Source organism: Meriones unguiculatus, chromosome 3, assembly GCF_030254825.1.
Source record: "Meriones unguiculatus strain TT.TT164.6M chromosome 3, Bangor_MerUng_6.1, whole genome shotgun sequence".
In the NCBI taxonomy this organism is placed as follows: domain Eukaryota; kingdom Metazoa; phylum Chordata; class Mammalia; order Rodentia; family Muridae; genus Meriones; species Meriones unguiculatus.
Genome location: NC_083351.1, coordinates 77,698,532 through 77,971,513, shown reverse-complemented (window position 1 = coordinate 77,971,513; position 272,982 = coordinate 77,698,532). Strand labels below are relative to the sequence as shown.

The 272,982-nt window shown below is 40.5% G+C and overlaps 4 protein-coding genes, 2 long non-coding RNA genes and 2 pseudogenes across 35 annotated transcripts; 4 read left to right on the top strand and 4 right to left on the bottom strand.

The window, feature by feature from the left end:
• Positions 1-7,338: 7,338 nt before the first annotated feature.
• Abracl (ABRA C-terminal like) lies at positions 7,339-22,679 on the bottom strand. Its single transcript, XM_021644517.2, has 3 exons — positions 22,475-22,679; positions 15,476-15,542; positions 7,339-7,893 (listed from the first exon to the last, which is right to left on the bottom strand). Exons 2-3 carry the CDS (start codon positions 15,534-15,536, stop codon positions 7,709-7,711), a joined length of 246 nt encoding a protein of 81 aa, XP_021500192.1. The 5' UTR covers positions 15,537-15,542; positions 22,475-22,679; the 3' UTR covers positions 7,339-7,708.
• Positions 10,810-10,934, top strand: LOC132653379 (small nucleolar RNA SNORA17; annotated as a pseudogene).
• A 12,206-nt stretch (positions 22,680-34,885) lies between the features above and the next one.
• On the bottom strand, positions 34,886-51,857 carry LOC132653099 (uncharacterized). Of its 2 annotated transcripts, XR_009590790.1 has the most exons (5): positions 50,715-51,857; positions 46,776-46,900; positions 46,041-46,082; positions 44,888-44,989; positions 34,886-37,177 (listed from the first exon to the last, which is right to left on the bottom strand). It is a non-coding gene; the product is annotated as an uncharacterized LOC132653099 (long non-coding RNA). The 2 variants fall into 2 exon arrangements; XR_009590791.1 differs by lacking the exon at positions 46,776-46,900.
• A 52-nt stretch (positions 51,858-51,909) lies between these two features.
• Positions 51,910-130,182, top strand: Reps1 (RALBP1 associated Eps domain containing 1). Of its 6 annotated transcripts, none has more exons than XM_021644512.2 (20): positions 51,910-52,465; positions 95,400-95,523; positions 97,930-98,126; positions 98,239-98,392; positions 98,865-98,989; positions 99,503-99,665; positions 99,916-99,979; positions 101,034-101,188; positions 109,996-110,117; positions 113,473-113,553; positions 119,750-119,837; positions 120,717-120,818; positions 122,429-122,498; positions 123,685-123,803; positions 125,031-125,095; positions 125,758-125,943; positions 126,933-127,028; positions 127,376-127,524; positions 128,181-128,286; positions 129,909-130,182. In XM_021644512.2, exons 1-20 carry the CDS (start codon positions 52,313-52,315, stop codon positions 129,975-129,977), a joined length of 2,388 nt encoding a protein of 795 aa, XP_021500187.1. In that variant the 5' UTR covers positions 51,910-52,312; the 3' UTR covers positions 129,978-130,182. The 6 variants fall into 6 exon arrangements, with proteins under 6 accessions (XP_021500187.1, XP_021500191.1, XP_021500189.1 ...); XM_021644514.2 differs by having other exon boundaries at positions 51,959-52,465; positions 98,865-98,926; positions 122,426-122,498; XM_021644513.2 differs by having other exon boundaries at positions 51,959-52,465; positions 113,476-113,553; positions 122,426-122,498.
• Positions 130,183-133,518: 3,336 nt separating this feature from the next.
• Ect2l (epithelial cell transforming 2 like) lies at positions 133,519-207,980 on the bottom strand. The gene is made up of 20 exons (XM_060380225.1): positions 207,854-207,980; positions 206,611-206,723; positions 180,537-180,699; positions 174,074-174,326; positions 171,506-171,674; positions 169,758-169,893; positions 168,661-168,829; positions 166,362-166,490; positions 164,694-164,786; positions 162,746-162,928; positions 161,209-161,312; positions 160,289-160,414; positions 148,134-148,348; positions 147,029-147,176; positions 145,734-145,807; positions 145,484-145,640; positions 144,619-144,684; positions 142,776-142,864; positions 135,645-135,817; positions 133,519-133,960 (listed from the first exon to the last, which is right to left on the bottom strand). Exons 1-20 carry the CDS (start codon positions 207,953-207,955, stop codon positions 133,836-133,838), a joined length of 2,787 nt encoding a protein of 928 aa, XP_060236208.1. The 5' UTR covers positions 207,956-207,980; the 3' UTR covers positions 133,519-133,835.
• Positions 174,790-175,002, top strand: LOC110552903 (NADH dehydrogenase [ubiquinone] 1 alpha subcomplex subunit 1-like; annotated as a pseudogene).
• A 15,987-nt stretch (positions 207,981-223,967) lies between the features above and the next one.
• On the bottom strand, positions 223,968-241,537 carry Ccdc28a (coiled-coil domain containing 28A). Of its 5 annotated transcripts, none has more exons than XR_009590768.1 (7): positions 241,381-241,536; positions 239,428-239,627; positions 235,652-235,815; positions 231,563-231,717; positions 230,475-230,612; positions 228,302-228,324; positions 224,406-224,520 (listed from the first exon to the last, which is right to left on the bottom strand). XR_009590768.1 is itself a non-coding variant. In XM_021644520.2 (6 exons), exons 2-6 carry the CDS (start codon positions 239,583-239,585, stop codon positions 224,360-224,362), a joined length of 666 nt encoding a protein of 221 aa, XP_021500195.1. In that variant the 5' UTR covers positions 239,586-239,627; positions 241,381-241,537; the 3' UTR covers positions 223,968-224,359. The 5 variants fall into 5 exon arrangements, 3 of the variants coding, with proteins under 3 accessions (XP_021500195.1, XP_021500197.1, XP_021500196.1); XR_009590769.1 differs by having other exon boundaries at positions 224,420-224,525; XM_021644520.2 differs by lacking the exon at positions 230,475-230,612 and having other exon boundaries at positions 223,968-224,525; positions 241,381-241,537.
• A 216-nt stretch (positions 241,538-241,753) lies between these two features.
• LOC132653098 (uncharacterized) lies at positions 241,754-265,569 on the top strand. 20 transcript variants are annotated; one of them, XR_009590786.1, is made up of 5 exons: positions 241,754-249,784; positions 250,933-252,785; positions 253,085-253,163; positions 260,487-260,527; positions 261,727-265,569. It is a non-coding gene; the product is annotated as an uncharacterized LOC132653098 (long non-coding RNA). The 20 variants fall into 20 exon arrangements; XR_009590772.1 differs by having other exon boundaries at positions 241,754-242,096; positions 244,272-249,784; positions 253,085-265,569; XR_009590774.1 differs by having other exon boundaries at positions 241,754-242,096; positions 244,180-249,784; positions 253,085-265,569.
• The last annotated feature ends 7,413 nt before the right edge of the window (positions 265,570-272,982 follow it).

Genomic DNA, 272,982 nt, shown 5'->3' with positions numbered 1-272,982 from the left:
TTGTTTTGGTCTCTAAACTATTTGTTGTTTCATAAAATACAGGAATTTTATGTTGCCTCTCAATAAGTAATCATCTGTCATCTAAACACTGTATAATAAAAACTAGCAAAATATTGATTTTTTTAATCCCATAACTCATTCCGAAATCAAATAAATGCAATTACTAAACCGTATACTCTCTTACTCTAAGTTGTAAGTAATAAAGACACATGTAATTTTAGGGTTAATGGGAGCAACAAAGATGTATTAAATTCATCACCTACCCACCCATCTACTCCATCCACTTACCCATGCATCCACCCTTCTTTCCATCTACCTATCCATCAACCCATTCATCTAATCCATCCTCCATGCAACAGTTAGTTATTAAGCACCTATTAATGAGTTGGTGCTATTGCAGGACTGTGGATTTGTGCTTGAGCCCAGATCCAAAGTTCCTTACTTTTATCATGGGTGCCTTATGAATGAGCTTTTCTCATCTGGTAGCCAGCTATTAGAAAGCTTCTTTCCTCTGACTAGAACACCAACAGACAAATATTGAATACATGTACAGACTGTTTACTATTCTAATCAAATCATGCATTTCACAAAGTTAATTTGATACCTGCTTAAGATGGCACATAATTGTCACAAAATTGCCTAGCAATTAGATAAAGTTGAACCAATAAATCTGTAATCAGTCCCCACATTGTTTTCTGTGTTGTGTTATTTTTATTTTTGCAGTATCTACCATTCCCCGCTGATATGCTGCTCTTTCTGCTTTGCTTCTTACACTTCAGTTTCTTCAGAATCCAGGTGAAGTAAATTATGAGCCTAGATTGGTTTTCCCATGGGCCTGAGTCCCATATTCCTCAGGGCCCAGATCTTTCAAGGCTTTTCCTGGTGTATCACCTTGTCTTCCTGGATCCTCATCTCTGCCCGGAGGCTGGTGAGAGACAACACAAGTCAAGTGAGCCTGGCTTTGAGGAGACCACAGATTTATCATGTGCTGGGGACTCAGTCTATCATTACCTCCACCCCAGGTGATGACACAGCAGAGCTGAAAGTGAGCTCTGGACTTCCTGCCTTTGCAATTTGAGAGTCTTAGAGAAAAAGCAAACACAGCAAAAATTATCATATATATACATGGTAGATAAAAATACCATGTATATATATATATATATATATATATATATATATATATATATGATAAAAACAGAGGGAGATTTCCCAGTCAAATATGATGAAACCGTCAACTTTTAAAATATTCCTATTCCTGAATTCGGTTCTCAACTGCAGTAAATAAAATCACAAATTCACAAGGACAAAGAGTATGAGAGGAGACAGCAGCAGAGAAGCAATATGAATCACCTTGTAGAGATTGGCCAGCATACAGCAGAAAAGTGACAGCTGAGAAAGCTTGCCCTACATACCTATACATAAGAACATCAGCAGGATTTTATCAACCTCTGATTATAGGGCCTGAGAGAGGCTCATCTTGATACGGCCATCTCTTTAAGAGAGCAATAGAGTATGTGAAGAAAATAAGAGAGTAGGTTAGTCACCTGTCTGCTGAGCTGATGGCGAATCTACACAAGGCCTCCTTCTCCTCTGCATTATACACAGACAAGCAAGGTCTCTGAAAACTTGAAAAGGAAGTAGTTCATTACCAGAGAACCCCGAGCAAGTGTGATGAGCAGAGCTGAATACTTCTGTAATTGATTCCAGAATCTTAGCACCCATGAGACAGTATCAATAATGATTGAATCCTTCTCAGGAGAAACTGAATGGCTTCAGAGAAGCATTGGGAGGGACAGAACTACAATTTTGATATTTGGGGTTTTCACAATGAAAACCTACCTGCTATCTGATTACCCTGTGTTAAAACTCAAGGGACTGGAGAGGTGGCTGAGTTGTTAGTGCTTGAGGAAACACAAACATGAGGAACTGGGTTCAAATTCCCAGCACATGTCTGCAATCCCAAAACTAAGGAGACAAGACAGCCCTAGAGCTTGCTGGCCAGCCAGGCTCCAGGTTCAACAAGAGACCCTATCTCAAAAACTAAGGTAGAGAACAAATGAGGACGATGCCTGATTTTGACTTCTGGCCTCCATACTTACTCATACTCATGCGTATCCAGATACACATGTGTACACATGGACACACATCTCTTCCTCTCTCTCCCTCTTCTTTTACCTCTCCTCCATTTTTATGCAAGGAATCATGTTACCCTAAGTGGTGTTGGCAGCTATTTTTGACCAGGAAGAAAACCAGACTCAGAAATAAATGAAACTGGCATTGCAGAAGATGAAATGAAGAAAGTGAAATTGAGTGTGGTGGAACATGCCTGTAATCCCAGCTCTTAGGAGGATACAACGGGAGGATCACTGCAAGTGTGATGCCAGACTTGCATATAGAGTGAAGCCCTGTCTAAAACAAAAAAGCAAACAAGGAACAAAAGAAAGAGGAGGAAGGGAGAAAGCCAGTTCAATGACATGATCTCTTTACCAAACCATCCTCAAAACCCTCCCTCTCCACATTCCATTCCATGTGCCTCATAGCAATTCCATAGTCATTTCTAAATTAGCCTCAGAAATCATTAGACAGTCTAGCTCTTTCTTTTGAAGTAGTTTAATCCTGCTGTCTTGTTCGAGGTTTCTACTGCTTCAGTGAAACACCATGATGGAAAAGCAAATAGAGAAGGAAAGGGCTTATTTGGCTTATTCTTCTATATCACTGTTCATCATCAAAGAAAGTAAGGACAGGAACTCACAAAGGGCAGGAACCTGGAGGCAGAAGCTGATGCAGAAGACATGGAAGGATGTTGCTTACTTTCTTGCTCCTCATGGTTTGTTCAACCTGTTTGCTTATAGAACCCAGGACAATCAGACCAGGGATGGCACTCACAGTGGGCTGGGCCTCCCACCATCAATCACTGCCAAGCCTTACAGCTGGATCTTATAGAGGCATTTTCTCAATTGAAGCTGCCTCCTTTCAGATAATTCTAGCTCATGTCAGTTTGACATAAAACTAGCCAGTACATCTGTGCAGATTAAAAAAGAAGATGTGTTAGAACAGCTCAAAAAAGTAAAGCTACTGAACAAACTCTCAGTCCCAAGTTTGGGCCTTCCCAATCCCAATCCAGAAATGTGCTTTTACACCACAAAACTGTTCCTAGCCTGTAAGCTGAGCACCCATGAGAAGCCACAGTACAGTGAAGGAACACTTGCAGGAATCCACGAAACTGTGTGGATCCAGCATTTTTATGTATTCCAAAGAAACACATCCCTTTTCTACATAACACACTTTCATCTTTAAAATGGAAGTTCTGTCTTTGTGACTTAAGATGTAAACTCACTTAAAATCTCTGCTGAAGCTAGGTGTTGAATTTTTATATTCTATCTATAGTATAGTTTCTTAGTCATAGGTACACAAAATATACCAGCCCCTTGGCAGCAATATTATTTTGCTTAACGTAAGTGCCCATGTCCTTTACATTGAAGTTACTGTCATAAATCACAAAGACTCTCTAAGGAAAGGCCTGTTGGAATGCAGTTGCTCTGCCTGCCAATTCTACAAGCCTTTAAATATCTCAGCACTGAGACCCTGTATAACAACTCAAGACCTCTAGTAACTCTAGCCACACTCTGAATCATCTGCCTAAGCTCACCACTCTGCACTATATGCCTAGCCTCACCACATCGAAGCCAGAACTAATTAGAACAGGGGTAGCCAGCTGGCCCAATCAGTCTTTGGCTGGCCCTGACCCACAAGTCAGGCTTGCCACAAAAAGTTGTCAGTGATGGACAAACCAAGGCTCTTGGACTTCTATTGAGTATCTGTTTTGGTTTGACTTTAATTAACAGATGAAAATAGTGCACACTTATAGGGTATGCTGTGATATTTTAATACATGTATTGTGCAATTATTAAATCAAGATGATTAGTACTTCAACCACTTCTCATTTCTTTGAGTTAAAAACATTTTTAAAAATCTCTTCTCATTATCTTCAAGTATTTAATATGATACAGTTAATTATAGTCACACACTGTACAGCAGAAACAATAGAAATTACCTTTACCATCTAATGGCAACACTGTACCTGTTGATCAATACTTTTCTTAGACATTTGAACTCAGACATAGAGACATACATTATGGGTAACAGCTGCCACCCAGGACTAAAACACCAGGAAATCAAGATAAAGTAGAAGCTGAGTTAAGAGGAAAGGTGGGAGAAGGGAGGCTAAGCAAAAAGAGCTTGAATCTATGAAAATGGCAAGGTGGCATCGACGTGGCAGCCAGAGTGCAGTGAAGAGATACTTACACACTAATGGAAGTGCTTAGGCTACAACTGGACCTACGGAAACAAATATCCAGGGTACTTAGGTGTTGAAACTATAAAATGGTAGGAGGATGGGGGAAAAAAGAAGAAAAGCTGCAAAAGCCGTTCAGAAAGCTTCTGGTAGGGAGTCCTCATCTCCATGGCTGCCTTATGAATTTGATGAGGTCTGCTGTTTTCTTAAATGCCCGTGTCCACCCTAAAAGTTAGCCCTTTTACATAAGTGGATTTCCATTCCATCTAAATAAAGGTGTCTAAATAAACAATAACCCAAAGGGCACATGTAAACAAAATATTTTTTTAGCAGAAATTTTGTTGAGACTGCCAGAGATAAAGACTGCATGGGTCTTTTTCACACTGAGTCATCTTCCAGAAAAGCAGGTTGGTTTTTTATTTCTCACCAGCAAAGCCTCCTGAGGAGCTGATTTTCTTTGAAGAGTTATTTATAACTTTTTTCTTTCTTTCTTTTTTTTTTTTTTTTTTTTTTTTAGGAAAAGGAAACCCCAAGATTGTCTGCCTATACGTAAATTAAAGATGGTACATTTCTCTTGGCTTTCTCTAAACACAGAGGACAATGACGAACCCAATCCAGGCCATACAAGGAAGCCAACTTGTTCCTGTTCTATCATATCTTTTATAATTTGTCAGCTCAAGGGCTTCTCCCACAGTAGTTTCTGGAGCAGTGGGCATATTCCAGACACCACACCAGGAAAACCTGGATGTTAGTGGTTCAAATAAGTCCCTCAAATCAACTTTTTTAGTTTATTTTTTAATTAAGTATCCAGGACACCAAGGCATGGTTGGATTTTCTATGATGGGAACAAAAGGAAATTTGCATATGTGAAAATCATATGTATCCATCTTTAGTCAATATTCAATTAACAGCCGTTAGTCATATTGACAACAAACTACAATTAGATTGCCATATACTTTCAATACATAAGATGCTGTTGTAGAACTTGAAAAGGGTACTGCATAATTACTAATGCCTATCAGCTTGTTTCTAGCAGTTCTTTATGACCCACTGTTAAGACAAAATTTAGAATTGTTATATCTTAGATATTCAGCACCAGGTGTGGTGGTACACACCTTTAATCACAGCACTTGGAAGGCAGAGGCAGGCAGATCTCTGTGAGTTTGAGACCAGCCTGGTCTACAGAGTGAGTTCCTGGACATCCAGGACTGTTAACCTAGAGCAACCCTTTCTCAAAAACAAACAAATTTAGATAATAATGTTCCAGACTTCTTTTGCAGTGCACATCTAGAGACTGACTTTTTTCCTCAAGGTACTGGATTTCTATGCCTTCCTATGAAGTGACAACTCTACGATAAGAATTCTTCTGTGCTGGCTAGTTTTGCCAACTTAACACAAACTCATCACCTAGGAAGAGGGATGAGAAATTACAACCATCAGGTTGGCCAACTGACACGTAGGCTTTTCTATGGGGCACATTCTTGATTAGTGACTGAGGTAGGAAGGCCTAGCACACTGTGGATGGTGCTACGCTGGCCAGGTGGTCCTGGGTTGTATGGGAAAGCAAGGCGAATGTTTTACTAAGGTGACTAACTGGAATTCAGTTTGTGGCCAAGAAAGACAAACTTCACTGTCAATTTGACTTAAGTAAATGAAAGTTAAAGGTTTGAATGATCCAACTAAGATCCATATATAAAGTGGTTACAAAAGAAATGATCAGTCAGGTGGTGGTGGCGGATCACACCTTTAATCCCAGCATTAGGGGGCCAGAATCCTGGAAGTCTATTCCAGGCCAGCCAGTCTAAAACAAACAAACAAACAAAACAAAAACAGGAAGGGAAGAATCACATGGTAAGTAGCCATAACAAATTTGAGTTTGAGCAGAAAACTGCTTTAGAGTTTAGTTAGTTGGTTAGTTTGTTTGTTTTTAAGATTTATTTATTTATTATGTATACACTGTCCTACCTGCATGTGTGCCTGCTGGCCAGAAGAGGGCACCAGGTCTCATTATAGATGGTTATGAGCCATCTGTGGTTGCTGGAAATTGAACTCAGAACCTTTGGAAGAACAGTCAGTGCTCTTAACCTCTGAGCCATCTCTCCAGAGTTTAGTTTTTCTTAAAAAATAGGCTTAAAAGACATTTCTTCTTTGCCTCTGCTAATCATTCCTTCTATATAACTCTTCTTTGCTGGTCCAATTCTTTTACCTACCATGAGATTAACCACCTGTGCCATGGCACCTGCTCTGACCATCATGTCACAAAAATACCACATTCATCATGAGAAGCCCATGTTCCAACCTTTGTTGGTTTGTTTTTTTTTTTTTTTTTTTTTTGGGATAGGACTTCCTTATGTACCCCAGGCTGGCCTCAAATTCCTGATCCTCCTATCTCAACCCCAGTTGTTGAGTTTTGCATGTATGTGCTGCTATGCCTGGTTTCTGACTCCAATTTTGGTTGATTCCTGTCTTTCTGGTTTCTGAGTTTCCAACAAGTTTATCAGTTCTCAACCCTCTCTCCCTAACTGTCCTTCCTAAGCAGCCTCATGGCTTACTTTTCACAAGATCATGCCTTGCTAATACACGCCCTTGCCTTTGCTACAGTCATCAACCTTACTTGTCTCGCCTTCTTCTCTCTAAATAATCAGTCCTATCACTTCTCCTGCACATTCTGCTTCCTCTATGAGGAGCACTCTGCATACTGTGCCTTCACTGATTTTTACCTGCTTGTTATCCTCCACCATCTTCAATTCTGTACTGTGACTGCAATATACAATACAGATGGTCCTGTATTGTTCTAACTGGAAGACAAAAAAGGGTTTGTTTTGTTTTTTTCTTTTGGTGGAGAGGGTCTCCTTATCCCCTAACTCAGGGCTAAGTTTGCATCCACATCAAATAATATTAGTCATTCCTATTTGTTTAATTTTGTGGCTTTAACTTTTTTCTAAAATTAAGGTCCTTTTTATTACAATAACCTAATTTTGAAACAAGAACTCAATTGTAAGAGGCACATTCATACTTAAATGACAAAACACAGAATCAGTAAGTTTATAGGCAATTACATGTTTTTATTACATAAACGTAACATTCCTCATGGCAGCTGGTCTTCGGTTTGCTTCCTGCTTTGACAAAATGTCAAGTGCCTGTAGAAACTGTCTAAGAATGATTTAAGAAGACAAAAACCCTTTCACACCTCCAAAAATGTTTTATTTCCTACATTTCCCAATTACCTTAAGAAAAATAATAGGTTTTGCTTATTTTACAGTGTAATGTTTTTTTTTCCATGGTATAAAAACAGGACTTCTCAATGAGTCCCCTTTGTTTACAAAGTTCTATAAAAACATATAATGAAGCTTATGCTTGTCTTTTGACTTAATTATTCCAGTTTACCAAACATACCACAATATGCAAACCACATCAGTCTTGCAGCAATACAATGTCAACGTCATCGTGAACCCCTTGCAAAAGTAGTTCTCCCGTGTATGTAACAATCTTTCTTCGTTTTGCAGCTTTCAGAGTTCCAACTAGTGCTTCAAAGAGATTGGCACATCTGTCATCTTGGAATAGTACCCCAAACTTCACGCTTAACTTTCCATCAGCATCTAATTGGAGAAACACAAGGTTAGTAAATGCTTGCTTCTACAGATAGCAAACCTGGAATATCTTCAGGAAACATCAAACAATATTAAAATTTAACACTAACCCTCTTCCTACATTGAAGTAGCAGAATAAACACAATGTGCTTTCTAAACAAAGACTGAAAGGACAGAAAAAAGCACTTATACAAGGTGAATGAGGCACCACATTCACCTTGTTTCAAGCTATCCAGGATATTAGTCATATAATATAGAATAAACATACTAAAATCTTTAGTCCTAAAGAAGCTAAAGAACAAGGAAGACCTTAGGGAGGAGGCTGAAACCTTATTCAGAAGGGCAAACAGGATAGACATCAGAAGTGGGAGAAGAGAGGGAACAGGACAGGAATCTACCACAGAGGGCCTCTGAAAGACTCTACCCAGCAGGGTATCAAAGCAGATGCTGAGACTCATAGCCAAATTGTGAAAGAACGGGGAGATAGAAAGGCCTGGAAGGGACAAGGGCTCCATAAGGAGACCAACAGAGCCAAAAAAATCTGGACCCAGCGGAGCCTGGGGAGACTGATGAATGGACCAAGGACCATGCATGGAGAGGACCTAGACCCCCTGCTCAGATGTAGCCCATGAGCAGCTCAGTCTCCATGGAGGTTCCCTAGTAAGGGGAGCAGGAGCATGAACTCGGTTGCCTGCTCTTTGATTACCCCTGCCCCTGGAGAGATAGCCTTACTAGGCCACAGAGAAAGAGTATCCAGACAGTCATGATGAGACCTCATAGTCCCTATCAGTGGACTAGAGGAGGGGCATATGGGGAGAAGAGAAAGGGAGGGTGGGACCAGGAGGAGATGAGGGAGGGGGCTACAGCCATGATACAAAGTGAATAAATTGTAAATAATAATAATACTAATAATTGCAAATCAACCTATCCAGGGCTACACTGTGAGAACTTTTCTCAAATTAAAAAAGTAAATAAATAATAAAAGCAAATATGCTATGGTACTAAGGTTGTAGATACATTTCTTTCAATTTTGATTTTCAAAATTTTTATCTGGGACTACAGAGATAGCTCATCAGTAAAGAACACTGGTCAAATCCTAGAACCCACTAGGAACTCATACCTATTTGTAACTCCAGTTCTAGGGGATCTGATGTCCTCTCCTGACCTTCATGGGCACAAGGTATGCATGAGGTGCACAGACCACGCTGGCAAAACATCTAGATACATTTTATTTAAAAATAAAAAAATTTAAAACAAATATTTCTGAAAAATAAATAAAAGCAAAATTCTGTCAGTTGTCAGATTTAAAAAGACAACAAATAGAAGGGAAAGAGCATGTTGTGAGCACACTCAGTGTGAGGGTTGCAGGGAATGGCTTATAACAAGCCACACTCTTCTACCTATTATGGCCACTGAATCTCAGTTCCCAGTGGAGAGACCCAGAAATTATTTTTACAGGATTATCTCATTTGGATGTCAGTTCATAAGATATTTATTTAAAATAAAATAAGGTAGATGAAAAGTAGATCTGCCGTTTAAGCAGCTGTTGATGGTTGGATATAAATAAAGGTGCTAGGTAGCCTTGGACAGCCTTTAAGCAATGGCCTTCTGTTACTACATCCAAAAAATGAAGGTAAAAATGTGCTTGACAAGACTGTTACCAGGATTAATAGACATCAGTAAAGTTAAAAGTTCTCAAAATAATAAATCCCAATTTACAATAATAAATCCCAATTTTCCCCCTTTGGAAGCACCAAAAGCAGAGTTCTCCTTTTCCCTTATCCTTCAGTCTGATGAGTGTCCAGGTAACTACGCTTTCATAGTGTCATTGTAATTCCATCCACTCATCTTCAATGACCATGTATTGCTGAGTTGTTTCTCTAATTGTCTGTCATCGAGGCAACTAAGCTGTAACTGGCTACTCCTTACTGTCTTCCTTTTCCTATTTTTGTCCCCAATATACCACTGGTGGTAAATAAAACACACTGAATGATAAATACTATCCTGTGTTACTCTTATAGCGGTCCTCAGGCACCTTCAAAGTAAAGTGAAGAACATGGCCTCTCTTGGCCCCTCTGGGCTGAGCAGCCAGTGCTTGCTTGGTCTTCTGTGACTTCACCCCATGTTTGGAATTAGTCATAATAAACTGTCTGTTCTTGCCCAAGGTGCCATAGAGATCTGGCTTCTGTAACTGTACCCACGTTCCAGGATCACAGACACAGTTCCCTACCGAGATCCGTTACTCTTGAGCAGAGTCAACTGTACCTTCCTGAGACATCCTCCACAATTCTCTCCATCTCTAGTTATGTCTTCTTACTAAATTGAAGGTGTGTCTATCAAAGCACGCATCATAAACTTCAGTGACAACATTTATTGAGTACTTGCTATGTTCCCAGAACTGTTAAGTGAACTTTATAGGCATTAAAACATATTCAATCCTCATTTCAGGTAAAAAAAAACAAAAAACAAAAAACACTGGTTTCGAGAAGTACCATTACTTTATATCCAAATAAACTGCCAAGTTAAAGCAAAGCAACGGTAAGATACATTCTGTTTTAGAGACTTTAAAATGCAAAAACTGTCTGAATTACTGAAACATTACTATTACATAAATAAGGATAACCAAGACGGAGAACCATGACAAAAGGCACATATCACCCAGAAAGTATAAGACGAACAAGTGTCATTCCCAGAGAATCTGACAGGAGTCCATGTTTCTGTTTTACCTTCTTTTGAAAATGCTTTTACCTAGCAGCATGTGGTGGCACATGCCTGTAATTCCAGCACTCAGGGAGGCAGAGGCAGAGGCAGGTGGATCTCTGAGAGTTCAAGGCCAGCCTGGACAGGTCCATAAAGTGAGTGCAATACAGCCAACGCTACACAGAGAAACCCTTGTTTCGGGAAAAAGAAAATAAAAAGTTTGTACCTGCCCCTAGAGGCGTTGTAGGTGTGGCTTCTGTGTCACATGCCAACGGATGGCAAAGAGGAGAGAGTCCATGTCTACCCTCAGTTTTCTGACCTATGAGACAGAATTTCTATTTTCTTCTGTTATCTCTACATTTGTGCCAAATAGGTATTCAAGAAAATGAAAGACTTTAGATCTCCAAGCAATCATATTCTCTAGTTCTTCTTTTCTAATTGGATAAAAAATGAGACTTTAAAGATTTGGACTTTAAAAAAGAAACATATATCATTTCCTTCATCAATTTCCAGCTAGAGCTCATACATCATATGTAGATTAGTCAAAATAACTCCAGGCTCAACTTTAATAATTAACTATAACATGTCAAAAGATGACATAGTTCCATATATGCTTTCCAACTCAATAAGTCATCCTTTGCCAACAAAAAGGTCAAGGTGTCCTTGTGAATCTGTAAATTTTTAAGTATCTTCATACACATGGATATTATGATAATTATCTTGTCTTCTAATGATAAAGTTGCTCATTTTGAAGTGGAACTTCAGAGTGTCAAAGTAAAACAAAGACACTCTTTTAGGTGTGCAAAGGTTAGAATTTTAAAGCCAGCTCACCCGACCAAGTCCAGCGAACAGCAGGTTGACATGAATAGGAATGGCCTACAAAGTTTTGCAACTATGCTCTAAACAAGCCAAACAACATACTAATTCTAAGTAATGTGATCCTATTGGAGCTAGAGAGACCCTGAGATTGTAGGAGAGGAAAACAAGTAGGAGTGCAACTATGAAAAATGAGACTCCCCAGATTTGTATCCAGTGGGTGTACTGAAGGGTAAGAGAAAAGTGGAGTTAGTTTATTTGACTAGGGATCTAAAATACTAATAAAAATTACACTCTCTGATGTCTTCTCAGTGTTCTACACAAACATCAATTCATTCCCATTCCAAGTTCACCCTTATGTGTCCCTTCCTTAACTAACCTGCCTGCACTTCATTTCCAAGTCCCACTTGATTCAAGGCTTAACCAAGTAAATGTCCCCAGCTTTACAGTTATCAATAATCTATGGCACCGGAACTATATTGAACTGAATGCCAGGACTTCACAGTCTACTAAGCCTTTTTTTCTTCCTGACAACTGCCTCATCAATTGTTATCTATTTCATCAATTAAGATACTAATGAAAAAAGAACATGCCTATGTCACTTATACTTTGGCAAGGCTTGTCACATATGGAAGAGCAGCATCAGTCAGTGACAAGATAATTAAACTCATGTTGCTGTGACCTCCACAACACCTCCATATGTCTCTAGGGTAACATTTCAGTTATTATGTCAAAATAAAATGATCAGAAAAGAGGAAGAGGAGGAGGAGGTTGGGACTGGCTCTGTGGTAGAGCACCTGCCTAGCATGTCTGAGAGCATGAATTCTACCCCAGGACTACCAAAGGGGGCAGGGGGAATAATGCCACCCAAAGACACTCATGTTCTAATCTTTAGAACTTGTGAATTTTTCAAATGTGATTAAATAAGGGCTCTAAAAAAATAAATAAATAAGGGCTCAAAAACAGAGCATTGTTCTGGATTATCTGGGTCCAGTTAATAGAATCAGAAGAGTTCTTGAGATGGCAGAGTACGGCAGTGTAAAGGCACCTGACTTCTCACCTGCTGCTGGTTTGAAGACAGAGAGAGAGAGAGAGAGCCTTGAGGCAAGGAATGCAGTCAGCTCCAGAACATAAAGTGAACTAAAAGGTGGTATGGACCTGCAGTCTCAAATCCCTCCAGAAAAGACTGAAGCCAGCCAGCACCTAGATCTGAGCCTGGAAAGACCCTCATCAGGTGTCTAAACTATAAAACATAGGATGTGTGTCCTGGTATTAAACATCTTGCTTTCCCATGGCTAAATCTGTGGTAACTACAAGCTGGGTGGTGATGTTGTACGCCTTTAATCCCAGCCCTTGGGAATCAGAGGCAGGCGGAACTCTGTGAGTTCAAGGCCAGCCTGGACAGCGAGGGCTACACAGAGAAACCCTGTCTCTGGAAAACAAAAAAACAAACACAAATGCTGAGGATTCAGCTGAATGGATAAAGTACGTGCCAGGCCAGCATAGGAACTTGAATTCAACTACCAGAACCCACATTAGAAGAAGTGATGATGGAAGACCCTGGGGCTCACCAGCCAGTGAGCTTAGTCTATTTAGTGAACCCATGCCGCAATGAGAGACCTTGTCTCAAAAACAACTCAAAGCTGAGCCAAGGAGTGACACCTGAGATTAACCTTTGGCTTTTACATCATGTACACAGCCAAGCACATACACACAGAAAAGAAAGAAAACTAATACAAAAGACACAAAGAATAAACAGCTCATTAGGATTTTTAGAGTGCATCTATCCTTAAAGACTTTGTAATTCATAAGCAAGCAGTTCTAAAAAGAATTAAGCTATAATGACATAACTTTTTTCTCTCTCACTGTACAGACCAGGCTGACCTTCAACTTGTGATCCTCCTGCCTCTGCCTCCCCAGTGCTGAGATTACGAGGGTGCTGTGTTTGCTTATGAGATACTCTGAAACACTAGTTTTCATTTATGTGATAATTTATAACATTGAATTCTATTATTCTAGTTGCTGCTGAATATGTCCATTGTTCTTATATTCAATATGCTCTCAAATCGTTGTACATCTCAAATGTAGCAACACCTCATGCTCTACGTACAACCGTCTCAGCACAACCTAAGAGAAAGGCATCAATACACCAGTTTCACACATTGTTGTCATCAGAGTAGCTGCTTGGCCACTGAAGACAAAGACACCGAAAAGAAAGAAAATTTAAAAGTTGGTTTATTTTACTTTTATGTTGAGAATTGTACAACCCCAAAAACTTGGAGAAATTAAAGACAACTGTAATGGCTGTTGTCAACTTGACTACATCTAGAATTAACTAAAATAAAATTTAACAGCTTGGCACATGTGCGAGAAAATTTTTTTTTCTTAATTAAATCATTTAAAGTGGGAAGACCCTAAGCCAGGCATGGTGGTGCATACATTTAATCTCAGCACTCAGGAGGCAGAGCAGGCAGATGGCTGAGTTGGAGGCCAGCCTGGTCTATAAAGTGAGTCCAAGATAGCCAAGGCTACACAGAGAAGCCCTGCCTTGAAAAACCATTTAAAAAAAAGTAGGAAGACCCAGTTTTTATCTGTATCTTTTAAGATGGGAAGATCCACCACTGATATGGGTCACACCTTTTGCTGGCAGTCAGTATAAAGAACATGGAAGAAGGAAGCTTGCTCTTTGCTTGCTTGCTCTTGCTAGTAAGTCCATTCCTTCACTGGCATAAGGGCCTACTTCTTTGGGATTCTGCTGTATACTGAAGACCAGCCTTGCAGAGTGAACAACTACTAGATTCTTGGAGTTTCCATTGGTAGGCAGCCATTGTTAGAATAGTTTGACCATAGCCCTTAAGCATTCTAATAAAACCCCTTTTCTATAAATATGTAGAATCATTCTGCAAGTGTTTCTCTAAAAGGCCTAACACAACAATTTACTATAATTTCAATCTAAGTCTCTAGTCCGTTATAAATTTATAAAATGGTAGCAAAATAGAGCAGAAAACAAGGACATTAATAACAAAAACATTTCAACATAATGCAAATGCCAGATTATAATGCAAACAAACAAACAAAAAAAGCTCAGTGATTTTTCAATTAAAAAATAATAAAACTATCCTGAGTTTTTTGTTTTTCCATATGAAATTGAGTATTGTTCTTTCAAGATCTGTAAAGAATTGTATTGAAATTTTGATGGGAATTGCCCTGGAATCTATAGCTTGCTTTTTGGTAGCATTGTCATTTTTACTATGCTAATCTTGGCTAATGAAACTGATGCAGAGACCCACAGCCAAACATTAGGCAGAGCTTGGGGAACTCCTTCAATCCTTCTTTGCCCTGTGGAAGAGGCAAAGAAGGATTGAAGGAGCCAGAGAGGTCAAGGACACAACAAGAAAACCTACAAAATCAAATAACCTCTGCCCATAAGGGCTCACAGACAATGAACTGCCAAGCAGAGAGCATGACGGGACGGGTCTAGGACCCCTACATATATCTAACAGTCGTGCAGTTGGGTCTTCATGTGAGACCCTAAAGTGGGAGAGGGAGTGTTTCTGACTAACTTTGCTTGTTTTCACATCCCTTGCCCTTAACTGGGCTGCCTTATCTAGCTTCAATAGAAGAAGATAACCCTAATCTTCCTGCAACTTGATATGCCAAGACTGGCTGATATCTTCGGGAGGAAAAGAAGGAATGGATTAGGGGTGAGGAGAGGTAAGAAATAGGGACTGGAAGGAGAGAGGAAACTGCGATTGGGATGTAAAGTAAATAAATAAATAAATTTTTAAAATTATTTCATTGATTTTCATGTAAAATGGAATTATTACTAGTAAATGGATTTAACTGAAGTGAACATACTTTATTACCTTGAAAAATTAATAAAACATCACAACCATTCTCTGCCTCAGAAACCCAACACCCCAACATCCCTGTGTCAAACATCCCCTGATGGGGGTTACCACCTTAGGCTGTGGGCAAAGTGTGTCACTGTGTTCTCAGTCCTGAACTGCATTTCGAGAATGCCAGTCTTGGGGTACACTGAGAAGAAACATTCACTCTGCATTAGAATACTTACTTTTGGAACCCAGGCGATGGATTTCCTCCACTAGGAGGTTAACCTCATGATCCACATTCATTGCTGACTGAAAGAGAAAAGAAGTCTATGTTACAGGCACTTTTATACTCCATGAGGTACACAGCAATCCAAAAGGCCTTTCTCTTTTTCAGGCAGGATTTGTCACTATTATTGACCATGCCCATTTTCTACATGTATGAAGTTTAGTGCACAAATATATCTCAGTATACTTCTACTCACAGAACTTCCTTCTCGGTTGTCCCTGTCTTGTGACAAAAACTGGCCACTAGAGAGAAGATGGCCTTTGTCCTGACAACAGTATTACTCCATACAAGTCTTGTCACCCATCCCTGCTAAGCACCATAACTGTAAATGGGAACAGGATACATTCTCAAGGCAGAGAAAGGCCTCCAGTGAGCAGCAAGGTGGCAAGCACTCTCCGATGGTGGGTCTAAGGCCCTACATTAGAGATCACAGGGAAGGTGGCTCAAGCAGACAAATGGTAAAGGGCACTCTATACAAAGGTAAGAGGAACCGGATATTGTGGAAACAAAGGAGAAAGCACAAGGCACAGCTGAAGCAGGTCCTGAACTAGGAAATGGAGATTTCAGGATAAACTATACTTATACGCTCCCTGCTCTTCAGGAGCCTGAAGTCTAGAGCTAATTCTATCAGGCTCACTCAGGCCAAAGCCACCTGAATCCCTTCAGGTCAGTGCAGTAATGCCGTCCAGTTCACACACTGGCACATTACCCTACTCCGGACTCTGCCGATGAAAACTGACTGCATTGCCTTGCTTGTAGGGAGGTTCATTCATGTTCCCATCAAGAAGAGTCCAGAAAAATAAGAGCTGAGCCTGCAAAGTCTTGCTAAGTCCTCCTGTGGCTTGCTAAGTGTTCACAAGCTGGATCCTGACCTCTGTTCCAGGCTCCTCCATTGTGCACTTGAGTGTTAAACTGCAGCTATATGAGTCTTTCTAGTCCTCAAATATCCCTGGCAACACTGCCAGCCTTCTCTGCATTCTTTCTTCTGCTCAAGCTATTGCCATTCCTTTTCTAAGTCTTATAAATAAGACTTACATCCCAGCTTGGATGTAACATCCTCCAAAAAGCATTCCCTAACCTGAGGAGAGCTCCCCTGCTGGGTGTTCCCATAGCACTGTAGGCCTCCTTTATTTCAGTCAGGTGGAATTACTGATTTCTGGGCTTGCTTCACTAGAAGGCAAATTTCTCTCCACAGGGATCTGACTTAAATACTTCTTGTTATCAAGCCTGGCACCAAGAAGAGAGGTTAAACAAATGCTGACATGAACTAATGAGAACAGGCAAAGGGATGAGGGGATGGAACACCACCAGCAGAGACGAGCAAGTATGAGCAGCTGAGCAGGAAAGGCATCTATTCAGTCTGCTTTCAAAAGAGAAATTATGCAGAGTGAATAGCAAGCCGGAGTTCTGCTACTGTTTTCTTTAAGGTGATGACTTGGAAGAAGCAACTTCATCCATATGGATTATTACTAAGTCCTGGTAGCTTTTTTTTTTTTTTTTTTTTCAATGCAGTTTATTCAGGAACCTTGAACAATCTTCTGACCCTGGGGAAAGCCAGTCCACAGCTTAAATAGCTTCTGGGTAGCCAACCCCAGTGTGCCACGTGGGCAATGCAGATAGGTCCACATACACGGAAGCAAGCCAGATCCTCAGCCTTAGCCAAATGTGGAGTTGTTTGTGACAGAGAGCACTCACCATCGGGAAGGTGAAAGGCGGAAACCAGTTCCATCTTTAAGGCGCGGCATTACGCAGCTCTCTACAGTTCCCCCTTTTTGTTTTAGACGCATCAGGCAAGAATAGAGGTCTGATCTCTGATATTAGAAATAAATTGGGACTTTGTACCGATGTTCATTTAGGTGTCATCCACTCAAAGAGCATCAGACCCGTCCGATAGCTTTTTCTCAGAGGCGGGACCTGGGGCATCAACCCACATGCAATCAGACTTGCTCTTCTCTGGGTCGAAAGCGGCTGACCCTGAGTGCAGTTCTTAGCCTCGCATCCTGAGCATAACATTTTAGCTCCCATGCTTGGGGAGACTGTCCTGCTTCAATGGGTGTTGGTCATGGCTGCATTATGCTGTTGTAAGACTCTAATCTTGCATATATACCACAGGCAAACCAAGGAGACCAACCCTGGTAGCTTTTAAAGTAAGAGTGACATCTACAAGCATATACCACCTGCTTAAATGACACTGATTGGGACACCACATTTTCTATCAGCTAATAATCAAAAGTGCCACTACCATCTGCTGTTATTTGCATGAGCATTTTGTAACTGAAGGGGCTGACATTGCAGTAAAATGCAAAATCTTCAATTAAATGCAATCCTCTAGAACTTATCAAAAAATTATACTGTCCACCTATATTAGGTATACTCGTGTTGGTGAAGGCATGATTATGTAATTCAAGGCACAATTCTAAAGTGACACTAAAAAGCTAAAATATTCCCCAAGGATAATGGAGGAAGTAAGCATGTCTCCGTCAGTGGTGACCGGCTGCTGTTCTGAGGGGCCAGTACTGTTTTCCCACGCTGGCACATGCTGTCTAAGCTTAGTTTGGAGCAGCACTTCCCCCTTTACTCTAAGTCCATGTATGTGAACAGAGTATTACTCTCTGCTCCAGAAGCGACCGAGTCAGCAGCACTGGTTAGACGCATCAGGTTCCTAATCAATTCATATAATTTTCTTCCTTTTATGTTTTTTTAAACATTGATTTATTGCAGGCATACGTGTGGAGGTTTGAGGACAAGTGCTCTCAAAATAATCAAGTTCAGCCTGAAGATTTTGCTGGACTATTGGTAAATAACACCCTCTCCACTGGTTCTAAGACATGCATTTACAACCCTGGTGTAAATGGTCACCCTGTGGAAAGGCCCAGCTAGGAATCCAGCAGAAAGTTTAGGCATAAAAATGACTCAGCCTGTGCCCGATCCTGAATCTTCTCGTTATACGAACCAAAGGTATTTTTCCTATTTGTAATGTGTAGTGATTTATATGATTTTCTATTACTTGCATGCTAAAAAAAAAAAAAAAAAAAAAAAAAAAATTGATCCAAAAAGTTAGCTTAACCTGATATTTAAAAACAAACAAATATAACTAACATCCTTGTAATGTACTTATATACATAGCCTTGTCTGGTATTGTTCTATTGGTTTGGATGAACAGGTACAACAGAAGAGCAGATTGGGAGGCTGGCAGGATGGCTCGGTTGGTAAAATACTTACTTTGCAAGCATGAGGTTACTGAGTTGGAGCCCCAGAACCTTCATAAAACTGTTGGGTACAGTAGCACCTATGACTGCAATCCCAGAGCTGGGGAGACAGCTCCCTGGCATAAGGAATGGGTTCCTATAATGCCAAAAGACATACCAGAAAGTTGGCCCCCGCCACACTCACTACTGTTAGGCCCCAAGTGACTCTCCAGTTGGGCTCCACCAAAGTAGACAGAAATCCAAAAACACAAGAGACAGATCCTCTTTGGTCTATGAAGCTTAGTACATACCAAGTAATTAATGACTCCAGATCAGACCTTACAAAGTCCTGCTGGTTATGCTATAATTTAAATCTCCCTGTTATGAGGGCATTGCTCTCAACAACACTATCAACTTCTCTGCCAACCCCAATGTGTGCAAATGGCAGCAAAGGGAGGGTGAAAGACTCACCCTTCAGTCAGCAGCAGGACAGGGTTTATGTGGGGAGTTTGTGCCATCCTCCCATCAGCACCTCTGTAACTACACACTGCAATTGTCCTCTGACCAGACAAACAAGTACCTGGTGCCTCCGACACTGGCACGGTGGGCATGTTCCATGGGGTTGGCCAAATGTGTCCATGGAATAGCACTTAACCATACTCAAGATTTGTGTATGCTAGTCCAACTAGTCCCACAAATTGCCTACTACCCCGAAGAAGAGGTGGTCCAGGCCCTCTTCAGGAACCAGTTACACTGGCTAGATATAAGAGAAAACCTCTATCCTTGACATTAGCTATTATTCTGGGGACTGGCTTAGCTGGAGCAGGAACCGGTATTGCAGCACTGGCTGTACAAAGCCAGAATTATAGCAACTTAAAGGCAGATACTGATGAAGATATTCAATGCCTTGAGAACCCAATCACTGATTTAGAAAAGAAAAAAAAAAAAAGTTGATTCCCTGACAGAAGAGGTGTAGCAAAACAGAAGGGGCTTGAATCTGTTGTTTTTTACAGCAGGGCGGGCTGTGTGCAGCCCCTAGATAGGAATGTTGTTTTTATGTAAACTACTCAGAAGTGATTAGGGAATCCTAAAAGAGTAAGAAAAAGTCTCCAGAAAGAGAGGATTCCAGAGGATGCTTTGAATCCTAGTATAATAGTTCCCCTTGGCTTACCACCCTTATATCTACCCTGCTGGGACCCCTACTCATTTTGATTTTGATTTTTACCTTTGGGCCTTACATTTTAAATCACTTGGTAGCTTTCATGAAGGGATGCTTTGGAGTGATATAGAAAATGATACTCAGATCCCGTTATGGAAGGGTAAATCTGGAAGACCCATGATTGGGTCTTCACATGACCATGAAGGGGGGGGTCAATGTGAGGCCTGTGTAACCCCATTTCTGAAAAAGAAACTCCATCTTAAGGGTAACTCTGTCTTAGGCATAAACTTGTTTCAAAAAGGAGAAAAACCCAGAAAAACGTGCTTTGACCACTCACCTCTGGTAATATTTAACCATCACCCCCAGCAACATCTAATCAGTCAATACCTAAAGTTTACCCAAGTGTTCTTTACAATAGGATGAGTAAAACAATTACAGTTTGGGCCTCCGGACACATGATATATGCTGAATGTCAATCAATCATAGAACTGCCAAGCTGGAATTCCCCAAACCTTGCTGTAACCCTAAATAAAAACCTCTCTCTCCCTGAGCTCGGGGCGGTGTCAGTGACGTGTAGGTCTAAGCTCGAACTTGTAATAAAGACCTTATTGCATTTGCATCAGAATCAGCTCCTTGGTGGTCTTTGGCGTCCACGAGACTTGGGCATAACACCCACACATTATGAGAAGACTCGATCAGATTTTCAAGCCATATAAAAATTCTCTATAAAACTGCCTCATTTCAGGAAGTAAGGATCTGTGGGACCAGGGAAAACAATGAATGCCTCACCAAGGTTAGAGACTTCTCTGAGTCTCCTGCCTGGATATTTGTCTCTTCAACATAATTCTCTCCCACTCTCTACTTCTAAATGACACCAGGAAGATACTTTAGATTTATACAATAAGAAACAAAGAGGAAGGCCCTCTGCATAACTGCTTACATTAAAATGGGCACTAATCCAGTTTTAAGAAGGGAAAGCAAAGGGTGTTTCTTTATAATTAATTACACAACAGGTTCCTTATCTGAGTTAATTCATAATTCTTTTTAAAAATCTTTTTTACATTTATTTATTTTGAGAAGGTGTGAATGTAAAGGTCAGACACAACTTGTGGGTTTTCCATGTGGGTCACAGGGATCAAAATCTGGTCATCAGGCTTGGCAGCAAGTGCCTGCTGAACCATTCACTTACCCTAATTCATGAAATTCTAAGAACTTAGTACCCACTTTATTGAGAATGAAACAGGCTCACAATGATTAAGGCCACACAAATGCTGTTCCTCACATATCATTTTGCCACTTCTTCCCCTTCTTTTGCTATTATGCAAATGAACTAATGTAACAGTGTATTCTTATGTAATATCATATACTGAGTACTTACTAAGGCAGAGCATTTACAAAGCAAGAAAAGGCTCCCTGTCTGTACCCCTGTGAATAGAATAATAGGTTTACTACTGCATACACAACTTGTCATTTAGTCATTTATTTTGAGAGGGAACAGAGAAGAAAATCTTCACATTATACAATCTTTGGAAGACCCATGGCAGTCTAAAAGCAGGAGAGGAACCTTCGGCTGGAGTGAGAGAGATCAAGAACAATGAGAGGTCATGAGCAGAGCAACCCTAAGAAAAAAGAGCCTGTTTGCTGGACCAGAAGATTGGCAGTGGCAGATGTTAGCCGGGGCCGTCTAACTGTCTGTCACAGACTCTAATTAAGCTGTCTTGGTGGGACTCACAAAGAGAAGGGCTGTGGCAGAAGCTACAAAGGCTCCATCAATACACGTTTGGAAAGATATGTCAGGAGCTTTTCTCTAGTTATGTTTTAAAACTCTAGAGACAATAGGCCAAGGAAATAAAGCCTACTGGAGTTGCCTCCCCTGGGAACCGGCAGCCAACTTTACAGGCCAGCTGGGCGGTCTCACTTCTATCACTAACAGCTGGCGTGGGTCAAAGGCTGACTGGGTGGGTACCTTTCTCCGTATTTGCTCGCTCGAGCGTACTCCATATTTGGTCATGCTCCTACAAGTTTGGGGTCTTGCCAAATACAGGTCCCCAAATCCTGTGCACCATTCACTCAGCCCTGAACAGTGGCACAGGACTGCAGAGCCCAGGATCACAAGGGCTCCATCAGGAAGGCCTTTGTCTTCGCAACTCATCCTCCCTCGGTCCCCCACGGCCAGCCTACTCGAGGGCACTGCCCCGGACCCCAGGAGTCCGGCGTTCCCTCACTCACTCGCCCTCCGCACTGCAGAAGGAACTGTCCTAGCGCCACTTCATTCCTCCGGGATTCCCTCCAGCCCCCCAACCCCCGGCTCTGCAGAACCGCGCCCCACTTCCCTAACCCCCGCAAGCCTTCGCCAAGTGCAAAACCCACACATTGCATTGCTGCAAACAGCGGTTAGGGCTGCTCCTTTCCCGGTCCGCCCCGGCCGGCAAAACGTCACGTGAGCCCAGTGCGGAAGTGTGCCGGCCGAATGGGGCGCAGGGGGCGTCTGCCCACGGCCCATGCAGCTGCACCTCGGCACCCCGGGTCCGGCACTCCACCTGGGGCTCGGCCTCCCGAGCGTCGGGTCCAGCCTTTCCCCAGGGCCACCTTCTTCTCGGACTCTCACCTCTCTGGTTGCTTCTTTCTTCACTGAAGAGCTGATGCCTGCCGCGTGGGTCTGAACCGAGTTCTCAGCTTCCGCGCCCTGAGGAGGAGCAGGCTGAAGAAGGAAGTGGCCCTGGCGAAGAGAACGGCTGCGCTGGAGGAGGGAGGGGGATAGGAGAGGCGTGGGGGGCAAGTAAGACAAAGTGCTCTCCGGAAAGGGGCGGCCGTTCCCCCAGGACACGCCTAAGAGGAGGAAACCAGAGCAGACGCCAGAGCTGGAGGCAGGGTTCTAGGAATGCGGACACAAAGTGCCAGCACCTCTCTCCGTCCTACTTAGGCAGGACACGCCGCTCAGTGCATTGATTTCCTACCAGAATATCTTACCCGACAGGGGAGAAGGCCCCTGAGGACACTGAGGTCTCCTAGGAAAACCGTGCCTCACATGGGTTCTGTGTGCTAAGAGTGTGAGGCTCAAGGAAAGACATGAATGAATGAATGAATGAATGAATGAATGAATGAATGAATGAAAGAGAGACTCAGTGTTCTATTTGCAAACACCTGCACCTTCAAGGCCAGTTCGATCATTGATCTTGGGTCAGAAAAGATTTGTTTCTTTAGGTTGTTTTCTACATTTCTTTCACAATTCAAATTAGTCAAATTCTCTTTATTTCTCTCACGTCTACTTGCCTTACCCAGAGTTTTCAAATAAGAAAGTCAACTCAAATTATTTGTATAGTAGTTGCAAATGTAGCCGTAAGGGAAATTTCTCACCCCACCCCCAATTAATTAAGACTACACAAGACTCTGGCCTGGTGACCAACACCGTGCAGGCAGGCAGATCTCTGTGAGTTTAGGCCAGCGTGGTCAACGTAGTGAGTTCCAGGACTGCCAGGAAAGTCTGACTCAAAAAAAAAAAAAAAAAAAAGTGACCTAGTCTTTGCCACCCCTCATGAAACAGGATGATTAGCAGTTATCCCGCAACTGGTGAAACTCTGATCATTTGGGCCAATCAAGCCTCCTTTGGAAAGTCAAGGTGGTGAATGTGGAGAATGAGACATCTTCATTAAGGCTGAAAAGGGCAGGTCCAGACAGAGGCCCAAAGTGGATTTCCATTAAGCAATAAAGTTGATCCTGCATAAACCAGCAGAGAGAGAAACAAGAGAGAGATTGGAAGGTGGGTGAAGACGGTGGAGGAGTTGGGGAGATTGAAGGACAATCTGTGAGAAGCTGAGGCTGTGATAGGAAGGTCACAAAAACCTGCTTTCGGAGGATTTGAGAGTAGGCAGGTCCCCTAAACTGTGCTGAGTACATGTGCTCCCTGTTAGAATATATTTTAAAATTCCACACACTAAAAAGATCTGGATATGAAGAGATTTATCTGGGGGAGGGAAAGGAGAGAAGTAAGAGGAGAGGAAAAGGGGAGCATGGTGTGTGTGTCCCGTGTTCCCCCACCCCTGTCCCAAGAGAAAAGTCAGAGAGGAGGGAAGAGAAAGAGAAAGAAACCGCAGCAGAGAGTGCAAGAGAAGAGAGAGAAGCAAAAGGGCCCTTTTATCTGGGCCCCTGGCTGCATGACATCACAGGAGTGGTCTAGTGTCCACTTGTGAACTAACACTCCCCAAGCTGTGGCCTAGTTGCCCGACAAGGTCATGGCCTGTCACATGAATGTGAACCTGAATGAGTCTCTGTTCTGTTAAGTCTGGCAAACCTGCAAGTTCTTAGAATGGGTCTCTATTCTATAAAGCCTAGCAAATCTACAAGTTCTTATGTTTCTTGTGTGAGATGAAGATTAAGATGACTGTAAGATCCTTCAAGGCCTGTTTTTGTCCTCTTAGATAGAAACTAAAAAACTATAATTACGTCTTTCAAAGTATATATAATGCAAAAACTTGTTAAAGAAAAAATTCCGTATTTATCAATTTCCCAAGCAAAGCCATACTGCAAGGCTACCTACACTGTAAAATCACTTGTTAAGAGGCAATTTCCCAATACTCTGTGAGCAAGGAAAAAAATAGATTATTTTAACTAAGTAAGTAAAAACTGTTATTTTGAAACATGATTTACTCTTACCCTGCATAGCGTACACACATGTAAGCCCAGACCAGGCAGGTAGAAGCCATAGGATCTGGAGAACAGGCCAATCTCAAGGACAAGGCAAGGGGAAGCCAGTCTGGGCTACACAATACATCATCTTAAAATATATATAAATAAGCCTGATGTGGTGTAATCACACCTGTAATCCCAGCACTCAAAAGGCAGAGACAGGCAGGTCTCTGTGAGTTCAAGGCCAGCCTGGTCTACAAAGTAAGTCCAGGACAGCCATGGCTGTACAGAGAAATCATGTCTCAAAAAACAAATATATACATATACACACACACACACACATACATATGTATATATGTGTATGTATATGCTATTTGTACACACCCTATCGTGAGTCTACAGAAGAAATAATAAACTTCATATTAATCTACTGAATAAGTAATTGCAATTCAAAAAAGTATTTTGCGGTTTTTGTTTTGTTTTAGATGCCATCTCAGAAAACATCTTGGGGTAATCCAACTGAGTCTTGTGGCTTTCCCTAACTTCTTGTTGCTGCTTGGTGTTGGCTTTTAGAATGGACTGCTGGTAACTTGATGACTGAGTTTGGTAATCCCCTAAAGACCCACCAACCCTAATCATCAGGAAATAGATAAAAGAGTCTATAGCCTTTTCCCCTATTAATCTCCTCCTACCTATGGTCTGGGGGGTTTGAAGGGAGGTAAAGGTGTTTAAGAACTCTGAATGAGGTAGGTTTGGTGAAAAATCTAAGCCTACAACATACCATATTGTTTTTTTTGTCCTAGAGTTTGCATATGTGAAAAAAATGTGACAATTTTTTTCCGAGCCTGTCTTATTTTGTTGAACGAGATGATCTCCACTTCCAGCTATGTCTCTGTAGTGATTGCATTCTTCATTGCAGTCCCGTGAAACTCCATTGTGTCTGCTCCATATTTCCGTTATCTGTTGAGGGGCACCTAAACAGATTCTAAAGATGGCTCTGGCCAACAGGTACAGTAAATGTGAATAGACAAGTATCTCTGCGGAATGATGACTTCGTCCCTTCAGGTAGGTGCTCCTGACTGGCTGGTTTGGACTACAGTTCTATTTTTAGCTGTTTGTGTAGCCCCCACACTATGCTCACACAACAGCTGTACTAGTTTACATTCCCACCATGGTGTCTGATCCTTGTGCCTTCCCTGAGACCTCACCAGCCTTTACAGTCAGTTGTTTCCTTCCAGAGAGCCACTTGAACTAAGAAAAAAAGGGCAATGCAGTTTTGGTTTGCATTTCCCTGTAGCTAAGGACTTTGACTATTTTTCATATGTACTTGTTTTAATTTCTTCTGAGAGCTTTTTGCTCAATTCATTTGCCATTTACAATGGGATGTTTGGGAGTTGGGCTGTTTATATTTTGGGACTTCTTTATGTTTTTAGGTACTAATGCCCTGCCAGATACCTAGCTGGCAAAGATTTTTCTCCTGTTCTTGGACTGGCACTTGTCTCTGGTCTTTCCTTAGCTGACAGAAGCTTTTTACTTCATGTAACCCCATTTGTCAATTCTTCCTGCTATTTCCTGAGCTCTCAAAGTCCTTCTCAGAACACCCTTGCCTATGCTCATACCTGAGAGGTCTCTGCCCTTGTCCTCTAGCAGTTTACAGTTTGGATCTTGCATTAAGATCTTTGATCCATTCTGAGTTAATTTTTATGGGGGATAAGGAGCATAGATCCAAATTTACTCTTCTGCATGTGGAAATATCATTATTCCAGCACCATTTGTTAAAGAGGCTGTCTTCTCCAGCATGTGTTTTTAATATTTTTTACTGTGCAGGTTTATTTATGGGTCTTTTTTCCTACTCCAATGGTCTATATGTCTTATTGTGGTAGTGTCATGCTAGGCTCTTTGATTATCTTTTGTTTCACTGGATTCTTTAGTATAATTTGAAATCATTTATCAAGAGCATTGCTCTTTTTTGCTTAGGATTTGTGCTTCCTTATAAATTTTAGGACTTTTTTTTCCCTAAGTATGAGATGAATATCATTTTGATAGAGATTTCATTGAATCTTCATATTGCTTTTGGTAGCATAGTCATCAGGCTGTCTTTTTTTTTTTTTTTTTTTTTTTGTCAACTTGGCACAATTTAGAGTTGCTTGGGGAAAGGGACTCTCTCCAGGTGTGATGGTGCAAGCTGTAATCCTAGCTCTTAGGAAGTGAAGTCAGAAGGACCAGATGTTTCAGGATCATCCTCAGTCATATAGTGATTTGGAAGTCAGCCCAAGCCACGAGACTCTCTAAAATACACATACACACACACACACATACACACACATGCATGCGCGTGCACACACACACACACACACACACAAACACTGAAGAAGTCCAGGAGTGTAGCTCAGTGGCATACACAAAGCAATGGATTCAAAGGGCACCACCAGAACCAAAACCAAACTATTGTAAGATAGCTCTTCATATCAGGAAGTAGGATTACTTTAATGACAAATGTTTAAATAACAAGTGTTTGTGGTTTGAAGGGAAGTTGAACCCTTATACATTGCTTGTAAGAATGTAGAAAGGTACAGCTTTTGTAAGAAATAAGCAGTTTAATAAACATAACATATATTTGTATATGTTTTATATATAACATAAACATATATTCCTATATATCAAAGGGTATTAAAAGCATGACAGGAGCTCCACAAGAAGACAGCAGAGCTAACAAATCTGGGACCAAGGGGGCCTGCAGAGACTGATGGACCAAGAAGAGGACCCAGGCCCCCTGCTCAGATGTAGCTGATAGGCAGGTCAGTCTACATGTGGGTTACCTAGTAAGGAGAACAGGCACAGTTCTGACATGAACCCTATTGAATGCTCCTCCATCACTTCTCCTCTGGTGGGGCGGCCTTGCCAGGCCACAGAGGAAGAAAATGCAGCCAGTCCTGATGAGACTTGATAGGCTGGAGTCAGTTGGTAGAGGAGGAGGGCTCCTCTTTTCTGAGGACTAGAGGAGGGATATAGGGCGGGAAGAGGGAAGGAGGGTAGTAGCTGAGAGGAGGGAGGAGGCTGTGATCAGGATGTAAAGTGAATAATTTTTTAAAAATAAAATTTAAAAAATACCTTGCCTTCACTGATCCTTTCCTGCCCTAAACAAAGGAAACTCACAGATGCAGATATCAGACCCCTGAGCCTCCCCAGCTTGATGCATGTGTGCTGGTTATTTGTTGTTGTTTTTCAGCTTGGCACCTACTAGACTCATCTGGGAAGAGGGAACCTCTACTGAGAAAATGTCTCTGTGAGAGTCCCCTTTGGCCATGTCTGTGAGGCCATTTTCTTGATAAGCGATTGATGAGGGAGAGCCCAGCCCACTATGGTCTGTAAGAAAGCAGGCTGGTGGTGCACATTTTCAATCCAGCACTCAGGAAGCAGAGGCAGGTGGATTTCTGAGTTCAAGGCCAGCCTCATCTACAGAGCAAGCACCAGGACAGCCAGGGCTACACCTGGCTTGAAAACCCAAAAACAAACAAAAACAACAACAAAATCCAAATGGCAACAACAGGCTGAACAAGCCATGGGGAGTAAGCCAGTTACCAATATTCTCCAATGGCCTCTGCCTCAGTTCATGCCTCCAGGTTCCTTGCTACAGCTCTGGTCCTGACATTCCATCATAACAGAAGTGTAAAGTGAAGTAAACCGTCTCCTCCCCAAGTTCCTTTCAGTCATAGTGTTCATTACAGCAACAGAAAGCAAAATCTTTAAGGGAGAGATTGTGTCAGGAATATAAAGTCCTCTTTTGTCCCATTTCTTTTTTTATTTTTATTAATTACAGTTTATTTACTTTGTATCCCCCCCCCCATACCTCCCTCCTTCCTCCCCTCCCAATCCTCTTTGCTCTGAGCTTGAGACTCAATGGCTTTCTGGTAGAATGCAGTTTTTATCATGTGAACCCCCCTTCAAAGTCTTTTGCCCCTCTATTAAAGAATGTGCAAAGTTTCCACTGTGACTTTTAAACCTTCCACAGCTTGGCCCAGACTCTTGTCCAGATTCTTCACCCTCTAGTTCCATCTGAGCCCCAGATCTGTCCTGCTGAATAGCACATTCTGTCCTTGACTGTGCCTAGACTCTAGTGGCAGGATGGGGGTGGAGGGCAGTTTTGTTCTGTAAATGTTTACTTAAAGTTTTCTTGCCTTTGCTCAGACTGTCCCCCTGCCTCCCACCAGGCTTCGCCTACTGAAATCCAAAGCTAACTTTGTGCCAGCTCTGGCATAACACTGCGTGTGTATCCACGGAGCAGAAGTGACCCAGACACTCATGCTGCCTCCAGGCTTGATAAGACATGTTCTTGGAAAAGTTACCGGGACTGAGAGAAAATCTAAATAAACCCCAGCTTTGCTTACTTTTGTTGACTTTTAAAACCACTGATTTTGGCAGTCATGTAGCTGAGTGGTACAGTATTAGTCTCCCACAAGCTTTCTTAGAGATAGCACTTCTCACATGTGAGTGGCAATAACGTTTGTCTGGATTGGGTTTTTTTAAGACTTGAAGGTCATTCTTGTCAAAGCCATTGATGCTTCACTCTGGGTCATCAAAGTGTCTGGCAGGTACTCTACGACAGGAGGGGAAACACCCTCCCCCCAGCCTAATCAAGTTCATGAGCTCTGAGCCGGTAAGAACCATGTCTCCACAAGGGTGGAGAGTATCTAAGGAGTGATGCAGAGGTTGTCTTTGGTTTCCACATGGGCTCCCACACATACAAACATACATACAATATGAGCAGGTGCACACACACACACAAAGACAATGGCAATTTAGGTTAGAGCAAAATAAACAGTTTATAGAGAAATAAGAAACGCCCTGGTGGTGGTGTACACCCCTGATCCCAGCACTTGGAAGCAGAGGCAGTTGGATCTCTAAAATGTAAGCCAGCCTGGGCTACAGAGTGAGTTCCAGACAGCAAGGGCTACACAGAAAAACCCTGTCCGGGGAAAAGTTAGGGGGGACTGCGTGAACTGTAAACAGTTTCCTTTTCTTCTTTTTTATTTGTGTCTTTCCACCACTGATACCATCAGTCAAGTGGGCTTTATGGCAGCTTGCTTTTTCCAGTGATATGAGCCACAATGGTACTCTTGAGGACAGAAGTCCATATAATCTGGTTTGTGGTTTTGTGCTTCGAGACACAGTCTCCCCCGTAGCCTAGGCAACCATGAACTCCAGACCCTCTGCCTCTGGTGACTGAGTGATTGACTTATAGCATCTGCCACCATGCCTGACACACTTGTTATTTTCTTCCTGTTTTTTTTTTGGGGGGGGGGAGGATGAGACAGGGTTTCTCTGTGTAGACTTGGCTGTCCTGGATTCACTTTGTAGACCAGGCTAGCCTTGAACTCACAGCGATCTGCCTGCCTCTATCTCCCTGAGTGCTGGGATTAAAGGCGTGTACCATCCTTTTCAGTGGGGCATTCGTTGTTTTAAAGAACACATTAACTAACTTTGAATTAGAAATTGTGTCATAGCAATATTCCCTTAGTGGACTATAAAGCTTTTCAGGATAAAAAGTATCAAATATTCTTTGCAAAGTTTGGCACCAAGGCTGGCAGAGAATGAGTGCACTCCTTTAATCCATTATTATTGAGATGATTATTATCCATAATTGCTTAGTTGAACAGATTAAAGATTGGCTATATAACCTTTTAAACTACCTCCTCTAGGCTATTTCTTTTTTTTTTTTTTTCAATGCAGTTTATTCAGGAACCTTGAACAATCTTCTGACCCTGGGGAAAGCCAGCCCACAGCTTAAATAGCGTCTGGGTAGCCAACCCAGGCGTGCCACGGGGGCAATGCAGATAGGTCCACATACATGGAAGCAAGCCAGATCCTCAGCCTTAGCCAAATGTGGAATTGTTTGTGACAGAGAGCACTCACCATCGGGAAGGTGGAAGGCAGAAACCAGCTCCATCTTTAAGGCATAGCATTCCGCAGCTCTCTACAGTTCCCCCTTTTTGTTTTAGACGCATCAGGCAAGAGTAGAGGTCTGATCTCTGATATTAGAAATAAATTGGGACTTTGTACCGATGTTCATTTAGGTGTCATCCACCCAAAGAGCATCAGACCTGTCCGATACCTTTTTCTCAGAGGCGGGACCTGGGGCATCAACCCGCATGCAATCAGACATGCTCTTCTCTGGGTCCAAAGCGGCTGACCCTGAGTGCAGTGCTTAGCCTCGCATCCTGAGCGTATCATTTTAGCTTTTTATGGTATCCAACCATGCTTGGGGAGAATGTCCTGCTTCAATGGCTGTAAAGGCCTGAATGATCATGGCTGCATCACACTGTTGTGAGACTCTAATCTTGCATATATACCACAGGCAAACCAAGGAGACCAACACCAGAAGGCCTGCTAATGCTCCCATGCCCGCCCATTCCTTCAGATGATTCATGGCTGCAGCGATCCATGTTGATAATCCTGTGGCTAGTCCTGCGTCCACTCTGGTAGAATTTACTGTGACAATGGCCACTCTCAGCTGCTCCATCGTAGTATTGAATTCTCCAGTCCAATTACCTAAAATATAGCTCGACAATTGTTTAGACAGATTTGCAGCACAGGAAAAATTCTCATGTTGTATGCTAGTGACACAAAGTCCAGCATACTTTCATTGACAGCCAGGTTGAGCGATTTGTCCTCTAGGCTATTTCAAGTGAAAGATTAGACAAAACATATTTTGTCGGGAGCCGCATTCGCCATTACAAGATGGCACTGGCTTCCTGTTTCCTGGTTCTTCTTGTCAGTGCTGTATCTTGCAGCAGCGCATGCGCCACAGGATGCTAATATGGATTTGAGTGCTCTCCCTATCAGAGAACACATGCTAATTGGGTATTGTGCGGAGCACCAATTACAGACGAGCACGTAGCCCTGCGGGCTATTTAAGCAGAGCACTCACAAGGCTTGAGGTCCTTCTCCATCTACTTTCAAGAGCTTCATAATAAAGATTCTGCTGGACAAATCTTCGGTTGCCGCGTCATCCTTATCGGCGAAGGCTGCGCGCGACAATATTTGTCATTTTACACAGAATTACTTTTTAAATCTTTAGACCAGTTTCTTTTTAAAAACTATTTTAAATGACTTTTGTTTGTTTGTGTGTTGTATACACATCTCTGAGCCCATGCCATAGTCCACATGTGGAGGACAGTTTGCAGAAATTGGTCCTTTCCTTTCATCAAGTGGGTCACCAAGGATTGGCAGAAAATGTTTTAAAGTGCTGACTCATCTTGTTATTAGTAAAATTTCAACAGGCTTCTAAGGAAGAGACAATATTAAAAATCTTTGGTACATAAGGGACATATTGGCAAGGAGGCTAAAGCAGGTTAATCTCTGTGAGTTAAAAGGCTAGCCTGTTGTAGGTGGCGATTAATATTTACTATTGATATATCTTCTGGTAAAGCTGCTGTTAGTCCTAAACAGCTGTATAACCAAATTACCACACAGAGCCTGGGTTTATTTACTTAACCTAGAACACAATGCTAGGTAATAATTACTCCCTCTTAAACCTCCAAGCCCTCATAGTTTCCTAACATTTAGATTTTACCCATTATACTTGCTTTTTGTGAAATCTTAGGTCTGGTTCATCTCCACGTCGTTCCAAGATCTGTTCTCCAGCCCTGCTCTCCTAGCTCTGTCTGCCCTTTCTGTCCTCTGGCTCCTCCCTTTCTTCCTGCTTTCTTTCCCTTGCTCAACATTATGGCTAGTTGCTTTATTTTGGCATATTTACACAGAGTTGAGACAGGTGATGCTTAGAATAAATATCACAATGCAATGTCTGGATTGAAACCAGAGAGTGGAGAAGCGAAATCAGCATTTGAATGAACAAGGGTTAAGTGTATATACTTCAAAAGAACATTATACCAACACTAGCCTAGTGAATTCTAGGACAGCAAGAGCTACATAAAGAGATCTTGTCTCAAAAAAATAAATAAATAAAAATTAAAAGGTACACATGATTCTTGGTTGTCAACTTGACTATATCTGAAATGAACTAAAACCCAAGAAGTTTTTTGTTGTTGTTGTTGTTTCTCAATTAAATCATTTGAAGTGTGAAGACTCACTTTTAACTCTGACCTTTTGAGGTGGGAAGATCCACCTTATTGGCCACACCTTCTGGTGGCAGCCATTATAAAAGACATGGAAGAAAGAAACTTTCACTCTGCCTGCTTGCTCTTGCTGGCAGGTCAATTCCCTCATGGCAATTAAAGCCTCTTTCTTTGGGTTTCTGGCATGTACTGAAGACTCATGAAGACAACCAGCCTTATGGACTGAACTACTGGATTCTTGGACCTTTCCTTGGTAGATGGCCATTGTTGGACTAGCTGAAAAACAGCCTGAAAGCTAATCTAATAAATCTATACACACATAATTATTTATGTATTCTATAAGTTCTGTTCCTCTAGAGCAGTGGTTCTCAAGCTCTAGAACTGCAGCCTAGTGCTTCGGCCCTTTAATACAGTTCCTCATGTTGTGGTGACCCCCATCCATGAAATTATTTTAGTTGCTGCTTCATAGCCGTAATTTTGCTGCTGTCATGAATTGTAAAATAAAAATCTGATATACAGGATATCTGATATTTTACTCCCATAAAAGGTTGTTCGACTCTGAAGGGGTTGCGACCCACAAATTGAGAACCACTACTCTAGACATGCATCCCAATAAAATATGCACTGAGCATTTATAATTCTTTATAACACTGAACATTGTATTCAGCTTCCACTGTCTCTCATTGTAAGAGTAACATTTCATATCATTGCCCTTGATGCCTCTAGAATATATTTAATTGAAATAATCTACTTAAATATGTAAAAATTAATTGAATATATTTAAGGGGCTAAAGTGGCAAGTACTTACAGCAATGAAAATTTCATTGCTGTAATAATTTACAATGTGACATGAATTTTAAGTATTAATTGTATGTGAAGAGAGACTTGTCATTGAACCCTCAGTTTTTAATAAGTATTAATAATATACACATATTAATGCTTTCTGAAGGAACTTCCTCACACCGCCTGTGAGAATCTTTAGAGAAAAAAAAAAAAACAGCAAAAATACAGCTTGATATTTTCTTAATGTAGATTTTTAAGGATCTAGCCATTGCTATGGGTTCGGGAACAGCTGCACACTGACCACTTGAACACCAGATTCAGAGTGATGGAAGTCTGAATAAAACCTGACTGGTCAGGGTCATAATCTGGGCTTCGGAGCCAGACTATAACACCAGTCTATATATTTATTTTTTCATTTAATTTTAATTTGTTTTCAAAATTTATTCATTATATATCCCGATTGAAGCTCTCCCTCAACTGCTCCCAGTCTTCCTCCCTCTTCCCCCATATACCCTTACCCTAGTCCACTGAAAGGGAGAGTTCTCCTCCTTTGCAATCTGCCCATAGCTTGTCAAGTCTCATCAGGACTGCCTGGATCCTCTTCCTCTGTGGCCAGGTATGGCCCCATCACCAGGGGCAAGTGATCAAAGAGCAGGCAAGAGTTCATGACAGACTCAGCCATTGTTCCCCTTACCTGGGAATCTACATGGAGACTGAACTGCCAATCGGCTACATCTGAGCAGGGAATCTAGGTCCTCTCCATGCACAGTCCTTGGTTGGTGCATCAGTCTCTGAAGGACCCCCTGGACTCAGATTTTTTAGCTTTGTTGGTCTCCTTGTGGAGGTTCCTGTCTTGTCCATGTTCCTCTATCCCTACCCACCTTTCATAAGACTCCCTGCACTCTGCCCAAATTTTGGCTGTGAGTCTCAGCATCTGCTTCAATCCTCTGTTGGGTGGAACCTTTCAGAGGACATATAGTAGGCTCGCATCCTATTTCCTCTTTCCACTGCTTCCAGTGTTTGCCATTCTGAATGAGATTTAAGCATCACTAGGGTCCTCCTTAGTGTTTAGCTTCTTTAGGTCAGTAAATTTTAGTATGTGTATCCTATATTATATGGCTAATATCCACTTATAAGTAAGTATATACCATGTTTGTCTTTCTGTTTCTAGGTTACCTCACTCAGGATGATCTTTTTTTAGTTCCTACTATTTGACTGCAAATTTCATGATTTCCTTGTTTTTAATAGCTGAGTAGTATTACACTGTGTAAATGTACCACAATTTCTGTACCCATTCCCCTGCTGAGGGACATTTAGGTTGTTTCCAGATTCTGGCTATTATGAATAAAGCTACTACAAACATAGTTGAACAAATGTCCTTGTTGAATGGTGGGGCATCTTTTGGGTGTATGCCCAGAGTGGTATAGCTGGATCTTGAGGTAGTGCTATCCCGGAGACTGTCTGCAGAATCGAACAGTATCTGAGTGGGGAGTGAGGACTGAAATAAATAAAGCAAGTCACACGTGATCAGCTTGAGAGGACTGTCAGTAAGAACTGCAGCCTCGAGTTTATTCCACAATTCCTTGTTATAAGCAAAGTAAGAACAATTCACTTCAATACAAGAAAGAAGTTCATGGAATTACCAAACTTGTTTCTTAAACCACTTCCCTATAGCACATATGGTCCAAGGTCACACAAACAAGTTTAAAGAATTTGGTGAAATATCCTGCTTATCTCTGTCTCGGGGTGAAGGCCAGGGTGAAAACATTTTTTGCTGAATACTCAATAACAAAGCAGCTTGACAAACAAGCAGCTCTCCTCAGTGCTATTTGCAATTTTTTGAGAAAGCACCAGATTGATTTCCATAGTGGTTGTACAAGTTTGCACTCCCACCAGCAATGGAGGAGGGTTCCCCTTTCTTCTTGTGCTTTCCAGCATGTGTTGTCACTTGAGTTTTGTTTTTTGTTTTTTTGTTTTTTTTTAATCTTAGCCGTTCTGACTGGTGTCAGATGTACTCTTAAGAGTTGTTTTGATTTTCATTTCCCTGATAACTAAGGATTTTGAACTTTTCTTTAAGTGTTTCTCTGCCATTCGATATTCCTCTGTTGAGAATTCTGTGCTTAGCTCGTACCCCATTTTTAAATTTTAATATTTGGTTTGTTGGTGTCTAATTTCTTAAGTTCTTTATATATTCTGGATATTTAGCCCTCTATCTGATGTAGGGTTGGTAAAGATCTTTTCCCAGTCTGAGGCTGCCATTTTATTCTGTTGACAGTGTCCTTTGCTTTACAGAAGTTTTTCAGTTTCAGGAGGTCCCATTTATTAGTTGTAGGTCTTTTAAGGCAGGCCTTTTATACAAAAAAACTGTAACAACAAGTGTAGGAAGCAAGGAGGGGCAAGCAGCATTTTATACCATTTTGACTAGCTAAACATAATTGATTTTGTTCCAAATGTATTGTATTGTGTTAGGTAGCTTGATAAAGCATTTTAAACTGGTTGACTGAGATTCAGGGTAGAGGAGCTCTTGGGGGATTTCCAGCTTTCTGGGAGTAAGGAACATAGCTGGATGTTTCAATCTTGCTCTAACGGAATATACATTTAATTCAAGCAGGACATGCATTTATAATCTATTGTTTTATTCTAAGCAGCAAATTTTGAACTATTGAATTGTAGGGTATGAGATTTTGAACTTAATTTCACCTTATAATCAAAATGGAGACTTGGAGGCAAATGGCTTCTGATATGCAAGATAGGAAAGAGCAGGTGATAACATAGGAGCCACAGTTACACTAAGAACTAAAGTAGGTCTCTTCTGAGGGGCTATGGAGCTTAAGTACATTAAGCAGGTTACAACACTGTGACAGTAAATATAGTCTTTTTAAACTGTCCCCATGATTAAAGAATGAAAACAAACAAACAAAAAAAAATATGAGGAAGTCCAAAGCCAAGATGGGCTACACAGGCTCAGCTAAACATCCTGAACATGGGGTTCTCTCTGGGCCTTAGCAGTGCAGTTAGAGCCGTGCAAGTCATAAAGATTTCCATACTTTCATTCTAATTGCAGTCTCTTCCCTGCTTTTAGTGTTTATTTGTTTGCTTTTTATTTTTTAAGGAAGGCCTCACTCAGCTCTCTGTCATAGTAGTTTCAGTTGTCACTTTGGCACACTGGAAGAAAAAATTTCAAATGTGCCCTAGAGCAGAATTTAATTCATTATATGCTTCTGGGAGAAGCTATATTCCAATGGGATACTATACTATTGAACTAATGTTTACTATTTTAAGTATAATAACTCACAGTGCTAATTTGTGATTAGTATTGTTTTAAGATATATAAATTATGTATGTCTATACCTGTTACAAAGTAAATTAAATCTTGCAAGTTTGAAGGTTAGTGTAGGGAATTTTGTTGTTGTTTGTTGTTTTTTTGTTTTGTTTTGTTTTATTCTTTCCAAAATTTTGTTAACAAGTAGTTCTTTTTCCCTGGCAAGTGAGCGCAGAGAAGCGGCTGCCTCCATTAAACGCCATTACTCAGCCCCCCAAAGCGGTGGGTAAAGCCCCAGCTTTACCACTTAGTGCGTACCTTAGGCTTACTTCTCCAAGATCTGGACGCTTAATCCTAAAGTAAAAATACCAACACCTCTGTACAGAGCAGTTGTAAAGCTTAAATATACCTTCAAAGCAGTAAATCTCCATTGGACAGAAGCCATTTCTTCTGCACTCTGTGGCTAAACCAAGGAGCTGTGTGTCCAGGCCTTGGGAGTCATTTCACCTAGTGTAAAGCCAAGCCAGCACTTCTGGAATTGAAGACAGGATGAATGTGTTGCAACCTATGGTCAAGATAAGAAAGCAGATTCTGTGTTCCTTGTGATAACTTTCATGTTGTAGGACTAAGGAGGACATGCTGTTCCAAGAACCTCGGATTTGGCTCTATCACAATTTATCTGTATATTAATCTTGTATGGCATGTATAGTAACTTTCTATGGGTTTTTTTTCTGTAGTTGAGGTGACATCCCAGGACCTACAAAAGGGACTCTTCTAACCATATTAGGTGCTTAAGACAACAGATAAGGAAGGGCGTGTCTTACACCCACACTTGTGAGTTCTTCCTGTTCCCTGCCACAGTGGCTACGCTGAGACTGTTTACTGCCTTCACAGGAGCTCACATTAAGTTACTTATTGTTTGAAATTTCCAGAAAACTAGTTTGGTTCAGTAGACTAATTTGCATAGTAACTTAAATGGGTGTGACAGGTAGACCCCATGACAGACTTAACTGGTTAGCAGGCAGTAAAAATGATGACATAGAATTTGTCTTGAAGCTCAGGGACAAAGTCCAACTCTCTCTCTTCCCTTTGGAGAGGGAATGGAGAAGGCAACTTAATCAGGGTGCTACCCATAGGGCAGGAGTGAGGCTGGAGCTTTAGACAGGGCAGGAAATCTTAAGGCTATAGGAGGAGGAAAAGCAAAAGTCAGGCAGGGTGGCCAATGCTCAAAAGACAGAAAGTGTAGAACATTAAGTTTGGGGGTCTAGCACTAAGATAAAATTTTAAAAAAAGGAAAAAAAAAAAGCAGAGTACACGCAGAATTAAACCCAGTAGAGGAGTGGCAAATAGAAGAGAGCAACAGCATTTCTGAAGTTTTCCAGAATACCATGTAATGTCTTGCTGTGGGAACAGCAAGAGGTGTTGGGGGCTTCAGGTTTGTGGGTAAGCACAGATGAAGGGAGTTGGGGAAAGGCGGCTAACAGGGAGGTCAGCTATTATCTGAACCCAGGCAGATTTGAAACTAAGTTGGTTAGTCTGGTTCAGCTCCTCACTGCAAATGGAAACTGCATTCTCTGTCCTCCCCAAAGGAGAGGCATGCCTTTTTCTCTTGGATTTTTGGACAGTCTAGATCACTGAAGTTTATGGAAGGGATGTACCTTGGTAACCAGATAGGGAGTCAGGTATAGTATAAATGACATAGGAAGACAAATTATCTTACTAGAAACGGTGGCCCCTCTCATTAAGAGTGATACCTCATTTTCCTCTAAGTAAATCTGGGCTGGTCTTCATGATTCACCTAATTGATAGAATGTGACAAGATGATGTTATAGTCTACCTAGATCTTTTAGAAACTTGTCCTTCAGAAAACTTCCTCTTAAAACCCTACCAACCGTGCTATAAGAATCCCAAGACAGGTATGAGGCGCTCCAGATGAGCTCCTGGATCACAGCCAATATTAGCCACTGACACTCACATGAGCAAGCCATCCTGAGTGCTCACCCATAGGAGCCTGGGGATGACTGTACAAATGAAACATAGCAAAAGATAACTGCTAAGACAAGCTCTTCTGAAACCTCTGGCCCAAAGAATCATGATTTATCATCTGGAGTTGGGAGGTAATTTGTTATACAGTAATAGCTAACCAGAATCCCTGCTTACATGACATTCCTAACTACAAGAAATCACCTTCCTAAATTCCTACACTAGCCAATAGAAGTAACAGTGGACAGTAACAATGGTGGATCAAAAAGGCTTCCAAGTAGAGACTTCATTTGAAGGTCAGCCTGCTAGTCCTTTAGTAATATTAGCAAGATGTTCCCAAAAGCCAGATTGGACCAGCCAACTCTGGGCCACTTCAACATAAGCTTGGGAATCAGGTTACACCAGCTACTATGCCCTGGAGCCAGAGGCAGCGCAAGGACGCTTGCCTGTAGGTTTCAGGTCCCTCTCTTTCACAACTTGGAAATCATGTAAACTGATCTCTGCCTTGCTATTTCCACCCATTCCCAAGAAGAGCATGAAAGAGGAATAAGTATGAAAGGCTGAGAATATAGTGCAAAAACTCAATTACTTTAATAATTATACTTTAACAGAAAGCTCCTAAGATATGGCTAACAAAAAGGTCAGTTACTATGCTGTAACTGAGAAAATAATATCCATCAGAGAAAAAAACCTTAAAGATAGTTGTGGTATTAAAATATTTGATTCTGGGCTGGCAAGATGGCTCAGTGGGTGAAAGTTCTTGCATCCAAGCCTGAAGACTTGAGTTCAATCACCTGAGCCCAATAGTAGAAGGAGAGAACCAACTTCAGTCCCACACACGTGCTGTCACTGCAACTACCTATGCACCTCTCTCTGCTCCCTCCAACACACAGTATGAGAAAGACCCTTTAAAACATAGATGACATAAAGAAAACACTTGATTCCCCTATATTATGCAAAATAACCAAACAACAACAGCAATAATAATATTTAAATAATGGATGATTTTAGTCACTAAATGCTTCCTGGCTAGAATGACAGTTGATAGTTCTCAATTGATAGTTTACTAGAGATGGTCCAGTTTTATTTACCCAGTGCGTTTAGAGAATAGCCACAACTTAGTGACATGGAAGAAACAGATATTATAGGTGATAATGACATAAACATTTATGTTTTAATAATAGATCTCCTCCCTCATTGATTGATTTGAACAAAAACATATATAAAGAATTCTGATCACAACTTACTATGTTTGTCTTTGATAGAGCTGCCAGTAGTTAAACACTATTTATATATAACCTGTGACATATATCAGCTCTTTTTTTCCTTTTTAAAGATTTATTTATTTTATTATATATACAATGTTCTGCCCGCATGTACATCTGAATGCCAGAAGAGGGCACCAGATCTCATTATAGCGGTTGTGAGCCACCATGTGGTTGGCAGGAATTGAACTCAGGACCTCTGGAAGAGCAAGCAGCGCTCTTAAACTCTAAGCTATCTCTCCAGCCCCATATATCAGCTCTTATCCTTAAACTAAATGTGGCATCCCATTTTATGATTGGAGCTAGTGAGGCTGAGAGAGGTAAAGATTTGACTAGACTACTTGGTAAATAACTTCCAAAATTGAGCTTCAAATCCAGATGCTATGACTTCACAGTAGGAATGCTGTGTTTTCATTTCAACTCATTGCCTTCTTATTGTTGTAGCCACCACAATGTATATTCATTTTTATTTCATATATTTAGTCTTTAAACTTGCACAGAAACAAAATCTAAGCACCCAGAGAAGTGGCAATACTGACAGGCATAAAGCCTGCCATAGGGCTGAATGGAAAACAAGCTTCATGCAACAGTCCTTAGGTACTGTACAAAGCACAAAGTACAAAGGTACTTTCTTCCTACAAATTACCTTTTCTCCATGTCAGAAATTCCAACTCCCCCAAAAGCACATGACACTGAGAGTATTTACAAAAGAAACTGAGAGAAAAACCACCTTGCATGGAAAAGGTAAGCAATAGATGTGTGTCAGTTTGAGTTTGATTTGAAGAATTCAAAACTTTTTTTTTGCTTAATTTCTTATAAGAATTTTTTATCTGCAGATTTGATTCATTTTGTTGTGCTAATAACTGTGTGAAGGTTTCTGTGCCTTTGTTTCTGATAAACCCAATATGAGATTCTAAATTTACCTGATAGTTTCAACCTCATTGTGGATGCAAAGATTTACAGCTGCAATATCCAAAACATAATAATTTCATGATTATTTCTTAGTTAAGTAATAAAAATAAATTCTATGGCAGTATAAGGCTGCCTCATATCTTCTGGTGTACACAGGTTTTTATTGTTATTCTAATTAAATAATTTATGTAGATAGCTTCAAAATAGAAGGAAATGTAATTCACATTAAGTTTAGAAACAGACTTTACACTTGATCAAATAAGACACACTACAAGATATTAGAAAGAAATAAGCATATATCAAATAAATGGGTGCATTATATATTACATTCTGTTTCCTGTTACTATATCTAGTAATATTTAATGCATTCCTTTAGTTGATCTGATTATATAACATATACTGATATGTACATGTTGTGTTGGTTTTTCCTACTTGGCCCCAAGCTCCTGGAATAATGACTCAGACTCAAAATATATTTACAAATACCTAGCCATACAGCTAAGCTCAAACCCTGATTGGCTCGTAACTTGATAACTTATTATTCTAATCAAAGTTCTGCCATGTGGCTGATTACTTCTGCTCAGGTCTTCTTTCATGTCTTTCCAGGGAAGTTTCCTGTGTCTGGCTCTATTCCAGAATAGTTTCTGCTTGCCACATGTCCTACCTTCTACTCAACCCTTTCCTATAGGCTATAGATTTTTTTTTATCAACAAGTGTTGCATCCGTTCAATACACAAGATATTCTCTCTACATGTGCATATATACGCCACATAGATATAATGGATTTACTATTTGATATTATATATGTAACATATTTTGTGTACATCAAGCAAATTCTGCCAAGAATAGTCATTGCAATGTGAATAAAAGTGTCTATAGATTTCAGGATTCCAGCTAACTTGATTTCTTTTTCTTTATCCGTGTTTTAATTATCCTGAGTTTTCATAAGTGTGTATATTTTTAAATATATTTTTTAAAATTGAAAACCATGCGTTAATATAGTAATCTGCCAACTATAGTCTATTTCAAAAGCTATGCATTGAATGTGCTCAGTGTACAAACAGGTACCATGTTGTTTTTCCAAACTCCTAGTTTCACTTCATAACTCCCACGACTACATTGACTTCAACTTGTTGAGATCAGGCTCTGCCCTGCCCTAAGTTGCTCCATGTTATATGAAACAGTAATTTTCCGACTGTGTCTTGCCTTGAAAGACTGTTTTACAGGCAGCTTGTGACTCTACTTTGAGTGTGAAGGATGACACTGTACCTGGGTAGACATGTGATCACACCATCTGTCTGGCACCATTCCTGGAGCACAGCTTGATAAATGAGTATTCCCTATAAATTTATCTGGGCAAATTGGGACTGTAGCAGCATATAAGCTTGTGTCAGGAAAAAACAGGCCTAAGAACTTATCAGATACAGTAGTTAGAGGAAAGGGTATGACTCCCTCACCTGAACCCTCTATAAAGGTTGGCACTGAATGTAATAGTTCTGGTTTGTGACTGCAACATCATGTCTTATGGGCCTGAGGACTCCAGAGATAGAGTGCTCATCTAGGTTCCTTCCAAGCAGCAAAGACTGTATACTTTTAAATAATAACAGACCAGGAGTTAACAAGATGGCAAATAAAAGTGCTTGCCACCAAGCCTGATAACCTGAAACCCACATGGTAGAAAGAGAGAAGTGATTTTACACATTTCAATTTGACCTGCACATGCATGATCTAAGCCTTCCATCTTGGAAGGAAGCTCATTAGCCACAGGATGGGGGGGGCTATAAAACAGGATATTTTAAGACAGAATTTTAAAGGGATATTCTAAGGGGGAGCTCATTAACCCAAAGAATGTTTACAGGGGAATCTAATAAGCTCGTGGAGTAAAATCAATGGTTTTAGGAAGTTCCTGAAACTGATCAAATTCTGGAGGTCAGTGATTGTCAACCTTCCTAATGCTATGACCCTTTAATACAGTTCCTCATGTTGTGGTAATCCCCTCAATCATAAAATTATTTCAGTTGCTACTTCATAACTGTAATTTTGCTCCTGTTATGAATCATAGCATAAATGTTAGTATTTTCTGATGGTCTTAAATGATCCCTTCACTGCTCCAGGCCCTTCTCTCCCCAAGCATATATAAGCAGTACAGACTGCTGAATGATACTCTCAGATAAGCTGAGCTGTCTAGAAGAAGTGGAAACTAACAAAGGTGTCTAAAAAACAGGCTCAGACCAATAGAGCTCTCCAACCAACAGGATACTCTCCAACCTATTGAGCTGTTCACAAGCAGTGTGGTATGTTCCAGATTTCCATCACTGAGTCATTGCTGTTCCTGGAAGGAACCCCAGTAAGACTCATTGGTTCACCTAGTTGGATTTGGGTAGTGTTGTTACTTTGTTCCATCATTACTTCCCTACCTGGGGTGAGTAGATGTTTTTTCATGTCTTCCCAGGAATAGTGTCATACAACATGCACTGTGATATGACTCCCCCCAAATAAATATAATTTTAAAAATAATAAAACAAATGGCTACAGTACAACGAGAACAATAGTGTGAAAAGGGTAACTTCTTTCCTCCTGGTTCTCAAGATGACTGCTTTCTTCCCAGTGCATGATTCTCTCATAGAATCATGCAATTATCTAAAGGTCATCAAGCAGAAGACCTTTGATCTGTGGAGCATCAACTGACATCATGAATGTTGTCCAGACAGCTATTGGTCTTGCTGGGGCCTATCCCTAACTGCACCCCAGCACTGTGAATCTCCTCTCTCACCATCACAGTGATGGCTCTGCCCACCGGTGGTCTGAACCATGTGGTGTGGTTTACGTGTCAAAGGACCAGGAAACTGACTGCCCTAGGGACTTGGCTCAGTGTCTGCTGTTAACACTGCCTACTTACTCACTACCTGCCTGTCTTGTTTGCCCTTCTGGACATTCCATCCATTCATCCACTCCCTGTCCTCACATATTTTGCCCTTTCACCTGAGCAGCTGGACTCGGCTCTGCTGTTTTGCTCTCAAAGCTGTGATCCAGCGTCAGTCTGACTCAGCACCAGCAGTTTCTCCAACAGAGCTAGAGTAATTAATTTGTTTACATAATATTCAGCCCTGCAATGCTGTAACAATGATTAAAGTAATAAGCTGAAGGGGGTGGTAGCAGGAACCACCAGTAAAAGCAGAAATGTGTCAGTAACTCAGGTCACCTTCTCAGGAAAAAAAAAAAAAAAATCCAGAGACAGTAATCTTGGAAATGGCAGCTTCCCTGATTATCAGGAACAACAGCAAGGAAGCCAAGAAAGCACAGAACTGGACAGAGGAAAAGCTGTGACATAGAAGCTGCAGATGTCTCTATTGATCCTGAGATCTCCAGAGCTCAGATGGGACTTCAAAATTCCTAAACAAGATGGTCCTGGTGGCACACACCTTGAATCCCAGCACCTGGGAGGCAGAGCCAGGCAGAATTTTCTGAGTTTAAAGTTAGCTTGATCTACCCAGCAATTTCTAGTTCAACCAGGGCTACATAGAGATACCCTGTATCAATCAATCAATCAATCTGTCAGTCAGTCAATCAATTAATCCCAATGTCCCAAAACTATTCAAGGAATATTAGGTTCCTAAACCCTCCGAGTAGTTATTGAAAGTCAGCTGTCCTTGGGTTTGTAACTTGAGTGAGGCAACTCCCTTCTCCCAGGACAATTTCTGGAGAATTCCTGAACAATTCAACCCTGAACCTTGTCCTCCCAGAAGCTAAAGGCAAGGGTGTCTGCTGCCGAATCACTGCCAGGAGAGTGATAGGAGTAACATGTCTCAGGAGTCACAAAAGGGGATGCTTATGTTAATGAGATCCCCTTGTTTCATTCATGTATTTATTTTATATGGGGACAACTCCTCAGGATCCATTAATCTTCCTTTTTTTTTCCGAGCTTGCTTTCAGTTCATCCCCATCTTCTTCATTCTCCTCCTTATGCCCTTCTTCTTTTTATCATAATGTCTCCCTAAACAATCCTAGGTTGCTCTTAAATAAGCCAATCCTTTTAGCTCACTTCCCAAATGCTAGAATTAATGTCATGTGCCACAAGCCTGGCTAACAATGTCCATTCCAATCTCATCTCTTACCTCCATCTAGTGCTGCAGATGAAACCTGGAGCTTCATGGATTCCAGGCCCGTGCTCTACCACTGAGCTACACACAGTCTTCCATGATTCATTTCCTGGAAAACTTGACAAAAGGAAAAACAGTGGAATGAAATTTATCTGTCAATATCACAGCTTACCTCAAGGCCATTTCTGTTACTCACTGTCTCCTATCAGGTGCCTTGCATCTCATTTTTGATTGTTCATGTCGTCAACCCACATTTGTTGCTCCAGGTTGCTATGTCTTAGGGAAGCCCAGAATCTTATCTACAAGTGATCTGGGTCCATTGTCACCCTGTCCTTTCAGATCATAGTAGTTACATTTGCTCATTTATTATTACACTTGGAACATGGACATGAACATGGATTGAGCTTGGTGGCTCACAACTCTAATTCTCATGCTAGGAAGAGGTAGGTAGGATGAGCATGGACTACATACCAGCAGGAATCTCTCAACAAGCAGACAAAGTAACTGAACAGGGGCACTGAAGGAAAGACTGCCCACTGTCTGAGGGTTTCTATTGCTTCAGTGAAACACCATGACCAAAAAGTTGTGAAGGAAGGGGTTTATTTGGCTTACACTTCTATATTGCTGTTCATCATAGAAGGAAGTAAGGACAGGAAGTCAAACAGGGAAGGAACTTGGAGGTAGGAGCTGATGCAGGGGCCATGGAGGGGTGCTGCTTACTGGCTCACTTCCCCTGTCTTGCTCAGCCTGCTTTCCTATAGAACTCAGTAACTCCAGCCCAGGGATGGCACCACCTACTATGGGCTGGGCCCTTCCCCATTAGTCACTAACTGAGGAAATGCCTTACAGCTGGATGTCATGGAGGCATTTTCTCAATTGAGGTTCTTCCTTTCTGATTACTCTAGTTTGTGTCAAGTTCACATAAAGCCAGCCAATTCATCCACTGATACATGTTGAAGGGTAGTGAGGCAGACTTTATTCAGAACCATCATGATGGCCACAGGAGAACTATGCAAAGGGATTTTACAATGGAGAAGAGAGATTGCATCCAAATCACAGCTATCTCATATGCAAGTAAGAACTGATAGGAGGGGTAGGCTTAGAAAATGGAAGAATTACTAAGAAGAAACATTAGGCTTAGTGGGGATCTTATGGCGAAACCACCTACCTGGATTCGTGCTGAAAACAGCTGGTAGAGATTAGACATCACCTGAACAACAGCAGAGGAAAACGAACACATCAGGGATGCAAGGTTCACAGGTGTTGTAGGAAAGGGGGTTCTTACCAAATTGACTTAGCAGAGCTCTTGTGAAGACTGGATTTTATATGGGAATGCACAGATGGGACTAGGAGACATTTTTAGAAGATGGATTAAGTGTGGCTAGGCAAAAAGTCATTTATCAGGGGTCATTCACAAACACCCAAGTGGATCATTTGAGTCTGAAACCCATTGCTTCCTGCTCATCTGTGAAAAGTAAGTGCTATTTCCTCCTGATGAGTAAGTTCAATTCCTTTCCAGGATGTTGTTTCTTTTGTTCTCTACTAATCTGTCAGCACAAAAAACCCTAAGTGACTGCACAGCATTTATAGCTGGAAATTCAACGGGGCTAATTATACACACCCCTCTCAAACCACAACCTCTCATTGCTGTAACTGGGGACAAGAAGTGGGATGCTGAGGCTAAAGTGAGGACCAATCTTCCATTCCTAGCTTCTTCTCATAGAGTAGATTTTACAGCAGTGTGGCGTGTGTGTGTGTGTGTGTGTGTGTGTGTGTGTGTGTGAATGAGGTCATGATAGCATATCTGATCATTAGAGTATATCCTGAATACTGCAGTATGGAAACCACTCTGTGCAAAATATCATGTGTAAGTCCATACATGTCTGTCTCTTCGAAGGCCCACCTGGTTACTCTCTCAAGTCAACAGCTTCCAGAGGTGTGGCTGTGAGGGGTCCAGCAGACAAGTCTCTGGTTCTGAAGTGAGGTTATTCCAGGTACTAGCCCTCAGATATTGACACTGCTAGGGCTCTATGGGCAAGAAGGCAAATGTCCACATTTAACAGGTTTGATTTTAGTAAAATAAATCCCTTTCTTCACCCCAGTGTCTGATCGAAGCTCTATCAGCAGGAACTCACCCCAAGACTCTGCGGATGTCAGGTTAGGGATCTGGCCTTGTTAAACAGAAATACCCGGTGTAGGGTTTATTACAGCCACATGGTCATGTGGTTTCTTTAGACAATGTGCCATACCCTGGTTGCTTCTTAAAAAGCTGTCTCGAATCAACTGACCAGATCACTTTGTCTAGTTAGTTATGTTGTGACTAATTCACAGTGGGTATTTTTCTGGTAAATATTCACACATAACAATCCTTCCCATGAGCTTCATCATGTGCTTTTCACAGCATTCTTCTTGCCCAATATTTTAAATTGTCTCCTTCCAAGTTCCCAGCCTTCCCACCAAAGAGCTGTCATTGTTCATGGTTTTAGTATTTATTATCACCTTGAACCCACTTCTCTCACACAAAGCAAAAGACCAGGTACATGTACCAAAACTTTCACCAGTAGACTTCCAGTCATCAAATGTCCTTATGGCTGCCCTTAATTTGGGCTTAGTTAAAAATTTATTCTTGTTTCAATTAGAATGTAATATGTTTCCCTCAGAGAGGATTGTCTGGGGAAGAAGTAACTCACTGAGAGGCAGGCCTTGAGGGTGATAGCTAGCCTCACTTACAGCTAGAATTATCTCTTCAAGGTCAGCTGCTGAGATATAAGTAAGATACATTGTAAGCTTCCCACTGCCATCGGTGGAGTGGCCTCCACGCACATTCCTTCCCTACCAGGACGGACTACATTGCCTGAATGAATAACTCATTCTTCCTTAAGATGTTTCTGTCAAGGTTTTCATCTCAGGACTTCGAAAGTAATTAATACAACTCTCTCTGCAAAGGACATTCCTAAACGAGTAAAAAGACAAGCCACGAGATGTCAGGCCTGGCATCCCGCAACTGGAATCCTAGCACTTGGAGGCAGAGGCAGGAAGGTCATCTTTAACTACAGGAGACCCTGTTTCAACATATACACCACACACTCGGGGGTTGGAGAAACAGTTCATGGACTGTAACTTGTGAATTACACGCTTGACAATGAACTTAAACCAAGAATGAAGAATTCTCAAAAACCAACAGTAAGAAAATAGTTCAAGGGGCTGGAGAAATGGCTCAGCAGATTAGAGTGTGTTACTACTCTTGCCAGGCCTTTAATACACTCGGGAGGCAGAGACTGACAGATCTTTGAGTTCAAGGTCAGACTGGTCTACAGAGTGAGTTCCAGGACAGCCAGGCCTACACAGAGAGACCCTGTTTCAAAATCCCAAAATAAACAACAACAAAAGAGTCTATACTACTTTTGCAGAGGACGAGAGTTCAGTTGCCAACACCCATATCTTGCAGCTTGTAACTGCCTGTAACTACAGTTCAGGAGATCTGATTCCCTCGTCTGGCCTCCAAAGAGGCAACTGCACTCAGGTACACACATGTATACACACACACACACAAACACACACATGCATGCATGCACACACATAAACAAACAAAACAGTTCCACATAAAAAATGGAAACTTTTTTTTTTAAACACTGGCTTTTACCAAAGCCAAAACAGATACTGCATGGGCAAGTAAACACATGGAAATTTGCCTGGCATCATTAGGAACATGCTGGTTTGAGTCACAGTGAGACACCACTACTCACCTATTAGATTGGCTTTAGAATTATTCATGAAGATCTAAGAAAAATACTGTAATTTCATACACATTTATAGTGAGAATGCAAAATAATATCGGTATATCCGAAAACTGTTGGACATTTCTTTGTAAACCTATACAACCCACTCAGACGTTTCATTGAAAAGGAATACCAGAAGAAAACAGAGATTTCCAGTTAAAAGAGTCTAAACATTTTCTAGCAGTAACCAGCTGTTTGATCTCAATCCAAAACCAGCATTTTAAAATCTGTTTTGACATAATATAGACCATCTGTTTAAAATAACTTTCTGATGATGTCACTTAATGTTGATATGCCTAAAAATGCACAGGAAAGAAATTAGACTGGACTTCAAAGGGCTCACGTGGTAAATTGTATATGTTGTATTTTGTATTTATTTCCCTTCATACCTTGAAATATCCATTAAGTGAAGGATACAGAGAAAAGTCTCAATTGTGAAACTGTTAAGCCTTCCATCACTCAGCCCACTAGGAATTCATGGCATGTATGTGTATGTATGTATGGTGGTGGGGGGAAGCATGTATGTGTATGAATGTGTGGTGGGGGAAGCATGCATGTGTATGTGTAGTGGTGGGGAAGCATGTATGTGCATGTATATGTGGTGGTTGTGGTGTGGGGCAGCATGTATGTGTATGTATGTATGGTGGTGGTATGGGGGAGCATGCATGTATATGTGTGGTGGTGGTGGGGGAAGCATGTATGTGTATGTATGTGTGGTAGTGGTATGGAAGCATGTATATGGGGGGGGAAGCATCAGGCTCTCCATGTTGATTTCCTCATCCTTCTCTCTTTGTCAAAGTGTGCCTCACAGATCATCGTTGTCCAGGATACCTGCATCCTAGAAATGAGTCCATGGGTCAAAGGCAATGGTTGCTGACAACTGAGGTTATTCAGATGCTTCTTAATAAACAGAGGGAGTGAGCCTTCTTGCTTGCCTTTGAAATTTGTGGTACTACTGTTTTTATTTTTAGACTTATTTTTAAATTATATACATATGTGCCTATGTCTGTGTGGATGTATGCACGTGAGTGTGAGTGTGTGGAGGCTAGAGGTATTTCCTTTGGAACTGGAGTTACAGGTGGTTGGGAACTACCCAGCAAGAGTGCTGGGACTCAAATGCAGAGTAGTGTGGAACAGCCTCCCCACTGCTGGGACTGTGTGCATCCACCACCAAGCTTGGCCTGGTTCAGTGATCCTTTGCCCTCATCTGGGCCTAAGTTGTCAATGAGATGGCTCTTATTTCAGGGCCTGTTACATTAGGAAAGCTTCGCAGAGCAATAGAGCAACAGAAAAAGAACTTCACACCTTATAAAGCTCATGCTGTGGCTAATTTAGTATTAGCAAAGATAACAGGAAGGACAGTGCAAGAAGGAAACAGTGGGAGTAGGTAGGCAAGGTCTGACCACAAGGCACCTAGAAGCAATTACTCCGAATTCTAACAGTGGCACAGAGCCGGAGGTTAAGGATGTAAAACTAGGGGATCAGAGCACAAGCTGCTCAACACACAGATGCTGAACTTCATTTGGTCATTCGTGATTGAGGTATAGCTGTGTATGTACAGGTCTTGGAAGTGTGGTCATGGAGAAACACTTTCTACTGAATAGAGTTAGCAGCTTACGGAACTTAAGGGTACTGATTTTAGAGTTGAGTAGGTTTAGAATCCTAGATCAGATATTTAGTATCAATGCAACTTACAAATTACTAAAACCATTTTTTGTCTCAATTTCCCAATTTTTAAAAAAAGAAAAAAAAAACTGGTAAAGCTTATTTCATAGAGTTTTTGTCATCAATGTAATTAGTATAAATTTTTAGAAAACTGCTTGGGCCACAATAATACTCAGTAATTATTAGCTATGAATATAAACAGCGACTCATGCTTGAATCTCTGTTAGGTAGAAAATGCAATAAAGGAAAAGAATTCTGACTAAGAGGATCAAGCACAACAACTGAAGGTGCAGTGTTAGGGGAACTGTTCTCCAAGAGGGTGACCTTGGAACATGAGAATAAACTGTGGACAAGGTGGCAGGGAAAGAGGCCAGGGACAACAAGGAACCAATACTTACCTCATTGAACCTATCTTTTAAAAATACACACACGTCTGTAATCGTGAATGTTGCGGCCTTATATGAAGTCTCAGAGTAATATGAAAAGATGGACGGACATGAAGTGACATCTATGTAGACTATAAACAGCTTCACGGGAGTTCACTTAGACTTTGCCTTCACTGAGGCACAGCAGGTTTTGGTGCCAGAGCTCTCCCTCTGATTTCGGGGCTGTTTGAGCCGTGGTCTCACACGTTCTAGGCTGGTCTTCAGTTCTCCATGCCGCTGAAGATGACCTTGGACTTGTGATCCTCCTGTCTTTACCTCCCAAATGCTGTGATTATAGGTGCAGTGCTGGGAATAAAATCCAGGTTTTCGTGCTAGCAAGCGCTCTAACAAACGAGCTACACCCCCAGCCCTCTATGTCTTTTGACTCTTATAGTTATGTCCTCTTGATGGACCAGAGATGGAAAGTCTTCTGTGTAAATCTTCCTTTGCCCCTGTTTCTGAAATACTTCGTATTTAAACCTGACAAGATAGATGGCTGGCTGGTGGTAGACTCCCATCACCAGCAAAGGCAGGGGGATTATGAGTTCAAGTCCAGCCTGACTTCATAGAGTTTCAGAAGGAAAATAGTTTTAAAAGATTAAAGACTCGGAAAGGGTTTATGAGCTCCTGAGACAGGTGCAGATTAAGGCAGAGCAACTCTATTTTCACAAAGGAAGGAATCAGCGACCGGAGGTCCTGGGGTTGCCTGGAGGCCTACAACACAGGTTTGCAGAGTCGATGGCCTAAGTCGACGGTATTCGGTTCCTGGTGACCAAAACTTTGACCGTTTTTCTTTCTATTTTGCCAACTTGGTTTTACACAAGACGGGGCTTGAGGCTAGAGTTCAGCCTCAGTTTAAGCGTCCACGTCTGAGCAGGGTTCCCAGAGCCGGCGGACAGCTCTTAGAGCGACGCCTTCTTCGCGGCAGGTACCAACGGGGAGCAGCACAGCGGAGCCGCAGCCAGATCCGCATCCTCCGCGGCGCAGCGAGCGCGTCCGGTCCCCGGGGGCCTCTCGGCTGGGGGCCTCGCGGAGGACGCTCGCGGCCGCTGGTCGCGCCGCGGGGCTCCGGCCAGCAGGGGGCGCTGCGGCCCGCTCTCCCGGGAGCGGCCGAGCCAGCGCGGTGGGTGTTTCTCTCTTTCCCTCTCGCGCTCTCTCCGCCCGGCCTCACATCCGGGTCTGGAGCGCGGCCGCCGCTGTCAGTGCCGGGCCGGGGCGCAGTCAATGGCGGCGGCGGGAGGCGGAGCGGCGGCCACGCGCAGCCCCGAGCCCCCGAAACTTTAGACTTCCGAAGCCCCGCAACTTCGCCGGGGGCGTGGGCGGAAGGGGAAGCCGAGGCGGGACGCCCGGGGGACGCGGCCGAGCGAGCCCCGCGGCCGCCGCCTCCTTCCCCACGCCGAGCCCGCGGCCGCGCACGGCCGAGCGCCGCCGGCCGCCCCGGGCCACGCGAGCTCGCGGCCCCGCGGGGAGGCCGTGCGGCGCGCAGCCCCCGCCGGCCGCCCCGGGTCGCGCGCGGGGCCGGCGCCCGGGTGGTGCATGCGGGGCGGGGCGGCCGCCGGGCCGAGGCGAAGATGGAAGGCTTGACGCTGAGCGACGCCGAGCAGAAATACTACTCGGATCTCTTCTCCTACTGCGACATCGAGAGCACCAAGAAGGTGGTGGTCAACGGGCGGGTCCTCGAGCTGTTCCGGGCCGCGCAGCTGCCTAACGACGTGGTCCTCCAGGTAGCGCCGCGTCCCCGGCCGCGCGGGCCCCGGGCGGCGGGAGTGGGCGCCGTCCCCGGGAGGGCAGGCTCCCCGGGCTCCCCGGGCTCCCCGGGCTCCCCCGCCGCGGGCGGAGGCCGCAGGTGCGGGTGCGCGGGGGCTCCGGGGGGAGGGTCGCCCTGCCGGGTGGGGGCGGGGGTCTGCCGAGCCGGAGCCCGCTGCGCTGGCTCAGCCTGCGCGCTGGCCGAGCAGCTACCCCGGAGGCTCTCGGCCCGAACGAGTGTGAGGATCCTAGCTCCTGGTGTGTATTCCTGCATGCACGTAGCTTTTCGGACCCTGCACAATAGTAAAGTTATGAGTGTAGGCAGGCAAAATGCCGTTTGAATTTTTGAGGTGGCAGAATAGACTCGATAAAAAGTGAGTTTTGTTAGACTTGGATATCCAAGAAGGGGATTTTCTTTTTTTAATTTATTTAAGGAGTGTTCTTAAGGAGTCGAAGAAAATTGAACTCTGCCTACTTTGCGTGTAGATGTGAAAAGAACTTGTTTGTAGGACGGGTGGCTGATGTACCGTGGGTGCTATCTTTTAGTGGGTATTCGGTAATAGTTGGTGGGTCTTGTGGATTTGGTATGGGATATATCGAACAGCTGGAATCAGAATGTGTATATTCCCCTCAGTCTGTAGCTCTGCCCTGTAGCAGCAAGCACAATTATTTTAAACCTTCTTTGTCGTCTGTTTTTACGAGACTTCGCAGAAGTTCTATCTAATGTTTGTGATGAGCACTAACGCTGCTGCTTAATGATTCATAGCTGCTAGTAAGAGCCTGTTTAAACTGCTTGTCAGAAACCGTTTTACGTTTTCGTCTAATATTGATCCAAGCCAGTTACCCAAATCTCCAAACACATGGAGACGGAAGTGGATAAAATGTGATGGAAGCAGAATATTGGGCCAGAGGTTTTATTTTACTTTAATGTTTTGAGACAGCTTCTTGCTTATGTAGCCCAGACTTGCCTTGAACTCAGGATTCTGCTGCTCCCTCAACTGCTCAAGTTCTGGGACTTTAGTGGGTCAGGAGTCTCCAGGCTTTTACTGTAGTCTCCTGTTAAATTGAAGTCGTATGACTGGGCCGGCACTTTGCCTCTTCAGCCTTCAATTCTCGTAGGCCCACCTTAGAGTGAAAGCCAGTTTTCTTCTAACAAAATCCTGATATAAAAACTTCTACACACACTTCTGATGTAGAAGCTAACCTGTGTGCTAACCGTGGTGTAGGAGATGCAGTCTCTCTCTCTTTGCTTTTGTTTAATGTTGTCTTTTTAAACCTGGGGGTGTGGTGGAGAAAGGTGAGTGAAAGAGGTACCAGTAAAGGACAATTAAGTCTCAGATCCATGCTGCTGAAAGGGGCCACATCGTTACAAAATAGTGTAATAGGCTTTAGCAGCTACATAGATTCTGTTGTGTATTCATTGTTTTTGTTTTTATGGCCCTTTCACAATGTGGAAAGCAGTTTTAGCTCCGATTGACACTAGCACAGCTTGTAGTTTGCCGATGGATTGGATGGTGGTAGTGTGGGGCTAGGGTTTGTGGATTTGGTACAGAACTTACAAGATCTGATCAAAACATGCTCATTTATTGTGGAAATAAAACATACTTTCAGGGACTTAAATCAAGGAGAAGCCTCCCATATTCTATTTTGGTTTATGTCTTTGGGGTACAGAGTTGACAGAAACTGCCTTTAGCATTTTAATGGTACACAAGACTTCAGGATGTTTAAATGTTTAAATGGGCATACAAGGTAGCATTCATTAAACTAGAGCTGAGATATGTTCAATTAAATCCAACTTATTTTTGTGTTTTACTCAATTGTATTAGTATTTGAAAATAAATTTCTGTTGTCTTTGTGCATAGAAAGCTTAAATAGCTTAAATATTTGGGATTCAGTTACAAGTTGGAAATTGTAGGAATTCCCTGAAGCAAGACTTCCACAGTAATATGTTCGGTGGAGTATCCTCGATCAGGACATCTGTAAAACTCCTAAATTCAAAACTGTGAGGGCCAAATTAACAAAAATGGAAAATTCCATACCATGAAACTTCAGTGTCTAGAATTATCATTTTTAAAATTTACTGTCAAGCGGTATGACTGTGGTGTATATGAGACGTAAATGAACTCTCTTTAAACTTGGATCCCACCCCTAAGATATCTCTTTGTGTACACAAGCATTCCAAAATCTGGGTGGAAAAATGAAACTCAAAACACTTTAGTGTCAAGCATTGCTGATAAGGGATACCCAACCTGTAATGAATAGCAATCTGGAATCTTGAAGGTAGTGTACTTAAAATTTGGCCTAAGACATAGAAATGTGAGACAGAAGGGGGCTGTGGGATTAGGTTCTCTGAAGGGAATCTGAGATTTTTTTTTTTTTTCTGAAAACAGCCCTTCATTGTTTTCTAGTGAGACACTCAAAATATAATGACAACTCAAATATGATGACAGGGTTTTGTACCCTTTGTGGAGCTAGGCATTACAGGGAATCAGAAGAAGCACAAGGGACTCCGGAGGGCTTTGGAAATTACAGGACCATTCATGTGTGAAGAAGAGTCTACCTGGGAGAGCTGCATTGTGCTCAAATATAAACAGGGCACAGCTCAGATGGACTTTAGGCCAAGATGGGGAGGAAAAAGTGGGCTTCCAGGCAGGGGGAAAATATGGCCAAAGGTGGACCATGGCCAAACCTTTTCAACGACTACTAGATAGTAAGATTTTTGCCTAAGCTAAAGTATGTTTGGAGATAATGAATCAGAGCTACAAAGAGGTTGTATTGCTAAAAGCCGAAGTCAGGGGATTTCATACATATTTCAGTAGGCAGTGGAGAGGCATTGGAAATTTTTAGCTTTGACTGGGGTGGGGGGAGGAAGTTTTCACCGAAGTGTCCGGCATGGGTGCTAGGCAATAGAACCGAAGTAGAGTGAAAACAGTAGAATGGAGAAATGAGGGTGAAGTGTATTTCTGAAGGGCAGCTGGGTACCCTTACTACTTTACTGTGTGAAGTGCTTTGTGGGATAATACTTAATTGAGTCCAGATGATCAAGACTGGATGAGAAGCTTTGAACTAACTGTGAAGGGTATTTGAAAGAAATGATTCATAAAAGCAGTACTCTAGGAGGCATTTGTCAGTAATACAGCAGAGGAAAGCGGCTGAAGTCTGGTTATCTTGGGGGCTGATTTTGTATCAAAGATAGGAAATGGTGAGGAACTGGGCCAGTAACACTCAAAGCATGGGGTCATGTGGCTGGTGACATGGTTCCATGGTTAATGACATTTGCTGCCAAGCCTCATGACCTGAGTTTGATCCCCAGGACCCATATGGTTGAAGGGAAAAATGATGCCCGTGATTTGTCCTCTGATTTCCCAAGACCAGTTATGGCATATGCCTCACAACTCACCTTAAAATATTTTTAAAGTAATAAAATACTTAAAAACAGCATAAAAACATGGAGTGAGAGAAGACAGTATATGAGGGAGTGGTTTTATACCTTAGGCCATTTGTCAATGTCTACAGATATTCTGAGTGGTTATAAAATGAGGGAGGGTTGTTTTCCTGGCATGGAGTGGGCAGAGGCCAGGCATACTGTTTTAACAGCACAGAACACATGGGACAGAGTGTGTAACAAGAACTAGCTGGCTCAAAATGTCAGTATTGCTGAGATTTGAGACCTCACTTGGACTCATGCATGGGACAGGAAATGAGGCTAGAGTTATAGGAGTTATTCTGAAGGCAAACTTAATGGAGGGCCTGGTGTTGTAAAAGAGGAATGGTAAGTGTGAGTGCAGGCATTTTGGGATGGTGCTAACTCAACCAATAGATGCAGGTATTTTATTTATGATGAGTGTTGGTTATATTCGCATGTTGGGGATCTCTTCCTCACCTGTATTGAGGGAAAGAAGCAGGTAGTGTTTTACATACGCACCAAGGCCTTGATTGAGCCAGTATTCCAACATTTGTTAATAAAAGTCATGAGAGCGCTGAGTCATCTAGAGAAATGAGGGTAAGGAACAAAGAACAGAGGGCCTAGAGATGAAAGAGGAAGGAGCTAGCATTTATTGAGTACCCAATGGGCTCCTTTTCCCAGGCAATCATTTTCATGCAGGAACTCATTTGATTCCTGCATAGCCCTGTGAAGTGGGTATCTTTTTTATTAACTAGGAACTTAATAGGTAAAGAGGTTAAATGACTTGTTTATGGATAGTGAATGCCCTTCCCATTATTCTTTGCCACCTCAAAGTTGGCTCTTCTCTGTTGGTATGATTTTGGGACTAGGTGAAGAATGCAGTTAGATCAGTCAGGCTTTGTTTTGTGTGTACTTCTTAAAGCAGAGTAAGGATTTCAGATTGCTTTTGAGTTATGTGTAGACTTTTTCTTTTGCATAGTGAAGAGTTTTATAATGTCTTGAAACAGTCATCTCAGAGAGAGGTGGATTCTTGTAGTTGCTTTCCTGGGTTCAGACAAACACAGTTTTGTATTATTATACTGCCAGACATCTTTTTTCTTAATAATTAATTTATTCACTTTAAATCCCTAGTGGAGCTTCCCCTCCCTCCTCTCCTCCCAGTCCCTTCCTATTACCTCCCCTCCCCCTCTGTCTCCTTCCTTTCTCCTCAGAGAAGGGGAGACCTCCCATGGATGGCAACCCGCCTTGGCATATCAAGTTGTAGTAGGACTGGGCTCATCTTCTTTTGTTGAGGCTAGACAAGGCTGTCCTGTTAGGGGAAAGGGATCCAAAGGCAGGTGACAGCTCCTGCTCCTGTGTTAGAGGTCCCACAGGAGGACCATGCTGTACATATGCTACATATGTGCATTCATGCTCTCTGCTTGGAGGTTCAGTCTCTGTGGGCCCCCGTGACCGAGTAGTTGATTCTGCAGGTTTGCTTATGGTGTCCTTGACCTCTTGGACTCCTTTAACCCTTCCTTCCCCTCTCCCACAAGATTCCCCAAATTCCTCTTAAAGTTTGGCTGTGCAACTTTGCATCTGTTCCTATCAGCTGCTGGGGGAAGCCACTCAGATGACTTTCAGGCATCTTAAGATATATCATTACACTTAGCATTTGTTACTTAAAAAAATTATTTCACGTATACAAGTGTTTTGTCACCTTGTGTGTCTGTGCACCGTGTTCATGCCTAGTGCCCACAAAGGTTAGAAGAGCGTGTCAGATTGCCTAGAAATGGAGTTAGAGATTAATGTGAGCCACCGTGCAGGTGCTGAGAATTGATCCCAGGTCCTCTTGGAAAACAACCAGGGCTCTTAACCACTGAGCCATCTCTCCAGTACCCAAGTGTTTGTTTCTTGAGACAGGGTCTGGCCTGGAACAGCAGAGTAAAACCTCTTCAGGCGCAAAGAGCTTGTTGTTAAAGACAGTGTCAGCAGAGCAGGTGGAAGAGCTAAGTGGCTCGTGACACTTTGTCACAAGAATGGAGGATCCATCCTACAGGATTTAATTATCAATTTTGCCATCTGCTGAGGATTTTCAGTGTTATAGCTTTAAAATTAACATTTCCAGAAACAATTATTTTTTTTAAAGAATAGAAAAAGTATATTATTTACCACATTAATCAGTATGTCTTCTTAGCTTTCAGGGGAAAAAAAAAAGCCTCCTTTTTCTGTGAAATGCCAACACTTTCACAGACTTTGATTGTGTGATTGCATGATAAAAGCTTTGAGTACTAACTGTCCTTTTATTGAAGTTTGCCAGCAGTGTGTTCTTTTAATGAAGCTGGAAAGCTTTAGATCAGATGTGTTGAACAATAAGTGGTAGAATATTTGGATAAGATACACACATTTAATGGGAGAAAACCAACAATAATGAAATGTAAACCATTTTTTTTCTCATGAAACTTGCTTAAGTTACTTACAGCATCTGTTCACTAGTGAAGTGTCTGAAGTAGAGCCTTACTTATACATTGGCTGTTAAACACTTAAACTACAACTTATTTATGTGTTGGATAGTAGAACTATAACCTTACTTATACATCATATATTAGAAACTTAATAAAGTGTCAGTTTGTTATTCTCAAGTCAGTTGTGATTTCTAAATCAGTAAGCCATCTGTAAAGAATAAAAATGCACACTTGAGTTAATTAGACATTTTCCTTTTTTTGTGCTTGTGTATGTGTGTTTGTGTTTTGGGAACTTTCTGCAAGCATTGTGACAGGGTAGGAAAGAACATAAGGAGCACTAAACAGAGCCCAGCTTCAGCCAGTTTTGTGACGTTGACAATCACTGCATCTGGATCACCGCACATGAAGTGGCTGGATGGGTTTTCTGGATTTCTGATTCAAATAATTTTCTTTTTGCTTGGTGGCTACTCTCTCCAGCCACACCTTTAGAAAAGTAGTATGTGTTCTAGCTGCTCCACTGTTGTAACCCTTCATTTGGTTTCTTTATGTATTCTATGAGTGATTTTAACAAGGAAAACCTAAGCCTGGAGTGCTGTGTTGACTAACTGAAGGAAGCTAAGGTGAAGATTGTATTAGTTCTGGGTTTTTGACTAGTGAGTATTTAAAATGAGACAGGAAGTCTGGCTTCTAGTTTTTATCCTTATGTTTCATTTTCTGCAGCCTTTCCTCTGTGTGGTGGCTTGAATGAGGATGACCTACTTGGGCTCATGTGTCTGAATATCTGGTTCCCAATTGGTATAACTCTTTGGGAGAAGGATTAGGAGATTTGGCCTTTTTGAAGATCTGTCACTGGAATGAGTTTTTGAGGTCTCAAAAGACTCACCCTTTTCCCAGGGTATCTCTCTCTGCCTCTTTCTGTGGTTAGAGATGTGCACTCTCAGTTGCTCCTTTTGCCATGCCTTTGTTCTACTGTCTTGGACACTAACCCTCTGAAACAGCCCCGTTAAAAGCTTTCTTTTGTTAGTGGCCTTGGTCATGACGTTTTATCAAAGCAGTGGAATAGTAACCAGGACACTGTCTTCATTCAGGTCATCCCTGTTTACCTCTATAGAAGAAGTTTGTCTGACGGAAGCTAATTACCTACCATATTTCTTTAAGATTAGTAAATTACAAGACTTGGGCTTTTAAAGAAAATTGTATGTCTCTTTTCTGTTTTGTTTCAATAATTAGTTATTTAATCTGAAGTCTGTTTTGTTAAAAGACAAAGTTAGATTTTGTTAGTGTGTGTATTTTTTGAGTTGTTGAGTCTGTTGGGATTTTGGTAGGCACACTGGACATCTGCTTGGAAATTTTGTGTTTAATTTGATGCTGCCAGGCTCTTATGGTATAAAATGCTAATGAGACTTCTTTTTCAAATCAACTTTATATAGTTCTTCCTTATATACCACAAAGTACATATCTACCTTCACTGCATATATGTGTGGTGAAAGATCAGTTATTGTCTCTGCCATTGTGAGTTGAATCTGTGGTAATGCTGAAAAGAACTGTGTATAATACTAGAGGACCATTGGAAAGAAGGCAGTGAAAACTAAATGAAAGGGAAGACATCTCAGTGGAGTGGACAAAAAGTGACAGGGATGGGGAACGTGAGACAGCATGTCGGGAGAACTGTGTGAAGGGTGTGAAGCTGTGACAAGATTATGTGTTTAAGATGAGAAGCTAGAGCATTAATGGACAAAAGCAGAGAAAGGAAGGGCCTGCTTACTTTGGGGAGTTGGGATTTTAATGGGAATCTATAAATTTTTATTCAGAAGAGTAACATCTGAATTCTATTTTTAAAGACCACTTATACCTTTTAAGTAAAGAGAATATTGGGGAAGGTGAGCAGATTGGTCAGTGGCTAAAATAGTCCATGTGGGAAACATCAGTGCCTTAAATTAGAGAGAAGCCGTCATGTGTAGAGGGTGTGTAATTGAGATTATTTAGTTAAAAATAGGAAGCAACAGTAATGAATTGGATATGGAATTTGAGAGGAGAAGGAGCTTAAGAATATTGTTGGACTTGCCATTACTATAAGGAATAGGTTCTAGGGGGTACTATTTTGGTAAAAAAATAATGATGAATTTACAAATTCTCCTTTATTCATTTTAAATGTGGAAGGCTGTGTGTCAGTTGTGAACTTACCATAGAGGATCTACAAATCTTGACATGTTTATCTCTGAGAGGAAGAGTTGAAGATTTTATTGTTGGCAAATTGAAAACAATAATGAATAAAAATACTGAAGAAAAAAAAAAGTATAAAGAAGAAAAAATGTTTAGAATTTAGTCTCAAGGAGCATTGAACATTCTTAAGTTGGGAAGGAGAAGGCCTTAGGATGGAGGCTAAGGACAACCAGAATGGTTGAGGAAGGTCGAGAGGAAATTCAAGTGTTTCAAGGAGGCAAAAGCCAACCGCTTGAGTGTGGCTGAGAGGCTGCGAAATGTGAGCAGAAATGAAGCCACTGGGTTGATTTAGAAAGCTATATGTCATTGGTAAGTTTGACAGCTCTCTTTCATGGACTGCTTTCGATAGATGCCATATTTGAATGGCCTGAGGAATGAATAGTAGCCCAGGGACTGGAGTTAGCCTTTTAAAAAGTAGTTTGCCCAAGAGAGTGAATAGACCCAGGGCAGGGCCAGCTGAATTGAAGTGGGAGAGAATGAGATTATAAAGGAAATCTTCACTGAGGCATAATTTCAGCTGTTAGGATTGCTGAGGAAAAGAAGGAAAAAGACATATATATCCTCAAGAAAGCAGGAATGGTCTGGATCCTGACCACACACTCTTCTGGGAGGAAAGGGATCATTTTTTTAATGTTAACACAGGAAGCTATGTAGATTACTGGAGAAATGTTCCAGGCAGAGGCTTCTGCCTTCTCCTTTTATCTGAGGCAAGATTAACAGTGGAGTGACAGGAAATCAGCATACAATAGTAGGAAATATATTTGCAGTAGCATCAAAAGATCTAACATTTTAAGGATGAACTATAAAATATAACACAAAATCTAATGATTTAAATAAACAGAGAATATGTGTCTATGTTAGAAGGCTAAATATTAATACCTATTGTTGTTGTTTTAAATTCCTGTAGTTTGTTCAAACTGTTAAGCCAGTCCCAAAGACTGATAAGAAGATTCAGGAACAAAATTGGAAACATGACCAATCTCATTCTAAAAACTGACTGCACTGCTATACTAACCAGGACAAAGTGATTGACCAAAGGTTGAACACACGTAGATCAATAATCAGAGTTGAGAATTCAGACTAAGCATTTACACTTACGGTTAGTTCATTTTGGAGAATGTGTCAGGATAGTTCATGGGAAAAGAATATTCTCAGCACATGGTTCAAAAACAGTTAGATACCTCTGTACTTACAGTAAAGTGTACTTAAATATTTTGTTTATAAATCACATAAAATACAAAAATTATCTCAAAATAGATTATGTACTTACTAAGTCCATGAAACTTCTGGATGATTCCATAGGATAAATTCTCTGTGATTTTGGATTCATTTGAGTTCTTTGACATAACACCAAGAACTTATGAACCTTGGAAAAAAGAAAAAAACTTCTAAGTTGGATTTTATCCAAAAGTATTCTTAGCATTTGATACTGCAGAAGATACTTAAGAAAATACAAAGGATACTGACTTGGAAAAGATAATGCATATTATAAACATGATAAAGGTCTTTCATCTAAAATATGTCATTAATAATTAGGGAACTGCATATTAAAACATTGACATACCGCCACTAGAAAGACTGTAATCAAAGACTGTTAATACTTGGTATTGTACAGAGAATAGAATACTTTAACATTACTTTGGGAATGTAATTGGTGTGTAGCTGTTGTGAAAAACAATGACCATTTCTTTAAAAGTTAAACAAATTTACCTAGGAATGAGAAGCTCTATTCTTATGCATCTACCCAAAAGAAATGAGAAAATGTTAAAAGAATTCTTTAGTACTCATCAGTTAGTAACTGATAATTAATATATGGTATATCCATAAAGTGAAATAATATTTGCTACCAAAAGAAACAAGTTTCTGATGTTGCAACAGAGATGTTAGAAATATACTAAATGAGAGAAGCCAGACACAAAGGAGTAACTATTGTATTATGTGAAATATTTGAAAAAATATCTATAGAAAAATGTCTGGAAAAGATCCATAAAGACAGGCATCGGTGGTTCCCTAATGCTAGGGCAGAAGGTGCACCCTGAAGGGAATCATCTTTGGGATAAGAAAAGTTCTACACTTGGGTTATGTGATGGTATACAGCACTGTAAATTTTCTTTAAACTCTATAAATTATATTGTGGTTGAATTTTATGGTGTAAAGATTATGCTTCACAACTTTATTTTTAAAATTTTTTTTGCTTTGTTTTTCTTATTTTTTTTTAACATTTATTTATTTTACATATGAGTGCTCTTATCTGCATGTACCTGAATGCCAGAAGGGGGCATTAGATCCCAGTATAGATGATTGTGAGCCACTATGTGGTTGCTGGGAATTGAACTCAGGACCTTTGGAAGAGCAGACAGTGCTCTTAACTACTGAGCCACTTCTCCAGCCCCACAACTTTATTTTTAATTGTGATTTTTTTGTTTTGAAAGTGTCACGTCTGGAGGACTACTGTGTATATAATTTTATTTATCAAAATTTAATATAAACTGGCATTTGGTAAGGAACTAAAGGTTCTGAAGATAGACTTTATATTTAGCTTGTCATATGAAGAGTCATTAGAACTGACTATACTTGTTTGCTAATTTTTGTTCAGGTAGCTTAGACTGGCCTCAGATATACTACATAGCTGAGGATTCCTGATCCTGCTGCCTCTGTCTTCCAAATATTAGGATAACAGGCCTGTGGGCACCATGTCTGATACACATGTATTGAAGTACTTCTGGTATTCATGTTGGTCTGTGTTTCAGGGACTGTTCTGTGTACTGTGTATATATTAATCTCCTCTAGCTCAAGTGATCCTCCTATGTTGGCCTCTAGAGTATCCAGGTTCATGCATGTACCATTCTGTGCTGAGTAAGCCCATCATTTGTTAGACTTAGAAGGGCCTGGAAATTATGATTTAGAATCATAATGTGATAAAACATCATGGCCAAGGTAACTTACAGAAAGTTTATTTGGGGCTTATTGCCCCGGAGGGTGGAACAAAGGTAGCAGAGGCTGGAGCAGCAGCTGAGAGATCATATCTTGAACAGGAAGTAGAGAGGACTAACTCAAAATGGCATGAGTCTTTTGAAACCTCAGAGCCCATCCCCAGTGATATACTTCCTCCAGCAAAGCCATACATATGTCCTACTCATTCCCAAACAGCTACCAACTGGGGCCAAGTATTCAAGTGCCCAGGACTTAGTGGGAACATCTCATTCAAACCAGCACAGATCTTACTACATTTATATATTCTTACTTGGGATATCGTAATTTTGGGGGAACTTACAGAAATACCCTAGAATTCTGAATTTGAAATAGGCACATCTGACAAATTATAGTCTTAATGCAGTAGTAGTCTCTGCTATTTGGGGACTGAAGAATCAGTCTGTCACTGTCATGACTTGTTGAGGTGACTGGCTTCCAGTGTTATTTGGATGTACTGATATGACATCTCCATTTAATTCTCCTTGAGTTTTCATAAGCAGCTAGGTCTTGGGTCCAGGCATCACAATTATTATGCTCCTTTGTTTAAAACTTAGTTGTAAAGAGTGCTGATCTAATAGTGATTGTTATTTCTTTTTACCTATGTGTAAGCAAAAAGTAGATATGAATGTAGAAATATCAGTAGACTTGAAAAGGGAAATTGTTATGATATATGATGATGATATGAAGGGCCACCATGACGGTCCATGTCAAGGTGTCCCCCTGAGAAATTACACCTTGAAACAGATCTGGTATAAGGTTTATTGGGGTAAGGGAGAGGAGGACCAGGAGAAGGGTTAGAAGCAGTGAGCCATGAGGGCAGAGAGAGAGGCCAGGGAGGGAGAGAAGGGGCAACTAGAACAGAGAAGGGCCGGAACTGGAACAGAGAGCTGGGCTGGCTGGCTGTCGCCCTCCTCCCTCTTGCAAACAACTGGTGCCCCTGGCAGTGGCAGGGGCAATTGCTAGGACCCTAAAGGAAGACCAGCTGAATCACCTGAACGCTAACAGAAATTATTGCCTATAAACCGAGAATATTGGTGAGGTTTTTTTTTTTTTTTTTAATCTTGAATTTGTAGGGGCCACTGCCTTGATGGTTTGAGTGCATATTGCTTTGTTACATTATTAACAGTTGATCTAGAGTGTTTCTTCCAGAATACTATGTTATGTCCCAGAGGAAAACATTTAAACACCTTTGTAACTTTCCATGTAAACAAACATTGGGATTAGTCAAAATAGAATAGACTTTGGAATGTGACAGTTTCAGATTTTAATCTCTGCTCGGTGCTTAACTTCTCCCCCTGATCTGATAACTGAACCTGCTGATTGCTGTTAATCCCAGTTCTGAAGGATTGGTCCTGAACGACAGCCGGAAGTGTGTGGTGTATAAGCAGTAGCGTGGGGCCAGGTTCTCAGAATGATCAGATAAGTTTCATTTGCCTAGCGCTGCTCTGCAAGAGAACTTGCAGTTTGCAGTATGATGGCTTTAATAGAAAAAAATCGTTTCTTTTCCCTCAGATTGCCATTACACCTTTTGTTGCGTATGTTTTGCTTACATGTATTGCTGTTTCCAGTCTTGGATCCTGCCAATAATCCTTTTATTTTCCCCCTCTTATTGTGCAATTAAGCTGAAGGCTTGTTTTTCCAAAGTGAAATGTACCCAAATAAACACCAAAGACCCCAATAAAAGATGATTCTGAGGTGGTGAGCTCACAGAACTGGCAGAACAGTGATGCCACTGACAAATTGAAGTGATATGAACAAGCTGTTTGGGTTTTTTGGAGGGTTTGTTTGTTGTTTGTTTTAGAGATATCATGGCGAATTTTAGACACACAGAGTGAGATACCATATTCATGCCATCTAGGCAACAAGGTTAGGTGGACATTTGAAAGGATGGCAGTAGCAGGTGGGTGGCTTAGCAGGTGTGTCAGATAGGTGGTACTTCCCGAAGGGTGCAGGCTTATGTTAGAGATGTCTTTCTGCATTTAACTTCAGTGCAGGTGGAGTGCTAGTGAGCCACTGGGGCATAATAGGTGCTTCATAGTGCTTGTTGAATGAATGAACACAGAGGTTTTTTTTTCTGAAGCTCTTTTTTATACTGACTTTGAATTTGTGGTGATCCTCATAGCTATCTCCCAAGTGCTGGGATTAGGGTGAATATAGGGAGAATAGTAATTCTCTAGAGTCTTTCCAGAAGAGATTGAGCAGAAATGCTCTGAGAATAACTAAACCCCAAGGAATTTGTCCACAGACTTTCAGGATCTACCAGTTCTTGAGGATCATCAAAAGCATACATTTTCTTAGAAACTAATTGAGGCTAGCAGTATCTAGTGACTGACTCTAGGGGCTAAAGGGGGTGTGGTGTCATGAGAAACACAAAGCTACAGGAATGTGTGAATGCTGGGTGGAAGATCACTTTTCAGCTAAATGAAGTTACTGTGTGTTCAGAGTCATTTCAAATAGGTAGATGATTAGTGCTCATTTTCTCAGTTCTGTCATTGCAAACAACTATGTGTTTCAAGTACTCATCTGGATCCCCAAATGTCATCTTAAAAATTATTTAACATTTACAAAGCACATTGGTAGTGTCACTGGTAATTGGTAATACCTTCTCATGCATAGGAGTCCTGTGATAATCCAGAAGTTATAGCGGGCATTGACTTGTCTGGGCATGTCTTGCAAGCACTTGCAGATAAATCTTAAAATAGTTCTTTTTGCTGTGTTTATTTACATCCAACTGATTATTGTCAGTAATTGCCAAATATATTTAGCAAAAGGTATACTGTTTAAAACTGAGAAGAGCATAGTTTTCTCAGCTGAAGCAAAGCTAATCAGTAAGTGTAAGGAATATATATATGTATGTATGTATGTAAAATCTTACTGATTAGTGTGTATGTGAGTGTGGCCATGCACGTGCCACAGGGCATGGCTGGATGTAGAGAGCAGCTGCTGGCAGTGCTTTTTGCCTTCCGCCCTGTTGAGGCAGGATCTCTTACTTCTGTAACTGCTGTGGTACTTCAGATTAGTTGGGTGCTGCTGCCGCCCATCTTGTAGTTGTGTTGGGATTAACCTGCCCACAGAGCCATCTCTCTGTCACGCTCCTGGCCTCTGACCCCCAAATGCTAAGTATTTATTATGCATAGCTCCTAAGTAACTGACCTTTTTTTTTTTTTCAAGACAGGGTTTTTCTGTGAGCCTTGGCTGTCCTAGACTGGCCAGGATTTGAACAGGCAGGCTGGGAACTCAGAGATCCATCTGCTTCCCTGAGTGCTGTGATTATAGGCATGCACCATCTTTCTTTGCACTTATTTGCGCACATGCACAACTGTTTCAGTATGCATATGTGGAGGTCAGAGAAAAACTTGTGGGGGAGTCTGTTTCCTTCCACCTTGTGGGTCCTCAGGATTGATATCAAAATAACAGGGTTGAAGGCAAGTGCCCTTTCCTGCTGTGCCATCTTGCAGGCCTCTTCTTGAATTTTTTTGAGGACCCATTTAGCTTCACAGAAGACTGAAACTTGGCATTGTGTTCCATAACATACTTTCTATATCTTTAATATATAGATGCAAGTTTCTGCCATAAATATGAATAAGGTCATCCAGAATGCATTTGTTTGTGAAACAAAGTAGAGGAAAAGAGGCCTGGGGCAGCTAGCTCACTGCCTGGGACCTCTAAGGGAGAAATTGGGAAAGGTTGTTTGCATATCATGCAACTTGGTTTTGAGTGCCTTAGAGGTAGGAGGGATGAAAGATACTTCTGACTGGTTTGTATGTTGCACTTTAAAAATGTTTTCTGATTCAAATTTGGACCAGTTCTCAATGGCACTTTCTTTTATAGTCTTCGTCTTTTCTTACTTACATTCTTGAGGCCTAAAGCAAATCCTCATGATGAATTCTTTCTTTATTTATTTATTTTTAGATATTATAAACCAAACCACTCTTTCTGTAGTCCTTGGATTTCCTTTGCCCCACAAGTATTTATCTAAACGTTCTGAATCATCAGGTACAAAGTGTACTGTGTTATATGAGGTTAGATATTCAAGATAACAGTTTAATACTTGTATATAAAATGCCATGTTTATATTTGTTTGTTTGCTTATGTATTTGACTTTTACTTCTTGAACTTTTCAGTCATCATCCCAGCCAGAAAGCTCTGCATCTGTACTTTTCTCGCACTGTCTTTCTGTTTGCATTTCTATACTTTTAGTATCATTATTCCATGCCTGGATATTGCTAGGTCCTAGCTAAACTCTTCTGCCACCTTAAAATTCCAAATGGCAGTGAGTGATTGCCTCTTCTCTACTGAGACCAGATTGTGTAGTTCTCTCAGCTAGACCCAGGATACATGGCTGGTGCTATGGAAGCTGTTAAGATGACTTGCCAGGCATTGTGAACATAACTGAATACATATGCATTGCATTAAGGTATTGTGACCTCAAGATTGTCCTTGTGCTTACAGTCCATCTATTTATCTATTTATTTTTTTATTTTGGTATCATGGCTAGGCTAGAGATGTAGGTCAGTGGTAGAGTGATATTCAAAGCCCTGGGTTGATCTCTAGCAGGGGCTAGGGACACGGACGGAGTGGAAGGTGCCAGAGTCCACTTGAGTATTAAGTTTACATGAGTATTTCTGTGTAGATGTGTAATACAAATAAGGAATGAGTTAGTGGTGTTTTCCTTTAATTAGTTTAGAGTGAGATCAGAATTCTCAGAAGATACATGGTAAGAGCAGTCTTTGAGGTACTACTATGGGAGTACACTAGGTGGCTAGTCAGGCCCTGGAGCAAACAGACTCAGGGCTAAAGTTGCTACTGCTACTGCAAAGCTGTTTGCCACGTTTTAAAAAGAAGTGCCTGACAGCTCTCCTTATATGTCCAGCCTGATCCTATTTCTCTCCTAACGTGGATTTTGTGTTTCAACTCAGCAAGTCTGTGATCTGTTTCTTTTTTTAATATAATTTTTTTTTATTAATTACACTTTATTTACTTTGCATCCCCCCTGTAGTTCCCTCTCTCCTCTCTGTGATCTGTTTCTTATATAGCTTGTGTGAGTGTGTGTGTGGTTTTTTATTTTTTTATCAGTTGCTTTTCATCAGGCTACTTTCCTCATTTGTAACACCTCCTTCTACTTCCAGGGTGTTTCTCATCCTTTTTATGAATTGTATTCACTTTGGTAGGCTTTGGAGATTTGAACAACATCATGGCTTTTTTTCCTCTCCTACTCATTGTGTGTGTTTGTGTCTTAATTAAGATTTCTGTTGCTGCAATGAAACACCATGACCAAAGAAAGCAACTTAGGGAGGAAAGGGTTTATTTCACCCACAATTATGTAACAGTTCATCCTCAATAGCAGTGAGGACAAGAGTTCACACAGGTCAGGAACCTGGAGGCAGAGGCCATGGAGGGGTTTTGCTTACTGGCTTGTTCCTCATGGTGTGCTCAGCCTGCTTTCCTATAGAACCCAGGACTACCAGCCCAGGGAAGACACCACCCACAGTGGGCTGGACACTTCCTTATCAATCACTAATTAAGAAAATGCCCTATAGGGTTGCCTAGAAGCCTAATCTTTTTTCAAAAAAATATTTTATTTATTTATTTATTTATTTTGTGTATGAATGCTCTATCTGCATGTACAACTGCATGCCAAAGAGGTCATTAGAGGGTATGGATTGTTGTGAGCCACAATGTGGTTGCTGGGATTGAATTTAGGACCTCTGGAAGAGCAGACAGTGTAACTACTGAGTCTTTCTCCAGCTAGAGCCTGATCTTAATGGAGCCGTCTTTTCAACTGAGGCTCTCCCTTCCCAGAGGATTCTAGTTATGTCAAGCTGACATAAAACTAAACAGTACAGTTTGGTACCACTTGGAGTTTGTCCATTGCTTGATGCATCGCCAATGTATTCAGAGCTAATGATACTGGAAATTTGTCGATAAAATTCAGACTTCTTTCTTATCTTCCTCCCGCCTTCTTTCCTTTCTTCCTTCCTCCATTCTTCCCTTCCTTCCTTTTTTCTCTCCCTCTTTCCTTTTCACTCATCCACCACGCCTTCCTTTTTAACCACCCTTCCTTTCTTATACCTCTTTTCTCTCTTCCTCCCTCCTTTGGTGTTCTAAGTGGCCTCAAAGTCACAGTCCTCCTGATTCAGTCTTTTAAGTGCTAGGATTACAGGCTTGTACACAAATTAAATTCAGATTTTTTTTCTTTGATGATCTGATGGTGCCACATGAGAGTAGTAAAAATGCAGAATGTAGGAATGTGTTTAGGAAACAGACAACTTTTTAGGGCTCGTCAGTGGCTTTGCCCTGCTATCGCAGTCCACTCGCAGCCCTGACTGGGATGAGGGAGTAAGTCAGAAGTGTGGGTGGTGAAGTTGCATTTGGCTGGCCTGCTGCCCAGCGCTGTGGGCGCTTCTTCCCCACACCAATCAACATTCTGGGCATGAGGAGAGGGAGGCTGTGAGAACAGGAACAAGTAGCCCTGAATTCTGAGCTCTGACTTTGCTGATACGTTGCCTGTTTGCCAGTTTCTCCTTCTCCCTTTGAGAACTTTTTTTTTAAGTGTAAGAGCAGACTGAGAAATTTTAAGATAAACAAAACTAGGAATTTATTGACAATTATAAAAATTAGCTGTGGCAGAATCTGGTTATCCCGATGGTGCAGCATGTACTTTTTTTTTTTTTTTATAAAATAATCTGTGAGCTGGGTGTGGTGGCGCATGCCTTTAATCCCAGCACTCAGGGAGGCAGAGGAAGACAGATCCCTGTGAGTTCAAGGCTAAGCTGATCAATAAAGCAAGTCCAGGACAGCCAAGGCAACACAGAGAAACCCTGTCTGGAAAAAGCAAATATCAACAACAAAACCAAACCAAACAAAAAAACATAACTTGTGGAGAGTTTCTGAGTACAAGTGGAGCCACAAATAAATATATGAGTAAGGGTGCCTTTGTACACAATGTCACCTCATGATAGCACAGTTTGTAGTCACTTTGGACCATGTCAAAATTGCTGTACAATGGCATAGAAACAGAATGGTGGATCAATGGAACCGAACAGAAGACCCAGAAATAAACCCACACACTTACGGACACCTGATCTTTGACAAAAGATGCCAAAACCATACAATGGAAAAAAGACAGCATCTTCAACAAATGGTGCTGGTCCAACTGGATGTCTCCATGTAGAAAAATGCAAATAGATCCATACTTATCACCCTGCACAAAACTGAAGTCCAAGTGGATCAAAGACCTCAACATAAAACCAGACACATTAAATCGGCTAGAAAAAAAAGTGGGGAATACCCTAGAACTCATTGGTACAGGAGAAAACTTCCTGAACAGAACAACAGAAGCTCTAAAAGCAACAATCAATAAATGGGACCTCATGAAACTGAAAAGCTTCTGTAAAGCAAAGGACACCATCATCAAAACAAAACGACTGCCTACAGATTGGGAAAGAATCTTCACCAACCCTTTATCTGACAGAAGACTCATATCCAGTATATATAAAGAACTAAAGAAGCTGAAAAGCAGCAAACCAAGTAATCCAATTAAAAAATGGAGAACAGAGCTAAACAGAGAACTCTCTGTAGAGGAATACAGAATGGCAGAGAAACACTTAAAAAAATACTCAACCTCATTAGCCATTAGGGAAATGCAAATCAAAACAACCCTGAGATTTCACCTTACACCCATCAGAATGGCCAAGATCAAAAACTCAAGTGACAACACATGCTGGAGAGGTTATGGAGAAAGGGGAACCCTCCTCCACTGCTGGTGGGAATATAAACTTGTACAACCACTCTGGAAATCAATCTGGCACTTTCTCAGACAACTAGGAATAGCGCTTCCTCAAGATCCAGCCATACCACTCCTAGGCATATATCCAAAAGAGGCTCAAGTACACAATAAGGACATTTGCTCAACCATGTTTGTAGCAGCCTTATTTGTAATAGCCAGAAGCTGGAAACAGCCCAGATGCCCCTCAACTGAAGAATGGATGCAGAAATTGTGGTACATCTACACAATGGAGTATTACTCAGCAATGAAAAAAAAAGGAAATCATGAAATTTGTAGGTAAATGGTGGGACCTGGAAAGGATCATCCTGAGTGAGTTGTCCCAGAAGCAAAAAGACACACACACAGTATATACTCACTCATATAAACATACAACATAGGATAAACCTGCTAAAATCTGTACATCTAAACAAACTAAGCAAAAGAGAGGAGCCTAACTAAAATGCTCAATCCCCATCCTGAAAGGCAAAGAGGATGGATATCAGGAGAAGAAGAAATCAGGAAACAACCTAGGAACCTGCTACAGAGGGCCTCTGAAAGCCAGAAGAAGAAAACAGGAAACAACCTAGAGAGAACAGGAACCTGCCACAGAGAGCCTCTGAAAGCCTCTGCCCTGCAGACTATCAAAGCAGATGCTGAGCCTGATGGCCAACTGTTGGGCAGAGTGAATGGAATTTTATGTAAGAAGTGGGAAATAGCAAGAGGTGGAGAACTCCACAAGGAGAGCAACAGAACAAGAAAATTTGAACACAGGGAACTTCCCAGAGACTCATACTCCAACCAAGGAGTATTCATGGAGATAACCTAGAACCCCTGCACAGATGTAGTCCATGGCAGTTCAGTGTCCAAGTGGGTTCCATAGTAATGGGAAGAGGGACTGCCTCTGACATAATCTGATTGGCCTGCTCTTTGATCACCTCCCCCTGGGGGGGAGCAGCCTTACCAGGCCATAGTAGAGGACAATGCAGCCACTCCTGATGAGAACTGATAGACTAAGATCAGAAGGAAGGAGAGGAGAACCTCCCCTATCAGTGGACCTGGGGAGGGGCATGCATGCAGAAAGGGGAGGGAGGGTGGGGTCGGCAGGGGAGGGGGGGCTTATGGGGGGATACAAAATGAATATAGTGTAATTAATAAAAGTTAAATAAAAAAAATTGCTGTACAAATCTGCAGGATCAGAAGCCAAAGTTGTTTGTAAGCCTTCTGCAGTAGAGGAGCCTGCCTTCAGAAAGGTAGAGTATGGTAGTCTAAGAAGGGAGGCTATGATTAGGTTTTCTATTTACTGCCCACAGTTTTGAACTGCCAGAGACAGAAATCTTTTACTTCCTTGGTCACATTTCCCTGTAAGACTTAATTCTGGAAGGAATCCAACCTAGTTAGTGTTTATTACTTTTGCCTACAAGTGGCAAAGCCAGAATTGTCATAGTTACCAGTGGTGTTGTATGGTGGTTAGTTTCTGCAGTGTTTCTTTTTGCCTCCAATGTATTCTCTTGACTTTGCACATTAATTTGTTCTCCTTCTCTTTTTTACTATCAAGGAACAAATGACTCCTATTCTCCCTGCCTGCGATGTATCCTGTCTATTCTCCCTAAGCACTGTTTGTCTCGCTTTTGCATTCACCTTCTTTTCTTTTAAAGATACTCATTTAAAAGATTTTATTGTCATTTTAATATGTGTAAATGTGTGTGCCTGTGTGGGTACATCTACATCTACATGGGCACAGGTGCCTGAAAAGGCCATTGACTTTGGATTCCTGGGTCTGGAGTTAGAGGAAGTTATGGGGTGGGTATTGGGAACTGATCCCAAGTTCAGGTCCTCTACAAGAGCAGAATAAACTGTTTATCATTGAGCACTGAGCTATCTATCTAGCCCCTTAAAGATACTCTTTTTTTTTTCTTGTTTTTTGTTTGTTTGTTTTGTTATTTATTTATTTCGAGACAGGGCTTCTCTATATAGTCCTGGCTCTCCAGGAACTCTGTATACCAGGCTGGTCTGGATTAGACTCAAAGATACTCCTGCTGTTTCCCAAGTGCTGGTATTAAAGGCATGTGCCACCATCCCAGGCTTTAAGATATTTGTAAAGTTCACTTTTATCCTATCAATCAAATCCAGACCTTTCTGTAGGTCTTTCTCTGTCTTACCACCTCCCTTGCTTTGACACTGAATGATATCTTGGTGGAGATTATGCCTTTCATCCAGGTGCTAAAGGACTCTGTTTAGTGCCCTCATTGTCTCCATGCTCTTTCTCTTTTTCAGAGTTAGCTTTGGTTCCTTTCTATTCTGCCTAGAAGGTCCTCAACAAGTCTTTTGAAAGGTCTCATTGCTTATCATTGCTTTCTTGCCATTGCATTTTCTAGCTCTGACCACCTCATTGTTAGACTGCTGCAGGGGCCTCCTGAATCTCAGTGAACTCTGCTGCAATGCTAAAGAATGAGAGAGTAAGTTAGAATCTTCAGACCTGATCCAGGAAGAGGAGCCTGGCAGTTAGCACTCTTCCTGGTTTGCTCTAGTTTTCTGCCTTGTCTCCACTGCAGTCCTTACCTGGTCTGTTAGCATTCCCCATTTGGATTGCCTTTGGTGTTTTGACATCCAAAAGCCTGCCGATCCAGTTAAGATTGCTTAAAAACAGTGGTTCCCCCACCCCAGCTTAACATTATATAACTGTGTAGTTTTTAAAATAACAGGTACTTACTGTGGGGCAGGTGTTGAGCTTCTTTAACTTTGAATTTAGAGGTAGATACTTTCACTTTTCTACTAAGAAACCTGGAACCCCTCAGAGGCTACATGTTCAATCAACATGAATTGGGATCGAATCCAGCTTTCCCAATGGCAACAGTTACCCTTTGATGAATAAAATTGACAGCCTTATGTTGTGGCATATCTTTGAGATTTGTATGTTGTTTGCATTAGGTAAGATGTTCTTTGACCTTTTGTCTGCCTCCCAGTGCCCAGTATATTTTGAATGTTTATATGAGGAGTGAAGAGAAGATTCTGTTGAGGTGTTCCTGTAATGCTGCTGACTGTAGTAGCTGATTCCTTTCTTTATGACATCTCTGAGATGTCAGGAACACAGTGCTTTAGACTTGGTTGTGTACTAGAGCCAGAAGGAAGGCAGCAGACCCAGCTTATGTTTGGTTTCCCAAGTGTGGGATGTGTGTAACAGATAAGAAAGCACAGTTGAAAAGCTTTCTCTTGTTTCCTACATGTCATTATTAGAGAGGAATAGTCAGCTCGCACCTTTCAGGTGCTGGTTACCTTAATAAAGACCAGGAGAGTGTTGATAAGATTACCAGCACCTTTAGCAGGCAGTGGCATTGACTAAAGTTGACTAACGCTTTGTTTTTTTGAGCCTTGCTTTTCATTTGTATTGTGATACAAAGTTCCTTTCTCAATTTAAAGAGCATAGATATCAAGTGCGTGATAGCACAGGTGGTCAATGGGTGTGGCAGAATTGTGGTAGGAGATATCAGTGGGAAATACTGGCATACATTACAGTTACAAGGCCATACTTTGGAATTATAGGGAGAAGATCACATGCCTTGTGGTCTTCTGTTCACATTTACTCTGGGCTTATTTGGGAGCTTTCTCTGCATTCTTCTGATCTTTAGAATAATTTTAAGAGTTACCTTAATAAGCATTGATATTACACTCCATAACAGATAGGGTTTGTTTTTTCACCATCATGTCATCAATTTTTGTTATTTTTTCTTTTTTTTTTTTTTTCTTTCATTCAGATAAAAGCTTTTGCTAGAACTTTAAAGTTGCAGTTTAATTCTAGGACTCATTAAACAAGTCCTGAAGTGCTCAGGACTTTTCTCTGTGTATCAGTTTCCCATCTGTATGCTGGGAATAATATGCCACCTGCCTCATAGGGTTATTTGAGGTAAGTGAATTTGAAGAGTACCTGGCCTAGTGCCTAGTACTTGGACTAGCACTATATAAGCGTTTGCTATTTTATTATTGTTGTTTAAAATGATGATGATGACGACAACAATGATTTCCCTGGAATGGAGATAGAGTTTTGAGAACTCTTGAGGCTTTGCTTGTTTATTCTTATCAGTGTGAGTTGAAAGTTTGTATACATGCATTTGTCAGATGCTAAGTAACAGTTTAGCATAGTCATACTGTAACTGACACATCACATATACTGTAAGCCAAACAATAAGCAAGAACAGGAAGAGTTCTTTAATAAAACTACGGTGAGCTACTTTAGCCTAAAATTATTGCAGTGCAATTACACAAATGTCAAAGAAGGGCACTAACAAACCCTTATCCATTGAGGGGACTGAGGTTGAATCCACCCTGAAGCTAAGTGTGCTATTGCACTTTTGTGTGTACATACATACACACACACTTTATTAGTACTTCTTTAAGGCTCATGAATTCATTTTAGTTGTATCCTTATACTTCTTACATTTGTTTCCCAGTTTTTAATCTATTTTTAAAGGACAAGTAGTGTATTTTAGTCTGTGATTTAATTATATTTCTAATGGGTAATTTCATAAAACAAGTTATTCTTAGCTGATGACCATCCCCTTTTGGTCATCATCCATACTTTAAATAGCCTATAGCACAGGTTGTTAGTGTGTTATCGTAATGCTGAGTCGGGTAGCTTTCCCTTTATTGCAAGTAAGCACATTTTCCACATCTGTGTTTGCTGCTGGCCACTGGGAAAGAGTATAGACCACGAATATCACTGGGGCTGTTTGACTTGATGTTGCTGTTTTACTGGTAAAGCCATTCTAGCCTTTGTGAAAAAGGGTGGGATCCTGGAATTCTCCCCCTAGAGGATCAATGGTGGCACATACTGTTCTGTGAGCATGCAGCCTTCAGCTTCACCACATATATTGGCTCTTCTACTTAACCTCTCTGTGCTTCTCTTCTCTCTGTGAAATGGTCACAAGACTGTGTCTTGGTGTGATGTTACAAAGATTAAACCAGCTTTAAAGTACTTACAATGATGCCTGACCCAGTTTGAAATGTTTTGCTCACAATTATTAAAGTTTTTATAAGGAAATTTTGTGGTTCTCTTTAGGCCTCCATGTGTGTCAGGCTTGAAAATTAGTAAGTCTTCCTGTAAAATACTGCTCTTTAATTAAGACGTCAGTAGTTCTGACTTTTCATGTTGGAGTATGCACTGTCCATTCAGTGGATCATTTGTCATTGAAAGTTTGGAAAGCAGATGAAGATCTGGTATGTGGTATTTAAGTATCTGGTATCTGGTATTTAAGTCTTGGCTTAAATCTCTGGTCTCCTGGCATAATTGAATTTGGTGCCTCCTTTTCACTCTTATTATGTGTAAGTTTGGATATAAATTATCTGCTCACCCTAAGTAGGTTATTTGATTTTATTATATAGTTCATGAACCTTGGCATTTTCCAAAGGTGAATACTGTTTGAAGCTCAAGTTTTAATGGTTTATAGTATTTTCCTAATTATTTTCATTTTTGTGAATTTTTTTTTCTCCTGTTAGCATGTGTCATTAAGGTTTTGTGGTAGGGACTGGAGTTAAGGGCAGTTTCCCTAATGTAGCTAATACAAAAATATGAGACTTGGATTGAACTGTCAATAAACCTGAAAGGTAATCTTAACTTTTTACATTACAGTCCTTGTGTCTGAGGTTATCACTATTTTATCTGTTTAGATAACTTTGTGAATGTGATATAAATTATAACCACTAAAATATTTACTGGTCTGTATGCACCACTCTTAGCAAGATAGACTGCTCATGAGTTTATTGCTTAAAGCAAATCAAATTTAGAGCCAAAAAAAAAAAAAAGTCAGTTTTTACTAAAGGGAGTTTTTGCTAATTACCTACTTTGTCCACAAACTTTAATGTTTAATAGGTTGCCTTAGTCCAGTCTTTATGGTTCCATTCCTTGACAGTAGAATAAAATCTGCCTTACAAATAGTGAGATCCCATGGCAGTATTGCAATGCTAAGTTCTTTTGGTGAATTCCTATGGTAATACCAATAGGGAATAAAAAATATAATGTATTTGAATACTTAAAAGTTACAGAAGACATTTATGGTTTTTTTTTAAATTATTATTAACCCAAACCAGTTACATCCTTTGTCCTGTCCCTCTTCTGCCAACCCCTCCCAAGCTCCCCACCCAGTTCCCTCTCAAGTGCTTGGCCTTGTTTTCATTAATTAAACATTTGTGGCTTTTGTTGGCATTGAGAGATAAATGCTGTCCCATTTCTACACAGTTGTACTAAGTCAGCATTCACTTGATACATCTGGTGTTGTTGTTTATCTTGTTTATTTTCAAGTTGACAGGTCAACATTTATTGTGTCCATGTTGTTTCATAATGGCTAGATTGATCTAATTAATATATTTACTTACACTTTTTGTTTATGTTTTCTCATTTCTGTACTTTGTCTGATGTATAGCAAGACATGGCTGATGTGTTACCATCAAGCTATAGTAATTTTTCTGACAAATTTTAGACATATTTGGTTTTGAGGTGGCCTATATCAACATCACAACATATAGGTTGTTTATTTTACCTTAGTAGAGACTTTAGAACACTTGGAGAACTTATTTTTAATGGAGAAGGAGTATTGTTGAAAAGTAAAACAAAGTTGTGGAGAAGGGCTTGAGAGAAAGATGGAGAGCATGCACCAGGAAGATGCCGATTTAGGTTTATAAGTATAGAAAGAAACTCAGGGCAGGAGAATGCCCAGAAGCAGTGTAGTCTTGACCTGAGGTTGGGAATCAGAGACCACTTGATTGTTTCAGCAGAGCAATAAGTAATTAAAAGTTTCGAATAAGAGATGTAGTAAAAGTAGATGAGTTATTTATTCTAATGCAACTGGCAAGTATTTCAGAAGGGTTGGCCCAGTTGTATTTCTACTAGACTAGATTTTAAGAGGGATTTGGCAATGTAGTTGGTCACCAGCAGGGAGTAAAAGTCACTTAGGAATGCAAGCATGATCATGATGTTAGTAAATAATGTGGGTTATTTACTTATTTTCTGAACTGTGATAAATTTAAAGACATTTTTATAAAAATATTTGTTTTTAGCTTTAGTTATGTGTTTGTGTATATGTTTATATGAGTGTATGTCTTAATGTGTGTAGGGGGGCATCTGTTCCCATGGAGCTGGAGTTAGAGATGCTTGTGAGCCACCTGATGTGGCTCAGTGCTAGAACTGAACTTAGGTCCTCTTGAAGAGTAGCCAGCATTTTTAACCACTGAGCCATTTCTCCTGGGCTTGTGATAGTCTAAAGTATGTTTGTTTGTTTTTAAATTATGTGTGTCATTTTCCCTTTTAACCTGGCTAGCACCCAGATAATTGAGACTGGACTAATATATTAAACACGCTTTACGGCACAACAACTGAGCTATATTAGCTCTCTAAGCTAGTCTGACTTCCTCCTAGCCAAAATCCCGAAGATATTTGCACTTTTATGGCTTTCTCTTTGCCAGCTGCTCTTCCTCATGTCTCCTGCACCTCTACCCTCTCCTGCTCCTCTGCCCACTTCCCTTTTCTCCTCTCCTGGCTGGCAGAAAGTCCAGCACTATTCTCTCCCATGTTCAGTGATTGGCTGTTAAGCTGCTTTATTAGCATATCAGGGGACAATTGGGGAGCAAAGTTTAGACTACATTGAGACAGGAGATTCTCAGAGCAAGGATTGCAGTCAGTTATAGAGGGTCACAGAAGTCAGCATTTGAATCTTTACACAGTATACAGTAACATGCCTACATCTTCCCCTTTTAGTCCAATAAAAGGTTCTTTCTTTTATATTAATAAATTATATGCAATAATACAATTATAAAAATTATTAGGTAAGATATACAGTTATGTATTTGGCATCCTTGGATAAAGTATTCTACTATCTTTCCTATCTTGGTGACTTTAAAGTTCTGTGTCTAAATTAATTTCTATCATCCTAAACAATTTAATTGTGAGACTTCTAACTATCTAGTCGTCAACCTCATCCGAGACTTCAGAAAAAAATAAATATTATATGAATATATAAGAAGTGCAGGCAAGCAGCTTCCAAAACTAGAAATAGTTGGCTGCCTGTACAGTTCCCCCAGATTTCTCTATAGTGTTGGAGCATCATCTTCAGCCTTCTGACAGACTTTCTGTGAAGCAGGAATTATGAAGGACTTGCCTACCTTGTCTTTGCAAAGCTTGGCAGTTGACTTTCCTGTCTCCATTTTGTCCAGTTTGGTAAGACAGTATTTTGTCTGCAGTTTCAGCTAGGGTATTTTTTTTTTCTCAGTGGCCTGCTTGGGGACATTTCTTGACATTGAGGTCCCTTGTTGATCTACCTTCATTAGTCAGTCCAGTGTCGGCCTTTGCCACACATCCATATTCCAGAAGGCTGGGTCTTTTTTTTTTTTTTTTTTTTTTCCCAATCTCTAGCAAAACCATTGTTTCTAGGAATGACCTTGCTTGCTGCAATTAAAACATCTGGCAGTTTGCTTTTCTTAAAACGTTTAGAGTTTTTTTGTTGTTGTTGTTAAAGTTCTATTATAATTTTTTTTAATCCAGCATTTTTATGGGATGCCATTTAAATTCTTTATAGCTTTGTGTGTGTCTAGCATTTGTTGTTCACTAACATGATAAGCTAAAGTTGGCTTTCTAACAACCTGTGGCTGACTCTCCTAACTCTATCTGAGTTTCTCCCTCATTTTTGGTTACAAATTTTTCTAAATTTTCTTCTGGTGTTTTTCTCCATTTCTCATATTTCTTCTTTTCTTTGTCATTTTTAATTAAAGTTTGTCTAATGTTTCTTCTGTTTGTTTCCATATCTTTCTTATCTTAGTATCTTCCTTATTTCTAATCATGAACCTTCTCTAATTTTTCGTCTAAATCTGTTTTAGTTTGATCTTCCTAAAAAGGATATATAGACCTATACTTATAACTGAACATTATTATTTGTATGTTGACAGTCAAAATTATATGGAGTCAAAATGTCCTCTTTTACAGTGTTTTCCATTTTTTAATATGGAAAATATTTTCTTTTTAAAATCTCTAAGTCTCTATGGAAATGTCATTTTATATTTCTTTTTTTCGCTTCAGAGATATTGCTTATTATGTGCATTTCTTTATTTCTCTTGCCACTTTCTATCTTTTAACCATTTAAAAGAGCATTTTGTTAAGTCCAAGAATTTTGTGTTATTGTGCCTCTCATTGACTTCCAGTCTCTTCTACGTTTTAGCATTAAAACATAATTTCCGCTCTTAACACAGCTAGCACCTAAATAATTGAGACTGCATTAATAATTAAACAAATAAGTGTATTTGTTTAGTAAGCTTTATGGCAAAATATTGAGCTGTTACTACTCCTTTCTTAACCCTTTATTAATCTGACTTCCTCCCAGCCAAAATACCTAAGATATTTGCACTTTATGGTTTTCTCTTTGCCAGCTGCTCTTTCCTCACATCTCCTGCACTGTGGAGGAATCCCTACTGTGGCTGAATCCCTACTTCCTCTCTCTCTTCTCTTTCGGCTGGCCGGAAGTCCAGCCCTAATTTGACCCAAGCTCAGTGACTGGTTGGTAAACTGCTTTATTGGCATGTCAGGGGACAATTGGGAAGCAAAGTTTAGACAACATTGAGACATAGAGTCTCAGAATAATGATTACAATCAGATGTGGGGGACACAGAAATCAGCATTTGAATCTTTATTACGCCTACAAAAGTATTTTTTAATTTAATTTTATTAATTACACTTTATTCACTTTGTACCCCCGATAAGCCCCTCCCTCCTTCCCCTCCCAGTCTCACCCTCCCTCCCCCTTCTTCATGCATGCCCCTCCCCAAGTCCACTGATAAGGGAGGTCCTCCTCTCCTTCCTTCTGATCTTAGTCTATCAGATCACATCAGGAGTGGCTGCATTGTCATCTTCTGTGGCCTGGTAAGGCTGCTCCCCCTGCAGGGGGAGGTGATCAAAGAGCAGGCCAATCAGATTATGTCAGAGGCAGTCCCTCTTCCCATTACTATGGAACTCACTTGGACACTAAACTGCCATGGGCTATATCTGAGCAGAGGTTCTAGGTTATCTCCATGCCTGGTACTTGGTTGGAGTATGAGTCTCTGGGAAGACCCCTGTGATCAAATTTTCTGGTTCTGTTGCTCTCCTTGTGAGGTTCCTGTCCTCTCCATATCTTACTGTTTCCCACTTCTTCCATAAGATTCCATTCACTCTGCCCAACAGTTGGCCATCAGGCTCAGCATCTGCTTTGATAGTCTGCAGGGCAGAGGCTTTCAGGGGCCCTCTGTGGCAAGTTTCTAAGTTGTTTCCTGTTTTCTTCTTCTTCTGATGTCCATCCTCTTCGCCTTTCAGGATGGGAATTGAGCATTTTAGTCAGGGTCCTCTCTCTTGGTTAGTTTCTTTAGATGTACAGATTTTAGTAGGTTTATCTTATGTTATATGTCTATATGAGTGAGTATATACTGTGTGTGTCTTTCTGCTTCTGGGACAGCTCACTCAGGATGATCCTTTCCAGGTCCCACCATTTACCTGCAAATTTCATGATTTCCTTTTTTTTTTTTTCATTGCTGAGTACACATTTCCATTGTGTAGATGTACCACAATTTCTGCATCCATTCTTCAGTTGAGGGGCATCTGGGCTGTTTCCAGCTTCTGGCTATTACAAATAAGGCTGCTACAAACATGGTTGAGCAAATGTCCTTATTGTGTACTTGAGCCTCTTTTGGATATATGCCTAGGAGTGGTATGGCTGGATCTTGAGGAAGCGCTATTCCTAGTTGTCTGAGAAAGTGCCAGATTGATTTCCAGAGTGGTTGTACAAGTTTATATTCCCACCAGCAGTGGAGGAGGGTTCCCCTTTCTCCATAACCTCTCCAGCATGTGTTGTCACTTGAGTTTTTGATCTTGGCCATTCTGATGGGTGTAAGGTGAAATCTCAGGGTCGTTTTGATTTGCATTTCCCTAATGGCTAATGAGGTTGAGTATTTTTTTAAGTGTTTCTCTGCCATTCTGTATTCCTCTACAGAGAGTTCTCTGTTTAGCTCTGTTCTCCATTTTTTAATTGGATTACTTGGTTTGCTGCTTTTCAGCTTCTTTAGTTCTTTATATATACTGGATATGAGTCTTCTGTCAGATAAAGGGTTGGTGAAGATTCTTTCCCAATCTGTAGGCAGTCGTTTTGTTTTGATGATGGTGTCCTTTGCTTTACAGAAGCTTTTCAGTTTCATGAGGTCCCATTTATTGATTGTTGCTCTTAGAGCTTCTGCTGTTCGTGTTCTGTTCAGGAAGTTTTCTCCTGTACCAATGAGTTCTAGGGTTTTCCCCATTTTTTCTTCTAACCCATTCAATGTGTCTGGTTTAGCAACAGTTATAAAAACTGCATGGGACTGGCATAGAAACAGAGTGGTGGATCAAAGGAACTGAACAGAAGACCCAGAAATAAACCCACACACTTATGGACACCTGACTTTTTACAAAGATGCCAAAACCATACAATGGGGAAAAAAAAAAAAAAAAAAAAAAGGACAGCATCTTCAACAAATAGTGCTGGTCTAACTGGATGTCTACATGTAGAGAAATGCAAATAGATCCATATTTATCACCCTGCACAAAACTAAAGTCCAAGTGGATCAAAGACCTCAACATAAAACTAGACAAAAGTATTTTTTAAACAAGAAGATATTAGGGATCAGTGTGTTCTCAAAGCTAAACATACTATTTACAGCAGGAAAAAGGAGGGCACTTCAGAATGAGTGGGTGTTGGTATGTTTTCTGTCTGCTTTGCCCGTCATACATTTTCCCTAGACTTGTTTCCTTCGCAGTAACATACTGCAGTACAGAAGGTCATACAGAGAAGTGGCTAGTGTGATGTACATGTTTAATCCTGATACTTGGGAGGCAGAGGCAGCTGGATCTCTGTGGGTTTGAGGCCAGCCTCTGTGCAACACAAATAAAAAGAAAAAAGTACTCACAAGTAATGTGTAATCCAAACCACTTTGGATAGAGCAAACAATGCTTGTTTACATAAAATGCTTAACTTTTAATGAACTTGCTATATAATGTATGTTATGGGGACCACAGAAAATTGCTCCCCTCAGCACACATAGCAGTGTGCATAGAAAGTGCCAGAGCTTGCTTTGCATTCCAGTGTGAGTAGCATGAGAGAGGCCAGAAGGAAGTAGGTGAAGAGTCATATAATTATATAGCTAACTCAGGTAATTCAAATGGAAGAGGTTAGAGCCCTATCACAAAGAAGAAAAGATTATTTGGTCATAGTGTTAGATGGGCAGGTTGTGTTATAAGATAATGGATAGTATCTTTTGGTCTGTTGGTCTCTTGGGTGTCTTCTTTTGAGAAATACCTGTTAATATCTATTGCCAACTTTTAATTAGATTGATTTTGCCCACTGAGGTTTTAGAGCTCTTCATATATTTTGGATGTTCACAAACATTTTCTCTATTCTGAGAGTTGTCTTTTCACTGTTGATTGTTTCATTTGTGGTGCAGAATCTCCTTAGTTTTAACATGGTCTCATTTGTCTGTTTTTTATTTTATTTTTTTCCCTCTATTGTTGGTGCCCTCTGAAATATTCCAACATCCTGAAGTGTTTTCATGTTTTATCATTTCTGTTCTTTCATTTAAGTCTTTAATTCATTTTGCACATTTTTATTATCTATTATTATTATTGTAAATGAGAATCATAAGGGTCTAGTTTTTCTCCATGTGATGGCATAGGTATAGAGAAAAGGGAGGCTTTCATCCTTATGGTACAAATGTAAGTTAAGTACGTGATGGAGAACAGGACAGCTGGGTGTGATAGTACAAGCCTGTAATCTTAGCAGTCAGGCTGAGGAAAGAGGCTGTAAGTTTGAGACCAGCCTGGTTACATATTGAAATCAAAGTCATTTGGGTTATATAGCAAAACCCTGTGTCAAAAATGAGAGTTGGGGCTGGGGAATAAAGTGTTTCCGTGTAATCATAAGAACCTAGGTTTCATCTTTGGGGGAAAAAAACCTAGATGTGGTGGCAAGCACTTAAAATCCCAGTGCTGGGAACATGGAGACAGATCTCTGGGCTCACTGGTGTCAGTCTAACCTGTTTGGTTAGCTCTAGGCTGGACAGTGAAGAATGACGTCTGAGGTTGATCTTTGACTTTCACCCACACCCATACAAAGATCAGTCTCACACATACACAGCAATCCCACTACTGTATGTATGTGTGTATTTATATGTGTTTATGTGTGTGTGTGTGTGTGTGTGTGTATATATCTCCAGAAAAATTGAAGTATTTCAAAGAGATTCTTATTACAGTACTTTTCACAATAGCTAGGAAATTGAAACAACTGCAGTGTCCATCAACTGGTAAAGAATTTTTAAAGTGGTACATATACGCAGAATACTCTTCAGCCATTTAAAAGAGCAAAGTCCTCTCATTTGTGACAGCATACGTCACCACGCTAGGAAAGATACATACATGGTCCATGACTATATTCACACACCACATCTAACAGTTGATGATATAGAAGTTGAGGGTAGAATACTAGTTACCAGAGATTGGGAGTATATGAAGGTGGGCCAAGGAATGTAGTTAGTTAGAAGTGAGAAGTTCTGGTGTGCCATTACACCATAGAGTAACCACAGTGAACTTTAACACACTACATTTTCCAAAGAGCTAGAAGAAATGAGTTTTGAACATTTTCTCCACTAAGGAATGACAAGCATTTGGGGAGATAGAAATACTTAGCTAGACTTAAATATTGTATAATGCTTATGTTTGTCAAGCACCCTTTTATGCCATTAGTATATACACTTTGTTTGTGTGTATGTGTGTGGGGTGCAGTGGTTTTGTTTTGTATCAGCTACAAATAAATAAGCCAGTGGTTTCCTTACCTATAATCTTACCACTCAGGAAGCTAAGACCACATGATAGTGAGTTTAAGGGCAGCCTGGCTATATAGTGAGATTTTATCTGAGAAGTACATTAAGATAAACGTACTTTTTAAACGGTTACAGGAAGAAGGAGAATGATGGTGGGTAATGATGGAAAGATATAACTTTAATAAGCAAATCTGGGTTAGAATATGATCTTGTGAGAGAGAAAAGTGAAATTACAGAGGTGGGAATGATTGATAGGTAAGAATGGGAAGGGAGATTAGAGCTATAGTATGGGAGCCTTAGAAGTTCGTTCTTTAAGATATAAAATTATTTGGAGCTATATTTCGGGACTGTAATTTGGCAGTCTGTGTAGGAAAGGAGAGAGGCTACCATGGAGCTGATCTCTACTCATCATTCACTCTACTAGCTGACAAATACAGATTGATCTTGTTGGGAATTGTGGGTGCTGGGAATGTAAGTGGCCCTATCCATTCTCAGGAATCTCGTTGTTTGGACAGTAAGTTAACCATAGGGTGGCCCCTGAAGTCATGATGCTGAGCTGAGCATTACATGACAGGTGCAAGCAAGTAAGAAAGGCCTGAGGAGATCATACTGGTTGCAGCAAGCACTGCATCCAGTGCAAGGACAGTCTTGACCTGCTGGAGAAACACTCACACTGGTGCACTAGTAGAAGACAAGGTGATGTGGGCTTCAGAAACTACTGTCCTGATTGCTGGTCGGCCACCCCAGGATCAGTTCATCATACCAGATAAGATTTATTGTAAAACTAATATATGATAATTCGTTGACATCATTAGGTGGCAAGATTTTTTTTTAGATTTTTTAAAATTTATTTATTTTTATTAATTACAGTTTATTCACTTTGTATCCCCCCATAAGGCCTTCCCTCCTCCCCTCCCAGTCGCATCCTCCCTCCCCCTTCTTCATGCATGCCCCTCCCCAAGTCCACTGATAGGGGAGGTCCTCCTCTCCTTCCTTCTGATCTTAGTCTATCAGATCACATCAGGGTGGCTGCATTGTCATCTTCTGTGGCCCGGTAAGGCTGCTCTCCCCTCACGGGGAGGTGATCAAAGAACAGGCCAATCAGATTATAAGGTGACAAGGTCTTATGTAAAGTTTATAAATGGTTATTCATCAATGACCTGATTTTTTTTTTCTGAGAATTTAGATTAGGCCCCTGAAATTCTCTACGACAATTCTGTAAGTTCAATAAGTAGTTAACATGCATGTGTGATTATCTTATTGTAGATACATCTTACACAAAACTTGATTTTACCTTCTTTTTCTACCCTTTCCTTACCTATTTGCTAGGGGCCATGAAATACATTGTTGTATTTTTGTCATTTTTTCCATTTTGCCAAAATGGAAACACAGAATAATCTAAATATACAGTTTTTAAGATTTATTTTTATTATTTTAAATTATGTGTATGCATGTGTGTCTGTGTGTGTGTGGGTGGTATGTGCATGTGTGTGCAGAAATCCACAGAAGCCAGAGGAATTATATCCCTTGAGCTGGAGTTACAGGCATTTGTGAGCTGCTACCCAGCATAGGTGATGAGAATTAAACTTAGGTCCTCAGCTCCTCTGCAAAGGCAATGTATGCTTTTAACGGTTAAGCTATTTGTTTAGCCTAAAACATTTTATTTATCTTTATTTTTATGTTGGTTTGTATGTGTGTGTGTATACCTGTAGAGCCCAGGAATTTTTGTCAGATCCCCTGGAGCTGGAGTTATTGGCAGTACTGCATTACCTGACTTGGGTGCTGAGAAGAGAGCTCAGGTCCTCTGGAAAAGTAGTGTGCACTTTTAACCACTGAGCAATCTCTCCAGTTCCTAGATACACACACACACACACACACACACAAACACAGAGAGAGAGAGAGAGAGAGAGAGAGAGAGAGAGAGAGAGAGAGAGAGAGAAACAAGAGATGGCATTATACAACAAAAATTTTTGAGTAGCAGCTGTTGAATACCTGGATTTAGCAGTTCATTGCTTTCCTCACTTTGCCAGTTTCACTACTGTTACTTTCTTGCACATAGACTTGTGTTCTCAGTGGCTCCTCTAAGAGAGGGAGTCCACCATGCTTCCACTAGACATTGGCTCTGTATTCTAGGTAGGCCTTGAAATCACAAACCTCCCACCTAAACCTCTAGAGTTCTGGGATTACAGAGTTCCGGGAGATTATTATACTACCACCCTAACACACTTCATTTTTAAACCTGATAATGGCTAGAAAGGGAAGATCGGTGTTTTGTTTGAGGCAGGATCTCAAGTTTATGTAACCAAAAATGATCTTGAACTTCTGTTCTTCCTGCCACTGCCTTCCAAGTAATGGGATTACAGACCTGCATAAAACACTGGATTTGTGTAATGATGGAGATTAAATATAACTTCATGAATGCTATGCAAGCATTCTGCCAACTGAGCTATCTATCCACGCCTTTCTTATATTTCATCATGTTAAACTGTTTAATAAAGTTAGAGTTTTAGAGAGAGATTAACAGTTTCCTGAGTGAACTCCTACTGTGGAGCGTTTTCACATATTCTTCATTCTGGTTTTTGAGTTTTGATGCTCAGTGATTTGCCCACAGATAAGCCATACAGGAACTGGGCATCTGTTTTCTCTTGGTCTTTTCTTACATCAAATAGGAAATACTTAGCAGCCAGCATTTCTAGTCTTGTCATTCCCTGTACTCTTCCATTGTGAGGATAGGATAGAGCTTTCCTGTGCATGACTGCTCCCCCATTGTCAGACTTTGCAAGCATGTGAAGGTAGAGAGGTAGAAGAAAGGCATACAGAAGACCCATTGGTTGGGGCCTCTGGCCTTAGGCAAGTTGCTTAGTCTGATGCTTTTTCTTCTCCATAGAGTTATCATATGAGTTCCACTCTGGTGTATTTTAAAATTTGCTTTATGTTCTGAGTGTTTTGCCTGTATGTATATCTGTGTACCATGTGCATGCCTGGTGTGCAATAAGGCTAGAAGAGGGGATCAAATTCTCTGAAACTGGAGTTACAGGGAGTTGTGAGCCACCTTGTGAGTTCTGGGAGTGCTGCGTCAAACCTGGGACCAGTGGAAGAGCAGCCAGTACCCTTCACTGCTCATCCATCTCCCTAGATCCACTACTTTATTGTTTTTAAGGACTGGATAGCAACTCTAGACTGTTCAGCACATTTGTGTGCTCAAGGCATGTTAGTCACTCCCATCCTTGTATTTGTATTCATAGGCATAAGAATGCTGCTTGGATGCTTTGCTTAGGGAATGATTTGGGGAATCATTTTAAAGAACTGTTCTTGTTTTGTGCAGATTTAAGACTAAATCTCATGGCATACAAGGCACAGGATTACAACTAGAGACTGCTGCAAGGGGGGGTGGGGGAAGACTTGGCACCAAGAAAGGTCCAGTCTATACAAAGAACAAAGCAAACAAACTGAATAGTGGTATTCCATTCTGTGAGAGAAAACCATACTGCTTTTTCTTAAAGGCCTGTAATATATGGTTGTTATATCACAATGGACTCAGTTGTGTTGCTTAGGCCACAAGTTCACAATACTTAGGAGATAATGGAAGTATATTTAAAAAAAAGATTCACATCAAAAATTATAGTAAAATCCAGCTGGGGATATAGGGTGGTGATTGTGCTTAGCCTGCACAAAGCCCTGAGTTCAGTCCCTGAATACACATATGCATAATTATAATAAACTACATGTTTGTTAGAGAGTAAACCCCTGAGTTCTTGGGAAAATGTAGTTTCAAGAATGAGTCTCTGAAGTACCAACTCGTTAAAGTCCACTCTGCCAGGCTGTTAAATGAGAAGTGATGATTTTTGTGTGGAGAATACTATTGAGTACAGTCTCATTTATTGTCCTTGGCAACCAAATGAGTTAGTGTGTTGTTTTCCTTAGTTTACATTTGCATATACTGACACACAATCATGTCACATAACTTGGAGTACTGTGTGAGTGAACAAGTACCATTTACCTCCACGCATCTTGCAGATCTTCAAGTGAGCTGCAGTCTACTTTATTTTCCTTTCCTCACTCCCAACACTAGTGACACTCTGAGTAGAGCATTTATAAGAGAAGTCAATACAGACTGTATATTGGGGTGATTCTTTATTTTTTTCACACTTAAATATTTGGTGTGCATTTATGCATACACACAAGCCACAGCATGTAGAGATCAGAGGATAATTTGAGGGAGGCCTTAGCATCAAACACAGATTATCATGTTTAGCAAGACTTGCCTTTACTGGCTATGCTGGCCTGTCTTTACCCTTTTCTGAAGGTAGCATTGACTTGCCCTCCTTCTCTCAGACCATGCAACTGGTATTATGTGCTTCTTAGAAGGACATTATAGTCAACCAAACAATCCAGCACTAATATCCAGCTGTTATGTGTGCATGTATTTAACTTTAAATTACATGTATTTGTGTATGTATAAAATGGGTGCAAATGTGCTACAGCTGTGTGTGAAGCCACACACTGGGGCAGTATGTTTGTAAAACATGACTTTTATGTGCATTTATACACATAGAAAAAATGGAAGACTGTATGACAGGAATGGTTAGTTATGGTGGGGATTGTAGAAACTTTGAATTTCTTAACTTGGATTTATTTTCCTGTTATCATGTGAATTTTACAGTGTTAAAAAAATAAAGCTGAAAGGCTTAGCTATCAGTGGTGTACCAACAACCGGTGCCTGCCCGTGGCTTTCCCAGGGAAGTTTGGTATCTAAGGAGTGGACCTGAGAATATCTATCCTAAGAGGAGTTTCAAGTGTTTCTTGTGGTCAGGTAACCAGACACTGGAGGAAGAGTAAACTGCCCACAAATTTGGATACAGGTAGTCTAGAGAAGAAATTATAAGAATGTGACTACCTTGAATGATGCTGGATTACTAAACAGCAAAAATTGGAAGTCATGAATGATTCTGTAGAAAATCGTCAAGTAGCTTAAAAATAAAAACCCCACTTATTTAAAATAAGCACAGAAGAAGCTGAGGCACATTTGAGTTCAGCGTGCAGTCATGGGTGAACTCTAACTCGTTCTAATCAGAGGGTACTACAGAGGGCAGAGAAAGAGTAACTAAGCCTTGCTATCTCCGTTTGTAAAGGTAGAGCATAACAGTTGAAAAATCAGATACTGCATGGTTTTGAAGTTTACGACTGTCATTACAAGTTTATAAGTATTATTTGAAAAGGTAATATACCACGAGTAAAAGGAGTTCCTTCCAGGAATCAAAGTATAGTTCCACTTTAGAACATTTGATAATTTACAATAGAGAAGAAACACGGTCTTACAGTTCTCTTCTCCAAATACATATGGTAAAATTATTGTTCATAGTTTTAAAAATATGACTCCCCCAAAACAAAAACTCCTAAGAGTGGAACTAGTTCAGTAGCATAAACTGCTGTGGCAGGAGGTTGGCCAGAACCTCCTGAAAGTCAAGCAGCAATAATGGTTGTGTTCATGTTGGAAACAAGTGTATAAGTAAGTTGCCTTCCTGAATAAAGTCTCAAGTGATTCTGAAAATTACTCTAAAGATTGATTATTTAGGAAAGTAAATGACAATAGCCCAGGAGGGGACAAAAAAACAGAGGATTTGCCTAATCCTATTATATATTTAAGTCTTATCAAGCTAAAATAATTAGAATAATATGATGTTAGCCAGACGTATAAGGAGTCTAGAATACATGCAACTTGGCTTTTCAAGTTACTACAGAAAAGAGTTTTCAATAAATGGTGGGTTTTTGTTTTTTTTTTTTTTTTTAGGAGAACTGAGTGACTTGCTTTTTATTTCAAAAACAAATTCTACTTTAGTCAGATCTATATTTTCAGTATGGCATCCCAAAAGCTAGAAAAAAGAAGAAATGATAAATTATAAAAAGAAATGATAACACTCTATGACCAGGAGAAGTTTTCTGGAAAACTAACCGGGAAACTGCACATGTGATATATAGTGACTCCTTCCTCAGTCTTCAGCTTCATCCACTGGTATTCCAACTCTTCTTTCCCTCATCTCCCCTCTTTAATTAGCCTTCCTTTCTGTTCTTGTTGGGATATCAGCAGTTTTAATGAGACATGATTGGTGCTAAGTAAAATATCACTAGAAGGATTAATTCCACAACAGTTTGGAGGTCAATAACTGTAATATAATAACATTTATTGAAATAATAGTGAAGACCATTGGAAATCAGGAAAGGATGTTAGGAAGTAGCTTACAGCTGTAAACTTTGATACATAGAAATTAAGAGAGCACTGTCTGGGCTTTTTAAAAATATTTTTTAATTTTCATTTATTTATTATTTATTAATTATAATGTAGTCACTTTGTATCCTGGCTGTACTCCCCTCTCTCTTTTCCTCCCGGTCCCACTGTCTCTCCCTCTTCTCCCCGTATGCCCCTACACAAGTCCACTGATAGGGGAGGTCCTCCTTCCTTCTATCTGAACCTAGCCTATCGGGTATCATCAGGACTGGCTGCATCTTCTTCATCTGTGCCCTGGCAAAGCTACACCCTTTTGGGGGAGGTGATCAAAGAGCAGGCAACCGAGTTCATGTCAGAGACAGCGCCTTCTCCCCTTACTAGGGAACCTACTTGGAGATTGAGCTGCCTTTTGCTACATCTGAGCAGGGGCTCTAGGGTCTTCTCCATGCATGGTCCTTGCTTGGGGCATCAGTCTCTGTAGCTCCCCCTGGGCCCAGATTTTTTTTTGGCTCTGTTGGTCTCCCTGTGGAGAGAGGAAAAGAGGAAAGACCTGTCCCCTCCAGGTCTTTCTGTCTCCCCCTTCTTCCATAAGATTCCCTGCACTCTGCCCAAAGTTTGGCTTTGAGTCTCAGCATCTGCTTCAATACCCTGCTGGGTAGTCTTTCAGAGGCCCTCTGTGGTAGGGTTTTGTCCTGTTTCCTGTCTTCCCCTAGGCATATATCTGAAAGATGCTCAACCATACAACAAGGACATTTGCTCAACTATGTTCGTAGCAGCCTTAATCATAAGAGCCAGAATCTGGAAACAACCTAAATGTCCCTCAGCCAACTAATGAATACAGAAATCTTGGTACATTTACGCAATGGAATACTACTCAGCTACTAAAAACAAGGAAATTGTGAAATTTACAGGCAAATGGATGAAGCTAGAAAAGATCATCCTGAATGAGGGAACCCAGAAGCAGAAAGACACACATGGCATATACTCACTTATAAGTGGATATTAGCCATATAAAATAGGATAAACATACTAAAATCTATAGTGCTAAAGAAACTAAACCACAAGGTAGACTGTAGGGAAGATGCTTAATTAATCATTATTCAGAAGGGCAAATGCGATAGACATCGGAAGTGGAAGAAGACAAAAATAAATATTATTATTGAGAATGTCATACAGTGTATTTTGATCTTTCACTCCCAGTTTTTCCTTTAACATCTTCCAAATCCAAAATCACCTTCTCTCCCCACAAATTAATAAGCCATCAAATACAGTTTTTGCTTCCATTTGCTTCTGAGTGTGGGGTCCAGTGCTGCATGGTCAACTTAATAAGAACCCTAAAACTGACTCTCCCTCATTCAGACGTAGTTCCTCAGTCAGAGTGAGGCTCATGGAGCCCTTCTTACTCCATGTTATAGGCTGTTGACTGGATTGATGGTGTTCAGTCAGCCACAGCTGCTGTGATTTCATGAGGGAAGTGGTCCTGGCATGTCTAGTAGACTGTTTAGCCCCAATCTTCTCTGACCTCTGGCTCTTTCTGCAGCTCTTCTGTTGTGGTGCCTGAGCCTTGGGGAGGTGCTGTAATAGAAATGTTCTGTTTGTGTCTGAGCACCTCACTGTCTGTGCTTTGACGACTTGTGTCATTGCACAAAGAAACCCTGAGGTCTGAGAGCTGCAGTAATCTACAGGTGAAAAGGTAGTTATTAAGAGAGCATTTTTATCTATAAACATTTAGCAAAGTAATAATTGATTCATCTCTAGGTCCTGTGAGCCTGGGTTCTTGCCCAGATTTACAGTATTCGGTATAGGTTTTCTCTTGTTGAGGGGCCCTTAAATGCAATAAAAAAGCAGTTGGTTACCCTCATAATACATAATGTTCACGATACTGTTGCACCTATGGCCATCTCTTGCCACTCTGGTCATTACTGTAACTCACAGGATTCACACCTGGGTAGGACTGTTGATGATTTAACTGCCCCCAACCCCTGCCATCCTGCACAGTGCTTTCCAGAATCATAAGAGTTAGCCAACAAGAAGGAAGCTTCATAGTAGTACCCGTAATGGCTTAATCTCTGTGTACTGTGACCGGTGTGTGTGTGGAGCCTTCAGCAGTAGGGCTTATCATCAAGTTCTGGGACCACCAGGAGAATAGCCTGTATTGCTGTTTTTGTTTTGTTTTGTTTTAGTGGGGAGGAGTCAAAGGATGGCTTCTGGGACAGCTCTTAGCACCAGCTTCAAGAGAGGGAAACAACACATGGTACTGAGCCTTTTATTTGCCAACCTTTGGCTTCTAGAATGAGTGTAATCCCCTTTGTAGGGTTACTTCAATTAAACTCTTTTATATGGAGAAAAGTGTGTGTGTGTGTGTGTGTGTGTGTGTGTGTGTGTGTGTATGAAGTTGATTAAGTAGTAGGCTTTCATAGCACTTCTTCAGATATTCTTAACATTAGTTATCCTTCCTTCTCTGCCCTTTTCTGCCCTCCTCCTCATCCTTCTCCTTACATAGGCCTTCCTCCCCATTTCTCCTCCTTTCTTGTTCCATTTGTCTATGTTCTGCTATCCCCCTTCCTTAAGATCCTGGCTTTATTGAACTCTATTCTGATTTCTAACAGCCCTTAGCGTCTTCCCCTGAAAGTTAGTAAAAGGCTGATCTTTTTTAGATCTTTCTCTTATCTGACATTAACTAGAGTATTTTAGATGATTTGTTTTATAAATGAAAGTCTCTAAGATTGTAATGATTCCCAAAGAGGCATTAGGTCATAAAGGGGAGGGGAGTTAATTAGTACAGTAATCACACTAAAAATGTGGCTTTCCTTTGTTAATTTTGCATTTTTCCTCATAGTTTTATAGTGGTTTTACCTGCCAGTCTAAATGTCCTTTGCTCATTTACTTTTCCTCAGCAGCACATGCTTCCGGTTTTAATGACTCAACAAACATTAGCTCTTTGTTCCTTTTATCTCATATAAACAGTTACTGCTGTGATACTACATAACCATAAATAGTAGTTCTTCTTCCTCCTCCTCTTCCTCCTCTTCTTGCAGTCCCGTAAATACTTTCTTCAGCCGTAATACCACATCTTAACTATACCTTTTCTTCATTTGAATGTTTCAAGTATAGAAAATGATTTGAACAAATTAAACGTATAGGAATTTGTACTAGTAGTGAAAATGTGAATAGATACATGGTGCTCATTTCAAGATGAGTTCATCTTGTCTGTCGGTCAGACCCTATCTCATCTTCTTGAGATATGATTTTAGCTCAGAATCTGAAATTCTCTTTACCTGTAGTTGCTAGTCTGGAGACAGTAGTTGAATGACTACTGCAATCAATGCGGATTCTTGATCAATTTCCTCTTTTTAAGAAAAAGTAGTATGATCATATTAAATACAACTTAAAATCAGAAGAAGGAAAAATAACTTTTAATCTTAGCTAACAGGCTACTTGTTAGGATTTGGGTAGTTTTCAAATTCATTTCATGTAGTATGACTCCCCTCTACACACTGTACCTTTAGCATTGCCTCTCGTGTTATGTCCTTTATGATTACAACCTTTAGTGGCCACATACCAGTCTATTGTGTATTACTTATGATAAAGGTGTAGATGGCATGCTGTTTCTTTAAACACAACTCTTAAGGATCAACAGTTACTGTTTTCCTTTGATACTTTGAGATTGGAACTCACATAGCCTAAGGTTGACCTGAAACTCTATACAGCAAAGTAGCTCGTTATTCCTCTGCCCCTACTTTCCAGGTGCTGGAAATACAGGCTTGTACCACCTATACCCAGCTTGGGAAAAACAATAATTGTAATAAAATTATGCACAGCTTTTGACCTCATTGTTATAAAATTGGTACCTATCGTTTTTGAATATCATGTGAAACTTGAAGGAATTGGTTGTTACTTGAGATGGTAGAGAAAGATTTCATATTATTAGAAACAAACAGGATAATTACTTACTGTTGAAAAAAATATATATATATATTTTTTTTGCCACAAATCTTAATGTTAAAACTATATTCTCTTGTAGATCATGGAGCTTTGTGGTGCAACAAGGCTTGGTTATTTTGGAAGAAGTCAGTTCTACATTGCTTTGAAGCTTGTAGCTGTTGCCCAGTCTGGTTTCCCATTAAGAGTGGAAAGTATAAACACAGGTAAATATGCAGTACAGGAGTAACCGAATGATAGTATTCTCTTAATTAAAAATGAAGCCAAAGTCAATGTACTTAGGAGTATTTCTGATATTATAACGGCCTTTGTGACTTCAAAGTGTTGTGACTTATTATTAATGTGTGAAAATATTAGAAAAACATTCCAATCTGTTATGCTGAAGAGTATGCTAAACCTGCCAATGTGTGCCATGCTTTTTAAATTTAAATTTTACTTTTATTTGTGTATGAACGTTTGGCCTGCATGTAAGTCCATGCATCATGTGTGTGACTGGCGCCTGTGCAGGTCTGAAATGGTGTTGGGTCCCCTGGAACTGGAGTTGAGAATAGTTGTGAGCCACCGTGTAGGTGCTGGGAATTGAATCACAGTCCTCTGCTAGAGTAGCAAGTGTTCTTAACTGCCAAGCTATCTTCCAGCCTTCTCTGCCTTCCAGCTTCCTCCAAGATACATATTTGATAACAATGTTAAAATGAGTGTCTGTCAGAGTTCACTAAGACTTGGCCTAGAAAAAATTTAGGTAAATACTTTAATAAAGGTAAATGATAAATATTAACCTCCATTATATAGCTTATTTTATTTTTTCTACTTTTGTGTGTGTGTGTGTGTGTGTGTGCGCGCGCACGTATGTGTGTCCATATGTGTATGTGGTTGGTAATAGTAAATCTAAGGTCTTACCTATGCTAGTCAAGTGTTTTCTCTGTGAGCTATGAGCCTAGTTCTCATTTTGTTTTGAGACAATGTCTTACTAAGTTGCCCAGGGTGGCCTCGAACTCATTTTGTAGCTTAGGCTGGCCTTGAGTTTGCTGCTTTCTTGCCTCAACGTCACAAGTAGCTGAAATTATAGGACTAAGCCACCCAGCTTCTCTCTCTCTTTTTTTTTTTTAATTTATATTGCTGTGTTTTGTTTAGAAAATTTCGATTTTAATTTAGAAAGTATTAATAAGACTCTGGTTAGAGAGTTGGCAAGATGACTTATTAGCCACTAAAGGTTTTAAGCCACTGGGACCACATGGTAGAAGGAACGAACAGACTTCCACAAAGTGTCCTTTGACTTTGGTGCTCATGTGAATATAGATACACACACACTTACAGGGAGGGAGGGAAAGAGGGAGGAGAAAGAAAATAAACAAGTAAATGTTAAAAAAGAGCAAAACCAAGCCATTTCTGGTTAATAGAGATAATATTAAAGAGGTATTAGCAGACTCAAACTCTCATTTGCCCACCTTATAATGTTTGTCTCAGATAATTTTTTTTCTGTTATTAGAGGCTTGTTGATGTAAAAGAAAATAAACATTCTATAAAAAGAGATGCCTAAGTATGTTTTATATTTTCCATGGAGAAAGGGGAAAAGAGAAAGTATGAATTTCTGTTCTGTTCAGATACTTTAGTCAGTCTTGATGTGTAGCCTGGGCTGGCCTCAAACTCAGGACCTGGTTCTGTATGCTGAGATTTTAGGTGCTTTACCAAAAGGCCTGATGAAACAGATCTATTAGTAGCTTAGCTTCCTGTCATCTGGGAAGTTTTCACTATGGTCCTCTGGCTTACCACCTGTTACTTTGCTTGTATTGAAAACTTAAATTCTCAGAGAATTCTTTGGATTCTTCACATACACACTAGATATGCTTAGCAGTCTTATTCCTTCAGGTGGAGTTCTATAGAGAAGTAAAGAGCCATGTCAAGCTTGAGGGTCACACATCTTTAATCCTAGCACTTGGGAGGAAGAGGCAGGCAGATTTCTATGAGTTCAAGGCTTGCCTGGTCTACATAGCAAGGTCTCGGCTATCCAGGACTATATAGTGAGACCGTTTCTCAGTAAAAATAAAATAAAATGAAAAATGAGATGAGATGAAGGTAATTATGTTGGCCAAAGTACAATTTATGTTGAAAATGTAGTTGTATTGTTCTAAAGTATGAGTTATGGTGAGCTTTCAGACACACTGTAAGTTTTTATCCTCTATTCAAAATTTATGGAGAATATTGGCAGTAAAAGAGAAATAAGCCAGATTGAAATGGGTAGATAGAGTGCCATGTACTGGGCATGGTGGTGAGCACACAGGGAGTTTTCCTCTCAATTAAGCTGGTCTTACACTTCAATCTAGGCTATAACATCTTCCTTAAAACACCTAGTACAAGTAGAAGAGGCCTCAGTTCAGCAGTCTCAGAACCTCAGGTTGTTTGTAAGTAGGAACTTCGCAGGATTGATGCAATTATTACACATAATGCATGCACACACATACGCACACACAGTATACATTTAAGAGATGCCAGCCTGTAAAATCCATGCAAATATTCCAGATTTTTTTTGTAACTTTCTGAAATTTGAAACACACTTGTTCCCCAATATTTCAGGTAAGAAATACTGAACATGTAATCATTTTTGTGGTTAACAGTAAAGGATCTTCCTCTTCCACGATTTGTCGCGTCAAAGAATGAACAAGAGTCTCGCCATGCAGCCTCGTATTCCTCAGATTCTGAAAACCAGGGCTCTTATTCTGGTGTGATCCCCCCTCCTCCTGGCAGGGGCCAAGTTAAGAAGGGACCTGGAAGCCATGATGCGGTTCAGCCTCGTCCATCTGCAGATCAGCAGGTAGTTATATGCATGAAAATGTCAGCCAATGTCCTGAGAGAAGTTTACTTGCAAATACTTGTTGGTATTTGATAATTAAAATGAAATTCTTTAAAGAGCATTTTCTCCCTAGGACCCTGCATCTCCAGTAGTTTCACCTCAGCAGTCCCCACCAACTTCTCCACACACATGGAGGAAGCACAACCGCCATCCCAGCGGGGGAAACAGTGAGAGACCTCTTGCAGGACCAGGGCCATTCTGGTCTCCTTTTGGTGATGCACAATCAGGTATATAGAGATTCTTTAGAAATACCGTGTTTTTAACTTTGAAAATTAAAGGAAAATCATATTTCCCTAAGAATTATTCCCAAGTCATTGTTTCTTATGAATTAAGTTAAATGGAAACAGATTCAAGTATGAAATTTGTAGGTAGACACATAGCTTTGGATAGTAGCAGTTATATCTGTGATACTTAGGCAAAAACTTTATGGATGCCAGATACTCTGATGGTAAGATGAATAATTATTTCCTACGATACTGTATATGTAGAGCTTCTAGTACTCACAGGAAAGCATAACACAAAAAGCTTGAAATTCAATCTTTTTAATCAAGCAAAAAAGGTCTCCCTTTCTTTAAAATAAGAGATCAAAAGAAAACTATCTCAATGTATACATGATAGTTTATTGAAACCGTAAGTCAAACCTGTTAACTTCTTATCTTTTCAAACATGAGTCAGTGTGGTCATCCATTCTCCTTTTAGGCTCTTCTGCTGGCGATGCTGTGTGGTCTGGCCACTCCCCGCCTCCACCTCAAGAAAACTGGGTCAGTTTTGCAGATACTCCACCAACCAGTACTCTTTTAACCATGCATCCTGCTTCTGTCCAGGTGTGACATTTTATTGGAATTGCATTTTTATTTGCTTCATTCTAAATATCACTGCTATCATTGTTTTTATATTTTGCTGTTTCAGATTTTGCAAATGCCAGTTCACTTTTACTATAAACAAATTGAGAACTCTGCCTTGTGGTGTCTCTTTAAGTCTGTCACCCATGGGACGTCTCACTAAGTCTTAGACGATTTTCTTTCTGTTTCTAATTCCGTAGGAAAGTTTTAAAAGATTTCTACCTCTGGAAATATATTCGCTTGGCTTTCTTAGCACATTTTTTATAACTTTTCTGTTGCTTACATAAATGCTATCATTCTACATGTTGATATACTCACTGTGCAAAAACATATCCAATAACCTGATCATAACAATATGTTGTTTGTTGATAACTTCTTACCTTTTAAATATCCTCAAAAAAAGTAAATTTTCATGGAAAAGTAACCTAGCAATCATAGTCCATATAAGCATATAGATAGAAACTATACTGAGGAAAAAAAAATGTTTCATTGCAGGACCAGACAACAGTACGGACTGTAGCCTCAGCTACAACTGCCAATGAAATTCGTAGGCAATCCAGTAGTTATGATGATCCCTGGAAAATAACAGATGAACAAAGACAGTATTATGTAAATCAGTTTAAAACCATTCAACCTGATCTAAACGGATTTATTCCAGGTGAGTCGTTGAAAACAGAAGTTCTTCTAGATGGGCTCAGACAAGTCTCAATTTCATTATCTCACAGATATGTTTGGTCGATTTTAGATTTTAATTATTGCTCACAGTATGTATCTAACAGGATTTTATAGTCACTGGGAAATAAAACATGACATATTTTACATTATAATGTTACCTTTTCCCAGCCTAAGACTGTTCTTGGATCTATGTGTTCAGAATAACATTAAACAGAACTGTCTTAATATTTCAGGATCTGCAGCTAAAGAGTTTTTTACAAAATCAAAACTTCCTATTCTTGAACTTTCTCATATTTGGTAAGTGTGGTATATCACTAGTTGGTTCATGTGGGTTGTTTCAAAAGAATTTCTAGCACATTTTTAAACTTTCAGAACTTTAAAGCTAGGACTAGACTTGACCTCTTTAAAAGGTGCTGTTAGAGAACCCAGTGTAGCTGAGGACAGTGAGCATCTCTTTCTGGGAATGAAATAAATGGACTAGTTAGAGAAATTCCTGTGAACTAAAACTGAAGGTCTGTTGTCTTTCTTCTGTTGCTAGTGTACTGCATGGGGAAAGCTGCTGCTTTGCCTGTGTCAGTTTCTCCTGGTTTTCATCAAGTTAATGTCTAGGTAAAAGAGTAAGAACAATGCTTAGCTCTCATGGTGAACATAGACTAAGACTCTTGGGATAGCTGCCACATAATGGGAATTAGTCTTTGGAACACAAATTATAACCACAAATAACTTTTAAAAATGGAGTTATCACATAAACATTATTTCTACTTTGTATCATTATTCTTCTTTAAGGCCAGGCTTTGTAATCTCAGCTTTCAGGAGACAGAGATGGGAGTATTGTGAGTTTAATGTCAGCCAGGGCTGGATAGTGAAACTTTGTCTCAAAAAGTAAAACACATATACATGGTTTTGGCCACAGGGCAAAGGCTGTATTCTCCTAAACTTTAGCCAGTCAATTTTCTTAAAGTGTAAAACTTTTGAACTTTGATAATAACATAATTTTAAATAATTTCCATGTTTATTTTACATATGCTATTTGAACTAAACTCTTAATAAAATACATGGGAATTGAAGGTAATATTTTGATGACTTTAACTTTGGAGGATGTTTTTCCTGTCTTACTTTGAGAATGTCAGGCATGTAGGAATGTTGAAAGGATCATACCATAAGCACTCAGATATCTGTCGCGTTGATTCTTTGTTACAATTTTGATATATTTGCTTTGTTAGACCTCTTTGCACATATGGGATTTTAAAAAATTATATTTTAAACTTACTTGTGAGAGAAATATTTTGTCTTCTTTTTTGATACATGAGGGGCTCCAAAGCAATGTGGTGATAATGAGTTTGTCTTCCAGGGAACTCTCAGACTTTGACAAGGATGGCGCATTGACCCTGGATGAGTTTTGTGCTGCTTTTCATCTGGTGGTTGCTAGAAAAAATGGCTATGACTTACCAGAAAAGCTCCCTGAAAGCCTCATGCCCAAGCTGATTGATTTGGAAGATTCAGCAGGTGAGACTGGTAGCCATTGAGAGCTGGTTGTATGCTTTGATGAACATAGTATTTCATTTTGTAAAAGATTCAAGATGAATGATAAAATGAAGTTTAGTAGCTTAAACCTTTTTGTCAAGAGCGCAGATGTGGCCAAGCAAAGTAGTGCATACTTTTAATCCTCCTATCATAGCCTTGGTAGGTAAAGGCAGGCAGATCTCTGAGTTTGAGGCCAAACTGTTCTATGTATGCTTTCCAGACTGGTCAGGGCTTCATAGTGAGCCCCTGTTTCAAATAAATAAATAAATAAGCAAGCAAGCAAGCACAGATTTCCTGTCAGGCTATGATAGATAGACTGAATTTGGATTATTAGATATTCAACTTTAAAAGAGTACAGAGGGCTGGGCATGGTGTGTCCCACTTGGAATCCCAGCTCCTAGGAGGCTGAGAGGAAGATTGCTGCAAGTTCCTAGCCTAGGCTACAGTGTTAGACCCTGTCTCAAGGTAAAAGGAAAAAAGAAAACAGAAGAGCTTCCCTTTTTACCCATGGGGCCTGCAGTCAGGCTTGGAGAGATTTCATTGTTGCTTGTTATTCTACTGCTTCTAACTATATGGTGTACTGTCTAAAGCAGGTAATGATGTCCATTATAAGCATTTTCTATTTAATATTGAATTTTGAATTTGGTCTTAGAGAATACTATTATGTGTAATAATATGATCATATAATGAATAACAGTGTAGATGCCTATTTACTGGTAGCTTTCTTTAAAAAGAGAGACTGTAACTGTTGAACGTGCCTATGTTCTTAATTTTAAAGTGAATAACAGGTAATGGGCTGTTATATTCCCAATGAACCTGATTGTAAAGCTATTCATTCTGTTCAGTGCTCTTGTCCAAGTGTTCTTTCAGGAATGGTAATGAAAGGTCATACTTTAAAGGGGAAAGTGAAGGCTGAATTCAGCTCTTAATTAGCCATTTATCTATAAGATCACATTTGTTAACCTAAGATCATACATGGTCTGCCTTTCTCATCATTACCTAGGGAGTGGGAAGTTACCCAGAAGCAGTCACACACAAAACAGTCACTTTCCTCCAGACAACTGTTTCCTTGGGCAAATTCCAACTCAGTCTTTGCTGATTCCATAGGAATTTTAGAATTTTTTTTTTATGTGAAGAATGCTGTAGCTATTTTTCCTTTTTGTTTGTTTACTTGTTTGTTTTTAATTCAAAGTTTACTTTCCTTTAATTTATGTCTATTGCTTTTAGATCTAATAACAGATAATAATATTTTATCAGTAACAGCAATGATAATGCTAATAAGGCTGTGTGCTATTTACTAAGCACTTAATTCATGGATCAGTCAGGCTTTGTTTTGTGTGTACTTCTTAAAGCAGAGTAAGGATTTCAGATTGCTTTTGAGTTATGTGTAGACTTTTTCTTTTGCATAGTGAAGAGTTTTATAATGTCTTGAAACAGTCATCTCAGAGAGAGGTGGATTCTTGTAGTTGCTTTCCTGGGTTCAGACAAACACAGTTTTGTATTATTATACTGCCAGACATCTTTTTTCTTAATAATTAATTTATTCACTTTAAATCCCTAGTGGAGCTTCCCCTCCCTCCTCTCCTCCCAGTCCCTTCCTATTACCTCCCCTCCCCCTCTGTCTCCTTCCTTTCTCCTCAGAGAAGGGGAGACCTCCCATGGATGGCAACCCGCCTTGGCATATCAAGTTGTAGTAGGACTGGGCTCATCTTCTTTTGTTGAGGCTAGACAAGGCTGTCCTGTTAGGGGAAAGGGACCCAAAGGCAGGTGACAGCTCCTGCTCCTGTGTTAGAGGTCCCACAGGAGGACCATGCTGTACATGTGCTACATATGTGCATTCATGCTCTCTGCTTGGAGGTTCAGTCTCTGTGGGCCCCCGTGACCGAGTAGTTGATTCTGCAGGTTTGCTTATGGTGTCCTTGACCTCTTGGACTCCTTTAACCCTTCCTTCCCCTCTCCCACAAGATTCCCCAAGTTCCTCTTAATGTTTAGCTGTGGGTCTCTGCATCTGTTCCTATCAGCTGCCAGGTAAAGCCACTCAGATGACAGTTATGCTGCTCTCTTGCCTGCAAATATAACTGAATATTATGAATAGTGTCAGAGGTAGGCTCTCGCTCATGACATGGGACTCGAGTTGGGCCATCAGTTGGTTGGCTCCTTCTTTATCTCTGTACCTCTTAAAGGCACGAAAAACTGTGGGTTGAAGGTTTTGTGGCTAGGTTGGTAACCCCATCTTTCCTTTGGAATGTCTTTCCTGGTTATAGGAGGTGACGTTTTCATGTTCCATATCCTCTGTTGCTAAGAGTCTTAGCTAGGGTCACCTGCATCAATTCCTGGGATTTTTCATTGTCCTAGATTTCTAGCTTATCCCAGAGATACCCTCGCACGCACATGCACACACACACACACACACACACACACACACAGATTTCAGTTCTCTTATGCACATGCATACACACACACACACACACACACACACACACAGATTCCAGTTCTCTCAGGCACGAGTACCATCCTCCCTACACCTGATCCTTCCTGTTCCCCTCTCTAGCCCTTCTCTCACCCTGTTCCCTACATCCATCCACTTTTGACGTCTGTTTTATTTCTCCTTCTCAGTGAAATTCAAGCATCCTTCCTTGGGTTCTCTCTGTTCCTTAGCTTCTTTGGGTCTGTGGATTGTAGCATGGTTATCCTGTACTTTATGGCTAATATGCACTTATAAAGGAATACATATCATGTGTGTCTTTTAGAGTCTGGGTTACTTCACTCAGGTTGATCTCTTCTACTTCCATCCATTTGCCAGCATATTTCATGATGTCATTGTATTTAATAGCTGAGTAATAGTCCATTGTGTAAATGTACCATTTTTTTTAAATCTGTTCTTCTAGATGTCACTCTCTAGTTGAGGGACATCTAGGTTGTTTCCAGTTTCTGGCTGTTACAAATAAAGCTGCTATGAACATAGTTAAGCAGATGTCCTTGTGGTAGGGTGCAGCATCTGTTGGGTATACGCCCAGGAGTATATAACTTCTATTGGGGTTACGTGTGGGCTTATTTCTGGGTCTTCGATTTGATACCATGCAGTTGTTATTACTGTTGCTCTGTAGTTTTTATTACTGTTGCTTGAGATCACTGATACCTTGAGAAGTTCTTTTAATATACACACTTGTTTTTAGCCTTCCTTGGTTTTTTTTTTTTTTTTTTTTTTTTTGGTTTTCCATATGAAGTTGAGATTGTTCTTTTAAGGTCTTTAAAAAGAATTGTGTTGGAATTTTGATGGGAATTGCATTGAATTTCTAAATTGCTTTCGGTAAGGATGGCCATTTTTTTCTATGTTAATTATATGGAACCATGAGCATAGACGATCTTTCCATTTTCTGTTATCTTCTATTTCTTTCTTAAAAGACTTTGAGGTTCTTGTCATACAGGTCTTTCACTTGCTTGGTTAGAGTTACACTAAGTTTTTATATATATTTTTTGTGGCTATTATATAGTTGTTTCACTAATTTCTTCTTCAGCCTGTTTATCATTTGTATAAAGGAGGGCTACTTTTTGTTTTTGTTTTTTAGTTAATTTTTTATCCAGCTACTTTGCTGAAGTTGTTTATCAGCTGTAGGAGTTCTCTGGTAGAATTTTGGGGATCACTTGCATATATTTTCATATCATCTCTACATACTGAGAGACCAGTTTATACACAAATCCAGCCATACTATCCATCTCTAGTTTTTTCCTTATAATATTGGATAGATATCTTAGTACTTCATGACATACAGAGATGTGCCTTAACCAGCTCCTTACTGACAAAGTTTTATATTTTCAGTTTGTCTTTAAAACAGCATTGCAGTGACCATGCTTAGACATTTGTCTTTGTTTTGAAAATTCATTATTGAAGTGCCCTCAGCTGTTTTCAGCTACAACTCTGATGCTGTCAGGAGTAAAGTAAGACCTTCAGGAGGGAGGCAGGTTGTCAAGTAAGAGTGAGATTACACCCCTGCCTCTAGAAGTTTAGGGTCTTGAAGCCTGATGTTTGTGGGTGGAAGGATGGTCTGCAGTGATTATTTACAGGGAGTAGAGTTGAAAGAGGTGTGGTTTATTTACAGAATTTCTCAGACACAAGAGTAATTTGCTCTTTTCTTACTGCCATTTGTTCTGTGAATGAAGTGGGAAAAAAACAAAGGGCAATAAATTGGCAATAATTTAATGTTTTCTAGGACACCAACTGTGCAACTTACTAATCATAAAATCTTTATATATTCTCAAAAAGTGTGGACTCCAAGAACCTTTATGTATGTGAACTAAATAATATTTATTTAATAATAATTTATTTTTTGTTCCTTTCCCACTAGCCATGTTTTAAAAATACTTGTGACTACATCTTTACATGTTAGCATAAAATTTTTATGAAAATATTCTCTAAAATATGACATTTATGAGAAAGGTATCATTGTTTTACCTTTTGCAGAGCTCTGTAATAACTGGCAGTAGACATCAGCTAGCTTGTCAGATTGCTTTCTTCATTCAGTTTGTTGGGTTTATTATTTAAGGTAAATTAGGAGTCCAAAAAGCTAAACCCCGCAAACCAAATTCGGTTTGCTGCCTAACTGAATAAATAGTCCACACACCAAGAATGGTGTTGTGTCTGTTTGGCTTTTATTGTTTGTTTGTTTGTTTGTTTGTTTAATAGTGCTGGGAATCAAGCCTGGTGTTTTGCACGTGCTAAGCAAGTATTCTACCTTTGAGTGTATCCATAGCCTAGGGTACTTTTTATTTTTTATTTGGTTTGGTTTAGTTTTTAAAGGCAGGGTCTCATATATTCCAGGCTAGCCTCAAACTCGCTGTGTAGTCAAAGATTAATTTTAAACTTACAACCCTCCTGCCTCCACCTCCTGACTACCGAGATGATAGACATGTACCACCACACCCAGTTGATTCATGCAGTGCTGGAAAATGAGCTTTTAGCAAAGGCTCTGCAGCTCCTAGAGCATTTTTGTCATTAAAAATCAGAAGAAAGGCAATTTTTTTTATTTTTTCTTTATTAATTACACTTTACTCACTTTGTATCCCCTCATCCCGTCCCAATCCCTCCTTCCTCCACCCTCTGCATGCATGCCCCCCCCCAAGTCCACTGATAGGGGAGGTCTTCCTCTCCTTCCTTCTGATACTAGTCTATCAGATCTCATCTGGAGTGGCTGCCTTGTCCTCTTCAGTGGCCTGGTAATGCTGCTTCCCCCTCAGGGGGAGGTAATTAAAGAACAGGCCAGTCAGTTCATGTCAGAGACAGCCCCTGTTCCTATTACAATGGAACCCACTTGGATACTGAACTGCCATGGGCTACATCTGTGCAGGGGTCTTAGGTTATCTCCATGCATAATCCTTGGTTGGAGTATCTGTCTCAGGAAAGACCCCTGTGCTCAGATTTTTTGGTTCTGTTGCTCTCCTCATAGAGTTCCTGTCTTCTCCAGATCTTACTGTTTCCCACTTTCATAAGATTCCCTGCACTCTGCCCAAAGGTTGCCCATAAATCTCAGTATCTACATTGATAGTCTGCAGGGCAGAGCTTTTCAGAGACCCTCTGTGTCAAGCTCCTGACTTGTTCCCTCTTTTCTCCTTCTTCTGATGTCCAGCCTCTTCGCCAGAAAGGCAATATTTTATTACACATGAAAATGCAATGAATTTTCAAATTTTAAATTTAAATTTAAATTTAGTGGTCATCAGTAAACCTGAACTGGGTCAAATAGCCAGCCTCATTTTCTTACAAATTGCCTCTGACAGCCACTGAACTATAGGAGCAGAATTGAATAATTGCAATAAAGGCATACAGAGTTTGAGAAATTTACTATCTGGCATATTAGGACAAATAAGGTTTAACAACTCATGAACAACGCAAAGAAAATCTAGTCTCACATGGTAAATGGAAAAACTACTCTATAGTCATTTTAGGTATTGTGGATATTCTTTGGTAGCACATTAAAACCCAGATGTAGTTCCTAAAAAGTTAGTTGCAATATGGAAGCTGAAATTAACAGGGTTTTTTTTTTTTTTTTTTTTTTTTTTTTTTGTATCATAGCATTATAGACCATTTATTTGTCTTATATTTGACTAAACCTCTTATGTATAGATGAGTTCATATCACACTATAGTGGTTATTTGTAACAGTCCAATTCATTGAGTTAAGCAGATCTTTCTTTTTTAAAATTTATTTTTTATTAATTATAGTTTATTCACTTTGTATCCCAACTGTAGCTCCCTCCCTTGTCCCCTCCCAGTTCCACTCTCCCTTCCTCTTCTCTACCCATGCCCTTCCCCCAGTCCACTAATGGGGGGGTCCTCCTCCCCTTCCATCTGACCTTAGCCTATCAGGTCTCATCAGGACTGGCTGCATTGTCTTCCTCTGTGTTCTGGTAAGGCTGCCACCCCCCTCAGGGGGAGGTGATCAAAGAGCCAGCCACTGAGTTCATGTCAGAGACAGTCCCTCGCTAGGGAACCCACTTGGATACTGAGCTGCTATGGGCTACATCTGAGCAGGGGTTCTAGGTTATATCCATGAATGGTCCTTGGTTGGAGTATCAGTCTCAGAAAAGATCCCTGTGCCCAGATTTTTTTTCTCTCTCTCTCTCTCTCTCTCCTTGTGGAGCTCCTGTTCCCTCCAGGTCTTAACTATCTCTCCCTTCTTTCATAAGATTCCCTGCACTCTGCCCAAAGTTTGGCTATGAGTCTCAGCCTCTGCTTTCATACCCTGCAGGATAGAGTCTTTCAGAGTCCCTCTATGGTAGGCTCCTGCTCGTGCCCTGTTTTCTGCCTCTTCTAATGTTTGTCCCGTTTGCCTTTCTGAATGAGGATTGATCATCTCACCTAGTGTTCAGAAGCAGAAAGACACACATGATATATTCTCACTTATAAGTGGATATTAGACGTATAATGTAGGAAAATCCTACTAAAATCTGTACACCTAAAGAAGGTAAGCAAGAAGGAGGGCCCTGGGCAAATATCGTCTATTCACTGTCAGAAAAGCCCATTTGTTACTATCATAACCTTTTTGTCAGAGAAGTTGGTAAATGCTAAGAAGTCTTTAAGCTTTTGGGCATATATGCATAGTTCTCAGGATTATACTCTTTCCTTGAAAGTTGATATTGAAAAATGTATCTGCCTCATTAAATCTAAAGAGTTATGTTTTATCAGCAGTTCATTCCAAAAAAGAAGGAATGTCAGTGTTCATGGAAAAACTCAGGAGCAGTTTCTTCAGTTTTTCCATGGTCAAATGAACAGTTGGTAAAATCATACTTCATTATGTGTTCCTGTTGATAGGGGTCGTATTCAAAGCTCTGTAAAACTTGGAAAATTGAGGTTTAGTTGTCTATTGATGATTATTAATATTTAATATTGACTTACCTTTTAGTTAAACAGCCATTATTCCTAATCAAGCTGTATACCTAAATCACAAGGCAGAGACTAGGACTTACTTATTCAATTAACCTAGAGCACAATGCTGGGCAATAATTACTCCATCCTAAACCTCCAAGCCTGCATACATTATGCTTGCTTTTTAGTCATATCTTAGGTTCGGTTCATTTCTCCTGATGTTTCCCAGTCCTCTCCTCTTCGATCTCTCCTCCCATTCCTTCTTTTTCCTCCCCTCCAGACCAGGTTGTCCCACCTGTTCTCTCCGTTGCTCAGCATTGCCTGGTGCTTTTTATTGGCAATACAGAGAACAAATGGTAGTGTGTTTACACAGACGTGAGACAGGTGATGTAGAGTAAGTGTCACAATGCAGTGTTCAGATTGAAATGAGATAGTAGGGTAGAGAAATCAGCCTCTGAATGAACAAGGGTAAATTGTATACATTCCACAAGAACATCATACCAACAGTTGTCATTGAAGTTCTTTGTGTTTCAAGTATAATTTTAGAGATACTTTAAGTTAAAGTTGAAGTAAAATTCAGAGTAGAATATGATATCTCAACATGTTTATAGACCATTTTAAAATTATAGCATAGATTTGTAGCTATCTCATTTCAGTCTAAAAACACCAGTGTACGTGTTGTAATGAGAAAGCATAGGTTTCAGGGTCTCAGCTATATAGGTCAGTGATAGGAAGAGCATGTATTTATCATAGACAGGGCTCTGGGTTTGAGCCTCAGGTGGGGCTGGGGGAAAGCCTAAAGCAAATACAAAGACTTATATTTCATCTGGACTTGTTGACTCCACTTTTTGCTCGTAGATAGGTACTCCTTTTGAGGTATAGGTTTATGGATACAGGAAGGTTTTTAGAGAAAATATTAGTGAATTGGCAGTTTTCAAAATAATTCCAAAGGAAACTGAAGAACTGAGTTAAAATATATGTAATGTGAGACATAAGAAACAATTGTAGACACACTGGACAATACCCCATTGGGGATTAGAGCATCCCTAAACTCACTGGAGCAGAAAACAGAAAATGTAATCTTTCAGTCTCCTTGCTGACATGTGCTTTGGGAAGCTGACAGGAATCTGTTCCCCTTATCAGAGAATAAGTCATAGCCCTCTTCCATCATTATCTGCCCAACGTTTTTCCTTCTGTTTAAATCTAACTTGCCTTTTTTTTTTTTTTTTTTTTTCATGAAAAGTTAGGAAGCCATGATATCAGGTAGACTATAAATAATTTAAGTATTATCTGATAAAGCATCTACTTTGGGAAAGGAAATTGATACTATAAATTACCACCTGTGTAAAAATTGTCTATTAGTTACTCATAAATAAATCAACCAAACTAAAATACATTGTTGATGGGAACTCTCTGTGTCTGAATTGCAGATGTGGGGGACCAGCCGGGTGAGGTAGGTTACTCAGGCTCTCCTGCAGAAGCACCTCCGAGCAAATCACCCTCAATGCCGTCACTGAACCAGACCTGGCCGGAGCTGAACCAGAGCAGTGAGGTTAGCAAAGTTGCCCTTTCATTGCTTAACATTAGCTTGTTTATGGGAAGAAGTTTCAAACACAGTCGTTTCAGCATAGGATTCCTGCAGCACACACACAGCATAGGATTCCTGCAGCACACACAGCATAGGACCTCAGAAGGACAGTAACAGAAATAGTATTAATTGTGTGGCTTGTGGGATTTTTGTACTGTGTACACTGTCCTATGATTGCCACCGTGTCTCCCCAATAAAGCCTTGAATGTTGGGTGGGGCAGATGCATCAAAGTGGGAGTGACTTAACTAGATCCCATGTCCAGGCAGGTTAAAGAGCAAAATTTGGACACAGTCTTTCACTGTCTCATCAGCAGCTATGTCCACTGAATCTTCACAATTATATAACTAGGGTGTATATAGGATATATTTGCAATTTTGGCATTGAAGTGATGCAAGAGACAAGTCACTAGTGCAGCTTTCTGCATGAAAAAAATATTTTCTATAATCCAAACTGCTTTTAGTTTTATTGAATACAAAATGTAGGCCAGACATGGTTGTATACAACTTTAATCCTAGCACTTGGGAGGCAGAGGGTCTGTATAAGTTTGAGGCCAGGCTGGTCTACAGAGTGATTTCCAGGATAGCTAGAGCTATGTAGAGCAACCCTGCCTCAAAACACCAAAAGAAAAAATAATAATATAAAATGAAGTAATTTTACCATATTAATCTTGACCAGAGGTAAGCAAAAGAGAATAGGGGCAAACGCAATGCTTCCCAACTTTGTGGACAGCAAGACAGCACTCTTAGAATATAGTGCAAGGGCCTAAATACTCCATTCTGATAGCCCTGAGGTCCTTCTGTAACAGTTCCGTGCTCTAGAGAACTTTGCTATTAGCTTTTTAAAGAAGATTTCTTTGTCAACGAAATTTTGTATCTACAAAAATAAATGTGTTGACTTTGAGGGGAAAGTAAGCTTTTGTGCTTTTCTGTCTTTTAAAGCCAGAAAAGTATTTTGTTAAAGTCATGCTAGTTAATTTGGGGCTCCTGGAAAATAGAGAACTGGCAGTTCTGTATGACTTACTGTTGCCTTCTAAAGACTTAAGTACAGCCAAAGTGGCTCTGCTATTGCACCACTGCCTCCTGTCAGATATAAACCTGTTAGTGTATGTGATTGTGAAGGGGAGGCAGTAAGCTTTGTAAGAATTTGCTGGTAGAGGAGGCTTATGGAGAGTAGGGTAGGCATTTTTAAAGCTGCACTTAGATTGTGGTCGTTTTTTTTTTATATTGTTTAAAAAAAACTTAATATTGTTTAAGTTGACAGAGTGCTGTTAGCCTATTGTTGATGGTTTGTACATAAAAGCAACTCTTCCCAAAGTGTCAGGTTTCCAAGTTGATCTCCATTCTAAAAGAAATTAGGTGTGATTTTGAGAAGATGGGGATAAAAGTACTTTTCGGTTCTGATTCCAAGTGCATGCATTAGCCCTCTCAAAAAGTCCTACCAGGTTTTATTTTATGATGATTTTATAATTTATAAATTAAATCATAAATGACATATTTTTGCTATGCATATTTTGCTATGAAATTTATGCTATGCATAAAAAGCTAGTAAGACAATGATTTTAAGATGTTTTGGTAATAGGTATTTATGTTACTTGAAACATAAATTTAGATTATATTTCCCATAAACTCTTAATATTAGTTCAGTATTTATTCAGCATTGATGCATATAAATGAGGCACTATAAGAGAAAACACTAAAAATCCCTAGCTTTTTAAAGCACTTTTGATGTGCTTGTCTGTTCAAAAAAGGCTCTTCACCTAATTTAATTTCTTAGTCCCCCACAACACTCCTATGAGGTGGGTATTACTAATCTCATGTTGAAGATGGTGAAACTGAAACACAGATTATGTAACTCAGCCAAGTCTATACAGCCCAGCTAGGATGCCAGTAGTCAAGTGCCAAAACTTAGTGTCGTTTAACTACTGTACTTGCCATGAAAATGAGACACACTGCCTCCCAGGGGGGCTTAGTTCTCAGGTGAGCTGTTTTCTGTAAGGCAAATAATTCAGTTCTTTCTAAATCCTTGTAACAGTAATTATTGAAAAAAAAATTAATACTACCAAATTTGTCAAATCAGTTCCTGATGTGAAAGCCCATGATAAAAGTGAACTGTCATGATGAGCTTTAGTCAAAACTGTAAATTAAAGTTTTTCTTTATGTGTTTTAGTTTTCGTATTATAATAAGCTGTAGGAAAAGTTGTTGAATGCTTTTATTAGTCATTTTTGTAGGTAATTTTCACCAATATTCTCATTTGTTACAACTTAATTTCTGCATATCTACTTACTTTATCACTATTTAAGCAGAAACTTGAACTTTGAAGCATAAGAGTATATATAAACTGAATTATAAGAAGGACTGTGGCTAGCGAGGTAGCTGTGTCTGCGTGTAAGCGTTCATGTGCACATATTGTATATGTGTAGATGTTTTTAAGAATCAGGTTTAAATAATAGTTTCAATACAACTTTGATGAAAAAATTCTGTGTTGTTACGAAGATCTCAAATGGAATTTACTATAATTAATGTTGACTTATCATTTCACCTTTTTTAAGAGGTATGATATTTCTTTGTGTACCTCTTTTAGACAAGTAGTTTTTTCTGTGCATCTCCTGTGTATAACACATACTCAGATGCTTGATTTGCTTTCATGCCCGGCCGCATTCTGATTTTCCTAGCATGGGGAGGGTGCCTGATTGGCAATTCTGTCTTGTGATCTGGCATGGCCCTGTTTGTAGTGCTGATTGCAGAGGTTGACTTGCTAAAAATTGACAAATAAGCTCAAAACATTATTAGTTACAGAGTTCCTTGCTTTTTATGTCTTATATTTTATTAAATATCTTTGCATATGTTTAAAATATGTGCACGTACATAATGGAATCATCTTTCAGGGGTCGCACTGTCAAGTCGCACCAGTTGCTTCATTGGCTTCTCTAGATCAGTGTTTTAACCGGAGTTTGACTAGAATTTGAAGTTCAGCATTGTTCCAGTCAAGACAACCCCTGTGCATTTCTACTTGCTATTTCCATAACTTAGGCTCTGTTTCCTTTCTGGTGTTTTGAGTGTCAATTTTATAAAAGTTTTAATCTCATCCAGAGATGGCATTTTTTACTGTATATTTGATTATGAAGGTATTCACCTTATTGAACAGATGGCCCGGCATAGATAAGTAGGAAGTAATTGTGGGAATTAGAAACTACAGAATTTTGTTAGTCCTGCTAAATGCAGCTTGCAGTGCAGCCTCTGAACAACTTTGCTAAGTCCTCTCCAGGGATCTTCTTCTGCATCTCCCCGTGCTGACTTGTCTCTCCTCTGTCTGTTCAGCAGTGGGAGACGTTTAGTGAACGCTCTTCAAGCTCACAAACTCTGACCCAATTTGATTCTAACATTGCACCAGCTGATCCTGTAAGTCAATCACTTAGCTTGCTTGTTTGAAATTAATTTATTAACCCAATTTCCATCATTATGGTTTTTAGCTGATATGCATGATTCAGTGTAGTGCTTAGAGGGAAATTTGACAGGCCTTTTGATTTTTGTGTGCTCAATAGTGAAAGAACATTTTTGTCATTCTTTTTATTTTGTAGTTATTTTGGTGAGAAAAACTTTGTTTAAAACCTGGTACATGTGTCTGTAAGGAGTATTTTGTGACAGTCGATTTGGTCAGCCATGTTACATCTGCTAAGTGTATGTTTTATTAAACACATACTGCTTGTTTCAGTGCAGCAACCTTACATAACATTTTATTTGCATGTTTATACATCATGTAATTTGTACTCTGTAAATATTTATGCAGTGTCATTTTAAAAATAGTCACAATAATGTTCCTCTTGTTTAATTAGTGTGCTGAGTTCAGCACAACAGAAGCAAACTGATAGTTACAGGTTACTCCTGTGCAGTAGAGCCTTTGTCTTGTCTCCCTGTGATTTTTCTGTGTCACTTTTTAAAAAAAAATGCTACAAAGTTCATGTCCTGATTTTTAAAATAAATTCTGTCTCATAGAGTTATACTCCACCTGTTTAATTTTAAGTTTCTTTTAGGGTTCCCCCCACCCCCCAAGACAGGGTTTCTCTGTGTAGCCTTGGCTGTCCTGGACTCACTTTGTAGACCAGGCTGGCCTTGAACTCACAGAGATCTACCTGCATCTGCCTGCCTGAGTGCTGGGATTATAGGCATGTGTGCCTGGTTAGTATCTTTTGGTTTAGTTTTGAGACAGAGTTTCATGCAGCCCAAGCTAATCTTGAACTCTGTTCATGACTGGTAGAAAATATACCAGTATTGTTCTTCTCATATCTTAGAAATAAAGTCCAGGTTAATGAGTGCCAACTCTGGTGTTAAACGCTTTATAGCTCAGCAGGGAATGGAGACACATGGCTGTACTCCTTAGCACTTCAACACTTGTGACCAGTGATTCTAGGTTACATTAAGGGACTGTCTCAGTAAATCAGGAAAAAGCCCCAAACTTTTTATATAACTCAGTACTTTCCATTACTTTCCATTACTCAAAGAGTGGCTTGAGACTTTGAGAAAAGAAGAGATTTTCATTGAGATTTTAAACTTGAATTTATTGATGTCTGAATTTGGTCGAATTAGGTGATACTGTTAAATACTTATCTATCTATAATATTCTTTCTTTTATGATAGTAAACTTAAATCTTTGTTGTCCAACAGATTCCCATTCTCTCTTTAGATTCCCAAGCAGAACGTTCTACTTTCAGTTAATTTGGCCTCTTATATTAGTGTCTTATACTTCATTTAATAACTGAATATTTCCTTTCCATAGACCACAGCCTGTAGCCATAATCTCAAATGACCCTTTACAAGGCTTGTATAAACAAGGATTACAATTAAGTGAATCAGAGCATGTGCAGACAGAATCACCATGGAAGGGTGAAAACAAAAACCAACAGAAACACACTACTGTTCTAATAGAAATTTCACATTTTTATGGTAGAGAATGTTTAATAGAGTGGTTTTAAAAAATAAAACTTTCATAGTTTTTCGCTGAGTAAAGTTCTGTGAAAGCTTCGAACTGCTGTAATGGCACCTGACACCTGTACATGGTGCTACACTTTTTACACAGGCAGCAGCTTCACAGGCACATTGAGATGGCAACAAATTAGCCTGTCAGAGTTTTAGTGAAACTGAAGTTCTGGTAGCTCATTCCCGTGAACCTGTCTTCTTTTCTTGAATGATTTATCAAATTAGTGGTGTCCAGTATAATATGCTTCTCCTAAGATGAATATGATCAACACACCAATGAAATTCTAGCCTGATGTTACTTTGTCCTGATTTATACCTGTTCCTGGATGCTATAGAACTGAGGAGTTCAGCATATAAAAAGAGTTAGCTTGATCAGCTGTTAGGGCCAGCCAACTTATCTGATTAGAAGATGCCAGAAGCAACATTTCAGTCTTAAACCACCATACTGGTTGTGATAATTATCATGGTATATAGCTGGGCAAAACAATAGGCAAAGGAAGGATTTTTGCTAATTCAGTCCATGGGGTTTGGGGAAGTTTTGGACAAAATTTAAATTATTTGTATGATGAATTTTTGTTAAGCTTAAGGACCCTTTTATCATTTAAGAGGAAAACAGCAGAGCAAGAAGCAAGCTGTAACTCAGTGGTTCTCAATCTTCCTAATGCTACAACCTTTTAGTATAGTTCCTCGTGTATGGTGACAACCAGCCATAAAGTTATTTTCATTGCTACTTCATTACTGTAATTTCGCTGTTTTGAATTGTAATGTAAATATCTGTACTTTATGATGGTCTAGGCAACCCCTGTGAAAAGTCGTTCAACCCTCAGGTTGAGATCTGCTCCTATAACTCTTGGTAGCAATTAGGAAGAAGGAGATGGAGAAGAGGAAGAGTAAAGCCATTTCTGTAAGATAGGGTCTAGAAAGCTGGCAGGTTCTGCAGTGGAAGCTGGCAAGCAGCTGTATGGTGGGAGGGGAGGAGACTTCAGAGCAAAGTGAATAGTTTCCACCCGTCTGTATCATGCATGCCCAGACGTTGTCCAGTAACTGAGAGTAAAAGAGAAAGCAGAAAAAGGAAAAGTTAAACTTTTATGAAAAGTGGGCAGGCTGGTGTAGGAGGCTCTGTACATAATGCCCTGTATGTCCTGATTGAAAGTGGGAGTTCACAAAAGTAGACAAAGGCCTTTCTTGCAAGCAGAGGGTATCATGAGCAGGATAAGTTCTGTGCAGTGACGGCATATGGTACTCATATGTGTTGGGGGAGGGTGGGGATTAAGGAATATAGTTGAACCTAAATGGAGATGTTTTCGCAGACTAGACTAAAGAGATCAGCTTCACTTGGTTATCAGCTGGATGCTAGCACTGAGTGCCAGGATAAGATAGGCAAGAAAGGGCAGCTGTGGAAGAGGACTTAGCTAAGACTGTGAAGAAGTGATGGGTCAAAGGGACAGTGAGCTCTTAGCTCTAGAAGGGAAAGCAGGCAGGGGTGGATTAGATTGAAAGGAGAAATGGGATGGAGAGCATGTACAGGATGAAGAGATGAGCATAATTATGACAGTATAAAAGAATTCTGAAATATATTAGTTAGGCACCCAAATACATGGTACAGATGTGCAATTGAAAGTGCCTTTTGAGTAATTTGAATAGATAGAAGAAAGTGAACAGAACCTGCCTGCTACTGGTTTTTGATAGTGGTGTGATGGGTTTTATGTTTTTTGATTTGGGGACAATAGATGAGAACAGAGAGAAAGCATGCCCTTTTATTCAAGGTACTTTTACATATTAAAATGAAAGCTTCCTGTCCAGCTGCACAAGTCACAAACATAGTAATACACTAATTTGAGGGTAGGCCTGGTCATCCATGTCAGGCTTATCAGTGTTTTGTTGTCTTTTGCGGGCAACAGAACTCCTGGATTAAAGCCTTTATAGGCCATCAGTAGCCAGTAGTTATGTGTTCCTGAAAGCTGATTGGCTGGTACAGACTTAGGATGCCTTTTGACAATTAAGGCTTAGATTTTTTTATTACATATTTTGTGTGTAAATAAAAATATGTAATAAAATAATTAAATAAATAAACAATAAGATAAAATAAAAGCCAATACAATTATCTGGGCATGGTGGCTCACACCTTTTGTCCTAGCACTTGGGAGTTTGAGGCCACTCTGGTCTACATAGAAAGTTCCAGGCCTGCCTGTCAGAACTACATGATGAGACTGTGGTGTATGTTTTATTTTTGTATTGTTTTAAAGGTAATGAAAGATTTATCGTTTGAAAAATATAATAAATTTGATGTTTTAGCTAATAACAAGAGCATATAAAGGGGGCTAGAGATAAGGCTCAGTATTTAAGAGCTCATTCTGCTCTTGCAGAAGACAAAAATTTGGTTCCTATCATCTAAGTTAGGCAACTTTAGGGGATCTGATCCCTCTGGCCTCATGCACATACCCACACAAGATATAAGTCTTGCTTACTTTTCTGTTGCTGTGACAAAGCACCAAAAGCAAGACAATTGATAAAAGAACATTTTATTGAGCTTACAGTTTTAGGGTTTACAGTCCACAATGGTGGAGCAAAGACATAGCAGTAAGTATTCAAACATATGAGCCTATGGGGACATTCTCACTCAAAATCACCACAATACACAATTAAGAATAAAAACAAATTCTTAAAACATGAAGCGAAAATTACAGAAATAAAGTTAAAAGTGGAAAATCACTTTAGAGAGGAATAAATAACCCTTGTTAGCAATTAATATATTAATAATTAGAATTATACAATTAAAAATCTCATGCAGTGAATGTACTGAAAATTCTGTATCCAAGAGAGCAGTCTGTGCAGAATGGATGAGAGAATACCACATATAAATGTCTAAATTTGGAACAGGGAAGTATATAGTTTGTAAAAGCACAACAAGCACAAACTATTTTAATGGTTATGTAGACTAAATTAGATTTAATTAGTTACCAAAGCTAAGTATATTAATCACATGCTGGAAAATGATATAAAATGTATGTTTAAAAGCTGTAGCATTTAGAAACAAACAAACATAAAAGATATGTGCACAAGAAACAAGGAAGAAGTACAGACTTGCTCAAATCATCAGAAAATGCAACTAACTATAGTGAGAAGCCACCAATACTGACCAGGTTAGCGAAAATGAAACGATGACAATGCAAAAATAATTTTTTTAACTAAGATAACATTACTAATAAAGCCATATTTTATAATTGTAAGTATGACCATGTCTTAAATGTATAATTTTAAATAATCTTTGAAAATACAAGAAAAATAAAAACTTTCATCTATGTATAACACTGATGTTTTAACTATAATTTTAGAGGGACAGGGAAATGGTGGTTCAAGTTTATTGGTTATATACATGGATTCTGGTTAAATTCTCTATGAATAGTGTGTTTTGAGGCACGTGTGCACATATGTGGAGATCAGAGAATAATATTAGTGAGCCCATTCTCTTCTCCCCCTATGTGGGTGGCAGGGATGTAACTTATATCATAAGGTTAGGCAGAAAGTTGCTTTACTGGCTGAGCCATCGCACAGGCTCCAGTTAAATTCTCACTGGAATAGGAACAGGAAATTGCTCTAAATTATTTTGTCCATGTAATAGCTATAACAAATTTGTTGTGAACTGTTTAAGTTTTGAGATGTTTAGAGTAAGCCAATGAAGCCTGTCAAATAAATTTATTGTTCACTCGGTTTTATCACCAGAGCAGTGTTGATTGTAAGCTGAAGGTCAGTGACCTGCACTACACTTCATTGCATTACTAGCTATCACCTGGAAGGAGCTTAGGTTCCCATGAGCTGATTCCTTCCTCATAGGAGGAGCCACGTCCTCCTAGCGTGGCTTTCAGCTCCTCTGAAGCCAGGATTTTGATCTGGTTCTGGCTGCTCCCCAGAGGGTCTCAGCCACAGAGCTAGGTTCCTTCCTATGGACTTCTTTTTGCCTTTCTTCTGGTTCTAGGAAACTTATCTTAGCCTTTACTCCTTCCTTCATTTCTCCTAGAAGCCACTACCATCAGCTGTTTTACTGCTCAAAAATTGCCTCTCAGGAACCGTAGACAGATTTGATGTGTTACAGCCATAAAATATTGCCATATTAGTGTGGGGGTCTTTCTTGATCCTTTAAAGTCCTGTATTCTTGTGAGGATAGGAAGCATTTGTCATATCTACAATTGCAGTAGCCCAGACTTCTAGTTATTTTGTTTTATAGGTTAAAGAAAACAAAATTTTCTTGAGCAGTTTAGTAAAAACAATTTTCAGTCTGCCACTTAGCTTTTGAGTTCTCATGAAATATTTTAATTTACCTCAAAGGTTAACATTTATATAATCTCATTAGATTATTGCAGTTTGTTTTCAAATATTGTTTTGAACTATGTTTTTAATAAGTGGATTTCATAAAATTCTTTAATCATTCATTTTAAATTATGAAATCAAATTATTCATGTAAACTTGATTTTTTTTTTAAATTGAGCTTTTAATTTTTAAAGACGACACATTTGCATTACTGTGAATGAGAAAAATGTATGCAGGAGTTTTTCATGTTGTTAGTCTTCAGGATCCCATGATTCCTAATGCGAAAATCTGTATTTACTTCATTTGTCTCTAGGACACTGCTATTGTCCATCCAGTTCCCATCCGTATGACTCCGAGCAAAATCCATATGCAGGAAATGGAACTGAAAAGAACGAGCAGTGGTAAGGAAGTTGCCATCAGGCTGTTTTAGCTTGAGCTTGCTGCTAGCATTTGAAGGTTTTAGTTTCTTTCATAAATGATGATTTTTTTTTTTTTTTTTTAATGAGGCAGAGTCCCACATTATAGCCCTGGCTGACCTGAAACTCACTTTGTAGACTAGGGCCATACCTGAGTCCACAGAGATCTGCCTGCCTCTGCCTCCAGAGTCCTGGGAGCGAAGGCCTGCACCCACTTCTGACTAGCAGTTGCTTATTTTCCTTTTCGCCTAGTAATTCTCTACAATTGTTTGTACCCTCAAGGCACAGTTTTAGAAAGGAAACATCACAGTTTTAAAAAGGAAATTGTTCTAAGTTATAAAGCTTTAAAATGGGGATGTTTAGGGGAAAGATTTTACAAAATAAGGTCATTTGAAAATGAGATACTTCTGGTAATCTGGAGTCAGGTCAGAAGAGGCCATTGGACGCCATGTAACTTAAGTTATAGGTGGTTGTAGCAGCCATGTGGGCTCTTGCTGTGTGACCCAGGCTGGCCTCAAACCTTGATCTTCCTGCCTGAGCCTCTCAACTGCTGCAGTCAGGTGTGCGGCACCATTTCCAGCGTAGTTACAGTTTCTCAGAGGCAAATATATTGTCTAAGTCAGCGTTGACATCGTCTATAGCCCAGATTTTGGGTGGTTTGTTACCAAATAAATTATCTCCTATTGTGGAAGATAACAAAAATTTCTTTAAACAACTTTATATTCAGTTTTATTAAAAATATTGTGTTGTCTTATGATACTTTCATAATTTCTAAACAAAGTCTCATATTGTAATTCAATCTTTTATGTATTTTATCAATGAAATGTCTGTCTCTTGTATTGTTACCTCCCAATTCTCTATTAGATCATACTAATCCCACCAGCCCATTACTTGTGAAACCATCTGACCTTTCAGAAGAAAATAAAATCAATTCATCAGTAAAATTTCCTTCTGGAAATACAGTAGGTAAGTGAAAAATATATCACTCATTTGATTTTGTTAAATAAATTTAAAGTCTGAGGAAGTGAAATGCGTATCTGTGCTCACTGCATTAAATAGGGGACTGTAACTCTTCAGAACCTGTTGCCCTGTGTGTGGTGAGTATGTGAACCTTGTCATTGTCGCCTTCTTCAAGGCAGGGCACCTGTTGGTCATCACTCTTGTTTTTACGTGGGCTCTTCCCCTGATGTTTCTTTCTCTGTTTCTCGCAAAACTTTGGGGATGTATTCATTGATTCAGCATGCTAATTGGATACTGTGTGCCAGGTTCCAATGTAGGGAGTGGGATTTAGCAGTAACAAGTCTTCGTGTGTATTGGGTTTTATAAGGGTGATTTTGGTTGGATGGGTTAACTCTTATGTGAAAAGAAAGCTAATTTCGTCTAAGTTAATTTCATGGCTAGAACTTAAAAGCTGGAAAGAGGAATAAGTGTCATTTTAAATGAGAACAAAGAAGGCTTTATTAAAAGCTAACGTTTGTATTAAAATTTGGAGATGAGTGACAGCTCTGTGACTTTTTGGAAAGAGACTACTAAAACACAGGCAGTAGCAAGTGTGCAGCCCTTAGGTAGGAAGCTTGGGTCTACAGGCATTAGAATTGAGTCAGGTGGTGAGCAGAGGTGACAGTAGAGGGAATAGGGAACATTTTTCACTCTTAGTGAGTGGTGTGAAAAGTCACTAGAGAGTTTTTCATGGAGGAGTGACAGGGGACCCGCCCTTCCTTTTTAAAATATCATTCTGTCAGTTCAAAAGCAGGCAAGCACTGAAATAGGAGATAGTTGTGATAATCCAGTTACAAGAAGATGGTGGGTTGGGCTAGAGTGAGAGTGGTACAGGTGGTTAGTGGCCAGATTTGGGACTATACTTTGTAACCTCTGTAGGAAAAGACTAGTCAGTAGAGGGCTTGCTTACCTCTATGGCACAGCATTGGAGAACAGAATCAAGGGTTGCCTATGTAGCTAAGGGAGAACAGAAGAGCTACAGTAGCAAAGAAAGCTCCTTTTATCCAGACATAGTGCCACCATTTCAAGAAACAAGCTTCCTGTTCTTAATCTCGTATGTGAAAGTAGCTGTTTTCCACTACATAACAACTTATACCTACTATACAAATAAGAAAATGATTATTCACATTCTCAATGTCTACAGTTAACCATTTTATTGTCTACTTTAAATCATATTTTGTAAACAGAGTGAACAACAGTAATCTCAAAATCCAAAATAGGAAATACTTCAGAATCCCAAACTTTTTGGGTATCGAAATGATATCACACCTGAGCGCTTGACAGATTGCAGTAAAAACAAAGTCACACTGCAAAAATGGCTGTGTACATGATGGTAGATATGGAATGGGTATATATTTAGACTTGGCTCTGCTTTCTGGGTAACTCATGTCTATGCAAATACTTTAAGTCTGAGGAGGGGAGTAGAAACCAGAAGCATTTTGGTCCCAAACCTTTTCATATAAGAGATATTCAGCCTATAGTTACATTTGTGTTTGAGAAGGAATTGTGATATAGATATAGATATAGATGATTTTTGTGATTGTTTCATTAGATTATAACTTACTGTTTATCAGCAGATGGGTACAGTAGTTCAGACTCTTTCCCTTCTGACCCGGAGCAGATTGGGAGCAATGTAACTCGTCAAAGGTCAGTATTTATATCAAGAAAACTGTTAAACTCGCTTTATTCACTTTAATAGTTAAAGTTACTTAGGGCCAAGCACAAATTATTTGCTCTCTGAAAGCTGTTAAATATATATTAGGTTATGTAATAGACAAATATTTTGGTTCTGCTTGTTAAAAAATAAAAAGGAACCGTATTGTTAGTGTTGTTTCATTTTATTTGTTTTATGAAGTGTCTAAAAAGAGCTAATAACTTCTTGGAAGTAGATACTAACATAGTCCTTTGGTGTCAGTAGAAGAGTGAAAGTCTGCATGATGATAGCATGCAAGTCTGTGGCAAGTACGAACAAAACTTTGTTTTAAACACTCAAAAGCACAGCCCAACAGGAGCTACCTGCTCACCCTGTAGCTTTATAGGCACAAACAATTCATGGCATAAGCAAAGGATAGATGGAGGAGGTTTGTCTGCATGAACCTTACCATCTGCTCAAACATAAAATAGAAGCATTTTTTTATTTCTCACATTTTACATATAGTGAAAATTCTTTTGTTATATGCCTCTTAGAGAGAGTTGAACACCCCTTCTCCCAGATTTCCAAGGAACTTAGAAAGTCAGAAGACCAGGTTTCCTTTCTTTGATGTGTGGAGTTCTTCTGTATTTCTTAGATTTCCAGTTATTTTGGAGTTCATATGTGAAGATCTGTTTTCCAGAATTGTGGAGTGCCTTTTCAGAATAAAAGTCTCCCTGGAGCTAGCGTAGTAACCTCCAAGTGGGTAGTTCTAGTTACATCACATAACTATCTCATAGTATAGCCAGATTCTGTCCCAGCTTACTACATTCGAGCTCGAGCTGTTGAAAAATAACCATGTAGAGATTCTCTTCTGAAAATAGCTCTTCAGGCTAGTGTTGCCTTCAGTTGAATGAGAAGCATCACTGATCTGTCGTCTTGATGAGGTCGTGTAGACAGTAACTTCAGATGTTTTACAAGTTTGTTAATGACTTTATAAAGCGTTATTTGGCACATCAAGTAACTGTTTGTTTCAGACACAGCATAGATAGTGCTGCTTTTATTATTTGTAATACCTTCATACATACTGCCTAAAAAAGTGTCATCCTAATAAGTTGCTTGGCTGTTCAGCCAAGTATGAATGCTTAAAAAGGGTCAAGCTCCAGTGTTAACATAACCAGTTGTGACTGGTGAATTTTGCAGGTCTCATTCAGGAACGTCACCTGATAACACTGCGCCACCACCTCCCCCTCCAAGGCCACAGCCCTCTCATTCTAGATCATCATCCTTAGATATGAATCGGACCTTTGCAGTTACCACAGGTAGGGAGGGTTAGGGAATCATAATATTCATTAATTATATTAATATACATTGTTTTAAAGTTAATCCAAGGTTCAACTTTTTTTTTTTTTTGGTTTCTCATAATATGTCTTTTAGTTTTTTTACATTTAAGAAAAATGTAAATGTGGATTAAAGACATCAAATGATTCCAATGTTCAGGAGGTAGAGGCAGTCGGATCTCTGAATTCAAGGACAGCCAGGACAGTTCAAGGTCAACTACAGACCTAGTTCCAGGCTAGCCAAAGCTATGCAGAGAATCCATATCTTGGGGAAAATAAAATATAAAATAAAATAGGAAGGAAAATGTCAAATAAAAAAGTTTTTTAAAGTGGGGAGAATGCTGTTTTCCTAAGGACTAAGGTGTGCTTGTTAAATAAATAAATGAGCGAAGTTGAGATGCCACATAAAAACTTACTGATGTGGTTACATCAGTGTTGTGGGGCACTGATAAGTCTTAATTTACTAATAGAAAAGCCATGGCTCCAAGCTTTTCATGTTTATACAACTATAGTGATTGAAATCAAAATGCTAGAGCAGAGATGGTGTTTTATTCAGTATGATTAAAAGTTGTAATAGTGAGGGAAATGTAAGTTTATTGGAACTTTGAGCCAATATGGAAGTATTAAAATTGTTTACATGAAGATGATAAGTTCAGGTTAACAGAAAATTTTAAAGACTTTCGTCTGGTACCTAAAGAATAATGAGAAATATGGAAGAGAAAAGCAAGAACAGGCTACTGTTAGGGAAATAGGCAGGTGTTTGTTGTCAGCAGTCCCTCATGGAGCGGAGGTGAGTAGAGGAATGAGGTCTGAAGAGAGGCCATGAAATTGGACCAGTAGGCCTTATGTAGAGCTTTTGGTTTGCGTTTTGTTTTAACACCATCTTATGTGGCCCCAGCTATCCTCAAACTCACCATTGTTGCCAAAGTTTCTTTTGAACTAACTTCTCATCCTCTTGACTCTACCACCCAAGTTCTAGAATTATAGGTGTGAGACACCGTCTCTCCTAGGTCAAACCCAGAGTTTGAGTCATGATAGTCTACCAGTGAGCTACAGCTTCAGCCCCATTTAGAGCATTTTACAAGATAATAATTGCCCTTGAAACATTCCCAAGTGCTCTTCGAAGTGTTTTGTCATGCGGTCATTTACCTGTCTCTTCTCCAGCAAAGTAATTATGTAATCACTAAAGTGGCTCATGTGCTCTCGCAGGACAGCAACAAGCTGGGGTTGTTGCCCACCCTCCGGCAGTGCCTCCCAGACCTCAGCCCTCACAGGTAATTCCCAGTGCTCTAAAATGGCAGCTCCTGGAGGCCTTGGGGTGAGTCTGTGCCTTAGACCCTTTGTTCTATTTATAAGTGTCTCTGAGGCGGACACTTAAGTCAGTATAGTTTAGAAGGTAAGGGTTTCAATAATTTGGATTACTAAGAAACAAATAATGCTGTCCTAAAGGGTTCAGCAGAAGAGCAGTAAGCTAGAAGATGGAGCTGTCTAATAATGTCCTGGGTCCAGCACTGACTCATAGACAGAATCCACTGTAGCTCCCTGGACATTTGCATCCTTTCTGAGACAGAACTGAAGTGCTGCAGTAGACATATTTATAGAATACTTGGGGACAGCCTTGGTGGTTGGTAAAGTTAAAGAGCATATTGAGAAGATACAAGTGAAATGAAAGAATTAAGAACCAGAAGACAAAAAGTTACTTGCTGCAGAAAGGGCATTCCAAAGAAAAAGAATGGCATCCACAGAGGCATAAAGTAGCTTGGCATCTTAGGCTTACAGAAAGCCAAGTTCAATGCAGATTGATGATTGTGTGCAAACATCTGTGTGCAAAAATCTGAGATATTTGCTATCATGTCCTACTATATGAAGAAGGCCACACCGTGACGCTGGTGATGCTAATAAAGTGCTTGTTCCTTCGTTCTAACCCATTGTACAGGCACCCGGTCCCTCTGTGCATCGCCCAGTGGATGCTGATGGTCTAATAAGTCACACTAGTACCTCACCTCAGCAGATACCAGAACAACCAAATTTTGCAGATTTCAGCCAGTTTGAAGTATTTGCTGCATCAAATGTCTCTGAAGAGCAAGACAATGAAGCCGAGAAACATCCTGAGGTCTTGCCAGTGAGTGTTGTAGAGTTCACCTAATTTGTGACAGTCTCCTCCCATATATTATAAAGAGGACTCTTGAAAAAGCAGATTAAATTAGCAGAGGCAGCAGTGAGTAAAACACCTGCTGCTGCCTCTTTTGGGGGATATGTATTCCCTTGATCTATACTGCTCAGCTACTTTATTGGCCTCTAACATCTGATAGTTGCAGTACAATATGTAGCAAGATTCAGATGTTAGGCCCAGGGGTAGGTGTGACAACACACATGTCCTTCATGCTACTCTGGGAAGTTAGTGTGAATTGATGAAGATGTCCATAGAATAAGAAAGAGACCATGGTTACAAAATCCGCACACTTCAGCAGCATACACACACACACACACACACACTGTCAAAAACAATACCATGCTAAAACTTAGTCTTCATAGACTCTTTCAGGAAAGCTTAGTTTTTGTGGTAAGAAATCTAATGGCATTGGCTGTACAAATCTCTGATTTAAATTTTTGAAAATATGTATGTGGAGTTGGAAGGAGAAAAGTAATATTGACATCCCCATCCTCATTGCTTCAGCTGTTGCAACATGTTAATCTGACTGGCATCACCTAAAGGTTTCATGGGTCTGACCCACAGGGAAGCTCTTATTGGCAAACGCTAAGCTCCCCTGGCCTACTAGGGGAGTTGACTATATCTAGAAAGGCTGTCATGGCCTTGGGGCAGAAGTGAATGTGCCAGGGGACTATCATTTCTTTCCTCTGTGACTTCCCAGTCACCGAGCCTCTCAGCAGCCAGCTGGAGGTTCCGTGCCACAGCTGCATCTCTTCTCTTTCCTGCTCTCAGATATTGTTCTCCAACTTCAGTGCTAGAGAAATTCATCTGGCAGGGTGTCTCAGACTCACCTCAGATTTCCTATTAGAATGGACAGCTCCTAACATCTTACTCTGTTACATGGTCTGTGCATAACTACATATAATTATATAGTAATGAGATACTACATTCATCCCTAGGCTGAAAAAGCTTCTGACCCCGCAAGCTCTCTTCGGGTCGTCCAAACAGACAGTAAAATTGAAGAAAAGACAGCTGCTAATGTTCCTGCCAATGTGGTATGAAAAGTCTTTTTATAATGTGGACAGTTTTGTGTGTGTAAGGCTCTGCCAAGATGCTTGTTAGAAATGATAATAGCTAAGCCAGGTGTGGTTGACATGCACATCTTCAGTCCAGCCCCAAGGAGGCTGAAGCAAGAGGGTCACGAGCCCTGCCTGGGCTATGTGGTGATAAGCATTCACTCCTGTTTTTCCTTAACTGTTGCCACAGATACATAAATTGTTTTAAAATAAGATGAGTAACCTCCTTTTTTAAGAGCAAGTGGCTTTAAAAAGGCAGTTGGTGTTAGCAAAATGCTAATTAGGCATAACTATCACTCAGAATGCTCATTTCTCTTATCTTTTAGAGCAAAGGCACAGCACCTCTGGCTCCACCACCAAAGCCTGTTCGAAGAAGGTTAAAGTCAGAAGATGAATTACGGCCAGATGTCGATGAGCATACACAGAAGACAGGTGTCTTAGCTGCTGTTCTTGCATCACAGCCTTCAATTCCCAGGTAATCTAAGTTATTCCTCAGTACATTTAATTACTAACAATAAAAGCACAATAAAAATATCAGACAGAAAGAAACAGGTTAGTTCTTTAGTTAAACAGAAGTTCTTAGTTGAAACCCAGACCCCACGTGGTGGAAGGAGAGAAGCAGCTTCACAAGTTGTCCTCTGGCTTCCATACTCATGCCATGCATGTGGAGGTCAACAGGCTACTTTTGGGAGTTGGAGCTCCTTTCATGTTGGTTCTGGGGATCAGACTGGGGTCATCACGTCTGTGTGGCAAGTGAGTGCCCTTACTACCTGGACCTTCATACTGGCCCAGCTTTTACATTTCTAAGAAAAGAGAAAGAAAAAAATGCACATAGCAGGAATAGTATGGCCACAAAGCTGAGAAGATTCATTGCCTGGCTGTTATAGAAAGAGCCTATAAGTGCTTGGTCCAAACTAAGCACTTCATGAATTTGAAAGAATAATTGCAGTAATTAAAATAGCAGCTGTGATCGTGGGCTTCAGAAGCTTATATCTTCTTGGTTACCATTGAAACAGCAAGTAACGTTGAGCTCTGCTAAGAAGTTTCTTTTCTGTGCTTGAAAGTCAGGGGCATAAAAAGGTTAATGACAGGAAAGAAATGAAGGGTGTTTTTGCCCCTATGTCTTCTCAGATCCGTGGGGAAAGACAAGAAGGCTATCCAGGCATCAATTAGACGGAATAAGGAAACAAACACTGTTCTGGCCAGGCTGAATAGTGAATTGCAGCAACAATTAAAGGTAATGTCATTTCTGAATCTTAGTTTCATTAATGCTACACATTTCAGTTTTGGGGAAATTGAAGCTGATCCAACAGCTTTTGCCAATACGTGAAACTTTGTTGAAGAAGAAGCTTGTTGTAGCTAAAATGTTGTGTAATCCATTGAATCTTTTGATACTAAAGGAATTTCTCAACAGAATTCTAGTGTATGTACATTATTTTATCCTGCATATATGACATCACTATTCCTATAACTTTGCTAACTTCATGAAGAAATTTAGAGAAGAAAAGTGGACTTGATGCAATTGTGCTGTTATCTGTTTATCTTTTGATTAAAGACAAATTCAAATTCAGATTCAGTAATAGGAACTTAAACCAGTCTAAGTAAGACAAAGAGTGAGAACACTGAAATCATCTTGTATGTGAAAAAAGAAGGCAAACCTTAAGTCAGAGTAAAGTTTCATGGGCCAAGGAGGTGGGTTAGCCAGGGAAAGTGCTTGCCCTGCAATCCTGGTCACCTGTGTTCGGTCCCCATAACCCATGGTGGAAGGCAGGCGAGAACTGACTCCCGACGGTTCTCTAACCTCTCCATACAGGCTGTGGCATGTGTGCTTACACACATACAGTCTCTCTCTCTTCCCCCACTGTCTCTTTGTTTATTACTGTTGATATTAATAACAATGATAATTTCAAAGACTTTGAATGCAAAATAAATCTTTTCTTTTTTTAATTTTATTTTTATTTTTATTAATTATACTTTCTTCACTTTGTATCCCCCCATAAGCCCCTACCTCCTCCCCTCCCGGTCTCACCCTCCCACCCCCTTCTTCACGCATGCCCCTCCCCAAGTCCACTGATAGGGGAGGTCCTCCTCTCCTTCCTTCTGGTGCATGGAATCTTATGTAAGAAGTGGGAAATAGTAAGATCTGGAGAGGACAGGAACTCCACAAGGAGAGCAACAAAACCAGAAATTTGAACACAGGGGTCTTCCCAGAGACTTATACACCAACCGAGGACTACGTTATGCATGGAGATAACCTAGAACCCCTACACAGATGTAGCCCATGGCAGTTCAGTGTCCAAGTGGGTTCCATAGTAATGGGAAGAGGGACTGCCTCTGACATAATCTGATTGGCCTGCTCTTTGATCACCTCCCCCTGAGGGGGGAGCAGCCTTACCAGGCCACAGAAGATGACAATGCAGCCACTCCTGATGAGATCTGATAGACTAAAATCTTTTCTTTGTAGAACTGAATTTTATAATGAGATCTTGGATCAGGTACCACCACCAGAAGAAAGAATTCATGCTAACAAATTCATACACATTTAAGACTTTATTAAAAATTTTTGTAATAATACCCGCTACAATTACTGGCTTTTCTAACAATTAACCTAAAAGTACTTTTTTACCTGGTTCTGTCATGAGAAATGGCTTAGATTTAGTAAGATCATGTTTTTCTATTACGATTATATAAATTGCCTTTCTAAAGTGAAATATATTTAGTGAAATAAAATATGTATAAATAAAATATGTATAAATCACTGTCTCTTTTTCTTGACAAATACAGTTGTAATCATAAAACAGAACTAGTGTCAGTTTTCTGTCTACTTTAAATATAACTTGGACTTTGCATCTTTTTCAGGATGTTCTTGAGGAGAGAATTTCCCTGGAAGTTCAACTGGAACAACTCCGACCATTCTCTCACCTCTAAGCCAATTGCCGTTAACTGTGAACATGCCCATTTTTAAGCAGTTTTGGGTTCAGAGCCTATTTGGAAACCCAAACATTCAGCTCACTGCTTAATTGAACATTAAATTTTATGATTCTGTTTTGCCCTCTATGTTCACCATTGTATTTAAGTATCTTTTATTTTTTAATTTCAATAAAAGGGTCAGGAGGACTTTTTCTGGAGGAAACATTGTGTTTGTTGGTGTCCCTCGCTGTCACCTCCTCGAATTTATGTAGCCAAACCATCCCAAGACTGGATTTACAGAAGGGGGTTCTCGTTAAGCACAAACTCAGAGATCTTTGTCAGTGTCTCTCTCTACAGAGTCTGTATTCTATAAAGGGTTTAAGATGAGCTCCTACTTGGTGTTTTATTGAGAGCCCGATGTGTTTCTCAAAAGCTACTTCCCTTTCTCAGGGCCTTAGTAAACATTCTTCAGGAATCTGGAAATATTGAAAACTTGTTTCATGTGACACTCAGGGTCAGGGCTTATGTGTTTCTTGACCAATTTCAAAGTGACTTGGGATTTTTCTGTGTTCTTATTTAAGAGTTTAATTCAGCAGGAATGGTTATGAACTGTGAAGACAGGTTTATCTTCATTGTCCTCTCGAGGTGAAGGGAAAGGATAAAACCAATACATAAAGAATGGAAAGAGACATTTGAAAACACTGCTTTTTTGTACGACTAAAGTGCCAACTGTCAAGCAGTTTTACAGTGGATGGGGTCCCACTTCAGTTTGGCGAATGCTTGTCTTGTTAGTAACAGGACCTGAGTGTAATCCACAGAATTCTGGTTAGTTGATTGGTTGGCTGGCTGGCTGGTTGGTGTGGTCTTGTTTTTCAAGACAGAGTTTCTCTGTCTAGTCCTGGCTCTCCTGGATTTGCTTTGTAGACTAGGCTGGCCTTGAGCTCATAGAGATTTGACTGCTTCTGCCTCCCTGAGTGCTGGGATTAAAGGTGTGCACCACTATGACCAGCTTTTGTTGTGGTGTGTTTCTAAAACCAGGCATGGTGGTGTGCTTGTAATCCCACCAGTGGGAGGCTAGACAGACAGGTCTCTCAAGTTCTCTGGTCAGTAAAAGACCCAGTCTTTTTTATTTTTATTTTTTTAAGGTAAAAGATGCCCGAGGAATGACACAGCTATCCTTTGTCTTCTACATACACTTGTTCAAGCACACACTGAAGTTTCACAAATAGCATTTTCAAGTAATGTTTTTCAGCTTCTGAGATATCAGTTTACATGAGGCCTGGTTACTTAAGATTTCTAGGTTGCCATCAACTCTTTTCCAAATATGTAGGTTTTGCTATTAAACTCTCTGGAGCGTACCCGCCCCTGTCAGGATAATGTACTGTCTTAGGGTTTGTTTTATAGCATATGATAGATACATTTAGGTAATATTTATCAGTTTGCAGTCACTAATAACTACTAATAGATGTTCCTTTAATGGTTACTTTATAAGTCTTAAGCTTTATACAGAGCCATCATAATAGAAACAGAAGTGGAATTTTGCTTTAATAATAAAATATTTATATTTTAGCCAGGATTTATACTTTTAAGAATAAGAAATATTTTCAGTACTGAAATGTAAAAGAGTTCACAGTCCTACACTGTATCAGTGAACTTAATAACCACAACACATTATGAAAGAAAAAGGAAAGCAACAGCCTAATCCCAGTTACTGCGTCTAGCTTTCTCCAGTCACTTAACTATGCAAAAGAATACAGTTACTTAAGTAAATTTCATCACGAGTAGCTGGATTCCCATTATTTTTAAACTTTTTTATCTACTTGCTTATTTACTGTTGAAACAAGGTATTTGTATCTCTGGCTGCCCTAGAATTTACACAGGCAGGAATTCTCTTCCTGCCTCTGCCTCCAGAGTGCTGGGGTTAAAGACATGTAATAACATGCCCAGCTACTTCTTGTAGTTTTTGAAATTATGATATAATTATATCATTTCTCCCTAGCCTTTCCTTCTTCCAAACCCTCACATATACCCCCTTCTTCCACTCATTCAAATTCACGGTCTCTTTTTCATTAATGTTGTTATGTACAGTAATCCCTAAATGCATAACTAGAGCCTGCTCAGTCTGTAAATGTTACTACTATGCAGGTTTTTAGGGCTGACCATTTGGTATCGGATGACCAATTGATGTGCTCCTCCCTGGGGAAGTCTATTTTTTCACTCTCAGCACTCTTTCCTTGGTTGTCCATAGTTCTTGGTGTAGGCTTTAGGCACATTGGCATTCTTATTGTAGCTATCCTTGTTCAGCTCATGTTTAGGCCATCATGTTGGTGAGACTTTATGGGTGTAGCTTCTGACATTACTAGGAGACACAGTCTCACAAAAACCTAATCCTCTTGACTCTTACGACCCCCAGCCCCCTAATGTTCCCAGGGCCTTAGGTTCTGGATGAATCCATTGAGACTGGGTGCCACAGATCTGCTTTTTGAGTGGTTTTGTTTTCCTGCAATTCGTCTGTTGCAAAGAAGGGGTTCCTTGTTGAGGGATAAGGACAACACCTATCTGTGTGTAGGGAAAAATATTTAGAATATAGTTAGGGATTATTCTGGTTTAGTAAAGTTATGGTTGTAGATTCTCCTCCAGGATCCAAGACTTCACTAGCTAAGTTTCCAGTACCAGGCATGATTTTTTTTTTTTTTTAAAGATGGTCTTAAGTCCAATCAGAGGGCTGTTGTTTACTGCCAAGGTTTGTGTGCCACTGTTGCACTCTTGGGGTTATGCCATGCTGGTTATGGTATTTCAAAGAACATCATAGCTAGGTAGAACTGTTGGTTGCTTCCCTCCTTTGGAAGATTGCTTTCTGTTACCATGAAAGCTAGTCCTTAGGGAGCAGGCATTCAGTTAGTTCCATTCCATTTCAGGAGTTTTCAGGCCCTGAGTCTGAAGTTCAGTGATTTCCGTGAATTTTTACAGATTATTTATTTTAATTTTTTATGTGTAGGTGTTTTGCCTGCATGTGTCTCTTTGTACTGTACATCCATACCTGTTAACCATGGAGGCCAAAAGAGTACCAGTTCTAGAACTGGAATTACAGATTGTAATCTGCCATGTGGGTTCTAAGAAATGAATCTGGGTTAGGAACAGCCAGTGATCTTAACTAATAAGCTGTGTCTCCAGTCCCATTCATTAATTTTTATTATTTAAAAGTTGGAGTCTCCCACCACTGTCTTTCTAATTTAGTATTGTGAAGGAGGAGGAGGAGGAGGCGGTGGTTATTTGGAAGATCTAACAATAATGTCTTTAAAAAATTACTTAAGAATTGAAAACAAAACGCACCAAACTTTTTAGTACTTTGAAATAGCAGATTCTAATGCTTTTTAAAGGAGTATATTCAAATTAAGGATGTATTTGACAAGTGCTAGAGAAAACTACCATTTTTACTTCTTAGGCACGCCCTTAAAATCAGAAATTGTTTCATGAAAAGGTTGAAGCTGACTGGGGAATCACAAATTCAAGCAGTTTTTTTAGAATGCTCAGGAAAGAAACATTGTTCATTCTGGTGTTTTTATTACACGTTTGTTAAAAACCTATACAATATGTTTTTTTCTTGTTACTCATCGTATCAAATTGTCTTGAGTAATGCTTATGAGCAGTAGTTACCACAAGATACAGTTCAAAATTTTAAACTCATTGTTTTTATACATTACACCATGCTTTATCATGGATTTTAAAAGTTGGAAGGAACTTCACTGGCCGTCCTAGCTCTCTCATCTCCTTATTATCCATGATAAATATCTGTGTGCTTCTCACTAGATGTTCTGAAGCACAAAATATACATTATCTGACTTTCCAAGGATACTATGTTCTTTGAATCTAGTCTTACTTCATACTGCTTCTGATTGTATGTTGGAGTACTGACAACCAAAGGAATTTATCATCCTCCACCTCAGTAGCACAGATCCATTCATGTTTTGAACCTTGAAGAATAAATGCATTCTTGACATCTGTGAAAACATTTAAGATACATAATTTTTTTTCATCTGTTCCAAGTATACCATGGCCTAGCAGTGTTTCACTGGAACTACACTAATGTTTAATCTTCACAGGCAACAATGGAAAAAATAAAGTTTTAAATTCAAGACTTGACTAGCTAATCTTAGAATTTTTTTTAAAACCTTCAATAAAGGATTCAAAATGAGTACAAATATACCTTTATCAAAGTGGCTGGATACAAAATTAACTAAAAAAAATAAAATCAGTAGCCCTCCTGATTTGTCCAAAAGATAAATGGGCTGAGAAAGAAATTAGGAAAACAACACCCTTCACAATTGCCACAAAAATACCCTGGTGTGACTAACCAAGCAAGTCAAAGACTTGTGTGAAAAAAAAAAAAAAAAAACAACTTCCAGTCTCAAAAGAAATAGAAGAAGATATCAGAAGATGGAAAGATCTCCCATGCTCATGCTTGACAGGATTAACATAGTAAAAATGGCCATCTTACCAAGAGCAATCAATCTAGAGATTCAATGCAATTTCATCAAATTACCAACACAATTCTTTACAGACCTTCAAAGAAAAATTTTCTATTTCATATGGAATAACATGAAACCCAAAATCGCTAAGAATAATCCTCTACAATAAAAATCTGAAGGTATCTCTATCCCTGATCTCAAGTTGTACTATAGAGCAACAGTAGTAAAACACGGCATGGTACTGGCATAGAAACCAACTGGTGGATCAATGGAATCGAATAGAAGACCCTGAAATAAACCCACATACCTATGGACACCTGACTTTTTACAAAGATGCCAAAACCTTACAATGGAAAAAAGACAGCATCTTCAACAAATGGTGATGGTCTAACTGGATATCTACATGTAGAAAAATGCAAATAGATCCATACTTATCACCCTGCACAAAACTAAAGTCCAAGTGGATCACAGACCTCAACATAAAACCAGACACGCTAAACCTGTTAGAAGAAAAAGTGGGGAAGGGCCTTGAATTCATTGGCCCAGGAGACAACTTCCTGAACAGAACACCAACAGCACAGGCTCTAAGATCAACAATCAAAAAATAGGATCTCATGAAACCAAAGAGCTTCTGAAAGCAAAAGGACACTGTCATTAGAACAAAACAACAACCTACAGATTTGAAAAGGATCTTCACCCTTTATCTGACAGAGGGCTAATATCCAGAATGTCTGGAAGTCTGGAATGACTACTTAGTCCTACTAGAATAGAATAGTGATAGATAAAAGGGCTGGGACTGTAGCTCAGTAGAGTACTTGCTTAGCATGTATGAGGCTCTAGATTCAATCTCCAGTACTGCTAGTGATAATGATAGATGCATAGGTGATAGATAGATAGATAGATAGATAGATAGATAGATAGATAGATAACCTGAAATTGTGACCCAAGCCTGTAGCATCTTCAGACTGTATAAGAGTCTTACAGAACCGTTCAGGATGATGTGACCCTTGTTTACTGCTGACTAAAAGCTGTTTTTCTATTGTCTGAGGTGTAGGTCTGGTAATGCCAGCTTTTGTTTCTCTAAAGGCAAGTTAATGAAATCCTAGTATTGGTAATTATTTACAGACTGGCAAATTGTTCCAGCCTTTCCCCTACTTGGATATTTTTATAGTTAATAAATTTTGTAGGCGCTTTTCTCATGAAAGAAAATACATACATTTGGAGTCTGGAATGTCTTCTATGAGCACCCTGGGAAGGGGCACTGATGCAATGAACTGGTAGGTTGTTTTAGAAGTCCTTTCAAATGGAATATGGGATGTGCTTCGACTGGTGATAAGCAGTGCATCATTGAAGAGAAAGAGACTGAGGTCTCGGGTCTGTTCATACTGCCTGGTGTAAAGTGGAGAGGGGAGTTATTTTCATGAGTATGCACCGTATTGAACAGTCAACCATCTTTAAATTGATATGCCTATGATTAAGACCTTATTTCCGCTATAGACCTTTAATTCATAAAGTCTTCATGATCTTGCATCTCTCAGACCAATAATGTAGGCCAACAAGATAACTGATAGAGTTATTTGATTTCATACATTACACAAGTATTTTGATTATGTGCAAAACATGAACATTGAGGGCTGGAAAGATGGCTCAGGTTAACAGCACTTGTTGCTGTTGCAGAGGACTAGGGTTTAATTCCCAGCACCCAAATGTGGTTAATAGCCATTGTAACTCCAGTCCTAGGGGACCCAATGCCCTCTTTTGATCTCCATGCGCACCAAGCACATACACACGGTGTGCCTAATGCAGCACACCTAAAGGACTGAATCCAGCTTCTTTTTAAAATGAAGATTGAATGTTTTCTCCTTTATCACATGAACGTTATCATGACTGTATTTTTCTAACTTTTGGCAGGTTCAATGTTTTGGGCTAGATATATTTGAATGACCTGAGAATGGTACAGTTTTGCTTTGTTTCACCTAAGAGTGATGTATTAGGAAGGCAAATTTAGGAGAACTGGTGTGGCTGGGGGCATCCTTCAGTAGAAACCTGGGGAAAGAAGTATTACTAGTTAGAAATTAATTTTAATTCCATCTGGAGAGAAACAGAAAGGGAGGTAGCTCAATAGCTTTATCCATGTGGAAAGGAAATAGTTCTTTGTTTTCATTGAAGTTACTAAAAATGGTCAGCTGTAAGGAAAGAGCAAAATTTGCTGTGCTTAGGACCTCACCAGTTGTACTCTGAGTTTTGCTTTGGGTATGCAGCTAACTAGAAACATAGTATTCAGAAGCCCCTAGAGTCAACTCTTGCATGCAAACTTTTCCTTGTCTCTTGGTTATGATTCATGCTGATGTTAGTGGGTTGCTTCATATTTACTTATATTTTCTTTAGAAAGAAGGAAAGAAAAAAAAGAAAGAAAGCTCTTTAGACTAAGTTGATTAATTACTCTGAAAATTATAGGGCAGAACTAGGACAGAAGGGGAAAGGAAGCCAAAAGGGTAAATGATGAACCTCATGTGGGAAAAGGCTGTTTTAACTAAGTAAAGAATTATATCATGTTGTTTCCCAGTAGACAGGAAAAGTTTTATCATAAACTGATAAAGGACAATTATTTTTTTCTCTATTTAAGTTTAGAAAAATGTTTAAAAGTTTTACATTTTAAGATGTAAAAAATTGTTTTATAACAGGAAGTAAGCTTACAGGGTGCTATGAAGCAATGCCATTGATAGTGGTGCTTACTTCAGTAGTAAATATTCACCTTTCCCCTCTACAATGGACAATGGTGAGAGTAGAAAGGTCTGTGCTCCCACTCAGAACCAGCTCTAAGGAGAGGGTTTTTCCCCCTTCTTTCTGTCTGTAAATAGTGACTCACCAAAATGGGACAGAGCTGCTCTATGGTAAGTTCTTGGCTCTGGTTCAGAAGGGCTTTGTCACTGTTGCTCGCTGCATCAGCTAGCCTGACAGGGAAGCATTAGCTTTCTACTTGTATGAACACATAAAACTCCCCAAGTCCTACATCCACGCTTTGGGGTGAAGGAGCAGCTTTAGGCCACCAGCTTTCAGTGTGAAGAGACCAAGTCCAATCCGCTGACCAGAGTCTATGCAGACACTCGGGGGCAGATCTCAATGGCTCTGGAGTCCTTAGAATAAGAGCTACTTCCTCACCAGATTCCAGTTACCCTGAGAAGGCTTAGCAGATCCTCTCCCCCAAGCATAGTTATCCTGCTAAATGACAAGGCCAACTTCCATTTGCCAGTATTTTTGTTGTTATTTTGAACCATTAGCAAGGCCACAAAGAAAGAAAAACGAAGCTTAAAAATTAACAAACTTAGCCAGGTGTGTGAGTCACATCCGTAATCTTAGCATTTAGGAGGTAGAGGCAGGAAGATCAGGAGCTTAAGGCAGCCTCAGCTACAGTAGTAAGCTTGAGGCCAGTGTGGCCTGAGACCTTCTCTGGTGGGGAAAAAAAGATTAACATGAAAATTGGTACTTCTGAGAAAACTGGAATAGAAAAGTTCTGAGGTATACAATAAAATTTTAATGAAGCTCATGGTGTCAATTCAAGCCTTTAATCCCAACTCTTGGGAGGCAGAAGCAGGAAGATTTGCGTTCCGGACATGGTCTACCTAGGGAGTTCCAGGTGAGCCATGGTTATACAGTGAGACCTAATCTCAAAAATAGGCCCAACATAACCAAAATTGTATTCTGTGTCCACACTAGAGCAAAGCCTGCCAAATTTCCTGGTTCTTAAAATGACCATAACTTCACCTCTGACTCAGTGAATACCTTTTCATTGAGAACACAAACCTTTCCTCACCCTTGGGACAGCACTTACTAATTTGCTTAGTTACTGCTGTGTTGCTGCTTTTGTTGTTCGCCAAGCTCATCCTCCCACCTGCCTGTCTAAATGGTGGAATTAGCATTGTCCACCAAGCCACACCTTGTCATAGATTACAGACCAGAACTACTAGTTCTTTGACTGGCCACGTTTCTTTTATGACTTGTTTTTCTGTGTTTAAGATAAGGTCTGGCTTTATAGACCAGGCTGGCTCTGGCCTTCCTGCCTCAGCCTCCTGGAGCAGAGATGGCAGTATACCGCAGCCTGGCTTCAGACAACTCTCCACCTTTCCCTTTCTCCTCACCAAGTGGTTGTAGTAACTTTAATCAAATGAATTTATCAAGTGTATGGTAAACTATAAGGCCTTATAGCACCGTATAAATAAACCATATATATAAATACAAGCAGGGAAGATGTGCTGTAAGTGAAAATTCTTGATAGAAATGAGAATAACATTTCTTGGGTTTAATTTACTTTAAAATGGCATGTTTGCAGGCTAAACATGGTGTGGAATCTTTGAAATATACCTTCAATACCCCCACTGGGGTCAGACGCAGGTGGAGCTCTGAGTTTGCCTAGTGTACATAGTGAGTTCCAGGACAGCCCTGTCTCAGGAAAAATAATTATAAAAATTTAGTTTTATCCTCAAACCCTCACGTATTCTAATCTCTTAAAAATACTAAAGCAAGTCTGACTTCTAATAACCGAGAATTCCAGCTTCCAATTGACATGTTCAGAGCTTAGAAGCTGCCACTCCCATTATGGCAAAAAAGCACCGAAAAAGCACAGTATTGGTGAACTGAGGTCATAGATTTCATGGCTGCTCCAAAGCTAAACAGACAGAGAGTCCCAGTTATCAGAAACAAACTACCATGATAGCACGCATAAAGTAGAGATTCTTAAGCATAGTTGAATAGTTCCTGAAGATTGTGCTTGGTTGGCCTGAATGATTAAAACCTCAGGATTCTATGCTGGTAGGTATTTTACTTCCAGGAATCCAACAGGCTCTCACACAGCTGAGAAGAATCTCATTCTGGGCTGGGGTACAGGAGTAGTTAACATGGCCATTCTGAAATATGAACCCAAAGTTTTTCTTAACAATGTCTTTAACAAAAGCCTGCTGTCAGGGGTTCTTTTAGCAGTCTGGGAAAGGGGGATTCTTATTCACTCCAACCCCCACAGCCTTCCTATCACATAGTGGAGTTTACCTGTAATCCCAGTCCTTGGGAGGCTAAGGCAGAAGGACAGCCACAAATTCAAGGCCAGCCTGGACTATAGCATTGGATTACTGGCCAACCTAGGCCACACAGTAATGAGAAAAACTATAGAATGTGTCCCTCCTCTCACATCTTTCTACTACATCCGTAGGACAACTATATAATTACAGTAGAGAAAATAGAAGGCTCAGACTGCTGAAGAGCCTGGGGTTGGAAAGATGCTTCAATAGAGCACTTCTATTCCAGAGGACCTAGGTTTGGTTCCCAGCACCCACATTCCAGTTCCTAGGGGATCTGACACCCTCTTCTAGCTTCCATGGACACCAAGCACATACATGGTACACGTGGATACATGCAGGGAAAATGCTCAGAATAAATCTTGTATTTTGGGGAAAGGAGTGGGGCTTCAAAACAGGTTGCTCTGTTTAGCCCTGACCATCCTGGAAGGCTCTGTAGACCTGGCCTATAACTTGGTGATTAACCTCTGCTCCCAAGTGCTGGAATTAAAGGACTGTGCCACCACGTCCTGCCTCTTATTTATAGTTATTTGTTTGTTTGTTTGTTTATTTGGAGTCTTTAAGGCTGGACATGGTGATAAAACAAGGACATCAGGGGAATGGCCCTTCAGTAGAGCAAACAGCACAGCCTAAGTAGAGGGGCATGAAACCACACCAAAAAGGCCTTATAACTGATTACTGGTTTGATTTGGTTTGGTTTTGCTTTACTTTGTGTTTTGGTTTCTTTTGTTTTTTATTTTTGTTCCCTAGCTTTCAATAAGTTTTGAGGCAGGCTGAGAGGCAGAAGGCAAAGTGAAGAGACAGGGCAAGCATCAGAACCAAACTTAGATAGCAGCGATTTTGGAACATTCAAATTAGAAATTTAACTATGATTAATATGTAAGGAAATCTAATAAGAAAAAAAGGGCAAATAAAAGAAAAGCAGTTAATAGGAATAGAGTAATAGATACTCTTACAAAAGAAATGGTAAAAATAAAACTGTAATAAAGACCCCAGTAGTGGACTTATGGGGAGACCGTAGCAGAGTTAGGAGTTATGGTAAGCTTATAGAAAAGTCTTAAACTGACATACTAGCTGGTTTCATGTGTCAGCTTGACACAAGCAAGAGTCATCAGACAGGAAGGAGCCTCAGTTGAGGAAATACCTCCATGAGATCCATCTGTAAGGCATTTTCTCAATTCATGATCAACAGGGGAGGGCTCAGCCAGTTGTGGGTGGTGCCATCCCTGAACTGGAGGTCTTAGTTTCTATAAGAAAGCAGGCTGAGCAAGCCATGGGAAGCAAGCCAGTGAGCAGTGCCCCTCATGGCCTCTGCATCAGCGCCTGCCTCCAGGATCCTGCCCTGTTTCAGTTCCTGTTCTGACTTTCTTCAGTGATGAACAGTGCTGTGGAAGTGTAAGCTAAATAAACCCTTCCTCCCCAACTTGCTTTTTGGTCATGGGGTTTCATTGCAATAGAAACCCTAACCAAGACAACTGAGAAACAGGAACAGACTGAGGTGGAGAGAAAGGACAATATCTAAACAGTAAGGGCAATTGAAAAACAAAACATGTCATGGGAATACCAGATAAGGAAGAGAGAAAAGAACAGGAGAAATACTCAAGGAAAAATTGCTTAGAGGCTGGAGACATGGCTCAGTGATTGTTTCCTGTTCTTCCAGAGGACCTGAACTCAATTCTCAGAACCCACATCATGGCTGCATTGGACTTCTGTTCAAAACTGACCAAGCAAAAAGAAGATGAAGTGAAAATACTGAAAGAAACAAAAACTCAGCAACCTAAAATTTTCTTCGGACAATTTCTGAAACTGATATTAAGGGAACACATTGCCAGTAGTTACATGAAGAAATGAAGACTGTTCAAGAAGCAATATGTAAAGATTGAGTAGCACCCGCCTGGAGCAACTAGCACGGCTCCTACCACACCAGCCTGTTTAGACTTGTGGAGTTAGAACCAGCTTCTTCCCCATTATTGAAGCTCTTATCCATTGCTAGTAACAGAAAGCAATGCAACAAAAAATAAAAATGCTAAGTTAATGAGGAAAAGATACTCTGCTGTGATTTGATTAGCTCTCTTTTTGTTTACATTTATTTACTTATTTGGAGGGAGTGATATCCAACAGAGCATGTGGAGGTAAGGGGGAAAGTTACAGAGGCTCTCTCTCTTTCCACTGTCAGTTCGGGGGATCAAACTCAGGTCTCCTTATGGCCTTTGATTTTCATTCAAGATCTATCAAGGTGGACATGGAGGTTTAAAGAGTGATTCATCAACTCACTACTCTGGTGCCTTTAGATGTTTGCTGAAAATATCATTGAAATAGAAGAGCTACCTTTGCATTTGGTTGCTGTTTGCTGAATAATTTATCTTTTCCCTCAATACTGAAAACATTGGCCATTTTCTAAAACAGAGACCAGGATCAGGAAACTATGGTCCATTGCTGTTTTGCAAATAAAGTTTTATTGGCACATAGCTACAGCTGTTTGTTTATATATTGGTACTGTTTATGAGTAGAGTAGTGTTGTGCTCCTCCACATGCTGTCTGTGCTACAATAGAAAAGGTCATTGGCATAGACCTCATTTGGCCAGCAAATTCTAAATATTTACCCCTTAGACCTTCATAGAAAAACATTTCCATTCTTGGTTCTAAAATATCAATAGGAAGACTAATTTATGGACTTTGGTATCTTTCCATCTGTTCTTACATATCTCTGAGAATTATACAAAGTAAATATAGTAAAGTAATTTTCAGTATAACTTGAACAGCTACCTACCAATAATAAAATGATCCTATCACTTTAAGCAGAATATTGGTATGAGCTCCCACAATACTTGGATGTGGTCTCATTAGGAAACTGACCAGCCTTGAGAAAGTCTACTATGAAGTTTACAGTTTTGCAGACACTGTTTTCTCTCATTCTACCAAGGAGCCACCTGGAATATAAGCTGATAAAGTGTTGTACATTCCCTAGAGCCGTGGTTCTCAACCTTCCTGATGATGCGACCCTTTGATATAGTTCCTCAAGTTGTAGTGATCTCCAACCATAAAAACAAGCCATTACTACTTCCTAACTAATCTTGCTACTGTTACAAACTGTAATGTAAATATGTTATGTGACCCACCGACTTAGAAGCATATGCACGTAATTTTGATTCAGCGCAAAGGTTCTCTTGACTACACACAAGGTGAAGCATTGTACTGGTTGCCAAAGGTGAGTGATGAGCAAGACAGTTACTGTATTCAAGGTGCTCACAGCCTTGGTGTAGTTAACAGCTGCTCACCTTAAGGAGAAATCCATTTTCTCATCACAGCAGTGAAGTTGAACTACATCTTGGATCCTGATGAGGTATCTGTTTATTTCTGATAGAGTCTATAAAATAAAAAATAACAGGCCATCTGATTATTTGAAATTTCACTAGTGCAGAACCATTCTACATCCCAGAACATATAGGTGTTGACCCGAACTTAGTGCAGTTGTAAGAAAGGCAACTTTTTCTTGGTTGGTAATACAAGCTTCCTTTAGCAAACAAAACTGACAATGAAAACGATCTTGAGGCTGCCATAAAGCTATTGAAATATTTTGTTTGCATATTCTATCCTAGTAACAAAAACAAAGTTAAGGAGGTGGTCAAAGGAGCTGTCAAGGGAAAAAAAAAGTGGGCTGGAGAGATGGCTCAGCAGTGAAGAGTACTGGCTGCTCTTCCAGAGGACCAAGGTTCAATTCCCAGTACTCACTTGGAGGCTCATAACTGTCTGCAACTCCAGATCCAGGGCATCAAACACCCTCACATAGACATACATTCACATAAAATAAATCGTTTAAAATTTTAAAAAGAAAAAGAAGCAAAAGAATTAGTAAGATTAAGAAGCAGGCTCCTGCATTGCTCTGGCCATGGGGATGCTTTCTCAGTATGCAGAGATCAGAGATGAAGTTTTGTGAGTGAGTTTCTAGGAATCATACTTTGGCAGTCCACCCATCCACACTTCTCTTTCCTTACGAAGACATGAAGATAGACATTATGACAAAACTACCCCATTTGACCAAATAAAGGTATCTCCAATTAACTAATGCTTTCATTCATCATCTATACCAAGCTCCTGAGGAATGTCAGACATCAGAAAACAAAAGCTCACACCTGGTGGGGCTCCCAGTCTGTGACTAGATGGGTGAAGGCCATATGACAGGGCTGTCCATGGGGCTGGGGAACACCAAGGAAAACAACAGCCCTCAGCTGGAGATAAGGGAAACTTAACAGATCATATCATGTTTGGCCTCATTTTAAAGTGTGTGTGTGTGTGTGTGTGTGTGTGTGTGTGTGTAAGTGGTGTATGTGCACACAAAAAGGCCAAAGAAGGACAACGTGTGCCCTGTTGTATCACTCTCTGCTTTATTCCCTTCAGACAAGGTCTTCCAGTAAACCTGGAGCTAGGCTGGCAGCCAGCAAGCCCCAGCAACTCTGTCTCCCTGTTCACAGCACGGAAGGTGTAGGTGTCAGCCTGTGGCCACATCAGGCTTTTTATGTGTGTGCTGCAGACACTTTGGGAGCAAGAGTTCTCACCCACTGAGACACCTCCACAGCTGCCTGTCCTGACTTCTAAAAGGTTTAACAGTACTTCTCCAGTGAAACAGGAAAGGATGGCTATTTCAGAGAAGAAAGCATATTTTCAAAGGACCAGTAGAAGCAGGCTACGTTATGGGAGAGTGGAGAGTAGATATATATGGTAGTAGCCTTGGGAAGTAAGGGAGTCAGAAAGATAAACGCCATTAGGTTAAGTTTATAGAAATGATAGGTAATGGTTAACAAAGGCGTTTCCAAGTGCTGTGACATTTCAGTGTGCTGAATCTTGCACCAAGGACTTTATCAGTCAGAGATCAGGTAGAAGATGCAACTGAATGCTCAACTCAGAGTACCAACGAAGAAGGAGCTACAGAAGACCCCAAACATGGGAGGGCATCGGCCCACAAACGCATTTTCTAGTGATACGGATGACAGGGATCTGGTGCGTGAAAGCCTGTAGGGCTTGGCAGTCATTTAGCTGCCTCCGGATCTGGATGTCTCTTTTTGCCAGCGACAAAGCTATACTCATGAACGTGGAATGTGGCAAGAATATCAACATACGTACGGGGCACCCCCAGATGACTGTCTGCATAGCAGAAAGCTGCTCTCTCATTTTGAGGTTTTTCTTTATCTAGAAAACAAGATTATATTAGATCATAACATTTGTGTTCATATTTTGTGACACCTGGTACAGGGCTTGGTACCTGAATAAAAATATTAATTCTCTAGACCCAGTATTTTAATAAAGTCAAATAACAAAGGTGTTCAGAAAAAAAAAAATTATTTTCAGGATGTAATGTGCTGTTCCTATTTAGCCCAGATGCCTTACAGTGTATAGGGTAATTATGGGTGCTGGACTTACTGAGTCAGGAAAGTGACTTGATATCTTAAAAAAAACAAAACAAAACTTGGCAGCAAACAAATTTTACATGTTTTTTTTTTCTTTTGGTTATCGATAAAAATGCAAAATTTACACTTTCGCACTAGAAAATGTGGTGCTAGGGATGTGACACAGTTCACAGAGTGCTGGCCTAGTGAGCACAAAACCCTGGGTTTGAATCCAAGCACTGTGTTACCTAGGAATATTGTTGAATCTCTGTGGTCTCAGCACCCAGGGAATTAGGGAGACAGGAGGATCAGAAGTTCAGCATGATTCTTGGCTACCTATCAAGTTCACACTAATCTGGGACACATAAGACCCTGTCTAAAACTGGGTGTGAGGCAGAGAGCACTGTGACTGTGCACTCACATTGTTTGGCTGAGAATAAATGCCCTTCATGTTCAAAATTGTGAAACAGGACTATGTATCTTTAATAGGATCAAAGATTGAAGTAAAGACTACCACTAAAATAGGGCATCTCAGGGTCTTCGAGTGAGACCACCACAAAAGTGCTGAAGTTGAAGGATGCATGTATGTGTGAGCTACTTACCTGATCTATGTAGCCTTTATATTTTTTGATTTGATCAATTGCAGTGGTCAGGTCCCCACGATCTACGTGTCCTGCAGGAGTATGGAGTCTCAGAGCATAGAGAAGATGAATATATTCTTCAAATCTCCGGGACGGGTACAGAAGCAGCTCTGGCAGGCTGTATAGGGCATAGGGAAGGGTGTCCTGGTTGCTATCTGTAGGTCATTAGGGCCTGTCCTTGAGTAGCTGTGCTCTCTCTCTGGAAACTCACCTCAGCATTTTGGTAACAATGGTTTTATCATGCCTCTTCAGGAAAGCTCTGAATGCTGGTGTCATTTCTCTGCACTAAAAGGTGAGAATTACATTGTCAAAACTTTGCTCTGTGAGACAGCCATAAAGCTTTGTGTTCTACCTACCAGCAGCAAGAGTGATCTACAGAATAGTCAAAGCAAGAAGATAACATCTCCATCTAATCTAAAGATGGATAGTACTATTGTGTGTTCTAATATATTAACTTCAGTATTTTAATTATACCACAGATCTAACCATATCCATTAACTTAACCAATAGAGAGGAATAGCAACAGATTTGTAATTAAGGTGAGACTGGATTAGAGCTAGAATAAATTGTGTATGTGACCTTGTCAAGTTATCTAACTTCCTCATCTGTAAAATGGATAGAAGACCCAGCCCACAGTGAGGGGACAGAATCCCATCCATAAAGTTCCTGCCATGCGATAAATCCTATTTCATTTCTGTACGAGTTTGAATATCACTGATATTCACCTTTAATTCTGTTGCCATTCATGTTTTCCCATTGTAATGTTACAAAAATATTCCCCTATGCATAATATCCATCTTAAATGTACTAATTCATCATCACTGGTGCACCTGTGAAATTATGTCTTTTACCTGAGTATGTACATGTCTAAAAGATGTCAATGTTGCTAATGTCTGAATCAAAGATCTGCTGATTTTAAGCCCCAACAATAGTTTAGAAACAAAGCCACTTATACCTGCGAACAATTAAAAAGACTCAAGCAGATTTGTTGGTGTTGATAATAATAATAATAGCTACCATAGCTAAGTGTACTGGTAGCTGTATGCCCTGACTATGCTAATGAAGTTTGCCAATGCTATAAAGGTTTTGCCACCAGTTTGTTTCTGATAACACACTTCAATCTAACTCTTGTCTTCAAGGTCAACAATAATAGTCAAGTTGTCCATAGAGCCAAGCTTCCATATTTCCAGCATTGTAGTAGCAGAGAATTCTGAGTTCACAATCTTGCTTCAACATAGTTGTTCAGTGTCCTGTCACTGAGCCACTAAGTAGCTGGGGTGCATGAAAATTAGGCAGTATATATGAGGACAGCTACAACTCAACTATCAGTACTTGAGCACTGCTGTGTCCACCACTGCGTTAGCCCCTATGTCAAGGCCCCTGTCCTCAAGAAGCTTGAAGTACAACAGGGAGACCTGAGAAGGAGCGGCCGAGAAGCAGCCCTTCCCATTGACCTCAGTCCTTTGGGTTGTACAGGATTAGGGTGGAGATAGCACAACCACTTACCTTCTCGATGGTTTTCAGAACAACTGGATAATTGTTGAAAAAATTGGTGTATGTGTTCAACTGGCTTCCAAACTTTATGAATATTTCTCCCACACAGTGGGCTGGGCTCCATTCCTGTAGTCTGTCTTTTAGGTTATCTAGAAACTCTCTACAACACAAGAAGATTTTATCTTAAAATTGGCGCCTGTGAGAGTCTCCAAAGTAAAGCCATGAATTCATCAGTGTAGGCTTCTCTGATTTGTCTTCTGTGGTAGGACATGGTTTTGACCAGCTGAGCACCTTACCTCAGAGCTGAGAGGATGTGACAGGATAGGGGAGCTGGGCAGTGAGGAAAGAGGTTGGTAGTCTAGGACCCAAATCTTGTCCTTTAATTTCTTGGGTCAGAACACAGCTTCCCACAATAGGGCCACTTCTGAAGGGCCCTCCCTCAGAGACCCAGGGCCATGGCCATTCTCACAGTCCTCTGATGAGAATGTTGGTGTCAAACCTTCAAGCCCAAGAACCATAACTTGTATACATCCTGCACATTCTACAGATTCAAGGTGACCCTTCTTAGCTTTTCTAGGTCATGAAAACTGAAAGAGGTTTCATCAGCCTTGTCACTGGGTAGGAGCTGGGCCCAGAGAGGTGAAGAACTATCTCTCCAGCTCTGTGGAAATTGACTAAGACCAGCATTTGGCTCACTTCACTCTTAACTACAGGTAGAAATGATTGTTTTTCTCAGTCTCTTGATACATACAGGAAACGTACTATGGAAAAGCAGAGTAACCTGGTACCACTGAATCTTTTTGTTCCTGAACTATTATTCAGTTAGACATTGTTGACTTTTCCCTGTGGACTTTTGTGTGAGCAGTTTATTGAGCACAGAATGCCTAGGCATTGAATTATTTTTCTTGGACACGTTGCAACCTGGGGCTGGTGGCACTGGAAGCCATCGTTGCTGATTGTAGTCGTCAAGGGACATGCAAAGGAGTCTCTCTGCTCCTCCAGGTAATAGATCCCCCAAGAAGATAGAGAACTACTAGGCCACAGGGGGGCTTTTGAAACAAAGTGTACTCTTTCCACCAACTAGGAAGTATATTTAGAATCCATCTTTAGTGTTTACCTGTTGAGATTTAAGATGCGCAGAGTGTCAGAGAAAATGATGTGGATATTGGCAGCACTCAGAATGGCCCTGTTTGAAGACAGCGCTGCCCTCAAGGGCCTGATGTACACGTCCCTCACGATTTCCAGCATTTGCACGTACCGTCTCTCACTCTGTACAAGCTCCCTTACAACTTGGGTTCGTTTCTTTACTGAGTCCATCTGGAGTTTTCTCTCCTGCAGAAAACATCAAGAATTCAGGAGAAACTGAATGACTAAGGTTCTCAGCAAAGGGGCAAGATACATAAGGAGGAGAAAGAGGTAAGAGCTGTAAGAGAGGTCATCCTTAGGGAAGGTTACAGCAGTATGGATCTAGACAAAGCCACCCAGAAGCTTAGCAAGCTGAGACAGACAGCCAGTGCTGGCCCTCCCACTTTTGAGTGTCCTCTGTTCTATTTCTCCCTCACCCACTGGGATAGCATAAGGAACTGTACATGAAGAACCCACTGTATTATGTGCACTGTATTATGTGTATTATATTCTCCCTCCCCTCAAAAAACCAAAGATGTCTTGGTTGACATCAAATAGGGTGGAGGGATTCCCCTGTAAAATTCCCCTTCCTGTCTCAGAGTGGCAGGAGCATTCATTCAGCTCTCACCTCTCTAATCCAGAAGTGATTTTATGCTCACTATGTTAACAAAACAGCATTACAGTCCTACATACCTGTCCTATTGAAAGGACATCCCTATAAATGTACAAAAAGCTTACCAAATATAGTGGGCCAAAAAGGAAAGTGGCATCACCACATAAAAACATTAAGTATACAGGACAAAGAAAGAATATTAAAAGCTGCAAGGAAAAAAGCCAAGTAACATACAAAGACAGACTTGTTAGAGTCTGATTTTTCAGCAGACTCTAAAAGCCAGAAGGGCCTAGACATAAACCACAGATGCCAGCCCAAACTACTATACCCAGCAAAACATTCATTCACCATAGATGAAGAAAATAAGATATTCTAAGACAGAATCAAATTTAAACAATATCTATGCACAAATCCAAACCCACTGAAGGTACTAGAAAAAAAATTCCATCCAAAGGAGGCTAACTATATCCATGAAAACACTGGAAATAAATAATTTCACAACAAAACCAAAAAACCAATCACAGAGAGAGAGGGAGAGAGAGAGAGAGAGAGAAAGAACAACAAAATAACAAGAATTAATAATCAGTGGTCATTAATATCTCCCAGTATCAATGGACTCAACTCCTCCCCCCAAAAAAGACACAGTCTAACAGAGTGGATTTGAAAACAGGATCCATCCTTCTGCTGCATATAAAAAACATACCTATATCAAAGATAGACATTCACCTCAAAATAAGGGCTGAAAAACTATTTTTCAAGCAAATGAACCCAAGAAACAAGATGATATAGCCATTCTAATATCTAACAAAATAGACATCCAACAAAATAAATCAAAAAGATGAGGAAGGTCACTTCATACTCATCAATGGAAAAACCCACCAAGACAAAAATCTCAATTCTGAACATTTATGTCCCAAACACAATTGCACACACATTTGTAAAAGAAACATTACTAAACTTAAATCATACATTGAACCCCACATTTTAATAGTGAGAGACTTCAATACCCAACTCCCACCAATGAACTGGGTCATCCAGAAAAAAATTAAACAGAGAAATAATGGAGCTAACAAACATTATGACTCAAACAGAAATAAGAGATATCTACAGAACATTTCATCCAAACGCAAAAGAATATATCTTCTTCTCAGAACCTCATGGAGGTTCCTCCAACATGGGTCATATACTCAATCATAAAGCAAGCCTCAATATATACAAGAAAATTGAAATAGCCCCTGTATCCTATCAGACCACTACAGATTACAGCTGGGTTTCAGCAACAGAAACAACAAAAAAACCCACAAGCTCATGAAAACTTAAAGACTTCCTAAAATTCAATGAAAATGAATGGACAATATACCCAAACTTATGGGACAAAATGAAAGCAGTGCTAAGAGGAAAGTTTGTAGAACTAAGAACTGTTATAAAGAAACTGCAAATCTCATAGTAGCAACTTAACAGCACCCTTGAAAGCTCTAGGACAAAAAGAAGCAAGCACACCCAAGAGAAGTAGACAGCAGGAAATAATCAAACTCAGGGATGAAATCAATAAAAATAGAAACATAACAATACAAAGAATCAGTGAAACAAAGAGTTGGTTCTTACAGAAATCAACAAGATAAACAAACCCTTATCAAGTTAACTAAAAGAAAGAATATCCAAGCTAACAAAATAAAAATGAAAGCAAGGGCATAACAACAGACACTGAGGAAATAAAAAAATAATAATAATTACTCCACAAAAACATGTACTCCACAAAACTGAAAAATCTAAAAGAAATGGACAATTTTCTCAATAGATACCACCTACCAAAGTTAATTTGAGATCACATAAACAATTTAAATAGACCTATAACCCCTAGGGAAATAGATCCAGTTATTAAAAGTCTACCAATCCAACCAACCAAACAGACAAACAAAAATCCCCACCGGGCCACACAGTTTTAGCACAGAGCACAGAATTCTACCAGACTTTCAAACAAGAGCTAATACCAGTACGTCTCAAATTATTCCACAAAATAGAAACAGAAAGAATATTGCCAAATTCATTTTATGAGACCACAGTTACCCTGACACCCAAACCATACAAAGACTCAACAAGAAAATTATATCCAATTTAACATAGTAAAAATGGAAATCTTACCAAAAGCAATCTACAGATTCCACACAATTCCCATCAAAATTCCAACACAATTCTTTAGAGACCGTGAAAGAACAATACTCAACTTCATATAGAAAAACAAAAAATCCAGGATAGCTTAAACAATCTTCTATAATAAAAGAACTTCTGAAAGTATCACTTAATTTCAAGCTGTACTACAAAGCTAAAGTTATAAAACCAACATGGCACTGGCATAAAAATAGACAAGCTGATCAATGGAATCAAATTGAAAGCATAGACATAAAACCATACACCTATGAATACCTGATTTTTGATAAGGAAGACAGAAATATACAATGAAAATATACAATCTTCAACAAATGATGCTGGTCTAACTGGAAGTCATGATGTACAATAATGCAAATAGATCCATATCTATCACCCTTTACAAAACTCAAGTCCACATGGATCAAAAACCTCAACATTAAACCAGATACACTGAACCTGACATAAGAGCAAGTGGTGAATAGCCCTGAATGCATTGGCACAAGACAACTTCCTCTACAGAACACCCATAGTGCAGCCACCAAGAACAACAAGCAATAAATGAAGTTGAAAAGATTCTATAAGGCAAAGGACACTGTCAATAGGACAAAACAACAGCCTACAGAATAGGAAAATATCTTCACCAAAATATATAAATATAATGTCCAAAATATAAAAAGAACTCAATAAACTAGACATCAAAAACCAAATAATAGAATTAAAAATTTGGTACATATCTAAACAGAAAATTCTCAACAGAGGAATCTCAAATGGCTGCGAAGCACTTGAAATGTTCAACATCCTTAGCCATCAGGGAAATATAAATCAAAGCAACTCTGAGATTCCATTTATACCTGTCAGACTAAGAAAAAAAATACTCACTTGCTGGTGATAATACGGAGCAAGGGGAACACTTCTTCATTGCTAGTAAGAGTGCAAATTTGTTCAGCCACTTTGGAAATCAATATGGTGGAGTCTCAGAAAATTGGGAGTTGATCTATCTCAAGACCCAGCTATACCATTCTTAGGCATATATCCAAAGCATGCTCCATCCTACCACAGGATACTTGTTCAGCTATGTTTATAGCAGCTTTATTCATAATAGCCTGAAAATGGAAACAACCTCTATGTCCTCAACTGAAGAACGGATAAAGAAAACATGGTACATTTATACAATGGAGTATTACCCAGTTGTTTAAAAAATTACATCATGAAATTTGTAGGCGAATGGCTAGAACTAGAGAAAAAGCATCCTGAGTGAGGTAACCTAGACCCAGAAAGACAAGTGTGTTATGTACTCACTTACAAATGGATATTAGCCCTAAAATAAAGGATAGCCATACTTCAACCCACAGACCAGAGAGGTGAAGTAACAAGGAGGACTCAAGGAAGGACTCATGAATCTCCCTGCAAAGGGAAAACAGAATACATATCAGGGGTGGACTGGGGGCTGGTAAAGATGGGAACAGGAGGGCTCAGGTTGGGGTGTGGGGAGAGAAAATACTGGGAGAAACAACTGGAATTTGGAGTCGTCTTAGGACTTGGTGGAAACCTAGGGCGGTGGATATTCCCAGGAATCTGAGGGTGACCTAACTAACACTCCTAGTAATGTGCTACAGAGCCCGAACCAGCCATCCTCTCTAAACGGGCCAGGCTTAGAGTGGAGGGACTGGGACATCAACCCAGCCACGAAACCTTTCACCTACAATTTGTTCCACCTGCAAGAAGTGCTGGGGTAAAAGTGGCACAGAATTTGTGGGAGTGGCCAACCAATAACTGGTCCAGCTTGAGACCCAAGCCACGAGAGGGAGCCCACCTCTGTCACTGCCTGGAGGGCCAGTAACAGAGGCTGGATGGTCCAGAGACCTAGGATAAAACCCAAACACAACCAGAAAAGAAAAAGTCAGTGAAATTATTCTTAATGTTACTCTGCTATACTCAAAGAGAGGAGCCTAGCACAATCATCATTAAAGAGGCTTCATTCAGCAACTGATGGAAACAGATTAGCCAAACATTAGATGGAGCTCTGGGTGTGTGGTAGCCAGAGGGGTCAAGGACATCACAAGGAAACCTACAGAATCAACTGAACTGGGCTCACAGGGGCTCACAGAGACTGAATCAACAATCAGGGAGCCTGCATGGTTCTGACCTAGGCCCTCTGCATATGTTATGCTTGTGTAGCTTGGTCTTTTGTGGGACTCCTAAGAGTGGGAGCAGGGGCTCTCTCTGACACATTAACTTGTTTGGGGGGCCCTTTTCCTTCTACAGGGTTGCCTTGTCCAGGGTTAATATTAGGGGAAGTGCCTAGTCTTACTGCAACTTGATATGCCATGTTTGCATGACGCCAATGGGAGGCCTGAAAAGAAATGGAGGAGGGAACCTAGGGGGTGGGCTGAGAGGAGAGGAAGGAGGGGAAACTGTAGTCAGGATGTAGATATGAGAGAAGAAAAAGGAAAAAAGAAAAACTTCAAACCTCCACGTGTCATTTCTGTAAATGATGACCTAGACGTGGGAAATCATGGGGTCATGTGCAGACTGATTTTTTCTCAGAAGTCAAGTCTCCATCCTTTGAATCAGTTTTTTGTGTGTGTGTCCACAGAAAAGTTACCAGGTTAAAAAAAAAATCTACCAACTCTATTTTCCTCTAATACATTTAAGTAGTTGGCTGGTTGTTCCTCTCTTTAAGGAATGTTTCCAGGGAAAACAAAGAACTACGTGAATCCTGACTCTTACCCGTCAGCAACAGCACTGAACAGATCCTGGTCAGTAGGAGGTGGTTTACCAGCTTAATCAGCACCTCCGTGTCCAGGTCCATTTGGCTTAGACTTGGCTTGGAGTCCTGAGAATTGTCTTCTATTGTGCTTCTTTCCTCAAGAGTAAACAGAACTTGGTTCCTTGGGGTGGGTCTTGTCCTTAAAAGCCCATTCAGTACTCTATCCAGATGAGCCCTGGGAAGCCACAGGCCTTCTGCTCTTATCACAAGGCCCCTAGGCAAACTGAATCAAGTACTTAACCTATGCCAGGCCTCTCACAGTTTCATGTTTTTAATAACAGGTTGAGGGTAGCATTCTCAACCTGTGGGTTGCGACTCCCACAGGGGTCCAGTATCAGATATCCTGCATGTTAGACATTTTTATGCTATGATTTATAACAGTAGCAGAATTTCAGCTATGAAGAAGCAACAAAATAATTTTATGGTTGGGGGTCACCACAACATGAAGAACTGCATGAAAGGGTCACAGCATTATGAAGGTTGACAACCACTGTCTTAGGGGTTTGGGAGATGGTCAGTGGGTGAAAGTTCCCACCTGTAATCCTAGCCTTAGGAGGCAGGAATAGCAGGATCCCTGGAGGTTGTTAGTCATCCAATCTAACCAAAACAGCAAGCTTCAAATTCAGTGAGAGACCCTGTCAAAGAAAGAAAGAAAGAAAGAAAGAAAGAAAGAAAGAAAGAAAGAAAGAAAGAAAGAAAGAAAGAAAGAAAGAAAGAAAGAAAGAATATAAAAAAGAAAGAAAGAAAATGAAAAAGATACCCAGCACTCTGGTCTCCACACATGCACACATTTGTGTACACACAGTGTGCACACAAATTTAAAAATAAAAACATACACAGCCTTTAGCTTCCTCTTGCCTGAAAGGTGGGGTGGGTTAGGAGAGCCCTTCAGGGCTCCTCTCAAGCATCCCTGAGAGCGGGCTAGGTCTATGCTCTGCTTTTTCACTTCACAGATGCTGGCAAGTAGCTTATCTCACTTTTAAGAAACTAGAAAGAACAGACTCTAACACTTTATAAAATTCACCTTCTTTTTCAACTCATGATAAGGTGCTATAAAAACTGTTCACATATTCTGCCAATTTGTCTGTTTTCACATTTAAATGTGGCCTTTCCTTTCTTCACTATATGTTGTAGCCTGCCTATAAATTAGGACATTCAAACAAAAAAAGTCCCCTGTTCCCTGGGCAGCATCGCAGGGGCCCCTCTAGCAACAGAACAATAGCCCTGTGTTCCTATTGAGAAAACAAAACAGTCATGACTGCTGCTTTCCCTCCTCAAAGATAAAACTTCTGGTGGAGAGCCCCGCTGTCCCTTAAGGAGTCTAGAGGACAAACATCACCTTGTTTGAGGATTTGCTTGTTTTGTTTTCTCCAGACACCGTCCCCAGTATCCCAGACTCTCTTCAAACTCCTAACCTTGAACTCCTGACCCTCATAGCACCCCCTAAGTGCTAGGAATACAGACACCACCAGGCCTGGCTTATAAACATCAGTTTTTAATCAACTCCTTTTACCTTATTAGAAGAAAATGAATGTATTCTATATTGTGTGGCTTCATTTGACATGTATGAGGTTAAAACAAAAAACAAAACAAAACAAAAAAAAAACCCCACAATTCCCTAAACTCCAAAAGGCAGTCCAGATATCCAGAAATGGGCTCAGCCTGAACTATAGGAGGATTTCTGGCAGTTAGATAAAAAAAAGGGAAAATGGCCACCTGTAATGCCTATGAGCATATCAAAGTGCATGCTGTCCCCCAGGCCAGGCTCCCTCAACATCAGAAGCATCCATTACACATTTCAGAGTCTGTGCTCACCTCCTCAACTTCCTCCAGGTCAAGGGCATCCTTCCCCTCAGCATTCTTCTTATAATCCTGCTATTTTCACTGCTCTCTCTCTCTCTCTCTCTCTCTCTCTCTCTCTGCTCTATTCCTGTTTATTTCACTATGTTTCCGTTGTTTTTAAACAAAAAATCCCAAACATTCAATTTTACCAATAAAGACTCAGGAGCCATGATTTTCCATGACTAGGTCATCATTTACAGAAACATCACATGGAAGTTTGCAGGGGTCTTTCTTCTTCTTCTTCTTCTTCTTCTTCTTCTTCTTCTTCTTCTTCTTCTTCTTCTTCTTCTTCTTCTTCTTCTCCTCCTCCTCCTCCTCCTCCTCCTCCTTCTTCTTCCTCTTCTTCTTCTTCTCTTATATAGTACATCCTAACCATAATTTCCCTTCCTTTTTCTCCTCTCAGCCCCATCCCAAGATTCACTTCTCCATTTCTTTTCAGAAAAAATCAGTCCTCCCATGGATATCAAGCAAACATGATCAAGTTGCAATAAGACTAGGCACTTCCCCTAATATTAAGGCTGGACAAGGCAACCCAGTAAAGGGAAAAGGGTCCTAAAAGCAGGTAAAAGTGTGGAAACCTGTTAGCTCAGAGAGGCAGAGAAAGCACCCAGCTGACCTTCCTACTCAGCCAATTTCCCAGAAGGAAAAAACCCTTTCTCCTTCTCCATGCTGTCTTAAATTCCCTCAGCTCAATGTTCCTCCTTTCTGTTTACTGTGCTTCTCTCTAGCTGTCCTCTGGACTTCCTCTCACTCTCTATGTTTTTTTCCCACGTTTACTTCCTGTCAACTGTTTGCCTGCTTTTCTTGACCTAGGGTTGACTTTATTTAATCCTGTTTAAGAAAGCTCTTGGATAAAGGTGTGTGCTATGGCTGAGCCACACCACAACTAGAAACAGGCTTTTCCAGCACACAGTCCTGGGCTTCACAGTGTGATCAAACATCCTGCAACCATGTTCTCTATTCTCTATCCCCTGCTAGCTCTTCTCTGTCTTGAGAATAGCACTGGCCATATCGATTCTACTGGCCTTGTTCAGTTTACTTTCTTCTCTCTGCTCTGGGCTCTTCCAGATGCCTCTGATTACTCTCTCTTTCCTATCTACAATTTAAAAACCTCCTTAAACCACACCATGAAGTAGTCAAGTCATCAGTTTGTACAATAGGCAGAAACTTTGGTGCAGGAGCCCTGATCCCTGAGCAGTGGTCATTTTCATGTCTCTTCCTGGTTACAGGCTATACCACTAGAGCCTGGGCACCTGTCTGCTTCAGGAGCTCTCTTTTCTTTCCTCTCCCTGTATGGCTGTCTCATGCCAGCCTGGTATATTTTTATACTGCTGGTTTGGGGAGGTGGGTCTTTAAATTTAGATTTAAAAAAATCAGAATTTCCCTGGGAGTGGAACACTCTTCATTTTAAAACAAATTATAGCACTAGGAACCATCACATTATCAAGTCAATGGATACACTAGTCGCTCTGCAGGAAAAAGCAGCTACAGATGTAAAATGAGAACCAAACCCACATTATCTCAAAATTAAGACAACTGCAACTCTGCAGAATTGTATTGTGACCTCTCAGATAAGGTAGCCGTTCTAATGTGGGAAACCACCTGTTATTATTTGGATCTCAAATGTCCCTCAAAGACCATATGTTGAAAGCTTAGTGAGTGGCCTATAGCACCTTTGGGAGGTGGGGCCTAATGAGAGAACATTGGGTCGTACAGGACACACCCGTGAAGGGATCTGGGGACTTTGGCTTGCCTTCCTTTTCCTACTTTCTTTTGCTTCCTGGATCATCCAGAGGCAAGCTGTTTCTTCTGCATCACATGTGTCCACCATGATGCCCTGCCTCGATACAGACCCAAAAGCAACTGGACTACATAGCTCTGGAATAATACCTTGGAGACCATGATCCAGAATCAGCCTTTCTCCTTCCATTGTCTCAGGTATTTCTCAGCAATCAAAAAGCTGCTACATCAACCTACTATGTATGATCACCAAAGAGCTGACTTTAGACTCCAGCTCTTCACAGGACCTTTACTTGATCCCAACTGCAACTGCTACTACTGCTGCTACTTTCTTCTTCTTCTTCTTTTTAAAAAATATTTATTTTTTTTATGGGCATGCATGTATGTACACCATGTGTGTACTCAGTGCCTGTACACAGAAGAGCAGAAGAGGGCATCAGAGTCAGGTCCCCTGCAAGTGGAGTTTCAGCGAGCCACACTGTGGGTACTAGGAACAAAACCCCAGTCCTTACAAGAGACGCTCCCAGAAATACAATGCCTCTGATCTCTGTAGGTACCAGCACTCACATGCACACGCACGCACGCATACACACACAATTTAAAATATATAATATATATTTTAGGCATAGATAATGTAGCCAAGTAATGTTGTTTGAACATGAACATGATGATGTCTCTAATTTTATAGTAAGCATAGTCACAATTGTTGGGAATTTTAGAGACTATTATGCCATCCTGTATTCTGTTTCTAAGAGTGAATATATGGCAGTAACAGAGCAGCATCCTTTGCAGCATTAAAGAAAATGCTTCTTGGAGGGGCCTTTGCTTTGGTGATCTCTATTACATATAAAGTCTACTGCAAGAAACAAGATCACAGGGATAGGTTTGGATTACATGATAGAAGGGTTTTTGTTTTGCTAGAATATAAATCAGGCAGATAATTTACTCTCCAGTCACCCTTCACTTGGCTGATGCTTTTGCCAGAAAGCACAGAGCTGCCTGTACCAGGGGCCACAATGAAAATGAGACTTTGATTCATATTGTCACTCATATAAATACTACAAAACACTGCAGGTACACTGCAGTAAGGACTGATTGGACAGCAAAATTAGGGGCCAGTAGATAAAATAATGACAGTGTTAGGCACTTTCCTGTCACTGTGACAAAATTAGGGTCAGTAGATAGAATAATGGCTGTATTAATATTTTTCTGTCACTGGGACAAAATTCCTGACAGAAGCAAGTTAATGGAGAAACAATTTATTTTGGTTCATGTTTTCAGAACATCTCAGTCCATTATAATGGAAAAGGCAAGGTGGAGCACCTCCTTCAATGTCCACTTACGTCCACGTAAGAACTAATTTACGTGGCATAGACCAAACCCAGCTAAAACCTTCAAATGGCCAACAGCAGCAACCAACTTTGACCAGGTAGGTTTCTGAAGACTTCTAAATGGTACCACACACTGCAACCAAACACTTGACACAAGAACCTGTGGGAACATTTCATATTAGTGTAATAATTAAGATGAATGGATGGATGGATGGATGGATGGATGGATGGATGGATGCATGGATGCATGGATGCATGGATGGATGCATGGATGGACAGATGGATGGATGGACAGATGGACAGATGGGTGAATAGATGATATCAGACACAAACAGAGACAGAGATACAGAGACAGAGAAGAGACTGTATTTGACAGACAAGCCCTTGCTACACAAGTCCCTTCAGGGCTTTCATCTGGGAGGTGCCATTATTGCTACTCCTATAACTGTGGATTTATGAGCTCTTCTAAACAAATAAGTATAGTTTGAATGTGTAGAGATAGCTCCTTCGGAGGTAGACTAACAGGCTGCTCAGCAGGGGAAATGTCCAAGAGGTCTCCGGTGACCTGCCTGTGCTGTGTTCCAATGAAGCATGAGTGTCATGTTGGTAGGACACAGGGGACTCATTTGCTGTGTCAACTCACAAGTCTATAGCAGCTAACAGTCCAGATGGCAACTCTGTGTTGGGTAGCAGTGTCCTAAGCACTCGAATGCCTTTTCCCTGAGCATAATTGGTTCTGAAATGGTATTTTCCCATAGAATAAATCAGTTTTGTGAATGACAATGAATTCTGATTATTTCATTACTCAAGAGTGTGGATTCTGAAGAGGACTGGTGAAATTTTCTTTTTTGAAGAATTAGCTTCAGCCTTACTCTTTTCTCTTATAAATGTGAATCTCAACTGAAAAAAAGAACAGGCTTCAGATGCAGTACAGTTGGTAGTATGTTTTCCTATGAGTCATGAAACCCAGGGCTTGATCTCAGCTCTTCATAAGCCCAGCATGGTGCTGCACACTTGCAACCCCAGAATCTCAGGAATACAAGGTAGGAGGAGCGGAAGTTCAAGGTCTTCCTCAGCTCCACAGTGAGTTCAAAGCCAGTCTGGACTACAAAGAAAGAGGAGAAGGAAGAGAAGGAAAGGTAGAGGAAGAGGAGGAGGGAAAAGAGAAAGAAGAGTTGTCTTTTTTATTTTTATTTTTGTTTGCTTTTGTGGTTTTGGGGTGTTGAGACAGAGTCTCATTAGGTAGCCCTGGCTGGCTTGGAACTCCATATATAGACTAGACTGGCCTGGAACTCTCAGAGATCCACCTGTGTCTGCCTCCCAAACACTGGGATTAAAAGTGTGTGTCTTAGTTTCATACACAACACGAAAGATCTTAGTCAAATATTATTTTTTTCTTTCTCAAGGAATGTCAATGAGAACTCAGCTACGTGGTGAAGTAAAATGTAAATTAGCAGCTCTCCTCCAGCAAACACAGCTCTCAGTCAGTGAAGGGGCTTGTGCTCTCTAGTGCCTTCATGGCCACTCATGTTAGTACTATGAGACACCCTATTTACTAGCAGCCACAACAATGATAGTCCTAAAACAATTGACTGCTGGGAGCTTTCCTGGAAAGCCATCATCCTCTGGAGAATCTCTTCCCTCCACGAGCCTTGCTCAACAGTGAAACCACCATGGCATAAAAACAGAGCAGCAACTTTTACCTTCATGAGTGGATCCCAAGCTTCTTTCAGGTCACCTTCTGTCAGAATACCATTTCCTTCAAAATCGTTGTTCTTTTTACTAGATTTCTTCAGCAGAAAGTATGACAAAAATTCCAGAGGTTTGTCCTGAAAAAAAAAAGTCAGGGGACAGTCTTGGCATTGTCCACTTTTTATTTTAAACAAGGTTTCTCATTGGTATAGAACTCCCCAAGGTTAGTGATGCTGGCCGGCCTGAGAAGCCCAGGGATATGCCTGTCCCTCCCTCCCAGCACTTGGCTTTAAGCATCTGCCACCATGCCTCACTTTCCTTCACATAGGGCCTGGGAGTCATATGCAGGCCCTCGTACTTGCAAGGCAAGCAATTTCCTGCCTAAGCTATCTCCCCAGCCGACAATCCCCTTACCGTTTCTAAAATGTACACTGCCTTCTCTGGTAGACTGTCTGAGCTGCCCTGTTAATACAAATGGTTCTTGAAACTCCACCAACTATCCCTGTCTCCAATGCTGGCTTGCCTATTTTGTTGTTGCTGATGTTTTCTTTCCCACCCTCTCTCATTATCCCTTTGCTCTTTGTTGTATTTTTCATATGTTTCAGTTCCATGGCTCATAACATTTAGCTGAAATACTATGCCATGAACATGTTTCTAATAAAGTCAATTCTAACTGAAATTAGGCACAAGGTAGAAAACAGTGCACAAATTAATAGACTTTAAATAACCCAAGTGGTCTCCCTGCTTCTCTGTTTTATATACTCAGTACATCTTGAGCCCAGAATCTCTGTGGATGCGTTTATAAACTGATGTAATTTCTCTGAGGAACTATGTCCCAGAATGATAAACTGGTAAAAGGTAACAAATATAAACTAAGGATTTATTTGTGCTGAAATTTTTTCCAGTTTTCTTTCTTCAACGAAACACTTACAGATCCTTCTTTTGACAGCTCCATCAGTCCCTCTGCCAGAGTCTGTACAGTGTCTTGGTTATTTAGAATGCTGCTCATACCCAGAGTGTCAAACATAAATTGCCCTGAAATGTAAAGCACATTAACTTACTTCATGTAAGACATGTGATGGTAAAGAAAACAATCACCACAGTTACTTTTTAGTGGACAACAATGCAAGGAATGGGACCCAATTTTTACTATTACCATGAGAAGTTCTATTGTAAAATAGGAAATGAGCCAAACTAATTTCAACACCCCAAAACCGATGTTGAATGAAATATAAGAATCAAACAATAAGAAAATATGACAAAAATTCCAGAAATCATGTAAGTTAAATGTTAGATCCAATCGAATATCCTCCAGCACCTTCTAACATTGTGTTCAAAATGTAAATATTTTAAGTTCAGAGAAAATAGCTTACATACAAAGAAATCTTTTCATTTTTTAAAATTTACACACTTTTACTTGAAAACTTTTTTCATTAACTTCTTACCAACATACTGCCATAAAAATACTTACTCTTCCATTTTTCTATCTAATCTTTAGTATTACAAAAGAAAAAGGAGAAATTATTTCTCCTTGTTTATATTTTCTTAACTATTTAAGAATATTGGTTTAACATTTCCTCAGCATGATAGAGCAGATAGACAAGAAGATACAGGGTAATATCTCTACTCAGAGGCATTTGGGAAGCAAGATATAGGACATGTACTGAGGGACAAAGTATCTGTGTGCGCTCACATGTGCTATTGCTGCACACGGTGGGGAAGGGAGACGGCGCAGGTCTGCAGTGTTTGAATGACACTGTCTTACCCAGATGGAATATGTTTAAAATGTGAAGAGAGAGTTATAGACCAAGGGAGACATGTTTTCCCAGATGGAGAAAAGTGTTTTATTTTAAAGAACGAACTGTTTTAATTTGTGACTTAATGTTAAGACATGAATCTTTCCACAAAGATTATTAGGGTAATTTGATCAAGGGAATGGAGTGGGAATGGAAAGCTGATTTGGTGATGTAAAGACCATGGAGCTAGCATCAAGCTGTGTATTTGATTTTGTTGTTTAAGAAGGAAATTGTAGTATACAATTTATTTACATATTTGGAGCGGAACCCGAACGGGCTTATCTGCCGGAAGCATCTGGATGGATCATGTACTCTAGACAGATCATTGAACTGTATAACAAGCTGTGTAACGCACACTGTGAGCTACAGGTGCTTAGGGCGGGAACAAATTATAGTGAGAAAAGATACGGTTGCTCTAGTTGGGTAGAAACCAAGTTCTGCCCAGAGCACACAGAGTGCCACAGGAATAATAAATGGGGAAATGTGAAGACTGGAGTCAACGCCAGCCTTCTGAACATGACTCGTATTCCTCTTGACTATTTGGAAACAAAGATGATGTCTGAGCAGGCGCGTTACAACTGGGCTTGCCCATGCCATTCTCAGTCTTGAGTTTGTGCAGGTAAGGAAGAAGCTCTGGCTTGGTCTGGAGCAGCAGCATCTTTGAGACCGTACCTATCATCCGGCCGCTGATACTCTCCTGCAGGTTCTTAAAGAGCGGCTTCAACTCCGTCCTCACTGATTTCAAGGTGTCTTCCAGGAATTCTGTGAAGCTGGACCATGCCTGCAGCTTGGACTCGCTAAAGTAGTTAGAAGGAGGATTCTGACCCTGCTCTGGCCACAGCCAGTCACTGAGAACTGACAGGAGTGTGAATTTTATTATTAAAGACTTGGTTCATTCTCTCTCTCTCTCTCTCTCTCTCTCTCTCTCTCCCTCCCTCCCTCCCTCTGAGCAGGTGTACATGTGTATGTGTGTGCACATGTGTGCACTTACATGTAGAGGCCAGAGGTCCACTTCAGGCACTGTTTCTCAGGTGCTGTCCACCCTGTTATTTGGGGCAAGGCCTATCTACTTATCCAAGTAATTTAGTGCTTGAGCTGAGGCAGGAGACTTCTACTTCTTGTTTAAAGCACAACCAACTCAGCTGTCTTTATCCTGGGCATAGTGTTCTTTCTCAGAAAAAGACACATAGTCACAGCCTGCTTTCATTGGTAAAATAAGAAACTCAAAAAGGACACAGTGAGTGCCCGTCTGTTCGTGGCAGATAAGGTTGACATGTTCTACTTGGAATTAGAAATAAAATCTCTGCCTGGTGCTTCGGGAAGCCAAGTGGATGGATGTAAGTAAGAATGGATCTCGTCGTTCTAAAAGCGAGACTTCCTCCTCAGCACTTCCCACTCCCTGCCATGCTGTGCACGGTCAACCCACAGCAGCTACTCCTATCTCTTCCTCAAATTGGAGAGACCCAAAAGATTCAAATGGTTACAGTGGAAGTGTAAGAACATCAGCCACCTTGCAAAGAATTACAGGCTGAAACAGTAGCCCATTTAGTCTTCCTTTACCTGAATGGATGGTCAGATCCACTTTATTTTTCCTGTCACTGACAAGCATGTACAAAACTTTTAATGTGTTCTTTTACAAGCAGAGTTAGAAGAAACTGAAAGGAAAAGAAACAAGAGGGGGAAAGAAGTACAGCTGTTCCTTAGGGAAATAACAGGGTCCAATCTTTGCTGGACTGAGTTAAGCAATTCTCGCCACAGAGCCACAGAGCCACAGAGCCACAGATCTGCGTGAACTCCCGTGAACCGGCCATGTCTGCTTCAGAACTGTGTGAAGTATGAAGTCAATGTGCTTTCTGTTCCATCTATATAGAATCATTTCCCTTATAAGTGTCACAGTCTTGCCAACTTCCCCCAATCATGGAAGGCCTTTGAGACTAAAGAATCAGTGCCCATCCCATTTCCAAGGCATTTCAAGCTCTGTTTGATATGAAAAGAAGGGTTTTAAAGGAGAAAGTGGTGAGTGACATTGTCGGATAGCCACCTGGCTCTCTTGTCAGCCAGCCAGTGTTCTATTTTTATCCAACATTAGTAGCCTTGTTGTGTCAATGAAAGTGTATATGCAGGTGTATTTTCCCCTTTGATCCATCTTTCTTCCTGATCATGCTACTGAGTGGAATCTAAGCAAATCTTGTCTCCATCTCCTTAGAGCTACATGCCCCCAAGTAAAACCAAATCAATTCCTTTTTTTTTTTTTAACTGAGAAAATACACTTTTTTTTCCTCTAGATCAGCAACTGGACAACTTTGCTGAACTCTTTAAATAGGGTTTTAGTAAATGGTAGCTTGAAGCAAAATATTTGCAGCCAAAAAAAAAAAAAAACTCCCTCTAAATGAATGACTCAACGATGTGGAATGACATGGCTGAGGAAGGGACAACATCCCTTTAGGGAGAGCAGCAGTTGCTGTGGACAGAGCAGGCTGGGTATACAGCAAAGACATACAGCTGCCGGTTGCTGAGGTAGGAAATGAGACAGGAGCATGTTTTCCTAGTGCTTGGCCTTCAGTATGCTGACATGGCTGCATGTTACTAGGCACACCAGCCAGCTCTCAGATACACTTACTGTGTTGATATGAGCCAGTCGCAATTCCAGTGGGGGCGGAGAAGAGGGTGCCAGTTAGTTGAGACAGCTGAGAAAGAACTTCTAGGCCCGCTTCTGCACAACCAACAATGCCTGCATTAGTGTACTCACAGGCTTCTCCCGAAGCAGTCAGATGTTACCTAGAAGCCTGAAAGAGCTGGCCATGAACGAGCACAGGCAATTGTCATCTTCAATTAAAACCCACTGATCAAGACCCCATTAACGTCTTGCCTTTCTCCTCACAGCAGACGTCCAAACACCTAATTTTTGAGAAGCACTGAGATATGGAGAGAAGGTACGCAACAAGAGCAAATAGTTACATTCAGCTTCAGAATATTTAAGCCAAAGACAGAGAATACCTCACAGGGGTTTCCTAAAATAATCTGAATAAAAGGAGAATTGTGGTTGGAAGTGGACAGACTTACCACAGATAATCACAAGATGGAACAAAATGATCAAAAATTAACGTGGCATTAATTTCTCCCCTTCTGCTGAGTGTACTGGTGCATGCCTTTAAGCCCAGTACTTGGGTGGCAGAGGTAGGTGGATCTCAAAGTTCGAGGTCATCCTGGTCTATAGAACCAATTCCAGGATGGCCAGGGCAATAGAGAGAAACCCTGTCTTCAATTTTGTTCTCCCCTTATTCAGATTGGAATATGTAGTGGATTATACAGTGAATAGATTAAATTACTTGGGAAGAAACATATGTAATGGATGTGGTATTTTAATTCTTTATGGTCCAAAACTAAATACCCAAATTGCTTCTTGGAACAAGATGGTGGAAGCAGATGGGCTTATATGCCTAATGTTTTCATTGATAATGAAGTCAGATACAGAGTCCACAGTGGGCTGAAATCCATATAATCAATAAATTGTAGTAAACTTGCAAATAAAATTCCTAGGGAAAAGAACAATCTTCCTTAAAAGAAATGGTGCTGGAAAAATAAAATACCTATTGACATAAAAAATTAATTAAATAATATGATGCTAAAAATATAATTACAAAAGTAAAGATAATAAATTTGATTTCAACAAAATTAAGAAGTTCTGCTGGTCAGAAGAAACTATTTAGAGAAGGAAAACATAAATCATCAACTGGAAATTCAATCTACTTTTCAAAATGTGAAAGATATGTAAACAGACACTGAGGAAGATACATAAATTGTGGATAAATACATAAAAAGATGCTCAGCATCTTGACTCGCTAGGAAACTGCAAATTACAACCACCATGAGATGCTTCTGTATCTACTTGAATGGCTAAAACGAAAACAAGTATCACAGGGCTGGGCAACTCAAGTTCTCAGACATACTCTCTAGAAACATAAAAGTGTACAACTACTTTGAAAAACAGGTTAGCCTGCTTTGTAAAAGTTAACTGTGCACCCTGGGGTCTTGTATACCTTAGGGACGTGGATGCATATTTGCACAGATCCTCACAGCAACTTCACTTATAAAATACTTTGTATAGATAAACAAATTATAGTATACTGTGTAATGGTATTTCATGCAATAATTACAGTGATGAAAAGGAACGAGCCACTAATTTGTTACATTAAATGGGTTTGCTTGTGATACACTTCAGAGACACACAACACAGTGTCACAAGGTGACATGACTCCTGCCATTCTAGAGTGTTTTTGACGCTGACCTGATGCTCCCAGTGGCACAAAGAAGTCTACACGTCCCCCTTCTTCTTCAGTGGCCACACAGCTTCCTAGTTTCTCCCAGAAGTCTCTCACTTCAGGCCACAGTAAATTTTTAATACAAATGTTATAGCCTAAGGGGGAAATATCAACATTGGGTTGTTACCTCATCATAAACAAGAATTGTTAGCTGTTCTCGAAAATAAAATCACAGATTCAAAGCCCAGCGTCTGACCACCAAACCAAGATCTCCAGTGTATCCACACCTCATGTTAGGGCCACAAAAAGTGCCACTGAAAAGCACTGTGGCCACAGGATCCTTCGCAGTCTGCATTAATAAAGTATTATACATTTATGTTTAGAACATTGTATTTCTGCCTCCAACACAAAGTTTAAATTGAATAGCCAGTCAAGTCTTAGGATCTCACAACTAATTTCCAAAGCTGAAAAAGTTCCTACAATCATCAATGAAAAAAATAGCAGAGCAGGCAAGGCTCCCAGAGTTAGCAGCCACCTCAAACTCTACTTGTACTTCCTTGGGAATGATTCATGACTCATTGTGCCATTTTGCAAAGTTCCCCGGAAGCAGGAGTATCTGAGTTATTTCCTCTCTCCTCATCCCACATGTATGGAAGGTTTACAATTAATAAAATTAAAATAATTTTGCTTTAGGTATAAGAAAGGGAGAATGCAAAATTATACATGAAGGATAGACTCTAAAAGTTTATTAAAAGGTATTCATTGTCTCCTCTCTCCCCAAAAGAGAGTTTTAAATATTGATGAGAGTTTTAAATCTCCCATAACAACTTAGTTATGTCAGCCATTCCTTCCCAGTCTGCTTTGCAGTACAAGCCAAGCAGAGTTCTTCAGAGGTGGCAAGTGCACACCAATTATCCATCTTGGCGTTCACTGCTACTGTGATTACTGAACCTTCATCAAATTTATAACTTTTGTACATCAAAAGAAAGAGCATAATGATACCTATAAGTCATGGTTTGAATGAGAATGGCCCCCATGGCTTATATAATTGGATGCTTAGTCACCAGAAGGTGGCGTGGCACTATTTAAAAGGATTAGAAGGATTAGAAAATGTGGCCTTGCTGGAGGAAGTGTGTTGCTGAGGATCTGAGGTTTCAAAAAGCCCATGCCACCCTTTCTCTGTTTACAGGTCAGGATGAGGCTCTCAGTGACTGCGCCAGCATCACATCTGCCTGCCTGTTACCATGCTTCCTGCCATGATGATAATGGACTCACCCTCTGAAACCATAAGCAAGTTCTCAATTAAAGGCTTTCTTTTATAAGAGTCGCCTTTGTTGTGGTATCTCTTCATAGTAATAGAACAATGACTAAGACACTCTAGAAGGGGAGAAAACACTTGCAAATCACCTATCTGATAAGGAGTTAACATCCATAACATACAAAGAATATCTTCAACTCAAAATCAACCCACTTTTCAATGAGCAAAGGCTTGTTTTCATAAAGAAAATACACAAATGGCCAGCTAGCACATGACAGATGTTCAGCATCACTCATCAGCAGAGATGTGCAGATCAAAACACAATGAAATTAGAAACTGTATAAAAGAAAACAAACAAACAACAAAAACGTGTAACAAATAAATGGCACAGAGAACTTTGCATGCTTGTACACCGCCGATAAGAAAGTTATTTTTTAAAAAAGTAGAAAGGCTTTTTAAGTTAAAAAGAAAGCCACCATCTTATACTAGTAAGTATATTTCTATAACTGTGAAAGCAAGAACAAAAGAGGTTTGCAGTTATTCCCGACAGCCAAGAAGTAGAAGCAACCCAAATGAACACCAGCAGATAGAGCAAGAAACAAACTGGGTCACCTACATGGAGTAGATTAGAAGTAGGACTTAAAGCAGAAAGTCAGTGGGTACAGTGTATGAACCCTGAGAGTACAAGTGAAAATGCCAGTCACAAAAAGACAAAGCAAGTGGTTTCATTTACGTGTTTAAAGGATTCAATGGTTATCAGGGAGCAGGGCTAGGGGAGGAAGACAGGTGTTACTTAACAAAATGTTTCAATTTTTGCAAGATGGAAAAGCTTTACAGGAATGTGAATAAACTGAACATTTCTAAAGGATTATGGTAGTGATGTTATGCTGTGTTTTAATCACTATATTTAAGATTATCATCAAAAGTTGCTTTACTTTCTTTATGAAGACAAAAATGAATGCTTGCTAGGGAATCAGAACTTAGAAGCGCTGTGGAAGTCATCCTTATGGATAAGCGCTGCCGTCAGTAAAGCTGTGTGGTTGTTCTCCCCCAATACCCAGACCAACCTTGGAGTAAGTCTATTTCTCTGCTGTTTCCACTGCTAAATATTCCTAGGCTCTGTGCCTTTCGTCCTTGCAGAGCTCTGTGTGTGAGATGAAGCAGGCCCTCCAGTGTCACTCCGCTGTGCTCATATAGCACAGCCACGATGCCAGCCTTAACGCTCTCCATCACCATCTAGAAGTGAAAAGGAGGAGTCGGTGTGTGTGAGCTTTACAACCCGTCAAAGAACCGAGGTGATGCACAATAGTCTATCACCGCTAAGGAATTGTTTCAGAAAGTACAGAAGGAAGAAACTAAACTTCTCCTGTTAGTTTCTTTTTTCTTCTTTAATTCTGAGGAAAATATGAGGTTCATTTGTAACTCCATCTTTGTACACACCAGACAGACATATATAAAGCTCATTAAAAACAATAAAATTGAATTAATACCATTTTCAATGGCCTTCTTAAGTAGAACTAAAAATCTTCTAATTATATAATTAAATAATTAAAACATATAACTTCATTTCATTTTATTTATTTTATACTTTGAGACAGAGTTTACTATATAGTCTTAGCTTGCTTGATACTCTTTTTATGGTCCAGGTTGGCTTCAAACTATCCTCCTGCCTCAGCCTCATAAGTGCTTGGGTTACAAGTAAGCGCTACAATAGACAGCTATAAAATTTCATGTAATGAGGATCTTTTTAATTAAAAGGCACCATTTTAAAATAAAACATGAAGTAGCACTTCTAACCCACTTTTGAAAATCATTGGTCCCAGAATGTTATTAAACTTCTTGGGAATTCTAGAAGAGCCTTAACTATTCTTAACCATCATGCTGGGTGCTTTTTAAGTGGAACAAATTCAGTGCAGTGGGTATGTTTTGACACTAACTGCATGAACAGCAATTTGGACCTCTCATGCTTTCCAAAATAAGTTTGGTTACTTTTATTTTTATTGCTTTTAATTTTTAAAACTGTGTGGGGTCTCTAAATGTTCACTTGATTGGACAATTTTCTTTTCAAGAGATGAATCATTTTCACACACATGGCAGCCAAAAGATTGTGATAGACTAGAAAAAAAGCCTCTCGGTAAAGGGTGTGCTCCTAGCACAGCCGTACCTCATATGCAGGAATCCGAGATGAGATTAGGATGATGCGTGGTTGCAAAGCACAGGAAGAGTTGTCATTAGTTCGGCCAACCTCACGATGATTTTTCTTTATTAAAGAGTAAGAGTGACTCCCAGATAGATGGCTTCTGTAGAGGACAAGAAGATGGCTGAAATCCTAATGTTCTGTTAACACAACTTTTTTTTTCATCTCCAAATTATGTATTTCATCATACATATGCAACCTTTCCAGAAAGTAGCAACTTGCAGCATCTGAACATAATCTTAACACGACTTTTGAAAGCTGCCAATATTTTCTGAAGACTGGTGGGCAGCAAAGGGCCACTGTCTCTGCATTCTTAGACTTTTCTAGCAGTCTGCGGAACAGGAATAAATAGGAGTCCATGGTTGAGCAGAGCCAAATCTGCCCCATTGGTCTCTCTGCAAAGCTTCTTGACACTCACTTAGCTTTTATTGGGCTCTTAAAATAAATACTATGGTACACCTAAAGGCTCAAAACTGTATTTAAAAGGGGGAGCCCAGCAATTCCTAATTCACTTCTTGCCCTTAGGGGTTCTTGAGTGATGTCTCCATTCTCTTCCAATCCCTATCCCCCATTTACCAAGGACAAGAGGCATCCTATGCCTCTTAAAAATGTGCCTTCCATGAGACACAATTCCACACTCACAAATGTTCCGACACAGATGTGCATGTGGTGTTGGTGGTGAGGCTGAAGGAATGTTAGAATGTGAGGATTTAGGTCCCAGTGTTTATGACAATTAGGTGGGTTGTTATCACCTGTCTTTAGTGTCTTCATCAAAACTTTAGTGTCTTCTTCTGAAACATAAGTGTAGAATACAAAGTGAAAAACAAAACAAACTTTTTTCTTAGTTTCTAAGTATCTGTGAAAGTTGCGGATGTTACAAACATCAGCTAATATAGGTAGAGAGATGAAGAACTGACTCCTGACACTGTCATCGTGAATTATGACTTGGGTCACTGAAAATAACCAGAGTATTTTGTCTGGGTTTACAAGTATAAATGGGAGTTTTGTTCAAATCTGTTTGGATGTTGCTATTAATTTGGATCTGCAGTTTTCCTTGAGTATTAAAGGCTTGGTCACCAGTCCATAGTGCTATTGCGAAGTGGGGAGGATTTAGGAGGTAGGCTTAATGGAAGGAAGTTGGTCATCTTGGATGTGCTCTTAACGGGAATATTGGGACCCTAGGCTCTTCACCTTTTCCTCTTCATTTCTTGGGCACCATAGAGTACGTGAGTCTCTCCTGTCATATGCTTCCACCATGATGCACTGTGCTACTCCACACCCAAAGCACTGGAACCAAGTGGTCATGAGGCCACAAGCTAGAATAAGCCTTTCTTCCTTCCAAGTTTATTTATGCCAAGCATTCACTAGAACAATATAAAGATGACTAACAAACACACTGTGTGGTTACTTTTATTCCATAAAAATGTAGGGAAATGTCATTTTTGCTTAACTGCTTTAGAAAATGTATGGCATACCCAATATAAATTTACTAGAGGGTTAAAATATTAAACACATTTTGAACATTATATATTTTCATCTTAAGAAAGTATTTAAAGACTGCTATTCTTGAACATTAAGTCATTAATTTTTGTCTGACAACATAGAATATGAACCATACAATTACTAAAGATTCCTATGTTGGCTAAATAATCCTATAATGAATTCATGGTGACACAGGAAAGTCCTGAGCCCCCAGTAGGTAGAAATTTGCTTACTGCTTGGGCAAAGCATCTAAAGATGTGTGAACAAACTGTCTCTCCAGTGTTTCATAGAGCCTGGCTCCATGTCTCCACAGATGAGGACCACCAGGCAGGCTCGTGCATTTCTGTAACCTGGAGCAGCGTGTTCCACTCAGCCAGGGGGGTCGAGCTTTGAGTAACTCCTCTAAAAAAGTGAACAGAGGAACATCGAATGGCAGAGAAACACTTAAAGAAATGCTCAATGTCCTTAATCATGAGGGAAATGCAATCAAAACGAACCTGAGATTTTACTTTACACCCATCAGCATGGCTAAGATAAAAAACCCAAGTGACAACACATGCTGGAGAGGATGTGGAGAAAGGGGAACCCTCCTCCATTGCTGGTGGGAATGTAACCTTGTACAACCACTCTGGAAATCAATCTGGCTCTTTCCCACACAGTTAGGAATAATGCTACCTCTAGATCAGCTATACCACTCCTAGGCATACATCCAAAATATGCTCAAGTATACAACAAGGGCATTTCCTCAACTATGTTTGTAGCAGCTTTATTTTTAATAGCCAGAAGCTGGAAACAACCCAGATGTCCCTCAACAGAGAAATGGATATAGAAATTGTAGTACAATTACGCAATGGAATACTACTCAGCAGTTAAAAACAAGGAAATCATGAAATTTGCAGGCAAATGGTGAGATCCAGAAAAGATCATCCTGAGTGAGGTACCCCAGAAGCAGAAAGACACACACAGTATATGTTCACTTGTAAATGGATACTAGACCTATAATATAGGATAAACATACTAAAATCTGTACACCTAAAGAAGCTAATCAAGAAGGAGGACCCTGGGTAAGATGATCAATCCTCACTCAGAAAGGCAAATGGATGGACATTGGAAGACAGAGAAAATAAGAAACAGGACAGGAGCCTACCACAGAGGGCCTCTGAAAGACTCTACCCAGCAGGGTATTGAGGCAGATGCTGAGAATCATAACCAAACTTTGAGTAAAGTGCAGGGAATCTTATGAAAGAAGGGGGAGATAGAAAGACCTGGAGGAGATAGGAACTCCACAAGGAGAGCAACAGAAACAAAAAATCTGGGCCAAGGGGTCTTTTCTGAGTCTGATACTACAACCAAGGACCATGCATGGAGATAACCTAGAACCCTTGCATAGATGTAGCCCCTGGGAGCTCATTGTGCAAGTGGGTACCCTAGTAAGGGGAACAGGGGCTGTCTCTGACATGAACTCAGTGGCTGGCTCTTTGATCACCTCCCCTTGGGGGTGGGGGATGGAATCCTTACCAGGCCACAAAGAAAGACAATGCAGCCAGTCCTGATGAGACCTGATAGGCTAGACTCAGATGGAAGGGAGGAGGAGCTCCCCTATCAGTGGACTGGGGGAGGATCATGGGAAGAGAAGAGGGAGGGAGGGCATGATTGGGAGTGGACAAGGGAGGGGCTACAGCTGGGCTACAAAGTGAATAAATTGTGCTAAATAAGTTTAAAAATGCAAAAAAAGAAAAAACCAAAAAACAAAAAAACATCCAAAACCCCAGCAGCAGGCTTAATGTTTACTTCATACTTTCCACAGCCAAACTGACATAGATCAAGGCATCAAAGAAGCTATGCCAGGGCAATATTTGAAATGACAATAATTATATCCAGTTGTACACACTCCAATAGTATTTTTTATTTGCTATCTGTTATTTTGAGCCAATCAACAAAGTTCAGAGAACAAGACATTCTTCTTGTGGGGATCAGATAATCAGCCCATAGGTTCCCATCCCTTTCTGTCCTTGGCTGGAGATAACATCACTGGGAAGTTTCAATTTTCCCAGGAAAGAGTCAGGGAAAAGCTAAAGGGAGCCCAAGTCAGTTGACAGAGTAAAATCACGTGCACATCAGAGGCTTCCCTGAACACATGGCCTCATCCCTGGTTTCTTCTTGCTCTTTTCAGAGCAATTGCTCTTCTTGCTCTCTTTCCCATGGTCACTCTTTTTCACCAGTCCAGAACTTACTTCTTGTTTTTTGCTTGTGTTTGCACTTCCTCCTCATTTTATGTGATGAGGGGAAGGGAGTGGGAGAAGCCATATGCATGTATACAAGTGTGTGCACAGATGTATGGGTTCAAGCACACCAGCAGAGGCTTGAGGTTGAGTCAGCTATACTGTCTGTCCAGGAAGCTCCCAGAATCCTCCAGTCTCTTCCTTCCTGAAGTGGGACTACAGTGCACATGCACCCTAGCTCAGATTTCCCCCACTGTGTGAGTTCTGGCAATTTTCTCTCAGGTCCTCAGGCTAATATGACAAGTATGTCAGCAATTGAGCCATTTTACAAGATCCCTTCCTTGTTTATGCTCTTACAAACCTGAGAGGAGGTAGCCAGCTGTGGAGGTGAATGTTCTGAGATACGTCATCTGAAATATTTTCTTTTTCTATTACCGATTAATTGAAAGTACAAAATCAAGGAGGGCAGAAGCTGGCTTTGAGCACGTGTTGAGGAGTAGCTCTCCTCTATGGGAGTCTGTATGTAAACCCGTTTGTTCCGTGTCTGGATAAAACAAAAAGCTTTATAATGCGGCTTACTCTTATGGAATGCAATTTTCTCCCAAATCATTTTCCTTAGGCACTTTTCTCTTTGCCTCTCCTGGAGCTCCTCATCTTCTGTTTTGGGCTCATTCAATGTTCCATAGACAGCAGCAGCTTCCCTGGGTGTCAGCCAGTCCAGGCTGGAGACACAAGCAATGTAGTGATGCTTCCAAGCTCCGTATTCATTCTGTGTTGGAGTATAGGGCAAAAACCATCCGAACTTAGTGCATTTAGGCATCCATAGGCAATCCTTCAGGACAGAACAAAAGAAAGATGAGTGACACATGTCTAAAGGATAGTTTTCCAATGGTAACAGTTTCAGGCACACACACATTCCTTTTTCTTGGACTGACATTTCTAGTATTGTTGGCTTAATGTCTAAACTTCAGTCTGGAAAAGTATAAACTGGACTTTATTCCATGTGAAGAATGTTCTTGGTGAAGATATTACATCATGTATAAATATGCTTGTATATGTATGCATACATATGCCATCTTGTGACAGTTATCCAGCATTCCTACAGCATCCTATTACTTTAACTCCAGATTATGAGAATTCAGGTATAATAGTTTTCTTCGGACCAACCGTCTCACAGAGAAGAGCTTTTTATTAAACCCATATTATATTGCCAAATTGCAACAATTTTGGCATATTAGAAATAGTGAATTTCGGAGGAGCCGGTGATGGTTTGGAGTGTGAGTCACGGGGCAGAGATGTGGTTCAAGATTCTTCTTGGCCTTGCTGTCATGGGGGAGTGCTTGACCATCCCCGGGGTGTCCATTGTGTGCACCCACAAGTACACCAACGGGGGCCAGGAAAAAACAGTGGCCCAACTTCAGTGCCAGGGGTATTTGATGGAATGAGATAGATGTGTCTCTGGGGTCAATCGCTACCATGTGTCCAGGGGCCTGGAGAACATTGACTAAGGAAGCATTTTCCTGAAAAAAAAGTTCTAAGCTATGGTCACTGTCCCTGCTAGCGCTATGCAGCATAGTGTATACTATGTGCATGTTACGCGATGCTTAATAAAGATTTAAAAAGTAGCGAATTTCATGTGGTTCACTGAAATCACAATCTAGACAAAATAGAAAAACAATTAAGTTAGACACAATGGTGTGCTCTCATGAACCTATATAATTCCCGGTCCTTGTGAGACTGGGTTAAAAGGTGCACTAGGAGCCCAAGAGTTCCAGGGCAGCCTGGAAAACATAGCAAGACCTTAAAAAAACAGACAGACAAACAGTGTGTGTGTGTGTGTGTGTGTGTGTGTGTGTGTGTGTGTGTGTGTATGCATTCTAAAACTACCAGTGCAGTAAAAACCTTGTGCCCTCAAGATCTCAGAACAAGGGGGCTGGAGAGATGGCTCAGAGGTTAAGAGCTCGGGCTGCTCTTCCAGAAGTCCTGAGTTCAATTCCCAACCACCACATGGTGACTCACAACCATCTATAATGTGATCTGATGCCCCCTTGTGGCATGCCAGTATACATGTAGATAGAGCAATCATTATTAAAAAAAAAATCTCAGAACAAAAGGAAACCAGACTGGCTATAAGGCATTTACCAGGTATTTTTCCATTCACTATACAGCATAACTGAGAATGACCCTGAAAGTCTGACCTTCCTGCCTCAGTCTCTTGAGTGCCGGGATTACAGATGTGCACCACCATCCCTGAATTATCCCTGAATCATGTAGTGCTGGGGACTGAACCCAGAGCCTGAAGAATGACAAACACTTTGTAACTGAGTATTTCCTCAGTCCACAATTGCCAGTTTCAAAGTGAAATGTGCTTAGGCTGAGAAGCAGATCACGAGGCTGTGACTCAAGGACTCTAAAGGAGCTCTAAAGAAGCAGGGATTCTCACACGGAAAAAAAGAAGAGCATTCAGAGTTCACGAGAGTAGAGCCTGGGTATCACAGGGGGTTTCCAGCTGAGAGTACGGCTGAGTTACACAAACTATTATACAGACTGAGGCCAGCTTTGAAATGGCTCATTCCTTGATGGGATTTGCACAGTCGGTTACTAGCTTGATCTACCCTAGAAGCAGAATTTTTCCCTGTAGGAAGATGACGTCATCCAGAGACCCGGATGGTGACATCAGCATTTTATACCCAATACCTGCACTCAGCCAAAAATGTTTAAATATCCTGAAAGACTGGCAATTTTGTTTGTTTCTCAGTTATTAGTAACTATAGAGAGGCCTGAAGAAGAGCTAAACATTGTTATTATGAGAACAAACTTTGAAAAAAATCTTATAATTAAAATGCACAGGAATAATAAGGGACCAAGTGGAAAATTTTGGTAATAGAAGCAAATCAACATTCTAGGTCTGGAAAATATAATAACTTAATCTTAAAATTTAATAAATAGACTAGAGAAATTAGAATCCAGCAAACGAAACAGAAGACTGAAAGATAGATCAGAAGAAAATTCAGACTTAACCACTGGAAAACCAAAATGATGGAAGATTCACATAAGAGACTATGGGGCCAGTTTTGGTGATGCATGCTTATAATCCTATGGAGATATTGGTGAAGATATTACATCATGTATAAATATGCTTGTATATGTATGCATACATATGCCATCTTGTGACAGTTATCCAGCATTCCCTACAGCATCCTATTACTTTAACTCCAGATTATGAGAATTCAGGTATAATAGTTTTCTTCGGACCAACCCTCTCACAGAGAAGAGCTTTTTATTGAACTCATATTATATTGCCAAATTGCAACAATTTTGGCATATTAGAAATAGTGAATTTCGGAGGAGCCGGTGATGGAGGCATACACATAGATAGACATACAAACACATGTAATTAAAGAATACATACATGTAATTAAATATCATAAAAACAAATCTTAAAAAAAATATTAACTTGCCGAGTGGGGTGGCAAATACCTTTAATCTCAGCACTCAGAAGGCAGAGGCAAGCAGATCTCTGTGAGTTTGTGGCCAGCCTGGTCTACAGAGCAAGTTCCAGGACAGCCATGGCTACACAGAGAAACACTGTATCAAAAAACAAGGCTGAGCATGGTGGCACACATCTTTAATCCCAGCACTCAGGAGCCAGAGACAGACAGAACTCTGTTCCAACTCTAGAGTTGAAGGCCAGCCTGTTCTATAATCAAGTTCCAGGAGAGCCAGAGCACAGAGAAACCTTGTCTCAGACAGATTGATAGATAGATCGATCGATAGATAGATTGATAGATAGATAGATAGATAGATGTATAGGTAGATAGATGGATAGACAGACAGACAGACAGATAGATACAAAATAATAAGGAATAATAATAACAATATATGGGGAACATTTTAAAGTACTTAAGGGGATTTATTACATGTAGATACATCATTTGATATTAAGGTTTTGGGCAGCTGTGATTCTGCTGTTAAATAGGAAGAGGAATGGGATGCACCCAGTACGCTACAGGTAGTCAACAACTATATATTCATTATGCATGTATAGATATGCACATAATAAAATTATATGACAAGAGCCGGGTGTGATAGGCTAGCATCAGATGGAAGGGGAGGAGGACCTCCTCTATCAGTGGACTAAGGAAGAGGCCTGGGAGAAGAAGAGGGAGGGAGAGCAGGATTGGGAGGGGATTAGGAGGGGGCTACAGCTGGAATACAAAGTGAACAAATTGTAATGAATAAATAAAATTTTTTAAAAAGCAAAAAATTATAAAGACAGTAAATATATATAGTCATGTGTGTGTGTGTGTGTGTGTGTGTGTGACAAGAAAGGCACAAAAACAGAGGGAGTAATAAACACTTTAAAGGATCTAAGATCCTTGCACTGTGCTCAGAATGATCAGATAATACAGAGGTATATTATGATCTCTGATAATAAAAAATATTTAAAACTTTGAAATGAACAATAAAAATATTTATACAGTCCAAAGTAAGATTTGTGTAGAAGAAGAAGAAAACATGAGAGAGAAATGAAAACTCAACAGAAACTGCCTAGCATGCAGGAGGTGGGGGAAGTATAATCTGAAACTCAGTCTTCCTTGGCTTCAGAACAAGCTTTAGCTCTAGGCAGCCTATAATGTGTGAGACCTTGCCTCAAAAGACTACATTTATGAAAAATAAACAAAACTAGAAAGATGGTGAGTTTCAACCCAAACATGAATATATAAACATATATAATACTTTGACTAAAAATCAGTGTTGGGGCTCAGTGAGTGAAGAGCTTCCTACACAAACATGAAAACCTGAGTTTTGATCCCCAGAATGTGTGCTGGCTGGTTTTATGTCAACCTCACTCAAGCTAGAGTCGTCTGAAGGAGGGAAAGCCTCAATCGAGAAAATGCCTCCATGACATCTGGCTGTAGGGTAGTCTCTTAATTAGTGATTGCTGGGAGAGCACCCAGCCCCTTGTGGGTTGTACCGTCCCTGGGCTGGTGGTCCTAGGTTCTATAGGAAAGCAGGCTGAGCAAGTGTGGCAAGCAAGCCAGTGAGCAGCACTCCTCCATGCCTCTGCATCAGCTCCCACCTTCAGATTACAGCCCTGCCTGAGTTCCTGTAATGACTTCCTTCAGTGATGGACTACTGTGTGGAAATATAAGCCAAATAAAGCCTCTCCTCCCCAACTTGCTTTTAGTCATAGTGTTTCCTCACAACAATAATAATCCTAACTAAGATACCATGTACAACTGGCCACAGTTGCACATGTCTGTAATGCCAGAGCTCCTACGGTGAGATGAGCGATAGGGACAGAGAATCCCTGAACCTCACAGGAGGGCCCAGCAGTAAACAGTAAAGACCAAGTCTCAAACAAGAGAGAAGGTGGAGACCAACACCTGATCTTCTACCTCCACATAAGCACTGGGCCACTGGGCCACGCCCCCACTACATGCATACACAACTAAAACCAAAGCAAGCTTGTGCACAGAGGTCACAGCACAGGGGATGTATGCTAAGCATTCTTGCTTAGAATATATGAGGTCCTGGGTTCATTTCTCTGTACCCTAAAAACCAAAAGTACAAAAAATAAAAAATAAAAATCAAAGACTACCAAATGCTGAACAACGAAGAAAGCATTATCACCATGTTCTCTTTAGAGGGCATATGTTAGGTGTGTGATTACAGAAAAGCCTCCAAAAGTAAACATAAATAAACAATGGGTTAAGTCAGTGTGCCTGAGTCTGAGGAACCTAGCAACAAACCATAAACCAAGAGACTTTGGTTTATGCATGAGGCCCTCACTAAGCACCAGCTAGTCTTTATTTTTTATTTTCATTTAGTTTTATAATTATGTCCATTGGCATGTAGATGTCAGATCCTTTCGAAATGGAGTTACAGACAGTTGTAAGCTGTCATGTGTGCTGGGAATTGAACCCAGGTCCTTTGGAAGAGCAGATGGTGCTCTTAACCATTGAGCCATCTCTCCAGTCCAGTCTTTAAAATGAAGATCTGGACCCAATCAACTCTGGACATGAGCAGTCTCTAGGAAAAAAACAAGAGGCACAACTAGAACATGTCTGCAATATCATAATTTAAAGGCAATGAAGAGACACCTAGACCAGATGAGGAAGCAATGGCAGATGTTGATTTCAGCTGCTGTTATATTTCCCAGCAGATATCAGCCAGGGATTCAGTAGAAGCTCCAATTATGTATCAGTTTTCCAGAATTGAATTATCATAAATAAATAATACCATATAAAAAGCAAATCTCAAAACATTTCCATAAAGAATAGCAAACTTCTGTTGATGAAATGTTTTTTAAATACTCACATTGAATAATTCACAAGCAAGATAAAAAAATAAACTATTGGAATGGTGTATGTAGCCACAATTATAAGATGTTACTGGGGCTGGTATTGGCTCAGTGGTAGAGTGCCGACAGAGCATGTGTGAGGCCCTGGCTTTGGTTCCCAGTATGAAAACCGAGGGGAAAAAAAACACAACAACTTCCAAATAAAAAATAAGTTAATGAACTCCATTTATCTCTATTTTAAAAATCTGTGTGTGTGTTTGTGTGTGTGTATCCATGTGTATGAGTACAGAAAAGTGAGTGCCAATGGAGGTCAGAAGACAACTTTGGGAGTTGGCATTTATCTTCCACAATGTTTGAGACAAGGTCTCTCCTTTTCACCACTACATACACCAAGCTAACTGGCCCATGAGTTCCCAGGGATTCTCCTGTCTACATCCCCAACCTTGCTGTGGGAGGCCAGGGATATAGCTTACAGATGTGTGCTGCCTGCTTATCTTTCCATCAGTTCTGGGGATCAAACTCAGGTCCTCACACTTGTACAGCAAGTGCCTTTAGGCACTGAACTAGCTTCTCCAAGCCCAAGGGGCTCTATTGCCCAAGGGGCACTTTACTATGTTCAGGCTCCCTCCATTATTACTTCAGGGAAGAGAGCCATCCTGATTGACCCATTACACTTTATGGTTACTTTTGTGTCCCATTACTAGGAAGTGAGTGAGAGAAGTAGAGAGAAAGAACCTGTTCCGTTAGAAACTTCCAGGGCCAGCTGACTTGAGCAGCTGCACACAAGTCTTTTGGATTCAGAAAGGAAAAGATATAAAGAGAAATGAAGCGTGGTAACACTGTCGAGAAATCCACTCTGGCCACCTGCTTCCTTTCTGAAAACCAGTCTTGGATGAACCTACAAAGAAAGACACAGAAACTTAGTTCCTAACACCATCATCTAATGGTGACTAAAGATCCTGTAAAGACACCGTTCATTGTTATTTTTCAATGTTCTGCTATAAAGTGGTTAAATCAGGGCTTAAGAACTGGTAGTATGCCTTCATAACATAAGCAAGGTCCTGAGTTAGATAGTAATAATTGCATCTAAATAAATATGTGTATATATATGTGTGTATGTGGATATGGATATGCATATGTGTATATATATAATGCGGATGTTTTGTGCACTCGTGTGTATGCATGAAGAGCTAGAAGAGGACATCATATCTCTTGGAACTGGAGTTAAAGAGGTTCTGAGCCATCCTGCGGGTGCTGGGAATCAAACGTAGGTCCTCTGAAAAGTCAGCCAGTGCTCTTACCCTCTGAGCTATTTCTCTACCAGCTGTTCTCAACCTGTGGGTTGTGGTTCCTTTGGCAGACCCCTATCTTCCAAAATATTTGCATTGTGATTCATAAAAGTAGCAAAATGAAGTATCAACAAAAATAATTGTATTGCTTGGGGTCACCACCACATGAGGAACTGTACTTAAGGGTCACAGCATTAGGAAGGTTGAGAACCGCTGCAAGTCTAGCCCCATTTGTGTCTTTCTTTTCTTAGTGACATTTTAAGTCAGCATGCAAAGCATTGTGTGCCTTATGGTATTTTCATTCAGCCTCTGTCCTGTCTCTGTCCCTCTCCCATCCCTTGCTTTCCCTTGTTGGTCTTCTCTCTCCCCCAAATAGTACCTCTTTAGCTTTCGTGTCAGACATATTTCCACACTCCCCACTAAAATCGCTTCTTCCATTCTCATGGTCCCATTTCTAGTTTTATGACCTTTACAAACAGGCGTGCACACTTGCATGTGTGTACAGCTTAATAAACGACTGTTCTCTTCATATATTGGTGATAAAGCGCTGCAGTGCTAGGCCACCAGTTAGCTGGTTGTCTTTGAGTGTCTGCTGCTGGGGTAGAAAGGGTTGGAATAATCCAGGCAGCAGGGTCTCCAGCTTTCCCCTGGCACCCTGGCTGGAAACTTAAGAGTGCTGCTAATCAAGAACCTACCACAACACATGTCAAGGCCTTTGGCACTTCAGAATTTTCTCCCACTGCTATATGGCCACTACTAACCAATTTCATCAGGCTCCAATGGACACAGATGAGCTCATCAAAATAAAAGTGATACGAGCAAACCCCATCCTGCAGTTAAATTCCAGGGGGTAGCTTAAGCTCAGCACATCTCATAGAAATGGAAATGGCTGAACACCTGTGCCACCTAGAAGAGGTCTTGACCTCTGCTTTGCCAAAACTGCTGGCCCAGTCTGGAGCCTCACCTACAAGAGGCCAAACCAGAAAACAGGAAGGTTCCTTAATAAAATCATCTACCATTAAGAGAGTCAGCTCCATTCAGCATGATAAAGAACATTTGCTAAACCATCATGTGGGATGCTCTGTGCAACACTCTGAACTTCAAGTGGTCCAAATCCAGTCACCTTCTAACTACATTCATGGAGTTGGGACTGTGCAGCATCAGAACATAGTGGGGTCTCCCTATGAAGCAGATGAGTTACCTTAGTTGTAAACTCAGTTTTGTGCCTGGTCTACATGCGCCTGTGATGTGACCATGTTTTAAAGAACCTCTTGTGGAAATGCTGATGAACATCTCTGCAGAAAACAGCTATGTTTATGCCCCAAATAGAACCACAACAGTGAAACTTCCAGCCACTAGGATACTTGGCAAGAAATTCTTCCAGTTCACACACACACACACACACACACACACACACACACACACACACACAGCCAATGCTGACCAGGCAGTGGTGGCACGCCTTTTATCCCAGCACTCAGGTGGTAGAGGAATGTAGATCAACGAGTTAAGGCCAGCCCGGTCTACAGAGCTAGTTCCATCGACTTTTGCCAAGCTTAAGGAAAGCTCTTCTGTGTGTTTTTGGTTATTTTAAATTACAGTCATGCCTCTCCTTTCAATGGCTACGCTGCTATAACATTCAGGAATCAATGTAAGACAGATAATGAAAGGGGTAGTATGCACTTCTTTTTTATTTTTTTTTTCATGAGCACTCATATGAAAAGAACTAGCAATTCTTACTCTTCTTTTTCATGCTTGGTGTGACCTTGAGGGATGAACAATTACCATTACTTTTGAGAACACCTGAGTAGACATGGCTTTGGACCCTGACTGCCACAGCACATCCTTGACTATCCTTTTCCTCCCCAGAGGTCATTCATGAAACTGCTGTAAAATGGAAACTTCTGTGTTCCTGAGGAAGTCATAAACCTAGGGAAGGGCAACTCGTTTATCCTAGAGGGATAAAAACAGGATGTAATTAATGCCCAACTATGTGGAAGTATATGGGGTTGAAGAAGAATGCAAAAAGTCCATTTTCTACTATAGATACAGACTGGCCTCACCACAGAAGCCTTCTGTGACTTCTCAGTGTTTGGCATGTCATTTCCCACTTAAACAGCTGGATGAGATTTGGTTGACACAAACACATAAAACCTAGTTTAATTCAACCAAGGACTACATTTAAAAAGTCTCAAGTTCCAGGGGTTAGACTGAGAAAGGGCTGATCTTGATGGACTCTCTTCATGACTTAGCAGGGAGCTCTCAGCACACCTGGTTTAGGTCAATGAAAGAACAACTTCTGAGTGCCTAGCGTCCATTCTCTAACAGGGCAGCATCCTCCATAATTCTCTGTTCCCACCCTCATGCTATAACTATACATCAAATCATCAAATCGTGCAGGCCAAGTTTCTTGCGTTTGCACTCACACAGTGGCACACGGCCACACAGCCTGTCTCTACATTGCCAAAGCTGTACTGTGATAGAAGGCAAGACCATTCCTGCCTTCTCTCTTTTCATGAGAGCTTGCCCTGGTACGGCAAGGGCAAAAGAAGCATGGTAAGAGAAGAGAAGGGAGCAGACATGGGGTAGGAGGAACACTGTTTAAGGAGAGAGGAGTCGGTGATAGAGAGGGAGGGCTTAAGAGAATAAGGAATATGTGGTTATGACCACATACACTAGACATGTGCATGGAATTGTCAAAAACAAATAAATTCTATCCTATAAAAAAGTTTTCCTAAGAAACTCTATTCTACATTACATGGAACTTGTGTATGTGTGTCCCCTACTCAAGGCGGAAGATAGTTCATGGCATGTAGAAGGCGTTCAATAAACACTTATTAAATAAACATCTGATGTCCTCTCCGGCCTCTGAGCGAATCAGGCACATGTGAGGCGCACACAATATACAGACAACACTCACACATAAAATAACATAAAAAAGAGAAGACTCATCATTTGCACCCAGACATGGTGGCACTCAGGAGACTGAGACAGGAGGATCAAGAGTTTGAAACTAGATGGACTACACAACAAGAATGAACTCCAAAAATACTAGGCATTTGTCACCCATATCTGGCAACCTGATTTTAATTGCTAGAGCCTACACAGAGGTGGCAGGAAGGAACCAACTCCACAAATTTTCCTATGACCTCCAAACACATGCTGTGGGGTATGCACACGCCCAAACATAGTGCTCATACACACAATAATTATAAACTTATTAAATTCTTCAAACAAACAAAAAAAGCACAGTAATTTCAGGGAATAAGATGAAATTGTGAGCTGGGAATCTAATGGTTTCTTCTACACACATCCCAGTAGTCATATCCAGTCTATGGCTTCTTGGAGAGTTTTGTGCAATGAACTGGCTTGTTTCTAGGGCTTTCATTTTCTGCCTGCCAGGCTTCCTGGGCCTGTTATTCACTACTTCTCCATTTTCCACTGGCACACTTGTGATTTGTGTTTAAAGGCACAGCTTTCCTTCATCTAAGGTAAAATGTTCTTTATTGTTTGGGGGTGATTTGAGGAATGATTTTACTCTTATCAGCTGATAATGAGAGCTCAAGATTTTTAATGAAGCTAAAATGCAACACAAAGGTACATTTGCTTGAATTTCCTTGTGATTTATTTTGTAGGTCTATGCTACTGAAAAGATAATAGACTTCTTTTCCCTTTGAGGTGGTAACTTCTACACAAGATAAAGTTCCCTTCCCAACTAGAGCTGTTGCCACACTGTAAAAATGTGCTTCGTTTACTTCTATTTTTAATATCCAGGCTATCCTGTTCTGAACTGTCAATCATTTCTTCTAATTGGATGGCAAGGAGGCATTGGCGAGATTGCTTGATGGGTAGGAGTCATGACAGGTTCGCCTGGCCTGGTGTGAGCTATTAAAAATGAGGCAGCAGAGTAATTAGCCTGCCCGCTGCAGAACCATCAAGAGATGAAACACAAGAACACACTGAGCAAGTGTGCACCGTGAGGGTGGACTGGAGCTGGGAAGGCTGGAGTAGTAACTGACTCTGACTGGATTCTGGACCACAAAGGAAAACGTAGTGTTCTGTCCACTAAAGGACACTGCTGGACCAATAGGGATAACTGATCAGGTCTGTGATTGCATGGGAGAACTGAATTGGTGCTAGTGTGTGATAGATAAACTTTTTTTTTTTTTTTTCCATCAGTGACCTTGTTAGAAAATACAAAGTGAAGGGCTGGGGAGAGAGCTCACCTGGCAAGTCCAGGCTAAGAAGAGACCCTGTCTTCAAAAACATGTGGACAGTGCCTATTGTTTCTCCACATGTGTGTGCACACCTGTGTGCCCGCACCACACACGACTACAGCTGCTCACACACCAATACACAAAAACAGAGAGAAAATCCATGCAGACGTGCTGAGGCTTAGGAGTAAGTACAGCTTACTCTCGAGTACGAAAGGATAATAAGGCAAGCTTGAGGGAAATGTTTACTACTGAGTGAGAGGCTATGACACTTTAATCAAGTAGAGGAATTTAGATAGAAGGGGCAAAGAAAGTATTTGTATTATTCTTGCAACTTTACGTTGAAAAAAAAGATTTCCTCTTAAGGAGAGACCACTTACTTCACGGTATGCTTTGTATGATCCTAAGTTCCTACATTTTGTTATCGATATCCATCGGGCCTAGTCGCATTCAGAGAGAACAGTGCCTTCAATGGCCCTGTTGGCATGTCAGTGTGAGGAAATATGGCTGTTGTGATGTGCAGGCTGCCACCACATGATGCCCACAGATGTGTCAAGTATTAAGGATAAAATACGTGTAATAACCCTGTCAGTTACTTTGAAATTAATAGTCAGACTGAACAAAGACCATAACACACTGAGAACAGTTAAGCCCCAAAGGATTATGGTTCCAACTACAGGTTGTCTGGTGGAATTTAGAACTAGTTTGCCGCCCCTCCCCCTTTAAAAGATTTATTTTATTTCTATTTGAGTGTGTGTGTGCATGCGCAGGGGCCCTTGGAGACTGGGTGTTAAGTTCCCTGGAGCTGGTTGTGAGTCACTCTAAGCAGATGCGGGGAACAGACTCAGGTCTTCTTTCTCTTAACTTCAGAGCCATCTCTCCTCCAGCCTAATTGAAACAATATTTACTCTCACTTTGAAACTTTAAAAAATTAGCAAAATAATATGTAAAGCTTCAATGTTTTCGGCCAGTTTTTCTTGAGGTTCTGAGGACATAACCCAGTGTGCATCATGCTGGACAAGTACTCCGCCAACGTGCTGTGTCCTGGCCCCGGGCTCTTCGAAACAGGCTCTCTCCGAATGTGCCTCACACTGGCCTTCCTTTTTGTGCCTGGCTGGCTTTCAACTGACTATCTCTCCTGCCTCAATCCCAAGCCCGTACCGCCATGTACAGACAGTCCAAGAAGGGTCTCGGGTTATCTTTGGAATGTTTGCTTTCATCCCATTCCCACCTTGTAGAATCTACTGTTCCATCCCAGAGAGGCCAAAGAGAACAGCATGATATGAGTTACTTACAAATTAAACTTCAATTATACATGTCTTATGTTTGTGCGTGGTCTGCTCTGCTACCAGACTTACGTCGAAAAATAATGAATCTTAAGCAAGAACAGAAAATGACCTAATTATTCTTTTAAAGAATCTATGCTCAGGCAGCAGAAGGAAGGTTTTGCAGTAATGACACTGGGCTCATTACTTTGCACTTAATGTTGCCAAGTAAGAAATCAACAAAGAGAAATAACAACACATAAGGAGAAAATGAACAAAATGTGCTTTGCTCATTTTCTTGTGACAAGGATAGTTTTATCTAAATAATTCATGACAAGGCTTTGCAGTGTGTTACTGAATGTACAATGTGTACTTTCAAAAACAACAGAGCTCAGTGCTAGGGGACTTGAATCTCATTTTCTGTTAAATTTCTGATAAGAAGCAAAAAGATGCTGCCAAAATTATTATAAAAATGGTTGAGAGGATAGCCCAAAGAGGTGGCCTGGAGAAGGTGAGTGGATTTGGCTGAGGTCTTTGTTTTCTAGTTGCCTAGGCAGCACCTCTCAGTCTCGTGGCTTCTTTAAAAACCCAAATGGCAAGGTAAGGGAATCGTGTGCAGTTTATACACCAATTCCAGCTAGTTGCACAGACTAAGAAGACACGTTGGCAGGATGAGAAGTACCAACAGGCACCCAAATGTGTTTTTGAATCTAACAATTCATCCTTTAGGACTTTGTCCTTAAGCAGTGATTGAGGATAGGGCCAAAGATTCAGCTAAAAGATATCCCTGACTGTGTTGTTTCTGTAGCAAATGCCAGGGAAAACAAGCTAAAGGTCTGAGGTAAGTTGTGATGTATTTATAAAACCTAATAACTCTTCCTAGAAATCAAACTGCTGAGCTGAAAGGGGAATCCATGTGCTAATTTCAAATAACGTAGGAGTATTGGGGAATATAACAACAATATTTTGAAACATAATCTCTTCCAAAGAAAAATGTAATGAAAAAGTATACCTGTAATTTACTGAAATGAAACATGTGCACGCATGTACGCCCACCCACGCGCGCGCGCACACACACACACACAGACACAGGCACACACACACAGAATCAAGTTAAGACAGCAAGGTGCTGAGACAGAGATACTCTTGAGAGAGCTGAGACCTTGAGCTTCACATCTACCTTTTCTTGATCCCATGGGAAAGAGGCAGGAGGCACTTTGCCTCAGCTGAGATACAGGGTAAAGGTCTAGAGGAGGGACAGGAATCAGAAAAAGCATGAACTTTATGTTAGCATAAGGTTCAAACCAAGGACTGTTGAGTGTTCAAGCCTTAAAGGAGATGTATATATCAGTGTCTTGAACACCCCAGGGAAGAACAGAAAAAAATGACACAAAAACTCCAAGAGCTGGAACATGGGGAGATGGAGGGCTGGTAGTTCTGTGAAACGCTGTCTTCTAGATTTGACATGGCTGATATAACAAACACACAGCAGCTCTGGCTGCCTGCACAAGAGCTGCAAACACACACACACACACACACACACACACACACACACACACACACACACGCTGGGAGCCAAAGCTATCTACTGAAGCCAAAGTCAAAGCTATCTAGTGGAGCCAAAGCTATCTACTGAAGCCTAAGTCAATTAGTGAGTCAAAGCTATCTAGTGGAGACAAAAGGTGTTTATTAGGCCAAACCCAAATAGTGAGCAAAGGTCATTTAGTGGAGACCTAAAGCTATTTAGTGAAAGTTATCTAGGACCCTAACTCATGGGTGATAGACTGTGAGGACATCCGTTTGTTAGAGCATCCGTGAGAAAACATCCCTATGGTATCTTGCAGGTACCCTATTTAACACATGAAAGCACTCTTCCTGTCTCCTGCAGCAGCTAATTACTTTCCCCCTTTTCCTGCCTTCTCCCTATATAAGTTGGGTAAAAATTTCTAATAAACGAAGCTTTGATCAGACAAACAGACTTGGCTTCCTTCCTTGCGCTTCTCGTCCCTTCCCCCCATTCCTTCCACTCTCCTCCCTTAGGAACCCCGTTGAAGCCCCGCTGAATGGAGCACACACACACAAATGAACACATGCATGCACACACACACACAGGTGCACAGTAAAACAGGAAAGTAGGAGGCAGGCTACTTGGGAACAAGAAAAGATTCTACAGGAGAGGGAGGGTAATAAGACAGAGTGATGAGTTGTGGATAGGCTCAATATATTGTATACATGAATGAATTGTCAAAAATTAATTATGAAAATCTAAAATAGAAAGGTTCACTGAAAACTACTGACTGCTACTTAGTATAGAAACATAAAAGTTGCTGAGAAAATGAGAAACCAATGATTCCCAAGAGAGGAAAACACTTTGTAAGCTTTCACAACCCAAGGCAGATCTCCTCCAAAGAAGAACACCACCAGGGAAGGACAACAAATGAGACAAGGAAAGCTGAAACAACTTAGAAGCCATGGAACAGAAGAGTCAAATGAAGCCACAAGTAGATTTAAATGTAGAGAGGGACTCAAGGCACAACAGGGACATTTTTAACTGTTCGTTTGGAAAAAAGTATTTTAAAGTAAAGGAGTATAGTTTTTGAAACAAAGTAAACTAAATAGGTAAGTTGGAAGCATAGACTTGAAACAGAAAAAGAGGAGGTGAGAAAATCTTGACCAAGAGCTGAACTATGGGGACACCACAGAGTCATGAAAAATTATAATGGACATGAAGTTACAGAACTTGATATCATGTATTTATAATGCTCAGCTCTGACTCTCCCTCAAAGGCCCATATATATGACAGGCTTTGTCTCGAGGTTGGTATGGGTGGGAAGCAGTGGAACTTAAAGGGAGGAGCCTTGCAGGAGGAAGTTAGGTCATTGAGGCATGCCCTCAAAAGGCATGGGGCACCCCAGCCCTTTCTACCTTTGACCCCTGGCTACTTGACAAGAGGAGTAGTTTCCTTCATAGATGTTCCGACTACCATGTTCTCTCTACAGGCCCACAAGCAATGAGCCAACCAACCGAAGACAAGAAACCTCCAAAACTAAGCCAAAATAAACCTTTTTTCCTTCAAGCTCATTATCTTAGGTTTTTGTTGCAGTAGCAAAAAACTGAATAGTACATGGCAATATAGCCATAAAGAACACATGGACTTGGCAAAATCTCAGGCAACTCTGGATACATACTAATGAGTGCTTTCCTGGAGAGCAAATTCAGAATTTTTAAAACATCTTAAATACTCTTTCTCAGACAAACATGGGATATACTCACTTATATAGACCTATAAGATATGGTAAACATAATGAAATCTAGACACCTAAAAAAGATAATCAATTGAGCGGACATGGGGTAAGATGATCAATCCTCGTTTAGAAGGACAGATGGGATGTGCATTGAACGTATGACAGGAGTCTACTGAGCGCATCTGAAAGACTCTAACTAGCTGTGTTTTCAAAGCAAAGACTCATGACCAAACCTTTGGCAGAGTACAGGGAATCATAAGAAAGAAGGGGAGTTTGTCTGATGGGGAAAGGATAGGAGCTCCACAAGGACCAAATATATCTGGGCACAGGGTCTTTTCTGAGACTGACATTCAACCAAGGACCATGTATGAATATAACCTAGAACCTCCACTCAGATGTAGCCTGTGGTAGCTCAGTAACCAATTGGTTTCCCAAAGTGAGGGGAACAGGGACTATTTCTAACAGGAACTCAATGACTGGCTCTTTGGCCTCCCCACCCCCGAAGGGAGGAGCAGTCCTGTTAGGCCACAGAGGAGGGCTTTGCAGCCAGTCCTGAAGATACCTGATAAAACAGGATCAGATGAATGGGGAGGAGGTCCCCCCATCAGTGGACTTGGAAAGGGGCACGGTGGAGATGAGGGAGGGAGGGAGGGACTGGGAGGGAATGAGGGATCGGGACATGGTTGGGATACAGAGTTAATAAAATGTAACTGATAAAAAATAATAATAATAATAAATAAATAAATAAATACTCTTTCTCAAAAGAGTATATAATCCAAAATTATTTCAGAACTAAAGAGCTATTATGTGCATATTTGTTGTAGTTTGGTTCATTGATGTATTCATTGAGATGCCCAATACTGATTGGATCTCTTATTGTACTTTAGACTCTTTCTTTTTCCTCTTTATTTTTTTGTATTAATTAATTCAATTTACATCTAGGTCATAGGCACCTTCCCCTTCTCCTCCCAGTCTCCCCCCTTCATTCCCTCTTCCCTATTCTAAGGAAATAGGAGAGGTCCGCTATGCATACACCCCAGCTGCTCTATTCGCATGAGGACTGAGTTCCTCTTCCTCCCTGGGGCCTGGTAAGTCCACATCAGAAAGTGGAAGTCTCATCGGGGAAAGTGAACAAAAAGCAGGCAACAAATCCATCTCGGAGATATCCCCACTCCTGTAACTAGGGGCTGTTGTGAAGCCCAAGATGCCCATGGGGCTTATCTTCTTGGGGTCTGTGCACTATAGTATGTCTATCCTGCACTATATGACCAAAATCCGCTTATAAGTGAATATATACCATGTGTCTTTCTAGGTCTGTGTTACCTCCCTCAGGATGATCTCTTCTAGTTCTATCCACTTGCCTGCAAATTTCATGATTTCCTTGTTTTCAACTTCATATGGAAAAAGAAAAGAACCTAGAATAACTAAAACAAACCTATACAGTAATAGAGCTTCTGGAGATATCTCCATACGTGACCTCAAGCTATAATACAGAGCAATACTAATAAAAACTGCATGGTACTGGCATAGAAATAGGCTGGTTCATCAGTGAAATGGAATAGAAGACCCAGAAATAACTCCACACACCTATGCACACCTGATTTTTGACAAAGGGGCCAAAACCATACAATGGAAAAAAGACTGCATCTTCAGCAAATGGTGTTGGTCTAACTGGCTGTCTGCATGTAGAAAATGCAATTAGATCCATACTTATCACCCTGCACAAAACTCAAGTCCAGGTGGATCAAAGACCTCAACATAAAACCAGATATGCTAAATCTGCTAAAAGAGAAAGTGGGGAAGAGCCTTGAACTCATTGGCACAGGAGACAACGTCCTGAAAAGAATGCTGACAGCTCAGGCTCTAACATCTACAATTAATAATAAATGGGACCTCTTGAAACTGAAAAGCTTCTATAAAGCAAAAGACACTGTCAGTAGTACGAAATGACAGTCTACATATTGGGAAAAGAACTTTACTAATCCTACAACTGACAAGGGGTATCTTAGTCTCTTAATGATAAGAAAAAGAAGTAGAAGAGAAAGTAAAGAAACCAGAAGTAGTAGGACATTCCTGTAACCCCAGAACTCAGGAGTCAGGTAGTAAGTTCCAGGCCACTCTGGTCCACACAGAGCTTCACAGTAGTTAGAGCTGTATAGTGAGACTCTACCTCAAAAACAAAACAAGGGATTAAGAGGTGGCTCAGCAATTGAAAGCAGTTGCTACTTTTATAGAGGGCTTGTTTTTAGTTCCCTGTACCTCCACAGTGATTCATGAAAACATCTGTAACTCTACTTCCAAGGGATCCAAAGCCCTTTTCCAGTCTCCACAGGTACCAGGCAAGCACATGATATACATACTTACATGTAGACAAACACTCACACACATAAAATAAAAATAAATAAATCTTAAACAAAACAAAAACAGAAAAAATAACACTATCTCTGTATTTATGGAGCTTATAGCTTGATTAGAATAAAAGCATAAGTAAATAAAAATCTAACAAAAATGAATACATCATAAATGTAGTAAATCTTATGGCAAGTAAGTACACACACAGTGTTGTTATTGTTGAATTGATGGGATCAGCTGACCTGGGAGGTCCAGGGAGGCTTTTCTGAAGGAGCTCAGTGGAAGATAAGCAGCTCTGAGGAGATGGCAGTCAAGGGAGGAAGACCCTTCTAAGCAGAAGGAAAGGTCAAAGTTGCAGGTATAAAAACACTGCAAAGTGCTGGAAGAACAGGGAACTATGGTGGCGTGGTAAGAAAGAAAGCTGAGAGGCTGGAGAGATGGCTCAGTGGGCAAGAGTGTTACACAAGCATGAGGACCTGAACTTGGATGCCAGCATCCCTCCAAAAGCTAGACATGGCCACATGCCTATTACCCCAGCACTATTGGAGGCAGAGACGGGAAGATTGCTGGAGCCTTCTGAGTGCCAGCTCCAGGCTCAGGAAGAGACTTCGTCTCAACGTCATGTGGTTGAGAATGTTAGAGCACAACAGTCCTCTGGCTTCCTCTGGCCGCCATGATCACACGTGCACACACATATGCACACGGCACACCATACATATACAGCACACACACTAACAATAATGATGAATGTTAAAGGGCAAATTGGCACCATCACAGTGTGACACCAACTCATGGTGAAAGAAGGAGCTGAGAACAACAGAGAAGCTCAAGTTAGAGGCCATCGCTGCAGCTCTGACAGATTCATGGTGGTTTGCCTGGCGTGCAAGTGGGTGGATGCATGGGATGAAGATGGAGAAAACTGAACAGGATTTCTAGGGAGTGAAGGTAACTGGACAAGTGACGATTAGATGAGGACCACGTTTCTAACCCCTGAGACACAATGGCTGATGGTATCAACTATTAAATAAGAAAATGGTTAAGTTTTGCCTATGAAAATAATATTTTAAGGAAATATATTCAAGGTACTAAAAAATAAATATCAAGTAAGCAGTTGGGTATAAGGTTTGGATAGCATTGGAGATGACTGGACCAGAAAGAAAAACTGTCTGGTACTGAAATCCACAGGTGTGGATTAACGGCCCCAGGAAGGATGTAGAAAGGAAGGAAAAGCAAAGATAAACATATGGGAGGACTTTCCACATTTAATGACGTTGTGTTTGTGAAATGCTAACGTTCTTCAGCATTTTATGCAAGGACCACAGGGAGAGAGAATTACGCAGTAGGAGAGGGAAAGCCAGAAGAGTGTTATTCTGCAGGATCCACAGGCAAAATGTCTCTGGAAGCAAGAACTTGATATTACTAAGTACTGAGGAGAGATCAAAGAAGGGAGAATAGAGGTAAACATCCTCTGGGTTCAGTACATGAACTTGCAAGGACAAACACCAGCTTAGGATGTGGTGAGCTGGACCTGAGGACTTAGGGAGCAGTCAGTGTGCCTGATGTCGAGGAGACAGGCCCAGGAATGATAGTCAAGGCTTTAGGGATTTTAATTTTTGTTGCTTGGTTATTCATATTTTTTTCTTGTTTTTATTTAGGAGAGAACGCCTATTTGTGTGTGTGTGTGTGTGTGTGTGTGTGTGTGTGTGTGTGTGTGTGTGTAATTCTGTTGGAACTCAAGCACAGCCACTCACTTACATATTGCCTATAGCCCCATGCTTTATTAATGTAGATTCTACAGATCACAAAACTCAAGATACTCATGGCTGGAATATTCCTTAACTGAAATGTTTAGGGCTACAAGTGTTTTGAATCTTAAATTTTTTTTTTTTTTCAGATTTTGGAATGTTTGAATACATATAATGGAATATCTTATGGATGCAACCTAAACCTAATCATAAAATTTGTTTGTATTTCATGTATATGTATAGCCAGAAGGTAATTTTATACCATGCTGTAAATAATTTTATGCATGGAACAAAGTTCTATAATATAAAATACTTTGGGCTTTGGACAGGTTCAAGCCCACAAAATACCAATACTGAAAAAGGGATATGGACACAAAGTCCCACTCTTAACCAAGAAACTATTTGCAATTGATATCTGCTGGGAAAGAGAAAAATCGTTTTCTCCAAAGGAGTTTCACTAGGTACATCAACCCCATTCCAGGGCAGTCCGCACAACAAGGAGTAGTTGGCAGGGACAAAATGAACTCTGTGATTGTTTGATTGCTTTTGTGGGTTTTTTGTTTAGTTTTGTTCTGTGTGGCTCCTTTCTTTCCTTCTTTCTTTTCTTTCTTTTCTTTCTTTTCGTTCTTTTTTTTCTCTCAGTGGGTTTTGTTTTGTTGTATTTCGATTTGGGGGGATTGTTGTTACTGTTATTTTTTGAGAGAGACAAAGAATAAGAAATTGCATAGGTAGAGAGTTCAGGAGGATCTGGGAGAAGTTTAGGGACAGAAAACCATGATCAAAATGTATTATATGAAAAAATTAATAAAAACAAAACAAATAACAGCTTAGGCTTTGGAAGCTGGAGGATCTGAATTTGATTCCAGCACTAAGGCAGCTCACAACAGCCTGTAACTTCAGGTCCAGGGGGATTGGATGTCTTCCTCTGGCCTCCGAGGGCACTCCACACATGTGCACAAACCACATTCATATACACATACATCTACATAATTAAAAACTAAAAGTACATCTAAAAACAAAAAAACTTAGAATTTGGAGAAATACAGGTTTGGATTTCAGATTAAGAATTTGCAGACTCATCTGGTACCGTGGCGCATGGCTGTAATCCCAGTACTTGGGGAGGCAGAGGCAGGCAGATCTCTGTGAGTTCCCAGCCAGCCTGGTCTACAAAGCCAGTCCAGGGCAGCCAAGGCTATACAGAAAAACCCTGTCTTGAAAACACAAAACAACAACAACAACAAAAGAATCTTCAGCCTGTACTATCTGAGTCCTTCTCAAAGTACTTTTCTGTGTAGCAGTTACATTTTTCCAGCCTTTATCTTGTTTTCTAGCTTGACTCTTCTAATAATATGTCTTTTTCCTATCAAACAAAAATTTGGAATGGATAAGTACAATCTCTAATATTCAAAAGCAAGAATTAAACCCAGTTGTGTATTGATTTAGTTTCACAATTTCAGATCAAAATTATTTAAGTTTCTAAATAGAAAACTTGACTAAATGTGCTATATCTTAAGAACAAAAAGAATTGTAAAAAAAAAAAAAAAAAGCTTAGCAAATTTCAGTAACTATATAATGTGTGGCGGCAGTGACTTGGTTTATTCTGGGAGTGTTATGCATACATTATTTTATTATGGAACAAAAAAAGAGCAGTAGTCTTGTTGATTTCTCTGGGAACCTAATTTCCCATTTGAGAGAAGAAAACAGTCAGAGCATAGTGACACACACCTTTAATCCCCACTCTGAAGACAGAGGCAAGCTGAGATCCAGACCAGCCTGGTCTACAAAGTGACTTCTGGGACAGCCAGAGTCCTTACACAAAGAAACTCTGTCTCAAAAAGAGGGAAGGAGGGAGAGAAAGAGGGGGATGAAAACAGAGGCAATATAAAAAGGTTAAGAGTTTTGTAGACTTGATGCGGAGCTCAGAGTGTGGCTCTGAACTCATCACGGACTCTGATCTGTTTAAACTGTTTGCTCATTTCACTAGACATTCCCAGAAACCCTGTGCAACCAAAACAGTGATGTGAGCTCTGCAGCAGCAGCACCTAACCCCAAATACCACCTCCCACCGAGAATACCCAGAGCCCTCAGGGGAACTGCTGGTCCCTAACCTGAGGTATAAAAAGGACATAATGAGCCTGGAGCACCACAGATAAAAGATTATTGTAGATTAGTTACTAACAAACATCAAAAGGCCCAAAGAATTATGTTGAAGAAGCCCTATGGGCCAAGAACAATTCTCTTATGAGAAACAATAAGAATTGCCAGGCGTGGTCGTACACACCTGTAATCCCAGGAGGCAGAAGCAGAAGGATCATCCATGAGGTCCGGGCTAGCTCAATCTACATAGCGAGTTCCAGGCCACCAGGACTATGCATTAAGACCTTGTCTCAAACAAAACAAACAACCAAACAAAACAACCTGAAATTGTATCATATCAAAATTCATAACATAAATACTTGAGTTCATAATGCTACAAAGAACTCAATTCTCAGGTATGGAGAAAGTGACAAAACCAGATTATTATTGTTTGTCTTTCTAGTATGAATAACCCTTCATGAGAAATGGACTCAGCAAAGATAAGAGGCCTCTCTTTTCACCTTCCTGATGATGAGTGCTCTCTGTCACAAACAACTCCACATTTGGCTAAGGCTGAGGATCTGGCTTGCTTCCATGTATGTGGACCTATCTGCATTGCCCACGTGGCATGCTGGGGTTGGCTACCCAGAGGCTATTTAAAGTGTGGGCTGGCTTTCCCCAGGGTCCGATGATTGTTCAAGGTTCCTGAATAAACTGCATTGAAAAAAAAAAAAAGAGGCCTCTCTTTTGAAGAATTTCAATTAGTAAGCTTAAAAGGACTGAACCTTAGCAAGCCAACATTTTGCAACTTTTAATGACATAATAGACCTAAGTGAAAAAAAGGAAGGTAACAGCCAGAGATACACCTGAACACCATCCTTCTGAAGGGGAAAACTGAGAACACTTATTGGATGGTCTTATCCAAAAAAAAAAATAAAATAAAATAAAATAAAACCAAACCTGAATCCAATTAGGTAGGCCCAAACTACTAATTTTCAAAAACTACAGGAGACAGAAGGATAAAATCAGCAAGAGGCGAATTGTGGGAAACTCTACAAGTCAGAAGGGAACACAGAGGGAAGTTTAGAGAAATTTAGGAGTCCTACTTTATTTATTTCCTTTATTTTTGTGTGAATGGGTGCTCCAGGAGCCTTCAGGGCCTTCAGAAGACAGAAGAGACTATCATATCCCCTGGGACTAGAGTTACAGACAATTTTAAGCTACTGTATAGATGCTGGTATTCAAGCTTGGAATCTCTGAAAAAGCTGCCAGTGCTCTTATCTGCTGAGCCATTTCTCTACTCCCAGGAGTATTATTTAATACTGTTGCAAAGTCTTAGATTTATTATGGTCCATATCAGAAAAAATAGATAGTGAGACCTTAGCACAAAACTCCTAAGCCAAACAAAAACAAAAACCTTTTTAAAACAAGAATTTATTTATTAAAAAAATTTTTTTAAGATAGTGGCCCAATCTGCAGCCCTGGCTAACTTGATATTTACTATGTGGCTGGCCTTGAACACATGGCCATCCAGTTGCTTCAACCTTCTGAGTGCTGAGTCTGTAAGTGTGCACCACCGTGCCTGGCCCAACAAATTACAGGTAGGTTCTGTGGACTGAACTCAGATTAGGCTTGTTGGCAAATGTCTCTCCACTTTTTTTTCATCCCAACAAATTGTTTTTGAAATAAAAATTTATGAAAATATCAAGGAAATTTGGACTGTGAGCAGATATGAAGTGACTAGTGAATTATTCATTTTGTTAGGTTAATAATGGACTTGTGATTAAATTTTTAGGGAATATATTTTTAAAGGATACGTACTGGAACATTAATGTGTGAAGTGATGAGTCCAGAGTTTTATTTAAAATAATCCATGGTATTGTAACGGGCTTAAATTTGATGGCCCCTCTGTTGAGACCTAGTTTATTTCTTAGCATAACTATGGCTCCTCTGTTAACACCTGCTCTAGCCTTTAGCTTTTAGCATATCAGAAACCATTTTGCCTCCAAGTATGTCTCTATGGTTTCATTTCTCAAACTTTGTATACTTTGTTACCTGGACACTCTATGAAGTCCCCCAACTGCAGAACCAATCAAGAAAAAACTGCAGAACCAATCAAGAAAAAAGGGTTTCAGTTAGAAACCCTTTGTCATAGATGGTTGTGAGCCACCATGTGGTTGGTGAAAATTGAACTCAGGGCCTTTGGAAGAGCAGCCGGTGTACTTAACCTCTGCGCCGTCTCTCCATCCCCCATCTGGTACCCTCCTCTGGTGTGCAGGCGTACATGCAGGCAGAACACTGTATATATAATAAATAAATAAATCTTAAAAAAAAAAGAAAAAAAGAAGGAAAGAAAGAAAGAAAGGAAGGAAGGAAGGAAGGAAGGAAGGAAGGAAGGAAGGAAGGAAGGAAGAAAGAAAGAGAAACCCTTTGTCTAGCTAGCCACAATGATGTGCCGTTGCTTCCTTCACCTGGATACCTGGTTGCGTTTTGTTACCTGGCTGTTACCTGGTTATGATTTGTTTCCTGCACCTGGTTACAGTTTTGTTACCTAATTGTTACCTGGTTCCAGTTTTGTTTTTTTTATATATATAAAAAACCTGTTTTAAAAGCAGACCTATGTCCTAGTCTGGCTCCCCAGTCCAGATTCTGGCCCTGGCCGATCAGTTCCTGTTTAGCGTTCAATAATCATCTTTTGAGCTCAGTCTGGTGTGTGAGTGGTCAGTGAACCCAAATCAATGGTATGAACACTGAGGAAACTGATGAAATTAATATGGACCAAGAGCTTATCATTGTAAGAAAAAAAAGTGTTCATTATATAGGGGTTCATTGCACTGTTTGCATAGCCTTTGTACAAAGGCTATATTGTTTGGATAAAGCTTGTATATTTCCTTTACTTAAAGAAAATATCCACCTAGGCATTGTCGATCACACCTATAATCAGAGCACTTGGGAGGGTAAGCTAGCTAGGATGTATAGAAAAACTGGCTCAAAAAAAAGCATAATAAAAATCTACTCTGCTGATGGCATTGTCCATTAATTCTTTATGAACAGTGTCACCAGTGGAGAAATGACAGAGACTGGGCAAAGATGTTGAAAGGCTGAAGCAGGGAGGTGGGGGGTAGGAGAACAAGCATGCGAATTACTGAAGTGGGGACGCATTGTCTGAAAATAGGGTAGTGAGAAAGTATCTAGAAAAGGGCAGATCAACAGGAAAGAAACTGTGGGACTGGAGGAATCCTTGAATGAGTGAAGTTCTGGGAGAATGTGTGTTGTTGGCGTGGGCAAGGCTATTTTGAGGACCCTATTGCCTCAGATCCATGGGAAAATGCAAAGCAAAGCTACCTTCATCCGTGCCTGGGGCGAGATTCAGAAGGATGGCAAAGCCTGCCTCTGGTGGAGTGCAGAGGCTGATAGTGTGTGCAGAAAATATCTACCATCGTTCCCACACAGAGGTAAATACTGTTAGCCTACAGAGGCTGCTACTACTGAGATCCACTAAACCCAACAGGTAGCATGCATCAAATCTGTGGTTTGATCCTCAGCATCACATGTATGAGCATTGTCTCACATGCTTTAGCCTCAGCACTCAGGAAATGGAGACAAGAGAATCAGGAATTCAAGTCATCCGGGTACTAGCTTGAGATATAAAGCCTTCAAAAGGGTATGGGGGCAGTGCTGGCCTGGACCTTTGATCTAGTCCAATTAAAATGACACTCCAAATAACTCACTTTTCCCCCTTGTTGACACACTGAGGATACATAAGAAGCCAAGGTTGCTGAGGGCAGAGAAAGCAGAGCAGGGAAAGCAAGAAACAAGGCACTGGCTTTGTTATTGAAACTGGGCTTCGACTGCAACCAGATCTATCCCTGGAATTTTCAGTTATGCAGGAATAAAATCTCCTTAATTATTCCAACCAAGGTTAGGGCCAACTACATAATGAAGCTTATTCTAAAACCACTAAGTAGCCTCACCAACGTAGGAGGCAAAAGGCACTTAAAAACCAGGGCAGTCCATGTAGCCAGTGTTCCTGCCTCCAGAAAGGAAAGGGAACGACAGGCAGAAGGAGCCCTGGAGCCTTCGAGAGCCTCCTACTGTGTTTTGTCCTTGGCTGTGCACCAGATCACCTGGGGAACTTGGTGACAACACTTTCCTCAACCCCATTCCAGGTTACTTGAACCACAGTCTCTATCAAGCATCAGGATCTGTGTTGTACAAACCCCAGGCTAGTGTGTTGAGACATGCTCGTTCAATGTCTGTGAACTCAACTTCCCATTGTAAGGAAGCGGCAGCAGGACAGCAGCTGCTGCTGCCGTTACGTACAGCACAGAGCATACACATGGTGGTTTTAGGAGAGCACACACATCCGGTTAATTCCTTAGATGACTGTGTGGGTCTGCTGGGCTCTCTCCCATCTGTGTGACTGCTAAGTGCCACATTCTGAAGAGTTGAGATGACCAGAGAAGTGACTACTAAATAGGAAGACAGTTTAGACCTCCTGATGAGGGCAGCCTCAAATTTAAGGATGCGATGGTGTCATCACAAGGCCAGGATTTCTACATTTCAATTTTGCCATCCTCACGCTATGGGCCTCAATCTTGTCTCCTGAGATGGTTTCCCTAAGGACTAACTAATTTGAGGAATAATCTTCACACAACAGAGACCACAGGCGAGCAGGCTGGGGGAGGGCAAATACCCATCTGTAAGTCCCTGCTAAAGTTTAAGGTTGAAGAAAACACCCTGAGAAGCTCTCTGCAGAAAATGCTAACATCTCTTGGGCAGAATTACTATCTACAGGGCCTCTCCTCGACCAAAGACAATTGGGAATGTAAATCCCATGAGGAATTCAATCCAATTTCCAGGTGCCTGAGACCTTCAGATCCCTGAGTGTGAAGTAATGAGCAATACTCAGGCGTCAGCAGGGAAAAGAGAAACAGGATGGTGTGGGTGGGCAGGTAATGAATTGTGTAAACCCTAGGAAGAAATGGAGACGAGACAAAGGATGTTTCCAGCCTTCCATTGTAACCCCACTGTCCTGTACACTTGAGATACTATTGTGTCTAGTTCTTACGATAAAAGTGGTTTAGACAAAGAAGGTACTGTATGTGAAAACACCATGTGTGGGGTGGTTCTGTTTGATACAGAGAACGTTATGGCAACAGAGAGTAATGCCACTGAGAACACAGGAATTAAGAACTTAAGGATTTGCCTAACACGTCCACTGCTCTTGCACCCCTCCCCCAAGATGACAGCTTGGGAGTCTAGTTTCTTCTTTGCTTTTGAACTGAAGCATTTTTGTTGGGGAGGAGACTGGAGAGATGTCTCAGTGGTTAAGAGCTCTGGATGCTTTTTCCAAAGGACCAGGTTCCATTCCCAGCACCCCCATGGTGGCTCACAACTGTCTGTAACTCCAGTCCAAGAAGATCCAATACCCTCTTCTGGCCTCTGGATGCACTACACACTTGTGGTACACAAACACATGCAGGTAAAAACATCCAGACACATAAAATAAAATAAATAAACAAGTGGTTTTTTTATTAGCCTCATCAACCCTTATAACACATCTCAACAATGAATGAGAATACTTCATATGATTGCCCCAAACAAACTAAACTGTGTAGAAGTTTGGAGAATGCTCAGAACATGGGCCTTAGGGGAAAAGAGAGACAAAACGACCCAAATTTCCAGACTCTCTGCATGTCCAGATACGGTAGTTTGAAGTTCTGAGTGTCTTAGCACTGCCCGCTCCCTTCTGACACAGTTCTACCCTCTCAGGCTCCTAAGCCTTCTCTGTCCATCTGAGCTCCTTTGTAAAGTCCTGTCTTATCAAAGAACATTGCTAAGTCATTTTAGCACAAACCCCAACCCCTTGATACCTGATCACTCTGAAAATCTGATCAGGTTCCTGATCTCTCACTGCCCCAGAGGGTGTCTGATCCCCTAGCCTGTCTCCAGCCAAAGCCTACTAGGTTGGTTTAAACAGAATCCCCTTGCCCTTGAGTTTCCTCATGGGGATTTTCCATCCACTCTTCTCTGCCCCTTGACTAGGGATTTTTACATTGCCTGTGTCTTGTTCAGATCAAGCTCCATCCTCCTTTGATGGCATAAGTGATCCTCTGTCACGGTCCTGAGAAGTCTGTTTTATTCTGCTTTGGTGTTACACCGTCACTGGATGATGTTTTTTTCCTTAACAACTTTCCATTGCCATATGGAAATACTCTCCTTTAGAATGAGTTTCTGAACTCAGAGTGATGCAGCTTTGCTGGGCTCCAAAGTAAGCTCGGAGTGTGCTGTCTCTAAAAACTATGTACCCAGTTTTCTCGACACACCACACCAAATGAGATTTCCTCGCCTGACCAATTTCAGGGCCCATATGGAAAGAGTAAATGAGTGTGTTAGAGGGGTCATGGGTATTCTCCCGTAGGTATACAGAGATGTGTGTTTTCCTGCCCACTCCCATCTCCATTCTGCTCTGGTGGAGACAAATGACCACACCTGATTTCTCTTTCACTGCTCGTGACCTTTTTCTTTCTTTGGTCCTTCCCTCCCCCACCTCTTGAAAGGCAGTTGCATGAATGTTGCCCCACCCACCCAGGAAGTCTACAAGTTTAAACTTCTTCAGTTCTGGAATGAAAAGCCTTTGTAGGAAGGCAATGCTGGCAGCTGGGCAGAAGCAATTTAAAACCGGTCCCACCAGTACAGCAAGAAAAGCAATCCACAGTCCTTGGAGATTTCTCCAAGTGTGACAGATACAAACAGCCCAGTTGCCTTGAAAGGTCAGTTTAGTCAACTAGAAGAAGATAGACACTAGCAAGAACCATGAAGCCTGCTGACACATGAGTGTGATGTCCTTGGAAATGCATAACGGAGAGATGAAAACACTTCCAGGAGAGGAAACTCTTTAGTCAAAATGAGGAACACTGGCCAGAAGGATGATTTGAGATACTAAATTAGTGAAAAACATCTTATTTATTATAAAGTTCCACTTGAGATCATTCTAAAAGTTAACAGTATAGAATATTAGGTCTTAGAGATTTAAATATATTTTATAGAAATTAGGAATAAAGTTTCAAAAACTTCTGATAACATCTTCCTACTGATAATGAAATACCATGTTTATAAATATGACTATATGAATTTAAAAAGTTATCTGGAAATTATAAAATAAACCACTTAAAACAAAAGAAAGGGAATGGAGTTGGGTATGCGAGGAGGTGGGAAGGAGGCGGGAGGAGCTGGAAGTGGGGAAGCATGATCAGAATATATCGTTTCATCAATAAAAAAATTAGAGAGACTGTAAAACAAACAAACATAAACAATGGCCTCTGTTATGAGGAAAAGTGCTGTTCTACAATACAGTAGAGTTTACACAAGACTGCAAGTAAACAAGTGATGTATGTTTTTCTTATTAAGTTTCCATTATGGGAGGAGAAAGAGCACAGGAATGAGAACTCAAAACAAACACTGACTGACTAAAACTCCATGGTACTGTTACTGTTACAAGCATCTGTTTCCCTCAAAATAGTACTTTACTTCATAACTTTTATTTTTCCCATACTGAGAATTGAACCCAGGCTCTTACACATGGTAGGCCAAGCACTCCACCACTAAGCTCACTCATATGTATGCTTGAGAAGTAAAACAGCTGGAGAGATGGCTGTAGGTCATGGCACTTGCTGCCAAGCGTCACTACCTGAATCAATCCTGGGGCCCTCACAGTACAACAAGAGACCAGCTCCCACCAGTTGTCCTCCAACCTCCATACTCACACCTGAGCGTGCTCACACCTGAGCGTGCTCATGACCACCGCCCAGTCATGCACTAAAGAAATAAATCTGACGAATACACAGACCCTAGAACCTGGGCTAAAACTGAGGAAAAGAAAAGTACCCTTTAGGAAAACATAGATACAGATGTCCACAGGAGCATTATCTTCAACAGTCCAAATAGGAAGCATATCCAGTATCTACCAACTGATGACAGGATAAAATGTGGCAAGTCCACACAATGGAAGGTTATTTGACAAGGAGAGAAGTGCTAAAGTGTGCTACAAAGTGGATTAACCTTGACATTTTAATACATGAAAGAAGCTACCAAAAAAAATTACATTACCAGTCTCTATGTATATGAAGAGTCCAGAGGGGGTAAATTTAGAGACAGGAAGACTTGTGGTTGGACACAGCTGAGAGGACAGGAGAGAGAGAGTGGCTATCACTGACTAGGAGGTTGCTCTGGGAATGATGGCAATGTGGTAAACATAGATTATATGATGACCACAAAATTCTGTTGAATATTCTAAAACTATTCACTTGAGTTTTTCAGTTGATGAATGTTATTGTATATGAATTACATCTCTATAAAGATGTTTTAAGGGAAGCTGATTGTATTAACTTGTTCAAAAATTAGTTGAGTTTCTAGATCTAAGTAAAATTGACCACAGCTCTAATTTAATTAGACTTGCAACCCACAGTGTACCTCTGGAAACATTTGAGGGGAGGTAAAATCACCTAAATATAGAAGCCTGAGATGGAGAAGAGCATGAATAGAAATATTATGTTCGATAACAAAAACAATCTCTATAAGTTAAAAGAGGACCTGAGAAGGTCAAATCTAGAAACCAGAAACTCACAGACAACTTCCTGTGAAGTCAGCAGCCCAGAGAGCGTGTTAACAGCTGCACAAACTATGACTCACTCATAGATCCCTCTGTGGGAACACAGCTGCTGTCAAACAAAGCAAAGAAATACTACAGAACAGGTTGGTTCCACAGAAAGAAGAATTCGGGTACCAAAGGGTACAATTCCAGCGACAAAATGTCAGGTCTATGTTAAGCGGCCTCATATATACTACAAGATCTCTAGTGACCTCCAGTGGTTGCAACTGAAATTGCTTGCTTTATCGCTGAGACTGGACTGCACTGTACAAAGGTTTGGTCTGTTATTTGTTTCTTTTTCTAGAAAGCTGAAAAGTAGGATAAAAGAAATCACAGCAAATGACTATAGTGAAGCATGCCTTCCTCCTGATCTTCAGACAGTGACTGAAAAGCCTCTATTGGGGCTGGAGACATGGCTCAGTGGTTAAGAGCACGTAACAGCTCTTCCAGAGGCCTTGAGGTTACTTCCCAGCGCCCACACTGTACAGAAGCTTACAAATGCTTATAACGCCACCTCCACAGGATCTTCTGCAGGCATCCAGACATCCCCTCCCTGGACACACACATGTAAGTGCAGGAAAATAAATATTCCTTAAGTAAAAGAATCTTCACAATTCATTCCACACAGAGAGCAGTCTTCTTCCAGTGAAGCCCGCCAGGAATCCTCAGTGACAATCTACTCCAAACCCACAGATGCAGGAGTGAGAAGCCAGTGAAGAAGATTTTTTAAAAAGTGATCTCAGCTGGTGGCAGGGAAAGGTGGGAGAAACGGTAGGAGGCAATTTTTGAAGTCCAAGCCAGTTTGGCCACACTTACTTCTTAATGATTTTGATAATGGTATAAGAAATTGAAAGGAACTAACCCCAACTGATGACATGCCAAGAGTTTCACTAAACAGTAGGAAATAAGCCATTTCCTCGAATCCTTCCTACAGGTTTGACAGTCCAGCTCTCTGTCAAAGAGAACTGGGTAAAGAGTTTCACTCCATGGACAAAGGACAACATCTCAGAAATACTGTTCTGTTGTGATTGTTGGCCAAAGTTATCAGCAAGTATTCAAGACAAACTTATGGTAACCTCTTTGGAGATGAGTTCTGCAAAACCATTTTTACAGGACCTGCTGTTGCCCATCTAGGTTCTTCAGTCAGGTCCAGGCACACCGAGGGGCTTTCTAGAATATTCTGGTTAGCCACACCTCGTGAGTACCTCCAGTTTCGCTCATGAGAGTCCATTTCTAACATTTAGCTGGCTGTTTACTAGGCCACTGGTTGCTCTGATGATCCCCTGAGTCTGAGGTTTGCTCTGCTCACTGGAAAACAGCTTCAAGCAGCTGAAGAATTGGGACTTCCCAATTAGAGAAAGCTAATACTCTCTAGAGCACTAATCCTGATCAGGACATTAGCTGCCCTGGCTGTGATTTCAACTAAGAAATGTCACACTATGCCAAAGGGGAAAGGAGGAATAAGAGCAGGAACCCATTAGCAATCAACACTGGCATGCTGTATGTCTTCCCATAACACTGAAGGCCACTAGTATTGTCCTTCTTTCTTTGTTTCTTTGTTTGTTTCTTTCCTTCTTTTTATGTCTTGCCTTTTCTTACATTATCTTCAGATCCATTCAGTATTTAATAAGGACCTGTGAAGCATCCTCCTTTGTGCCAGATATTCATCTGGCATATATTGTCTGTGTAACAGCTCCAGAGAGAATTTAATAGACCAAGAGAATAAACCAAGCCACAGACAAGTGTTTGCAAAAACGAAACGGCCTCCCAACGGGTGTGCAGGTGTTAAGCCCCCAAGGCTCTGCTTCAGCCTGGAGGAAGAAGCAGGCACCAGAACCTGCTCATAAGCCTTAAAATAACCGCTGCCTCATTTTTTACAGGGAAAGAGAAAACTCCTTAAGGGTTATAGAAACATACTACCATATTTCGGTTTCCTTAAGAATCAAATTATGTCATTATGCTATTTTTACCTTAATTGTGATTTAGAGCATTGTGAAAGAATTGTGAATAAGAATTCCTGCCGTTGCTTGTTGGTCCAGAGGTCAAACCAGTGACTTATGAGAGTAACTCTTTCTTGAAAGAGCTGGAAGAGAGGAAAATGAGATTTCACTGTCTGTCCAGCATCAAATGTTCTTAGTTGCTAAGCAGTCGGTCAACTAACAACCTCATGGTTGATATTTACATCATTCATGATGGTTACAAGTGCTTTCACACAGGCTGACAGGTTTCTCCTCTCAGCTTAAGGCTCTTTTATCTAGTAACACGGGCAAGCCAGGGCTTGTTGGGTAGGCCAGTGGGGAAAACCAGGGGGAATATAATTACAGAGAAGCTAAGGAGAGCCTCTGGAACACAAAGGGCAATGATGATTCACTTCTCCTGTTTTTACCTAGGTTAGTGTGGCCTAGGGCAAGAGTCCAAAGATTTCATCTTATCTACAGGCCATATTCACTGAATTGTGGAAGCAAGACCACTTAATATAGATTTGGTTTTCTTTATTCCTAGCTTTGGAGCTTCATAATACTCACAAAGCTAAAAATTAGTAATTATTACACAATGACTGTGTCTCCAGGGAGGATATACACTATGAACCAACACCCTTGAAAGCTGGCTTCAGCTCATTTTTGCCTACACAAAGACACAAATTCATTGTCTTTATTATAGATCAGGCTTTCTCCCCCAGCTACACCCACCCTCCTTCCAGTATGGAAGCAGCTGAACCTACATGAGCTGTTTCCTTTTAAAAACCTGGTGAGATTGCCCCACTGTTCAAAGAAATCTTTCTGAATTATTTTTCAAAAGAACAGGTGCTCTCAGGCTACACAGAATCACACAATGGAATCCACTGATTAACAAAACACAGAAACATACTTGAAAGTGCCCTGACCTTGCCCTACTTCCCTCTCCCACCACAGAAGCTCATGATGTCCTAGAGATGCAGAGAGCAAGGGGCAGCTGTGGTGCCTCCCTAGATAACAGACAAAGTCTTGGGTGAAAAGACACTCTCTGTGGGACATAGCCAGGTTCATGAAGAGGAGGAGGAGGAGGAGGAGGAGGAGGAGAAGGAGGAGGAGGAGGAGGAGGAGGAGGAGGAAGGGGAAGAAGAGGAGGAGACTCAAAAACAAAAGTATTTTTTGTTAAAATAAGACTCAACATACCCCAGTAAAAATAACTTTACACAGTTGAACCCATGTCTGCTGTATGTACGTAACTCACCTGTCTATTTAAGAACTGGTTGTTAAAAGGTGTCCAGGCACTGAACCTCGTGTGAAAACTCTCCACTTCCAGACTTTCTTGGAGAAAGTTCCCAAATGACATCTCAGCAAATTACTTTCTTCCACTTCTAAACACTATTGGTTCAATTTAACAGATATATGATTAAGAATACTTAGAAACAACCAAAATATTATTTTCTTTATAGGAATTATAAATTACCATTCCACTAATATATAGGTAAACCATTCCTAGAATTACCATTCAGATAAACACATAAATATGGTAGATCATGAAAATATTCACCAAGTGTCCATGAACTCTAAATCACTGCATTTATTCTGTACTTGTATACTTGTATCCAGATCAGAATCTAAAACAAGAGTTTTTACTTTGCTGAGAGATGTTGCTGAATCAGAGTTGGTATGTATTTATTTTCTATTGTTGCATTACTATTCCAAATTTTAATAGTTTAAAACATCAACATCAAACTTTTTTTTTAAATCTCAAGATTTCTGAGGGTTAAGAATCCATGATTTCCTTGTTTTTTTATCACTGAGTAATAATCCATTGTGTAAATGTACCATAATTTCTGTATCCATTCCTCAATTGAGGGGCATCCTGGCTGTTTCCAGCTTCTGGCTATTACGAATAAAGCTGCTACAAACATGGTTGAGCAAATGTCCTTATTGTGTACTTGAGCATCTTTTGGATATATGCCAAGGAGTGATATAGCTGGATCTTGAGGAAGCACTATTTCTAATTGTCTGAGAAAGTGCCAGATTGATTTCCAAAGTGGTTGTATAAGTTTGTATTCCCACCAGCAGTAGAGGAGGGTTCCCCTTTCTCCACATCCACTCCAGCATGTGTTGTCACTTGAGTTATTCATCTTAGCCATTCTGATGGGTGTAAGGTGAAATCTCAGGGTTGTTTTGATTTGCATTTCCCTGATGACTCAGGACATTGAACATTTCTTTCTTTAAGTGTTTCTCTGCATTTCAGATCCCTCTATTGAGAATTCTCTGTTTAGCTCTGTACCCAATTTTTAATTGGATTACTTGATTTGTTGTTGTTTAACTTCTTGAGTTCTTTATATATACTAGATATTAGCCCTCTGTCAGATATAGGGTTGAGTACAGGAAATCTTATGAAAGAAGTGGAGATAGTAAGACCTGGAGGGGACAAGAGCTCCACAAGGACAGCGACAGATCTAAAAAGTCTGGGCACAGAGGTCTTTTCTGAAACTGATACTCCAGCCAAGGACCACTCATAGAGATGGTCTAGAACCCTGCACAGAGGTAGTCTATGGCAGTTCAGTACCCAGTGGGTTCCATAGTAATGGGGACAGGGACTGTCTCTGACATGAACTGATTGGCCTGCTCTTGCTCTGAGGGGGGAGCAACCTTACCAGGCCACAGAAGAAGACAATGCAGCCACTCTGATAGACTACAATTAGAGGGAACGGGAGGAGGACCTACCTTATCAGTGAACTGGGAGAGGAACACAGGTGGAGAAGAGGGAGGGTGGGATTGGTAAGGGAGGAGAAAGGGAGGTACAGGGGGGATACAAAGTGAATAAACTGTAATTAATAAAAATAAAAATAATTTTAAAAAAGAATAAAAAAAGAATTCAGGTATAAGACCTGAGAGCTGGCTTTGTGGGTGAAAGTGATTGCTACATAGCCTGGTAATCAAGTTCTAGACACTAAGCCCATGTAAACATCAGGTGTGGTGCCCACATCTGGAATTTCAGCACTCCTGTACTTATCTGAGAAGCTGAAACAGGAAAATGAGCCGAAAATTCAAGTGTCAGTCAGCCCCATGTATGCAGTACAGCAGCAGAAACAAGAGAGACACTGCCTCAGCGAGGTGGGAGATACTCAACTCTGACCTCTGGCCACACCACGGTATATCTTTGCAAATGCAGCCAGTACTAATGAATTTACCATAATAACATTCTTTTTTTTGTGTGTGTATGAAATACAAGCTCTCTGTGTATATAAAACATTTTTGACTACCATTTTTTTTTCTTTTTTCCTCATGGCATAATGTGAAAAATAGATTTCCATCTTTTGGTCCCCAATAACTTCATGCTGGAAGCCTATTGTTGATAACACAGAAGTTGGAATGCATTGATATTATCATGCATTGATAGTATCATGGAATCTTGTTCATATAATCAATTTCTAAAAGAAACCAAAGATTTAAGGGATAAGTAACACTAAGTTTATGTGAGATCTTTCAGAGGAGGGAAAAAAGGGTGACAATTCCAAAACAAAACTTTGATACCAAATCCCAACAAGAACTTCCACATAAAAGGAAGTTTACCACCATATATAGAGATGCAGAAACCATCCAAAACTACCAAATTAGATTCCTCCTCCTCCTCCCCCTCCTCTTCCTGCTCCTCCTCCTCCTTCTCTTCTTTTTCTCTTCCTCCTCTTCCTTCTCTTCCCAGGGTCCTATATTGTAGGCTTGCCTCTAACTTGCTCTTTACCTGAGAATGATCTCTGAACATATGATCTTTCTGCTGATGGCCTGCCTGAGTGTTGGTTGAGATTACATGGCTATGCCAGTGCTCAGGGTTGCTGCAGGCATGCCAGATGAGCATTCAACTGGCTGAGCTACATCCCCAGCTCCAGATTTACTCTTGGAAATGTGAATTTGACATTATGTCAGATATACTATTATGACATGTACTACAATATGTCAAATATAATTTGACATTGTAAAATCAATGTACTTATCATCATAACCTAAATAAAAAGTTATGAAATAATTTCAGTAGACCCAAAAAAGTGTGTTTTATAAGCTTTAATACTTATTCATCACACACATACACACAAAACCCTTAGGAAAGTAGCAAAAGGGAAATTTTATAATCAAAATACACTCCTAATATAGGAGTGTATTTAAAAAAATGTATGGCAAGTATTGAACTGAACATCAAAGTTAACCCTTTCTTCTGATTACAATTAGCATCTTTATTTGACATTTTTGAGTACTCTTTGCAGTGTGATCAACCAACAACACAAAAAAAATGTGAAAATAATGTTAAGGGGAAAATAAAATTGTCATTATTAACATGTATGGTAAAGAAACAACAGATGTGGCGCTTTCTCAGACAACTAGGAATAGCGCTTCCTCAAGATCCAGCTATACCACTCCTAGGCATATATCCAAAAGATGCTCAAGTACACAACAAGGACATTTGTTCAACCATGTTTGTAGTATCTTTATTCGTAATAACCAGAACCTGGAAACAACCCAGATGTCCCTCAATTGAGGAATTACACAATGGAATACTACTTAGCAATTAAAAACAAGGAAATCATGAAATTTGCAAGCAAATGGATGGAACTAGAAAAGATCATCCTGAATGAGGTATCCCAGAAGCAGAAAGACACACACAGTATATGCTCACTTATAAGTGGATATAATATAGGATAAACCTACAAAAATCTGTGCACCTAAAGAAGCTGAGCTAGAAGGAGGACCCTGGGTAAGATAATTAATCCTTACTCAGAAAGGCAAACGGGATGGACATTGGAAAAAGGAGAAAACAGGAAACAAGACAGGAGCCTACCACAGAGAGCCTCTGAAAGACTACCCAGAAGGGTATTAAAGCAGATGCTGAGACTCATAACCAAACTTTAGGTAGAGTGCAGGGAATCTTAGGAAAGACAGGGGAGATAGTAAGACCTGGAGAGGTCAGGAACTCCACAAGGAGAGCAACAGAACCAAAATATCTGGGCGAAGGGGTCTTTTCTGAGGCTGATACTCCATCCATGGACCATGCATGGAGATAACCTAGAACCTCTGCTCAGATGTAGCCCATGGCAGCTCAGTATCCAAGTGGGTACCCTAGCAAGGGGAACAGGAACTGTCCCTGACATGAACTCAGTGGCTAGCTCTTTGACTGCCTCCCCCTAATGAGGGAGCAGCCTTTCCAGGCCACAGAAGAGGACATTGCAGTCACTTCTGATGAGACTGGATAAGCGAGGGTCAGATGGAAGGGGAGGAGGATCTTCCCTATCCGTGGACTTGGAGAGAGGCATAAAAGAAGATGAGGGAGGGAGGGTGGGTTTGGAAGAGAAAGAAGGAGGGGGTTACAGCTGGGATCAAAAGTGAATAAACTGTAATTAATATAAAAAATTTAATTAAAAAATAATCAACAGATGATTTGACAGGTTTAAAGAATAAGTCTAGCATGGCTGCTTCATACAAGGTCAATATGCAAAAATCAATTTTATTTCCATATGCTCACAAACATTTTAAAAATTTTAATGATTTATGTTCATTTTCTGTGTACTGATGTTTTGGCTGTATGTTTGTGTGAGTGAGGATGCCAGATCCTATGTAGCTGGAATTACAAACAGTTGTGAGCTTCTGGGAATTGAACCCCAGGGTCCCCTGAAAGAGCAGTCTGTGTTCTTAACCACTGAGCCATCTTACCTGTTCCTCACAAACATTTTTTAAACAAAAAATGTATCATTTATAAATATCAGTTAAAATCAAATCCAAATATAAGGAACAAGCATTCCACATAGAATACTGAAAACTGTACCAAGAGAAATGTTTAAGATATACAAAAAAGAACATGTATCTGTAAAGATGTCAGCTCTTCCAATTTTCTCTATTACTCAGTGTAATCTCAATTAAAATCCAAAAGGTGTTGAAAAGCTGATTAGAAAATGTATCTAGAAGAGCAAAAGACAACTTGGAAAAGAAGAGTCATGGCTTAACCGCAGGATTTGTTTATTCTAAAGTCAGGGTCAGTAAGCATGTGAAATAGTGGCCCAAGAACAGACAAAACAACAGAATTCAACAAGTCCAGAAATAAATCCAGGTGTATATGGCCACTTGATTTGTGATAAAGGTGGCACTTAGATTGCAGAGAAAGAATGGCTCCACCCAGCATACATGGAGTAGGGCAATTTCCCCAGGTCACCCCGCTGGCCAGCTGAATCAAGACAATACATTTTGAGCCATCTTTTTAGGTGGTTTGTTATTCAGAATTAATAAAACAAGTATACCTGGAAGTATATTTAAGCCAAATAACTTAACACAGCATTGCTTCTGGTCCAGGGTGATGAGGAGACAAAGTGCAGGTGAATTACTAAGACAGGGTTAGAAGGTGAACTGTGTTAGTGAGCTATGGAAAGGTGAGTGACACCTTTGCCTGTGTTACTGTGACTGATACAATGTGTAACCGTGAACACATAGACATGACTAGAGAGGTTCCAAGCAGAATATAGAAACTGCTGGTGGATTAATTCTTTAGTTATATATAATAAAGTCCAGTGAGGCAGCCAGCACCAACATGGAAGATCTGCTTAGTTTGGGAGCAGACAATCTGGCAGTTTCCAGCAGGCAATAGAGTCTCAAGTTATAGCCTTTGGACAAAGATCAAAACAGGGTGTGGCCATGAAACTCCTTGGTAAGACTTTTGAAAGATTTAGGGTGATACTGGGTAGACCTGCCCATTTAGCAAGTAAAAGAATTTTTAACATTTTATTTTTATGTATGTGTAGCTATGTATATTTATGTACTGTGTGTGTGTGTGTGTGTGTGCGCGCACGCACGCACGCACGCACGAGTACAAATACTCACAGAGACCAAAGAAGGCTACATGTAGAACTCAGATACAGCTGGTGAAAATGTATTTTAGACAGCAGTTTGGCATTACTTACTGAAGTTGAACAAATACATGTAATTGCCCTAGCAGAAAAAGTACACATATGACTTAAAACATCAAAAAAGGCTTATTTACTGATGCACTGAATTGCCTTGAGTAGGAATCATCCAAGCATCTATCAACAGTTGGATGGTTAAACCTATCATATATCCATGTAAGGGAATACTGTGTATTGTGGAATGAAGGCCACACATAACCATGGCTGGATCACACACATATCCTAGTGACAGAAGCAGGTAGGAACAGAATAATATAGTTTGGCCACACTGGTGTTAAGAATCAAGACAATTTTCTTTGGAGAGGAAAGAGAGTAACATTTGGGTGGGGGATTACAGGTATTCTAGAGGTCGAGAATGATCTAGAAATAGGAGTCCAGGTAAGTTCATTTCATAACACTTTGAGCTCTATGATTTCATTTTTTGAGTCTCTATTTTGAACAGGAAGTTTGTAAAGTGATATAGTTACAATAACACCAAAAACTCATGAAAATATATGTGTACAAGTGTTATGGAAAAAATATTCTAAAGTCCTAAAAAATCTAAAATCACCAATAAATGGAGAGATATGCCAAATTTGTGGTTACAGCACCCAGCAGACTGAAATGATTGATTCTCTTAAACTAATCTATAACATTAACACACTCTAAACCATTAAGAACAATAGATGAATCCAGAAGTGATGCCACATCACTCCCACTGTAATAGGCCCTCAGACCTTAGCACAGTGAACTCCATGATGGAAAAGCCAATCTATAAAACTCAACACGTAGACAATACCACCTTGCCAGAAATGAAAAGACCTAAGCCATCAAAGCCCACAATTATGGGAACATCTCTAAATGTACCAACCTTGCTTATTGGCTTCTATCATTCTGCTTCTGGTTGTTTGTTTGTTTGTTTGTTTGTTTTTGAGACAGGGTATCTCTGTGTGTCCCTGGAACTCACTCTGTAAACCAGAGTTCTGGCCTTGAACTCGCAGAGATCTACCTGCCCCTGCCTCCTGAGTGTTGGGCTTGAATATGTGTACCACCAATGCTGCCCAGTGGCTAACTGTTCATGTTAACTGAAGTATGTCAACCCAGGACATGATTTTTGTGCTTAAAAGCTCACTTTGATCATGCATGGTCCTTGGTTGGCGCATCAGTCTCTGCGGGGCCTTACTGGTCCAGATTTGTTGGTGCTGTTGGTTTTCTTATGGAGCTCCTGTCTGTTCTAGTCCTTCTATTCCCCTACTCTTTCCTATGACTCCCTGAGCTCTGCCCAAAGTTTGGCTGTGAGTCTTAGCATCTGCTTTGATCAATCTCCTCCTGGGTGGAGTCTTTCAGAGGACATTTATGGTAGGTTCCTATGCTGTTCCTTCTCTTCAATCACTTCTAGTGTCTATTCTATTTGCTCTTCTGAATGAGAATTAAGTATCCTCCCTAGAGTCTTCCTTGTTATTTAGCTTCTTTAGGTCTGTGGATTGAAGTATGGTTATCCTGTATTATATGGCTAATATGGCATGTCTTTCTGTTTCTGGGATACCTCACTCAGGATGATCTTTTCTAGTTCCATCCATTTGCCTGAAAATTTCATGATTTCCTTCTTCTTAATAGCTGAGTAGTATTCCATTGTGTAAATGTACCACAATTTCTGTATCCATTCTTTGGTTGAGGGACATTTAGGTTGTTTCCAGTTTCTGGGTATTACAAATAAAACTGCTATGAATATAGTTGAGCAAGTGTCCTTGTTGTATTTTAGAGCATCTTTTGGGTATACACACAGGAGTGGTATATCTGGGTCTTGAGGTTGGGCTATTCCCATTGTCTGCACGAAGAAGACCTAGACCCCCTGCTCAGAGTAGCCCATGGCAGCTCAGTCTCTTTGTGGGTTCCCTAGTAAGGGGAGCAGGGGCTGTCTCTGACATGGACTCTGTTGCCTCCTCTTTGACCACTTCCCTCTGGTGGGGCAGCCTTGCCAGGCCACAGAGGAAGGATCCAGACATCCCTGACGAGACTTGATAGCCTGGGGCCAGATGGTAGGGAAGGAGGGCTCCCCCTTTCTGAGGACTAGGGGAGGGAAATGAAAGAGGGAGAGAGGGTGGGACAAGGAGGAGGCAGTGGAGGGAGCTGCAATCGGGATGTAAAGTAAATAAATTATAAAACCTTTTTTTTAAAAAGCTACCCTGAGAAGGGCTCAGTGCTATGAGATCACATACATCCAGTGTAGTCACTGGCTGGCTAATAAAAACTTTTTATTGACTTAAACCGACATCTGAGCAGTTTCTCTAGTAAATAACCTGTAATACCAGCACTCAGGAAACTAAGGCAGGAGAATCTCTGAGAAGCCAGCCAAAAAAAAAAAAAAGATGTCAGAAAAAAATTTTTTTAGATCTTTTTTATTCAAAGGTAGTCCTAGACTTCCCAAGATGGCGTAACACTGTGCGCACAGTATCTGACAAGCAGGTGAGCAGAGACTGCTAACCAAGAGTGTAGCCTGGCTTCGGAATCCAAAATGCCATGTTGTTTCCGAGGCTAAAGGAGGCTTCCCAGGAGCTAGGGACTAACAGTCCCAGACCTTCGTGGACTTCCCCTGGACCCAAGGGACACATGATCACCTAGCACCTTCCACCTACCTAAACACAACTCCCAAATACCAGCGATACAGAGCTCCAAGCTCCGTCCGGTCCCCAAAGGTCAACACAGCAGCATTGGGACATCAGAAACATCACCTTCAGCTTCCCGCCCACAATTCTACCATTCTTCCAGTGGGAACCATCCGGACAATAGGAGCACACAGAATTTGGTCCCAAGATGGCGGAGCCCAGACCCCCCCCCCCAAAAAAAAAAAAAAAAGAATCTGAGTGTCTACCTAGAGAGCAAGAACTGCGAGCGAGCCATGGTCCCCATTGCTGACTCCGAGACTCCGAAACACCAGAAAGAGGACGAGACCTGGCACCCAGACATGCACGGATCCAGCCTCAGACTTCCTGGCAAACCAGCCACCCAAGGAAGACTCTGGATTCCAGAGACTCAGAGACCCAGCCTACTGGTCACAGCCCTACCAGTTGCCCTGAGCAGACCTGACCAGACTGCTTCACACAAGGTAAACAATCACACCCCCTGCCTATTCGTCCAACTGGGACACAACCAGAAGAGAAAAGCTGCAAGCACGGCATAGAGATCTAGCCCCAAGCATACAACCCAGGCAGGGCTTCCCCTCCACGCCTGAAAACCCCAGCTGGCTCTAGGAATAACCAGCCAATTACAGCCACAAACAGATGGCTAAAGGACAGAAAAAAAACAAAAACAAACAAACAAACAAAAACCCACAATCAACAAAACCTAGGGCAATAAGGCTCCACCAGATTCTGAAACAAAAAAATGAATATCCTAGTGCTGCTGAAACACAGGAAAATGACCTCAAATCTATGCTTATGAAGATATTAGAGTACTTTAAAAGAAAACAAATCCCTCAAAGAAATACAGGAAAATTCAATCAAATAAATAGACACACAGGAAAACAAGGATACATCAAACATACATCAAAACAAATATACATCAAATCAAAGACATACAGGAAAACAAAAACAGGTGAAAAAATGATTAAAACATTCAAAACCTCAAAATGGAAATAGATTCAATAAAGAAAACGCAAACCAAGAAAATCCTGGAGATGAAGACCTAAAGGAAGAGAACAGGAACTACAGAGGTAAGCATCACCAACAGAATAAAAGAAATGGAGGAGAGGATCCCAGGCACAGAAGACACAATTGAGAAAATCACTACATCTGTCCAAAAAAATATTAAATTGAAAAAATTCCTGACACAAAACATCCAAGAAATCAAGGACATGATAATGAGAAGACAAAACCCAAGAATAGTAGCAACAGAAGAAAAAGAAGACTCTCAGCTCCAGACCAGAAAGAGCAGAAAATATTTTCAAGAAAGTCATAGAAGAAAATTTTCCAATCTAAAGAAAGATGTTCCTTTAAACACACAAGGGGCTTACAGAACACCAAATAGACTAGACGAAAAAAGAAATTCCTCCGACCAAATAATAATCAAAACACTAAATGTACAGAGCAAAGAAAAAAAATATTAAATACTGCAAGTGAAAAAGGTCAAATAACATATAAGGGCAGACCAATCAGAGTCACACCTGACTTCTTAACAGACACTATGAAAACCAGAAAGGCCATGACAGATATGATGCAGAACCTAAGAGAACACAGATGTCAGCCCAGACTATTATACCCAGAAAAACTTTCAATCACTATAGATGGAGAAATCAAGATATTCCATGACAAAACCACATTTAAACAAACCCAGCCTGATTACCTTACAGTGTTTGAGTTAGGCATATAGGTACAGCTTAACCAGGCCTCCAGCTTTGGGCCTCTCAGAGCTGTGTCAGCAAGTGTCAGCTGGACATTAGTCATTCAAGGCTGGACTGAAGAACATCTTTCTAAGCTCATGCAAGTGGTGCTGAGTCTTCTCTGAGTCCCTTGTCTAATGCATGTGGAGCAATCTAGCAAGTTAATAAAATGGAGGAAGTCATAGGAACTTCATTCAGTTGGTTAGTCAGAGACTCAGAACCTAGCTTGGAGTTGTGATTGGTACTTGCTGTAATCTGAACTTTGGAAGGTTCCTGTAAAGGCCCATATGTTAAGGCATAGCACCAGAGTGTGCTACTGGCAGAGCTTAAAGGAGGTGAAACTTTCCTGAGAAGACTAGTGGAAATTCTTTAGCTCACTGATGTCAAACCATTAAGGAAGATTATGGGGCTCCTGTTCCCTTATTTTCTTCATTCTCTTTTCATTTCTAAACATATACTCCCAACATGGTATGCTATTCAGCAAAGGCCCAAAACAGCAGAGACAACTTCAGGGACTGAAACCTTCAACATTGTGGGTCCAAATAAATCTTTCTTTTTCCAATTCATCTTGGACATGTAACAGAAAGCTGATTTGCATGGTCTATGTGCTAACTCCAGGCAGACAGTGTCAGGGTCAGACCAAATGAGAAGAGCCCCATTGGGAGCCACCGGAAGACTGATAGAGAGATATCTCCCATTTTGGTGACCAGAATGAAGTGCTGTAGTAAGCAAGTGTATGAGTATAAAGAAAAAGCTATTGTGTTTATCTTCTTTTCTTGGAACAACCACACCCGGATTAAGAGAAAAAAATGTCTGGGCAGCAGACAGACTATAGAGAGAGCTGTCTCAATGTTGGAATAAATCAGAGACATCAGCTAACTGTTTCCCTGAGTGACTTATTTTGTAGCTGGAGAAATGCAGGGCACGCAGTCCCTCTCCAGGATGCGGTTAGAGGACAGAGAGATGGTTCAGTTCTTCTGTTTGCAACTCCCAGCACCCACACGAGGTGCCTCAGAGCTACTTCTAACTCCAACTCTCTTCTGAGCTCTGTGAGCCTCCTAATGCTTGTATACAAAGGCATAGAGATATATACATACACAGACACACACACACACAGAGACATACACACAATTTTTTTGTTTTTGTTTTGAGACAGTCTCTTTATGTAACCCTGGAACTCACTATGTAGACCAGGCTGACCTCACCAAGATCTGCCTGTCTCTATTTCCCAAATGCTGTGATTAAAGGAGTGTGCTACCATACCTGGCCCATGCAATAATAATAATAATAATAATAATAATAATAATAATAAAATATAATATTAGTTGGCAGAGAGGTGATTGAATTCAACACGTATTTAACATTTTTACAGTTCACACATGCAAATTGGGAACTGCTTCATTTAGCATCCAAATGTAATTCTTTCAAAAACATCCTCTAAAGAGGTTGTCTACAGACTACAGGGAAGAGCTGCAACATACAAAAATGTGAGGGTAACCAGTGAAAAACCAGAAAAGAAAGGCAATCCCAGTCAAGTTCATTTACCCACATTTGGTGCATAATTTAATGTGAATGTAAGCCAGTATATATATTTATATTAAATATGCAAGAAAATAATAGGTAATGGGGTGATGGGTTGTCTTGATGAAATCTGTGCATTAAAGCACCATTGATAATAATAATAATAATAATAATAATAATAATAATAATACCACACTACTACCTGGGGCTGAGGATGGACGTAAAGTGTTTGGCCAGCATGCATGAAAACCAGGGTTCCATCCCTAGCACCACCATATACACTGGTGTAGTGTCAAACACCACAAAAACCTGTAACTCCAGGTCTTCGATGTACAGGAAAGTGGGTCAAGAGTTAAAAGTCATCCTTGGCTACACAGTGAACTGGAGGGCAGTCTGAGCTATTTAGATGCCCCTTCTCATGCACACACACACACACAAACACACACACACACACAGAAAGAGAGATTCAGGAAAATGGTACTTGTGCTGGGTTTTTAAATACTAGATATGCTTACTGATTTAAAGCTGCAAAATCAAAGCAAGAGGTAACTGCACTATTTAAATTCATCCAGGAAAAATAACCCATTACTGTTGCCCTATTTTTTTTTTAACTTCCTTCATTCCTATTTTTCTCCCACTGAAAGCAATGTTTTTAGAATACAATTTTTAAGGCTCCTGAGCAACACAAACGTCAAGCTTCTGAGGACAGGCGCCACAGGCAGGACGTGCATACTTCTGCTTGAATTGAGTGCACTTGAATACAGATGGTTCTGATACTTCGAGCAATGTTTATTAATAAGCACAACACGAGTACTTCTCAAGAGATGCATTTAGCAATGTGTCATAATTATTCACCATAGTCATGAAATCATAGCATAGGAAATCTTAGAACCATAACCTAGTCACTGTAGAATCTTAGTCTCTTCTTTATTGGCCCATATCTTTGGACTCCAGAGTAGCAAATAGACTGAGATCAGACAGCCAGAGGGGGATCGCTGGGATGAGCCAACCTGGAGGCCTGGGAAACATCAGTGTTTTCCAAAGTGCTGAAGCGCTTCTTTCTACCCCAGGAATGTCTGGAAGAGGGAAGATTTTAGTTGCCACAGTCCAACAAACCTAACCCTGCCAGGGGTCTCCAAGGCCATGAGGGCACTGCTCAAGGTTTTTCCAGAAGCTCAAGGTTTTTCCAGAAGCCCCAAGGAAAAGACATCGGCTTTACCTCTTGGAAGTAGCCAAGGGGCTGAGCACAGCGGTGGCAGTCTCCTCTTGGCACTGTGCAGAGAAAGGGAGAGGCAGCTCTCCACATCACAGGCTGGGGAGGTGGGTGGGGCACCAACAGCTCCATCTCCATGGGGAAGACAACACAGGCCAGCCACCGCCCCCACAGCTCCGGTGTACCTACTCAGTGCTGCGCTCCAGTGGCCAACCTAGTTCTTTCCTGCAGGAGGACTCATAAATACACCCAGGCTCTCACCTTCCTCCCGTTTTCTGGACTCAAGTTCTGGGTGGGTTTCTTTTGTTAGCAGTGGGAGGCAGTTGCTGCCGAATCTCGAGAGTCTTGCAAGGTTCTGGGAAAACGTGACAGACACAAAGCTGCTGTCTGCCAAGAAAGACTTAGACGCTGAAGCAAAGTCCGCTTAGCTTTACATAAGACAGCAATGTTGAAGTCCTGGAGTGGGAAAGGTAGCGTTTCCTACCCTTTCTCGTGTTCATCTTAGCAAATCTTCAGAAAATTAAAAAAAAAAATTTTAACAGTATTAGTTATACAGAAGTTAGAAAGACACATGAACATCAACAGGTTTCTAATTGCTTTGATCAAAATGTCTTAATGTGTTTATTGTGAAGCTTCCCTCTTCCCTCTGTTTTTTTTGTTTTTGTTTTTGTTTTTTTTTACTAAACATGGAAAGATTTCACACTACTGTGAGTATGGGAAAGTTAGAAATCCTATGAATCGTGAGGCTAAAGCAAACCCAAGTATGAAGTCTAAAACACAAAACTAAGTTAAAATAGGTTGCTCTCGGTAGGTTTTGGAGATCATCTGTCATTCAATTTTTAAAACATGTAATGATTTTGTTAAAAGATGGCTAGGCATCAAAAAATTAAAATCAAAATTGAGATTCTATCTTACCTTAGTCAGAAGACATATCGCCTGGACTATAAATGCTAAGGAGAATATAGGGAAATGGGAATGTTTATCCACTGTTGGTGGGAATGTAAATTGGTGCAGTCACTATGGAAATTCATGAGGCAGTGTCTCCAAAAGCTAAAATTAGAACTATCATATGACTGAACTATCATATGAACTATCATATGACTGAGTTATACCACTTCTGGGCATATACCTAAAGGATTCTACTCTCTACCACAGGAACACCTGCTACTCAACTGACAGCAGCTAGAAAATTAAATTAGCCTAGACCCACACGATGGCAGTTTAGGTAGACATTAGGAAAAGAAAATCCTGATTTTCTGGCAGCAAATGGATGAAACTAAAGAATATGATACAGAGGTAAACAAGGCCCAGATATACAAATGCCTTTCACATGTGGATCCTAGCTAGCTTCAGATTTTTAATTTGTGTGTTTTTAAAAGACTTACTCATTTTGAATGCTCTATGTACATGCCAGAAGAGGGCAGTAGAGGGTTTACATGGTTGTGAGCCACCGTGTGGTTGCTGGGAATTGAATTCAGGACCTCTAGAAAAACAGACAGAGCTCTTAACCACTTAGCCCTCTCTCCAGCCCCTAATTTGTGTGTTTTTTGAGGTCAGGAAGCTCGAAATAGCATATATGGGCTGAGGCACCTTAAGAGGGTAAATATGCGGAATAAATGTGAGATGCAAGTGTGTGTAGGGGGTTAGAGTACGTTTCAACAGGAATGGAGGTGAGTCAAACACAACCAAGAATTGCAAGCTAATTTTAGAATATTTTTAAAAAGGAGTTTGAACAGCACTATCTTCAATGAGTAGACAGTGTTCTCCCAGGCGCCTGGATTTGTAAATGAAAATCTCAGTGTTGTATCTGAGATACTTGACAATGAGTTTCTGGTCAGAAAGGACCCAGAGGCATCCCAGATAACACAAGCTGTTGTTTTTGGTTGCCCACCATATCTAAAATGTAGGCCCCTACTGATGAACACATAGACAAATCATATTGAAAGTGACCAGGAACTTCTTTCCTGACAGCTCATTTTTACAGTGCTAAAAGATGCTATGGAGTTCACTGGGGAGGGAAAGTTAACAGACTTTCTCAGTGGTGAGCCCTACATGCTGTGATACTACCCTGCCCGGGAAGATGTGCTACCGATGCAACCATGGCATGACTGCTTTTGGTTTGGATTTGAGGCCTGCTCCAAAGATGGGAATTCATGTCTGGTACTATAAATCTATTTAAAACCCCATGGCTGGAGGGGTCACAGTAGGGGAGTACCTAATATTGCCATATCACTTTCTAGATATTTATGTTTATATGCATAGATTAGTGCTGCTCTGGTCTCAGCAGCTTTGTTCTGCAATGGGCAGCAACCTCCTAGCTGATTACTCAATTGTTGAGAGTGGCTCTAAATACGCCATTTATATCAACTCTCCCAAGGCTCAGGGAACATCATAGAAAAAAAAAAAAAAAAAAACAAAACAGAAAGAATGTGAGAGCCAAAGGATGAGAGGAATGCTATGAAATGCTGTCTTCCAGACATGACATGCTCATCGCAGTAATAAGCTCACTGCACTATGGTTACCTATGTAAGATCAAGCCAGTTAACATTCCTCCATGGATGCAAGAGAAGCTCATGAGCCATCACCCCTAGCTGCAGAGCTATTGACAATTGAGGGAATTGATGGCTGCTGGGGGAGTGGAAGTCCTTTCTCTTTGGAGGTGTGGCTACTCGTAGGCTGCCCATGGATGGCCCCACATCCACGCACATATAGGCAGCACTAAGTGGACCCAGTGAGTCGTTAGAATATGAAGGTGGGAGGAGGAAATACTAGGGGTTCAGGAGTGGAAGAAGGGAGTTGGGAGTGGTATGATCAAGACACATGTATATATACCTCAAATTGTCACGAATTTTTTAAAAATATTTTTAAAAGGGTAGCAGGTGTAGTTCAGTGATAGTGTTTACTTAGCCCTCATGAAGCCTGGGCGTGGCTCTCATCACTGAAAAGAAACGGGGAAAAGGTCATGAGGCTGCATCTGCGAGCTTTCCTGGCCTCAGCTTCATGCTAAGCATCTTTCATGCACTTCTATTACTCCTTAGGCAACCACTACCAGCTGGCAATTCCTCATATGCTACATTGGAAATGAAAGTTGAATTCAACCCGAGCACATGCACATTAGACAGCTAACAGAAAGACTGGGGATCGAAATCAAGGTCTAACTTTAAAGCCATGTACTTTCATTAAACAGTATTTAAATGTGCAGAAGGTACAGAATTCACAGAGATGGTGCAAAATCTTCATCTTTTACACACACAGTTGACTTTGGAGGATTAAACCCTTGTTTCCAGATTGACGACTACAAGGTCTTCCAAACAGACAACAGAGACAATCGTTTAAAACAATCACTTTATTAAAAATAGCAAATCTCACAAATACTTATTAAACATTTTTCATTGGCCATTGGGAAACACACCTCATGTGTACTGATTGTCTGACGTAAACTCAAGGTAGGCTACCACAGGGGACCTGTACATCACCAACATGTGACCCACACTGGGTGAGTGCGGTGACAGCAGGAAGGACAAATCCTTCAGCCCCACGGAATATTTAGCACAATGCATTTCAAGTATAACCCTTAAGGCAACAGAAGAAAGCACAGCAGCACAACTCTGTATCCCACTTCCTGATCAGACCTGCAGCCAGGCCAAGGCCTCCCCCGCGGTGAATTACAGCAAGCACAGCGACTAGAAGCGGCATGTGAACACAGTCATTGCACTTGCAGTTTCATGACTTGAATGTTGTTGTGGAAGATGATTCTGCTACTGGATTCAGCTGGAACAGTAGTGACTGCTGCTTCTCTGCAAACCCACAGGGCAGGCTGCAGGCTGCTTCAGCTGGTAGACGTACTGGGAACATCCTGTGCATCCGCCAAATGCAGTTTCTGTCTGAGCTCATCAGTTAAGAAGATTTTCACTTTAAACTGAGTACTTCTTTAAAATTTCAGGAATTTATACTCAGTATCCAGGAACAGAAGACAGAGGGTAAGGGAAGGAAGTGGGGAAAGGATAAACAGAGCGCGGTAAGGTGGGAGAGCAGAAGAGGCTTAAAGGGAATTGAACAGTAGCTCAATGCAGAGAATTACGCTATGTGTATAAGTTTGAAGCTTAAAAACATTTATTTAGCATCTAGTTATGTAGTCTCAAGTTTAAGTCCTTCTGCCTCAGCCCCCAGTGCTGAAGTTATAAGAGTGCAGCCTCATGTGACGAAGCAAGAACCATTTTCATGATAGAGAATCAGTGAAAGTGGAACATTAATGACTAATTGAATTATGACAATCCCTCAAGATGCTATTTTATCACGTTTAGGAAACAATTTCCTTATAAAGCCCAAACATGAAATATTATCACAACTCTATAATTTTTTCTATAATCTTTATCATCCTCCAAGAAAACTGTGAACAAAACCGAATCCCTGCATGTGTTCCCTTGTCCTTTCATTTTGCTCCCAGACTAAACTGTTTATCCATTGCCCACCTTTCAAGGGTCAGTTCACACAGTGATCTGAATGCACTGAGAACAACTACGAGTCAGCACACATACATGGCAGAGGTTGCAAAACATAAGATAAGCATGGCCACGGAAAGTACTGTTGTCTAGTTAGGTGGTTTGAGATTTAACACATGGAAAAATCATCAGACAGAAAACTAAGTTAGGTTACAGGTACAAACCAAACATTTGATGGGAGTGGTCAGCATGACTGTCATCTGTCTGATAAGAGGAGGAAAGAAGGACAGAGTGTCTCTGTATGAGAAGTCCAAGCTGAACAACATGGAAAGAATGAACATGTGCTATCTTAGCTCCTAGACACCTATTCCCACAGCTTAGTGGGAATCTTAGCTCCTAGACACCTATTCCCACAGCTTAGTGGGAATAAACACTCTAATATGATATATACATTGTAATCACCTATGAAAAGGCCTTTAAAAGTTAACGATGGTTAAAAAACAAACAAACAAAAACAAAACAAAACAATGTGTAAAGCCAGCACTGGTGGGAGTGAGGCAGAAGGATTGCTGCAAGTTTAGGACAACCTGGGCGCACAGTGAATGTAGGCAACTCAGGGTATAGGGGACTCAAGGTGAGCCTGATTGAAAAAAAGTGATGTGTTAAGAAGATTATTTAATGGCAATGTCTGAAGTTTAAAGAAACATATAAACTACAAATATGATTTTTAATCTTCCTATCATTGAGTTTAAAGGAAAAACAGGTGATATTAATTAAAACAATGTATGTTGCTTACTTGGATATATTTAAATTTAAAGAAAATTTAAATTGCTTGTGTGGAGGTGGCCATGCCATAGTGTGGATGGAGCTCAGAGAACAGCTTTGTGGAGTCTGTTCTCTCCCTCATCTTACACGGTTTATGGTCATAAAAGTCAGATCACTGTGCTGAGGAACAAGCACCTTTACCCACTGAGCCATCCTGTTGGCTCTGTTCAGACACAAATGTTCAAAACTTTAAGTTACACATGGTGGTACACTGTAACTCCAGCACTTGACGGCCTCACAGTATCATACAATGGAGGCCAGCATGGGAAAACCTTGTCTCAAAATAACAGCAACAATGGTTTCAACCCATATTCATAATTGAAATGTTTTATGTTTTTTTTTAACTTCTGAAATGTAGTATCCTCATTACAGTCAAAGCATATTTTAACTATGACTAGCTAAACATATGCCATATGCGCAACAGCTATACAGCTAGTGGCTTCCATATTTAATATTAAAGCTGAAGTTGGAACATAAAATCAAAACATTGACTCATCAAGTTCCACGCACCTGCCGTTTCTCATAGAGAACGAAGGAAGGGTAAGAGTAGAAGTGGTAAGAGCTGACTACTTAAGAACGGCAAGTGGAATTCACACTCATGTCCAAGCTCAAAGCAGCAGCACAGACTTAATCAGTTACTGCACAGCTGAGCAATTAACCCCAGCAAAATGTCACAGCGGGAGTCAGGCTTGCTCCCTACTCCACCTTCTGTGTGTCCTACCCAGCTTAGACGTTTCCTCATATGTCAAAATGTCACAGCGGGAGTCAGGCTTGCTCCCTACTCCACCTTCTGTGTGTCCTACCCAGCTTAGACGTTTCCTCATATGTCAAAATGTCACAGCGGGAGTCAGGCTTGCTCCCTACTCCACCTTCTGTGTGTCCTACCCAGCTTAGACGTTTCCTCATATGTCAAAATGGCACAGCGGGAGTCAGGCTTGCTCCCTACTCCACCTTCTGTGTGTCCTACCCAGCTTAGACGTTTCCTCATATGTCAAAATGGCACAGCGGGAGTCAGGCTTGCTCCCTACTCCACCTTCTGTGTGTCCTACCCAGCTTAGACGTTTCCTCATATGTCAAAATGTCACAGCGGGAGTCAGGCTTGCTCCCTACTCCACCTTCTGTGTGTCCTACCCAGCTTAGACGTTTCCTCATATGTCAAAATGGCACAGCGGGAGTCAGGCTTGCTCCCTACTCCACCTTCTGTGTGTCCTACCCAGCTTAGACGTTTCCTCATATGTCAAAATGTCACAGCGGGAGTCAGGCTTGCTCCCTACTCCACCTTCTGTGTGTCCTACCCAGCTTAGACGTTTCCTCATATGTCAAAATGGCACAGCGGGAGTCAGGCTTGCTCCCTACTCCACCTTCTGTGTGTCCTACCCAGCTTAGACGTTTCCTCATATGTCAAAATGGCACAGCGGGAGTCAGGCTTGCTCCCTACTCCACCTTCTGTGTGTCCTACCCAGCTTAGACGTTTCCTCATATGTCAAAATGTCACAGCGGGAGTCAGGCTTGCTCCCTACTCCACCTTCTGTGTGTCCTACCCAGCTTAGACGTTTCCTCATATGTCAAAATGGCACAGCGGGAGTCAGGCTTGCTCCCTACTCCACCTTCTGTGTGTCCTACCCAGCTTAGACGTTTCCTCATATGTGCCATTGCACAAAGCAGCTAGGATGGCAGACGCCCCCGAAGATGCTCACGTCACATTGTTAATGTGTACACTTTCCAAACAGTCCTGTCTCGTGTCATTACTGCACTCAAGGGGCGAGTCTCCCTCTTGTGAAAGCATGCTAAAGGTAATATCATTTCATATTATTCTTAGCAATAAAATTCTTATCGGCAATCATGTTGGCAAACACGTTAAAAAAAAAAGTTTGAAAAGTTCTTTATGTCATAGTCTCAAACTAAAATACCAAAATCAAAATAACCTCCCTGTGACTTGGTGTTTTCCTTCAAGTGAACCCACTACTGTGCTACTTCAGCATGCAGAAGGCACCCCACAAGCTGTGGAAGGACCCCTTGAAAGCTGTGGTTTAGTCTTGAATTTCAATTTTATGCACCTTAAGTAATAATGCTAAGTGTATCTTTGGATATCTGGTAGTTTCAGAATCTAAAAGTCAAAATAATTTGTATAGTCCAATACATAATTTCCAAGACTTGAAAAGTAATACTTAAATTTGTTGTGAAAAATGTGAAAACAATATAAAACAAAGAACAAAGCAGACACAGAATTTCAGCATACAAAATTATGAAACAAATTGATCTGAAAATTAAGTGAAGAGGCATAGCCCTAGTAAATAAAATAACAAAATAAAATAAAGTAAAATAAAATATGGTAAGAATTATTTACCCGGAAAAATAGATTATGAACTTTACACGGTTGATAGTAGACAAAGGATACATAGAAGAATTCAATTCTTCTAACTGCAACACAAAGAAACAAACTGAGTATTAATTTTTACAAGATAAATATTAATAGGTCATTGTAAACCATGTTTTAAAATAGCTTCACATAGGTTTTCTTTAACTGAAAGAAAAGCTATTAAAAAATTTCTCAAAAAAATTTTTTCTAGGCTAAGAAATTCCTTTTTACAAAATAACTATAAAGTAGCTGCAGCTTAAATGAAAGACCCTGAAAGGAGAACAGAAGCAAATGATAAAGGCTAGAGCTTTGGAAGTCATCTTAGAATCATGAATAAATGGCAATAATCTCTACTGTGTGTGTGTTGTTTTCAAAGCGTCTCAATACGTAGCTATAGTTAGGTTGGCCTTGAACTCTATGTAGCCCAGGAGAGCCCTACCTCTTGATTCAGTATCCATAGTGCTAGGATCACGGACACACGCCACTGTGTTCTTTTAACAGCCATTTTGTCATTATTGGGTGTACTTCACTCTTTGTGTGTGAAGGCAGCACACGTGGGGCCAGAATATCACTTAGGTCTTGGACTTGGGGCTCTCCTCCTCTTACACGAGTTCTAGGAATTGAACTCAGGTTCAAGTTTCACCATGCTTGCCTTGCAAGCACTTTTTACCTTCTGAGCCATCTGGCTGGCCCCATGACTCACTTTTAAAGAATAGTTTCAAAAAACTAAAAAGAAAAGCCATTTCTGTGATCATAATTTTTAAAACTTTTATTATTTACAAAAATATTTCAAAAATCATTTGATTCTCACTATAATGTAGAATTTATGTCTTATTCTGCCTCCTTTTTATGTCTCCATGTCTTATTCTGTTTGGGCTCCTATTTTTAACAAAAATTATTAAATTAGTGGTTTGTAGAAAAAATAACCTTATTTCTATGGCTCTAGAGACCAGCCATCCAAGATTAAGATGCAACAAACCTGGCGTCTGTCTCACAGAGCAGCACTGTGGACGGTGTCCTCACAGAATGCAAGCAGCAGGATGTCTTTTCAGTCTCTTTTCCTAGGACACCAATTCCACTCTTGAACTAAATACCTTCCAAAGACCCATCTCCTGCTGCCACCACCTTCAAAGTAAGGACTTGAAAGTCTGAGTTCCAGAAGGATACAGACATAAGAAGGAGAAATGAGTAAAGAAATGCTGGCTGGGGCTGTAGTTTAGTGGTGGAGAGCTTGTCTAGCATCCACATGGCCTCAGTTAATCTCCAGCTCCTTAAAACACTTTAACAAAGAAAGAAAGGTAGGTAGGTAGGTAAACTAGATTGTTCACTGTTACTAAGTATTATGCCAGTGTAAGCTTTGCATTATACCTCCTGGTTTCAAATTCAGTGTTTTCCTAAATGCACTAAAAGTAAAGAAATTAAGCTTATATTTAAGAGAACTAGAGCATAAGACATCAACTGAAATACTTGTGAAACTAATATTAAATGGCAGATCTGACATTTAAAAGTACAGGCTTGAAGGGTGTTTTGTCTGTGTTTTGAGAGACACATTGTCCAGGCTGGCTTTGAACTCACTATGTACCATGTATGTGAGGCTGACCTTTAACTCCTATTCTTCCTGCAACCACTTCCAAAGTGCTGGGATTACAAGCATGCACTGTAAATCTTATAGGCTTAAAGTTTTAAAAGTATAAGTGGACAGCTGCCTCATGTCTACTTATTTTTTTAAAAAGTGAAAGTGAAAAAGAACAAAGAAAAGCTAGAGAAACAAACTCTTTTGCCATGGTGAACATGAAGCTAAAATACGTTGAAGTCAGTTATTTATTTTCCTTTGTTCTAAAAAGCGGTTGTGTGTGTTTAAGTTCCTATATGTGTGCCAGAGGTCAATGTTGGGCGTCTTCCTCAATTGTTCTCCACCTTATTCTTTTTTTTTTTTTTCTGAGACAGGATCTCTCACCAAACATGAAGCTCACATTCAGCAACAATGAGGTGGGGCAGTAATCCCCAGAGACCTTGTCTCTGCCTCTGTAGTGCTGGGATTGCAGGCGCTTTACACACAGGTGCTGAGAGTCTGAAGTCAGGCCCTCACGCTGGTACTGAGCCACCTCCTCAGCCCCCTAAAGAAGGTTTTAAAGATTTATTTATTTTTTATTTCATGGGTATGAGTGTTTTGTGCACATGTAATCATATGCATCACGTGTATGCCTGGTACCCTCAGAGGCCAGAAGAGGGCTTCAGATCTCCGGAACTGGAGTTATTGACGGTCGAGGGCCGCCATGTGGGTGCTGGGAACAGAATCCTCTGCAAGAGCAGCAAGTACTTTTAGCCGCTGAGTCAGCTTTGCAGCCCCCTAAAAAAGGTTTTAAAGAGGCAAATTTACAAGATGTCATGGGCTGAGTTGTGCCCCAGTCCATCCCCAACTCATACACTCTAGTTCTCGGCCATAATATGTCAGAATCTGTGGGTACTTTAGACAGGGCCATTAATGAGGTACCTGAGTCAAAATGAGATCACTGGGGTAGGCCCTAATCCAATATAACCTTAACAAGAGGAGGAAGTCTGGACAGATGTACATGGGAGAAGAGTTAAGTGAGTATTAAGATGACCAACCACAATGGAAAACTGAGGCCTTAGGCAACACTCTGAGCTCTAACATCCAGCTCCCAGAATTGTGAGAAAATAAATTTCTGTTGTTTAAAACCCCAGTATGTGGGTGGTGCTTTGGGATGGTAGCTCTAGCAAACTGATAGACACGTCAGTGTTCTAAATTGCTGTAAAGATCAAACTCTGGTCTGTATTTAAAAATAAATAACCATCCAATCAGACAAAGGTTTTTTGACTGGTGTCTTCTGTGTACCTAAGATCTGTACATACCTAAGGTCTATACATAACACAGGCACTTAAGTTTGCCAGGATCATGGTAATGCATGCTTCCCTAAGTCTAGGTTTCAGCGTCTTCTTAAGTTATATCTCTTTAAAGAGTGTTAACAGATAGGAGATGTGAGGACGCGACCCCAAGATATTCCCACCCTGGACACACACCATAATGGCATCTGCACGAAGTCCCACAGAGGCCAGTTCAAGACAGAAGGAACAAGTGGTGTTACTAGGACATGGGGAGGAAAAACTAAAGCCTAGGCTTCTTTAAGGGGTGATAAAAGTGTTCTATAATTAGATGGTGGTGATGACTGCAAACACTGAATTATATAAACAAATCACCAATAGTTAAAATGTGATCTGTTTTATGTGTGTGTGTTGTTGCAAGAAGATGTTTTTTAAATAATACAGCACTTCACTCACATCAGACAGAAGCCTGTCCAGGTTGGCATCACTGGCTGCTTTCCGTTTATCCTCCGGAAGTTCCTCTAACTCCCCGTAGAGCTCCAAATTCAAGCGAGCTAATTTCTCCTGCATTCCCCGGACATGTTCCATCTGTTCTATGGAACACTCATTTCCTGAGGAACATTCCAGAACATTAACAAAGATTAGTATTACAGCCTATAACCTCAAGGAAGAGCTTTTAAACTCCAGGTGCACAAAAGGAATCCATTTTCTTTGTTTGTAAATTGACTTGTTAATAACTATTTTCTGTGTATAATTACAAATATTTTTATTTTTATTTTTTTGAGACAGGGTAGCCAAGTTGGTTCAAACTCAAAATCTTCCTATCTTGATCTCCTGATTGTTGGAAGCAAATATAATTTTTGGCCAGGAAAACAATGACCAACCTGAAAAATGATCCTGGGCCCTAAAGTAAAACCATGCATAAAATATTTTTTAAAGCAAAATCATTCTCAAATAGGGAAGATTTTTTTCTTCCATTGTAACATTGTATATAGAAGTAACAGCACCATAATTATATCCAGTTTGACAGCCACCATCTGAACTGGGAAGCCAACATTTTGTAGTATTCTGAGTAAAATGTAGAATTCTCTAAGAATTTCAAGCACAAATTATTTTTCCAGCCAATTATATATTCTTCCTTTAGGAAATATAAATGCAAATATTTATAAAGCATGGCGTAATATTTTCAATCATATGCATGGTAATGCAAGACAACTTCACCATGGCACAAGTCCCATTATTTCTTGACTTAGGTCAAATGTGGTAAGATTTTTTTTTTAACCTTCCCAGACAACTAATGTATATACACACGACATAGTCTGTACCTTCATCTGATTTAAGTATACCCTCTGTAACCTCTTGGTACTCCTATTGAAAAGTAAAACAAAACTTTTTTTTTTTCTAAATATATTGCAAAAATATACCATAACTCAGCTAAAGCTGAAATACAGCCAGGTATGGTGTTATACGTGAACTCCTAAAGAGATAGATATATGTTCAGGTGAAAAGAGAAAGAGAAGGGAAGGAGGAGAGGAGGAAAGAAAAAGACAGAATAAATGAAAATATGAATGAGTGAGTGAATGAATGAATACAGAGATATAGACCTGACAAAGGAAAAGAGAGAGGAAGACATACCTCAGTGACCAGCCATGAGAAAACAGAAGCTTCATAAGGTATAAAGGACATGCTTTATAGCAGCTAAGAAACACTTAGTGATTCCCTGTAGGGATCCATAAGAAAAGACCCATTCCTGGCATATCCTGATAAACGCCCACACTTCACAAATAAAGGGTAGTGGTGGTGGGCTCTTAGGCAGTAAGATGGAAAAAATAACCTGGTAAGAAACTGACTAGCAATGGAATTCCCATTGCAACACTTACAACCACAGGGCTAAGTGACAACACAGACAAGAAAGAAAAGACTTCAATCAAACATGGTCACTTGATCCTAAAGGCAGGAAACTGCCACAGAATGAGTGAGCAGGGAAAGTGGAAGAAGTAAAAGCATTCTGGGATACCATGTTGTTGGAGTTGAGTGGAGCATGAGGTGGAGGAACATTTCTGTGAAACAAATCATACACCGTTTTTGGAGTCAGGGGCTCCTGTGTAATCCAACCTAGCCTTGAATTCATGATTCTTCAGCCTCCCTAGTACTTGGATTACTGGCCTGAGTCTGGCTTCCTTGTTAAATGTAAGTATTACTAAGGACTAAAGACACAGAAACCACATAGATGTGAGTGCAAAAAAATCAAGAACTTTATAGGATTAAATATACTATCACAAAATCTACAAACAAATACATTTGGAAAAGTAAGTTTTAAAAAAGTGTATTGTTTACATTAAAAACTTTAAGGACTGTTGATAATGACAATATAAAAAAATTATCAACCTAAAAACTATGTAAAAATCCTAAAGAGAATAATCCAACTATTAAGCAAGTAGACATGGAAATTCAAGTTTGATGGTCATTTTAAAAATTTCTCTTGACTGGCAAAAATTAAAAGATAATGCCTACTGATGATGGGAACCCAAAGAACTTTCATAAACTGCCAATAAAAGAAACTATAGATTTCTTTTGAAAGATACTTCTACTAAAATAAAATCTGGCTGGAGGGATGGCTCAGTAGTTAAGAGCATTGTCTACTCTTCCAGAGGTCCTAAGTTCAATTCCCAGCAACCACACAGTGATTCTCAACCATCTATACTAGGCTCTGATACCCTCCTTCTGGGCATCAGATACATGTAGATAAGAGTACTCATATATGTAAAATAAATAAATAAATCTTTTAAAGACAAATAAAATAAAATCTGAGCTGAATGTGGTAACCCACTCCTCTATTTTAGCACTGGAGAGTAGAGCCAGGAGGATCAGGAATTCAAGAACAGCTTCTGCTATATAATGAATTTGAGGCCAGCCTACAACATATGAGGCTCCGCCTCAAAAAATAAATGGGCTGAAAATGTAGCTCAGTTGGCAGAATGTTAGTCGAGCAGTGACAAAGATCAGAGTTCAGTTCCCAGCCCTACATAAAAAGGGTATCATGGCATGTGCCTGTAAATCTTAGCACTCAGAGGCAGTTGGCAACAGGAAAATTAGATTTTCAAGGTTATCCTCAGCTACACAGTGAGTTTGAAGCCAGCTTGAAATACACAAGACCTTGTCTCAAAAAGGGGAAAAACCTCTCAGTGCATGGAAAGCTAAGGCAGAAGATCATGAACTCCAGGACAGTCAGGCTACATATGTAGCAAGACCTATTTCTTTTTTTTTAATACATTTTTTTAAGATTTATTTATTTTATGTATATGAGTGTTCTATCTGCATTCACACCTGCCAGAAGAGAGAATCAGTTCACATTATAGATGGTTGTGAGCCACCATGTAGTTGCTGGGAATTGAACTCATGACCTTTGGAAGAGCAGGCAGTGCTCTTAACCACTGAGCCATCTCTCCAGCCCGCAAGACCTATTTCAAAAAACAAAAACAAAACACAAAAGCAAAGACTACACTTTCAGGGATCATTTCTATAGTTCATTTTTAAAAGCAAATTGAACACACTAGGTCTAAATTTGTTTAAACAATACTTTTCCTATTATTATTTTAAATTAAACAAATGATATAATTTTGCTTTTCTAAAATGGATTAGGCTGCCTTCTGAAGAAGGAAGGGGTGTAAAAGCCAATCCTTAGGGGCAGAGAACCTAATTTACATCAGCATTTCATATGGTTATTACATACATGTCCACACCCAGCTTTTTACACGGGTGCTGGGATACAAACTCAGGTCCTCAAGCTTGCAGAAAACTGTCTTACCCAATAGCCATCTCTCTGGTCCTGAAAAGTCCCTTTTAAAAATTCTCCCATTAATTTTAGAAAGCAAATCCTATCCCCTAACAATAAAATCTAAAATTTTAATATTTTATGTCTATATACTTTATGGCCCCTTCTCCCCTCTCCTCTGACACTCTAAGTATATGATTTTTTTTTTTTTTTTTTGAGACAAGTGCATGTAACCCAGAATGATAATGTCTCTGAACCTTCTGGTCCTCCTGCCTCTACTTCCCAGGTGTTGAGATTAGAGGTGTTAGTTACTGTGCCTGGCTTTTATGCAGTGCTGGGGGTTAAACCAAGGACTTTGTAAGCACTAGGCAATCTACCAACTACCAACAAAGCTACATACCCAGCCCTCCCTGGTTCCGCTTGTTCTGAGACACAGTCACACGGAGTCCAAAATGGCCTCAAACTCAATATGTAGATGAGGATGACTTTGAACTTCTCATCCTTCTGCCTCTACTTTCTAGATACTGGAATGATATTAGATACTGGCATGAGTCACCACATCCAACTTCCCTTTGCTTTTTAATACAGAAAATGATACTTTGATCCTCAAATAACCAGGTGAGTGGTGCTGAGGAATGACACCCAAGGTTGTCCTTTGGCTTTCTCACACACACAAGAACATATCAAATGAAAGGAAAAAGAAAACATATGCAGAATATAGGATGCAAACCTCTCAAGACAAAGCAGTGAAGAGCACATTGATGTCTTACCAAATGCCTGCAGCTTTCCAGAGTGGAAATCATTCAGCAGACTAAGGAGCCCACGCTCCATCTCCTGGACATCAGAGACATCTGTGAGGAAGGAGTGCTGGATGGGGGTGGATTGAGGACCCTTTCCTTCTCCTCCTTGAGGTTTGTTCTTTTCTTTCATCACTCTGCAGAGCGGATTAAATATGGCGTTAGATCTTCCAGGTTGTTTTAGATTAAACTCCTGTTTAACTTCTTAGTTAAATAAATGAACTTTTTTTGAAAACAAAAATTCACAAGAAAGTCAATACTAAATAAAACCTCAAGCAACAGGGACTGTCTCTGACATGATCTCAGTGGCTGGCTCTTTGATCACCTCCCCCTGAAGGGGGAACAGCCTTGCCAGGCCATAGAGGATGACAATGCAGCCTGATGAGACCTTATAAGCTAGGGTCAGATGAAAGGGGAGGAGGACCTCCTCTATCCATGGACTTGGAGAGGGGCATGTGAGGAGATGAGGGGGAGGATGGGACTGGAAGGGAAAGAGGGAAGGGATTACAGCTAGGATCCAAAGTGAGCAAACTGTAATTAATATAAAAAAACAAAAATGTAATAAAAAAAATCTCAAAAAAACCTTCAAGCAAGCAACAAATACAGGTAGTAAAAAAAAATCTCAAATATATAAAATGCAATTATTGAGAAACAAAAAAAATTAGTATGTTTATGCAATATGCTAATTTGTTAAACTGAAACTATATTGAAAAGAAAATTGGTAAAACTTTTTAGTATCCTATTTTTTATTTTTCATATCTCAGTAAAATACAGCACATATTCTCTTTTCAAAGTGTTAGCCTTGAGCTGTTTATAGTTGGGTAAGTTTTTGTTGGGGGGGGTTCCTGTTCTGGCATTCGGAAGAGAAAATGCCAGGTGTGCTTGGCCTTAGGAGAGAGACATTTAAAATCTATCACCGAGAACCTGGTATCGCCTTGAAATCCGCCATTGTCCTCAGGGCCTGTCATGTTGAACTGATTCACGTAATCTAACTACTGCTCTCCTTAGCCACTGCCACCATCCTATCTCTTGACCTCACAACTTGCAACACCTTCCCAGTTGGCCCACCATTCCTCCCCGTGAGGCAGTCAAATCCATTTCTAAATAATGCCAGGTCAAATTTAAGCCTTCAAGAGCTAAGGCTAGCATAAATCCAATACCCTTAAGGAACCCTAATTTCCTTGGGTGTAATTGTTAGACTCTTTAATCCTAATACAGAGGAGGAAAGCAGAGGCAGGTAGAGAGCAGCTTGATCTAAACAATAAGTCCAAGGACAGTGAGGGCCACATACTGAGTCCCTGTTTCAAATAAAACTGACCAACCAACCTCTGATCTCATTAGCCTCCTAGAATCACATTCTGTCTTCTCATGTGAGTCCTGGTCCTACATTCAGACCCTTCACTTCCTGCCATCTGCCAGGCTCATGAACTCTTCAAGTCTCAGTCTAGCTGCTATTTCCCAGAAAGGTACCTAGGAACCCTTCCAGTTAATTCTTATCACATACATCTGCATACAGCAGGCTCTCAGACACTAGAGAGGATTCCATGCACACTACAATATAAAATGAGAGAAAGTGGAATTCATGCAGCACACAGCAGCCAGGCTTCTGAAGGTGCTATCGAAGTAAGGCTTAAAAAGACAAAAAGTGTTTGTGCTATCTTTAACTAGTACTTTAGATTCTGGATTTAGTACTCTGCATAGACTCAGTAACTCAAATTTCACACTATAATGAATGAAGACCTCATCTCCACAACTCTACGCACAAGGATAAGATAAATCGGGCGTGTAGATGTGTACATGCACCTTTGTATGATGGTCTGGGAGTGCAAGCTCGAGGATGGGTGGGGTAAAGAAAGAAACTAACAACTCTTAAGAAATTTAGAATTCAGGCTAGTGAGAGGGTTCACTGGTTAAGAGCATAGCTGCTCTTCCAGAGGACCCAATTTCAATTTGCAGCATCCACATGGCAGCTCAAAACTGTAACTCCAGTTCCAGGGGATTCAATACCCTCTTCTGACTTCCACAGGTACCAGGCATGCACAAACATGAACACAAAGCATCCATGCAAATAAAATAAAAAAATTTAAAAATACTGAAATTGAGGTGGTGGTGCACATCATCTGAGCACTCTGGAGGAAGAGGAAGGGTCCTATGTGATGGAGGCCAACTTAGTCTACATAGTGAGTTCCAGGCCAGCCAAGTCACAAGGAAAGGCTTACATAGCACATATGTGTGCATGTGTGTTATGTGGTGCACACATGTACGTAGTTGTATGTACATGTATGTGCATTCATGTGTAGAGGCCAGAGGTTGATGTCAGGTAACTTCCTTCGCTGCCCTCCCACCTTAGTTTTTGAGATAGACTCATCAAATCTGGAACTTGTCATATTGGCTACACTGCCTCAGCAACAAGCCCCAGAGTCCCTAACTCCATATTGTCAGTGCTGGAGTTCCATATATACACTGCCACCCCTTGATTTTTATATGAATGCTAGGGATCCGAACTCAGGTCCCCAAGCTTGTGTAGCAAGTACTTCATCCACTGAGCCATCACCACTGCCCCAAGGCCTGTATTTTTTATAAAGGTATTTTATATGGTATTAAACCACATCATTCAGTATCTTAGTTTGCTTCCTTTTACTGTGATAAAGGCCATGACCAAAAGCAACCTGGGGAGGAAAGAGTTTACTTGACTTACAGTTTTAGTGCATCATAGGGAAGTCTAGGCAGAAACTCAAAGCTGGAACCTAGAGGCAAGAACTAAAGCAGGAGGAACTCTGTTTATTGGCTTGCTCAGCCTGCTTTCTTATATAACCCAGAACTACCTCCTCAAGATAGGCACTGTCCACAGTGGGCTGGGATCTCCCACATCAATCACTAATCAAGGAAAACACCCCATAGAATTGCCTACAGGCTGATCTGATAGAGGAATTTTTTTTCAGCTGAAGATCTGGCTTCCCAAGTGACACTGGTCTGCATCAAGTTGACAAGAAATACCTCAAATGTTGTCCATCACAATATCTGTACTCTCTTTAAAAATGGAGAATCCATTATAGATTTTAAGGTTTTGGTGTAGCAATTGTATTTTTCTCCTTTCAAATTTGGAAGTTCTTATCTGCCTGATAACTCCATCAATTAACACCTTCCAAAGAAGAAAACAGGCAAAAACTATAAAGCTCTACTTACTAAAATTTGCCTTCTTTATGCATATGTGTGTCTGTGCATGACAGGATGCATGCTCATGTGTATGCAGCTGTTTGTTTATATCCATGTGGAAGTCAGGACACTCTCTGATCTTACCCCAGCAGCACCTGGGGTAAGATAGGTTGTCTCATTGGCTTGGAGCTCACCAACTAAACAAGACTGTCTGGCCAGCAAGCCCCAGGAATTATTTTGTCTTCCCCAGGGCTGGGATTGCTGCAATAGGCTACCATCCCTGATACTTTTTTGTGGGTTTCAGGGAAGAAACCCAAGCCTTCAGATTTTTAAGACCAGAGTTTTACCAATTGAGCTATCTTTCTAGGCCTGAGAACTCCTTTCTGAATATTTATTCAAATGAAACTCTCATAAGTGATGCTTTAAAAGTCAAAGCATAGGCTGAGACTGTAGCACATGGGCGGAGTGTAACATGTGTGAGGACCCAGGTTCAATCTGCAGCACTGAAAAAAAAGTCATACCATGACAGTGGAAAGGGTTGAAGAAGGTAACTATTTATTAGCAGTTTACTGTGGAAACATCAAAGAACTGACCTTTTTAACTTTGGCCTCTGGGAAGTTGACTGTGATGTAGGATTTGAAAACCCTGTGCTTTTACTGGTTGGGATGGCATTTTTTTTGGCATTAACAACCTGAGTAGAGTGGGCACTGAAAGGCTTGGGACTCTTCCTCTTCACTTTCCGTTCTTCCATTGTTTTAAGTTCTTTGTTGCATCAACACCAGCTTCGTAAGACCTAAACACAGAAATATGGTGATGACAGCTATGTGCTGTAATTCATACAGTGAGAGTCAAAGGCACATTCCGTAGACCAAAAGAGCAAGATTTTCAAGTCATTTGTGTGTCATCTACTTTGCTAATGCACATAAAATTATCTAATAAGTTTTAGCATTTTCTCTATTCATACAGCTTCTAAGTATCTTTCCAGGCAGTGTTGTCGGTCCTGGCATAGCAACAATGTGTAAGAAAAAGACCTTAACCTTAAGAAGACACCATTATATAAAGGAACCAACATAAACAAATCACCCATGCTACACTCCATCCTTATTGAAGCTTTAGCTGGCCTTTATAGCTCCCTTCCAAAGCATACTCAAGTAGATGTACCTCAGGATATCAGCAGTCTAAACTGCAACTTGAAGGCTTATGCAATATACATTTATTTATTTACTTAGAGACACGGTGTCACTGCTCTGGCAGACCTGTGCACCACCACAACCACCAAATCCAGATCTTACTTATTATGTCACTATGTAGCTCTGGCTGGCCTGGAACTCAGAGATCCACCTGCCTCTGTCTTCTGTGTGCTTGAATTAACAGTGTCAAAAGTGTACACCACCTCACTTTTTGTTTTTAAGAAAAAGTTTTGCTCTATGTTCTTGGCTGGCTGAGAAATGACTATGTAAGCCATGCTGACCTCCAACTGAGTGCTAGGATTATGGGCTTGTGCCACAAGACTGTCTGTTTAGATCTGAATTTTTCTTAACCCTATTATTAATGTATCGCAAACCATCAGAAAATGCATATCTATTCCTTCCTTCAAATTGTTAATTGCATTATGAATATCAGGTCTTAAAAAAAAATACTGTGGGGCTGGAGTGATGGCTCAGCAGTTGAGAACACTGGCTCCTCTTTCAAAGGACTCAGTTTCGATTTCTAGAACCAACAAAGCTGCTTAAAACAGGAACTTCAGTCCCAAGGTATCCAATGCCCCCTTCTGGCCTTCAGGGGGAAAGTTTGCATAGTCATACATGCAGGCAAAACATTCAAACACATCTAATAAAATTAAAATTTTTAAAGTGCTGAATTTAGTCCTGCTACAACCATTTTAAAAAACTCAAACTGACTACCGTCACTCCCGAAAGAATTACTTGGCAATTAAAAAGCTGATGCTGGGTTTTCGGTTTTTGTTATTGTTTTGCTATCTAATGGACAGGGCTTTCTTGGAAAAGGGTTCAGTCTCTAATCTCAGACACCAATCTGAAATCCACCGGAGTCATTTGGGAACAGTTTAGATATAATACAGACTAAATGGAACTTTAAAGATGACTGAGCAGGTTTCCAAGAGAATAAGGATCTGTATAATTCATGATACACATAAACACACTAACCTTTAAATCTAACGGTGCTAATACACATTCGGTGACAAAAGAGGAAAGAAAACAGTTAACACGTAAAGCATCACAAATAAACCAATGGTCTCCGAGGGACCAAGCTTGCGATTTTCTCATTTCTAGGGGATAACATCTGTCACAAGGCCGCTGAAATCCTTTTTGTATGACCGTAAGCACCAGGGACCTTTCCGAGGAGGGCGAACTGCTCACGGTTGAATGTTAGGCCTTGCTTTCAACCTGAATCACGCCGGGGGTGCCTCTGGGCTTCACCCATTTCCCTTCCGCAATCCACCTCAGCGATGACCCATCAGTACCCAGCAGTGACCAGAGCAGGTGCTGAGGAGCCCGAGGGACCAGGTTGAGGAGTCCCCTACATACCAGAGGAAGATGCTGTGCTCTCCCGTTTCTCAACTGGAAAAGGTCAGAGGGCGTCCAGAGCCTCTGCCACAGAAGCAGCAAGCGCCCAGGTCGCCAGCCCAGGTCTGCAGCCCGACACCCGCGCTTCCACAGAGCCCTTTGTTTACGGAAGTGACGTAATCGGGGCGGGCCCTCTATGAGGTAAAACCCCGCCCCTTACAGGTCACTTAACGCTGCTCCCTTCTCCACTTTGTGCTCCGTTCCCCCCTTGCCGCCTTCAAGTATGTTGCTGGCCACTCCACTTCTGCCTCTGTGATGGCCTCGTGGAACTGGCAGTACGGTATCCTCACCGGAAGCGGCCAGCCACCTTGGCCCTACTCACTGCAACTCCCAGCGTGCCGTTCGAGCACACCTGAAGGCGGAGCCTATTGTCACCCAAGCAGCGCGCTGATCCACATCTCGGATTGGCCGCCTTGAGTGTGGCTTGAAAAGCGGCTTTTGGTTCAGCCAACAGTGCAGAGCGGACCAGTGGGATTCTGTAAAAGCTAGAGTCCAAGCACTTCAGTGCTGTGGGGAAATGAGGTTTGTTTAGGTAGTGTTCCTGTGTGTCTGGGTGTCTTAGTTTGTTTTTCTTTTTTGACAGGGTCTCGTAGGGCCGAGACTGCTCTGGATTTTGTTGTTGAAGATGGCCTTGAACTGATCCTCCTGTCAGCGCTTCTGGAGAGCTGGGACTACAGGTATGTGCAACCGGCCAGGTTTACCTCACTACAATTCTTTAAGGTAGATGCCATAATCCCTGGTCTAGAAATGAATCTGAGACTCAGAAAGGTTGATCAGCCATGCTGTCCCACTCTCCACTTTATTCTTGGAAGAAAGCATTGAAAGTTGAAAGAGAAGCCTCAACTAGAGAAGAAAATCCGCTTTTCTTTCTTTTGTGTGGGTGGCATTCTTGAAGTGGGATTTGGAAATGGGAAATTTTAGCCTCCTACCCTGTTAGATTGAAGCGGCTCTCCCCTAATTACTTAGAGAGGAAATTGTGCCTAGAGATTGTCAGTGCTGGAAAGGCAGGGCAAAGCTGGAGACGAAGTCCTTAGGGGCTCCTACTATGAGGTGTTCTTCTATTAGAAAACAAAACAAAACAAAAATACTTTTTTATATATATAGACAAAGCATTCATGATGCCACTTTCCAAAGTAAACACGTTATATTTTATAATTTGGTTTTTAAAATTAATTAAATTATTTGTATTTTATGTAAATTGGTGTTTTGACTGCATGTATGTCTGTGCAAAGGTGTTGGATCCTCTGGAACAGGAATTACAGTTTTGAGTGGGTGCTGGGAGCTGAACCTAGGTCCTCTGGAAGAGCAGCCAATGCTCTTAACTGCTGAGCCATCTTTCTAGTACCCCCATAATTTGGTATTTTTACCAAATTACATTCAGAAAAGGTGAATTCTTCCTGTTCTCATCCCTCTTGGTTATCTCCCTTCTACAAGGGTCACTAGGAAATAGGTCTTACTAAGTTAGGCAAGACACTTAAACTGTTATGTATCATAAAGACTATACATAATGGTTTTGGGGATTTTTAAATGCTATTGTGTTTTCTGAATTGATCTACAGCTTGGTTTCACCCAATTTTCTTTTCACATTGATCAATTATCCACATTGATAGGCATGGCTGCACATTTCTTTTAACTATATGATACCATAAATTGTTTGAAATTCCTATATCCTCATTACAGAAGCAATGCTGAGGAATACAATCCTCTTATTCTCAGGGTCTCTGATAGTCATATTTGTATTGGCAGACCTTACCATGTTCTATTCTAACTTTTTTCCCCAAAAATATTTGCTAACAGTTAAGATCAAAAGAAAAAAAGAATTGAATCATTGGCAATCTGTGAATAAATGGGGAAATCAAATCTTTATTGTACCTTGGCAGCAGTAGTTCAAGATGATCTAGTCCAGAAGTACTTAGTTTTTCTTTGCCTTTAGGACCCACCTGAGCCCTGTAGTGTTTGAGTTTACAACCTATGATATAATTTAGGAACACAGAAAAATGCCCTTCTGAATGTTTACAAGAAAAAACACTCAGGCCCATCATCCTAGCACAGAGAAGGTAGAAGCAGGAGGAGCCTCGGCAACATGAAACTCTGTCTCCAAGTAAATAATAAATGTCTTGCATTGCAAGCATTCTCGTTTTGAATGCCTATTCTGAGTTCCTTCGATGACTTAAAGACTTATCACAAGGTCTGTTGTCTCAGACGTTCTGTCACCTCCCAATACATCCCCGAATGGAGGACCAAGCCTCCTTTAGCTGGGAGCTAGAGAACATTAAAGTTCCAACCATATGTTTTCTTATCTAGTATTGTACTGAAATATCCCACATATCACTTAATCCAGAGTGCAAAAATATCCAACCAGAGTTCAATTTCCATTAGTCTCCTGGTTGTTGTGACTTTCCTTAATTTTTATGTCTTTGAGATGAGATGAGATGAGACCTCACCATATACACTCAATAGCTTAGAACTTGCTATGTTAACCAGACTGGTCTTTAACTTATGGTAACCTCCTGCCTCTGCCTTTCAGAGTGCTGAGATACAGGCACAAGATACCAAGCCTGGCTTGCTTCTTCCTTCCTTTCTTCTTCTTCCTTTCCCTTCCTTCCTTCCTTCCTTCCTTCTTTCCTTCCTTCCTTCCTTCCTTCTTTCCTTCCTTCCTTCCTCCCTCCCTCCTTTCTCCCTTTCTTTTTTCAACAGTCTTTCTGTGAAATATTCATGTGATAACTGCATCTGGAAGTTTATCTTATATCCATTTTTCAGGTACAAATGGTCAATGTCCTTCCACCTGGGAAGTTTATGCTCTTAGGCCACCAGAGTGGTGATTTCTTCATTGTTGCCTTGATTGTGTTTAGAGTTGGAAACACTTGGCCTCTAGGCTTGTCTGTGGGGGCATTTTGAGAGAAGTCGACTGAGGGAAGACTTAACTCTGAATGAAGACTTTGGACTCCAGTTCTGAACTGAATAAAAAGGAGAAAGCTAAGTGTGAGCACCCACCTCTCTACTTTTGATAGTAGATACAACACAGCTAGCTGCATGGTACTCCTGCAGCCATACTTGCTGCAGCAGGAGAGACTGCATCATCAAACTGCGAGACAAAGTAACCTTCCTTCCTTTATCGCCTCAGTCAGATATTTTTATTACAGTGAAAGAAGGAGCACTTTAGTGTATGAAAATGAGGTCTTGCCCTTGTCCTTATAGGAAAAAAAAAGGAGTTTTCATTTTGATTGTTGCTTTTGTTTGTTTTTACTTGGGAGGCCTGTCCATCATTTGCCAAGTGTCCTCCCTTTTCCTTCCCTACCAGAATACCAAGGCCAGATGGGTCACTGCTCAACCCTTTTGCATGCCTGGCTGAGGAGATGACTAGTTTTCTCTGCCTGCCTCCTTTCCCAACCATAAAGCAGAAGTGTGGTTAGCATGTCCATACAACTGAGGGACTGGTATATTGTTTGCTTATTGCTTATTTGCTTATTGCTGGTGGCCTGCCTTCCTGATCAGGTGGGAAGGTATACCAGTTCTGAGGTGGGACAGTGTCCCAAGGGTATCCTGAGGCACAGGAGCCCAGGAACCACACAGCTCTGAGAGGAGGTGTCCTCAGCAGACACATTGCAGCTCCCAGGGGAGGATTGCCCCAACCCCTGATGATCCTCAGAACTCAGAGTCTGAGCTCTGATCCTTCTCCAGCTGATGGAGCTCCAAGAGGAGGATTGCCCCAACCCCTGATCTCCTCTTCTTCTTTTCTTTTTTCTTCTCTTTTTTTTCCCAACGAGTGAGTCACAGCAGGCAGTAAATCTCTTAAAAGGGATTTATTGGAGTGATGAATCCAGGAGTGGCTGCTTCTGTTCACAGGAGAAGGCTGCAGGGAACTGGGCAGACACAGCCTTTATATAGGAATTTTTAGGGAGCTGAGCTTTTGGGGGAAAGGATTTTCAGAGTGTAGATTGGTGGGATTTCAAGTCCTGAGGTTGGGGAGCTCAGGGATTGGTGGTCTTTCCTGTTTAAGGATTGGTGGGTTTTAGTGGGAGCCTCAGGGAATGGTCAGTTTTCCTGCTCAAGGGGTTGGTGGGTTTTTGTCCAGACTTTTTACCTCAACTTAGCATAATCGAGATGAGTCCTACTGAGGAACTGGATATGACACTTACAGATGTCTTGGGGAAGGAACAGGGCTGCTAGAGCTTCCTCAGGCAGGGGTCTGGCCACTTTTCTGCCTTATGGGGTTATAAATTTACAAGGAGTCCATTGTGAAGGCAGTAGGCTGAAGCAGGAAAGATTGTCATCATCATGGACAGCTCCCGTAGTGGCAGTAGTAGGCTTCTGAGGCAGTAAAGGTGTCCGTTCCATTGTAGTTGGCTGAGGCAGGAATAGATACCATGGATAGCTCCCACTGAGGTGCTGACAGGAGCCCCCATTCTTTCTCCCATCTCCACAACCCCAAGATGGTAAGGAGGGGCTGACTTCCCTGAGGCCAGAAGGGGGTCTGGCAGTGAGTCACTTGAAATTTTAGTGGCCCACTGCTCAATTCAGCTAGAAATCGCTCTTGGGGGTTGCAGTGGGCCACCACAGCAGGGGCCAGTGGGCTGCAGGGCTGGGAGCCTAGTGGACCTGGACAGCTTGGGAGAATCAGGGCCTCTGCCACAGCTCAGGTGTGGATCACTGTGGATGCCCCAGGCTGTGGCAGTGGGGGCCGCAGCTCTCTCCACTGTTTCCAGCTGGGTGACTTTGATCACTGCTGCAGGCTGCTGACTGCCAACGAAGGGTGTTGAGAGCCCTACAGTGCAGAGGTCTAGAGAGGTGGAATGAGATGGAAGTTCTCAAGATGGGCAGGTCAGGCAGGGTTTATAAACCAAGGTAAGACAGTTTCAGCAAAATCATTTGAGAGTTTTAACTCAAGACAAGATCTGAGTCTACTTTTGTAGAATTATGCCATGAAAGAATGTAAAGAAGAAAGCAGTTTGGGAGCGGGCTACAGTGTGGTGTTATACTGACTTGCTACAGAGCCGAGGGCTGCACGGATAAGTGATTTCAAAAGCTTTGTGATTGTTTGGCTGCCTTTGCAAAACTTAGGGAGTTTTCTGCTTTGAGGTGAGCTCACATGGTACTGAGAGACTGAAAAACTCTCCAGGACTGAAGACCTCCAGAGACTTCTAGAAGAGACTAGAGAGCTTTCAGAAAGCTCTTGGAACTGCAAGTTCTGAAAGGAGCCACTGGAAGTGTGAAGCAGCTGTGAGTAACCGTTTCTCAAGAATGTCCGTATGGTGTCATGGAGTAAGGAGCAGGGCCTGGCGCAGAATTCAGTGGTAGATCAAGGCTCTGGGTTTGAATTTTGGCACCAAAAGAAAGAGGCTAAACAGGAAACCAAGAAAAAAAATTATTTCATTTCTACTGTTAAGATGTGTCAGGTTTTAGTGTGAGGCCAAAAATAAAAACAAGAAACCCTTATTATTTAAAACATTTTGCTGTTCACTTTAAAGACTTAGACATCTTATATTGTTACATATATGGTCTTTGATAAACATACAATATTAGGCTGTAATTTCCTTAGGAGTAAATACATGTTGATTTCGTACCTTCAGCATATGGCATAGCATGACATAAAGTGGGTGCTCAGTAAATGTAATGAATGAATAATGTTCTCTAATTTTATTTCTGAGAAATAGTGATCAAAGCAATATGTCTCTTTGCTGCCCCCCAACATAACAGCAGCTTCCAGTTCTGTTATCACATGAACACTTCACAGAAAGAGTATTTTTTAAGATTTTATTCATTTATTATGTACACAGTGTTCTGACTACCTGTACACCTGCTCATCAGAAGAGGGCACCAGATCTTACAATAGATGGTTGTGTGCCACCATGTGGGAGGTGAGAATTGAACTCAGGACCTCTGGAAGAGTGCCTGGTGCTCTTAACTGCTGAGCTGTCTTTCCAGCCCCCCGAAAGAGTATTTTTTTTAAAGAAAGAAAAACCAACAAAGGCAGGCAGGCATGGGAGTTTATGCCTGTAATCTCAGCACTTTGAAAGGCAGAGGCAGAAGGGTTACCACAAATCGGGGACTAGCCTAATCTTCTGTGACCTTGGCTGACAAGAACTTACTCTGTAACTGAGGCTGGCTCACTGTAGTCCTCCTGCCTCAGCTTCCTGAGTATTAGCATCATGGCACAGAATCATGCTTAGCTCCTTTTGTCAGGATTTGCTATAGACGAGGCTGTCCTCAAATGTGGAATCCTCCTGTCTCGGCAACCCCACATGTGAAATAGCAGTTGTGTAACATCACAGCTGGCTAAGCTACCCTGAAACTGCAGCATTTAACAGAGTTGACCCAGTCACAGAGCTGCCCAGATGGCATCACTAGTGTCCAGGCAGGTGCTCTTTCCTCAGTAGAACATTTGAGGATTGCTGTGCCTGTCTTCCTCCAAGAGGTCTGATGAAGGATCTGATTACACAACCTTTGGATGTTCTAATGCATTCTTGTTAAGCAAACAGAAACCCTATTCTGTGGGAATTGTAGTTCTGTAAAACTAATGTTTCAATTGAGTTTTTGCTTGTCAAGGCTACACTTCCCTTTTAAAGCCAAAGTAGTTAACAAGTTCAGGAGATAGGTGTCAGAAAGACCTGAGGATGTTTTGATCCTTAGAGAATCTTCAAGCTCCTGTAGTCAGAACAACTATAAAAGAGGACTTAACCAAAAAACAAAGCATACCATGGGTCAGAAGTTGGCTACACTGTTACACCCTTTAGGTTTTCTCTTGGCTAGACTGTAAGTGTTATCATGTACTACAAGGATGCTAAAAATACTTGAAGGAATGTCTTACAAAGTAACAAAAAGTAAAAGGAAGAATGTCTGTAGCTTTGAGAGATGTCATAACCACAGACTATAAACCACACTAATAAACCTCATATATATGTATATCAGGTATAGGTGATATATAACATATGTGTATGTTCATTCTGTTAGTTTTCCTTTAGAGAATCCTGACCAAGGGCAAGGGAGAACTGGAGAGGGAAAAGGTAAGATTTTAAATGTCCCTGTTTATTCCTGTTAGGTAATTAGGAGATTTTTAAATCCAAACTGCTGTCACTCCAACTTTAGTGGCTTAATTTCTGTCAAGCGTCTGGTTATTTATTTGTCAACTTGACACAAGCTAGGGTCACCCTAAGAGGAAACCTCAGTGTAGAAAATGCCTCCATCACATTGGCCTGTAGGCAAATCTGTTGGACATTTTCTTGATTAATGATTGAAGTGGGAGGGTGCAAGCAAGCCCACTGTAGGTGGTCCTTGGTTGTGGAAGAAAAAAAAAAAAGAAAGAGAAAAAGAAAAGAAAGAAGCTGGGTGAAACGGAAGGCAAGCCAGTAAACATCATTCTCCAGCCCTCTACTGCAGTGCTTGCCTCCAGGTTCCTGCCCTGACTTCTCTCAGTGAGGGACTATGACTGGAATGTATGATCTAAATAAACCCTTTTTTCTCCAAGTTGCTTTTGGTCAGTGTTTTGTTAAAGCAATAGAAAGCAAATGTTCTATTTGGGGAAGCAATGGGGAAATAAACCTCTCTACAGAGGGAAGAGATGGTAGATGGCCTGCTCTGTGCTCATAGTTAGTGATGACAGCTATATATGCATAGTTATATATGTACAGGAGGTTGAATTGGAAGATATAAAATTGAGAAAGCTGACTTGCTGTATGTAATAAAGAGGAGAGAAAGTCACTGTGGAGAAGTCGGGTTGGGGGTCGGCATTTTGGTGCTGTTGCTAAAGGCAGCAGAAAACAGGCAGGAGAAATGACAGTTGAAATGTGAAAGTGACACTTACCAGACTTGAGAGCAGAGTACGCAGATCTATAAGACCATCCTGGAGGTATACTAACAAGTCTTGCACAGGCAAAGGCTATGTAAAGAGACCCTCTCTCAAAATCAGAAATGACACAGAAGCAGAGGGTTAACATGTGGAATGAGCCAGTCCAGCCTGGGCTGGTTGGCCTGTGCTTGTGCTTGTGCTTAGAGATGCCGTCTCTAAGATACAACAATCTAAAAATAAGAACGGTGAAAGCTGTTACTTAATCTGTAGTCATCACTATTGCTGTATATATGTATCTCCACACGTGTATGTGACATGTATACCATTCTTCTACACAGCAATAGTAGTCACTTATGAGCTCAAAGCTCCCTGGAAGGGTTACTGCAGAATCCAGGGAAGAGAGCTGGGTTCAGTATCTTCAGAAGGTCTGAGGAGCACAGGGCAGAATAGGTGTCAATAGGTGTCTCTACACTGAATTGAATTACAGGAAACAAGATCTGCACGGTGAATCGGAAAGTATAAACCATCACATACTCTGCCAGCCTAGAGATAAGAAATACACTCTTTACTCATATAAAGGTAGGCTTCAGTATTGTTTTGTTTTGTTTTGTTTTTTCTTTTTGTTGACAGGCTTGCTGTGTAGCCTTTGTTGTTCGGTATGTAGAACTTGGTGATCTTCAACTTGAGTTTCTCTTTCTGCCTCTGCTGCTTGAATTCTATGTGCCAGCATGCCCATCCCATGGGTTTAGGTTCAACTGTACATTTGAATCTTTGGTTTCTGGGGTCACACCTGCCTCTCTATCACTAGACCGTCAGTTCCTCAAGGAAGGATCTGTGTCTTATGGCCTTTATAGTCACAGAGGCCAGCATAGAGTGTGCAGCTTAGTAAAAGCTTAGAGAAAATTCAGTAAATATGAACCAGTTAGGGAAATTAAACTCCCAAGGCGGCAAGTAGAAAGGCTTGGTACTCCTGTAATTTCTTTCCAGTTAAAACACATTGCTCTTCTGATCTCCAGGTGGCAGTATTCTCTCATATTAAATTGTTTTTGACAAACTAAATTTCACTTTTTGAGAAAATAAGCATTTATTTAAATAAAAATTCATTTGTAACCTATTTTTATAATTGTATAGTCAACTAAGTAATAAAATATGTAACTACATGAAATTATGGATTTTTTTCACAGTTTTAATATAAATGAAAATTCTTGGTAATTCTTGGAATTTCTAGAACTTTGAGAAAATATGTGACAAGTTGGTATACTGTTTTTCTTTCAAAACAGACAAAGCACAAAAAATTTGTTTTATGTGCATGGTCTGGATGGGTGGTAAGAATTAGAGAGAGAAGACAGTAACATGCTCAGAAATAATTCATCTGACAAATAAGATGGCCATATTAAATACAGTGGCCAGTAAAACTTGAATTTTGAGTAAGCAGGAACATTGTACTGCCTTCTCAAATATTGTATTCAGCACACAGGAAAAAAAAAAAAAGTGCTCCAGTTGACCTGAAGTGGAAATTTACTGGAAAGCTTGTATTTTTTTTTTTTTTTTTTTTTTTTTTTACTAAATCAGGCGATTTTTACCAACTGTAATTCTTAATCCAAAATAAAACATTGGACAAATATGGCACTTCCTTGTTTGGAGAGACAATAAAAGGGAAGTAACTGGTAAGCTGAGCTTCCTTGCTGTACATCTGACTTTGTTGATCTTGTGCTCTATCCCTACAGGTGACATCCCTCAGTCAGGGACTTCTCCCCAGGCAACTGAGTCCTCTAGCACTTGAACTTGGGAAAGCCTGAAGCAGTTATTAAGTATGAACAGTGTGTTATAACTTGTAAGTCTGGTTGAATATGCCAAATCCTGGGAGTGATGGAATTATGCATGTCTGAAGCTCTGTTCTATTGTAAGCAACACACACACACACACACACACACACACACACACCTGGTTCTGGCCATGGAAGCCAAAACAGAAGTGTCTGGTTGTGGCTTCCAATAATTTTTTTTAAATACTAGGCTGGTAGAGTCAGGCAATGATTCAGTCAGTGAAGTGCCTGTTGCTGAAGCGTGAAGGTCTGAGTATAGCTGAATATTGTTAGAATAGCCTAGCATGCATAGGGGGAGACATGGCTTGGCTTGATCTTCAAGTCATCAGCACTCATCTCCGACTGTGACAGTCCGTGGGGTTCACAGACAGCAGGTCTTGACCAAGGTAAGCATTTTTCCATCTCATTTACTCTCTACTTTGTTTAGTATAATCCTTAGTTTTAGGTGCTCTGAGACAGAGATGGGCTGCTTGGCTTCATATCCTGGTGAAGGGACCTCTCAGTACCTTTTCTTTTTCAGTAGCTTGCTGTGACATGGGAGACATAGTCCATAGGAGCTCCTAGCCTAACAAGAGAGACAGGTTTGTAACAAATGATTACAGGGGTAGGTGCAGTCACAGAGTAAGAATAAAATGCTTCCACTGCATGAAGAAGTCAATGCAGAGGAATGGTGAGTGACAACAGGGAAGATGAAGCTAACCAACAGCCAATACATACATCAAAAGACACCTCTATTTATGTATTACTGTCCGTGGGCCTCAGAATGAAGTTCAGTTCCCAGCACTACATAAACTGGGCATAAAGGAGCACCTCTGTATTCCAAAATAGCCCTCCCCACAACTTCTCCAAATTCCAGTGTGACTATATTTTATCTGTGTGTATTTTTGTTGTTATTGTTTTTCGAGACAGGATTTCTCTGTGTAACCATGGCTGTCCTGGACTCGCTTTATAAACCAGGTTGGCCTCAAACTTACAGAAATCCCCCTAAGTGCTGGGATTACAGGCGTTCAAGACTGGAGTTGGGGGTGGGGTTGTAGAGGGGTGTGCACACACGTGTGGGAGGATATGGAGGCCAGATACTGATATCCAGTGTCTTCCTCTATTCTTAGGGATACACCTCTCTCATTGATCCTGAAACCTGATTTAGTATGACTAGCTGGCCAGCAATCCCAGGGGTTCCCCTGTCTCTACTTCCATAGGTGTGCACTGTTGTGCCCAACTTTTTATATGGGTTCTAGGATGAAACCGAGTTCCTCATTATTGCTCTAATGCACTTTTTTTTGTCCCAAGCCTTTTTTCCAGCCCAAGGCTAGGTTTTTTACCGAACACTGGCTACTGCAAGAACTGATCTCTGGTGTTTCTGTCAAAACATTATTAAAATAATTCTATGATTTAGATGAGAAATTTTTCCATATACTGTATAACATCCCTTATGAGTCATCTTAACTTTTTTTTTTAAGTTAAAAAGTAACTGTGTTTGTGTGTATGCATCTGTGGTATTCTGTGCTGTGTTGTATGTGTGGTGTCTGTGTGTGGTATACGCAGATAAGTATTTAAATACTCAGAAATATGCAGGCCATCCAGTGACTTCCACAATCCCTTGCTGCCTTATTTCTTTGACAAAGGGTCTGCTACTGAATCTTAAACTCTTATTTTGCTTAGGTTGCATAGCCAAGAATCTCTCAGGATACTATTTATACTTCTCAATGCTGAAGTTTCAGATATGGGCAGCTATGCTCAGGATTTTTTTTTAAGGTTAGTTTTAACTTTTTAAAATTTTTATTAATTTTTAAGTTTAATGTATATGAGTAACTACTTGGATATAAGGGCGGTGTCTTCATTCAGTGCTCATGAAGGCCAGAAGAGAGTGAAGGATCACTCTGTAACTGAAGTTAAAGCTAGTTGTAAGCCACCATATAGGTACTGGGCACAAAATGGAGATCTCCTGCAAGAGCAGCAAGTGCTTTAACCACTGAGCCAGCTCTCCAGCCTCAGTATTCAATATCATTGTGGGTTTTTTGTTTATTTGTGTGTTTGTTTGTTTTTTGAGATAGGGTCTTACCATATAACTTTGATTGGCCTGGAATTCACAGAGACCTATCTGCTTCTGTCACCCAAGAACTGGGATTAAAGGTATGCACTACCATGTCCAGTTCTTAAAATCTTTTAAGTAAGTGTGTGTGTGTGTGTGTGTGTGTGTGTGTGTGTGTGTACATGAGTTCAAGTTCCCTAAGAAGCCAAGGGTTTCAGATGCCTTGGAGCTGGAGTTAGAGGCAATAGTGAGCCATTAATCATGGGTACTGGGAATTGAATTCAGGCCCTCTGCAAGAGCAACAAGCACTCTTAACCACCGAACCACCTCTCAGATCCCCTGCCCAGCTTTTTGTGTGGATGCCAGAGAATTAAACTCGGGTGAATGTGGTGCACACCTTTAATCTCAGCACGAGGGAGACAGAGACAGATTGATCTCTGTGAGTTCCAGGGCAGTCAGGTCCACACAGTGAGTTCCAGGCCAGTCAGGTCCACACAGTGAGTTCCAGGGCAGTCTGAGTTATACGTTAAGACCCTGTCTCAAAACAGACACACAGTAACATTGAATCACACAATGACATCTGTCCATTGAGGCTGTACAGATGGCTCAGTGGTCAAGCATACCTGTTGCTCTTTCAAGGGATCTTGTACCCACACAGTGGCCTACAACTTTAACCCACTGAGCTATCTTCCCAACCACCAAAAAGAAGTATTTACTTTAGGAAGTATAGAAAATAAATAAGGCAATTAGGACTGGCATGACTGTTAAAGGTGTAATCAATGCTTTTTCCTTGCAATTTGACCTATTCCACCAGGCCAAGTTTTGTAAATCTGGTTAAAAGCTCATAGGTGGTGATGTCATAGACCTTTGGGGAGAATCTTCTGTTATTGTATTGGCTAAATGGTCATGTTGTTCGATTTCGATTGTCTTCTAAATATTTATGTTTATACTCACAGATTTGTGTTGCTCTCAACCATAGTCAGAGAAACTTCTTTTTGAGGTGGATTCATAGCTTGTCAAAGTGCTAAGATTGAGTAACTGAGTGTCCCAAGGCTTGGCTTGGGGAATGTTGAAAAAAAAAAAAAAAGAAAGAAAGAAAAAGGATGAAGCAAAAGAAATGTAGGAAGATGGGTAGGAGAGGCATTGCACATATGAATTTACAGCTATGGTTACCTATGTATGATCACAACAGCCAGAATTCCAGCATGAGAAGGGCACTAGTTCCTGAGGCCCACATCCCTAATTGCAGAGATGTTAGCAATTGATGGCTGCTGAGGGAGAGTCACTTCTTTGGATGTGTGACTGCTAGTAAGCTACCAGGTTCGAGTGAATGGACCCACAGCCATGTGCATATGAAAAATACGATAGGACATGAAGTTGGCAGGGAGCCATATTAAGGGTCCCAGGGGAAGTGAGAGGAAGGTACCAAGGGATAGATAGGTGCAAAATGTATTATGTAATATATAAATGACATTTTCAAAGAATAAAAAACAAGGCACTCAACAGAAGGAAAAGAGAAGGGAAGGATCTGAATTCAAAAGTGATTGTGTGATCAGAAAAGAGTCCATGCGTGGAGAAGGAGGGTGTCACCACTGCAGATGCAATCATACCTTTCCTGGCCAACCCCCCATATGTATATGTAATGTGAAGGTGTGTCTCTTACCAGTGTGAGTTTCAGACCGGGAAGAAATCTACACTAGCCTGAAAGCGAGTGAATAGGACCTTGGCATTTCCCTCAAATAACTAGAACAATAGCTGGGGATTTACTTCTGTAATGAAAAAAGGAGGATCAGCTGTGTTTCCTTTAAACTAGAATGCCATGCACATATATCCATGTAACAGCTTTAGAAATGATTAGCTATGCAGATCTTTTTTCTCGCAATACCATTTTTTATTTGTGACTTTGTGTTTGCGTGTGGTGTGCGTGAGAAAATGTACAAGCGTCCAGGTGCACATGACACCATGTGTAAGGGTTAGAGAACAGCCTCAGCTCTCAGTTCTTGTGTCTGGTTTGGTCTGGTTTTTGCAGTTGCACTGTCTGTGCCATGGCCAGCCCGCTCCTAACGAGTCTCTTCTCCACCTTCAGTCTCTCTGCAGGAACACTGGGATCACAGTTCATTACTTGTCTGGTTTTCCCTGGGTTTGGGGGATTTAAACTCTGGACCTCACTCCCTTATGGCAAGAAGTTTATGCAGCAGTCTGGCTTGATTTACCGTCATTTAGAGCTGTCAAGTTTTTAACTCTTTTTTCATATATCTCTAATATTTTATTTACATCTCCCTTTTACACTTTGACTTTATCCCTACCCCCATGCTGATATAGTCCCAAATTTTTATGTAATTTATAGAATCAAAGCAATAAACTTAATTTTTCAGTTTATCTCAAAGGAAGATACTACAAAAAAATGACTTTAGGATTCATAGTTTCAGTTTTGTTTTCCAGTTTTAAAAGGTTAATTTATTTAATAAGGACCAAAAAAGAAGAAGAAAATATGTTCTCGGATGTCTGATGAAAGTTAGTAGATGTTTGAATTTGTTAAATTTTGTATTTTCCGTGCAGCATGTTCTTGGGGTAATGCTATTTAGAATATACACTGTATCTAAGAATTTCCATATGTTCTTCACAGAGGTTCAACATCCTGCCAGTTCTCCCTGGAGAGTAGGTGTGTGCTCTTTATCCTGACAAAGATTGGGCCCTAAGTTGTAAGAAAAGGTTCACTTCTTGCCAAGTAAAATAACCTTTCCCACAGATTGAGCAACATAATAAAAAGGGAGAGATCGCAGCATAGATGAGGACACTAGGAAGACAGACTGGTTTCAGCAGCTAGGAGGGCCAGAGTGTCAATAATGTTGCTACTTAGATCTTCCTTATAGTCTGTGATACTGCTCTTAACTATCAATATGAGCAAAAGGAAATAATCTATACCGTTTTAATATCCAAAAGAGAAAGTTTACATGGGCAGTGATAAAGTATTGAAACAAGTATTTTATAGTGAAACAAGCCATTGTTTCCAGTTGTCAGTTGATTTGACATAAAATTTCATTTCTATAGGCATGAGCTAAAAGCATCCAAGTTGAAGTGTTACCTTCACATGTTTCCTCCTGTTTTTAGTAATTTAGTAATTTTTCATTTTGTCTTACTTGGACATTATTAAGTCATTCTTCTCGTTAAAATATCATTGGGGCTGGGATGTATCTTAGTTGGTGAGTACTTGCCTAATACACATAAGACCTTGGGATTTATATCTGCATAAACCAGGAGTGGTGGTGAGCATCTAGAAGCCTAGCGCTCAGGAGGTAGGTACAGGAGGGTCAGAGTTCAAGGTTATCCTCTGCACATAGGGAGTTTAAGACCATCCTGGAATAGATGAGTCCTCTCCTGTCCTTTCCTTTCTTTTTCCCTTTCCTTCCCTTTCCTTTCCTTTTTTTCTTTCCTTTTTCCTTTCGTTTTTTTTTTTTTTTTCCTTTCCTTTCCTTTCCTTTTTTTTTAACGTTTTTTGGAGACAGGGTTCCTCTGTGTAGCCTGTCCTGGACTCCCTTTGTAGACCAGTCTGGCCTCAAACTCACAATAATCTGCCTGCTTCTGCCTTCCTGAATGCTGGGATTAAAGGCACTTTCCGGCTCTATGAATCTTAAAAATCACACCAATAATGTACACAAGGCTCTGAGGCCCTGGGTTCAACACACATGTACACACACTCATAACTGACATTGTGAAAGGGAATGATCAATAATTTACAGATGGCAAATTATCTTCCAAAAACACATGTTTTGCTGTGAATAAATTTCATTTCTTATCCAGCCAACTATTCTTTGATAACCTTACTATTAACTCCAGTAATCTAGAAGGTAGAATTATGATATGAGGAAGAGAGGTCAAATGAACTGAAGGTGTGGCTGAATGAAGAAATTAAACATTATTTAAATAATAAACACTGTCCTAAGACTGTAATGAGGTGGGTGGGTCAGAAGAGGATCCAAGCTGAGGTTCACAAATGGCCTCTTGCTGTTCTCTGGACTGGATCTGATAAGGAGTCTGGACGTGTTCCTGTCAGTGTGAGGAAAAGTGTTTAGACTGGTCAGTGCCACTGTCCTCTAGAGTTTTGGTGTTCAATTGTCAGCTATCGATCATCAGGCATTTGAATAAAATAAAATGAGCATATTCACTGAATTACATTACTTCATTCCAGAATGTTAAATACATTAAAATAACAAAAGTGTTACATTTTATTGAACTTTTCTTATACAAAGTCAGGCATAGAGTTTCAAATAAAACACTTAAAAAAGATAGGTTTTCTCCAGGCTTTATGAGTTTCTTGGCTGCCTGGCATACAGACCGATTTCAGCCTAGTCAAATGTTTGATGAGCTGAGTGAGCCTGATAGTTCAAGTCTATAATTCCAGTTACTTGGGAGGCTAAATCAAGAAAATAAAAATTAGAACTAAGGCCAGTAAGATGGCTGGCAGGCAAAAACCCAGCAGTAAGGAGAATGGGAGAAGCCCATGCATGGGGAAGGGAATTGCTGAGCAAGTCCTAGAGTAGAAAAGAGCAAACATTGAAAATAACTAGATGAGAGCATTGGACACATAAGAGGCTACAGAGGGGGTAGGGAAAATGGGGTGGTCCTAGCATAGCTGAGAGCCAACCCAGATAACCTGCGTTCAATTGGGACCACATGGTGGAAAGAGAGACCACCTCCCACAAGTGTATATTCGCTCTCTCCTGGCCTTCCTCTCTCTCTCTATCACAAAGTAATAAAAATAGGACTAAACCAAAACACGTCGAATTACTGCAGTTAGCAGAATTCTATGAAGTCTTAACGTCAGGTACCATCAAGACTCCAAGAGGGGATTCAGATAAGAGCACTATGGAGAGTTGGTCAGTAACAGCTGGGAAACTACAGCTGTGCTTACCTCATGGTCCAGGAGTTCTAATAAAAACTGAGCAAGGGAAGAATGCAGACATGTCCACTGCACCATATAAAAGCAAAAGTTTGAAGTTTTATGGTGTAAGAGCGGTTAAATGTAAGAGTGGGCATGTATGAAATATTCATTCATGGACTGTTGAACATCTGTTGCATGCCAGTGCTGTTTTGGGTATTGAGGCAGGGTCTGTGTATCCCTGGTTGTCCTGGGTAAAAAAAAAAAAAAAAAAAAAAAAAAAAATTTAAATAAAAAAAAATATGATTTCTAACCTGTGGATCACAACCTCTTTGGGGTGGTAGAACGGCCTTTTCGCTAGGGAAGAATATCAGATATCCTGCACATCAGATATTTACATTACAGTTCATAACAGTAACAAAATTACAGCTGTGAAGTAGAAACAAAAAAAAATTATGATTGGGGTATCCATAATATGAGAAACTGTATTAAAGGGATGTGGTGTAAGGAAGGTTGAGAACCACTGGTCTAAGACATGACATGTGGCATGAATGAAACCCAGCAATAAAGGAGAATGGGAGAAGGCCATGCGTGGGGAAAGGGACAGCTGAGCAAGTGGAAGAGAGCAAATTTGACAGTACCTGGAGGAGAGCATTGGGGGTGAAGGAGGCTACGGAGCGGGGACAAAGGGATGGGGTGGTCCTAGCACAGCTGAGAACCACATGAAAAGATGTCTGGAGCTGGGTTGGCCTGTGCCCACTTTGAAGACCACTGCCTGAATCCTTAGAGTATACATGACCTGAGCATCAATACAGCAGGGACCAGGCACCATTGTAAGCTAACTGCCTCTCTTTCATCATGCCTTCCCCCAGCTCCTCTTTGGTAACCCAGGATGGCTTTGAAACTATGCTGGGGTTACAGGTGAGCTACTTCACCCTGCTTCATTATAAACTTTCTACATATATTCAGTCATTTAATGTCCTCAGTTGTCTCACAGAGCCATTAATATCTTGACTCATTTCATAGATAAGGAAACCAAGTTAGGGACAGGATACCTTATTCTAGATCAGCTAGTTGTGTGTTGATTCAAACAGACAGTCCAGCTCCTGTTAGTGACTGGCTTGCCGACTCTTTCTTGCATTTGTTCTCTCAGAGACAGTTCCCTACTGTCTGTCATCTTCCCAACATTGCACAGGTGCTGTGGGTCACTTACTGGCTTAGGCTATTGTTATCACCTAGAATTTGGAATGTGGGAAGAGTTGAGATGGGAGGTGTCCCCGTTCCCAGCCTCCTCCGCTTCCCCTCCCCCACAGTGGTTTAGCAGGTACAGGTTGTGCAAGTCTATGTAAATACCTCTGGTGAAGAGGTGGAACCATTTCACAAGTGTATATGCAAGTTTTACTTTATCTTGTCTTTCAAAAGAGAAGGCAAACAAGGAGGTAGATCTTGACAAGATGCCCCCTACAGCACTCCTCCCATCAAGAGGAAAACTCTTCTGGGACCAGCAAAGTGACACAGTGGATAAAGGTCCCAGAACATAAGTGGTTTGAAGAGAGAATTGGTTCTCACATGCATACTGTGGCAAGTGCACTCCCCTCATACACAAAGTAAATAATGAATGAATGAATGAGTGAGTGAGTGAGTGAATGAATGAATGAATGAATGTGAAATTAATTAATAAAAATGCCTCTTCTATAAACCTCTGAGTTCCTTCAGAATCTCCTAATAGTCTGGGATAGAGCCTCAAACATATGGTCTTTTAATCCAATAGTTTTTTGTTGTTTTTTTTTTTCTGGTGACAGTGGGAGTCTCCTCCCCTTTATATGTTATTACATTTCTATCACAAATTGTGTGTATGTATGAATGGATGGATGGATGTTGCCTGTTTGGTTGGTTTGGCTCTTTGTTGTTTTTTTGAGGCAGGATCTCCAGTATCCCAGGCCTGTCTAAAACTTGTTATGTGGCCAAGGATGACCTTGAACTTTTGATACTTCTACCACTATCTCCTACATGCTGGCATTAGACACAAGCCAAATGCTTCATTCATGCGGAATTGAGGATTGAGCCCTGGACTTCATGCATGCTAAGTCAGTGGTCCACCAGTAGAGCTACAATTGAACTTTCCTGACCACACCCATTCTCTATGTATGTTTCTAAAAGAAGCCAATATTAAATGGCCATTTTTTATTTCTTGAATCAAAGAACAAAGTTCTGGCCACTTCAGAGTGAAGTTGAGCAGCAGAAGCAGCAGTTTCAAAAGTTCTAGGAGGTGACTGGTTAGAACGAGGAGCAGAGCGTGTTTCTGGGGTGTGCTATTGCACATAAAGGAGGCCTTTGTCTCATTTCACCTGAGATGCTTTCACTCTCCAGAGGTAAAGCTGGTGCTATAGCTCAAGAGGATAAGGACAGTTGTTTGTTTTGTCTTATTGGCTTGTTTTTAGGTCAGATATCACAGATACTAAATAAGTAAATAAATGTTTAAAATTAATGTTTGATCAATCAACTAATTAATTAATTAAAAGAGATCTGTGTTCTTTGCCTCCAGAGTGCAAAGGAGGTCAAAGGAATGCACTGCCACACCTGGCTGTGAGTATTTTTTTTTTAAACTATTAGAACACATTTTCAAAACTGTAACATATCAACATTCTGGAGGAAAGGCATTAAAATACTTCAGTGGACACCCAGCATGGTGTCACACATACGTCTGACATCCCAGCCATGGAGCCTGAAGCAGGATTGACCAAAGTTTGAGGCCAGCCTGAGAAAACCATGCGGCTTTCTATGCCCGATCCAGCTCTGAATAATGGCATGGAGACCTATTTATTAAAAGCTCAGAGCATTATATCTGGGCAGGTACTCAGCTGTTCTGGCCTGACAACACTGGCCTGGCCTACATTCCTTCACGTGGCCCATTTCCTGCCATCTCAGTCTCATTCTGGCACCTACTTCTTCATCTGTGTTCCCACCTGAGATCCTCCTTGTCTCTGGGCCTGGAAGTCCCGCCTTTACCTCTCCTGCCCAGCTATATTGGCTGTTCTGCTCTTGATTTCACCAATCAGAAGGTGATGGAGAACCATTTTTACAAAATACTAATGCAGGAGATTCTTCATAATAATGTCAATATCAAAATCTGGCCTGTATTCAACCCTGTAGTTACAGAAATTGTTAGGGTCCAAGAATCACTGAATAAAGACCCCAGACTCAAGTAGTATGAAAAAGGAAAGAGCATTTATTCTGCAGAAATTTACCATCATGCCAGGGCCACCATTCCTTAGAATGAGGCCCCGAAGTGAGCACGCAGGTTCAGCTTAAAGGAAATTAGGGTGATTTCCAGAAGGAGTGAGGTAACCTTTCATTTTATTGGTTGACTCAGGAGATATGGGGGATTTAGGATTGGCTAAATATTTAGGAACTTTCCAGAGTTGCTAAGGGTCTTTCTTCAGGTTTGCTAAATCATTATATTTAGCTCAAGCCCATGTGTTAACTTTTAAACTGATTGGCTGCCTGCGAGCTGCAGGTTTCAGTCAGATTAGCCAAACAAATGTAAAGGGACAATTTGTCTTCTTGGTCTTTATTTTTTTATTTTCAAAACTCTGTGTGGTTTTGTGTATGTATGTATGTATGTTTGTATATGCACATACACATGTGTGCATGTGAAGACCAGAAGAAGGAGCTAAAGTTACAGATGTTTGCTAGGGTGCTGGAATCTGAACTTTTGTCTTCTTGATTGCTCAGCGTAGTTGCCTTAATCACTGAGACATCTCTTGTCACCCTTTATCTTCTAGGAGGTGTAATATGCAATGTAAAGGCACTGTCATATAGTCTGTTTGGCTGCCATAACAAAATCACCACAGACCTCTAAACAATAGAAGTTTATTTCTCATGGCTCTTGAGGCTAGGAAGTCCAAGATCAGGGCCCTGGGAGATTCATGTTTCATGAGGTAAGAGCACCTCTTTCCTTCCCTCCAGATTTATGACAGTCATCACCATGATGTTTCTTCATATAGACGAAACTAGGGGGGTTCTTCTCTTTTCTTTTTCCTTTCCTTTCCTTTTCTTTTTTCTTTTCTGTTCTTTTCTCTTTTCTCCTCTCCTCTCCTCTCCTCCCCCTTGCCCTCCCCTCCCCTCCTCTCCTCTTTTTCTTTTCTCTTCTCTATTCATAGCCAATCTTTGGGCAGAGTGCAGGGAATCTTATGAAAGAAGAGGGAGATAGAAAGACCTGGAGGAGATAGGAGCTCCACAAGGAGAGCAAAACAACCAAAAAATCTGACCCAGGGGTCTTTGCAAAAATCAATGCTCCAACCAAGGACCTTGCTGGAGATAACATAGACCCCTTACTCAGATGTAGCCCATGGCAGCTATGTCTCCAAGTGGGTTCCCTAGTAAGGGGAGCAGGGCCTGCCTCTGACATGAATTCAGTGGCTGGCGCTTTGAGGTACTGCTGTACTAGGCCACGGAGGAAGACAATTCAGTCAGTCCTGGTGAGACCTGATAGGCTAGGGTCAGATGGAAGGGGAGGAGGACCTCTCCTATCAGTGGGCTGAGGGAGGGATTGGGAAGGGACAACTGAGGGGGCTACAGCTCGGATGCAAAGTAAATAAGTTGTAATAATAAAAAGAAAAATAACAAACAAGACAAAAACAACTGTGGGCAGGGAAATGTAAGGGGATGCTACTGGTTAATTGAAGTATGCCCAGTATAACTACAAGGTTCCTTAAAAGAAGAGACAAGGCTGGGCATGATGGCAAATGCCTTTAATCCCAACATTGGAGAGACAGAGGCAGTCAGATCTCTGGAAGGTCAAGGCCAACCTGATCAACACAGTGAGTTCCAGGACAGTCAGAGCTACAAAATGGCGGGGGGGGGTCACAACAGAGCACGAGCCAAAAAGATGTGAACATACAGTGAAGGAAAAAACTCAGCTTGATATGGCTGTCTGGCCTCTCCCTAGTCTGGAGCATGTTGGTGGCTTTTCAACCTTCAAAAATGGAAGGAAAACCATACTTTGCCTCAAACTTTGAGAAGATATGAATGCCTGCTGACACCTTGACTTTATTTAGCCTGTTGTGTTTCATTTTAGACCATTGTTTCCCCAAACTATAATACATTGGTATTGTGTAAACCACCAAATCTTTGATCATTGTTAGAGCTGCAATAGAAAACTAATATACTATGATTGTTTAGTTATCTTCAAGGTATTTTGACTCTTGTCTCATCAAAATGTAAAACAAACACAATAAATTGATTACCAACCTTAATTTGATCTGCAAACTTAATTCCATTTACCATGTAACCTAATGTATTAACAGATTTTGAAGAACAAGAAATGGAGTGCATTCTATATTCATATATAGAAAGATTTTTAATTTTTAGAAGATGGGTACTGAGCATCTAATAAACCTTTATAAGCAATGTTATAACAATGTGATGAGCACAGAAAATGTGTCTTATTCCAAGAACTCAAGGAGAGGGAAGAGTTAATTCAGTAAAGAAGAGGTTGTGTATGGACATGTGTACTAACTGTCTTATCTGCCCACCCCACCTCTTTCCAGAAAGGCACTCAATCTTAGCCTTAGTAGTTCTAAGAGTGGCCCAATGTCTACAGCTCATCCTGTAATCTATTTGATACACACTGGTGCCCTGGGTTTTAGGCTGCTGCTGCTGCTGCTGCTGCTGATGATGATGATGATGATGATGATGATGATGATTAATAAAGTTTCATAGTGGCTCTGATATTTCAAACCAAGAGATAACATTGATCGCATGTGTATCCAGAGCCAGGTATGTATGTGAATGCTTTACACATACTTTTCTAGCACACAGCCCTACAATAGATCACAAAATTGTCCCAAGCCAGAAGGGCCTGGGGCATAGATAAATGAGGCTACAGCTGTGATGAACTTATAAGCAAAGGAATGGAGGCCCAGCTCATGTCTCTTTAGTCTAGACAATCTCCAAAATACCAGCCTTTGAGTTTATCATGTCCAATCCCAGGGTTTGTCATAAACTCATTCACACTGCAGGCCTGTAGTGTCTAGGGGAAAGAGGTTAGCTCTTTATCCATTCTTCCTTCCTCTTCGCAGTCAGATGTGTTTCCTGATCAGATTTTAGAAAATGTTTCTAACTTGAGAGTCAAAGGCGGGAAGATCGTTGCAAGCTCCAGGCCAGCAAGGGCTGTGTAGCAAGACCTTGTCTCAAAAAAAGCAGACACTCCCCACAAAAGCACTACTTTAAGAATATTTGGATTAGAAATTGAAATCAGCATTTGCATTCTCAAAGAATATGGGCTTTTTTTGGTGCCTGCACGTGTTTATGTTCAGTGTTGGGGACTGAGCCAAGAACTTGCAACATGCTAGGGAGGCACTCGGCCCTAAGCCATCTCCCTGGCCTTTTGTGTCTTTAAACATTAGATTCTTGTCTATATAAAACACTAAAGAACAAAGAGTGAGTATGTCTTGTTGGTAGCTTTTTGCATGACTTTTTAATACTTTGACTTTATTTTCTAAGTTCTTTTAATAAGGTAATAACTTATTATTTTTAAAATGCCTGCTTTTCCATGTTAAATCACAAAGTGGCTTAGGGTCCATACATTTTGTTTGTGCTTTTTGCCTTGCTATATTTAAAATATATTCGCAAGCTTTTGATAATTCTCCACTGACAGCACCCTATCATGTAGTATGTTTTACTTTGCTAGTATCTAATCATCTTTTCTCTCCCATTTCAGTTGCTGTAAATGGGATAATAACCATCCTGTAGTTAAAGCTCTATGTGCTTTTCATTACTCCCTTAAGGTACATTTCTAGACACGGCAGTCTGCCAATGACTGGAAGGGTTTCAGAGGACACTTCTCATGGCATTTTGTACATGTGCCAGATTTCTCTCACAGAAACTACTCTTTTTACCCCCTCCAGTGGCAATTTTGAGACGTTAGATTTTTCTTTCCTTGAACAATATTGGATATTTACTTTGTAATACCTGTGGATTTAAACATTTCCTTGTTACTTATTTATAAGCCTTCTTTCATTAATTGACTGCTTTGGGATTTTTGTCCATTTGTTGTTTTCCTTGTAAAATGGAAAAAAATCTATATATTAAATATATGAACATGTTGCCTTATTGTTTTCAGTAATTTTCTCCTTGAATTTTGGTTATTGTTGGGTTTTATTGCTTGCTTGCTTATTTACATGACCTTAAATCACATGGGTGAACTGTATTTCTTGGTGTATGATAACTACCTTTTCATGTATCATCTATATTTTTTTTGCATTATCCCTGGATTCCATACATCTTATTATACATTCTTGAATATGTGTATGTGTGTGTATGTGTGTGTATATATATATATATAGATCGATATATAAATACCAATATATATATGTATATATGTGTGCAAATGTTTTGAATGCGCATTAATTATAGTGTGTTAAAAATCTCACTGCAGCAGGCTGGAAAGATGGCTCAGAGGTTAAGAGCAGTGGCTGCCCTTCCAGACGTCCTGAGTTCAATCCCCAGCAACCACATGGTGCCTTGCAACCATGTATAATGAGATCTGGTGCCCTCTTCTTGAGTGCAGGCCCACATGCAAACAGAACACTGTGTACAAAATAAATAAATAAATCTTTAAAAACTATCTTGCTGCATTCAGTTTTTACTCATTGTTAAAATTTTAAGGTGAATTATATTTTAGTACATCTATAGTATTCCATAATATAAAGAGTAGAATTTATCTTTATTATTGGGTTTTTTTTTTTCCTTTTTTTTTTTTTTGTTTTGTTTTGTTTTGTTTTGTTTTTGAGGCAGGTTCTCTCTATTTAGTCTTGGCTGTCCTGAAACTGAGGCTGTAGCCCAGGTGTCTGTCCTTGAAATCACAGAGATTCTCTTGCCTCTGCCTCCCAGTGCTGAGATTAGAGGCATGTGTCACCACCTCAGGCTCTCTTCCTTTAAAAAAACAAAAACCAGACCAAACCAAAACAACAACAAAATCCCAGCATCTTACTATATAATTCAGAATGTCATTGAACTATCCATCTTCCTGCTTCAGCCTTCAGAATGTTGGCATTATAGGGGTGTGCCATCACAGCTAGCTTTAACCCATAAGTTTGTATAGGTCAGAGCTCTCTACCATCCCAGTGAGTAATATCTGTATTACTCAGAATAATGCCACCTTCTGATGGTCTAATATTCCATAATCCTGCCATCTCCTCTGATAGTCAGTGACCAGTTCCAAGGTACCATCTCTTCACTGTGTCTTTCTCAAGGCTGCTTTATTGCTGTTTTAATGAAGTCATCCTCCACTCCATTTAGTTTGAGGCCAGCCTGGGCTTACCTGAGACCCTGTCCTAAAATGTTTTTTTCTTCATCAGCAAGAAAAAAAAAAAAGGACTACTGTTTTTGGCAGAAGATTCATAAACATTTCAGAGTCTAAAATATTGAGGTTTGCCCCCACCAAAATGTCACTGTCCTGATGGCAGGATGACCACTGTCACAGAAAGACAGGGGTCTGTGGCTCTGCCAAAGAAGATTTTTGAGGCTCTGTGTTCTGTTTTCTTTGCAGCTTTACTAGACTTCACATTAGATGAAAATCTGGTTTTATCTTTTCAGCATGTTTTGCTCTATAGCTTAAGAATATTAAGGGTGATTTTATGTCCGTTTCCCCTCTTTTTCCTTACCTTTTTTTTTTGAAGATAAAACTTATAGCACAAAGTTGACACACACAAAAATGTAGAGCTCGTGTCCATTTAGTGTGTGTGCACACACAAGTCTGTGTGTATGTGCGTGCATGCGTGTGCGTGTGCGCATGTGTATGTGTGTGTGCGTGAATATATACCCTTGTAACCATTGCCTCATAACTTAACATAAACATTTCTGGCAATCCAGAAGCTTTTCATGCTGTTCTGTAAACCTTTCCTACCCCTATAGCACAATCATTAGAATGCTTTCAAGTCATTATTTCCCTTCTTTTATTTAAAAGGATTATAAATCATTATTTAATGATTTATATTGCTTGCTTGCTTGCTTGCTTGCTTGCTTGCTTCTTTAAGAAAAGGTTTGCAGCCCAGGCTTGTTTTGAAGTTTTAGCCATTTTTTTTTATCTCAACTTTCCATGCCTTAGCCTCCCAAGTGCCTTATTACAGGTGTATATAACCATACCGGGCCACAACTATAATTTTAATATGCACATCTATGATGAGTATGATGCTTAATTTTGATCACCAATGTTATTGGATCTGAGACATCTAATTTCCAGAGATAACTGACATGTGGGACGGCATCTGAAGAGTAGGGGAAGCTGAGGGCCTCTCTGAATATGTAGAATTGGGTATCCAACAAGCTGGAGGTTGGCTAGAAAGCACGAGGAAAATGTCAGTCACTCTGAGCATGCTGCCCTCTTCCTAATGAGTTTGTCCATTGCCACATGATCTTCCATGGACATTAGAGTCCACTTCTTGGTCTGCTCAACAAGGAGTCAAACCAGCAATTCTCCAGAGCACTTGTAGGCCTTGAGCCTTGCGTAGGGGATGCATCAGTGGCTCTGCTTGCTCAGCATCCAGCTCCGTGAACTGAGAAGCTGCCAGATTTCTCTGTCTCTCCAGCAGAAGACAGCCATTTGTGGACCACCCAGTCTCCTTGTAAGCCAGTCTAATAAATCCCTTCTGTGCCTCTAGAGAACTCTAAAACAATGAATAATAGAAATTGCCTTTCCATGTCCATTTTGCCATTGTTTTAATGCTCATGAAAAAAAAGTTGGATGGCATTTTTAAAAATTAAGCTATAATGAGGTTTATTTTTCTCAGATTTGTATAAATTCTTCAAATACTCAGAATGTAAGTACTTTTTAAAACTGTGCTAAATCTCATTTTGCCTTGTGTGTGTATTTTAGTGAAATTTAAATATAAAATTCCATTCCTTTCTCTCTTTCTCTCTCTCTGATAGTGTCTTGCTGTACAACCCAGGTTGACCTTAGACTTGTAATCCTCCTCCTTCTGCCAATTGCCTGAATTAGTCTATCTTCAGCACTCTTTTATGTTCTTCTGATATTTGTTTGTTTGGTTTATACAGTATTTCTCTGTATATCCCTGGCTGTCCTCAAGCTCACTTTGTAGACTAGGCTGGCCTTGAACTCAGAGATCTACTTGCCTCTGTGTCCCCAGTGCTGGGAATGAAGGTGTGCACCACTATGCCCAGATCCTCATGTGTTTTTTGGTTTGTTTGTTGTTTTGACATGTACGTTTAGGTGAAGGGTTCATCTAGAATTGGCTCTGGGGTGTGGAGTAAGAGATATAGGTCAACGTTGCCCATTACCGAGAGAGGCCAAACTTGTATTTGGGAGTGTTTTACACACTTATGATCAAGATCTTCTGTTGTTATAGTGGGTTTTACAGTGATTGTTGGTTGTATGGTATCATTTTCTTTTATTTGGATTTTAAAATTGGGAGAGATGCCTCAGCAGTTAAGAGCACTGGTTGCCCTTCCTGAGGACCCAGGTTCAATTCCCAGCACCCACATAGTGGCTCACAACTACCTTTAAGTGCAGTTCCAGGGGATCTGATGATGCCCTCTTCTGGCCTCTGCGGACACTGCACACATGATCACTGATCACTGTCAGAGTATAGCTGTATGGCAGTGCTTATGCAAATATGGGTGAGGGGTTACTTACAGGAGCAGAAATTACAGGCAGCTGCACTGACCAAAACTCACCGCAGCATGGATGGTCCCGCCAAAGCTGGGAATCTTGGCGCACACCGCACAGCCTGCAGGCAGCGCAACAGTAACTATGATCTAAACCTCTTTCCGTAACTCAGCTGCTTTCCGACTCTTGCAGACAGCTGGTCTGCTCTGAGTCTTCTTTGCAGCTTTTGCTCTTCTGAAGTCTTCTTTGCAGCTTGTCTTGTCTGAGTCTTCTTTGCAGTTTAGCGCTGCAGGGAGGAGCCTACTGAATCTGGTCAATTTCAGGGACTTGTGGATGCTGTTTTGTGTTGTTTACCTTCCTGCTTCAGGAGTTTCCCAGCAGGATTGATGTTTGAATCTCAAAGGAAACTGTTTCACAGACTCACGGTGTAAAGAAGTCAGCCTGGAGATGACAAAGGCTTCTGTGTGAACCTGGAGAATGGAGCTGACTTGGTAGCAAGCAGAGCCGGGAAACTGAAATTTTATTACACTTTGGAGCTCCTGGATCAAGCTTGGAAGCCAAACACCCTCAAGGGTTTAAAAAAAAAAAAGAGAGAGAGATTTACTGTGTTTATTTCTGTGTGCTCAAAAACACATATACATAAAAATTAAATACAATGTTTTTTTCTATTAAGTGAGTTTAAGTTGGGTTCTGTGTTATGCAAAATAGGAGCAAAACCTCTTGCATTATACATTAATTATATTCACTAAAGGAAAACAGCCAGCATTGGAGGTGGAGACAACCCGACAAATCAGTGAGCTCCAGGCAAGTGAAAGATCCTGAAATCAAAGTAGATGGCATCTGAGGAATGACACTTGCATACTCTAATTTGCACACACACACATGCAAATGCACACACATAAAAATAAAAATACTTTTTAAAAAATTAAGGTTTGGTTCTGGAACGTCTCATCAAAAGTCATGGATACAAAAGCTAAAGCGGCAGGGCTGCCACACTAGAAGCAGCTACCTGGAGGGACGGCAGAACAATGCTGGCTGCGAGGACCCAGTGTGAGAAATGCTGGGTTTCAAAGTTTGCATCCTGTGTGAGTGTGGGCTCCTTGTGCTTGGCTCAGTAGACTTTGGAGAGTTGGCTTTGGCAGTTCAGTTTCTTCAAGGAATTTGTGTTAAAAACCATAATCTTATCAAAGAAGATTTTATAAAGCATGTGTTGCAATAGATCCACAGTGGTGTGTGCTGGAGATCTTGGGTGAAGGGGGCAGTTTACACAGCAAGAGTTTGTATGTAAAAAAATAGACAAGGCTTTGTGAAAGTCTGAAAAAAGACTTCAGCTCCTTTCATCCTAGCCCAGTCCACCTTTAGTGACATACAGGAACTGAGAGTCTTCAGTTAGAGACACTGATGTGCCTGTGGTTCCGGTAGGGAGTAAGTGTGACCTGGAAGCTTTGCAGGAAGGAGCAAAGTCAAGAGTCTAGCAAGACAATGGAGCAACTGTGCATTCTTCTGCAAATAAAATAAAACAAACCCCAAACCATTAATGAAACTTTTTTATGTCCTAATGCAGCAAATGAGAAAAACTTCAGTGCCTGGGAAGGCCCACAAGACCTCGTCATGTCAGCTGCTTAATATAATAAATGCATTGTAGCTTTGAGCCAGGACTGAAAAGCTAAAGCCAGCATTCCAGCTCTGCTCGGCCTATTAACATCATAAATAATCTCTCATGTGATGCTACCCTCACAATTTCAAAACACACTTATTGTTGGTGGGAGGTGGGCAGAGAGAGCACATGTGTGCTACTGTAGAGGTTAGAGGAGAGTTTGTTCCACCATGTGCATTCATCAAACTTAGCAGCAAGTACTTTCACCTGCTGACCATCTTGTGATCAGTCTATGGTTGTACCCAGAGGCAGATGAAAGCCATTATATTAGCTTACACGGTTTTTTATATCACTTTCCAACATCTCAAGAGAGAGTTTTACTTATGTGATGGTTCTAGATTGTGTAGCCAGTAAAATCAGAGGCTACATCTAGTAATAGTGCTGAGAAACATTCTTTACTCACTAATGTATATGGATGAAAATGGTGTACTGTACGCGGATAGGTTCCTGACTTTGCACTGGGAGGTACAATAGGAAACCCTAAAAGGACCATTTTTAGTGTAATGAAAGAAAATACAAAGAGCTTCTACATAGACAACTACAAAGACGTCACTTCTTTGATAATTTTTTAGAAATACAGCAAAGGAGGCACTTCTCACATACACGCACCCTGCAGGACGCAGTGGAGTTTAGGAGTTCAAGGAAATTACTAGGAGAGGTCTTAACATCTGCCCCAGTTTCCCAGAACTCCAAGGACATTGACACTTCAAACATCAACAGCTCCTACTTGACACTCTTGTGCACAGCGCCATGTGGAACCTGCTAGAGCCAGAAAGGCCTGAGAACTTCACCTTTCAACTCAGCACAGTGGTTAACTGGAACTCCGCCAGCAATTCGTAAGTCAGTGCTGCTCTCACCTCGGCCACAAGAGCTTTTTCTGCAGTGGGCAGCAGTTCATGCGGCAAACTCGTAACTAGTGCTAAGAATAAGTGGCATTTGGGGGCACATGCCCCAAATAGGAGATGTGAATTCACCCAAGGCCCAGGGCGACATCATGGAAGACGTGAAGGAGCGTAAGACCCCAGAGATGGAGGCGTATGAACTGCTGTTTGCTGGGTGTGACGATGACTGTTGCACTCCTGCATTTATGGTAGTTACAGTGACCTGCCCAAGATCAAGGCAACAAGATCTGTCACTGTTCCAGCAGGCAGCACTGATTGGAGCCAACAGATTACAGAAAAGAAAAGAAAAAACAAAAAACAAACAAACAAAAAAACCAATGAGCGTGAGAAGGAGACAAGTTGGAACTGTCAGGAGGAAGTGAGAGGAGAGGGAATGGAATTTGTTCAACTTACATTGTACACATGTATGAAACTGTCAACAAAGAAATAAAGAATTTAAAAAGTAATTAAAAATTACAGATTATTGTTGTTACAATGTACAAAAATAAGCACTTAAATTAATGTAGCTATCAGGTTCGTTTTAATTTTTCAAGAGCTTGTGAAGACGGTGATCTTGTCTTTAGGTTATAACAATCTTGAGGTGGGAAATAAGGTGATAGATTGCAGAAGTGGAGGCCTAGCTGGAGGAAGAAATGGAACCAGTTTAGGGTAGGAAAGGATAGTGTGGAAGGTGAATGGTCTCAAGCAAAGCAGTGACACCTACGCGGCACATATTTGTAAAGGTGCCATAATGAACCCAATGCTTTGTACATTAATATAAAAAAGTTAATTAAAAACAAAATGTAACACCGTTCCTTCAGTTTGTCTTTTATTAAAGTTGTTTCCTTTAAAATCCATCGGGAAGGAAATGCTCAAGCTTCTTATTTATGTGGGACACAGTGCTTACAACATCAAACACTGGTTTGACATTTTTGTTGGTGGTGGCAGTTTCACACATGTGATGTTTTGGTTGAGATGGTAAATGGTGAAAAAGTACTGTGGATGTGCATGTGGGAAGTCATTTTGATCCTGTGATTTTGGTTTCAGGGCCTGATTGCAGTAGCCACTGCTGCTTTATTTAACAATGCCTTGTTTCTTTGTATGACTTAACAATTTAAAGATAGTGTGTCAATCCAACAGGGAGCCACAGCATTTAAATGACCACACAAATATTACAAATAATTTGAGGTAGCCAAATGTGAGCTAAAAGAATAAAAATGGTGCAATGTTGAATACCTTAGCATCTGTAGTTTGGATTTAGATTTAAATCTAGATTTAAATTAAATTTAAATTTAGATTACCATGGGAAAAATTCTTAAGACAAAACAAAATCCCTTAGGGCTAAGGATGTAGTTAATTTGGCAGAGTGTTTACCTGGCATGCATAATAGCTCTAAGTTCGGGTTTCATCCCCAGTATTACATACACCAGGCCCATGCCTGTAATACCATCCCTTGTGAGATAGGAACACAAGGATTAGAAGTTTAGGATCATCCTCAACACTATGAGTTTGAGGCTGGCCTGGGTTTCATGAGCACCTCTTAAAACAAAAACTAAAACAATTTAGATTCTATTGCGACTATGGAATCAGACAAGTTCAGATTAATAACATAACAGCTGGTGTTTTGCTTACTAAAACCAACTTTCTTCTCCCAATATGAACGCAGCTAATCTGTTGTAAGTCCTTTAGATTTCTGCCTGCTTTTGTGTCCCACATGTGAGGTGTGTGCTATGTAAGAAATCATTTCCTCATTTCTGGAGACTGTTACAAAACCTCTACTCATAGTGTTCCTTGTGACAACATCTAGTCTGTTCCTGGTGTGTGCTTGGCATAAGTGTTCTTCTGGCCCTTTCTCAGGAGCTGAAATGAAGAA

Bases quoted from the DNA above. Each gene is read 5' to 3' on its own strand.
- Ccdc28a (XM_021644520.2), bottom strand. From the start codon at position 239,585: ATGGAAGAACGGAAAGTGAAGAGGAAGAGTCCCAAGCCTTTCAGTGCC. The intron at 231,718-235,651 runs GTAAGACATCAA...AATGTTCCTCAG, and splicing joins TGGAAAGCTGCAGGCATTTG to GAAATGAGTGTTCCATAGAA. The intron at 228,325-231,562 runs GTGAGTGAAGTG...TTTGTGTTGCAG, and splicing joins TGGACAGGCTTCTGTCTGAT to TTAGAAGAATTGAATTCTTC.
- Abracl (XM_021644517.2), bottom strand. From the start codon at position 15,536: ATGAATGTGGATCATGAGGTTAACCTCCTAGTGGAGGAAATCCATCGC. The intron at 7,894-15,475 runs GTAAGTATTCTA...TTCTCCAATTAG, and splicing joins CCATCGCCTGGGTTCCAAAA to ATGCTGATGGAAAGTTAAGC.
- Ect2l (XM_060380225.1), bottom strand. From the start codon at position 207,955: ATGTCATTTGGGAACTTTCTCCAAGAAAGTCTGGAAGTGGAGAGTTTT. The intron at 147,177-148,133 runs GTAAACACTAAA...CTTGTGTTGTAG, and splicing joins CGCATCTTAAATCTCAACAG to AGAGTTTCTAGATAACCTAA. The intron at 135,818-142,775 runs GTGAGCAGCTGT...ACTTTACACCAG, and splicing joins AAAATGGATTTCTCCTTAAG to GCAGTATGAACAGACCCGAG.
- Reps1 (XM_021644511.2), top strand. From the start codon at position 52,313: ATGGAAGGCTTGACGCTGAGCGACGCCGAGCAGAAATACTACTCGGAT. The intron at 98,990-99,502 runs GTGTGACATTTT...GTTTCATTGCAG, and splicing joins TGCATCCTGCTTCTGTCCAG to GACCAGACAACAGTACGGAC. The intron at 113,554-119,749 runs GTAAGTCAATCA...ATTTGTCTCTAG, and splicing joins ACATTGCACCAGCTGATCCT to GACACTGCTATTGTCCATCC.